Source organism: Centroberyx affinis, unplaced genomic scaffold (assembly GCF_046629955.1).
Source record: "Centroberyx affinis isolate AG114_WGS23_722 - 3 ecotype Tasmania unplaced genomic scaffold, CSIRO-AGI_Caff_v1 ptg004340l_1, whole genome shotgun sequence".
NCBI lineage: Eukaryota > Metazoa > Chordata > Actinopteri > Beryciformes > Berycidae > Centroberyx > Centroberyx affinis.
In genome coordinates this window covers 1-257,321 of record NW_027282044.1, presented here as the reverse complement: position 1 = coordinate 257,321, position 257,321 = coordinate 1, and the positions used below count along the sequence as shown (strand labels likewise).

Below are 257,321 nucleotides of genomic sequence, written 5' to 3'. Positions count from 1 at the left end.
TGGTCTGTGGAGGGAATGAGATTTTCTAAAGATTTGGGTGTAGTAAAGGAAATGTGTCAAGGAAATCGGGGAGTGTCACCATCACAAGCCTGAGGGCCTGGAAAAGGTGTTTAATAGATTTGTATGAAGGGAAGAAGATGGAGGTTAGTGTGGATTATAATTGAAATGCAGGATATTACGTCTTCATTGTTTATACTATTGTGAAAAATAGGTAAACCTATTCTTAGGTAATAGGTAAGCATTGTTGGTGGGGCAGCAATACTCCTGAGATGCAACTAGTCTGCTACAAAGGTACAAGAGGAAGAGGGAGAGGAAATGCAGGAAGGAACCGTGAAACTTTTTTGCATTTAAAAGAGCTGGTTTAGCCCCACGGGTGACGTGAAGTTTGTGTCGTTGCCTCAAACGAAGGAAAGCAGCGATTTGGGGATGTTTTGTCTCTTCTGTGGCTAAATGGAATACGTTTTGAATTTTATTTTGCCTGAATTGATTCGCTGGATTTCTTAGGATTTTCTTAACACACTGAACTGAACTAACCTGCCAAGAGCTTTTACTTAGAGAAACTTTTTCAGGACCCACTTTTGGATTTTGGGACATTGAATTATTTTGGGCTGTTTCCTTTAAGCTGATGACACTTGCACATGAGCAGTTAATTCCCTGTGAGAGCATTAACAGTTGAGAGTGAGGCAAACTTTCAGGCCAGTATCTCCCTAGCAGTGGTGGAAAGTAACTAAGTACATTTACTCAAGTACTGTACTTAAGTACAATTTTGAGGTACTTGTACTTTGTATTTCCATTTTATGCTACTTTGTATTTATACTCCACCACATTTTAGAGGGAAATATTGTACTTTTTACTCCATTACATTTATTTCACAGCTATAGTTACTAGTTACTTTTCAGATCAATTTTATATTTAAAACATTTGATCATCTTTATAAAATAACTATAAAATAGCATTGTTATAGATTAGACTACCCAAAAGTAAAGCTACATTTTTAAGATTAGCATCACGTTGACAACTTTAAAATGCTGCTTACATGTACATGTATGTCAATAAATCAGTATTAATATTCCAATAATTTATGAAAAATATAACTCTCTAAATGGGGACAGTTTGCATAATGAGTACTTTTACTTTGATACTTCCACCACTGCTCCCTAGTGTAGTATTTTCCTTCTAGCCTTACTAATTACAAGTCTCTTTTAGCTTCATGACGACAGGAGAACTTATTTCCACAGTATCTGAGTATTTCCATCCCAGTCCTCATCATGCCATTCAAATTTCTATGATGAACTTACCTTTAGCTCTTTGCATTCACAGTCACAATCCAAATGTCTTTCAGGTGTATAATAACGAATCAGGGAAGAAGATGTGCTGCTTTTCCTTTTGAAATTGACAGGATCCCGTTGTTAGTCTTATCGTGCATTGAGCTTGAAAGACAGGGTTTATTATGCATTCATGACAATTGGAAACTGGTAAAAAAGTGCAAAATTCGAAGCTCCAAACCTGAGGGGTAAGTGAGGGGAAGTTGGTGTGGTCTCCAAAGCCTGAATGGAGCGATGAGATATTACACAGTGTGCATGTTACACCCCCAGTTCAGCTCCTCATGGCAAGGCTGTCCTCTCCTCAGGTCAAAAAAATTTCCCAGTTCTCACTTGTCATCAACATACTATTAGCAAAATTTAAATTCATCATGAATTCACTGCAGAGCGCACTTCACCATTAAAGTTAAAGTGCAAATCCATTATGAATCAGAATTCATGTTAATTTTATGATCTCTGACAGCTTTAATAGAAATTTGTAAACATGAAGTCAAACTCTCCCCAACGCTACAATAAAAGATTTAAGATTCTAATCTGTGATGTCATGTGGTGTTATCAAAAGCCCAAATCCTATTGGATTTGGGCTATCAATCTTCTATTGATAGTGATATGGAGACTGATTTTGTGGAGTTTTTGTTTGTACTTTGACACCCAATTATGTTTATCTCCTTGCAGTGCCAATAGTTTTGAACCAGAAAATGTGTCCACATCTCCAGTAAAGCACTCTGGATACTGAGCCTGTTACGATATCCACAGTTGATTGGACTCGGCAGAGTCTCTCCAAGGTCATAAGAATGTGTGAACTATATTTTATAGGAAAAATCCACCCACACACTTTAATACTATAAAAACAGCTATTGGAAATGACATTTCTAGGGCCGGTTTGTTGTTTGGGTTCTGTATTTTGCTTATTCCCTATCTTCCTCCTTTCTTTTTTTTTATTATCATTGTTACATTAATTACCTATTATTTCCTTTGCAGCTACAATGGAGCTGCACATAATTTTTCAACTATCTAAAGCATCAACAGTAAATGTCAGGTTCCTCAGAATAAAACAGCACGGTCTTCTTTCTAGACTCACCATTTGGCACCATTGTAGACTCAGCAGCAATACTAATTTCTCCACCAACAGTAGCCTCAACAGACCATGGTGCAAAACTTCTTCTTGACTGGAAGAACTCTTAGGACAGAATTATTGATGGTTTGATTTCTGTCCGTTGGGCGGTAGTAGAACGTCAATATAGTGGGAGAGGCAGATATACAGCTTTGCTCATAACAGTATTACAAGAAAAAAGAAGAAACAGAATATGCAGTATAAATTAAATAAGAAACTGACCTGGAAAACCTCCAGTCATCCCAACGTTATACCAGGCTTTCCCTGTTTTATCTTTGTTTTGGTCATACCGTTGTTTCCGTGTTCGCCGGCATTTTTTCCAAAACAAACGTAGGAATGACTCTGATTAGCTAAACGGATGGTGACGAATCCGTCAGTCCAGAAAAGGTTCATCTGGTTTGAACTTTCTGTCCGACAAAACAGACAAACGCGTCCTTCCAGTCAACAGACAGCTCTCATTGAAAATGAATTGAATTGAACGGAGACGGACAGACACAACGGGTCAGTGTGGCCGCGGCCTCACTGTCTCCCCACTGCTCTCCCCACCTGCACCTCCCTACCCACAGCTGAGTGCAACACGTTCACGCCCCTTCTCTGGGGGTTGTTGAAAGTCATTCTGGGAAATGTAGGAAATCACTCACTGATGAAGAAGTAGAAGAGGCAGGTTGAGGGAAAGTGGGTGCACTAAAAAAGTTATTGCTTTTACTATTAATTAATTACACTTCATCAGAACATGACTTCTGGAATACATTGAATATCACAGATTGATAACAGTGTAAGATTATCCAAGGGTGGACATTTCCTTTAAGGTTTATCCAATTTGTATTTTATAGTATATAGTAATATATATAGCAGGAAATTATATATATATATAATATATTATATAATATGTGTGGTGGTGGGGGGGAGTGCCTTGCTGATTTTCCATAACCCAATCACATCTGACATTTACATACCACAGTGATACTATCCAGCAATTATTTCTTTCTGTTTTTAATAAGTAATTTTAACAATTTGAAATAATCCATAAAAAGGATAGATAAAAAAAAAGGAAGCCTGGACATATGTAGTGACTACCAATTACTGAACATGTTGGAGGTTGACAAGTCTTCTTATTATATGGAAGAATGTATATGAAATTTTCTTTTACAGTGGAAGTGTTACATGGCTTCATGCAGATGGCAGCTCTGGGGATCAGGAGCTCCTGCGTGGGACGTGTTAATTGATATGGACCGGGGCTGAACCAGAAGACCTCGAGGGGCGAGGGGAATGACAAGTTAGTCTAATTAACATCCTGATCGTGTCTCTGGATAAAAATTCATATCAGATCAATGTTGCTTTCAAGGAGTCAGGAGGTCGTTAACGTGGAGGGAAACTAACTCTCTTTACTCCTTACACACAGAATAAAGAATATATCTATCTATCTATTCTTTATTCTTTTATTCCCTCCTATTCATTACACACATAATATAGTGGAATTGATATAAAATACCCCTATTAATACCACTATTATTTGTATCTATCTGTCTATCTATCTCTCTAAGTGTCTATCTCTCTATGTAACTCTATCTATCTATCTATCTATCTATCTATCTATCTATCTATCTATCTATCTATCTAATGTTTCCATCCTTGATCAAGTCAAGAGAATACAATAGCTGACAATTTACGCTACCTTTTGAAAGAATAGGTGAGGCTGCCAGGCATAAAAGATTTTTAAACTGAGGTTCCCAGTGTTAAAAAGGCTTTGTTGTCCTTAATCCATGCGTGACTAAAAACATTCACACGGTAAATCCCAAACAACAATGTGTGCCTCCCTTGCTCCGGCTAAGCTCTCGGTTGTATTTAGTGTGCTTTGTATACTTTGGAAAGTTCACTTAGACCAGACTGCATCTCAGTCTGGTCTGATTTCCCTCCCTTGTTCAGGCGCAGCTACACCTAAACCGCAAAAGAAATATGACACGTTGAACAAATCATGCACTGGGGGAAGATTTGTTTCCCCTCCTTTTTCTCCCTTATAACTTTCTTTTTGTCTATCTACCTCCGCCTTTGTATTTCTCGCTCCCTCACCCATTCTTATGCGTTCTCACACTCACTCTGTCCTCGGTGTTGCCAATCTCTTTTCTCATATTGTATTCCTCTTATTCCGCCTCGCTCAGAGTCAGACAGTGCACAGAGAGAGAAGCCACTGCCAGATGTATAATAGGCTGCTGAAATAAGAACTCCATTCATGTAATGTATTGGACAGGGAACATTCACAGTGCATGTGCTGTGACAAAAGGGCAGTATGTGTTATTGTCCAAACATATAGAGCTACACGCGTTTGCACTTGTGTGCAGGCGTACTCATTATGTGTGTGGCTCTTTATTTTCTGTGCTACCTGTGAGTTTTCTTTGTTTTCATATGAATGTGTGAGTGTGTGCTCGCATGTGTGCATTGTGCATTTGTGTGTGTGTGTGTGTGTGTGTGAGTATGTCTTTTGTGGTAGACATGGGAGCGGTAGGACTGGAGGGTGTTAATGTGAGAGATGGACAACAGTGCATGCTCCTCTGACTGACCCGATACACCTGTCTGTGTCTGTGTTTGTGTGTTTGTGTGCGTGTGCGTGTGTGTGTGTGTGTGTGTGTGTGTGTGTGTGTGTGTGTGTGTGTGTGTGTGTGTGTGTGTGTGTGTGTGTGTGTGTGTGTGTGAGTGCGTGCGTGTGACACACTGAAGCCTTTTGTATGTTTTTGTAGTCAGCCAGAATGGGCTGAAAGAACTGACACGTAACACAGGTTATCCAGATCAACTTTACATCCTCCCCCTTCTCCCCACACACACACACACACACCAGATCCCATCGTCTCATACACTATGAATGCTCTCCTCTCTTTTAATTACCCTCTCCATCAGAGCATCGGCTCAATCACCCAAGGGACCGCAGGCCTCTGGGGCTGGAGCTGCCGCCCCACTGGCCCGGCCCCCTCGGTTGGATGCTGCCTCTAATTTCGGTACTGCGATGATGACTACGCACTGTGGACCGACCCGTGTGGCGGCGAGGTTTAGCGATAGCGTTAGTGATGTTGTTGGCCGATGGATGGCGCTGTGAGCCCTGCGAATCAGACTCCAGCGCTTCTGTTGTGGTTGTGGTGTGAAGGGCGAAAACCGATCTGGATTTTAAATATGGGGTAACACCTGGGGAGGATATGCATGAGTCCTCTGCTTTGGCGCAGCAGTCGATTCATTAGCCTTTTTAACGAGACAGAACCAGAATGTACACAGCGTGGAAACACTAATCAAGCATCTATTCCTAAACTTTGCCTTAGGAACCTCGCGATTATCCTCCTGAATGAAAAATGTAATACGATCAATTTATTTTTCTCGGAAGTGAGGACTGATGGACTAATGTAAGAGTTAAAACTTACATTTATGCAGAGCTTTTTCAAGGTATTCAAAGCACTTGGCATGCTTCACTTTCACACACCACCAATGTGGAGGCCAACTTTAATCAATAGCCTCCATGCATTCCTAATGCAGCAGAATACATCAACGTTTTTACTCGGTGAAACACAAGAAACTTTGGTGTAAAATTCATTCACCTCTAAAAGTGTTTCTCAAGGATTTGATGCTGTACTTGGAACGAAACTCAGATTGCTTCAAAGTTGTGTAGAACAAGCTCTTGTATGTAATCAGTGCGGTGTTTTTTGCCATGATGCACCAATTTTAATCCGTCCTGAGAGCGCCACCTCACTGATTGCAGAATCCACTGTATCTTCAAATATAGTGATGGGATGGAGAATGTAAAGCAAAAACAGGGTAATGGAGGCTTTTTGTGCATTATGGACTGTTTTGAAGGATACCACTTAAAGGTTAGGTCCCCTGTTCAATCCAGTAATTACCAACTAGCAGCCAATCAGATTTGAGATTTGAGTCATTATTTTTGTGCTCAGCTCAGGGACAAGCAGGAGTTGGATATTTTAAGATCTCGACTGCATCATGTTGAGCATGGACATTGTTCCAGAGTTTCGAGTGCAGCAAAGAGTGAGTACAAATTCACCTGCTAATCACATCGCTCCAAACTGCTGTGAGTAAGCTATAGCATAGGTAAGACTACATCACTGAGTAATGTGGCTGTTTATCCTTTGCCTGCGTGTTAATTTGCCGACCATATTGCTGCTTATCATGTTTATATCGCAGTTTATCCTGCTGTCATTTACAGTTGCAGCCTGTAATACTGTTCAGGGAATTGTTGTTGTGGCATTAGAATAATTTACCAATGCTGTTGTTTCCTTTGCCTGTCACCTAATACTAGTCAGTTGACTCATCTTATTAGCTGCAGTAATTCTGCGCACCATTAGTGTCAGTTACAAATGTGTGAGTTGCCAGATGCGTCACTGTGTTTTCCTTTTGCTTGATGGCCTTACTCAAATACTTATGATTAGTTATGATTCAGTATCTTTGAAATGTACCTACTATTGTTGTATTGTTGTAGAACCACACTCACTCACACACACCCACACAGAAACTTATCTGCAACTGTATTCAGCGGCTTCAGTGGAAAGTGCCTCCTGTACTGGAGGTATATGAAGACACACAGAGTCAGTGTATTCTTACCGACGCCCCTGAGCAATCACAACTTTGAGTAACTGGCTTCCTTGACTAATTATCATAACCTACACAATATGTACTAAGCATCTGGACCAGGCTAAGGTCAAAGGTTGCTGCTATTTTTGAGTCTCAATCATTGATCCAAGTCTGCAGTTTTAACTAAGAACCTCTCTTGTTGCCATGGAGTTAGATGATTGAAGCTGACCAAAAAACACGCTCATTATTGAGAAGCGTGGATTGCTTTTATATTGTCTTTCTTTTATCACATTAATGACTTCCTCTCATTAATTCCATTTTTATTCTGCCCCAACAGGTCTGCGTACCTACAATTGAGTAGTAACAATAAGTTTGATATGAACATAAGTCTGAATGAAAGAAGATGATCCCCTACATCCCTCTCTCTCTCTCTCTCTCTCTCTCTCTCTCAGCCCCTGCTTTTCTGGTGTGCTCTCTGTATGCCTATCACAACACTCACACTGTGTGATTCTGGTCCCTCACCTGAAGCCATCCCAGAGTAAGACCAAAATAGTCTTCAACCACGGAGTCTCTTTGAAATGAATTGTACGCACAAAAAAATCCAATGGGCATCAGAGATGAAAATATAGTTTTCATGTTGACGCTTCAGAAGCAGCGATGATAATTTCCAGCCTGCAGTAAACTGGGATTTGACGGAGGAGAAAAAAAAACACTGACATTTTCACTCTGTATGTAAGAGTGGAGAATCGGTTTCGGGGGCCATGGAATGATCAAGAAGCTTTGGGATGTTCAATCAAACACACCGACTCCCCTCTGATGAATCTGTCATGAAATTGACCTGGATATGCGGGATGCTTTGATTCTGGGATTGCAGAGCAGCGATGTGCAGTCAAACACAAGCACCTGTCTCACCACTATGTTGACCTTTGCCTTCTCAATTAATGAATTAGAGGTTCACCAGTCATAGTATTGCTGCAATAGTAAACTAACACATACAGATGATCAAATGGCGAGAAAGTTCTTTGAAAAGAACAGGATTTTTTTATTTTTTTATATTTTTATTTTTATGATTATTATTTTCGGTGTTTCACCTCTCTTGTTTGTTTGTTTGTTTATTTATTTATTTAAGAAGGGACAATGCACATTAATTAACATGAGTACTTAAGTACATCATGTAAAAGTGCCAGATTTAGCTGTACAGGCTAGTTTTCATCTGCAGTCCCTCTCTTTCACCTCTCTTTGTCTCGCTTCTTCTTTTCAAACATTTATACTAAATAGGATTTCACTACATTTTACCATTTCTGACATTTGGTAATATCTTGCACTCATTAAACATGTGAGACCACAGAGAATCCAGCCTATGGGATAGTGCTACAAATGAATGGTCAAAATCCCTCCAGAACCAAAGAAGCCACATGGCCTCTCTACTCTGTTGCCATTCAGAGCTGTCTTACTCTCTTGAGCAGAGATTTACACTATCAAAATGTAATATATCATTATTAATCACTTGAATGGCACTGCAGTGTGGCATCAGCATCAAGGAAGTGTCTTAACTGTCCTCGCAATTTAACACTTCACATCTAAGCTTAGTATGTGATGCTTTTCTCAATGGGAACAAAATAATCGTGTCGACACACAGCACCTCTGCTTCTTGGACTACAGTACTTGCACAAGGAAGGAGCTCAGACAGCAGGTTTTATGGCTCTGAATAAAGATAATAATGATTTCACAGAGAAAACATCTACTTTGGTGTGGTGGACTAGCTAGTCTCCAGCTTACCTCCCAACATCCCTGTGAACCCACTTACAAATACTCCCCTGCATCATTTGCAAGTATGATTTGGAGGGGGCCTACACTGCCAGTGTGAATTGCAAATAAAGATGCACACAGAGAAATCATATCGAAACATGCCTGATTTCAGTCTCATATTTCATATAAATTTGAGCTATGGATGGTAGCAGAGCGGATTGGTTGTTGAGATACTGTTTTGTGTTTCTGCTACTGTTGAATACACATCAGAGTCTAGAAAGCTTGTAGAAGCAGCCAGCCATATCCTTCCCTACAATGTCTGTTTGTTTTACTTCTCATTCTAAGACTCTGTGGCACCCCCCCCCCCTTTCCACTCTCCCTCTCAGATCCCGAGCTCCCAAAGTGAAAGAGGCACGGCAATCTCTGGGCTCACTGACTGTGGGGCCTGAGGGTCTTTGTGGTAAAAGTCTAGGCACGTATTAGCTCTGCAGTGCTGGCTGACCCAGACTGGTCCCTGGCCACACAGCCACCGTCTCATGCCTACTCAAAGGGCCTCTGTGGTGGGATGTGTAGGCACGGAGCCTGGCCCCTCTGGAACTACATCCATGGGACATGCAGCGCTGGCAGGCTGTCAGACAGGTATGTAGGAGTGTGATGTCTGGAAGACTGCCTTGCCGCCTGGCCACATCATGCTGAAGAGGCCCTTGAGAGGTATTTTAGTGCTCTCCATCATTACCTCGATCCAATTTTATTCCTGATTTATGTATGTGCAAATTTCTCTATCCGTCTCTGTGCTTCTGTCTTACTTTCTGTGTCTGTCACACTGTATTTCTCTTCATATCCCCCTGCCTCCGTCCCCCTCTGCTATCTCCCATGAATGTCTCTTGTTGATATCGCCTTATAATTCATTAATAAGTCCCTAGTCTTCCTCTCTTCTTCCCCCTGTTTTTTCCTTCCGTCTTCCCCCTCTCCCCACCCTGCTGCCGCTATTTGCTTCCTCTCCTCTTCATTCCCCAATCAGCCCCCTCTTCCCAACTTCCTCCAGTATTTCCCCTCTCATCCCAGCCTCTACTCTCAGTGTTGTGCTGTTTCCTTACCTAATTAGGAATCCCTGTAGGTTCTGGTTACAAAGCAGAATATTTACTGTGAGCAGTTCAGCCACAGGTTTCTGGGTCACACAAGGGGAGAGGAGAGCGATCACATTCAAGATTGAGGCCTTTGCTTTGCATAACCTCACAACAACGCTGTTTTTCTGATTGTAGAAAAGTGTTCAAATTAACTCAATTGATGATCTCCTCATCAAGTTGCTGTGATTGAGGAAATTATTATGCTAATTATGCACAAATGTACATGTTGTCCATTGATTGTATGCCACCTATTCAAGGTAGGAAATTTACGAGCTAATTGCATACATACTGATTAGAATTCATACTAAATACAATACTTTACTATACTTTCCCACAGCAAGTGATAATAAATGAATATTGAAAAGGCCTGTTACACCCAGTGAAAGCTTTACTGTTTGCATTCCTCATGACTTGCCTTGTTTAAGCAGATGAGTGACAGGCGACAGAGGTTAAGCACTGTGATTTTGATTGACACAAATTGAAAGAAACCCTCATCTTCCCCAGGGGATCAGAGTGTGTCATGATTGCCAGGTGATGCAATTAAAGAATTCCCAACTTGCCTGTTGTGCTGCAGGCACGTTCGAGGCACGACCAAGAAAATGGAAGATAAGAAGCAGCTCATTTTCATGTCATGGACGTCTTCCAATCTATCACACCTGAGAGTAGACCTGGAGATTGTAGAAGCATGTGTGGTATGATAAAAGATGCATTTAGTTTCATGCACTTAATCCCACCGCAAACATTAACTGTCCCGATGTGTTGTCTTCACCTAGAAACCCAGACAATGACAATGACTTTCCAGTCTAGCTGCCTCACACACAAGGGTTTATGGAAAACCATGGAAATGAACTAATGTATAGAAAAAACACAAAGTAATAATTATTTTGAGATATTTAATATTAATTTAATATTAGGGTTAGGGCTACTCTAAAATGTGAGGGTTCTGAGGGCTGAGATAATTGGGAGGTGAATTTTTTGATTAAATACAGGTTGGATTACAAAATATAAGAAAATTACATGATGCGCAGTTCTGGATTTAGAATATTACAATGTTCTTTTACACTGATTTGAGCAAATGTTGTGTTGTGTTCTTTGCTTGAATGAAGCTCATGTCCTTGGTGTCTATATAAAGCCTTGCTAGCATGGCTTGCAGTTTTATACTAGATGTGTGTAATAAACTTAAAATTAATTAATTCAGTAATTTATAATGTACTTTCCATACCTACTCATTCGTTAAAACCTTCCCTTTCACGTCTCTATTGTGAGCACTGACATTGTGTTTGGCCTATAGTGTGTAGAGCTTTTTAATTTGCCCCCTCAATATATATTACCCCTCTTCCCCACTCCAGTTGCTTAGTTGATCAATTTTTCCATCCTCACTGGAAAACTGCGATGCTGACTAAAACAAAAACAAGTGAGAAATGTGAAGTATAATTTATAAAAACATTTTGTGATTTCCTTTCAGTTTACAATGCAGCTCATTGTTATTCGGCCCTGAGTGTATTTGATAAAACAGAATATTTGCTAAACCATAGAATACTTTCCCGGCTCATGAGATTGAAGACTGTCAGTTTGCAACGCAATGTAGCCTATTGTGCTGTACAATGAAAAACACATTTGCAACACCTATTTATTTCTGCAATAGGTTGAAGGACACAGGGGTGCATTTTATTGAGGATTCCAGTTGTTATGTGCTAATGGTGTGAACATTTGCACGGTACTGCCTTACGCTCAAAATAACTGATTGCCAGCAAAAAATGGTGAGGGAAGCAAGTGTGAAATAATATGTGTTTTCTTTGTGGGAAGGGCAGCAAGAGCTGAGGGATAGGTGTAGGTGTATCATGTCAGATTTATACCTTGTCTATCAGGGATGGGTTTTTTATGTTGTTCACCAAAACCCACAGCAGACCATCTCGTGAATAATGCAGTGCCTTAGGTTGAAATACAGCCTTGGGCATTTTTCTTTTCCTGCAGTATGAGTATCCAGGGAATTTGCATTTCAGCCAGTTATTTTCAGGTGAATTGTGAGTAATAGTACAGATTGGAACAAACAAGTGTGCTTGGCTGGGCGTTTTATAATGGGGATCATAGTTTTTCATTATATGCAAATTGTTCTCATAATGCAATCCTGAGTAGCGATCTCAGAGTAATATAACCAAGGTGTTTGGATCCACCTGGGAAAAGAATTATGCTGAACAATGGTCTGCGGTGTTCAGTCCAGTCAAGGACGGGATCCACGCATAAGAAGCGCTGGCATTGTCCTTAATGGTTCAATCAGAGGTCTTACAATCAGAGACCAGATTCTAATCAAAGGACCTTGAAGTCCTTACATTTCCATTGTGCTGGCCAGCTGTGTCTGAGCCTACATCAGAAAAAACCATCTTTCTTTCCTCTTCTGATTCAGTCAAGAACACGCCTTCAGCGCTTCCTCAGAATTCAGAGGAGATTTCCACTGAGTAGCTCGACCTCACCGCCTAATCACCAGATCTAAAACTCCAGCAGAGCTCCAGGCCGCACTGAGAGGGATAAAACCCCCTCCTGCTGCTGCTTCCTCCGGCCCCACATGCCAGGACACAATTAATTCATACTGCTGGCAGCCTTGGACCGTCTCAATAGTACAACTCTCATCCCTTACGCTCATTTTCTATCCCAATTTGCATAATATCAATTTGGTTTGTAATGGCCTAGTGGGGGAAAGAGTCTGCAAGTTTGCATAAACAGGAGAAAAAAATTCATCGGCCCAATTCAAGTGATGTTTTTGGTCAAGGCTGTAAGGCACAAAGCTACAACTACTACTCCTACAGTGAAAGTTGTGGGTGAATACATAGTGTTTAAATGGGCAAAGTGAAGTAGAATTTCACCCCACTCAATGTAAAGGGAGTTTGCGTGTGCGTGTGGAGCTATTTCTAACAGAGAGTGGCCCTTTGATGGTGAACCTCAGAGGAGAATGGGGGGGGGGGGGGAGATGATGAATTTAATCACAGATAGGCAAACTGGCCGTGGGCTGAGTGAGTGAGTGGAAAAGCTCTGCATTTCCCTGGATGAATAATCATGCGGTGCTGCCACACTCCTCCTCCGCTGGCTGCTTCTGAGGAACAGAGAGAGAGTCAGAGTCAGAAAAACAGAGCGATAGACAGACAGGAAGAGAGAGCAGAAGAGAAATAGAGCGAGAATGATGAGATGGGAAGAAGCGGTGCAACAGTGCAGAGAAGAGATTAGGTGAGGGCCAAACTAAAACTAGAAAGCAATCCCCAGGCAGGCGCTAACAGTGGCCCCGGATCTGTATTAACAAAGCTTCTAAGGCCGAGTACTGATCGAGGGTCACTAGATTACATCACATGACTAAATATAAATCAGCAGTTCTATTCTAATTTATTAGAGAGACAGAGAGTGGAAGAGAAAGAGAGAGTGACAAAGAGCAATTGAGAGAGCGAGACAGCGAAAAGGAGATACTGTATCTTTGACTCTCCATTTTTCTTCCCGTTCGAATCCGGGACCATGCCATCTGTGTACCAAGTCAAATGATGGGAAGAGGAGACAGTGTGCGTGTGGTTCATGATGAACCCTCCGGGGAATCTCCCTGCAGGTGGAATAATGAAGCGAGCAGTGTGTGACTGATGGGTGTTCACATGCATAGAACAACCAGGGACATAATTTCATCCCCGGTGAAAAGCCCTCTCTCTCCCACCGACTGACCGACTGCCTGACAACTGTGAAACTTCAAAGCCAATCATCATGGCAGAACATCATTGATTTCACAGCTTACACCAAGGTTATGGTTCTGGTGTCTTTGCACATTATCCACCTGGCTGAGATTTATAAAAACAGGTGACTGCGTTACGGCAGCATCCGGAGCAGTGCACCATCAAATTTGAGACAGATTGCAGACGTAAAACTCCATGATAAAATGCATGGTCGTTATGTATGGATGGGGTGTGTTTGTGTGATACTTTGTTGATGCCCAGATGGAAACTTCTTCACAGGGAGGCCAAAGTGCGTCTCTGCAGCTGGTAGGGATTCAGTGTCTTGCTCAAGGACACTTCAGTGAGGCAGATGTATGCTGCTATGGAGGCTTTAACCAAGGCCGTCCATTTGAAGGACAGTTTCTTTACTCATTACGCTACACCACCAGCACACCCTGCTGCTTTTTCTGTGTGTTTGTGTGTGGGAATCTGTGTATGTGTCTGTGTCTCTGCATTTGTGTCCTGATGTGTCCTTCGTTTCCGCAATTGTGTATATATGCAAATGTGTTTCAATGTAAACCTGACAGTAAAAACAAATACACTAACATTTAACAGGTAATTAAAAATAAGGTTCAAATGCACCTTGTACTGTCTGACAATGGACTCCAATATCCTAATCAAACATTTGTAGCCGCTTACTAATGCATTTACAGAAAGATCAGATGAAGGCTGTGTTTGCATATTCTAATTATGTAAAGAGAAGCAGGATGGTGGTGCATTTAAATATACGAATTTGCCGGTGGTAAATCATTTATGCTAGTGTTTGCATGGGACTACATGATGGTGGCTATATAAATGCAAAACACAAATAGACTAATCTTTCAATTTAAAGACAGATAAATCATGCTAGACATGCATACTTGTATCTTGTTCTGGTAAAAGAAATGGAGAGAGTGCTTTTTGTAAATTTTTCATTTATGCATGCTTAAATTTTTGATCAAAGGAAGATCAACATGATCATCTTCCAATACATATAAAATGTGTCCAAATGAGAATATTTCTGCGTGTTTTGTCATATCTCACTTGGAGCTGTAGGTGGTTTCTGTGCTGGTTCAGTGTGGCCCAGTGTGGAAAAATTATTTAGAGGCCATTCTGCAACAGTCATATCATACCTTAGTATGGGCCTTGTGTAGACATACGTACATTAAATATTTTAACATGTAAACTTCATGAAACATTTTGTAGCATCCAGCAGGGATCAAGCATGAACCCAGGCAGAGTAGCAGGCCCTTTCAGAGTCGCTACACTGACCCACATCCATCCTTCAGTCCAAGTCTCTTGCACTGAGATGCCTCTCTAATAGCCTTTACCTTACCACAACATCTCACTTCTGACACCAAGGGACCGCACTATTGCTCTCTAAGCAATAATGCTGCCACTGCACAGCATAATATCCCTTTTGGTGGAGTAAGAGTAACAGGTTCTTCCAGGGTCGCTACAATTTTTCAATTGCTGAATCACACCCTGCATTTATGTAGAATGACTGGAGGTCAGGCACTCTATCAGACATGGACCCGGCCACCCTACCTGCACACATACTCACACAGTCACACACACACACACACACACACACACACACACACACACACACACACACACACACACACACACACTTGTAAGGCCTTTACTATTTTATTCAGATTATCATTGTCCCCTGGCTCCTCTCTTCACAAATCCTCTTGTCATGCTCTTACTTTGTAAGATCTCAATTTCTGACCAGGAGTGATGATGATGATAATAATAACCCAGTAGTGTTACTTTATCATTGCTCTGAATAGAATACTTGAGGCCATAGACTCTCTCCTCTCCTGTCTTTTCTCTTTGGTGTTGTTAAGCTATCGCTACTGGGACGCAGCAAGGCAGCACACTAAGGAAGACTGGCGACAAAATGGACATAATGACTGGCCTTAGGGGGGAGACAGAGACACAGAGAGCACAGAAACCATTAGGCAGATTTAACCTCATAAACACAGAGGACACATCTGAGGACAACGAGGAGACGTGTGCAAAAGGATCAAAAGATTACGATTATTAAGCAACTTCAGCAATGCGGCACACTGAACTGTGGTGTGAAAAAAATGCAAATATGCTTCATTGGGGGGAAGATCTTGGAGCAGATGGTGGAAAGGGAAATGATTGGCAGTCACCTTTGTACTAACTTGATTACAGTCTGAAATGTGACAACAATCACAGCCTCCTTTTTGACAGACTGCTGATTGTGTTTCAGGCCCGTGATGCAGACATACTCTTAATACAATGCACTGTATGAATTCCCACATGATGCATTATGCATAAACTCGATGTAAACACTACATAAATACAATGATGCTGACACTGACACGCACACGCACACGAATACAAACATATCGATGCAAGATGCGCTGGAGCATCCAAATGCGCGCATGTGCATACACACACACACACACACACACACACACACACACAAATACACAAACACACACACACAAACACACACACACACACACACACACTCATATATACACAGCTCTTCATATAAGGAAACCTATAAGTCAAACTAAATATCTCCTATTCTTCTATTTATCTGCTCTTGCTCTCTCCACTTCCAGTCCTCTTGGGAAATCTAAATTACATATACTCAAGACATCATGACACGTTTGTAAGCTTTTGCAAGCAGGTTGTCATATACTGATTATGCGGAAAAGCTTTCTTTAGTTAATATACTACCATGATTGTGGGAAACTAGTATGTTCAGTATGAGGAATGGCTTACATTATTTTAAAGCACAATTGGTGTGTGCTTGTACAAAAGCAGTTTCAGAATTTGAGCTACTCTCAAGTACATAGTTTTCTAGGAAACGGTATGACATACAAACATGATACTGGTGAGGCTATTACCATAATTTTACTCTACACACTCTTGAGATCAAAATAAACATGGATATAGTAAATGAATGTTGGCTTTTAACTTAGCTCTGCATGTGAGCTTTATGACTCACTGTAAAACATGCAGAAACACTCACACAAACACACACATGAGCACAAATGCATGAAGACAGATTCGCCTGCATGCACTGCACTCACACATACTGTATATGCATGCATGCACACTCAGTCACACTATACTGTATATGCACGTGCATTCAAACACAAACTGTCACTAACACAGATGTGTACACGTGTGCACACATAAACACATCTTGAATTGGAGATAAGCTGTGACAGTGTGGGTCTGGATTCAAAGCGCCACCTCAAAGGCCAAAGGCAGCAGTGTGCAGTGAGTGATGACAGGAAGGAACAGGCCACTCCAGTCACACACTTATTCTTCTCACAGCTCTCCATCTCCCTGCACTTTTTTAACTTGACTCCCCCGCTCTTTTAACCCATGAAACACCAGGATTCTGCATGTAGACAAGTGTGTGTTATTCTCACCCATGTCTATTCTAGGGGTGTTGTGGAGAGAACACACACATACAGTAAATACTAACACAAAATAAACCTGCAAAGTAGTCCCATGAAATAGGCAAAGAGTTGTTAGGATGAGGATAAGAAAACCACAAAAAGCTTGTTTTCCATATGCGAGCCTAATCCTTCAATAATATATGCTTTAATTCACCCATTTTACATACATGATACATACATAAATACAATACATACAGTACATTCATACACACATACAAAAAAAATCCACTGTGGAGCCCATAACTTTCTTTTCTCCTGATTTAAAAAAAAACAAAAAAAAACAACTGATGTATGCATGTGATATGAAGAAATAAATTGCCAATGATAAAACAAATTAGCTGTATGGATGTGAATAAATACATTGTCAGTGATAACACAAATAAGCTGTGTTCATGTGAAGAAATAAATTGTCATTGATAGGACAGATAAGATGTATGCATGTGAAGAAAATAAATTGTCGCTGACTTGTCTCCATCATGATTCTTGCTGTTCCTGCCTGAGCAAGGTAATGACCGACATCAGTGATAGCATACAAGTCAAAATATTACTCATGCAGTGTATTCTATCTGAATTAATTATTCATAAATTGACAATTAACAACAATTAAAAGAAACATCCTACAGCAGGGAACAGATGAGTTATACAATATAGTACATGAGCCATACAGTATGTACACAGTTAAGTCATAAGCCAATCCCTTACAAAAGGGTGCGTTCCAAACTCTTTTATTCTACCCTTAAAGATCAATACTTTCTATTTTTAATAGTAAGTGGCAATTTATATCACTCCAAAGGTGCCATAATGTAATCTTACCCTAACTGGCAATTTCACAATATGGTTGGGTCCAGAAAAATATAAGCATAGTAGAGAAGGGATACCTAATAGGCCCTCTTTGTAGACTGAGAAGGAACATGAAGGTTATTGGATCCGGTCCCTTCCCTTAGTTATAGAAGTAATAAATATCACCTTCAGCAGATATATTACATTAGCAAGAGTAGAACAATAACTCTGCCTGGCCTCTGGGGAGGCATTGTCTCAGCGAGGTCTTGCTGCAGGCTTTATATCTGGTGTAGGAAAAGGGAAACATATGCATGGTCTGGCACCCATCGTTACACTCCTCTATCTCCTCTGCCTGTGGCGATGTGGCTCTGGCAGGAATGCATAGTGCTATCTGGAATATACCATCGGTCTCCCAGATTAGGGGTCAGTCATGCCAAAAAGCTCTGGTCTCTCGTTGAACCATTTAAAGCAATGTTTCACTTTGACATAACACTTTCATTTTTCAATACACTTATCCAGTATGACTTTGTTAGCCCTCTATGTTCAACATTACTTTCCCTCTGGAGTGAATATTCACCACTCGGGTGTCCAGGTAAGATATTTTTGAAGCTCACCACTAGGTGGAGAGTGCCGAGCTTCTATATGTTGGTGTGTCTGGAAGAAGGAAATATTTACTACTATTGCATTGTATTTATTTACAGTATTTGCACAGTGAAACAAATATTCTACACGACAGAAAACATACGTGAAGAAAACTGTGCGGGCGAGATAAAAAAAACCCTCAAGCTTTGTAAGGGGATCTCACCTAAACAAGACAGAAAGTCGTAATAAAGCAATTTGACACAACATGACAACATGACAAAATTATTTTATTGATGATAAAATAAAATGCCTGTCTTCTCCCTGATACTACCATTAAGGGACTCAAGGGGTCACCAAGTCAGTTAGTTTCAGCTTCTATTAGTAGTAGCTTTAATCTATCCTCTTACTTATGCTGTCTTATAACTGGAGGGAATTGGCCATTGACCACACAAGCTGAATTTATTAGCTCACTGCTCTAAAGAGCAAATTTAGCTCCATGTCTCCATTCTGATGCTTTTGCTTTTGCATATAAAACTAGTTGATGGAAAATATGCAAAACCTCTATTTAATTAATACACTAAATTATTATTTGTAGCTCTAGTAGAGGAGAGTGATGGACAGTCTGGAGCAGACAGGGTAGTCACTCACTAAGAGGGAGGGACAGTAGGGCAGTGTGAGTGCAAGTGGGGTCCAGTTAGGCCGGTCTCATGAGCGGGGGGTGGGGGTGGCGGGGGGCTGGCCTGGGATCCCTGTGTTCAACCTGCCGAAAAACAGGTTTAACTCATTTGTTCTGTCCCGATTCCCCTCCGCCACTTGGCCGGCTTGCTTATAGCCAGTGATCTTTCTCATCCCACTCCACACCTCCCTCACACTGTTCCCCTGCCGCTTGTTCTCAGTTCTCTCCCAGCAGGTGCTTTTTCCATCCATTATCACCTCTTCGGCTTCTTTAACTCGCTTCCTATACCTAGCTGTGCTGAAAGCCTCCTTTTTTTCTGTTGAGAAAGGGTTTAATGTCGTTTGTAATCTGTGGTTTGTTTCAGCGAAATTCTAGTGTCTGCACAGAGTTGTTTAAATCTAGTCTAGTTTATTTTATGGCCCTTTATCACAGTCAAGTCTCAAAGGGCTTTACATACCATCATATACATGTCACATACCATGCTACATCATATATACACTTCATATAATTTTCTATATACTATACATCATACTATGTTATATACATACTTCACATCATATACTAGATCATTTAAATCACTACACACAAATACCTATGGGCAATTTAGAGTCTTAAATTCACCTGACCTGCATGTCTTTGGACTCTAGGAGGAAAACCTGGAGAAAAAACCCATGCAAACCACACAAAGAAAGGACTGAAGAAGACATTCAAACCCATAACCTTCTTGCAGTGAGGTGACAGCACTGAGCCACTATGCCACCCATAACCAGCAACATATTGGGAGAGCTCTTTGTTGTTCTTTCTGTGTTCCCCACACCGCAGTGGGGAACACATGAAGTCCATGTGTTTGAAACAGTCCCGCAGAGCCTCCACTCTCACAGTCTTGGTGTCAGTGGGCTAATGGTCTAATGGGCTTAGTGGCACAGAACAGGATTCTTCAGCGTTGGGGGGGGGGGGGGGGGGGGGGGGAAGACGTTTTGTTATGACAGCAGTGTCAGGAGTTTTACTTCCCCTCAATTATCCATTAAATGCGTATGTACATGTTTAAAGCAACTGTGTGAGTGAAATGCAACACCATCAACGCAAATATAGCCTATTATCTCTCGTGGGGATGCTGTGTGTATGATTTCTCCTACTGATGAAGACCTATTCCATCCTGTTTGATCTGAGGACAGACTTTGCAGCAGAAAGAGCCCCGGGCAACACTTTTATGAAGAGCAGCATATACACACACTCCCGCCTTTCTCTTTCTCTCTTTCTCCGTCTTTGTCTCTCTCTCTCTCTCTCTCTCTCTCTCTCGCTCTCTGACACACACACACACACACACACACACACACACAAACACACTTTCTGTCTCTCCTATGAAGAACCGTTCTTCAAAGTGCAGTTCAAAGTTTATTGCAGACATTTTGATCTGCCTCATGAAAATGGGATGAAGAAATTTAATTTTCATTTGCCGACTGCAGAAAAGATAAGCTTATTTTGTATTTCCAATATAAGGATATTACTTGTTTAGGCAACATACATTTTTTATGCAGGAAACAGTTTTACAAGGTACATCAGGAGTTTATCTAGCACTACTTTAAGACAAAATTGGTCATTTGTTTTTCTGCTGAATATTTTTCAGAGTGAATCGCAAGGTTAAATATTTTCTGTGAAGCAGCAGTGTGGGGAATGCAATGCAGGAATCAATTAAATTACATATGGAACCTGGAAATCTTGTGAATGATCTAGATATGATCCCTCAATTATGAAAATGTTTTTGCTCCCTCTGCATTACCCATTAATGTCCTCAGTTAAAGAGGGTTCGTTTATAAATGCACTCAGCCTGTCAATCTGCTAGGTTGGGCATGATTGCCGGGGTGATGGAGAAGTCACACATATTGCAGTTTTTCATGTATGTAACGGAGTGTGTGGTAATTTCAAGTGGGACTGTCTCTCCTTAGTTCACTAACTGACTGGCAGCCTGTGATGCTTGGGCAGAATAGGGAAAGGTGTGAAATTTCTTGACCCTGTAGGTGGAATAGTGGGAGTGTGCATTTTCACACCTAGACTCAAACTAAAGATGATACACCTGTTGATAATAATGAATGTGCAATCATATCACAGCTAATGGAGCTTATGGAGCTAACTTACTAGCCCATAAGCTAGTTAGTATGTGGTCGCCAACAGCCCTAGTGTCCTATTTCAAGGATGATGAAACAAAATGTTAGAAGAGGAAAAAATTATTATACATCTGGACAAGTGGCGCACTGCAGTATGATTTGTCATGCTATATTATATGCTATGTAGAGGCTAGATAATGATCAAACTAGCCAAGGTTGTCAGGTCAAGCCAAAAATAACTTCCTAATTTGCAGTCTGGCATGAAACACTGCACCGCTGTCACTGCCAACCTCACTGTCTGTGACCTCTTCCAGCAGACTGGACCCTTAACCATGCACTGGTGCAAAATTATGGGATTTATAGTCCATTTTCAGCAAAGGCCATTATGCATAAAGTCCTTGTACATTTGACTTTTTCCGCATGTTTTTTAAAATGCATTTCGTTCAGCCATCTGTCTTGCCTCATACATCATAGGATAAATGCAATGTGCAATATGTTGAATGAGTGGAACCACATAAAACCCAGCTATTTTGAAATCTCTGTGCCACAAACAAATACCTCCTGTAACTTAAGTGAGGCAAGGTTTACCATTTCAGCTCTATTTTAAATCCTCAACCTGCTACTGCTGTCGTTTCAGATGCTCAAGGTATGATTAAAATCTTGGCTGCCTCAAATAGCAGTACAATGATTGATGGATCATTATGTTCTAACACCTTTGTGAGTCACATCATGTCTGATCATGTAATTTCTATCTCTGGGAAAAAGAAAAAAACTAAATGTGCGCCGCTCACCAACACACACACACACACACACACACACACACACACACACACACACACACACACACACACACACACACACACACATACACACACGCACGCACTCTTCTACAGTATTTTCATCTAGCTACAGCTGTATTGATATAGCCTGGTAATGTACACTGTGAGGGGTCAGGTGTTGGCTGATCTTCCTCGGGCACATTATGGATTGGTAGGGCCTAACTAGAGGGTGGGGGTACTGAGCGGGCCATAACACCTATGCCTCCCTTCAGCCATGCTCGGCCCTGGGGAAGGCCTTGGTGGACGTAGCTCAAGGCTGAGTCTGCTCTGGTCCAGCAAACACACATGGATGCACATCAATATCCACATCCACATACTCATGAACATAGACACATAGACATAGACACAGACATAGACATAGACATACACATACACATACATTTGCTCATGCATCTGCACATACAGATACACATGCATACACACATTATTTATATAAAACTCATCAAAACAGAGTTACAAAGTGCTTCACATGAAAAAGGTATGTGGTAACACAGAGTGGTAATACAATACATACATACACACACACACACACACACACACACACACACACACATACATATACACATACACATACACACACATGTCCAAACAAGCACACATACAGGCACGCAGTCATGTGCGCATACACACATTAACAGCAGAGCCAAGCGGGGGGTCTTCTCTGTGGGTGGCATAGGGGCGCGTGGTGGGTGCAGGTCTGTCAACTCAGCTGGAGCCCAGGGTGCAGGGCTGCACAGCAGAGATAGCAGAGCTCAAACATACACACACACAGACGAACACACACACACGCATATAGATACCCCCAGCAGAGCTGACCTCAGCTGACCGAGCTTCAATGTGGGTGAAACACTGACCAGAGGTGGTACTGAGGAGGCATATACTGTATAATAGGCTTCAGAATAAAATAAATATAATTTTGACTGGGCTTCGGCAGCTGAGACTTCCTTGCTTTCCCCAAGCGGTGGTACAAGTTACTGTAAGATAGCTCAGTCTATATTTGTGCACATAAAGGAGAAACAACTAGAAAATAGTAGAAACAAGTAAACTATTAATGGTGTCATCAGGAGACAAATTCAAGAGCTGCTCTTAACAGTGAATGGGAGACAGACTGTGGATACAGTGAGGTGCCTGGGAATTGTATAATGATGCGGGCACATTTTATGGCTCAACCATGACAATGAAAAAAAAACAACTTATATAACCCTTCTCTGAATCCACAAAGTCAGCCTCCATTTTATTGTCAATGGAGCAGCTCCAGATTTTGTGTCTTGATGACATACGGATCATGAGTCTTGGATTTCTCGGTGTGCTGTGGAAGAGAGCGGTTGATAGAGTGGGCTGTCTAAGATAATAGGAATGACACATGTGAAATCTGTTTTGGGGTGGATTGTCACTTAAATGACCTAACAAAGACTTTAGATACCAAATAATAATCCTACTGAGGCAATCCACAGTCGAGTGGTTGATTGTGTGTGATACTTTATTGATCTCTGTAGGAAAATTCTCTTTTGGTCTGTCCTCTTTAGGAAGGTCAGAGCCGCGGTTGAAGGATGTTGTCTCCAACCGCAGGGCGACCCTACAACTCCCTAATACAAACTACTAATCTCACGTGGTGCTGCTGGGGGTGCTGCTGCAACTTTAGTGTACTGCAGTGCCACTGTTGAACAGTTTGGGATGCTCCCATCAGTCACCCATTGAAGGGATCCATTTTTCTTCAAAGTTTTATTGGCTTTATATATCAAGACTATATTTTTATATATTTGGAGAGATCTCAGAGGAGAGGGGAGGCAGCTGAAGCTTAGCTAGGCGGCGAGAATGTCCCCCCAGTGAGCAGCATAGGAGAAGTCAGATCTCATTGCTCCCGCGTGGTTCTATGACAGGCTTCCCGATGCAGTTTGGATCATAGTCTTTTATCCCCTCCACTCCCAAGTTGCATATCAAGCCACAGATGGTAGAAGTGGATTGAAAATACCGCACATGTTTTATGCGCTGCGTCTGCTTCACATTTGATACAAGTCTGTTATTCATGCAAACATGTCATGAACAGCACTCCGGGCCACGCGCTCAGTGGAAACCCAGTTATCTGCAGTGACATTTTGGAGACACGGAGACTCTGCGGAGTCTTTTAGCTGTCCGCGCAACCCATTTTGATACATCAATGTATTCCTAGTATTGTATTTCCACTATGTTCAATGGATGTTTTCCTTTACTTCAGAGAGTAGAAAGACCTCGGGGCTTTGGTCGATATATTTTCAAAACACAGTAGCACACTGTGTAAGTAATAAGGATATGCTTTCTTCTTCACCTATAATCATAAATGACTGCTATCATCTTAACTCTTGCATGACCTCTCTCCCCTGGCCTCCCCTGGAGCAACCGCTGGGCTTGTGTTACTCGTTCCCTCCCGAGTCGTGGCCTCAGTTTAAAATGTGAATGAGTAATTGATGGGGGGGGTTGAGGGGGTGGGGGTCAGTGCCCATCCTGCCCTCCTCCCACCCCAGCTTGTCTTGTTGCTTTGACCTCACTGCTGTTCCATGCCGTTACTCTATTGATTTTACTTCCCCGCCCTCATGTTTATTTTAAGGCCCTCTGCGATTCATCAGTGTTCAACATGCACAGCTCCACACTGTGCAGCTGCTCATTAAGGTTGATATTGGATGTGTTTGGAGAGTACATGTTTCACACTGTCTTTTTCTCCGTTTTGGTCCATACCCTTATTTTCATTTTTGAGCTACAGACTGTCTCTTTTCTTCTCCCTTACTCCCTCTCCTTGGATTTTCACTCTCTGCTTCTCCATCTTTCTCCATCCCTCTCTGTGTATCTCTATCTGTCTTTCTCTCTCTCCCATGTTTCTCACCACAAATGATTTACTTGTTATACTCACCTCCATAGAAAAATGGGTAATGAGCGAATCTGAACACGCTATTGTGTTCACACAAACTGAATACATATAATAACATGTTATTTTGTCTGTGAGGAATTGTACTTTATTTGTTGTAGGAGCCATTTTGATAAAATTGGCCAGTTTTGTTTTGCCTGCGGTTTGGTTTGTGTCTTAGTTCATTTATATAATTTAAAGACAGGTAGAAAATGCATTAATGAAATTTGATTTATGTAATGGATAACGTTAAGTAATAATAATAATAATAATAATAATAATAATAATAATAAAAATAATAAATAAACTTTATATATATATATATAGCGCCTTTCAAAACAATTGTTACAAAGTGCTTCACAATGAATAAAAGCATGGAATAAAAACACTATAAAAACAAAGAATAGAAAATAAATAAAATAAATGAAAATCATTATAAAAAATGGGTACAGCAACAAGATCAATGGAGTAAAAATAGAGCTAAGAAACAAGGAATACAAGTAAAACACAGATAAGAATAAATAGAAATAAAAATCATAGTAAAAAAGCCTCTACATAAAAGATGCTTTTATTTTGAAAAGGCTTTACCTGTCACTGTTGTAGTGACCTGTGGGTAATCAATATGGTGTTGCAGGTATAGCCAGTTTTCAGTTTTGTTAGGAAGATACCAGCACACAGTTTTTCAACCGCTTTTTGTTATTATGGTCTTATTTTTAGTTTCAATTATCTACCTTTTGAATCAACACCTTCATACTGCCACCACCAACCTGCCTGGGCAGCACTGCAATTAACGCTACAATCAACCACTGAACAAGGTAGATGGCCTTCATCTTCATACATGTAAACCCTGCTGTGGTGTCTCTTGTGGCTATTATAAGAAACTGTGTGGAACACATTTGCTGGATGTCACACTTGTACTTCTGTTTGCAATTATTAATGGTATATAACATATGTAAGACTGTCTCCCATTCCCTGATAGACAGACCACATTTAAATTCAGGTTGCAACATGGCTAAGGTAGCTGAAAAGTAGTCAGACTGATGTAGTGGATTCACCTTTTATAGGATCAAGAAAGTCGCAGTCACTTGAAGTTTCAATCTTATCTTGAGGCCAGCTGAATTACTTTTGTCTGAGCCATTTGCTTGTGGTTCAGTTTAGTTGAAATAAGACCAGAAAAACCATAATGAAAGGCTTCATTATGGTTTATCGGAATGCCTGGAATAATAATATTTAACTGCATGTGCTGTGTCCATATGAATTTTGAAAACATTCTTTATCTTAATTACCGCTGTAAAGGAAAGGACATATTTCTATTAAATACATGATAAGCAGTGATATGGCTAAAAAAGGAACATTAACACATTTCTTTCCAGACTCTACCTTGATGGAGATACACTAACGTTAGAAATAGATCACATTTTCCACAGAGATATATGACATATTGCAGATGAAAAGAGGCACAGATCAGGAATTTTGTGTTGCCTGAGACCAACATACACTTTTTTTAATTTCCCGCTGATGTTTAATTTTCAATTTTTCAGTAGGTATCAAAAGGATATCAAATTACCATCTACTATCTTCTACATGTGTGCACATCAAAGAGTTGTAGATACATTTAAATAAGTGATGATAACAATTTATAGCATTATCCTCTGCTGCCAACATTAAAGTGAAAGAAAACCAAAAGGTAAGGATGAATCAATGTTCCCTGGTGTCAACCGACAATTTTGCATAATGACACCTCCCAACTACCGGTTATCCGTCATCTTTTGCCATCTTCTCATTAATAGGCCTTATATTAAAAGCATTAACCATTAGATTAAAAATTCATGGTAATATCAAATCATGTGCATAAGTATTGAAATGTGATGAAATATGCAGGCTATTCAAAATGACAGATTGTCCTACTGGTCAAAATTGTTATATTCCAAGAGAGTGAAGTTCAGGTGAATATGCGCTAACTGTGCAATGAAAGGCTCCTTAAAATAAATCTTTCTTTCTGCTTTTTTAACATTTCCCACAAATGCAAAGAAGGGTCCAGTATGCAATATCAGCTCCTGCAAGACGCTGGTCGAAGACCTGAGGATATGGTGGTGAGCGACATTGATAAAAAATATTGATTGTTTTGGTTCTACTCATGCCTACATTATAAGTGATTGCTAGTGGAGAACCGGAGGCATGTACAGCAGACAGTTTGCCCCATTAGACACGTCAAGAAGCGGCAGTTATTGAAACGACGAGCAACCTGCTTATTTAAGCTCTTCTGACTCACTTAGAATGAAAAGGTTAATTACATAAATATCGAACTGTTGTGAGAAAACCACAGTCTTGAGCTTGTGCTGGATGGAGGAGGCTGTGGGGATGGTGAGTGTGTTGGTGTGTAAATATATTTGTGCGTTCATCCATGTGGTAACTTTTTAGAATAATTAAAGTTTAGCCTTAAACTAACTTTGAGTTAACGGATTAAATACCAATAAGCTACCTGTCATATTATAAATATTTGTAATGTAGTAGTACATTGGTAGTAATGACATTAGTCAAAATGTTATTTTGGATTCATAAGTGAGGAATACTGTTACTAGTACATCAGTTGTACATCATTACCTAATGTTAATACATGTATAGTTAGACCTATATACCCGTCTGTTGTAACCCATAGTTATTTTTACTGATGATCTATAAATTATTTGTTGACCATTAACAAGTAATGCTTAAATGCTTAATTGTTTATGAATGTCAGAATAGAGGGAAGAAATGATGATGCAATGACAGCAATATGCTTTATTCACAGGACAGTCATATTTGATTTACCTCATGCTCGGGGTGAGAGAACCAATCTGGAAAACAGTGAAGCAGATAGAAACAAATGGATATTCAACTGGTTTTGAGAAATTGAAAGATGAACAGAAAACCCAAATCAAAGGCTACAGCAGCTGTTATCTTTCCTCCATGCCGCTGTCAATAAATAGCTTGCTAACCTTTATAAATGTTTGTAATTAATTGTTTATTGCTGCAGCTTTAGATAAGGGGCTGCAAACACTTTGTGAATACATGAGCGCCACATTCATAAAATATTAAAAATGCTGAGGTTAAACATGTTTGTACATAATGAACAGTTTCCACTTTAGATTATGGGCTGCAAAACCTGTTGTTAACACATGTACTAACAAATCATGAGTGCAACATGAGCAGTCAAGAGTGCATCAGTTTAACATTCATGAACAATTTATGATGCATTTATGTATTACTTATCAACACATAATTTATATATTATAGGTAAAAACAGGTGTCTATAGATTTAACTGTGCATTAGCATTACGTAATGATGATGATATGATAGTGTGTGTGTATGCTTGTGTGTAGGCATGCATGTTAGTGTGTATATGAACATTCTGTGTGCATGACGTGTGTGTGTTTATGTGCATATTTGTGTATGTTATGTACGTCTGTGTGTGCATGTGTGTGATGGGTTACAACTACCAGAACAATTACTAGCCCTCTTTGTAACCCCCAAAGCCATGAAATCCTATTTCATGACCACATCTCAGGGACTGTGAGGGTTTGGGGGGAGGGGAGAGGAAATTGCATGCCTGGAGACTTCTACAGAGAGTAAATGTAGCTGTCTCCTTATTGGATGGAGGGAGCAGTGGCTTGTAAAGAATATGCATGAGTTCCTTCATAATCTGTCGTGTCCTTTGGCAGGAGGGCAAGGCTGCGCTTATCTCCTCCATGTTCTGTCTCCCCACCGCAGGCTGGTGCCCACAAGACACCTGGTACCCAATTTGTTACTGCCAGGGGGGCCTTGACAAGTGAAGTTGTATTTTAAATAGATGTAGTGTTAATCATATGGCCTCAAAGCACTTTATGTTGGGTTCATTTCTATAGGTTTTTTTTTTTTCTAATTAGACAAGCAGAGCAAAATCTCCCTTAGGGAAATAAAAAATGGAATACATACTGTATCTATCTGTATTGACTAGGAGTGTGTTTTCATGTTATAAAGTTGAAGGCATGAAATTTTACATGTCAAAATTAACAAAATGGTATAATCTAGCCTTCCATGACTCCGTATGAAACTGCAAATAAGAATCATCTTGGTGTTCATGTCTCAAGCAGTCGAATGGCCTCCTCAACAGTGTAATTTCTTTAGGTTTATGAAGCATGGAATATGGTATGTTATGATTTAATGTATCTAAATAAACAGCGATCATAAAATACCAAACTAGCTTGTAAATGGTTATTGGCCATCAATGGGGGCGTTGTAAAGATAGCATTTGTCACGGGTAATGTGGTGCAACTTGGCATCCTGTGTTGTCACAAAGTAGTGATGCTGCATTAGAATAAAAAAAGTCTCTTTTAAACACCTTGCTAAATGGTCTTGGATCTTTTCCGTTATACAAGTTGGGCGACAGAAAATAATCCATTGAAAAGATTTTGAGCATAATTGACAATAAAGCAAAACCTGTTTCTGTTATGGACTGGTCTGTTAGATGCCTGCCCTTCGGGGTTTTGTTCTATTGCCCTGTCATTCAAGACCTCTAAAAACACCAAACACGCTTGGCTGGACTGAATGATCACCTCTAAAGGAAAAATCAATGAGCTTTGTCTCCATTGTCACTTCTCCTCCCATTTTCTCTCTCCCGCCTCCTCACCCTTACCCTCCCCTCTCTCTCCCCCCCTCCCCACTTACCTCTCTCTCGACTAATGGAGTGATGATTTGGAAAGTATTACGAGGCTCAAAGTCGGCTCAGTGAGCTGCACACTACTGCATGGCCAGGTCTGTGATGGATATCCCTGTTCTGATTGCTTGAGCCCGTCTGTGCTCAGCACCATATAGGGAATCTGTTAGCTGCGCCCCCCTAAGAGTCTGATGCTGAGATCACGCTATCTGGCTACTGTGGGGGATCAGCTACTGGATAATGAAACTCTCCTGCAGACAGGCACGCAGACGTGCACGCGCACAGCAAAGCACTGACAGGGGATAGACAGACAGACAGACAGACCCACACACACACACACACACACACACACACACACACAAACTGTTCCGTGACTGATCAGCTTTTCTCTCTCACACTAGCCAGGTCTGGAGGTGGTGATGGTGGTTGTTCGGTGCTGGAGGGGAGAGTGGAGTTGGAGAGAGAGAGAGTAATCTCACCACTGGTTCATCAAACACCTACACAGTCAATCCCCAGTCCTCACCAGCCTCATCACTGCATGGACCAACTTCTTTCTTTCTGTCTCCTCCTCTTCCTTAAAGTGCATTACACTGGAATTTACTGTTGAGCCCTCTGGAGGTGTCGCTGTGGCCTTCATTTTACAAAATATCTGTTATAAGAAGTGCCTGCTTACTGCAGTTGCATCTAGCACTTTAGTCTTTTACATTGTCAATCTATGGTCACAGAAATATTGTCAGTGCACTGCAGAACTGTGCACTTCTCACTGGTGGATGCTTGTGATTTTAGTCATCTAGGAATTCACTAGCAAGGACCACACCATCAACAAGATGCGTTTAAATGATTTTTTTTGATAAAGAGATTGATGAGTGTAGTTTCTGCTTGCTGAATACGTTGTGGAGAGGCTTCATAGGGAATCCGCCACAGTGCCCAGGTGACGACGGACCCCCTCAGGACCCTACGAGGGGGAGGAAGGAGAGGAAGAACAGGAAGAAAGAATAGGGTGGGGGGGAGGGGCGCAGAATAAGAGAGCGAAAGGGGAAGAGAGGGTTATGTTGGTATTTAAGGGATACCGGAAGAGGCACGGTTGAGGTGTGGTCCTGCTCCTGAAACTCTCTAGATAAGCTTCAATTAATGTGATGTTGAACTTACTCAAGCCAAGGTACTACACCTTGGCTTGAGTAGCTTCCTGGCCATGATATAACCCCAAAATCGACAATTCTCTGTTATCTGTTGCTCCGGGGCTCAGGTAGAGACGGTTGGAGAATTGCCTTTTTTTCTCGTTCCATTCACTACCATTGTATGGCGAAACAGGTCTGAAAATCACACTTCTAGCACATAAATGAATGCGAACAAAGCCGATTCTGACAATATATTAAAAAAAACTAGTCCATTCTGATGATTTTTTAAGTTAATCACTTTTTTTATGTTATTAAATCAATAAGGTTAACACCGAAATTTGGTCAGAAGAGTTTCAGTGCTAACCCTAGACCTAACCCTAGACCTAAACCTAACCCTAACCCTAACTTGAAAGATACAAAGGTTTAATAATATCATAGCCAGGAAGCTACACAACCCAAGGTACTACCAAACCACATCACTTTAAAGCTTATTCTACTGTTCACTCATTGTAAGTTGCCCTGGATGGTTCATCAGTCAAATGCCTAAAATGCCACTCATCTGACATAATAGCATAAGGGGATATAGTACATTAAATCCAGTATATTTTAAATGGATATGTTTTAACTTTAATAGGGGCATCTCTCACAAATATAGATCTGGGTGAAAATCCAATGCTAGAGTATTTTGGCTTTGACTCCACTCTGCTGCATCAAAGCCAAAGATGTTGCAGAGGGATTCACTCTTCATCAAATACTCTTTACACTTCCATTCCGGTTCAAATATGTAGAATATGATCCTGCTAATTGCTGCGACGGCATTTCCTCAGCGAGCTCAACTTGGCCACCTGACAGCAGCACAGCAGCGTGGCTGTTAGGTGTCTGAATACAGAATATGATGCTTTTTGAGAAGTCAGCTTATGAAATTGTTCTTTTGTTTTCATCTCTGGAGAATTTTTTCAAATAAGGAAACAGCATAAAATGGAAGCAGAGCATATCATCACAGAGAGTGCTGGTTTGGGGCACACACACACACACACACACACACACACACACACACACACACGCACACACACAAACACAAACACAAAAGTCCTTGAAAATGTCTGATTACGGGCAAGTCAATCAAAAGTTCCTGCTCTCCTTGGGCAGGGCCAAGTGAACAGTTATAGAAAACAAACCGGCAATCTGTCATTTCCCATTGAGTTGTCTGTACTTTTAGGCCTTTTCAAACTAGCTTCTGTTTTGGCTAGACTTTATTGGGCAACAACTCCACTCACAGCATGGTTTTGATTGGCAGGGGTTAGTCCATTTTCTGTGCTGTTGTTGTAGCTCAGTCTGTATTTTTCTTCATCATCAGAAGTCAGACAAAGAACAATAATCAGCCTTTGATCCAGCTGTAAACTGTTATTCAGTGCACTGATGCTCACCAGCTGTGCTGAAGAATCAATCCAGGATGTGTACTGACTGAAGAAATCTGACTAGTTTAACAAGATTTATTCATAGATGTATTTGACTTGAAGATTGGAAAGAAGCTGTTTTAAACTCGGAACTTTAAATGGCCGTTATTTAAATGGCCGTTGTTTTTCTGTATGCGTGTGTGTGTGTGTGTGTGTGCGTGTGTATGTATGTATGACCAAGTATCAGTCTTTACCTGCACATATCAGAGATCTTGGGGATGTTTGAAAGCTTATCAGATGAAAACTTTATATTTCCAAAATGTGAAGTTTTCACAAACCAAAACAGCTGTGTTTTTAGCTTATCCACCAATGTATTTTTGAGTTTATCTAATGGGTTTAAGGGTTTCGTTTCATTCAATTCAAGGGCTGTAGAATTCCTCAACCCATAGAGGAGGTTGGAATCCTTCAACTGAAGTTACAGCATGAAAATATGAAAATTGGCTAAATTAGAGTCACAAGGTTTTCACATGACATCAACAATATGCAACCTGTAAGCATCGCCAAACCAACTTTATCCTTCAGTACCTATTAAACAGACATTGTGTACATCTGCGTCATCAAGATTCTGCCAGCGATTCACCTATTTACATTAGCAGCCTCAGCAGACTGTAGCTGTGATTCAGCCGCTGGGAGCAGATCGCTGTCTGGAGAGACTGTCTGAAACTGCCAGGGTTCAGCCTGGTGCTTTCTCTGCACACACACACACACACACACACACACACACACACACTGCATGTGTGTGAAATAGGAAACAGCTGGGGTCCACCACCCTCAGAGAATAAACTCAGAAGTGTTAAAGCACTGGAGCAGGACCGCGGCTCGGTCCTGTGCTGGTTAAAGAAACTCTAACCCCCCCCTTCTCTCCCTCTCTCTCTCCCTCTCCCCCTCACGCACACACACACACACACACACACACACACACACAGACTACATTACCATCATAAACAGCTCTCCCATTGAGACAAGTAAGGGTTAAAGCTTGGCGAGGTGTTCAGAAAGGTAGACCCTTTGGACCGTTCTCTTGCTGCTTAGCAACGTCCACACACACACACACACACACACACATACACACACACACACACACACACACACGCTGCTTCCTTCAACCAACCAAATGATGAAACAATGCTGTCTCGCTCAAATACTTTGCTCACATTCCCAAACTGCATAGATCAAGATATTTGCTGGAAATATTTCTACATAATCATATGGGTTTTAAGATAGAGATTAACAACATAGTGTCCTGATTACGCTGTAATATCAAGGCTTAACAAGGGTATTTTTGAATCTGTTCCATCCATGAGTTTCGATTGCTATTTTGGTCATTTTAAAGCAATTTGAAAACCCATTTATGCTATTGATTACATGCCACTACATGGCTTAAGCTCAGTTCTTGCTGAAGTATTTCTTTTGAATGGTGATCAAACAGTTGTCACAGCAATCTGGTTAAACCATACATTAAACAAATCTCATCAACAACCCACCAGCCATTTAGAGTCAAACATTCTCCCGGCCTAAAGTATAAATGAAAAATCCGCAGGCATACACACATATACATACACATAGACACACACACATGAACACACTTGAACATACACACAGTTTTTCCTGTCACAGCCATTGTGAGTAATGCTGTTATCATCTGTCGGCAAGAGGCAAGTTGCCTGCAGCCAAGGTAGACAGAGAGACAAAATAAAATATTATCCTCCCCCGAAGTGCCTGGGGCAGGCCAAAAAACAAAGAGACCCATGGTCTAGCACACTTTTCATATCTGTTTTATTAACAGAAATAAATTTGCAATCATGTCAAAATCTCCAATGTCTTGCATAAAGGCAGCAGCCATAGGTGTCTCTGTGACAAACTGATCAAGAGCGCTCTTGATAAGCACTCTTTGAACACATCTGCCATGAATTTTATGTTATGGCCATGTGGGTGCCCATGTCATTTGATTGGTTTTAATGAGTTTATGAAAGGGTTTTGATAAAGTTGCTTCAAATGGCAAGTTTTATTAACTCATCTTATTGACTTGATCACTTTTAGTCATCTCATATCTAATTAAATATAGGAAAATGGAGGTGTGATTCAATGAAGTCCAAGCATTCTTTGCTGTTTACTGTTTCCTTTTCTTGATTGGCTGTTGATAATGTTTTCATTTTTGTTTTTTTGTTTGTTTTCATCTTTGCTATATTGCTTTAGAGCGTACTAAATCATGCACTTTGAACTTGCATTTGGCTCTTGGCTGTGTGAGTGCTTCTGCTTGGAAAGTACCCTTTGTGTTGCATATGGTAACTCAAACATCCACCTTTCAGCCAAAGACAAATCCCTCCTGGCCAAAAAGGCTCTATCCGCCTGTGCTGGCCCTCAATCATGGCTGCTGTGCTACAGAGGAAACAGAATGATTATTGAATCCAAATGAAAGAAAGGAGTGCCAAAGTTCAGCACTATTGTACCTGTCTCCTCTGAGTGTGAGCGGTGTCGTATTGCCGCAGGGAAGCCCATTTCAATCTGAATGACAGTCACATCAAGTAATGTACATTTATAGGAGTATTCATGACTTTGTCATTACTGTAAAGTCTTAACGGCATATATTTAAAATGATCTAGGGCCTCCCTCGGCGGGCTAATATCCTACTCCAATCATGTTTGTGTCATTGAATGGATCACCCAGCACCTCGTCATCAAATGCAGTGTGACAGTTAACGTAATAGGCCTGCAACACTAGACTATATCATCTGCCAATTAATTAATCCAATAGAGCCTGGCTAGGCCTATTAAATCCCATTCTAATTAATCAGATGCCACCAGGATACTCTGTCATTTACCCCAAATTTGAAGGATAATTACCCAAATGGAAGCCAGTAATATAACTGCAGGGATTTTTTTTTAATAATATCTGCTTTTAAATAAGAAAATGGGCATAGTCCTGCATATTTTCAGCATTGGGGTGACAGATTTACCGGGATGTTAATTAATCTTGGCTGTGAGTGGTAACCGGCTGTGGGGGGACATTTCTGCATGGCGACTCTCGTAACTGAGTGTCAGGATGAGCTTTGCAAGTAGCGGAGTGGAAAGCATAAATTCAGAGCAATTGCAAGGAAATTCAATTTGGTTTCATATCACTAGTGCTTATTGTGTTGAATTTTGTCATTAGGCTCTAGGCTTTAAGTTCTTAAACGTAATCCTCGGGGAGAGAGCAAGGGGGAAGGGTGACACCCCATAGAGTTAAAAGGAGACCAGGGATTGAGCTGAGTACTAACACTCTTGTCGTCTCTACCTTTAACACACAGTATGTGAGGGAGACATTTTTCAGGTACATCTGTGAAGGTGGCAGTGAGAGGGGAAAAAAGGAAGAGAGTGAGACTGGGAGAGTGTGAGAGAGATTGAAAGGGGAGAGAGGAAGATGGGGGCGAGAGACAGTCAGACAGTTTGCTAGTTCAGTATACAGGGCCAACTTTTCAGAGCGCTGTCTCCAACCTGGACTTCATTATAAATAGATTAAAACTGCAAGCTTGGTGGGAGTCACTCTGGCTTTTCTCTCCCCTACAGCACTGTAAAATCTATGGAATTATTTATGTTGTGTACACAATGATAACGAACACAAACATAGGCGATCACCTATGGTGCTTAGCTCTTCAGCACAGCTCTGAAAAATATCACCGCTACCATGTGTCCAATTAGTTGCAGTGTAGTGCATGGTAAAGGGGATGTGGGTTGGTGGGGTGCAGAGGGGGTTCATGGAGATCTGTGTACCAGAGCCTTCGTATTATTAGAGAACTAACATGTCACTCTACACGGCAACAGTCACGCCGGTGCTGTACAGCAATTTGTACTGCAGTTAAAGTGCTTGTGCATAATGGCCACAGAACTGAATAACTTTCTGATGCTTCTGAATGCAAACAAAATAGATACAATTTCGAGACTTTTTTTTAATGGTCTGAAACACAAAAAAAGGATAATTGGAAAAAGAGCTGTTTCTCAGGTGGTACCAGAGCTTTATCAACCTCAGATAGGACCTCCTGTGTCTTTCCACTGTGCGTGTTCTCTGGCTACCAATTACTTTAATATGTTTGACTTAATTAAAATGGTTGAAATTGAACCCGATTGACCCATTCTTATAAACTAAACGACTCAAAGGGTTTTGTTTTTGTGCACATGTTGCCTAAGTGCAGGTAGATTTTTCAATGCGTTTCCATTAATTTGCTCCCTTTTAAACAACCTCATCTACTAATGACTGTCTTGCAGGCACAGCTGGAGTGAATTGTAGCTGACACAGGGTTTGGGTTCAATAACACTGCCCTGGGCACCCAAAACAAATGGCTGAATAATCGCTATTAGGTCTATGGATTGTAAACATCTCTGCAGGCAAAATTTACACTTTGCAGATTCTGCTAATGCTGGATAATAAGTCGCTGTGTTTGCTACAATAACAACATTTTATTAGGGGTCCAAGCACGTAGTGCTTGGAACCCTATTGTATTTGCGGGAATTATTCTGCTTCTTTCTTTCTTTCTTTCTTTCTTTCTTTCTTTCTTTCTTTCTTTCTTTCTTTCCTTTTCTCCGCTAAAAGTATCTGCAGCTCAGAAACCATAAGTCCTACAGCAACCATATTTGACAGGTGGGCTCCTATGGCACACCGCTACTCAGGCAAGGCAGCCCATGCACATTGGCCAGATGGTGGCGCTATAACAAGCAACTTTACGTTTTGGCCAATAACTTCTGAACCGTGTATCGCAGACTGAAAATTCTTGTGTTCCTAGATTCTTTGGAATGTGCCGAGTCCAACCCATCACTTTCAATGTCGACCATATTGTATTGTCCGACATTTTGAATTATTTAACCTCCTAGGCCATTCATCCAATTCACATGGACCTTGGTATGGAGAATCTTGGGACCGTCCTCTTTCAAAGTTGTATAAAGGTCATTGATAGGTCAAATGGTTTGGCTTTTATCGACCAATAAACTTTTAACGAAACACGCCATAACACTAAATTGGCCATAACTCATTAACCATTCATCTAATCAAGCCAAAATTTGAACCTCATGTTGAGAAGTGTTGCGTGAACACACCCACAAAAGCATTTTCAGCTCTACCACTGGTGGGTGCTACAAATGCAAAAAGTTCATATCTCATAATTGACATAATTTTTATGAAAATTTTTACACATGTTCTAGGATGATGTCCAAGTCCATCCATGAAATTTGGTCATTATTGATGAAAGTGGGCATGGTTTATTGCATAATAACCAAATCTTCATTGGTATTAAAGTCACAACTTCAAAAATTCATTAAAAATCAGCCGTATGTCCTAGAGAGCTGAAATTTTCAGAACATGTCGGCTGAAGTGAGATAAATCTTTCGTACACTGGTACATACCCCCGATTCTGACGTCGCCCCCCTTTGTTTATAGCAAAATCTGACTGTGATCCCACAGTGTTGTCCCCCAAAACCATATGTTACAGGAACAAAACAACATGATTTTAGAACTCGCCATATTTTAATTATTAAACAGCCCAAAAATTATAATGATATCTTGAAAACTGAGCGTACAGTAAATGGAAATGTGCAGCTGCAAATAGTTTGATAAATTGACAATGTGATATGTTCAAGATAGTTTGATCAATCTTCATCAAACTAAATACAAATGATGTCTGGACTGTCAAGATGATGTCTGTAAAGCCATGTGTAAATTGATTAATGTAGCGCACTAGTACAGTTATAATATTCTTTCTGAGGCTTTCAATATGGTTTGGACTAGCACCTGTGACCTATCACTTGTCACAAAAGTACATCAACACTAAATCACACAGCGTAGAAAACTCAAAGCAGGTGTTTGACATCATCTGTCAATGGCAAAATACCTGAATGGCATCACTGATTGGGGTGTGGCCAGACCTTTCAACCCATAGAGAGCAGTGCAGCAGCGGCTTTCTGGCCCATGTGATTTAGTATTGTTTTATTCGTTAATGGAGAGTACTACAATGTTCTATAAAGTGATTAGCACTGTCAGTCTGTCAATCATAGGCTGCAGTGTCACACTACTTCTCCCTTTAGTTCGTTTCTCCTCACTAAACCTATAACAGGCCTTTGGCTCAGTAGGTAAAGCATCAGCCTTTCATGTGGAAGTTTGTATGTTCAAATCCAGACTTGTCCTTTCCAAAGTCATTAGTCATCAAGGACAAATAATAGAAAGTTTGGCCGTTGTGAACAACTCCAGCAATGTGGTTGCAATGACAAGATTAACTTGACAGAAGTCACGGGCCAACACAAAAGCCGGTGTTAGACTGCATGTTTGAACTTCACATGTCAGTTTTTGTTTGTGTCTTTCTACATTCTGTAATGTTTTGTCTATCTGTCTGTCTTATCAAATTGTGCTTGAACCCCGCAATCGCCGCTTGCGGCTATATTTTCATTATGAATTCATGGGCAAATATTCCATACGGATACTATTATTTAAACAGGACTGAAACGGTTTCAATTTAGGTAGTGTGATAAAAAAAAAACTATTTCAGATTTTTGGTGTGTTTGGTGTTTACTGGTTGCTAGTGATAGATAGATAGATAGATTGATAGATAGATAGATAGATAGATAGATAGACAGACAGACAGACAGACAGACAGACAGACAGACAGACAGACAGACAGACAGATAGATAGATAGATAGATAGATTAGCTTTGAACAATGAATTATGGCCAGGAATGACAGAAAACACTGACCACATTTGGCATATTATAATGATAGTTATGCATGGTAACTCGTGTTCTATGGTCACAGGTGGATCATAGAACTAGATACAACTGGTGAAAGTAAGCATCTTTCAGGTCTGTCGTGGTGAACAAGCCGCCTCGCTGAACCAATTCTAATCTTTTTAGTGTAAGCATGTGGAATGCACACATTGAGAGGGCAGAGATCCAGTATAGGGCTCATATCGCCAGTTTTCTCGGGTACAAGGAAATAACTGGAGTATAGACCTCTGTTTCTGTCCTCCGGAGGAGCTACAGAAATAGCCTCTTTCTGTAAAAGTTCCTGAATTTCCTGTGGAAGAGCAGCTGTGCTCTCTTCCAAGGTCATGAATGACTGTTTCACTCCGTTGAATGGCGGTGGAACACAACAAAACTGGACGGCACTGTGGAGCGGAGGCTAGATATGGTTCATACATGACTTTGGCCTTCTCTGCTGCCGATCAGCCCAGCAAGGCCAGATCATGCTCATGGGGGACCGGACCAATCGGATGCGCTGCTCGCAGGAGGGGGCGTGGCACGGGATTGCTGTCTGAAAACCAGCAGTCTTGCCTCCGCTTTATGCAGCCTGCTCTCAATAGCCCCTGGATGTCGTTTGAGCAAAGCACAGATGTCAGCAGAGCGAGCAGATTGGAAAGAGTGATTGTGATTTTGAACAGCCCGCTCTTCCCCGCCTAGCTGGCTGTAGAGCCGGAGAGGCTGACAGGGAAAAGGGACTTGTCAGCGAGATCTGCTCTCAGCTGGGTCGTTCAATAATGGCAGCGGAGCTTCCCCTGTGGTTCTCGAATGAGCTGGCGTCCAGCCTAAGGGTGGGTCATATGTGAGAGCCTGCTCTCAACACTGGAGCTCATGTGGCCGGTGGAGAGTCATATCAAACTCCTCCACCAATAGGGAGGTCTTGCCTGTCAACAGTCCCAGGTTGGTGGCCACCAGTGCCAACTGAGGTGCCTGGTGGAATATTTTGTTAAAGTATTCCACCGTCTCCTTATCCTTGGCCTGAAATGGAATACGCTTCCCTGACCAGTAGCAGAGCTGGGAGAAAAATGGGCGGGGGAGAGCCGGCAGCAGGAGATCTGTGACCAGAGAGCAGTTGCCACACTCCGCCTCACTGTCGTCACATTCCCACCGCAGCTCTGGGGAGCGGCAGAATTGGCTCGAGTGCTGCTGGCGCCTTGTAGAAAAAAGGGCCGGCAGTCGCATCCCGGCAGTTCCGCTATCCCCAGAGACTCATGCTTGGCGCCGAGGCACTTGAAGCATTGCTGGTGGGGATCGCCCCCGGCAACCAGTCTGGACATGTCGGGCAATACTTTGCTAGCGGAGTGTCAGACGAAGCCGTCCTCGGCAATGTTGTTGTCTTCAGGTGCTAAAGAAAAGTGGATGCAGAGTGTAGGTGCACTCGCCTAATATAGGGTGCAGTGCCATAGGGTTGTATAGGCTCATTCTGATTGGCTAAGCACTTGCATTAAAATTTTCAGTGCACTGAGGCAACTAGATGAGCGAGATCAATAGAGCCCCGTTAAAGGGTGAAGCGTGTGTGAAATAGAGCAACCAATCTGAAACCACAACAGATCATACAAGTGGTGTATTTTGTGTTTACTACATATGATTTATTTTCACATTTCTATTTGGTTTGTAGGAATCGTTTAGAGGGAGACATAACATTTTAGAAAAGAATAGATATGAGCTGTGGTGAGGCCTGTAGGGGAATGTGTGCTTCTGATAAAAGGGTGGATCTGGATTCCATTGGTAGAACTACATTTTTTAAGACTGGGTTCCTGAGTGATACTAAATCTGAAAGTTGTGTCCCTGGCTGGAAAAGTTAGAAGAGCTCCTGCACTAGGCAGCTGTCAAAGTTCCCAGCTACAGGATGATACAGATAGACCTACATTTCCAACCATTTCCGAGCTTCTATTGTCAGGTATATTTTCTCCATACATACCATAATGGATATATTTATTACCCAATATATATTTCACAAAGATTACAGTACAGTATAATGTTGAAATATATAATGATGCATCATGAGGGGAGTCAACAAGTCACTCTTATTGAAATGCAGAGACTGTCATGGAGGTTGTGCTTATTCTCCCATAACATGATTAATCTATAATGTTACCTCGGGCTGTGTATTTGGAAGGGAGAGTCTTGCTTATTCACCTCTAGTGCTGCACACAGTTATTATTATTCCCTCCACATTCCTGCCTGACATGAATGGATTTTCAACTTGTCTAAGATTTAACCCTCTTCCAAATTGGTGCAGGGGCCTGATACGATTACATCCAGGATCACAATGCGACAGACAAGCCCAACTACACCGTTCCTGTCTGCACACTCACAATATTAAAGTGTCATCCACCCTGGTGAGACTATTCCACTATGAATGTGACAAACCAACTACTGTATAAATAGGCTAACCCACTTCTATCATGGTGGAGCAATTATGCTGCACTTATACTGCAGTCCTCACTGCTAATATCAGGCGACACAGACATATGCCAGGGACCTACTGTGGTAGTTGGGGGCAGGACTATGATGTGATCTAATTGTGTTGACACACAACTGTGTTGCACATTTGGCTGCATGCGGCCAACCCTGTCCACTCCTTTCCACAGTCCACTGATATGTTTAGCCAAGGTTAAAGGCTAATGAAGTGATTTTAAGCTCAGACTTTGGATTACAGTACATCACTAGTTATCAAATCACACTTCCATGCGCAGAGGAGAAGTGCTTACACAATTTGAAAGAGATAAGAGGATTTCTTCAACTTCTGCCCTTTACTTTATGAGATAAGCACCTATCAGTACAAATTGTTGAAAAGCATTCACAATGGCCCCTTGTTATGAGCTACCTTGAACTGAATGGAACAAAATGATTTGTATAGTCCTTTTGGATTCAGCAGATGCTGCGAATACACAATAGGCCTAATCAATGAAGGCAGAGACCTGTCACAGTAGTGCAAGGCATGTGTAAGAGATTGTAAACAACAATAATTTCACAGGAAGCCATCTGCTCTGCCGCGGGTCATGCATTAGAAAATAACTGAATATTAAACGGAGGCATGGGAAACATCAGAAGGATGTGAGGCCCCAGAAAGCAAGGACACCATCCTATAGGAACAATTAATTATGTCAAGATTATCTCCCAGTCATCTTGCCTAAAGCTTTTGGTAAAAAGAGCACTTAAGTTTATTTGGGATGAAGGAGAGGCCAGTTTGACGAGGGACAATAGGCCAGAAGAACGGGTCCACTGTGTTACAGTGGTAATTATCCATGCATGGCTAAAGACAAATTTTATTTTCTCCATCCGTTGTGCTTTGATGCTTCTGTGACAACTTCTCTTTGTCTAAATCAACTTTTTGGCCTTCCACAAAAAGGAGGAGAAAAAACCCTGTCTCTCCTTTCCACTTCATTGCTCCAGCCATAAACGTTAATGACTCGGGTTTGTGTGACAGTGAAATTCCACCTTCATCGCTCAAAGCAGCCGTGACCTAACCGACAATGTCTCTGTGACTGTTTGCAGCACTTTTGAGACTAACTTATGTTGACAACCACGGAGGTGCACTCCATAAGAAGAGCTGAAAGAACAAAACACTCTGAGAGACGCCTACAACTTTAGAAATTTGGCAATAATGAAAGCATTTTGGGACGCATTTGGACCTAAAACAGAGCAGGTATGAATCAACCGCATAACAAACCCAGAAATGTGTGATTATCCATTGGATGGCCTACTTTCCATGAAAAGGTATTCCCTCTGTCATATGAAATCTAATTACTATTAATGCATAGTCCCAGCCTACTCATGGCGCGAGACACATTGCTATTCATCTCATAAATACCATACTATATGCAGAAAATAAATATTAAAAGATACATTCTTTTCAATGCTTCTATCTGATACATGGTTATAGCTGACATGGGAAGAGAGCAAGACTTCCCACTTATACTTACAAATCCTCACTATTTAAAGCCTCTTCTTTTTCATCACAACTCACATGAACATGAACCAGAAATAGAACGGTCTCTTGATACAATAAAAATGTATCTCACATGTAATGCAGTTAGCCTGTCCTTGGTTATTAGCGTCACGTGTATTCTTTACCCTGTGATCTAGGTGTACTAATTATGCTCCTCTTGTGTTAGCTGTTTAAAAAATTATAGAGGTTTGGAAAGCAACAACAGAAAGGCAGTAAATATTTTATTTTCACGATCAAACATCCCAGATGCAGGGAACATATAACGATTATAGAATACCTTTATTGCAGTCGGGGTGTTATAATTAGTCAGGTGGAACTGATTTTATGCAGTTTCAGCATAATCAGGCACATTATGTATTGTGAAAATGCATTACTTTCTCATAGACACACACGCACGCACCCACGCACACACACACGCACAGAAAAAAATACCCAGATTTGTGTAGGTATTTGGCCATACTGAGCACAATCTTGTTACATCTCTGAAACATATTGCTTCAAAGATCAATAAAATTAAGAAATTAACCCCCTTAATTGCTGATATGTAATTCCTCTAATGCTTATAAGTAAGAGGACTGTTCATTGCTAAAATTATGGCGGCTACATCATCCTACTACAAACATGATGAAAACATTCACATTCACATTTACCATGTTCAAAATGTCAATCCTTGTATCAAGTGCTCTGTCAATAAATTTAAGAATTAATAAAAGTATGGTTTTTTTTTTTTGGAAGGGTTACTTTTTGGTTTGCATCTGGATAACAGAATGGGCCTGTAAAGGAAAAATCAACCCATATAGCAAAATGACTATTTTCATAAACTGAATGGCTTTGTAAAAAGATATTAAAGATTAAAGATAATAATAGATTGTTTGGGTTTTTGGTAAATTTCAATTTTTCATGTTTTTTTTTTTTTTTTTTTGGATGCCAGTGGATCAGCTCCAAATCCAAATCTCAAGGTTAACCTTTCCGTTTTTATCCCTCTGGTACCAAAATAGACTGATGCGCTACACTGTGTGAACTGTAGTTGGGATAAAAGGGCAATAACTCCACTCCAATATCTTACAGGATGATTTTTTTATTCAAGTTCTCAAAACCAATGTTCCCTATCCATTGATATCAGCCACTTTGCTGAGCACTGTTATTTTCTTATGAACTACAAGATATTCAGATGTAAAGGTCTAATGCTATTTTTCAGTTGATTTGAGTGCCACAGATTTTTTTTTTTTCAAAAACGTGTTCTAGACACTTTCTCAACTTCCCACTTTGCATATGTTTTATGTAAATGACATAGAAAACAATGGCGTGATTCTGAGATTTTGATGCTTGTTGTCATCACAAATGAAACATGAGTCGCCGTGAAAGATGGAGACGTTATGCGCAACAACAGCCGCAGTGTCTACAGGTGGCCAGTAGGGGTGGTGTGTGATTTTACAACGACTTTAAGACATCGGAGGCGTTGATGTTTATTCCTCCGCTGCAATGAAAGCCAGATGATACTGATGAGACTTTGACATGAAAGCTGGCTTGTTGTGATGTGGATTTATTTTTGTTTTGCTTCTGGAATAAATAAAAGGGCTGACACGCAGAAAATTAATATATTTGTGCAGTTGTGGCCCAAAATCGCTATTAAGTTTTTGAAGAAGTCTCCTGAAAAAAACCAAAACGAAACAAAAAAAAAAAAAAAACAACACTCCCACATGTCCGTCCATTTTGTGCATTGCTTTTGAACTAATTCCAGCAGTAGCCTATTTCTATCATCACTTCTCTATATTGTCAACAGAAAAAAAAAAAAAAAAAGTTTATTGGACAGTGAAATTGTTGACAGTGTTTGCTCTACAGGTGCGTTACACCTCGGACTTGTTCTCGGCAGTTCTGCAGCATTTGGCGGAGGCGCTGTCCACTCTGCCGGCGGTGCTGAAAGTTTACGCTCTGCGCTTCTGACAGACTTAACCAAACAATTAAGAGATATTTCCGTTTTGTGGCAGTCACGAGAAATATCCTTTAATTGTAAGATTATGCCTATCTATAGCAACCCCGTCTCCTCCGCGAGTTCTTCATCTTCTTCACGGCTTTGTCACAGACATTGTTAGGCGTAAATTGGATTTAGCGGCACCCTACATATGCAGTGCTGGCACCCTATAGTCTAATACGAGACAGCCTGTCCACGAATTAGCCCCAGCAAGCATTCTGCCATATTCCTGCAACAAAAAAACAGCGGGGGCATCAATTCATTTGTTCAGCGTTTTGCAGCGGGATCAATAAATTAGTCGAACAAGTCACACAGCCATAATCAAAGGATCAGCATTAAACTATACTGCGTTTGCCTCGTTCCCCTCAAAACTCTCCTCCTCTCAACTCCATCCAGTTGTTCTCCGGTTCTTTTATCGGGCGTTTTTGGCTTCTGTCACGTCTGTCCGTCATCCATCAGCCCTCACCGACGAACATGGTGTATAAAATCCTTTTCTCTGCCACATCAGCTGCGCTCCGGTGCCATTGAAGTACGTTGAAAATGTGACTCAACCGCTGTGCTCTGCATGTTTCCCTAAAAAAAATGCCAACTTCTCCAAAAGTAGCTTATTATTTACATCGCCGTCGACCTTTTATTTCTCAAGCCAGGCTGTGTGTTGGGTTTGCATGCTCTATGTATGAGCTTTCGATGGTCAGTGACTTATCCGTTTTTGGGGTAGGCATACAGGGTGTTAGGATATTTGCGCTGTCTGTTGTAACCTCCAATCTTTTTCTTTTTTTTTTTTTTCTTTTTTTTTTTTTTAGTTATCGGCTCTCCAAGCGTCTTTCTCCGGCTAGACCAAATCCCATTTCTACCCGGCTTGTCGGGACAGCAGCCGAGTCGTGAAGTCTCTGCAGTCACGTGGTCGAGACAGGACTGAAGGAGTGTGTTTTTTCGGAGTGTCTATAGACACACTGCAGAGCGCGTCATACTTCGAAAGCCACGCCCACCGTGGGGGGAAAACAATATCGCTAACAAACCGGCAAAAGCGGTGATCGGGAGGAAATCTTAACAGATATGGACAGCCTGACAAGGATTTTCCTGTTTTCGAGTAGACAAGTCTGTCAAAGAATTGTTTCAGCACACTGCCTCCAACAGAGAGGAGAAGGCACACTGAAAAAAATGAACTTAATTGGCCTCCATCAATGTCCCTTTTCAATAAAACTGGATAAATGATCCCACACAGTGGCCTGAAGTGAAATACTAAGACATTTACCACTACTTAATTTAAACACCAGGTAAGACAATAAGTTGACTTTGAATTGGAAATACAGCTATGCTTTTCAGACTATAAGTTTGAACGACGCTGACGTGACATGGGTTATTAAAGTGGATTGTTGTTAACTATCTTATGTTAGCTAACAAGTCAGTGAGATTTCTCATTACTTTTGCACCCTGGACTGGCAGTCAATACAGAGCAAACTATCCTGAGACCCACATGAATACAACTCTTCTGTTTTATAGAGAGGAATTGGCTCAGTAATGTTAGCTTAGTAGCAGCCTAATGTTAGGACAGCATGGTAGCTTTTAAACACTAACATTCAGGTTATCTTACAAGAATATAACTAGATAATTACTGGTAAGTTACTGACCAGTGACAAAATACTGCCCATAAGTGTAGTTAGTCTCAGGGTCCCAAAGTTTCCCCCTCTTCTACCACTGTCAGCGCCTCTCTCCTTGCGGCCTAGATCCCCATTTTTCTTCTCAACGGCTCCCTTGTTTTACTCGGGAGCCCAAACAACTGTAGGCTAATTCACGATTTTTAAGTTTGTTGGCTGTGAAGCCCACCACACAACAGCTTTTAGGCATGTTTAATTTGGGGAATAATGACAATGATGTACATTCAGTCACACAAGGTGAATGGAAAGCGGTGCAGCGGTTTCCCCCACGATGGGCGTGGCCTATTTTATGCACTGTCTCTATGTGAGCGTCTCTCCGTGTGTAGTTAGAGGGGTGTCCCTCCTCCGCATTTTTGCTGCTTGCCATGCTTTAGACACTGGAGCGCAGGGAGAGAGGCGAGAGTGAGAGAGGCAACGCCGGTCTCTCTCACCGGGCTACCTGTCTTTTCAGTCGTACCTCGGGTCCCCGTCGTCTTTTTGATCCCACCTTCCTGCCCAATCGGGTTCTTTTTCGTGGTCAAATAATCGGTGATACTTTTTAGGTAGGCTTTCTTGCGGCTTTTAAGCCTCTCTCTCAAAGACGGTGGTTCTGATTCGCAGTGGTTTTGATCATCTTCTCTTTTTTTTTTGTGGTGCTCCATTTGGATAGTAGGACAGCCGAGCAGAGCTTGGATGAGCTGCTTCGCTGAAATCCCGAGATGGAGTTGCTGTTGATCTGCCTTTCCCTGTGGATTTTCCAATGCAATTCGGCCAGAGCTGACTCCATCATACACATCGGTAAGGGTCCTATGACATTATCTGCGGTTTGGGTAAGACAGGTGTAAAGGCAAAGCGTGCGGGGATGCGCTAAAGCCCAGCCAGCGCATTCTGCGTTGATCGGTGGATTTTGTTGAGAGGGAGGGATAAATAGCCTATTCAGTTTGCACCCTATGTTTATACTTTGACTCTCAAGCGAGTTAAAAAGTTGGTGTTCAGTAAATGCACATGCCCTGACCTCTATTGCCCGAGAGATTTGCTGTTTCATTTTTTGTAATATTTGGCCAGGCATTTCTTACACTTTTCTTACACGGCAGATATCACTGCATTTATGTTGGCATCTGGTCTAAAGCAGTTATGTTAGTCATGCACTGTCGGCCTGTTAATTTCAATATGTATTCAAAACATCAGTTGCCGTAGCATAAAGCCTGTTTCGCTGAAGCTTTGGCGAAATGAATGTCCAATAGCCAAATGGATGAGGCTTTGCTGGACCAAGCTACCCCCTCTCCTTAACCGACAAGCCTCAACTTTCACTGGAACGTGCCTGCAATGTCAATAACCATACAGAGGGGATGTCAATGGGGCTTCGTTAGAGATGCAAAACGCATAGAGCCCCTTTGTACCCAAACTTCTAATCACTACTGCCTTTTTCAGACGTGGGGGTGGGGGTGGGGGGGTTCCTTTGGACTCGTCATTGATGTTGAAATGAAATCTGATGTAGTATTTTTCTCTTAACATCGGACTTATTTCTTACATGTTTCGTTTAAAATAAAATTGATGACCTCTCCTTTCCTCCCTTGCGTACACGCACACGCACACACACACACACACACACACACACACACACACACACACACACACACGCACACACACACACACACACACTCAGAGCGCGCATGCATTGAATAATTGCCTTGCTCCGCGTCTGGGGTTTTCGTGTCCCCTTTGACGCACATTGCCTAATGAATGGCGTGGTAATTTAAAATAAAAATGTCAATGTGACTGTGACCAAATTCGTCACAATGTTCCCCTGCTGCTGCACACTCACAGTTTACTGCAACAGTCTGGCAAGCAGCAGGTGCTCCATCACTGGCTAATACAGCGGTGGGACCGAATCCAGATAATATTGGCTGATGCCCCGAATAACGTTAGGTCACCCCAATTATACTTCTTGTTTCCAGAAACCTTTTTCAATAATATAAGCCTCCCAATAGCAGCTTGGTTCATTTTGATAAAGAGATAGAGTAAGAGAGAGAGAGAGAGAGAAGCTGCATGCCTCCCACACTAGGCCTGCACGATGTTTATTGGATGGGGTGCCACTGATCTCCTTTCATAGATATGACAGCCATTTATTTTGTAGATTGGCTAGTTTATGCAAAGCTTAATACAGCTGGAAGTTGGTGGGGGGAAAGGAGGAGTGGAGAGTGTAAAACCCGGTTCCCCAACGAGCCTACAGCACCCTGCCGCCTTGTCGCTCTCCGTGGTGCTGAAACCATGTCAAGGCGCTCCGCTCACCGCTTGAAGTGGATGCGCACATGTTACACGACTTATAAATAAACCGCACGAGGACGAGATTTGAACGAGTAAATTTCGCACACAATTAGACAATCTTTCCATCACTTTGACAGGTTTTTGGCATTAACATTGATAACATTACCATATACCCTATAGTAGCGCTGGCCCCAACAATGTAGGTAAAACGGATTGATCCCTGGGTGAACCTTCAGCATTTAATCACACTTCACTTGACCGTCTCGTTTCCCTGCGAGTAACTTTTGATCACTGTATTACACAGGTGCCATATTCGAAGAAAACGCTGTGAGGGATGACGAAATTTTCCAGCTTGCCATCTCAGACCTAAGTCTGAACGACGACATTCTGCAGAGCGAGAAAATCACCCACTCTGTGAAACTTATCGAGCCTAATAACCCCTTCCAGGCGGTCCAGGAAGGTAAGTGCTATTCGATGGAATCATTTTTGCAATCGATTGCCCTGCTGTTTTATTTCATTACTCGGGGCCGCAGGGCACGTCAGGAGCCCGGCCTTCTTTGCTGAGTCGCTAACCGCGTTGTGGTTACGATCTGGCGTGAAGCCCAATATTTATTGGGTAAAAGTCTTCAATGCATTGGTATCGCATGCCATCCGCCTATGAGCCGGTGTTGTTCATTTCACATTGTTTATCCGTCACTGTGATGGCTAGGGAACGTCGGAGCAGGCAATGATGATAATCCATCTTTCTCTGCGAGTGAAGGGAATGGCTGTGTGTGTTGCCACCTGCAAAGCACCGTGCCTCTGTGGCGGAACAAGGTGTCTTCTGTGGCTGAAAAGCTAGGTGGAAGCATTGAGTTAGAGCAAAGGAGCGAAACATAGTAATATGTTGTATAAGAGAAAAAAGAGAAAATCATTTCAAGATGATCAAGTATAATTCCAATACCAATACTTGACTAAAAGGCAGTGGGGGGGAAATATGTTTCGCTTTTGTGTCTGGTTAAAGGACAAGGCTGCGCCCTCTTTCATGCACATTCATCAACATTCACCTTTTTCCTTGATATGTTTTGTCTGCCTCATTTGGATTCTCCATAAGTCTTCGGAATCTACAGCCTCACAAAATAGAAAGGAAGTTAGCAATGGAATCTATTTTTTGCCAAGGTTATTTCTCTCTATCATTGAAAGGTGTTCTGACCCATACACTGTTGACTGCAAGAGTGATTAAAAATTCTTCTGCTAAAATGAATCATGAAGACTTTAATAGGTTCCAAGGGACCTTCAAAAGCCGTTTATGTCCCCTGTACTTAGGCACCAGCCTGTACTTTTGTCCCCAGTTGCACAAAGGCCTCGATGACTCATTGCTATTCAAAGAACCCCTGACAGCCACAGCCAGATGATAATATGTCCTGCCTTTTGCTATAATTCTTCCATGTCATTTAGCCATTGCACTTTACAATGTCTGCAATGTACATATTTCACTTCACATTGGATTTGTAACCTTCAGGGCTGATGAGGTTTGTATGGTGCAAAGCAGACCTGGATTAGGTTTCCCAGGTAGATACATGGAAAAGTTTAGCAATTAAACAAATCACTGGCAAATAATTGCCATTTGTGCAGTGTTATAAGTAGTTCAGTAGGACATACACAGTTACAGTATGCATAACATACATAGATTTCTTACATATACACCTTCTAGTCAGTGTACACAGCTTCACAATTGGCCTGTACCACTGAACCTGATGCTCTTTGAGTTGGTTTTCTTGTGACGACAATACTTCCTATTAACAAAACATGTCTGATGCCTGAACAGAAGCTGAAGGACACAACAACAGCTGACGCAGTGTGACTCTTGATTACAGGCACCAGAGCAGAAGAACAACTCTCCAAGAAAAAACAGGGAATTTGAGATAGATGGAGTGAGTGACTATGATTCATTGCAGAACTCTTATTCCTTGTTGCAACTTATTCAGAGCTTTCTCCTGTGATTGAGCTGCCTTTCGTCAGCCTTGATTGGGTATCATTTAACTTGCTTAATCACTGTTCGCAGTTAGGCTCCTGGTAATCAAATATTCAGAGAAGTGGGTGATTAGGGGGTATTTTTGGGGGAGGGTGCTAATGTGCAGTCGATGACACAAAGAATCGATGGGTGGCCCTGGACTCTTGGTGCACAAGACACAAGAGAGGGTGGTGAGTGTTGAGTGACATCCGGGATGAGTTGACCTTTTGCTTTGCTCTTTTGTTCGCTGCCATCCCACTGTGACTGGCAGTCAGGACCTTGCCAGCGCATGGCAAAGAGGGAAAGGAGGCAAGGGGAGGGGAGGACAGGCAGGCAGGGGGGTGAAGGGAGGAAAGAGTGAGGGGAATGAGGATGAGATGATAGAGGAGGGGAATACAACTGGGGGAAGAAAAGAAGAAAGGAGGCAGATGAGGGGTGAGAAGAGCAATGAGGATTAGAATAATCATCACTACCAGCAAAGATGGGCAAAATTGGGAAGAGGAGAGGAGAGGCAGTGAAGAGAATTATGATCAAGAGTTGAATAAACATGAGCGGACAGAAGAGGAGGAGGAGAGTTAAGTAAGGAGTAAGGTGATGAGGGAGACTTGCCAGCCTGGTGAAGGGAGTAGATGCAGTGTCATGTTTGTCCTTATTTGGCTCCCCGTGTCCTTGCGGTGGTGGAACATACATTAAAGAGGATGTCACACAGGCACCGTGCACGCAGCGACACAGAACTATTCAGTCCTCCCACGCTCTTATCGTTTAATGATGGCAGCTCAAGGCTGGCTGGATACACTGCCTGACCACACAACTGGCAGACGCTGTCCTATTTATAGACTACAGCAACTGTAGAGAATTAATGGGGCAATTTCAAAACCGAGAGCAAGAATCTTGGTAACTCAGAAGAATGTCTATTTTTTGACATATCAGGAAAATTAAGGCATTTAGATGTCATCAGTTAGTGATACTGTCATAGGAAAAATGCACCTTCTGAATGCAAAATTCTGGTGCAGAATCAATCAAAGATGGTGCCCATTGCTGGTAGTAGATGACTGAGCAAAAGTAAAGGTAGAATGTAGAACTTAATAAGCTGCAGAAAACTTAGCCATCTGGCCAGGGTTAGCAGTAGTTCTTTTCTAGGTCCCTAACGTGCAGTAATTTGTTGAGTGCTTTGTCCCACTGTGTCCTCTCGCCACACCACACCACACCACACCACTACTGGCCCTCCATTTTCATCTAACCCCTGCCAAGGTAAAGTCAAGGTGAATTTAATTGTCAGCACCCTCCTGTTCCTGTAAGCCCATAGACATTCAATAACTTGCAGTGCAATTCTTTTTTTTTTTTTTTTTTCACTTTGTTCAATCTGTACAGCAAAAGTTGAAATAATGGCTTCTGTGAAAGTGTTGGCATGGGCAATGTAATATCCTCCACCTGATTCTCCACTTATGACAACTCATTACTTCCCGTGCTCTAAACATGATGGAATGCTGGCCTTTCACTATTATCTTCCCGGTGGTTTTAATAATGCTGCATAAATCTTGGTAATGGATTTGTTTGTGTTTTTATGTCTTTTTACCGGCTCTACACAGAGGAGGATGATCAGGCCATTTTACCGGCCCCTGTTAATTACCCAATGGTTATTTTAATCCGTCATAAGCTCTTCAATGGGCTGTATAAAGGCCCGCTGGTACCTTAATCAGCTAAGTGAGGTTGCAGCAGAGGTATACCTTTCACTATGTAATCCCTTCATGTTGTGATCAGCATCCTCGCAGGACTGACTTTTAGCAGGATGGTTATTGTATGCTTAAATGATATGCGGTGGGAAATGCATATGTGGCCCAGTCCAGCAAGTGTAGTTCATGGTGTAGCAAAGGTTTATTTCAGGTTTTACATTTTATAGGAGAACAATTGATCAGAACTGCAAAATAGTGTTTGCAGTCAGCTAAAAAAAACACTAAGAGCGTTGTCCACCATTTCATTTCAAAACAAATATGTAACACCTACTCTAACAAAACGATTGCTGGCATGAACGTAACACAGTCACAAAAAGTAGCACTTAGAAGATCTGACATTTTTGATCTATTGCTTTGTGGAATTAAATTATTCAAATTGAGAAGCTCAGCCTTTTTGAATATTGAAAATCTTGGGCAATAGGCCCTTACACCCCCTCCCTCCGCCTTGCCATTGCTATTTTTGATACTGCAGATAATTGTAGAATATATTCACCTTTTCGGTAAAGTGAATGACAACGCTAACATACCGTTGCACACACACAAACGCATGCGCGCGCACACACACACACACACACACACACACTGAAATGGCTCCCCTGCCGCCTGATAGCCTGACAAGTTGAAGCATGCTACTTGTGCTGTCCTGCCTTGTTTGAGCTTCTGATAACAGATAACTGCATTGCTGCTGGAGCCATGTATATTTTGCATAACTGGGGACAGTTTATGCATTTGTTGCGTAAATGCATAAACTGGGAGGATGCGGATATGTGTTGATACTTGATATGTGCTGAGTGTGCGTTTCTGTGTGTGTGTGTGTGTGTGGGAGGGGAATGTGTGTGTTTGAGAGATAGTACAGTATAGTGGCTTATTGATTTAGCCCCCTGCTGACTATGTTGCTCACTCAAGTGCTATATCTTTTTTTTTTCTCAGCACGTTTCCTCCTCTGCAGCTCATGTTACCTACCGGCAGAGCTTTTTAAAGGCATAGCAATACTGCTATTTTTGCGAAATGGGTCATTTTTTGAGTGACATTAGACCCATATGTCAGTGACAGTGCTGTTTTGTGGATTATACAGACCTCCACACTTCGGCAGTGTGACTGGCACAGGGGAGGCCCTGCGGGACCTGTAGCCCATCAGGGTCTGGAAGACACGTTAAAGAATATATATTCCTCTTGCCTTTCTTTGGAATAGCCAGAGTCAGCACTGCCTGGTGACTGCTCAGTAGCACCTGTCACAGAGCGAACAGAGAGAGAACAGAAAAGAAGAGAGAGGAGAGAGAGAGAGAGAGAGAGAGAGAGAGAGACCACTGCTGCTAAATGCTGGCTCTATTCTGAGCCTGGGCTTTTTCCTCTGTGCTGAACTTAAGCAGCACCAGTAGTCACTCCTCACTCCTCTCTCCTCTACTGCATTGGGATACCTCTTTGTCACTTGGGCTTGGCATCTGCACCAGATATCTCATTTGGAAAGTCGCCGACACCTCTTGAAAGGAGCACAGAGACATTTCTAAGTATCCCATTAGAAAAAAAAACCCCTGTAAAGACTGATTTTAGCTTTGGAGTCAGGCGGCTTGGTCGTTGATTAACTTCAAGAAGAATGTCAATTCACTTAAATGCCAAGTCTGATCTGTATTCAAAGGAGTCATCAGCAGCATGCTAAATGTCACCGCAAGCTGGGATTTAAGTAATCTTTTAATTTGGATAAACAGGGCCGGCCTTTTTTTGAAGCGTGGAAACAAGTTTTTACAGAGTCTGGGAAATAAATAAATAAAGAGACAGCAATGCGCTGCTTTTCTTGCCTTAATCCCTCACCACATTTTTAGCAGGTTTTTCAGGAAATGGGGAAGTGATGTTTGGTCCGCGATGTAAACAGAATGACTGTATTGCGCTAATTAGAGAGTGGCAGTCACATTGGGCCTTTGTGTGTTTCTGTATTCATCACACTCCCCACGCTGGCACATTGGCAGCCAGCTGAGGGCAGATTTCAAAGTATTCTCAGCTCTTTTCACACTGGCATGTGTTTGATGGGGGATGTTTTTAGGCCTATTGTGTAAAAGGTTGACTAATTTATTATTCTGGGTGGTATGACAGTTGTTTGGGTTGTCTGTCTCTCCAGGACAAATGTTGACAAAACAGATTTGAAAATTGGATAAATTTAAAAAGTGCAAAATGATAATACTCCAGATTGATATTAGACTGTTGGTTCCTCCCATCAGGCAACTTGTACCCAGCATGCATGAAACTGGCAAGAGGGAGTGTTGATGTTTGGATGTTGTGCACTGTGGAACAATGACATCAAACTAGCAGGACACCAGATTTTTTACTTGTCTGATGACGTTGACTTGTGCTTTGAAAAACAGTTATCTCCTGTATTGATTTTCCAATATGACAGCAGCATATGATGTATGACGAATGGCTAAAAGAGCAGAGAATTTATGGCTATCAGAACACCTGCGCATATGCCACAAATAACTCAAAGAGCTGCCTATTATACATACACATGAACACACAACATATGCTTTCCCTCACAGGTCCCTCAGCCCCATGTCTTATTCATGTCCCTGTCCTCTTTGGTGTGACAGATTTATAACGAGCTGTGGAGAACACCGTGACAGATGTTAGTGCTTTGCCACGACCCCAAACAGCCCCGAACCACCACTGGGGATTGGCCATCAATACTACTCTACCTGTTAGAGAGAGAGAGTGAGTGAGACAGAGAGAAAGAGACAGAGAGAGAGACAGAGAGAGAGAGAGGCAGAGAGAGAGAGAAAGAGAGGCGGCCCAGAGGAGATGTCCTGTCCAATCAGATTGATGCTGATGAGGCCCTCGGCCTCTGCTGTAATACATCGCAGTCCCATATGTTACCCCCATCATTTCTCTTTGTACACACAGTTATGCTTCGACTTTATTGAGCCGCCTAAAGTGTGCTGAGAGATGGCAGAAGTGGGGCAGGTGCTGGAGGAGGGGTGGGCGTTCGAATGGTAGCAGCGGCTGTTTGTTTGTTTGTGCCTTTGTGTGCATGTGGGCTTAAATTTGTGCAATTATACTGTATGTGGTGTGTGGTTAGATGCCCTGATGTGTGTATTTGTGGCAGTTTGAGTGTTGCGTGTGTTTGTGGTGGTTTTATATACTCAAGTTTGCATTTGTATGCGTGTTACAAGAGAGTGCTGTAGTTTAGTGAGAGGTTGTAGTGGTAGTGATGAAGGGGTGTATGTGTGTGTGTGTGTGTGTGTGTGTGTGTGGGGGGGGGGGTGCTGGTGGAACCCCCTCCACTCACTTCTGATGCTGAGTAGCATTGAGAGCAGTGTGTATAATTTACTACCCGCCACCTGCACCATTGGCGGCAAGAGGACTTCATTCCAGGACGGAAGACGAGGAGCAGAAAATCAGCCCCCAAGTAAATCCTATTAGAGGCTAAACAGGAGTCAGCCAAAGAAATGCTGCTTGGCTATCTCCGACCTCACACTCATTTCACAGCGAGAGAGGGAGAGAGAGAGAGAGGGAGAGAGAGAGAGAAAGAGAGAGATGGAATAATGATGAGTAAAGGGGTGACACAGAGTGAGCGGGTGACTGAGTGTGAGGAAGAGAGAGAGAAAGAGGGAGAGAGGTTATGGAGATGATGAAAGGAAGAGAGGAAACAGATAGGTAGATACAGTAAATAAGGAGCAGAGGCTGTGAAATCTCAGGCCCAATGGAAGACAAGAGGGTGAAGTCATTTGAAACCGTGGACTCAGCTCGCTGGCCACATTGACCAAGAGATGCCAAAATGTATTTGGGAGCCATTGTTTGCATTGCTGCCCACGGACACGGACACTGAGTGGGACCATCTGTCACAAGGATCCCTCTACAGTCTTTGTCTCTCTGTCTCTGTCTCCGTCTCTCTCTCTCTCTCTCTCTCTCTCTCTCTCTCTGCCACGGGTCCTCTACCATGCCCAGGCAACATGGATTTTATCCAAAGATGAGGCTAAGCTAGTGTGTAAGCCCTCACTGAGTGAAATCAAAACCCAGCTTAAACCTGGTGAGTGAAAGCCTGAAAGAATATCGAGGGGAAAACATGCAGGCGTCACTGAAAGTGGATGAGACCGACGTGTCCGAACCTCTTCTTTTTCTTTTACTATAAAGTGCTAATCATGAAAAGCCATTACATGATTATTGTGCTTTTTTTTTTTACTTCTATTAATTGAGGGACTGATTTATTTATTTTTGTATGTACTTTATTGTGTCTTCATGTATTCCAAATTCCAATAGTCTTTGTACAAGACCAAAATCACATAGCTAAAATAAATAAATAAATAAATAAATAAATTCAGAGGCTTTTTTTGGGTGGGGTGGGGGGCAAAAGTGAGGGAGAGAAAAATAATGATTTACAGATTGGACTGGATTGAATTTATTCTATAACTTGTTCCTTGCTTTCTTCATTCATTGATTGACTGATCAACACATTTTCCCTGATTGCAGTACATGATCCAAGACATCACAGATGAGAGTCCAAGCTGTTGCTCTCTGTTCCACACCACATGGGAAGTTCTTATTGTTAACAAGTTATTGTCTGTAGAACTGTACAATGCACTTCTATAGCTAATGGGAATGATGAAAAACCACACATGCCAGAAAATTGAAGATCACTCCGTCTTATTCACAGATTGTCTCAGCTGAAGGGAATCTCAGATAAATAATTGATTTGGTATTGAGTGTTGTGCTGCAGCATGCCTCATGTTTCAAAAAGCAGCGTTTCTGGAGCGAAGGGGGGACGGCTTTTGCATTTCACTATTAACTAGGTCAGGATTGTTCATATGATCAAACACATCCCACTACCACAGAAAGACAAATCATTCTGGGACCACTCATGGGATGTTTATGCCTAATTTCTATTGTACCCACCAATTACAAGTACATCTTTTCTACAGGTCATATCAAAGCTACTTGTCCTTGTTGGGTTTTAATCATTAATAGAACAAGCTGTGAGTAAAAGCTTGTGAAATCTTATGCCAGAAGATTCACTGGGCTTCCTTTTCCTTTTAATTAATATCAGTCTGAAGAGCTAATACCTAGTTTTCTACTGCAAGGTCAACCAGACACTGACAGGACCAATTCAACATGTTAAACAATTTGAGTTTGTTAATTTTGAAACAACAGCCAAGCAAGCAATTTTTTTCTGCATCGCCATGAATATGCAAAAAAGTATTAAATCTGTGATGAAATTGACATGAAATATGAGTAAACCCTGATCAACCCTATTATGGCTTCTTGTAGGGATAGCCGGGGGTGGAAATTTTACCATCGCTCTAGCCCATGACAAGTATGTTTCTCTGCAGGCAAGGGTAAAGTAGTCATTACTGGCCAGATTTTAAATTGGTGCAATTAGAAAAGGAAAGAGGATAAACTTTCCATGCTATGTTCTATTCCTTTTAATGGTTGCCGTCCTCTCTCCTTTGACAGTTAATAAAATGTTCATTCCATCACGCTAATTATCAATCCAGCACAGACCCAGCTGTAGATATGTTATACTTAATTCATGCACATATAACTAGAGGTGAAATTACTGGCAAGGATAGTCTTTCACAGCCACATGGAGGGTTTGTGAAAGTGACTGAGGTAAAGAACATTTCCACTTAGAGAACTTGCATGAATTATGAAGCTTTTACAGGTTAAGGAGGATCTTAACCTGAGCAACGTTTATAGATGCCTTTTCAAGACCAAGTCAATGTGAATGTTTCATTATTTCACTTGAACGAGGCAGACAACATTCATCATCCTCCATTAGCATGTCACACTCAGACACAGTTGTTTTGTTTGCCTCAGACATGTTTCCATGCCATTTTGCTTTTTGTGTTTTTGTTAAACACTTCATAATTACCTTCCTCTCAAGGGAATCAAAGGAATCCATTTTCTAGGACTTATAGCCTACAGTACATGTCATAGAACTACATTTACTGTGTGTGTGTGTATGCATTGTTACCATATGCAGGGTTCAGAGTGAATACTTTGCATTATGTTTGCAAAATACCTTCTGTACAGTATAATATTAGACTGGCAAACCTTGTTTTAAGAAGCCAAGCATTAAGATGTCAAGCATTTTCTTAATATTGATGTTGTCTGTCACACTATATCTTCTCACTGATTTTTTACTTATTTTTCTTTCACTCTTCACTGCGCACTAAATGTATTCCATTGAGTGCCTATATTTATTTCATAATATATTCTGTTGTGTGTCCAGATTAGTTTCATTTTGAACCTTGAACTTTTGACATTGCCATATAGAAGCTTAGGGTGTGAAGGCACATGCTAACATGCATGCACATGCATATGCGTAGATTAACACATGGGATCTTGCGTAATGCATAATTCCATCCATTATACATGTAATAAATACCATGTAAATATTTGAGCCTTTGACAGTGTCCTAATCCTCTGTATGGTTCTTGAAAGAAAGGGATAGAGCAGGCATCATGTGACAGGATCATCTTTTAAATCTTGTCCAGAGATGGGGGGGAGATGAAAAACAACCAAAAAAACCTGCAGGTACAGTGTCTCAACGCCTTAATACGATGAGAACACAGAATCAAAGAGGATTTAGCCCCATGTCGTCTAGATCAGATCTCTTTTCAGGTTAAATTCAGCCACAGTTAGACTCTGCAACGATAGGGAGGAAGGGGAGCGAGTACATTTTCACTCTGGCAACAGGCACTCCCATCAACTAACTTCCAAAGAAACACTTGGTTGGTCTTCAGGTATAGCACACTTAGCAGCAGGGTTTCTTGGCAGACCCCATTCAGTTAGAAATTGGACAGTGTTTTTGCCCACGGGTGACACGCATACAGGTACACACACACATATGTACACAGACACTTGTACATCCACATGTGCAGACAGACATTGCACATGCACACACACACACACACACACACACACAAAGCAAAGCAAACAAACAACCCACCCTCAGGCAAAAATAAGATTGGCTCTAGTGATTTTCAGCCACTTAGAGGCAATGTTTTCAATGCCTTTACCAGTGGCGCAGCAGCAGCACTGCAGACCTCTACCTAAGTAATAACAAACACTGTGTCAACAACAACAACAGAATCAAATTTTATGAAATGCTTAGTAGAGTTAGATTCTGATTAGGTCAAACATGAAAAACACAACAACAACTTTCAGTATGTGGAGGCTTATCTCTCTCAAACAAGAGCGGTATCGCAATCAGAAAATGATGCTTTGCAGGCAATGTGAAAAAATGCAAAAGAGATGAGTGGGAAGAGAAGAGGTGTAGATCGCCTGGAGGGGAGAAGCGGAGGAAGAGTAGGAGTAAGAGGTGGCAGTGTTTCAGATCATATATCCTGCTCGTCTTTTCTCTCGGACCGTGGGAGAACGTCTATCAAGGCGGTGTCATCGTTCTTGTCGATGCCAACTTCCTCTTAGCAACGCCCTGGCAGGCGGCGAAACCAGGAAGAGAGGGGAGAGAAATGAGACATCTCCCCGTTGAATACAGTTGTCCCTCACTTCATCGCTGCATGCCCACTCACTGCCATAACAAAGCTTCCATTTAACGCCACAAAAATGGAAACTCTTGGATACAATCATCTTCATTCATCCGGCACAAACTGTCTGCACTTTTGTCAGATGCTTGTGTGTGTGTGTGTGTGTGTGTGTGTGTGTGTGTGTGTGTGTGTACTGAATGTGAGTGTGGATTTTATATTTAACAGATGAAACTGGTTTTGCCTTTAGTGCTTCTCCCTGCTGGTCATACTAATGAAATACAATTCTTCAAAACCTCCCCATAATAAGATGACAGGGTAATTGCCTGCAAATGATTAACGCAATATTCTACAGACTTGATGTACTGTATATATTATCGTGTTATACCATGTGTCTTATTTTAGACTGTCCTTGGACTGGATAATCCAATGCCTTGCGTCGATGCATTGGTTGATATGGCAACAGCACTCTGTACTGTTGAGAATGCATGTTCACTGTCCACTTGTTGATGAGAGAGAGAGAGAGACAGAGAGACAAAGGCGCAGAAATGCATTGCATGTGCTGGTGGGATGGAAATGAAGGTAGGTGGAGGAATGGGAAGGAGACATCATCGTTAAAAATAACTGTCGTAGTCACAGCCGCTTTCTCCCTCTCGATAACTCAATAACTGCATGATAAAATCGGGCTCTTGAGGGGGATGTTTGGAGCAATTTTAAAAATACTGATGCCCACTCATCAGGGAATTAATAGTCTCTTCTGTCCTAATGCTCGCTGACAATTCTGGATTTTTTGTGCAATAACTGTCAGTTTACTGAACAGTGCGCCCCTGCCTTCAAATAATTAACCATTTTCATTTCCTGAAGGCTTGACATAATATGAACCTGTATAAGGCATATCACAGAGTCGGTATCAGGGATCAGAGTGAGGACTATTCGGCTTCGTTCTGTCATGAAAATGAAAGAGTGCGAGCCATAATGAGCAGGCTTGGTTCATTCCCTTCTGTTCCCAGAGGAGTGAAAATGAACATAAAAGTCAAACGAGTCGCATGGTTTTGACAATTAGGATTTCCTTTAGTTTAGTTTTTTTGTCCTGGTTAGAATGGTGATGGAATCTTTATGGAATGTGTGTGTGTGTGTCTGTGGTATCTGTGTGTGTTCTCTGTCTGATATGAAGCTGATATGATAGCTGACTGCTATCATTTTCTCTCAAAAAGCCACATCACATCTGTTTTAGTTTTCTGGCTTGTTGAGTGTGATTAACTACATGTTCTTTTTTGGGCTTGTCTGAATGGGACGTGCAAAATGTTAATGTGATTTAGCCATTATCAGAATTTTCTTTAAAGACGACCTTAACCCCAATAGCCAATAGTCTTTGCCCCTCTGAACCCACTTTCCGAATTCATTATCCATGCTTAATTGGGGCAGATTGTCATAGTTCATTGTATGGCTCTGTTTCCTTTACCTTCAGACAGCATCGTGACAAGCTGCTCATACTGATATAAGAACATTTGGAAGGGATTTTGCTTTTTTTAAAGGGGAAAATCCGTGCTTGGCACCAAGTCCATTTGTTGAGGGTCTAATGACAGCTTTTGTTGTGATCTAGATCAGGATAGTGCATCCGTTTGTGTACTCATGCATGTGTTTGTAAATGTTCATGGTTGTGTACATGTTTCTTTGTGTGTGTGTGTGGTTGGGCGTGCATAGGTTATACATATGTGTGTGTAATCCCTATCCCCGCTCAGTATAGGGGGAAGTGGCTTAATAGGATGCTTTGAAGAGGCTCAGTGTCATCCCCCTCAGTGAGGAGCAGGCACACAGCTTTTAGGCCTCCCAGCAGGATTTTGCCTTAAACAGTGAAAATCTCTGATTACGTGTTCCTCTATCAGAACACAACATCTCAATAGAATAGGCTCCGGGAATATATCATCAATAATCCTGTAATGCTTTTCAATCCTCAATTTTCAGTGCTGTCAGTGCCCTTGTAGCTTTCACTATCCCTTTGAACTAGCCCCTACCATAGCTGTTCCAAACCTATCTAATCCGACATAGCCTATCTCCGCTCCTTTTTTTGCTTCTTAATGTAGCTCTTTTGCAGTATCTCTCACTGCATGTGTAGAATGGTTGACTACGACTGTACAGCTGAAAAAAAAGGCAAACATCACTCTGTGGTTTCTGCTTTCAGCAGAAATGGATTACACCTGGCATTGGTTTTGGTTAAGATCAATGGTGGGTTTCAGGGGGGGAGAACAAAAGAATGCAAAATGTTTGGTTTGGATATCGGCCAAAATTGTATATGGAGGCATACATTATGGTGCCTTGCATTCAATTTTAGAGTATATTAATTTCCAGGGAAGGTTTGCAGAGTACACATGCTGTTTTTCAGCAAAGCCCTGCTTCACATTCATGCAGTTACACTGTAGCGGTAGTTAACCTACTATACTGAAGTACTAAATAGATAGGGAGCCAGAGAGGCAAAACCTGTCGATAGAGTAACTAAGAATAGGATCTCCCGGACATTCATATGTGGGAGCTGTCTCTTCTACTGTTGGCCACTGGGGTTAAAGTCTAATAAGGATGATTTTTCTGTCCCACAACACAAAATGACCATTTATAAGGTTATTGATCAATACCAATGACTCACCAATTACTTCACCAGGAGATTTCTGGCTTTCAAAACTCACTTTCCGGCCCGTACTCTGTTTTGGAATAACTTAATTCCCCTTTAATTGCCTTGCTGAAAGGCACATCAATAGCAATTGTTGAGAGGAAGGGATTGCTCGCTCACTTTCTCTGCCTGTCTGAGGATTTCAACTAACAATCTTCCAGTCACGAGCCCACTTCTCTAACCTTTAGACGACCACTGCCCCTCTAATGATGTGTGCAGACTTTGTAGACAGAGTCGGCAGAGGCGCAGGGCTTCGTGCAGGGAGAGCCGGTGGAGCCTTGAGAGGTATTTAGGCCTTGTGTTAATGCCCAGCTCTGCTCATCCTTCCCTGAAGCTGACTGAGGTCTTGTCAGGATGTGGTGCCAACTTCATCCTCATTCCTGGACTCATCAGAGGCTCGCAGTGTAACGATCCTGTGATTAAGTCTGATCAGCACTATTTGAGCAGCAGGGGTTGACCATGCTGTCTGAATTGATGATGCCCTCGTTTAGTCCCCTGTGTGGATCCAGCTTCCAAATGACCTCACCTCCCTCTCCCAAAAGCTGCAATGATCAAAGAAGGAATGTGTTTCTATCTACTCAGCAGAAAGCATTAGAGTCCAGAGTTCAGGCCACACAATTATTTAAGGCCCTTTGAAGTTCTTTTTTTATTATGCATTCTATATTTTAGGATGAGGTTATAGCCTACCATAAACATAAGTGTGCATGCCAGGCACTCTGACACACATACACATGCATAATTGCAATAATTGCATGTGCGCCCACACGCACACACACACACACACACTCATACATATCTACTCAGACATAATTGTACATCTACAGACACAACCCAAGCCGTGAATTCTCCACATCCAACTTTCTCTTTCTGTTTGTGGTGCCAGTGTATTTCTGTTTGGCTCCAAGCAAACAAGACAGATATAGGAAGCCTTCATGTGTTTTGGAGAACACTGCTGAAGAGAACATATTTTTGTCAAAATGTGCTTTTATGCATAAATGCGTTTCTTCCTTAAGGGTGAAGTTCAGTGCATTATCTTAACATGAAAATAAGGAATTTTTGTAATACTTGTCTCTCATCTTAAAATATTTAAAATGGAAGCAATTAATAGGTGATGGATTTCCCATTACGAAACTAAAGACATTAAGTGATGTTAACATTTGTCATTTCACACCAGAAACAATGATGATGATTTTCTACAAGGTCTGGAGAGCCTTTCTAAAAATTTTAGAGGTTGCAAATCAACTTTTAAAGAGCCATAGCTTCCATAATTCTTGTGTGATTGTAATTTATGACACATAATCACGATGGTATGACTTTGCCCTTGCAATAAATGTGAAAAATGGGGAGAAAACAGATGCATCGGAGGCATCGTGTGGTTATTGTGTAGATGTGAAAATTCACCTTCCATCAGCACCCATAATGTTGGAGCGGCTTTCCCACCTTTACCCATCCAGTCCAATCATCACATTCAGTCAATGAACTATTGGGAGATGGTCGCTTTGGTATTTACAACAAATGCTTCATTACAAAGGAAAATGTATGATGATGCTGACCTTTCCATCACCCAAGGTAACAGTGACAAAACAGGGAGAATGTCATCTCTTATCATCAACACTGAAGTTGAATTATTTGCTCTGCAGGCTCTTCCTGCTTTCCACAATATGCAGCACAGTTAGCAAAAGCAGTAAAGATGCATCTTAACTGCAATTTCTCATCTGCATTGCTGCATGTTATTGACCCTGCCAAGAATAAAGAGAAATGAGTGGTGAGTTTTTTTTTACTTGTGCCTGTTTCCGTGTGGTTTCAAGGGACAACAACATTACAGATTTCACCCGTTAATGTTAAAATCTAGTCTACATTCCACTTGTTTCCCCATTACTTTATAGCTCTCTCGCTGTTGTTCTATTTCTTTCTCTCTCTCTGTTAATGTGCTTTATTTCTGCATTCTCTCTCTCTCATCATGTACCCCTCTTCTGTTATATGGATTAGTTCTGGAGTCGATTTCCCTAAGGGTTGTGGGTAATGCTAAAGCTGTCAGAGGTCTTACCTGGGTACTCACTAACTCTGCCTGTTCCACATCGATCACACACCATATTGATGCTAATTTATTTCACCGTGTTTTACTTTGTGCATGAACTGCTTCGGATTCATGGGATGCTGCCAATTCTCACTCTATTTGATGCGGATATACAGCCGGCGTAAATACTCAATACCCTATCTGCCTGCAAGGGAGAATAAAACACTGATGTTGTGCCTTAAGTTTTACTGATGTGATTAGGCCTTCATTAAGTGATGTATACCAAGAATTGCGCAGTTTATGTCAAACAAATCTGTTCTCTTTACCAATCCCAGCTTCTGTACACTGCGGGCTTATGGGGCTTACAGAAAATATATTTTATACCCTTGTTGTTCATTTATGAATATATTAGACACAAATGCTGTAAAGATAGACAAACTACTGATAATGCTATATGGAAACTATTCGCATCTCTCATTCCATATATCTGTACATATACATGTATCACTACATAATTAATATAATTTGGTTTTACTATGCCACTGACATCATCTGATAAACAAGCAAATAGTAAACATGTTGTCCCCCACCAGTGATGTAGTTCCACCCTTGGGTCAGTCAGTGATTGCTGAGTGTACTTGAAATATGACTGAAATTGTATAAGCATTTTCGTATGGGACAATGAAAGGACAGATTGACTATATATTTCTGTTGCCTACTCTCTTCAGAATTAGACTTACAAGTAATATCTTGAAATGTAGTAACTGTAATTGTCCTGTTTTTACTCAATACAGTACAAAATATAAGAACTACAATACGCAATAAATACAATCCGTACATTACACAATGTACACTACAATACAATGTATAATACCATATACAATATAACATACAACACCAGGAGCGTGAGTGTTATGAATAATATAAATGCTAAATGATAAGTGATATATGGTATTGCACAGTAGATAAGTGGTAATATGATATAAGTAGTCAACACTGACGGCACAGTGGTAGTGCAGTGATGAGTGTAATAACAGTACAACAGTCCAACAACTGTACAATAACTACAGTGTCTTGTGGTTAGAGGTTTGCCCAAAAATTCTCCATTGACTCTCACTTCAACACATCAACCCAGTCTGATGTCTCCAAGTGTGTAGCGTGTGTAGACTATTATGTTACCTATGATAACTTTAACTGTATTGCTTTACCACTGAGTCCCCATTCATTGTCCCCCACATTGTATGATAACTTTAACTGTATGACCTGCTTTACCACTGAGTCCCCATTCATCGTCCCCCACATTGTATGATAACTCTAACTGTATGACCTGTTTTACCACTGAGTCCCCATTCATTGTCAATGCCGCCCCCTAGCGGCACAAAGTCAACGTTACAGTGTGACTAACTAACGAACGAATGAACTAACGGATGGAGACAGATCCATAGTCCCCCCCTTTGGTGGGGGACAATGAGAAGACATGTAAACTACCAGTGTTGCGTGTGTTATCATTGAACAACTTGTACCTTTAGGTAGAATCTGCTCCATCCATGAAACAAAGCTGCAAAAGGACACTGCAGTTTATGGAGTGACAGAACAACCTTGATCAGCCTGGTTTCCCACAATTTCGTGATTTCTTGAAATGCAAATGCATGCTCTGTGCATGGAAAGTGAGAGAAATACTTTTCCCCACCATGAAAGGATTACATGAAGGGGACATGACTAGAAACAGGCAGCAGTTTGACATTGAAACAGTGCAGTGGTTCAGGTCGATGGCTGTAGATTTTTGCCTTCAACTCGGCTCGGTGGTTAGCACTTCCTCCCACATTCCAAAGACATGCAAGTCAGGTGGATGGGAGGCTCTAAATTGCCCATAGGTACGAACATGAACGTGGGTGGTTGTTTATCTGTGTTTGCCCTGTGATGAACTAGCGACCTAACCAGAGTTTTTCCCTGCTTTCCACTCAGTGTAAGATGTGAGATGTGTGTGGCTCCAGCCCCATGTGACTCTCAAGAGGAATAAGCGGGTAAAAAAAAAAGAATTAAATGAATTCTTCTGAAGAGTATGACAGCCATTCATCTGCACATGTACATAAACATAAAAAAACACAATCAATCAAACATTATTTATATAGTATGTTTCATACAATGCAATACAAGACACTTCATCATAAACGCAAAATTAAAATGTGAAATGAGAAAAAAAAAAGCCCACAAAGCTATTTAAAAATCAATGAGAATTTCAAATTCAAGTTGAAACTTAGCTGTTGACTACAGTATGAACACACACACACACACACACACTACCATCATCAGCAAAGTGTCCAATCATCTACACAGATGCGGCTCAATCAGAGGTTAATTGAATGACATTTTCTGTGTATCTGTTCTTTTTCCTTCTTATTTTTGCTCTCCCTCCATACTGCCCACACATAATGCACACAGACTGCTCCTTAGCTGCCTCGGCTGGGCAAACTTCCAAAGGCAGGATACACTGGGATCTAGAATGTGCAAACACACATGCACACTTACCTGCCCCCAAAAGCACCCACATACATGCAAGCATATGCACACACACACACACACACACACACACACACACACACGCATATGCAGACTTAAACGTACAAATACACAATACACAGGGGGGTATATTCAGAAAAAAAGAAGAAGCTGTAATGTAGTTCTACAATTTTTTTTTCTACAACTCCCCTTGTACTCATCGCTCTCTCATGTAGTCATTATTGTGTTGTTTGGAGCTGAGCTAATATTTGCCTAGGGTTATTAACCTCACTGTGACATTCATGAGGTCTCAACCTTGCTGTGTGTGTCCCAGCTTTCAGTGTCATCCCTTTAGCTGATAGCCTCTAATCAAACAGAAAAAAAAATAATGTATTTGCACAGTAATCAGTCAAAAACTCATTTTAACGCTTTGTGATCCAGATATAGTGTAAGCAGTTCTTCCATTTTAAATTGGCACTGAGAGGATTAGATCTGCTTTACATAGGGGTTAAAAAGAAAAAAAAATCTGATTTTCTGTTCTCGTGTAAATCCAGCCAAAGGGTAAAACCATGTCCTTTAGGGGGGAAATGGGTTGTGATTTATGTACAGATCATGCAGCCATTTGGTATGGGCTATTATCCTGCATATGATTATCATTATTCTCTTTTGCCTGTTAATCACAGCAATCTCCCCGGGAATGTTGGCAAGGTGATCACATTTAATCTGGCTGTGTAAAGACCACTCCAGAGAGGTTGTTTTATCACTTAGGAGAGGAGGCCTGCATTACCCAAATGAAAAACAAGTAGGAGAAGAGACTGATTTGTCACAGCCTGATTAGACCTCTCTCTGACACTCCTCTTTGCTTCTACAGGAGCTCTTCAAGGGCATGGTGAGGCACAAAGGGGCCCTGGAAAACAACACCACTGTTTATATCCACATTTGAATAGACAAAACTGAAAATTGGCCTCCCACTGATGGCTTTGTATCCTCCCTCGTTGCACATTACCACAGACAAAGAGTACTCCAAGCCTCTCTTTTGTTGTAATATGTATTTGCAGATTTTCTTTTTATTCTAGATAAAACAGTCATTCATCACTATTATTTCTTCACCACTTTTTACTTTTTACTTAACCCCCATTTCACTAAGGCATTCACGATGAAATGAACGATATTTTTTACGGATGTTCTTGCAAGAAGAGCTTGGAGGCAGCATACAGAAGGTTATACAATAAACAGCTCAGTGGGTGTTAGGCATCAAAATTTGAAAACAAATGAGAGGAGTACAAATAGCATACAAGAGCATAAGGAAACCACCATCCTTATTCACTTATTTATGAAATGTACAGAGCTGTCAGCACGGCTACTCTAGTCGTTTTTTTTTCTTTCATTCTTCTCACTCTGTTGCGAACGAATGAATGTGTTGTCATTTCACAGATAGACATGACCCCAAATATTTCTTTTATTTTATAATAGATGTGGAGAGAAGTGACAGCTTATGACTCAGTGTTTGTGTGTGTGTGTGTGCGTGTGTGTGCGTGTGTGTGCGTGTGTGTGTGTGCGTGTGTGTGTGTGTGTTCAGATTACCTCACTTGAGGTAATCTGAGGCCATGATCGCACCGTAATATAGAACAAATTACCAGGTCGCACACTGGCTGATATGGGTTCTCTGAATCCTTTTCCCCAGCAGACAGCCGCCTGTGCAATCCATTAAAGATATGGTGTGGAAGGGGTCAATTACCTCCCCGGGGCAATCACAAGATCAACCCCAGTAATTACTGCCCTCCACCCCATCTTTGCCAAACAGGTGGTGGATGACAAGGTGTTACTGTCACCATTCTTCCCAGTCTCCCCTACAATGCCCTCTCACTTGCTCACCCCTTTATATAGAGGCAGCAGAGTAGTATAGTGATTGGGGAGACCACTCTTCACCCAGAGGACCTGAGTTCAATCCCCCATGTTGACAAGCATCTGCCCTGCTGATGTGTCCTTCACTAAGGTGTCTGTAAGATTAGGATGGGATGGGGTGGACGTAACAAAAATTAACTGATAATAAATTATTGAAAAGATCTAATGAAAATGCGCTCAATAAATCAATCAAAAACCACGCCCACTGAAGCTCAAATTGCTCGACTCTCGACTGTTACTGCCTACAACAGACTCATCGGCTTGTAAGCAGGCGTGGTTTTGACTGACATTTAGGTATTAGAGCACAAGGAACAAAAATTACTCCTGTTAAATGAGAAAACAGCAGAAGTATCAAAAATTACTCAAATGATAAATGACCTTGAGGCTGCACGTGTTAAACAATAAATGGCAATTTTGTCATGTAAGTGATGAATGAAAGGAAAATGTTATATCACCACATATCTAATCAAAGCGCCTTTGGATTTATCAAGTCACTTGACAATTTATCACTCTTTTTAATTTCACATGCAGTTTCATCACACTTTTTCAATTAACGTTCATTTTCATAATCTCTAAATTTATCAGTTGATCTGTGTTACTTCCACTCTTCTAGGGCTCACCTTAAACAATAAATAACAATTTTGTTGTTTACATGATAAATTATAGAAAGTGGTGATAAATAATGGAAATAGCTCTGTTTTTACCAAAACACCTCTACTTTAAATAAATTGTCTTTGGATTTATCAAATCATTGACAATTTATAATTTTCAGTTCACAAGCATTTTCATCATTTGCAAGCAATTTCATTAGATTAAAATAAATAGATTTCATCTATTTTTAATTATTTAATTTTTGTTACTTCCACCCATCATACATTACAACATTAAGAGAGTGTGCTAGAACATACTGAGACAAAGAAAAAACAAATGAGAAATGTACACAATATGAGAATATATTCCAAAAATATGAAAATCTACAGTAGGAAATAAGTTAGACAAGAAGGACGATATGTGAAATTTCGGCATATATACAGGATGTGCAAAACTACACTTGAATTCACATTAACATGTCTACCTTATCAAATACATTCAAATTACAGCTGTAGATAATAAGAACAGAACATGCAGATTTGGATATGTGCGTCACAAGCTGTCTACCTTACCAAAAACTCCAATCCAATCACTATCATCTAACAGTCCAAGCAAATGTTATACAGTACAAGGTATACAGGGTTTGTATGGGCAGTGCAGATGCCCTGCTTTAGCATCCTTCTAGTTGGCTGAGGCTACGACGATTTGGCAGGAAGCATTGTACAGTCTGATAGGTGTTGGCACAAAAGAGAAGATGGTCTTTGTTGCATTTGGGGGGGTGAAGTGGTGGCTGAAGGTGCATCGGTGCACCATAGAGGGGGTGGGACTTTCTGTCTAAGACGGAGTTCAGGAGGGTGGATGATGTTGAAAGCACTGGAGAGATCAAACAACATGATTCTCAGCGTGTTTCAGGGAGCTGGGGAGGGGGCCGGGGCCATGGGTTTGACCCCTGTTGTAACAGACAGTCTGGGGCAGAGGGGGCGCAGTTGTGAAGTGTGCAGTGGGCCGGCCTGTAGAGTTGGGGGCGGGGAGCGCTCACCTAGGGTCCCGATGTCAAACCTGTTGAAAAACATGTTTAACTTGTTTGCTTTGTCCTTCCGTTCCCCTCTGCCGTTTGGCCCGGCTGCCTATGGCCTGTAATCTTTCTCATCCCACTCCACGCCTCCTTCCAACTGTTTTACTGCAGTTTGTCTTCAGTCCTCTCCCAGTAGGTGTTCTTTCCATCCTTAATTCTCCTTTTCAGCTCTCCTCTGCCGTCTGCACAGACTTAACTTCCTCCCTGTACCCTGCCCTGAAAGCCATCTTCTTCCTATTGAGAAGGGATGCCGTAATCCAGGGTTTGCTGTAAGGAAAATAGCAAACTATTTTCGTTCCTACATTTCATTGTAAATGGAGTGTGCAAACAGAAACTGATGTAGTCGGGGCTCAGTCTAAGGCGCATACCATGCAACCGTGACGTCTCGGGATCAAATCCGGCCCAGGACTTTTGTTGCATTTCATCCCTCTGTCTCTCCCAATCTTTCCTGTCTCTCTTTACTTTGAATAATCAAATAAAGGTGAAAATGGCAACAAAGGAAAGGTCTTATATACACTCTGGAGAACACACTCTCACAGTCTTGGTGGCAATGGGCACATACCTGGATGGTTCAGGTTGTGGCCTGATCTGATCTGCCAGGGGGGCCGGTGGAGCTATGCACTCTAAACATTTGCATACAGTGAGTCCAGTGTCTTGTTCATCCTAGTTTTACATTTTCACATACTGAGTGAAGTTGGTCTGAGTGGAGGAGAGGGAGCCGTGGTTTCCAGAGATTTCCGTGAAGATGTGCGGGAATACTGGACTAGTATACCGTATCCAGAGTGGTTTTTGGTTCGCTGGCATGTGGGGTGGGGGGCATGGGAAGGATTAGAGCGTGGACAACAGCTAGGTGGCAATGGGGGCCAAAGCCATTAGCCAGCCATTATCTTCTCTGCTCTCCTGTGATTAGCCCAGTCGCACTTCAACCGTCCCTTCTCCAAGGCTCCAAGCCCTGTGCTCTGCTTGTGTTTTCTTTCTTTTCTTTCTTATCTTCTTCTTCAGAGAGCGGTGCAGCAGCGAGGTCTATGAGCGAGAGTTACAAAAGGTTGCTGTTTGGTCAGTGGGAGTTGTTTGGCTCCATTTGGTCCTACAGAGAAGGTTACCCAGAGGAGTTTATAGAACTCGACTTGGATCTATGGATATGTTGGTAGATGTACGCTGGAGGTGATCTGACTCCATTTACTGACTGTGGGTTTCTAGCTATTGATGCTGGCTGGAGAGCGATGGTCTATGCTGGGTGCAGACTCTCCTGGGTCTGTCTGAATCGACTCATTCCAGACTTAATGAGCTCAAAGGAAAGCCACTGTTGGGGTGAGCTGTGTCTCTTGTGTCTGTTGACGTTAATACAAGGCATAGAGACAGTGAAGCTGTGGGGTAAGTGTTGTCATTTGCTCTTTGTACATTATCTGCATACACATAATCACTTGCCTTTAGCACATATACTACTGTTTAACACATAGAGAAACAGAGCGTCTTCTGTACCACACTTGTCAGCTGATAGGGACAGGGGCAGAGTTGCATGTTTACATTCGGTAGAGCGAGAGAAAATACACAGATAAAATAATCATTTTAGAGGTATTCACCGCCGTCTCTACACTGCCAGCTAATTGTCAGGCTGAGGGTGTTGCTGCTGTTGTCTAGCATTAGAGTTCATGCACTCAGACCCACGGAGATTATCAGCGCCCATGTGTGAATATGTTTGTGCTTTGTACATGTAAACACTGGAGAAAATCTACTAATGAAACATCTCACATAAAGGAAACTAATATGAAACTGCTGGGATAGGAACAATACTGAGCAATTATGATCAAAACTATATTTTTGTACATGCATGTGCATACGTGTGTGAGTTCCTCCTGAACTGATACTAATATAAGTGCTTACGTGAACATGCATGTGCATTCCCATGATACACTATATGCATGTGCATGTGTCTGAATATGTGTGTGTGTGTGTAGGTGTGTGTGTGTGCACGTGTGTGTGCAAGATACACATCTATGTATGCCTATACTGTATGCGCATGTTTGATTGTGTTTGTGTTCCTGAGTAAGTGACTCTCTACTTGAAAGTGTGTGACTGTGAATCACCAATCGGCTCTCTCTTCACACAATGATAAGGCAGGTTGTTTGCTCTTCTCAAAGCAACACTGCAGTCCCCCTTTCCCCATTTTGCCCTCCACTCCTCCCTATTCACTGGAGCCTGCTTTAAAGCGGCTGAAAGCAGGTGAGAGCTGAAAAGCTGCCTGTGGCTCATCCCTTCCCCTATTTCTCTATTGATTCCTTTGCTGCATGGGATCCCTAATCATTTAGATGGCTGGATTTACAGGGATTAACCTGTTGACAGCCAATCACAGTCGCACTCACACACACACACACACACACACACACACACACACACACACACAGACACAAACGTGCACGTTGGCACCACATAGATCCTTTACACATACGTGGACACAAACGGGCATGCAAGTACGCAGGGATAAAGGACTGTGCATGTATGTCCACACAGAGACACACTCACACACTCACATACACACACACAATCCCATCATTTTCTTTCACCCATAGCATCACACACACCCCACAGATGACTAGATAAAAACCAAAACTTAACACCACACATGTACACACACACACACACACACACAATGCATCACTGAATACACACTCCAGCAGTTAAACCGCTGGCCATTCCAGCAGAAGAATGATCTAGCAGTTGAATCCTTTTTTTCACTTTTAACGCGTTTGCCACTGCCAAAATTTTGCGACTAAGTAAGGAAAACACAAGACACGTGTAAACAGCAACGCGGTTCAAACACTTATTAAAATTAATTAGCCACAGCACAGCACAGAAGCCAGTGAGTCAAAATCAAAGGAAGCCAAAGATGAAAACACTCAACAATTATTTTACCATGCTTCTGAACTCAGTGCTTGTTTTTACTCTCATGGCAGTTATCTCTTACAATATATTTTGACTTGATGTAGAAGGGGATATCCATAAGGGAAAAGTCTATGCAGTAGTCCACTCTCTCTCTGTCTCTCTATCTCTCTATCTATCTATCTGTCTATCTATCTATCGATCTATCTATCTATCTATCTATAGTATCTGTATCTACTCTTAATTAATTTCCCCCCTATCCACCACTTGCTCTGTTTCTTTCTTCCTTTCGCTTTCACTCCATCTCCTCATTCCTCTCTGTCTTTCCCTCCCTCCAACCTCTCTTGAGCCGTATCCTTCTGCCTGGCACCGAGTCAAGCCTTTAGGTGCTGCATCATCCAGTGTCAGCGTGGGTGGGGGGCTGAGATAAATCACCATGCTTCTAATGCAGTGCTTTAGCATACAAATAGTGCTTTGAGGTTGATAATGTCTATAGGGAATTCATCTGATGCACTATGCATAGGTACCTGTAGCATACATCCTCAGCCATCATTTTACATAACCTGTCACGGTTTCTTTCACGGCCAGTGTGCTATTATTTTTATGCACACACCTTGGTGAGAAAAATGAAAGTCAGTCTTCTCAGTTGAATATCTCTATTGTTATCTGTCAATAGCCAATGCGTTCCAAAGCGGAGAAAGGCGGCCCTTTGAAAGCCAAACTCATCATAAGTCGATACCTGTCTTGGGTTTATTTCTGAAGTCTTGGCAACTCCCCTCGATTCACCAGAGATGACATTTATCTTGGTTCTGACCTTTCCCAAGATGGCCGGCGAATCAGATCATTACACCTCAAATCTCTGGCTCCTTCACACTGATAAATTACCTTGCCGAAATGAAAGTGTCATCCTTCTCAACGCCCCTGTGTTTCCTATGTATGTGACCAACGGAGGCGAATGGGTTGTGTCATGCTCTATTCCTCAGAGATTTTTGCCCTTAGAGTAATGCGGCATTCTAACCAGGAGAAATGAATGCTGCCTCTGCTGAGTTCTCTGCCTTCTCCTCCTCTTTTACAGTGCATTCACTTGTGATTGAAAGATTTATTATGTTGGGTGTTCGCGGCTTACACACGCTGGGGTCACACCAACTAGGCCTCTCTGCCAGGTTGAACTTCCAACCTGCCAATTATCCTGAGGGTTGGATAGGGGCCTGTCTATTCTCTATAGATTTCCTGTTTGTGTGCGGGGCTTTGGATTGATCACATCCAGCTGAGATACTTACAAACGGAAACAGGCACACGCATGCTGACAGGCAGGTAGCATTTAACAAACAAACCTGCACGCATATACAAATACACGGCTCTGAATTTGCGCACACAAGCGTATACGCATGTAACACACACAACACACAACCTCCACCAGTAGAAGGTAAACTCTTTACCTGTATTTACTTGGGTTTGAAAGGATATGTAGGCCTCTATAAGGGAATTGTGTAGGCTGTGTATTGACTTCCACTTCTGTTCATTGCATTAGCTAATCAGGACCCTGCAGCTTTATGCCCCACACTCCATCTAACAAACCAAAAATGAAATTAGGTCATGCTGCCCCTCAAGCATAACCCCAAATGGCAGCCTCAACCTTGTCATACTCTACAGGCAACTACGAAATGGCTTGTGTGTTTAGGGAAGATATGTCTTTGAGTATCTAACATATGTGGTGCTGGTCCATTGACTGGATGTATGTATCGGCTGCATATGTGCAGATAATTCTAATTGTGTATGAATACAATATTATGTGTGTGTGTGTGTGTGTACCTATCTATGTGCATGTGTGCGTGTGGGTGTGTGTATGTTTGTGTTTTCCCCACAAATGTAATTTCCTTCATTAGATCATACACAAGGTGAAAGACAGGGCATCTAGATAATTTTCATTCCATTGTGTCGTGAGCATGAATTCCATCAAGCCATTGAGCTCTCAATTTCATCATGGTATTAAAACAAGGCTGGGATGTGGATGGCCATGGTGAATGATTCATGACAGTCTATTAAGACAATGGCAGAATAAACTGCTAATTAGACCTCTTTATGCCAAAAGAGAGAAATATCAACACCTCCATCAATATCCGACTGTGATTCCTGGAACCGTGACATGATCTCCGTCGTGAGTATGTCTAATGCAGATAAACAGTCCTCGTTTTGTGAAAGCTCAATTTAGCGTTAGTGGCATTTAGTAAAGGTTGGAAATTCATCACAGCTTGATCATCAGCATATGTTTGTGCCTGTGTTTCTGTGTGCCTATGTTTCTGTGTGCATGGAATTTCAAACTTACAAGTTTGTTCACGATGTCATGGTTCACCTGCACACACATCCTGCCTAGCGTTGGCTCTGCATACAAAATGGTTCCCACCCTATTTGGCAGTATGTTAGCCCAGACTTGCTGACCCTTTGAAGTCAGCTGACTGCCTAGTTATCCCCCTTATCCCAACATGGCTTCTCCCTGCGTCAGCCCACATCTGATGAAAAGGCTCCATTGTAACACGTATTAGCCCAGCTGGGCTCACTCAGAGACAGAGAGAGAGAGAGAGACGTGTTTAACTACCTGCTCAAAAGTCACTTCTCCTTTATTCAGCCCATTCTGTGGCTTGTGGGGGAAGGGGCCAACTGGACAGATGTGATGAGTCTCATTTGTCCAACACAGCCCCATAAAATTTTGTGAAATGAGCATGAACTCTGAAACGCAGATTGTGTGTCATGGAAACGAATGTGAAGACTCAATTCCTCCTCCGCGAAAGGATTATGTGACAATACCATGAATTGGATTATGTGACAATAGCAACGAAAGAAAAACAAGCATGTAATTCATGATAAACTGCACCCTATTTGGCCTTTTGAAACCAACTACACCTCCCCTGCATTGCTGTCTGATGTGTGCTAATAATGTGATAATTAAAACAGCCAATCAGGGAAGGGGGAGGGGCTTAAATGGCATCACAAATGAACAAGAAAGTCTCACTGAGCTGCTACACATCTCGGGATGAACACACATCTTGCCAACTGGGAAAGGGGATGAGGCGTAAATGACTAATTGATATGAATCTCTCTCCTAATTCTGCCGAATGCTGTCATTCACATCAAAGCAACTTCAGGATCAGTAGATATAAGATATTTGGGATCAACAGATGGGGGAGGGGCTTAATCAATAGATATCGATGATGAAAAGCAGCATTTTCTTATTTTTTTGGATGGACCGACAGACCAACCTGTCTGAGAAAATATCAGTGGGAAATCCCGCTGCTCTGGTGCTGAGTGAGTGGCAGCACCACACAGTCTGCTGCAAAGACACACAGTTGGAGCCAGATACTGTACTGTAACATATCAGGCTGGCAGTAGAAGTATAATGCCAGTGTTTTTTACATGTGAGTCACATGTAAGCATTGTTCTACATCTTTTTAGCTTATTTTTGAGATATTTGGCAGAGAGTGAAGAGTAAGAAGGAGGGAAATCGTCTACAATATATAGCTACAATATGCAATTCTTGTGACAAAATAAAAATAAATAAATAGGATATATACCTATCAGTCTGTGTCTGTCTATGTACATGTCATCTGTGTACATGGCAAAACGTGCACATGTTTGCGTGAAATTGGCTTTTCAATGATGTTTGGGACATTTTTGGCCGTATACCTTTTCCTGCAAGCTGGGGTGTGCCTATCAAGGGAAGTCATCACAACAACAACAATGGTGTAAAGCAGTCGGAAACAGCAGGAAAAGTTTTTTTTTTTTTTTTTTAAGTGCAGATTGCCTGAGTTGGTCGTCTGCCTCTTCAGTGCCTGGTGGCTTTGTGCCGGTTACTTCAGCCCCAGGCTAGATATCATTTCAAGGTAGACAGCTCATCAAGATGAGTGACAAGTGCTGGGGTGGGAACTTGACCAACTGAGTGGCGGGACAAACGGTACACTTTCTGCCTCAAGGCAAAAAGTTGAATATTGTGGCTTTGAGGTACATTTTCTGATATATATTTAGAATACTGGAAGCTTATGGCAGTGGTGAATCAACTAAATACCCACCAAATATCTCAATAATGGAAAAATATGTTGATCAAAAGATTGGTGCACACAGAAAAAAACACTGCTATTGCCCTTTGAAAAAAAAGCAAAACATAATAAAAGAACTGAAATTAGATTATTTTAAGTACATAATGACAGGTCATTATAATAACCATGAATAGTAGGCCTCATACTAGACAACAGTTCTCAAAATAACCACTGACTACAAAAAAAAAAAAAAAATGTTTCTTTCTATATGATCTCTATCTCTTTATGTGGTTTTCAAAAGATTTTTTTAATGTTTTAAGCTCAGCATCTTGGAGCCTTTGTTGATTCAATGGACAATTTCATAGCTTTCATATTGATCTAGTTTTGTTCCCCCAGAGTATATATTCAGAACTGGCCCATGGTGGTTCTCTTCACTCTGCACTGATTTGTCGGGCATTGAGGACTGAGGAGTATGGAGGAGCTGGCTCTGTTTCATTGACCTATGCCTGTAATTACAGTGTGAAAATATCAGCCGTCCTCTCACATAAATGTCGTCCTAGAGTGAGCAAAGTTTAATCGAAACAGAAACCCTCGCCTGATGTGACACGCAGGTTACGGATGCTGACGACGATGACAGGTTAGGCGGGGGAATATTTCTGCATTTTTTCACCCAGAAGTGTAAAAAGGGGGATACCTGTGACTCAGGGAATTACAACACTATTTACTTTGGTTGTAACCAAACAGGATCATTCAAGGGATATCAAGTCATATATGCACATACAGCTGAAATAAAAATAACAGTATATTTACTAAGGTGTCACTTTACACAGAAATTTAGAAGCTTGTGCATATATTTTGGCCACTATAGATAGATGCGTAACACAAATTTCATGCCAAATTGCATAGCAAAGCTCAATACAAGACATCAAATAGCATTTCAAAAATGTCCATTTAAAGATATTTTCAGAATATAGTATAGATGCATCTTCCTTTGACATCAGTGCCAGAGTATCAAATGTCAAGGCTGTTGCCTTGACATACATACTTTATCACTGCAGAACCTTTTCCCATTTCACATTTACACACGATCCTATGATTTTTCATTTCAATCTGGGGAATTATCTTTGAATAACAACAAAGTAAAGGCTTCCTGACATTTGACAGCCCTCAAATCAGCAGTCAGCATAGAGTAAACAAGCCCTTAGGTGTAAAAGGCAATTACTTAGCATAAGAGCAGAAGTTCACCCAACTATCTACTGTATATGTGTATCTACAGTATATGAATATGTCATCACCCAATGACATTCTCACTACTGTAAATAGACAAAGGGTGGGTAGTTGAGAGTTATGGATGCCTGGAAACATTTACCACCCACATTATGTAACTCACCACTCTTCTCCTCTACTTAAGCTCCCAGGAAAATGGAGAAGAGGCCAAAATAAGTCAGTGTTTTTGAAGGTTGTTTGTATTTACTGCAACACCTTGTGTAAAGCTATCATCACAAGCAGGAAAGTGTGAACACAGTAAAATAAATGTAATCTGGCGCCTTTATAAGCTTCACTCTCTTTCCATTTTCTTAACGTGCTGCCTGTCAAATACTAAAAAACACAAGTGTTAAATATTTTATTTTGGATTCTCAGTCTTTCTTGTTTGTTTTTACTTAAAAGATTTAAGTGCATAGGTAGCGAGTCTCATGCATATCAATGACATCACCCTTTGAAATGCTGGATCGATAGAAGATCCGCCATTGTTTGAACATGCTTAAACAAATGTCATCTATCTTAGCGTGTATCCCTGAGCAAAGAGCATAGGGCTTAGTGGTGGAAGACTAAGAGCTCCATAGTTGGCTGCGGTCCTTCCTGTGTCAGCTTGCACTTGTGGAGGGGAGGCCTGGCATGCTTATCTTGGCCTGGGAGTGAGCTAACATGCTGTGGCTTAGGGATCAATGCACAGCAAACCTCCTCAATAAGGACACCCCAGCTTCCACTATCTCAAGCACCTTCATCCCTTAATGCTCCGCTGAATATGTTGTAATTAGTGATGCACTGATCAGCTTTCCTGGGGGCGATTCCCAATTGCTGATTGAAATGATTTTACCCAGACTATCTACTAACAACGGGACATCATGTGAAAGTGCACAGAAGGCATAAATAGTAACATTCCAATATTGTTTGACAGTGTTTAACAGATTGTTCATATGGCTGCCTATCCATCTGCAAATAAATCAAAAGTTTTATCCAAACATAATAATTACATGTTAGTGTGTGCTTGATAACTGTAGTACTTACTCACTCAATTCAACTGCTGCCCTGATCCAGCTGATCCAGCAATTTGATTTTTTTTTTCTTTTGATCAGACAGTTTAAACGGTGATTGGCCGATCACAATGACCTATTTAGAACGTTTATCATCTGATTATGGTTGATGGCTGATTGATCAGCGCACTCCTAGTTGTAATGCTTCAAGCGCTGTAGCTGCAGAACTTTTAATGTACTCAAGGTCCAAGAAGGGTACTGAATGAAAAAATGAGAAAATTAAATCAATCTCTGGAGTCAATTAACTTAAATGGACAAGCATCAGTTACAATTGCGACCGTGCTCGGTGCATGAGGGAAATCCTCACCCCTCAGACAGCAGTGTGCGTATTGATAAAACACTATGCTTCAACACTCCCACAGAAACACCTAATTAACTCCTCTAAACAGTTCTGTGGCATCCTGAACATCCAATTTTCCCCATGTCGCTTTGCATTTTAATTTATTGCAAATGTATCCTGTTGTGTGCTTAGGTCTCAGTTGAAAAGCACTGGTCAATTATGCACGTCTGGATGTTCATAATGTGAGCGATATATTTGGAGTCCTGGTAGCTAAGTGTGTGGCAGACTGGGAAAAGGAATCTGACAAAAATGTCACTGACATCAGGCTGAGAATGCCTCAGCGATCAGGAGGAGGCACCGCTCATGAGGCCACTTACACAGGTCAAATGAAAAGGGTTCAAAATCTCAACGGGTTTAAATATCAGCTCTGATCTTTTTCTTTTTTGTTATTCGTCTTTTTCTTTCTCTCTGCTTCTAACTCCCTCACACTCCCTTTACATTTCAACGTCCACCACATCGACATCCATCCAACCTCCCTCTGTATCCATTCATCTTTCCTTCTTCCTCTCTCTCCCCCTCCCTCTTTCCTTTCATGGACTCATGGCCCCACCTGGGGGCAATGATAACACAAGGCAGAGTCATAAATGGCTGTGCAGCGGGGGAATCAGTGACGGTCAAGCAGTTAGCTAGAGAAAGTGTAACGGACTGTGTCGACTGCCACGCGGCCAGTAGAGGTCTCATTGGCTGAATTCACTTGAGCTTGACCTTTCTCATGAGGGAGCAGGGACAACAGAGTGCTGGACAGGCAACAAACATGGCTGACCCCCAGGATCCACTGTCATCGCACTGAGAAGGAGAGAATCAGTCACATAAAAACAGCTGCACGCTGGGCAGACTTACACACAGATTCTTCATGTATCTGCTGCATATAGTGATACACATACATGAGCACACACATAAAGGTACACACAAACACATGCACACAAATAAACACAAATTTCCAAATATGCAAGCTCACACTCAAACCTGCAGTGTGCACACCTACAGTACTCACACACACACACACATTTGCATCACGCACACTTGCATAAATACATAAATATGTATGCACACAAATGTACAAGCACTAAGACTACAAACATACACACACACACACACACACACACACACACACACACAATCGTACATGTATATTGTATAAAGCTCCACAGGCAGGACAGTGGAACTTGTAGGATCTTGTAGGGGGAATGCTCTGCGATGATATGCCCAGAGAGGTGGTGAGAGCTAGCGAGAGCCAGAAAGAGAAAGACACTGAAACATGAGAAATATGGGATTCAATTCCCTTCTCATAACAACAAGACTCAGCCTCTGCTTAATGCAATTTGCTGAGCCACCGCTCCCCGCTGGATTGTCTGTAGGGGGAGGATGGAGGTGTCTTTTGTGTGTGTGTGTGGTTTTAGATGAAATTATGAGAATGGCTATATTTTTCAGTACATGTGCTGTGTATCCATGAGTGTGGGGTATTCTGATAGCGGTGCCATGTTTTACATCCATGAAGGAAATTTGGTGTGGAGATACAGTGTGACTGTTCCTCTCCTCACCTATCCTCTCTTCTTTCCTCGAGCGTCTATCCTTTTCTTTCCTTTCCTTTTCTTTCCTTTCCTCCTCTCCTCTCCTCTCCTCTCCTCTCTCTGCTTTCTGTCACAGCTTTGGCTCCTGCTGAAGACAGATAACGGGAACTGGAGGTTTATATTTGCTTTATTGAGCGTTAGATTCACTAGTGTGTATTCAGCGCTGATGGATGTTACTTATGAGCCGTGCCCAACATGTGTAGTGTGTGGATGGATAGTGTCTATGACTGTGTGTATATGCATGTGTGAGAGTGTGTGTGTGTGTGTGTGTTTGTGCACGGGTTTGCACGCACGTGTGTGTGTGTGGTAATGTGTGTGGGTTGTCTAAAGTGATCTGCATGGAGTGTAGAACGCTGAGGTTGAAAGAAAATAAAGGCAAACGGGAATATGTTAGTGTGTGTGCTATACATAGGCAAATGTGTTCACACGGTACACTAATGTATGACAGAATATTGGCTTGCCTACTAGGTTTCTGGAACAGGAAGATAACAATAATATTGTGCTCCAAAATTCAAATAACTCTTTTATCCCATTTCACTCTTTTCATTAAAGTCTCCCTTTGCTTTTCATTCTCACCTCATATCAGCTCAGCTTTCTGAGGTAAGATAATCTCCCATCTCATTTCTCCCGATCGCCTCATAATAGCAAATGTTGCCTTTTATCAAATATTCCTGCATTCGTCCGTGATTTTATCCGTCCCTTCCTTGATCTGTGGGTTTATCAAGGAATTAGCATTGAATAGGGAGGAAAACTATTCTCTGATTTTGGTTTTCCTCTTTGACCTTAGACCAAGTGATTTCTTCTAACATGAATTTAACTATTTTCAGCACGCTATTTCTGTCCATCACCAAATTAACAACCCAAGTAAACCAAGGTAACACCAAAAGTGTTATCTCTTCAAATTTAACACGAAAATTTCACTTATCATTGTGGCTGATCTCACATTGTAAGATGGGCGCGTTCTGCCATAGGATAGGATAGATCATGTCCACCGCCTGCTTAGATATGCCTGCTTATCTCTCTAGAGAGGATACCCCTGCTCTGTGTATAAGTGCCTATATGGATATAAAATATGCAGTACAGAAACGATAACTAGTATAGGACAAGATATGAAGTGAAGCCCATGGGAGAGTCCTTTAAGGGCTGCACATCATTTGCACACATCATTTGACTGCAGGCACCACTGGGGCTTGCTGGGACCAAAGCCAGCTACATAACAATTAGTCATAAGAACAATTAGTCTATCTTAAACACCATTCTTTCAGATAAATTAGCTTGGTGGGAAACAAGATGCAAAAAGATTTTCAACTGTTGATGTGGGGTGAATTCAGTGAAAACCTTGGCTAGAGCCCAGTTTGGCGCTGTAGTAGAATCCAGTTTTAGGTTTTAATTGAGACTTAGATGTTTGGAAGCTGCTGCTGTCACTGATGATATGCAGTATTAATTTTCACAGATGTTTAACGATTATAGGGCTAGTTGACTCAAACTGCAGAGACACCCTCACTCATTCAACAATTTAGGAAAGCCAAATTTTATTGGTGTGTTAATTGAGGGTGCTTATATAAAATGATAACCCTTCTTTACTTATACAGCTATATATATAGTAAACTTGTGTTTCATTACAGTGTCAATTGACCCAGAGCTGAAATGTCTGAGAGCAGTGACAAAGAAAGGAAGGGGTTGCATGCTCTCATTGCCATCATGTCGAAATGTCCCAAGCCATAAGTTTAGCTCCATCCATATTTCATTACGAGCCTCTTTTGTGCTTTTAGGCTCTGTGAGATGTGTGAGGCGCTAAACTCCGAGAGCGCTGCTCACTTCTAGTCGATTCGGATGAGACTGTGCAACCGTGAAGCGACGGAGATAAACACCGCACTGGGGAAAACACAGTGCAAACAGAAAAGCACACAAATACTTCTTGATTGGAGCTGACATGTACTTTGTGTCACTCCTGTACTTTGTGTCACTGTGAATTGTATATATCCAGTTGTTTTGGTGTTTGGCAAACAATGTGCGTGTGCGAGCATACATGGTTGTATGTGTGTGTTTTTGTGTGTGGATGTTTACTAATGTTGGCATGAATTAGAATGAGAGAGAGAGAGAGGAAGGGAGAGACAAAGGATGTAGAGGCCGCTGTAATCCAACTTTGTGGATCTGTTTCCTATCTCTGGTGATTTCTCAGGGCTAATCTGTTAATAATTACACAGATGCCAAGATCTCAAAAGACCACACACACACACACACACACACTCTCTCTCTCTCTCTCTCTCCCTCTCTCAATTCTCTCTCTCACACACACACATACACACACACATATACGTATATATGTAGGCATAAACACTAAACTGGACTCGCCAGTCTGTCACAGCGTCTTGCTTTCAGCTTTTAAATCCGTTTCATTTCTTGCCTCAGATGCTTTCTAAAGATGATGGTCACACTGTGCTGCTTCTGGTCAAGCGAGAAGCCAAAGGTCACTGCCTCATAGATCCAGTTTGGCTTATGAAGCTGTAGTACCACTGCCCTGCAAGTGGCTGTTAACACTGCTACTGTTCCAATGGATGAAGATGGCAATATTGATGTGGCCCTATTACACGGTGGCAAACTGAGTCATTAAAACGTTTTATTATTGCCAAGTGGAAGATAGCAGCCCAAAAACTCTGAGGAACGCATTTTCCATTTCATTACTGTGTGAGCCTCGGCTAATACAGGATTGTCAAATGCTGATATCAATAGTTAAGAGCAAAATTGACCAGTAGATACATCAAACATGTTTTATAAAATTATGTGATAACTGTTTAGTTACATTATTACTGCATATCTATAACAGTCGATCTATAACAGTCGAAATATTAAACTGATAATAAAGTTACATCAACAAAAGACAGTGACTTCCAGTAACATTAGCAATAGCTCTATTTAAGTACTTAGTAATAGATCTAACCAGCTGCAACTCAATGTAGGCACTGGGCCAACATAATAATGAAGTTACTCAATGTAGACTGCTGCTAATAAACAATAGCAAAGCCTACCAGTTCATAATAAGAAGAGCAGCAAACCACGAGCCACAGCTGCATCACTCCTCTGTCCTTTCTTGTCTTTGAGTGCTTTTCATCTTGGAAAGGCAATGCCGATGTTCACTCTATTTTTGGCTACTTTTGACAGTCCCTATCCTATTAATTAAGCATGGTTGCCTTCCTCTAAGCAATCAATCTGGTTCTTTTCCTTGAACCTTCTGTTGATGCAGTTTCTGGAGGTACTGTTTTAAGCACCTCTATATGAGACCAGGCTCTGTCTGTGTGTGCGTGCGCTCGTTCATTCATGTCCAACACTTGTTGCAATGTAGCCTGGAGCCAGACCCCAAAAGATTCATGGGGAGTGGCTCCAGGCAAGTTGCAATGCACACTGGTTAGGGGAATTACGGTATGTGCTGTTTATGCAGAGCACAAAGAGAATACAGTGTGCGCTCATACACCAGGCATTACGCCCCCCGCTAGCGCACTTGTTTTCTTTGTTTGCTCAGAGGATTTTACCCCAGAAAAAGCTCCTATGTGTGTAGAACAGCAAATATAAAGGCTTTCATAAACTGGATATTGGGTCAAATCATTGTGTTATGTCATTTGGTGATAGAGAGTAGCAAAACAGAGATTTATTTATATGAAAATGTCATGGATCGTTACATTTACACAGACATTACACACGATAATTTAATATATGGCGGCATTGATTTTAGTGAAATGCCAGCGTCGACAATATTGGTACCTTGATATATCTATTTTCCCCATGCACACAATCCCTCCTTTTTCATGCTGTTTATTTAAAGCACCTAAACAGAAAGCCAATACTATCTGGTTAACCACTGTCGCTCTGCGTCTTTGATGTGCATTGACTCCTCCACACAGCCCAGGCAATACTCAGCCAGAAAATTAGTTTCCCCTAATCTACTATTGTACATTAAGTTATCAGGCTCACTTAAGCATAAATCTCTTAAGCAATCTAAAGTTGTTTCAAGGTCACTCTGGGTAAAGCTCGCAACATAGGCTAAATGAGAAAACAGTGCAAGCACAGTCTGGAGGTTTAGTGTCAAAATATGCCACGTTACGCTTGATTTAGTTTTTTCACAACAGTATTATACAGTATGGTAAATACTGAGAGAGAGGGAGAGAGAGAGGGAGAGAGAGAGAGAGAGAGAGAGAGAGAGAGAGAGAGAGAGAATTGAAAATGAATCAGCAAGAAAGCCAGTGCCAGTATGCCTGAAGCCCGAAGCCTGAAGAAACTCAACCGTGCATTGCAACCCTTAGCCTGTGTATAGTCTAAATCAGAATGTTTGTAAACACACAGATTGGCTATACTTCCGGGTGGATAACTCGCACCTGTCGGCGGCGGAAATCGTTCGTTTTAAGCAGTGGTAAATATAAGTCAACTAAACAAAACATTAGCGATTATGCCGAAATCGGGTTGTGTTTGGGGCTGTAATGCCAAATATATCTTTGTACATAATGGATTAGGTTTAGGCTTTTTCCGTTTTAAAGCAACCTAACGGAATCGGTGGATACAGATAATAGTTTACAGGCCGTCTGCAGCTACAGAACTAAGGACAGGCTGGCAGCAACCACTCATGACCGGGTTTTGCGGCAGGCATTTTCTTACAGGTCAGTAATAAAAATTATAAATGTCACTGTTGGGTAGCATAACATGCAAGCTTGCTAGAGTGACAGTAATACATCTCTCGGTTTTACTAGTCTCGTTTGGGTCTAGCACAGCAGTAGCTCCGTTGTGACTGATACGGGTAAAATCTTTCACTTCATGTAGGTAAGGTTTCCTGACCGAAATTTTGCCAACATGATAAGCTTTCTGAAATCCTTGAGCCCGTTTCTGTTACACGAGTAAAACATATTGTCAAAGTGCCACAAATGTTTTATCCGCACGGTTTTTAATGGACCGCGGTTCTAGCACAGCACAAGTAGCACAACATACGCAGTGGTTTGTGATCTGGATTTGCTATCATACCCTGCTTTACAGTCAAGATGCTTTACAATCGAGTCTGAAAGTAAATAACGAACAGTCCACAGTTTCTACTATAAAGCAAAACACTAAAGAATGACTGGTTTGAGGTTGCTTTGTGAGATCAGCACTTGAATTTGAACTTCTGCTCGCTGAATCACACTAACAGCCTACTTAGTGTTACTGGCTGTCACTGTTTGGCTATATCAACATAATATAAAATAAAAACAGAAAGTTATGGTTAATTTGTATAAGACAGTGGCCAAAACAGAACTTTTAAACATTTCTAAACATTTTGGTAAAATATAGTAGTTTGTGGACACATGCTTAAATAGGCTATATATTTAGGTTATGTTAGGTTATACACTAACAAATATCAACAGCAGCGACATCAGGAACATCTCGTTTTCGGTGGACAGCCAGAACTACATAATGTCTGTGTATTTCTAATCATAAGAGCTTAAAAAGGGGTCTTACTTTGGTTAAATAACACGAAAAATTCTGTAGCGCAGATGCAGCACCACCGATGTTATCCACCTGGAAGTAAGTTCTTTGTTGTTGTGACGTCACGCTGATATGGCCTATACAGCACTTGACATGTTGCCATGGTTACAAAGCAGGGGAGTGCTACCCGGTGACGCCGTCTAAATATTGTCTTTGCCTAAGTGCCACCTTTTGTGCCCTGCTACTTATCCTGAAGTACAAATCAGAGCTGACAGGAGTGGGTGCCTGACTGTGCCAGGTTTTTGGGTTGCTTGGCGATGGAGGTTGGCACAGTGAGGAATCGTCATTTGGCCATGGCAGCGCCCCTCTTCGCTTTCCATGGGATAGGCTCTCCAAACGACACAGACCGCTTCATGTCCACCCAAGCCGCATTCAAGTGGGTACAGGTGGAGTTTGTCATTGGAACACGCACAAACACAGGCACACAGGCACACATGCACACACACACACGCACACACAGAGTGCAGTGTGCGGATTAGGCAAATTGTGTCCCATGCAATGAACGTAGAAGATGGACCTACAATAAACAAGCTTAATAAGATCACAGTAATCCCCTTTCCTGATCCAAATGTAGCCTAACAATTGATCTCTTTAATAATTCATTACTCACTCACACATTAAAATCTATCCATTTATCTCACTAACCGCTGTATCTACACTGTAAAAAGTATTGCTGGCCACTATTAGAGAAGTTGAGGGAATTATTGTTGGCTGTAATCCACCTCTCTACACTGATTGTTCTTCGGAGATCTCTTTGTGGTTTAAATGGCACTTTAGCATCGTTACTATTTGTAGAACCACTTGAACATTTCAGCGGTTGCTTGCCATTTGAGGAGGTAAGTACGAGTCGTTATAGAACCCAGTTGGATTTTTTATTTTTTTTTGCATAACTCTTAATTCTTGCTCTAAACAAGCACCAAGCTGTTCTTTAGTCATTCTGTGGTTCACAGGTGGCTCAACATAGAATGAATGCTAGCATTAAGAACCAGTATTACGTTCTAAAAAACACATTTCCTACTTAACGTATACAATGTATTAGGTTTCATGTGGTCATTACACCCAATATTACACTGCATACACAAATATATCAGTGTTCAATTTACTTCTAAAGCTTGTGGAGGTAGCAAGTTGCTTTTAAAGTAAAATTAACAGTTTTGCCAGTATTACTTTCTTCCATCCATTTTCATTCCTCTGGGTCATTCTGGCAAAGAGTAAATTCTTGGATTGGCTATGAAAGCCCTTATAGACATCTAACATCATTCAGGCCCAGAATAACAAATCTGATTGCAGAGCAGGGAGCCAAAACCTAATCTCCTCTCTGCCGGCTGCTGCATGCCACTTCGAAATGCAGCAGTCGGCAAACCTGCAGCAACAGAGGGAGATTCAGTTTCGGGGCCTGCGGACGGGTGTCTCCCACTAACGCAATTGACGTGAGTTGTTTTTAATTGCACTGGAAAGATTTAGCAAAGCGGCCTTTGAAGTTCAGAGAAATGAGGGCTTGAAAAACCTTCCGGAGGAGGGGACAGATAGGGGTGGATGAAGGAGGATGTGAAGTCTCTGTATCCTGCATGAGTGTCACCAGCATTCGCAGGGGAGGGTGAGGAGGAGACGAGCATCACTTTTGGCAGCGAAACAAATGAACAGCTACCCGTTACAGGCCTCTGGCTGTCCCCTGTGCGAGTCGCCTCATAACCACAGGTTTCCTACATCTGATGCTGTGGTGAAGAAGTGCTGTGTGCTTTTGAAGTGTTTGTTTGTTATCCCTCTAGAGGTGCAGCGGGTGCCCCATTTTGGTGCTTTTATTACCCCATACTGCATGTGTGTCTGATTGGTGTGTGTGTGTGTGTGTTTTTGTGTGTGTGTTTGTGTGTGTGATTGGCATTAAGCTTCCCTCACCACAGCAACTCTCCTGTGGTCCATTTGGGTCTGACGGGTGCTGATTGGGTTCAAGTGCTCCTAGACTGCAGATGCCATTTGATGATTGCTTTCATCCCCCCTTGAAACACAAGGACAGATAAGAAACAGAGTTGTTTCTCTGGGGATTCGGAAAGCTCACACACACAGACACAAATGCGCATAAACACAACCTCTCCTTCTTCCCCTTCTTTCTCGCTGTCTCCCTCTTTCCCTCGCTCTGGCAGATATGCATGCGCACACATACACACACACACACACTCAGAAACAAAATATCTGCAAATTGTATTTGCTCGCTCTGAGGCAATTCCCCTCAAAAGGGAAAAAGATTTCAGGAGCGATTGGCCTTGAAAACCCTTTTAGCTCCCCAGTCCTCTACCACTCCTCCACCACTCCTCCATGCTGTCTTATCTTCTCCATACAGCATGCTAATCAAAAGCGGTCGAGCCCTGCTATCTCACCATGGGATCAGTGGCTTTGTCTCAGCCCTCGCCATGGACACCTAAAAAACACCACCTGTTAAATTAGCACAGGTGTTGTGTTGGCATGGTTTACACACATCACAAGGTGGACAAAACTGCCAACAAAGAGAGTCATGAAATTGGCATAGCGAATCCTTTTTCAAGGTGTGCGAATGATGCCCATTATGCCAAATGCCCTGTTGCCTGTCCTGCTTTCATCTGGATGAACTACACACATCTGTTTAGAGTGGTAACTCAATTGAAAAGTTGACACTGCATTCTAATGAAAGTCACATTTGCCAGGCAATATCTAGTGTGGCTTAGTTTTCAGGAGATCTTGAGCTAATAAAACAAAAGTAATGGTTGATGGCCGGCTTTTAGCGAAGTCCTGAGTAATAGTTACTGTGCAATCATACTGTATAACCAAATAAAATGTTGTTAGTTGCATTTTAAGTCTGTTTCTATCTACTGTATATGCCAGCACCATCTTTTGACATCGCTCCTGGCATGTTTCACTGCTGCCTTTTGATGAAGCACTACTTTCCTCTCTTTGAGAAGTCTATAATAGGTAGCCTTACACCCTCTAGAACCTTGAAATGCTGCACGGCAAAATACTGAGAGTAGATGCTTGTCAAAGGGAACCAGAGCACTCATGCCGCCCCTGGGATTTGTGGATGAGCACAAGCAGGCACTGTAGCACGGTGCGTGCATCACGATATAGTAATAATAATTATACTTCAAGTGGTTTTCAGGCAGCTACTCTCTCACTATTTCCCTCCTACGAGGACTCTATGCAGTGGAAGAGAAATGTATATGGATGGAGGTGCAGTGATGGTGCATAACACATTGATGTAATGACAAAGTGATGTTTGGAGACACCGTGCAGCCAGAATTTGCAGTTGTTTCGAGGGGTTTAAAAAGTAGCCCACAGTGGTGTATGAGCTCGTGGATAAAGGGAATGCACAGGCTTTTTGTGGACTTACAGAGAGAGAGGCAGATAATGGGAGAGATGGAGGGAGTGTGGGGAGCGGAGGGACATGCTGACTGGGTTTCAGAACATCTGTCGCGACAGGAGTCAGATATTCCTGATGAATAAATTTCATATCCTTCCACATTTCACCCTCGCTCTCTCGTCTCTCTATATCTTGTCACTTTTCTTCTTATTTCTCTGGCTTTCCATATATCCATATAATACATTCTATATCTCAAATATCCTCTCTCATTCTTTTTTCTTGTTCCATCACTTTCTCATCCTTTTTTTTTTATTGTTTTCTCTTCCTTCTTTTCTCTGCCACCCTCCATCTCTCTTTTCTGGGACTCTGTTTCTCTTGCTGCAATCATATCCAGTTATTTATACCTCTTACTCTCTCTCTCCATTATCCCATCATTCCTCTTTACGGGTCCATCTCTTTCTTTCCCGCCTCTTTTATCCTCCCTTTCTCTTTTAATAGTCCCCTAGATGTCAACTGCCTCTTATGACTATCATTCTCAATTTCTCCCTCCAGCTTTCTGTTTTACGTTCTCCATCTTTTCTTTTCTCCCCCCATGGCCCATCACTCTATCTCTAAGGATTTATTCTGCCACTCCAAGCAGGCCAGAGGACAAGGGAGGAGATACCTGTCAGAGGGAGAAAAGAGGAGAGAGGAAGAGAAGAGACAGAAAGAGGGAAGGGAGGATAGTGAGAGGGACGTGGAGGAGAGGTAGAGGGAGAACGAGACGATGGATAGCAAACAAGAGAGAGAGCTCCTAAGGCCAGACTAATTGAATCCCACTCTCCCCTCTGAGATAGGTTAGCAGCAGAAGGCAGGAGGAAACTCCTAAGATAGGGATAAAAGAGGAGAGGGGGAGAAAAGAGGGAAGGGAGGATAGTGAGAGACAGAAGGAGAGAGAGGAAGTATGAGAGAACGGATAACAAACGTGAGAGAGGGAGCTCCTAAGGCCAGACTAATTGAATTCCGATTTTCCCTCTGAGATTGGTTAGCAGCAGCAGGCAGGCAGACAGGCCGCCCCCGGCATGGATCAGCTCTATCCAACCAATCACACTAATACAGTGTGTATGTCCAATCCAGTCCAGTCCAGTCAATAGCTACTCCCTCCAAAGCAAGGCCAAGCAGGGCTCACCAGGGCCAGGGCCAACTCAAAAATTATACATAATTGAAAAGCCCTGTGTGGTAATTTGAAAGTACACTTCAACTGCCAAATCAACTCTTCTGAAAACAAGGTCTGAAAGGAATCTCAAATTTATTTATTTATTCATGTGTGAGAGAACTTAATTGACAAGGCCTAGATAGCTCTATTAGCTTCTGTAGGGGAGAGCAGGGTAAGCGGGGTGTGATCCATGCTATGTCTGTGATGTGTTTATCAATGTAATGGCACTGCTGTCTCATGGGTGGCAGAGACCGATAGGAATCCACTCTCTGGAAATCCACACCAACTCATTTACCTCTCTTTTAACCACTAGCAATTTACTCATGGGGCAACTTGCATGTATTCATCATATATTGGACAACGTCTGATGTAATTCTTTGATCTTATTTTTTTTTAATCTTCTGTCGTTATCTACTATATGCTTGCATGCATGTGTGCTTGCATATTTGTACGCAACGTGTGTGTGTGTATTAAGCCTTTGTGTGAGTGAGTGAGCCTGTGTGTGTGTGTGTGTGTGCGTCCATGTGTGTTTGCTTCTGCATAATTGCACATGTTTGTATTTGTGAGTGTGTGTGTGCACGCCTAGACAGCCTCCCTGCCTCCAGCTGTGTCGTAAAGCATGGGGGTGTCTCTCTCTATGCTCATTATTCGCCTCTCTCCTCAGTCTCCTCTATCTCCCTCATCGCTCTACGTCGCTACCCATCACCACACAGCCTTTATGAATATTTAACCAATCCTCAAGCTTCTCTCGTCTCTTTTCAGACTCTTCCCTTTCTTCTGTCTGTCTTTTTTCCTGTTATTCTTCTTGTCATTCCATCCGCTCTCATCCTCTTCCTCACTTTTGTGTTGCTCCTAGATACGTTTACCTCTCTCTGTAACTCCTTTTATTCATTACTATCTCTTTCTCTCTTTCTCTCTTTCTCTACCTCTCTCTCTACCACTCAGTACATCATTTGCTCTTCCCTACAGTGGGGGAGGAAGCTACTGCTACACACCCTGCCCCTTAACGCCCAATCGTTGTTTCTTATTTAATCTGTTCCGCTTTATTGAATTTAATTATTTCTAAATGATTAACTCAGGGTTCAGCGGGAGGGGGCCAGAAGGACATATGTTGTGAGCTGTGGTGGAAGGGCCACTGGAAAAAAGATAGCGAGGGGATCGTGGCTTTTTTTGTTTGGGAGCCAGGCAGCGTAAATAGCTTGGTATGCACAGTCATCAGTCTTCAGTTCCATTACTGCGGCATGGCTGCATGCCACTACCCCCCCTCCACCCCAATGCCACCCCCAAAACACCCCAACCCGGCCCTTTATGTGTATGTGTGTGCGTATGTGTGTGTGAGAGCGAGCGCAAGCAAGAGAGAGAGAGAGAGATTGCATTTTCTTGAAATATTATGCATGTGAATAGCTACAGGTACCAGATCAGGCTATTTTTCAGTGTGTATCAATGTGTGTATGCGTTTGTGTGACAGGTGCACAAGAGCAGCAGGTACTGTTTGCTTTTCCACAGCCTTGCCTCAAAGAGAGGTATTCATTACAGGGCCAGGAGGCATTGAAAGCATACCTGTAATGATGTCCAATAGGCTGTCAGCTCTTTATGGAAATGTGACTGGTAGTGAAAAGCAGCACTAGAATGATGGGTTTTTACAATGCAGCCCTGCTCCTGTAATCACAGTAGAAATACTGATATAGACTTGCATCACGCATACACAAGAGATAGAAATGGAACTACATAAATGCACACACATGCTTGCGCACACACATTCATGCATGTAAACAAACACACACAGACACACACACACACTAGAGGCTGCTTTTCAGACACTTTTCTCTGTAATAAAAAAGATGTGGTTTTCAAATAGCCTAGTAATGTTAACAAAAGCAAACACTGAAATGGCAATGTTTCCTAGGATTCCTACGATTTTAGCCATGATGTATGATATCCCCACATAAAGACAACATTTAAGTCTTCACATTAGAAGGATACACCACGTTTTTGGGAGATTAACTCAACTTACCAGTTGAGGGATGAGTACATAGACTGAAATCATCCATGTGTCCCTGGTAGATTTTTCACTCTGGTACTCTGTGCTAACACTTAAGCATACACTATGTTGAGTGATAGTAGGCAGCTAGCATTATCCAAAGTAAGAAAGCTGACCTTTTCATAGTAAAAAGTTGTCACAGGTTTTTTTTGTTTTTGTTTATGACCTTTAGATTAATTCCAAAATATAAATTAACTCATAGCTGATGTAACACATTACATCAGTCTTCCATCGTCCACTACATTCTCCTATGTAAACAGAGAAAGTAGTTCCAGGTTTGCTCTTATGTTTGCTGCCTCGGTGCAGACAGTGAGCTAGCCTACTCTCTGTGAGAACTTGTTGTACTCCTCCAAATGGTGTTTCTTCAAGTGCCCGATTAAATTAGTAGTATTGTAATTAGCTCTGCTGTTGTCACCCCCAACACTTACATTACAAACAGCACAATTAGCTGTTTGACTGCTTTCGCTCTCCAGTTTAAAGTGATTCCCAACTGTGCAGACCCAGCTACCCAGCTACTTTCTAACAGTACACCAGTACATTTACTGTGATGATTCGACTATGATCTTTTGATCGATGCATCTAATCGTCGATTTTTCAGGGACACCCCTAGCTGCACTTGTGAGATACTGCTAGTCCCCTACTATCAGTCAACATAGTGTATGCTAGTTAGCATGGAGCACCGGAGCAAACGATCAGGTACACACGGATGATTTTTAACTACAATAATACACACTCATTCATTTGTAAGTGCTAAGATATAGCTCAACAGTAGAAAAAATAACCTATCCATTATATGCAGAACATTTTTATAAGTCCTAAAATGCTGTTCAAGAATAGCAAGGTAACCTACATGTCCAATAATTGCTCTTTTAGGCTTCAACAATGGGCAAGATAGCCTTCATATTAAATATTAACTGGTGTTGCCAGTGCCATATTGTAAGATAAATGTATGTCACAATATTTCCTATCACAAAGTAAAAGCTGTATGCCTAATTTAAATATGTGAAACTTTATTAATCCCTGTAGGGAAATTCTCTTTTCACTTGCACAAAAGGACGCCCTTGGAGCTGGGGCTTCAGTGTCTTGCTCAAGGACACTTTAAAGGCACGTTTGGAGCAGTTTACTCAAACTCTGGAGCGTTTACTCCTTTAGTTTGGTGCGTTTTGGCAGAACAGTGACACACAAAATCAGGCGTCTGCCAAATAACCATACGGAGACCGCCTGAAAATGTGGGTCTCGGACGATTTTCCAAGCAAACTGCAGTGTAGTTTGTTAGGAGTGAAAATGCAATCCAAACCAATACTGGAAATGACCCCAAAACCTGCCCAATTTTGTGGGTATAAGGAGACAGATGTTGACATCTGATAGCCAGCCTGGAAAGCCTGCAGTCTTAACTGACACTCAGCTATTTCTTCATGTATTCTTAGCTGGTATGAGCACTGGTGAAGGTAAATTATGGCAAATTGCTGGGGACAAGACCATCAAGACCAGTTTAAAGTTACATGGACTGGAATCACTGTTTTTTTTTTTTTACCCACCCTCAACCACCCTAAAATCTCTAGCCTCCAGGAGCATGTTACTTGTAACTTAGAGACATTTTATAAAAGTCTGTAAAAGAGGGGAAGAATAATTCAATGAATTAGTGACACATGATGCTTCTTCCTCAAGACCAAAGGTGTATTGAGGAAAGAAGGCAACACTCCCTTCAGGACCAACTCTGCAAGGCCAAGACAATCAATCATACATCTCTTTGATTAGACATAACTAGCAGGTAACAGAACACATGAAATTGAACCTAAACACAATAGATCTACTAAAACAAAATAATCACATCTGTAGTTTAGAAAAGTAAACTAACAGCTTTTGCTCAGTGAAAAACCCTACTATTTTGCAGTATATTGTAGTATTTTCCATGCAGCATTGAGAATATAAGTTCAAATATGCATATATGCTTTTATATAACCCATTTTTCCCACGCTGCAGCTGAGGGCATCACAAGCCAAATTCAGGTCAGGCAGTCAGGCAGGCACACGACCTGTGCGTGCAGTGGACGTCATCACCGTGGCAGCAGACAGTAGCTCGCTCCCAGATCCAAAAAGTTGTGTTTTGTGAAAGCGGAGGACTTTATTGAAACTTTTATGGTGGTGTGTACATGATACTAAGCCCAAGGACACTCAATGTCAGCTTGAGCCACCAAGGACACGGAGCTTTTGACGTTTAAAAGGCGCATCAACCAGTGAGTATCTGACTGCCCAGTTGCATGAAAAACCTTCGGTGTCAAACTTAAGTTTGTCCCTTTAGGCAAATAATTCCCTGAGGCCAGGGGTTTCTTTAGGAGCGTTACATGAAGCCCCTAAATGATCTCCTCAGCTAAGGGCTTGAGTTTAGTGTTTTACAGTAGTTTCAGCCGTAACAGTGCAGTTGAGTCCCTCGTTACCGTGGCAACCGCTCTGCGCGATCTGCGATACTCGGCAGAGATCGCTATTATTTTGAAACATCTACAAAACTCACAACTCCCCTTGCGATTTCATTAAAGTTTACATTTTTGTGACACCAAACCATGTCATAGATACTTATTTCATGCAGACTATGCATCATTTTTGTGCACTAGAAACGGACTGGCTGTAAGCTAGCTAATGGGAAAACGCATTGAACAAGCTGCTAGCTTGGTGGATTTCAATCTTGCCAACAAGAACGGTGGAAGCATATTGGGCTATCTGGCTAGCCAGCCTGAAGCCTCCTACACATAAAACATAATTTCCTTTGACTGTAATATTAATTAATTTCAAAATAATAGCAATAAAAATGGTACAAATACTTGAGAGGCCCCTTAACATTTAAGGAAAGGAAATTCCCTTAAGGGGCTTTGTGCAACCCATCAGCAATTCATAGTATTCTGTTACATCACACAGCCATCTTGGTAGGAACATAACAGGTGATTGTAATAAATTAACAGGTGATTACAATAAAATGACAAACACAACCAATGAGCTGTGTGTATTTTAAAGTGCCATATTGGTAGGAAATGCATGTGACATCTTGAGAATACTAAGGATGACTTAAGGATCTTTCCTTATCTGCAGATTTATCTAAGGATATTCCCTGGGGGGGGATAAGTGGGTTTTGTGCAACTCACTTGAGTTTAAGGTGAACCTTAAAGGGAATTTAAGGTATAAAACTTAACTAAGAGTTTTTGTGCAACCAGGCACAAAACTTCTAACTAACGTCACCGCGGTAAGGAACCGGCGCTGGAAGTTCTCGTTAACGGTGAGTTGGATAAAGATCTTTGGGGTGCTAGTAATAGCCATCTAGACATAGCCATCTAGTGTCCCTTTGAGGCTAACCGAGCCACTCTCTACTGTTCATTTAGATACATCCACGTCTTTCGTTGCCCTATAAACTTTAACGTTAGGTAACGTTGTTACCTGTGGTATCTAAGTGACATTAGCGGAATTATTTAACCGATAACCGTGTCATGATGCTTCAGTGCATTGAATTGAATTGAACACATGCCGTGGGTCTCTACAGGATCTATGCTTGTTTTCTATCCATTACACTTGCAACCTAACAGTGCGGATGTTTGCCGACATGGGGGCTTGAAGCTGGGTCCTAGGTTGAAGGATGGTATCCCTACTCACCATGCCGCCCTCCTGCTAAAAAACAAGTCCATGCATGCAACATTTCAACAAGCCTATTCAATATTAGACAAGATGTCCTCATATTTTCATTCCTGAGTATCCATCCATCTCTGTGAACGCTAAACATAACACAGCACAGTGCCTTGACCTCCCAGGTGCTGAGAATTTGTGAAAAAATTTCAAGCACACAAAGTGAGCGAGGAAGTTCTGTATAAGCCCATTTTGTAAAGCCAGTATGAATGGATGAAAGTATGAAGATATCACAACTTGCATAGGAAACTTAACCTTGAATTATTTTCCCTGGTGCTCTGCATTGATCCAGAGAGGCCAGTCGCATCTCTTATCCTTAGAATGCTACATAAAGAGATGAATTACAGTGGCGTGGCGGCAGGCCGTCTGGAATGCATGGTGGAGAAGCAGTGACACACACACACACACTCTGACACACACGCGCACACACCTATTGTCCCCCATGGGCCAAGAGGCATTGGCTGTTTATATGAAAGCAGTCTAACCACTAACACGCCCTGGATTTCCCGCCTTTTCATGACACCTATAAGCATTAGTTTGGCAGCTGTGTCTGAATGGTGTATCAACCTAATTAATGTGAAAAAGCAGAGGGTGAGTGTGATTGACGGTGAAAGAAGGGAATTTGTTTACGGTATTTTCAAACATGAACTAATTAGCCACCATCTAATTGCCATGAAAGGCACTCTCTTTGATGATCCTAGCATACTGCTCAACAGATTTGTTCTACGCCATCATAGATGTGTTGGAAAGACATGTGTGTATGCGACACACACACAAACACACTCCTGTTAAGGGGATTGACTGGGATTGAATTGATTGGATGTTGTGAACAGGGAAAGCAGGTTTAGGTGTGCATGTGTATGCGTGTGTGCATTATGTCTCTGTGTCTGTGAAATTATGTGGAGCAGGTAGTTAAGTGTGTGTGTTTGCTGTGGCATTATGCGGATGAATACCAGATGTGGGAAGGTTGCAGACAGGTTGGAAGGCAGATGAGAAGTGGGAAAGAGGTTACAGAGGGGTCAATCCTGTGTGGATCACACTCTCAAGAGCAAGAAGTAGAGCGGTCAGTGTCTCTGTCAAGAGCCACACAAAATGGCTCTTGACAGCTCTTGTCTGTTGTTTTCTTCTTTCTTTCTTTCTTTCTTTCTTTCTTTCTTTCTTTCTTTCTTTCTCCTTGTTTAAAATGGTGTGCTTGACTGAAAAGTAACTTTTGTAGCAAAATGCTGGAGGAGGTTGTGTGTGTTTGTGCGAGTGTGGGAGGGTTGCACGCAGACACATGCACATATAATACACACACCCAACACTCACACATCCGAGCTTTTATGCACTACCACATTGTTGTACTGCTACTCAACAATTCAGCTGCAGTACTTTAGGGCAGCTTTAGGGCTTTGCTCCGGGGCGCGACAATAACATGGTGAGAGAACAATGTTACCGACTCTGACTGTCACCGCTTGCTTTCGTCCCTCACCAAATTGGTTTTACCTAGTTGTAAATGGGCTTGGGATGTCGACTTTAGTGTAATATGCATGGAAATTTAATTTACTCTGCCACCACACATCAGAATTTCTTCATCCTGCACCATTTAAAGGTGCAGTAACCACGATTTTTACTGCCCCATAACACAAAATGCCCATAATATATCTGCTCTGCTCTAATTAGTAGCTCATCTAATCACATTTTCACTCGTCATGAAAATCTGATTATTATATTTATGTCAATTAAGAGACCTGTCAGATCAGACCTGTTATGTTGTTGCAATTTCTTGGCTGCTGATAGGGATTGATATAAATCAATAAAAAGTTATTTAATATCCCTTTCATACAGGGTTGATCTTGCTCAATGGTGTCCTTTTTTTTTCTTTTTTTATATATATTTATTTTCTATGTTTTGAGCGCAGTTAAATTGTTAGCTATGCAGAGTTGTGCAGTCTGTTTTAAAACAATTAAGATCAATATGCAAAGCCATTAGCATGCCCCACATTGGTTACATTTACAAACAGTTCTTAATCAGGTTACTCAAGTAACCCAGTTTTGGGTCGACACATGTAAACATCATAACTCTGTTAGAATAACCCAGGTAAGCTCATACTCCATGAGAAACCCGGTTCAGATGCCTGGCTTACTCTGATATTAAACAGGTAACTGTGGCATGTAAATATCTCACTCCTTTCACTGTTGGTCTGTGCAAACTCAGACTCACATGGAGTTATGGGTACATTTTGATGTCGACAAAAAACATGGCAATGAGCAGTAATTACTATTAATATAGGAATTATTATTTATTCCCCTGTATTAGATGTAACCTTCTGCTGAGTCAAAGAGGGTAGCTGGCGGCTGCATCTTTTTCATACATTTTTGCTGGCAGGCCATTCTGTCTGTGGGAAGGATACTACAGGTGGGCATTAATATTCAGTTAACTGGTTGATTCATGGCAACAGGGAGACTCATCTGCAGGGTATCAAAGGCCAGCCTGGTGTCCTGAAAATCTGTGAAATGAGCACAATGCTGATGCTCCTTGCACGGAAAGTGTGAGAAATATGTTTTCCCACCACAACCGGATTACATGAAGGAGACAGGACTATAAACAGGCAGGGTAGACATTGTAATAGCGTGATGGAAAATAAATTGACTTGTAATTCAGGTTCAATTCCCAACTCTTATTTAACCATGACCAAAACCATACCCTAACCTTAACCAAAGCTTTAGTTATCTAAACCAAACCCTAATTTTAATCCTAACCCTAACCAAAGTTGCTTTACTTGCCTAAACCAGTGAATGCTATTGTCATATAATCCTTTCATGATTGAGAAACGTAATCTTCATATAATTTGTGTCCACAGCATGTCATTTGCATTTCAGAGTTCATGCTCATTTTACAACATTTTAGGAGGCTGCGTTATAAAGGTTTGTGTAAACAGATTAACATGAAAAACACCTTAACCGAAGTACGGCCAAAAGCTGGTTACTCAGTGCATGTAAACGTAGTGAATGTCAGTGCACACTGTATCTGCAATTGTATGAATCCAGTCAAATTTGCATGCAATTTTGACATGTGCTGCCTTATTGCGTCCATGAATTTACATAGTAGGGCTCCATTTATACCAAGCTGACCATGGAAAGTGCACCTTTCCTTAATTACACCACCATTCAGTCAAATCCTAACTGCCATGTCACACCGAGGTGGATATGACATATAGATAAATATTAAACTCTTGACCTCACAGAGGCACTTAATGTGTTTTCCATTGCCTCTGTCATTGACAACAGCCTGTTGTTACTGGTCAGCCTAACCAGTGAATGCTATGATAATGATGTGTAGGAGGTTGTGAGAGGCGGTTGACTCACACAGGAAGTCAGCTCGAGGGTATTCCCACTGATTGTTTTTAAAATCCTCCCTGCTTTTTTGTATCTTGCTGTAACTCTGTCAGAGGCACAGGGGAGTTGGGACGGGGGAGCTTGAATCTTATCTCTGCTTTCTGTGGTTAGCATATTGTTAGGCAAGTGCATATTGTTCCGCTCATCACTGTGCCTGCTATGCATGAGCAAAATGGAGATTCAATGAAATGATTGAATGAAAATGAATTAGATGTTGTGTTTATCTCTGTTACAGCTTCATGTTCTAGCTGGTATTTGTTGTCAGTAAAGATGGATTTATCTCCATTTATCCACAGATCTGATGTGAGGTAGATATTGTAAATGATGGCCTACATACTGCAGACCCAGTCAGACCCCTCCTCCTTTGGATGATAACCCATTGTTAGGGCTCAGTGTCCCCATGAGGCCCTATTCATAATAGATTGTTATGGAGCTACAGATCATTTTTCACCTGGAATGACATAGCGGGGATTCCTCAAAATGTCAACAGCTCAGTGTGATGGCTCAATGTGACATGGCTATCTCATTTAATAAGAAACCTAGACTTACAGCCAGAGTAGAGCTGCAATCTCATGGATCAAGCCTGGTAGCTAAGGGGAATGAAGAGTCATTTAACATAGTGTTTAATCTAGTGGGAGCCCTTGAGATGCATGTTTTGCTGTTTACCTCCAAGCAATGCTGGAGGATCTACAGTCTCCAGGGGGATCTAAGTTTGCAGCTATAGCTGCCTAGCAAGCCCCCGGTGAACTTAAAGACCCTCAGCGTTCAATGTGCCTCTTTAATGCAGTTTCCTCCCTGATCACCATGGCTTTTAATCTCCCTGCTTGATCACAAATAAAAGTCAGGAACATGTAGTTAATCACCATGGCGGGTGCAATGTTCACCGCTCCCACCTAGCCCGCACACTGACTCAGCCGGCACCAATAATCAACCCACTAAGCTTTTAATCTAAAACACAATTACCACCTATGACTCGATGGTTCCAGGCAATAATGCTTTCTGCGGTTCTCCATGGCGTTGAGTAGAATGGTCCTAATTTGCACAGTTCATGGGCCAGTTAGGCTGAAAAACAGAAAGGCGGAGCAATTATTTATTGGTGCATGTGTACACATAATTTAACTACTTCAAAATAAGTAGTGTTCTTATTATGATCACACTGTGAAACAAGCCATAATAATCATTAACAACAACAACATCCAATCCACTGCCTGTAAACAATTTAGTACGGTAGTTCACAAGAACATTTACAGTATATAAGCAAGAACCTAGAGTTTTTTTGAACACTCTAGCTGCTCACATTCAATTAGAATGATCTTATAATCATCAATGATTTAAAAAAAAAAAAAAAATCAATAACCCTTTAAATTACAGGCCATTAATTTTGCAGTAATGACCAGAATTAACTAAGTAATATCCAAGTAAAATAGATGTAATAGCATCAGAATTGACTGATAATTACTGAGTAATAACTAAGTAAAAAAAAATAGCTTTTACCAGTGATTGTATTAGATAAGTGGAACTACCACACATTTTGAAAACTTGGAAAGGTGCTGGAGGTGAATAAACTAGTTGAAAATGCTAGAAACACGCTGTCTCCATTTATCTTTCATTCATTACAGAAGGTGACTACACCTGTGCATAAACAATCTGTGTTTTTTCATTAGGTTTTTTTATTTGCTTATAGTCTAGTCTTGTTTATTTATATAGCCTTTTATCACAAGCATGGCTCAAAGGGCTTACATAGCATAGTACATATCATATACATCACATATACAGTACATACTACATATATATACATCCTATACTACGTCATAGACATACTTAATATACATCATTAACTACATCATATGCATACTATACACCTACTACATCATATACATGCTACACTACTACTTGGATATTACTTAGTTATTTCCAGTCATTACCTCATAATTAATGGCCTGTAATTTAAAGGGTTTCCAAAAAGATTGATTCTTGTTGCTGACTGTTGCTTTTGATCGGATGGTCTGACATTTTTGGTCAACACAACACAGCAAAACCCCCTGATACCAGCATAATAGCGTGAATCATAAAGTCATTGCATGCATTTTATCTCCCAGTCCAGTGGGGTATGTTCTTGCTTGTGCACTTGACAGGGGTGTTTGTAAAGGTCCCCAGTTTGTTGTTATCTGTGCAGGGCTGCGGGGCTGATGGGAGGTTAGATAGTCCCACAGGTAACCCCCCTGCCTCCTCCCTCCTCCCTCCCCCCTCCACCTCCCCCACACTTTCCGTCCTTATCACTGGAAACTGGCCCCTACCGCACCTGTCTCTCCAGCTTCGTATTCGTGCCGGGACTTCATCATACGGTAAAGGAGCTGTCCAAACGTTTACACTGGGGCCAAACAGAGAAAAGCAACGTGGATGGCAGAATGCTTCAGCCCTATTAATCTGACAAGCCCCCTGGACATAGAAACCTATCAGAGAGGCCGTGGAAGATAGCATGGCGTCATAAGCGTGTGTGTGTGTGTTTGTGTGTGTGTGTGTGCGTGTGTGTGCGCGTGCGTGTGCGTGAATGTGCACATGCGTGTCTGTGTCTCATTTGTTCTTTGATTCCCCATGCTCCTAGCACAAATGAACACATTACATTTCTTCTGGAAAGCAAACACAATTTGCTATCACTATCATTTTCATGATGTATGGAGAGACTATTTCGGCAACAGCACATCGGATATGGGAAAAAGTCCTGACCTTTTGATTCAAAATCATAGTTATTGACTGGCTAATTTGGATGAGGTTGATGAGGTTCCCAGGATGATTCAAGAGTTATTCAGAAGATTCAGAATGTAAACCATTTTGTAAAGGCACCTGGAAAACAAACAGGAGCCTTACTCACACATGGGAGATCAAGAGGATATGGAGTACATATTAGTATATATACTGTATGTACTGTGTATATATACTGTATATGTTTTTTCCCCCAAAATGTAGAATAGACTGGAATTATACAGAAGTTCTCATTTTTAAGCCTTTGTGATCTAGATCTGATCAGTTCTTCTGTGTTAAAACATCAAATAAACTTTAACTATGGTTACATAGCTGCATTGACGTTTCAGTGCAACTTTTCTCATCCAATAATGGCAGGACGCATTAAGTGACAGCGCTTAAAAATTTGATTTTACTGTAATGGGAGCTTCAAAACCAGCTATGGGAGTGGTCAGACTCACCTTGTGATCAGAATTCTGCATAGTCCTGTTAAAATAAATAAATAAATAAATAATGTATACAGAGATTTCAATTATTGCAGCCACAGGAGGTGCATAACAGGATATTCAGGCCAAGTGTGGACATACAGCAATGTGATTTCTGATCTTCGGAATCAGATCTTGAAAGTAAAAAAAAAAAAAGACAAGTGTAACCGTAGTCAATTACAGCCATGTTGTTAAAGATCACACTTTTTGTCGCTATGTAATTCCAGCCTTAGTTAACCAAAGCAGGAGGGGACGGGGCATTCAAGTGGAATTTCAAAGGATGGTCTTTCCACCCACATCAAAGCCATGTGGTTCTGAACAATCTGTAGAAGCGTCTGTAATAATCTCCATCAAAGGGAATTGATGGTGCAAGCAGTGGAAACCATCACGTGTTCCCACGTGGCGACAATGTGACATTAAAGAATTGACTAATTAAATAAGTGTTTTACATTCGCTCTGGGTACAGATTATTGGGGGGATGAATATTTAGCAAAGTTATTCTCAGATCATCTTGACTTTCAGATCAACAAGAATAACTGGGATCAAAATTAACAATTTTCAATAGATCTGCCAAGGTGATTTGTATAGCCCTTATCACTGTTACAGTCTCAAAGGGCTTCACAACACCCACACTATGAAAAAATAAATTAGAACGATATCTCTAAACCTTAGACCCTCAAAGAGAAAAATGAAAGACCCCCACGATAACCTCATTAGGGAAAAAAATGGAAGAAATCTTGGGAAGGGCTACACAGAGGGATTCTCCTTCCAGGTAGGTCAGACATGCAATGGCTGCCGAGAGCGGGCAGACAAAAGGCCATATTTTTGGGAATCAATGGCGCATGTGCAAAGTGCAGTCAACGGCAAAGGGTGTGGCGACTGACTTTTGGTATTTTCATGGCCAGAGTCATGTGGCGCAGTTGGAATTATGAAATAGGATTAGAAGGAATACATTATCAGTAGGTGTGGTAGGGACTGGCATCGGTCGTGACCAACCAAGTCACCTCTTTTCTCTCTCTGTAAATGCGGTGTGCTCTGCTCCGTGCCGCACTGACAATTTTGTGATGAAGAGAACAGCCCACAAACGCTTCTCCCAAGAGGAAACTGATGGGAGACGCAGAATTGCCACGAGCGAATATACGGCACCTTAAATTAAATTAGCTCGGGAGGAGATAACACATATGGTTACCGTGTTGCTCTGGTCCTTGCAGAGACGTTGCCCAGTGTAGGAAATGGGTCAATTATATTAGGCGAAGAGCCAAACAGGAGTTGGCGGCGAACTGCAGGGACAGTTTGGCTACAGGAGGGGGGCATCCACCAGCCAGCGCCTGACATCTATAGAGGATGCAGCCGCCTCCATAATCCCTACTCCCTACGTGCATCATGGCTCATACTGACAGCTCTATGTTGAATGACAATCATTCACACCACAGCCACAGTGAAAATGATTTTTTTTTTATCAAATTTTTTCCTGCTTGAGGGATTCATATCAAAGTCAAATTGGCCAACATATCATCTGAAAAAAAGGCTGTTGACCCGGTCTGATCAGGCGGGCGGCGCAAGCTCAAATCCCGCTCATCCTCGATACCAAAATTGTACTGCGCTGCTTGATCGTTACTGACACACCCACTACTGAGGAGGAAAAAACCTGTGTGCGCCTGACAAAAATACCACAAGTCACTGCCAGGAAATTCGTAAAGCTAAGGTTGGCCAAAAGATAGTGAAAATAATTTTGAGCCTGGATTTAAAGACATTTATAGAATGTTCCTGTTAGAATGTTCCTAAGCAATGAGCTGCGCTAAGAAAACACTCTGCTGCCTACAGTTTTCTTTTTTGACTGCTGGGATAGCTGGGATTTTTCAAAATTATTTTTTCATTTATTTATTTATTTTTTGTTCTGGTCAAGATTCTGGCAGAGACATGAAAGATAAACATCTCCATAAAAGATGTCTGTGCAATTTGCCTCTTAAAAAGTAGCTAAAATGGATGCTTTGAAGATTATTTCAGAGATTTACCATTACTTAACATTAATCATCGTACTCCTCTCTAGAGCCAAATATAATTCTACATGTACTGTGTTCCTCTGCTGATGAGCTCTTGTTTTTCAAAGCCTTCTGCAAATATTGAAATATCTCCTAAAGCGGATATGCTTGGAAAACACTAACTGGCTGTTATTGTCTTTTAGCAGATAAATCTGTCAAGCCTTTATTTGGAGCCATTGTTTTTGTGAGCAATCATTACAATGGATGCTCATAAGGTAATTCAGGCCACTTGGGCAGAAGCCTTTTTGCCGGTGACGTGTTAGTGAGTTACAGCTTCGCCCCGGAGGGCCATTGCTTTGAGCCCTAATGAAGAGCAGTATGTCACTGGCCATATGGCAGGAGCCATGGTGTTAGTACAGCCACTCAGTGCCAGCTGAGACATGTTAAGATGGCAACTGTGCATATGTGTGTGTGTGCGTATGTGTGCATTTACTCTTGTCCATTGTCCAGCGTCTGCATGTGTACTGTTTGTATATATGTGTGTTCATGAGTATGCATGTGTGGGTGACATCGTGTCACACTATGTGCCAACAAGTCTGGCTTGAGAAAGCTAACAGACGGTCTGGTTTTTCATCAGTGCGGGTCAGTGGCCGAAAGTAAGGCCTGGGAGGACCTGCTGGGTAGACAGACTGTCAGCCACGTCAAGTAGACAAATGGGGCTGTGCAGGGCCTGGGGGCACCCAGCAAGGTCAAGGGTCATTAGCAGCACAGAGATACATGTGACAGCAGTCAGTCGTACTAGCACACGAGTAGCCCTCGTCAATATGTTGGCATTTCTTTGTGCAGGTTGTGTTGTCAGTACTATTAGAGTCAGTGCTTGCATTTAATACTAGACTTGTAATTATATCCTGCAATATCAAATATGCTACAGTAGGGGAGATATTTGAGTCTGAGTCCAAGTTATTTGATCAAATTGAATAAGAAAAAGTACTAACAAAATATGCAGAAGAACTCTCCAAAAACCCTATTAATATGGGTTCAGTACAGTAATCCACACCCAAGAGTGGCTCCATTACTTCAGGCAAAGTCATCAGTTTAAAATATAAAAGAAAGAGAAGAAAATAAAAAGAGAAGCTGTCTGTTTGTTATATATTCAAGTAATGTAAATTATGCTTTAGCCTTTGTGTCATAATCCAGGCATTGCCTGGGTGCATAAAGGACGTGACAAATAGACTGTAATGCCCCGAAAGACATTAACAGTAATGACCTTATTCATTTCACACCATTACAATTACCCAGCCCAGAGGCTCGGGTGGCTCTGCCTCTTGTCTCTCTCTCTCTCTCTCTCTCTCTCTCTTTCTCTCTCTCTCTCTCTCCCTCTCTCTCTCTCGCCCCCCTCCCTCTCTCTGCCATTTCCTCTCCTGATTCAGCTCACAGTTCGACTCAGTTGCTTATCATGACTACATCATCCCAGCGAGACATGTCTTCATCTGGCTTAACACACTGACAAGCCGAAACACGGACACAAATGGACAACAATAGCACAGACACATTTATCTTTAAATACCTTTTGAGACTAGAGGAGGGGCACAAACGTACTGCGGTAAATTAGTACAAAACTGAGTAGAACTAAATAGCCGCCATGTTGGTGAGGGAGGGCGGAAGGGAGAGAGCAAGAGAGATGAGATGTGTTTAACAGATGATCTATACGCAGGACGCTTCGCAGTGATAAACCCCCATTAAGAGAAATTATGGCTGTAAACAGGAGCTTGCATCTCATAAATGCATCTGCATTCATTTGACTTGACGGCGGGCCTCATGGTGCCATCTTTGGCAGCAGGCAATATCTCTCTCAGCGAGGATTGCGTTAACTGCCATCCGTGGTAAAACTGAGAAAAAGGAAGAGGGAGAGAAGGAGAGAGAGAGGTCGGACGGGGCCTGCCATCTGGTGTGAAGGCAGGAGAGCGGCGGCACCTCGACGACCTCGATGTCCACACCCGGTCTTTCCTCCAAAAACGCTGCGTCACCCCCCCATAGCAGCAGAGAAAGGAGGGGGGGAAAAATGACCCTAAGCTTGATGCCGGGCAGCTTGTGAATATGCAAAAGTAGCTCAGTGCTGTGAGAGTAATTCCTCCATAATGGTCGAGCTGCTCCAGGAGCAAGTAGTGTTTACCATATGCTGAGATCCTGAGTTTCTTCCCTAACAAGGGCTTCTCTTCTATTCTTCCCCAAACTAAGTCCTATGAACATACATTAAATTAATTCATGATAAATGTGCTTCCTCTCACTATGGCACGTTGGACTTGAGGGTGTAGATGCTGGCCAATAGATGGCAAATCACTGGCCTTGAACTGGATGAGCTGGTCATTTTGGAGCTGGCTAGAATCAGGATAACTGTCATTGTTCCCTGAAGTAATATTGTGGTTTGTTATTTGTGCATTTAACATGTATTTTCCCATACATCTATGAGTAAGAAGTGTTAGATAAAGACAAAATTCTACTTGCATTTAGGAATATTCAGATTTTATGGCAGCTTTAGGGCCGAGGCGCGCTGAATGGACAGTGAACACCGAATGTTTATCAAGTGCGCTTGGATGGTGTGCTACGGGTGCGCCTGGCAAAGACAACAACTTCACATGTTTGTTAGTACTTATCTGAAATAATGGATTACCATCGCAGTAAAACTGTCGTAGTAGCTTTACTTCTTGATCTACATGTGGAGCAGAAAGATCTCGTCATGAATACATCCCTCTCTCTTTCGCTTTCAGGCTATGTGACATGCAGTGGGCTTGTGGCGTTCCAAAAAGTTGAGATGTTTTTATCTGTGCGCCATGGTCACGGTCGAAAAAAAAGGTGCATCGGCCTCGCATTGAAATTAATGGATTTGAGCGAGCGAAAGACGCGGCATGTGAACCAGCCCTTAGTGCAGAGGGTGTCTTTTTTGCTAGGTTACCAATTTAATTTCTGTTTGGAAAATAAATACATATTGTTTAGAGAGAACAAAACATGTAAGTTTATCAACTGACACAATTATGCTTGCTGGCACCTAGTGGCAACTAGTAGTAAGGAAACATGATGTACCATAAGTCCTGTTTTTGCCTCATTTTGGTGATATAGTTAAATATGTCACTTTTAGTAAGATCATTAAGCCTACATTACTCATGACTATACTAAGCCAAGAGTGATAGTCAAAGAACTCTAAGATATTACGGATAGGAACATATTAGTATTTGTTTGAATAGACAAACTGTCAACTTATTACATTTTGAATTGTTGATTATGCTATCTCACTAATGTCTTAGAGAAGGCAGCCAACGTATAAGATAACCATAAGCTCTCTCCTCATATTCTTTCTACTTGTCATAATTCTCTACAGCATCACAAATATCATTACAGGCAATAAACACAGCCTGGCTTGACCTACTTCTGATTCAGGATATTTGATATATGGTAGCTAGATTTAACTTCAAACAACAAATCAAACAATCAGTACAGGTTAACACTGAACATTAGAATGGTTTATCTCATAGTTTCCTCATTAGTTACCCTATAAATCCTGACTTAACTACAGTTATTTAGATTAGTTTAACTGTCAGATCCCTACATTCAGAAGGATGGTGACAGATAAATATCCCTCCTTGTATGTAGCCCATATCAACAGGTCTGTGAATTTCTCTGACATGTAGCCAGAGGTATTGACACACACACTGTATTTTATTCATACTGGCTACCACCTTGTTTAGCATTTGTTTTGTGCAACTCAAACCGCATGTGAGCATGTTTAATAAAGCGTTCTTTTCTCACATCTACAGCATATACATTTCTTTTGAAATCTGCCACTTCCATCTGCACTCTCTGTCATCAAAGCTGTCTACTACCCACACGTCTGCCTGATCCTCAGCTGGTCGACCATGCAGTTCCTGGATATTTCGCCCTGAGTAGGGTATAGAACATCAAAAACACAGATTACCGACAATACTATATTCACTTATGTTGTCCCGAAAAAATAATTTTGGCTCATTCATCGTCCGTGAGGGACAAGCTGAACCTTTCAAATCATTGCCAATGAAAGGATGCTCTAATAGAATGAGCACAGGGAGATCTGTGGGCACAAAATATCACAGAGTAAAGCACAGAACAAATAACACAGAATGAAGCATAGAACCCGCATGCTATGCTCCATTGGTACCTTTATTTAATATAATTACATAGACAGCGATTCAACCGTACTGGGTGTTCATCAGATCTCAATATGAATTAAATTTGCAGTCCATATGCAAGTTAAAATGAATGATGATGAAAAGTGTGCTGGTGGGACAGGGGGTCTGCACATAGAAAAAGAGAGATGCTAAAGTCCTCATTTAACCCATTGGCGGCTAGTGTACTCAGTTTGTAAATCCATTTGTTTCCTTTTGAAGCAAAAGTCTGTCTAGGTCACCTTCTCTTGTGGGTGTTTTTACATGTTAAATTCCCGGGAATTTCAGGGTGGCGACGTTGTGTTTCTCTTTCCGGAAATGTACTGCCACAGGACTCTTCAGGTTCTTTGAGCTTCTAATATATGTGCTGATATTCTAGTTTTTATATCTTAACATTTGTTCATCTTTACTTGGTAGAGTGCATGGCCTCTCGTTATGGGCTTTAAGACTTATGTCTGTGAAAATGGGCTTATGGCTTTCTGTGGCACAGAGGTAAGCGGTGGGTGGAGGCCATTCAAGGTCATCCACCGCAGGCTTAGCTCATACAGCTTTAACCTTTGTTTCTTTTCTTCTTTTTCATTGCTATTTTACATTTTGACTCCATTCTAAAGCCATCGCCATTACTGCAAAGCTCTGCCTTAAGCATTAATGCATAACATAATTTGCCTTTCCTTCCTTTAACATCCCACTGCTGGGTTACAGTATTTTATTGTATCTTAGTAGCATACTTTCTCAAATCTGTCTTATTCAGCAGCTGTACGCTAGAGCTGCATAGACAGGCAAAATTAAATGATTATTTGGCCAGGTATGTGAGATATAATCACTCAAGCTCAAGTTTTAGGCCCACTAATGAGCCCACAAAAGGCATAAATGGCAAGCAAAACAGAAAACCAGGGAGCAAAAAGGGTCAAACCCAAACAGAAAAGTGGTCAGAGAGAAGCACAATTGAAATGCTTCCAGTAGCTCAACAACGGTATGACAATTGCACAACGATCATTGTGGGAATATCTTCAAGTGGACACCCCACTGATGACCAATCTTTTCATTTTATACAGCATTTTCGGCCTTAGGGGAGGCCTGTTTGCCAGATGCTCCGTGTTCCCACCACTTTACTCACTGTGGTGAAGATTTCATACTGAAATCTAAAACTGGTCTGATGTACAGTACATTTTCCCTGAACAGTAGTACATTTTCAATAATCTATAATGCAGATAAAATTTAGAATAAAACAGACTATTGATTTTGGTTAATCCAAATTTACTTTAGTTCTTACAACACTGCAATTATTCAGTCATTTCTCATGAAGGAGTGAGAAGCTCTGTAACACATGCAGGTTTAGAATAATGATGATTATCTCATCTTAGTACATACTGATAACCAAATAAAAAGTCCTTCCCAGATAATTAGCAACAATGACTCTTTCAACTTGAAACTTAAAGCTTTTACTTTGAACTGTGCTGTCTAACTGTAAAAACACACCCACACATTGACATGAAAAAACAGAAGATAATTTTAATCACACAGATCACAAACATTCACAAGCAGAGACATTTACACAACCTTTAACAATGAAGTCTTGTTAAAGGTACTAAAAGGTCTTTCAATCTTAAACCAGGGAACTGTATGCACAAGGAAAATTAGGTTTTAACTCCTAACTAGTTTGACCTTATAGCTAAAGCAAAAAACTGCACATATATGGCTGCAACTGCACACTCAAGGCCCAGAACTATGGATTCAATGTAGAAAAGGATCTGATGAACTTGTATGGCTGTTGAAGCGGGCATGAATGTGAGGTTACAACCACATATATATGTGGAGTTTTTCGCTTGAACTTTGATGACCTCCTTGCAGTCTCCAGCAGTCTCCTTGATCTGTAGTATATGCTGTGCACAAAGCTTTATCCTTTTTTATTTGTCCCCTTATCTTATCGTGAGGCAACTGCTCAGCAGAAGCAGCATCCCAGCCCAGACACAACCAAACTATGTGAAGATCCAGGAAGATTAAGTTTAAGTTTATTCATTTTTTCCTTAAATTAACCCTGAAAACTGTTAACTGTGAACCTGTTAAGCATACTGGATGGAAGATGGAACACACTGCTGTAAACCATGAAAATTCAACAAAACAAAGTGCAATCATAGTCTTTATGCTGCTGTGACTCGTAACACTCAGTTAATTAATTGTTTAATTAACCGCAAATACAGAAGCATCACAACAATCTGACAGTGCGTATCTATATTTATTTGTGTTTGCTTATGCATGTATGCACGTGGATATCCCTATGATATCCTTATGCATTTACATGCATCTCTGCAGGTGTCTACATGTCTGCTTGAGATTAATCTGATGGTGGGAAATTCAATCAAAACCCTGCTGTTGATTACTGTAGCAGAAACCTAAACCAAAAGCAAAAAGAAAGATAGCCGCACACTCATTCTAATTCCATCATTTATTGATCAACGTTTCGACCAAAGAGGTATTTTTCGTAATTTATAGAACATCTACAGGCTCTTGCCAATAACCACAATACAATATCAGGGATACAGTCTGAAGAACGAGCAGCAGTTTCTTAGTTTTGAACTTGCTTTAAGCAAATTTCTTTCATGAGGCGGTACCGTAAAACTAATCAAAATGTTATTAACAATAAAGGTATTCACCTCATTTTATGTGTTACGCTGGCTCATCAATATGTATTAATCAAGGAGTTACCTTCTATATAAAAGTAACTCCTTGGGTGGCAGAAAGGCCTTGTTCTTAGAGAGGTTGTCTCCCAGCTGGAGGGGTCTGGGTTTGATCCCCAATGTGGCCAAACCTGTCAAAGTATCCTTGAGCAAGATATTTAACCCCCATCTGCTGCAACCTGGCTGACCCCATGCCCCTGAGTCTTCATATTCTATTATTAAGATAGATTATATTATGGCTGCTGAGATGTCTCTGGGCATATAATATATGTGTTTAGGTGTGTGCGCATCGAACAAAAGTGTGCACATGCACTGCATATGCTGTGTGTACTCATGTGTGTGCATGAATAATTGACAGGAGCAGCATATTTTGAGATACCTGCATTCTAGATGGTCCTCTTGTTAAAAATATGTTACACACAGTAGGAAACGTGGAGCCTGGAGAAGAGAGAAACAGAGAAACAAACCACGCACAGTTTGGGCCGAGACTTTATGTGTGTGTGTGGCTGTTTGTGTGTGCGTATGTGCCTGTGTGTACCTATATTTATGTGTTTATTTGTGCGTATTTATTTGTGTGTGTGTATGTGTGTGATTATATGCACATGGATGTCCCTATGCATTTACGTGCATCTCTGCAGGTATCTACATGTGTCTGCTTGAGATTAATCTGACAGTGGGAAATTCAATCAGACCCTGCTGTTGATTCCACCCTGTGAAGAGCCATCAGCAAAGCAGGGGACATTTACACAGAAGCAGTGATGGTACATTTTTTACAGCGCCAGACAATGGGGAGGAGGAACACGCAGGCACTCTGGACTCATTTCAGAAGCTCCCATTTGTGCAGGCGTGGTGCTGTGACCGAAGAGAGAGAGAGAAAATGACAAAGTTAACAAAAACAGTGAAAGTCAACGCAGATCTATGTGAAATAATGCATGTCATTTATTCATAGCGTTCCCCAGCTTTGGTCATGCTTTGGTCGTGGCAAATTAAATAGGCCTCCCTTGTGCTGTCATGTGGCATTTTCTCTCTTTCTCTCTGTTGCTGTCTCTTGCTTTATCATTTTCTCTCTCATCTGTGGGAGAAATATAGTCCTAAGAAAGTACTTACAGTAGAGGCCGCCATGAGAGCCGAGAGTTATATCACTCTCCACAAAGTTCAAATGATGATCTTATTATCTTGAAGTGAGTGTGATTGAATAAACTTTAATATTCTCTCAAACACTTTTCTACCATCGATTAAGTTTGCCTGGCGTAATAGAACCCACTAAACGAAGAGAATCATCCATACGTGTGAAATCCAACCCTTGAGTGCTTAAGATCATCTCAACAAAATTTGACCAAAGATATGTCACTCATGAGAAAAATTTGAGAGAGAGAGAATTTGTCATCGTTTCAGTTACAGCAGTGGCTTCACTGATTTGGTTTCATTTCATTTACACTACAGTGCAGTTAAGAGCCATTCTTATGTTACGTCTAGTCCACTCCTAAATATTGGAATATTCGTCTTTTAAGTCCATAAGAGATTACTTAACTTTTGTAGGCAAGATGTCACAATAAGCACACTCATTTCCTCAGGTTTGATTCTATATTACTACTGCAGCAAGCGTGCTTGAAGCAGTTATAGTCATATAGGATGCTGAAGATGGAAATAAGTCAATGTGCATGCATGTTATATATAGATTTTTTTACGTTCCACATGAGGGATATCCATCTTAAAAGGTCTCGACTCGCGCTTGTGAGTGAGAACACTGTGCACCCAAATGAAAAGTGTTTCATGTACATTACATCGTAATAATGTAAGCTTTCCATAACTACCCTATAGCAAAAGTGATCGTGATCGAGCGCAAAACCTTTCAGTGGCTGCATACATTTTTTATGTTGTTTTTAATGCACTTGACATTTGAATGGAAACCCGTTAAAAGCAACCGCACATGACAGCAAGATTGTCTTTTATAAATGGCCCGTATATTGTGTTGATGTATTGTTTGATATTTTACCACTCTGTATGTATCATTACTGTGTGTGTAAACAAAAACAGGGCTAGAAAGTGTGCGTGTGTGTGTCTTTGCAAGTGTGGTAGCGATGACATCAGTGTGATTGTTACACAAAGACTTTCACTATAAATTATCATTCATCACAGCATTAAAGACATCATATTTGTACTCACACTGTTCTTGACTTCAGTACCAAATGCCAATTTAGTCATTATCATCCATCACTCTGCTTCACAACCCTCTTATGAGCGCGTTTATTTTTTCTTAGCTTCACAAAATACATGACAAACTCTCTCCATTCCTTTTTGCACCCCTTCCTCTTTTCAGGGATTATGAAGGGGAGGCAGAACAACAGTGAGTAATCTGGTGATCTTTGGGCGAGTCCCAGCCAATGATAATTAGCTTGCCTGTCAAGTGGATGCAACTAGATGAAGGAGTGGCCCTCTCCAAATGGAATGGAAGTGTAGCCATGGATAGAGTTCTATGAAATTAACGTCTCAGCCAATCAGTCAGCCCTGCCTCTTTGTGACTGCTGGAGTCGGCTCTGCTGCGCCACTGAGAGATGGCCTGCCGAGGGCCATGCTAGCCGAATACAAGAGCCACAATTAAATCCCTGTGTCGCTGCCATGAATGATGCCACTCTATTCATCTATCTGGAGATCTTCCGGCATCGTCTCAGCGAGGTTTGGACTGTCTTCTTCGAGCACGCTGAGATGTTGAAGGCATCGCGCATGAAGGCAGTTTTGGTTTTAGGCCTGTGCCAAGGGATGTTCCTGTTATTTTGGAAGGATTCATGATATAGGAATGTCCAAACAATTAGAGCAATGCATTTGAGTGGACTTTTCATAGTATTTTATCTCAGTTCACCATGATTTGTGTTCTGTCATTTTAGTTCCATTCAATTCTTGCCTTTCTAAAGATAGCAATGCATAGAACTGATCCTCCTGAAAAAAAGAAAAATGTCACTTTGGTACTTATTCTCCAGAAAGTAGTATGATTTCCTGGCCAATTTTATGAGATGGAAACAAATCCACAAAATGTAGCCAAGGCATCCACTGCCTTGAGTGGAACCCGACTCACAGTTATGTAAATGTATCCTCCGCTATGAGATTATTCAAATGAGGTTGTTTAAGACCCTGCTTGTCGATGCTATTGTACAAGTCAGTGGGAAGAGTAATTGAATTGTAAGTGTGGGAATCACGAAGCTATCTAGCGGAAAGAATCATTCCACCGTTCTACCATGTAGTGTCAATCTGTGTGGGAGGCAGGCACAAGGTCGAGCGTTAGTTGGGAGGTGGGGAGAGGTGAGGGGCGACCTGATGAAACAATGAGCAGAACCTGATTCCCATTAATGTCCCTAGATCTGTCTCCTCTCCTTTCCTTTTGTTGACGGGAATCGGGTGCCACTTGTCTCATTAAGCCGCTCTTCAGCTTTCTTTGCTTTCTGACTACCGCTCATCTCGCCCCTGCATGTCACACTATATGTTTGTATGTGGTCAATTTCACCAAACACCCTCAACCAGTCATCTGCAAGCCTCTGAAGCAGCTTGCATTTGGTTTGCTTTCATTTGCTTTACATGTAAGCAGCAGAGGCGGCCTAAGCATCTGGGGGCCCGTTTCAAGAGCTAATGTGCGAAAAAAAAAAAAACATAAAAGAGAAAAGAGAAAAAAAAGCAAGGATTCAAGTTGGTTTGCATCAATAATGGTATATTGGACTTCAACTTAAATGCATGATGTGCACTTTCAGTATAATGGACAGCTCAACATAGAAACGCAGTTGTCATTTTCATGCCCACCGCCCACGTTGTTTAAATAGCAAATGTACTTGCACCCATCTTTGCGCCCATGGGCGTGTTGGTCTTAAAATGAGGTGTGGTCAGGCGCATTGTTGGCGCATTGCTGTCTTGAGGCAGCGGAAAGCGAATATTTTCCTGCTATTTAAAGGGCACATTATTCAGATAGTAAGATGCGTCTCTCTCTCTCTCTCTCTCTCTCTCTCTCTCTCAAACACACAACGTTACCATGCAAAATAGTAAAGGCCTTTTCAGAATTCTAAAAAACGAGTATTGTACCAAAATAATTTTTTTTCAATTTTCTCCCTGCAACATACCCACAAATTACACCAGTATGACGGGCTACAGGGCGTTGGTAGACAGATGTGAAGTCTCTCCCTCTCCTTCTCCTCCTTTCTTCCACTGACCAACTCAGCGCCATCAAAACTCCATGTAAAGTAATTTCACACATATGATGGCATACCTTTAGAACAACAGTGTGATGAGACAGAGCTCCTGGACATGAAACGTGAGATATTCTGTCTGTGGATAAACTTAAAGATTAATTGCGCAATATTGTGCTTCTGTATTTCCATGGGACATCTGTGCGTAAAGCATGGACAGAGCTCATTATATATCTACAAATATCTACAAATATTTCACATTTAGCAAATGTTATCCATACTGGTTATTTCCTATGATTTAACACTATATAACACTGTAAGGTAGGCTGTAGGAAACGTGAGCTAAGCACTGCGTAATGGCGCATTCCAAGGATTCCCTGCAGTAAATTCACGATGATTGAAAGAGCCTGTCATGTTTTTTTTTTTAAAACCTTATAGTTCGTTATTGTTTTATCATTTAATTGCTCAGTTCTTTGTGCCGTTTTGTTGCACAAGCACGTTTGGCAATGTGCCTGTAATATTTAATATATTGAAGTAATGGCTATGCCTCCGTTTCCCCGTATATATTGTATTTTAGAAATTCAGAATTTCTAAAATCTATTATATATATAGTATATATTGTATTTTAGAAATTCAGGAAATTTCTAAAATACAATATATATGGGGAAACGGAGGCATAGCCATTACTTCAATATATTAAATATACACAGATAGGGGTTGTTTACAATGAATTGGGCTTGGCGCTCTTTCAGCACCGTGGACAGCTCACGTCAGGCCTGGAGGATTATTTAACCCTAAATAATTGCTTATAGAGATTCTTTTAATTATGTGTATTTGCTTTAGTTTGAGAATTTACTAGTTCATATTAGTTGACACAGTTAGTAATGTTCGTAGTGAAAGAAATGACCCGCCTACCGTTTTGCTGTGAATATTGAACTGCTAACTGGTTCTAACTGCAATTAAAGCTGGCCGTTAGCTTTGAAATGGTGTCCGGTGCGTCATCTTTGATTGAAGTAACCACAGCTCGCCACAATATATATTCATATATATAAAAAGTGGGTGAATTATTCAATGCTTGCATGTCAGTCGGGGGCCCTTTGGGAGGGCGGGGCCCGTTTCAGTTGAAACGGGTAAAACATAGCTAAGGCCGCCACTGGTAAGCAGTGCCAATTTGCTGTCCAGCATCTTTTTGATAGACTTCATGAAAGGACTGCACAGCTTGGTCACAGCAGGCTCCGGCTGCACTGGACAGCCCACCAAGACGCTTACCCGCCTAGGGGGACTCTCACGCTCCACTCGCAGGTGGGAAACAAAGCCCTGAGTAGCAGACCATACTTTAATTAAAGAACCTGTCCGATCAATGAGCTCCATATAGAGGAAGGGAAAAGAGGGATGGCCATCAGGAGCCAAAGACAGCTGGTGAGGATGAGAGGAAGATTGGAGGGAATAAAAAAAGATTCCACACCAAACTGGCGGTGAAGATGCAGTCCTCGTGTTGCAGTAACACATTTAGACTGTATCAACCCTTTTCTGTTGCTATTTTTTACCCTTTAGCAAGCTTTTCAATTGCTCGGCTTGAGGCCATGCATTGGTGTAATTAGATGTCTGTAGTGTCATCGTAAACATGTCTTTGTTTCCACATGCTGAAAAAGAAAATACATATAAACGCATACTGGCATCACTATGAAATCAGGTAACACTTTATTTTGCGTGTCCGCTATTTCCTAATAATTTCCTAGAAAGGAGCCGATATGTAGCTGTTAACTTCTGAGGAAGTTTCCTGGCAAGAACTACATGACATGTACTATTTATAGAGAAAATGGAGGAAGAGTTTAGTTGGTGGAGCTGGTAATTTCTTTCGACGTTTCCAACAGAGTACCATGAAATTATGTAGTTATGTAGAAAATGGAAGAGGTCAGTTTGGTGGAGCTTTCTAAAAGTTTCCTTGGAAGAACTGCAAAATTAGAGGTTGATTTGCTAATCCAAGTAATTATTCAATTAGAGGAAGAAGTTATTGTTGGTATTTGTTGAATTATTTACTTATCTGTAATTTGTAACTATACAGGAAGACAAATTATTATAAATTATTTTTGCCTGTTCAGCTGACACAGTGTATTGTGTACATGTGTAGAGTATCATGATAAAATAAGTTGTGTTGGCTTCATTTGAAAATCAGTTGTTTCACAAATAAGCAATACAAATGATGTAATGAATGTATTTGGTCAGAATACCTAACTAGCATTTTAATATGCAGGTAAGTTTGATACAATGTCTCAGCTGCTGGTAGTGTGGGTGGAATGGGCCAGTGGCTGGAGAGGTGCCTGCTCCCCCTAGTTCCTGCTAATGTGCTACAAGCTCCCCTCCTGTTAGCTAGCTGAAGGTGTTTATCAGATTGGCAGTCATACAGCTGCAGATGAGCATAATTTCATACGGGGGCAGGTTGGAGCAGAGTTTCCATCTCTCACATTTACTCAAACATTTTGTTCTGTCTCTGTAACTATCTCTGTCTCTGTAACTATTTCTGTCTATACCTGTAACTCTTTCTCTGTGACTGTCTCTCGCTGTAACTGTCATTTTCTCTGTAACTGTTTCTTTTTGTGTCTAAAATTGTCTCTCACTGTCTAACTGTATGAACCCTTTCCCTCTTTCTCTCTCTCTCTGTAACGGTATTTAGTCTCTCTCAGTCTTTTACTGTGCCTTTCGCTTTCTCTGTCCATCTTTTTATCTCTCCCTCTCTTAGATTAATGTCTAACTCATTCAAATAAGTGGACAGTGAAGGTCAAAGCAGCCTAATAGTGCACCTTTCCTCTGCTCCTTCCTCTGTACTCACTGACTGGAAGGGAGCTGCTGTGTACTGGGATCTGTATACCTGTGTGGGTGTGTGTGTGTTTGCATGCGCCAAGGTCAGTCTACCTCCCGCGTGCAGCACGGGGTCAGTCAGGTTAAGGTTTGTCTTTAATAACCCATCACAGTGGGTGGCGCTCAACCCACAGGGTCAAAGGCCATGACTCTCACTGTGATTGCTAAATGACCTGCTGATATTTCGACAGATGCCTGTCCCATGATTAGTTATTGCACACATTCAATTATTCAATTCATTTTTTTTTTTTTTACAGTAACTGTGTATATAGTTCATGTTAGAAGCATTAACACTGTTTGAATGTACCGTACCATAGCATTTCTTATTATTCATGACATTATCTCTATGAATTTGATATAGACTAGAGATAGAGATTTTTAGACAGCCAGCTGTGCTGCCATTATGCAGATGTAATAATATGTACTGCTTAATGGTGGTGGCACTGATTATGTCTGCGCCACCTCCCCTGAATCATTTAGCCCAATATAACTGAGCCTTCCTAAACCATGTTACTTAGCCATATCCTTATGGCAGTTAACCCATCAGGGATAGTTTGAAATGCAGAACAACATAGCATGTCTTCAACTCTAACTCCACAAATTCCTATTCTCTTTCATAATATACAAATGTTGACGTATTTTGGGAACGGGTGATACAGTGATAATACAGGATTGGCATTTTGCTACTTGTATCTCAGTTGATTGCCCTCATTATAAACAGGCTGGCTAAAGTGATCACAGCAACAAATAACAGCCAAGCTATCCATCGGGCATCAAGCATTGCCATTGTGAACGCTCCCTTTAAAGTCAGTTGACCCTGTTACACTGGCTGCCAATGGCAGCAACCGGAGAGTGTCGTATTTCCAGTGTCGAGATTTGCATAGATCCAATTCCTGATAGCTGACACTAGCATTCATTCCATTTTGTGAATGGGAAAAATTATCAAGGCGACAATACATTATTTCTCGTGGCATACAATACAATTATGAAGCATATAGGATACATGTAAATCCTAAGACATTTTTAAATTCAAATGTGAATATAAAATTTGTATAAAAGTAGTTGTTCATCCATAGCCAAGCGCAATATACGTCTAGTATTTTCAGTTTAATGGAAACTAACTAGCTAAATGTTAAATAATCTGTTGCCCAGATCAGTATGATTTACATATAATGCACTGACAGAATGACAATAACAGAATGACAATGACAGAATGCTCTGTGTGTAGCAGAGCGCCACAGCAATGCAACGCTGATGACAACGACGCACTGCCTCTGGTGTAGTGTGGATACAGTACTGAGAGTGCATTAGGTGTCTGCAGACAAAATTGCAGTGATTTTGACTGTGACAGATTTTCACATATTCATTTTTGTGATTCTAACTGCAGTCCAACAAAACGTCTGCTCTCCGCTATTTTCATCAATAGATATTGAAACACACAGGCCCAGAGATACTGTATATATACAGTTTACGTATATACATGGAACAATTCTTTATTTTTAGGCTGCCAACCACATCAGACAGGCAAACAAACAAACAAACGTGTGCACACTAAAGCCTTGCATTTGTGTACTGCCTCTGGAATGATATAAACAAACAGTGAAAAGCATGATAATCCATTCCCATTTATTATTTTCTCCTCGTAATCGCTGTGACAGCCCAGCTTCATAGGCAAGTATTGGGGAGACTTCGAAGGGACAAGTCCCTGGAAGTATTTATTTTCCTGGGTGCAGAGGGGGTTGTTAGCTGCCGTTAGACTGTCATAAACTAGCCTGAAGAGCCTCCAGACTGGAGATTGCGTGGCGCAATCCTAGGCACCCTGCTGTTAGTTGCCATACGCGGTCAAACACGTCTCTGTGTGACAGCTCCCGTCAAGTGCACAATAGGTAGGTTCTGCAGCGCCAGATGTATTTATACAGTATGCTACCTATAATGTGTGTCATTGATGAGACAGAGGTACTGGCAAGTCACTTGTAGTCAATGCCCGCCTTGCTGGGAGCTGGCATTTTTTAGATTTCTTGGGCAACTTTCCAGACAGTGAATGTACTGAACAGACTAGAGAGCTAGCACAGCGACGTGATCATATACTGTATGTGTCAGTGTTCCCATAGTCAAACCGATTGCCTGGGATTTCACTTAAGCGCTGCGGCTAGAAGGAAACCATTTCAGCAGCCGTCTCTTGGTGGATAGTATGAGCAAAGAAGATGGAGCCCAGGAGCAGTGTTGCGAATGAGAATCATGCTCATTTGTGTTTTTTTCCACACATGCTCAGACTTTGCAGTACTGTGCTGAATTACTCTCGATTCGCGGCCAGCTGTACCCCGACAGGATTGCGGGGTTTGTACACGGGCTGTGTCACGGCCTGGAAGGAATCTGTTCTTCCATTCCCCTTGTTCAGTCGCATGCCCTTTTCCCCTTTGTACTGGGCTAATCTAGCCTGACAGAGTGGGTGTAACATTACATAAACCCTACAGCCATCCCGCCGTTTGCTAATTAACTCTCCTCATCAGCCGTTGCTGTATGGAGGGCTACATTCATATGGCACAGTAAGCTCGGGGGAATTTCTATGTGATCAATGCTCCTTTACACGCAGCAACAGATGAAATGGACAGTTGTTGTGCTTAAAGTGTTAATCTCCCTGGGTTTGTTAAAATTCTTTTAAATTTTATTTTCATGTTTACTTCAGTCATACTAACTTAAATGTACTGTAGCCTAAAACTGTCAAGCTGGTTGCTTCCATTTATTTGTTAAACTAACCTGTTATTGTGAATGACATTGAGATGCTAGAGTGAATGCACCGTTTTTAAAGTAATTTTAGTATTCCAATCTCCTAGTTTTTGCACTATGTTGTCTCTCTTTGGCTGTCAAGCTTCAAAGAGTTGTGCGTTTTCGGCACAGAGCTCTCCCCCCTTCCAGAGGGGTTTGAGTAGGTGGATTATGAGAGCAGAAAAACAAACTTCAAAAACAGCCCTCCCTGTCACACCACACACACTCTCCCTCACACTGTACCTCCCGCTGTTTAGAAGCCATTTACAGCAAAAAACCCATTCAACCTCTCACGGCGCAGAAGAGCTGTTCAAATAGCTGATAAACAATAGCTATTGTTGTCCAAGAACAGGTCTCTTAAAAGCATAATCACAACAAGCTTATTGGGTATTGAGCAGCAACTAAGAGATGCATGATAATTACGGTGCTCATGATTGCTGAGATGATAGCTCATTGTTAATGGTTTCTTCTAAAGGATGTGTATGTTTGTTTTGGACCAATCCATATGCATCATACTGTTCAGTTTGTATACTGCAAGTGGCCTTGATAGAAATCAACTGAAATTGTATGGATTAATTCTCTGGAGCATATGTAGAAGGCACTGATGTTTTTATTTTTCTGTTTTTAGATACTAACCTTTTGTGTTTACCTCTTTGTCTATTGGGAGTGTATGCAATTAATAAGATTTTTACTATCATAGGGCACAGAATTGCCATATCTGCAAGGGTTTAATAGGGTTGCTGAACAATACCAATGAGTCAATTATTACTTTGCCAGGTACTGAGATTTCTGGCTTTCAAAACTCACTTTCCAGCCCAAAACATGCTGTTGACCATGTCATGTATCAGTGTAAAACTCAGCTCTGAGCTGCTGCACTGTGGGTAAACAGCATATTGGAACAGCTGAAGCAATGCAGCCACATCCCCATCAAAACAGACAGGTCTGGACTTGTGCTTGTATGGGCTGAGTCAGCACAGCGACTGTCGGTGCAGTGCTGGCTCCCTTCCTGGCGCTCTAGCTGAGGACGCTCCTCAGGTAAAAAGTGGTGAAAGCTGCCATGACTGTCTTCATCTCCTTGGAGACACTCAAGGGGGAAAGTGACTCACACAGTCTCAGCCTGACCTGCACAGATGACGACCCCCAGGCTCAATCCTCTCAATCACAGGACATGATCTGTCTGTGAGCCTGAGAGTGCCTTGTGGCATAAAGCCACATCCTGAGTCACTGCTTTCTCTGGTAAATACCTGTTTGAGAATATAACTAAATGGCTTACCCAGAGCAGCCTTTCATGGGCTTTCATCTCCAGCGTTCGTATTAGGTCAATGGTCCCGGACAGGTTAGAGATAGGATAATAGCTATTAGTATTCTGGTGTGACATGCCTGTGCTGTGTATGAAACAAACGTTACATCATTTTGAGAGTATGCTGGGAAAAACCTTCTGAGAGTTGAAACAAACCCAGAGAGATGAGAGCTGGGAGTCTCATCGTCTGGACCAAACATTTTTTTTTTTTTTATTATAAGAGCGGTCTCTCATGCAGAAAAGGAGTATAAAAGAATAGGATAGAGCATTGCACTGCATTGATATGAGTATGCTGCTGCGTCTTTAAGTTTGCCAAACACGGGTCTCAAATCCAGTTCTCACACAAATGACAGTTTGCTATTTTTGCGTAAAATGGATTATATGAATCACATTCACTTTATAATGTCTTTATGCAAACAATGTATCTGATATGAGCAGTTTACTAGTTACTTTGAATGTGCCATAGTGAGCAGAAAATGGCAACAAACACTGTCTTACATTACACACCTGTCAGTGTTCCTTTGCGATTAATCTGCACTGAAACTTTGAATTTGTGAGCTTGTAATTATACGGTTCTATCTAAGTAGAGTACACTTCTGAGATATTGAGCATCAAAGTTTTGATGTCCCAGCTGGCAAAACTGTTATGGAGTGAAATTTATCTTTATAGCTCAGCAAGGCCTGCACCCCGATGCTTTGAATGCAAAACATCAAAATCCTGGGACAATTAAAAACTGGATTTCTGGCCAAACAGAGATAGAACCTTATAATTCTGTCAGTCTGGGTTTGGTTCTATAAGGTTCTATCTGATTGTTTACAATGAGGCAACCTCAGTTTCAATGGGAAACTGGATGAATATGATATCATGTTAGTTTTTAAGCAGATAAAGACTTAATTGCGTCAAATTAATTACACAATGTCAATTCTGGTGTGACTGCAGCATTATAGAAGCCTACCAAGCTGAAATGTAGTTTCTGAGGTAGGACTTTATGTATTTTTAAATAATTAACCCAAAATACTCTTTAAAAAATAAATCAATAACACCACACAAGCATAAAGTAACATTCAAAGATGTGGATAACTCAATTTTGATAAAATGTCAGATAGAACCTCACAATTCCAACCTCACAAACGGTGGAGAACATTCTCATTTTTTGGATACCACAGTACCAAAACACAACAAAAAACACTCTGGTTGAATCTTCTCCGTCACATTTATTCCCCCCCCCCCCCCCCATGCTCCATCTCTGCTTGAGGCTGGGTGCATCCAATTTGTTTGGTGCAACACCATTTCCTCCCTGTCGTGAGCAGTAAGAAAGGGAAGTTATTGAACGAAGAGCCAATGAGAAATGGTGAAAGGTGGTAAAACAGCAGTACCATCAGAGAACGAACTGAAGTGCATTAAGGAGCCTCTCAGGCTTTTCAGTAAAAAGTACCTCAGACAATTGTTCACTTTGAAAGACGACATAGGGTTGGCATTAATGTGCCTCAGTGTGAGGCGGGAATAAGAACACATTGCCTAACTTTGGGTTTGCGCCCTTTAAGTAGGAGCATTTTACTGTTACAAAGGGGTAATCGATTGCACTGTGAATCTATGGAGCAGTTCACTTAAAAATTCAGGAGTGATTTTACCCTGCTGGAGTCCGTACAAATAACTGCATTCCATTTTAGTCAAATAGTTGAAAAGGTTAAACACATGCAGTACCTATTTTGTGCTATAGCCCAGACAATGCAGGTTGGAGTGCTGTTTGCTGTGCTGTTGGATAAAGCCTGTACTGAAGACAAACCACACTGCATGTTCCATCTTATCACATTATGCATTGTGAAGGGCCAGTGTAGAAGGCCCTTTTCATTTAGAAATGGGAAATGTCTATGGGGAAAAGACCAAGAGTGGAAGTAACAAATAACATTTACTCTCCTTACTGTAATTGAGTTGCTTTTTTGTGTACTTGTACTTTTGAGAAAAATTTTAAGTCAATTTTACTGAACTGTTATTCTTATTCTTATTATCATTATATTATAAAATGCCAGAATATGTATTATCTTACAGTCAAAAACAGATTTAGCAATATACTGTATATCTGCAAACATCACTATATCATATCAGTCCATAAAAAAGAATGAGAAGTCATATGACATAATCTAAACACAGAAGGCTCTCTTTCGGGAGACCTGACTCGCTTTCACAAAATTCTGTGTTGCGGGGCTGTTAGACCTTTAGTCTTGTTCTTATTCCCATGGGTAAGTGGCCAAACGTAGATCACATCTCATCAAGATATATCAAGCACAGCTACAATGGAGTTGAATAGGACACATTTTTTCAACAAAATGTCAGGTTATGGTGAATTGAGGAAAAAGTGCCAACATTTTGTACTGACAATCAACAATTTATTCCCCTTTCCTTTCCTTTCCTTTCCTTTCCTTTCCTTTCCTTTCCTTCCATTTCCTTTACTTTACTACTTTTTACTTTTACTTACAGGTACATTTTTACACCAGTAATTTTACTTCTGTAAGTAAAAAATTGCCAACTTAACATTTCTACCTGAGTAGAATATTTTGGTACTCTTTCCACCCTTGGAGAAGCAATACCTTGTACTTAAGCAATGGCACAACTCTGCAGTTGAAGTGGCATTTTCCTGCAAGGCTTACCTGGCAGTTAGTACGAGCTAGGTAATACTGTGGGGCATTGTGATTGGATTTGCATTTAAATGTCTTGACTTGAGGTTTTTCTTGAATGCCAAGACTGCTAGTCCTTCTGGTGTACAAATCTCGCCCAGGGGAAAAGACACACAAAAAGGACATCATTTCATTCCGCTATTCCACTGACTAAACCGGTGATCCACTCTGCCAAAATCCCAACCTTAATGCACTACCCTGCAGGCCAAGTTAGCCTGGCAAACCATTACCTATGCTCATAGAATTCTTTACATCCTTCAATCAACAACCGTGTCCCATTTGTTACTAATGACTTTGACTTTCCACTTCAAACTTAAGGGTCACTTCTAACTCTTTCCAACATGAGAGCAGAGGTAGAGTAATGAGCATGCAGGAGCACTACCACTAAGTGCCTTGGCCCAGCCACAGTCACCGAGGGGTCTGTATGAATATTCAGTGTTGTTGGTCCACCTCCGCCTTCCTTGGCTCTTTAAAATATACCATCTTAATGTGTAGTGTATCACTGGTTCCAAGTTCACACATCTGTAAGTAGTCAAGTAGTGAGAATCTGTTGCTTGGACATAAAGCTATCACTTGTTTAAGGTTGCTGGCACTACTAAAACTGTAAATGTGTTCACTCTGTACTGTACACTGACAGCATGTTCAGTTGCGGCCTTTCACTGTAGGATGTTCAACTGAGAATATAACTGGTTTAGTAGACAGGTTTAGTGTATATGTTTTGCATTAGAATTTCAGAGTATTGCATCAATGTTTATTTATTCACCTAATTGTTTGCTTGGATCCACATTAGTGGTCACCACAGCAACAACAACTTATCTTAGACATACATTCAGCACTGGCACATGATAAAGCTTCTTCATACTGGTCTTCAATACTGGTAGTGCAACATTCTTCTACTACGTAACCAGGCAGCATGTTTAGAACTGAGAGAGGCAGTTAGGCATATCCATTGAAGGAGACTGTGTAAGTTGTGTAGGGATAGGTGGATGTGTGGGAGGGTCATGATGTAAGAAGGTGAAAGTGAAAAGAAGCAGCAGAGATGAGGAACCATGGCCAAGAGGTCTTTGTGTGCATGTGCAGGACTGTCGTGTGTAATTAAACGAGAGAGGAATTAAAAGAGAGAGAGAGAGAGAGAGAGACAGACCTGGGCCAGTGTTCCATGGCATAATCCATCCATTCCCTGGAAATCAAAATTCCCCAGAAATTTACATTTTTGATAATATATCCCATAAGTTAATGCACCATCATACCCTCCTGGGCATGTGCATGTATTGTCAATAGGTCAGCTGAATGACAGAGTGATGACAGATAATCTCATTATTGTCATTAGCCTGGCTTTACAGCACTGACAATAGCATGGCCAAATGATAATAATAACTAATGATGTGATACTTTATTGATACCCAGAGGAAAATTCTCTTTTGCTTGCCTGTCTCCACAGGCGTGTCAGAGTGTGTAGGGTCAGCTAAAGGACAGCACTCCTGCAGCTGGTAGGGTTTCAGTGTCTTGATCAACGACACTTCAGCAGGTTAGATGCTTGTCAACTCAGGGGCATGAACTCAAATCCACCAGTTGTGCAGAATATATCCTGAGATGGAAGCTTACTTAACAGCAACCCTTTGTCTGAAACATCTCAACAAATTCTGACTCCCTCCCAACAAAACTGGCTAAAAGCTGGTGAAAGCATCCTGCCACACCTCCCCAATCATCCCCCATTGCTCCTACTCTGGCTCATCAGCACCCCATCCATTTCCACCTGGCCTGATACATGCTGCCTCCCTCAACTATAATGGATGACCGTCCTCACATGGCTTCAGTTAGTGAGCAAAGCCCCTAAAAGGATTGCGGATTCACTGCTGTCGGTAAATGTAGACAAAGGCAAGGGAATGATATGGAAAACAGAAACTGTTTGTCGTCCCTCCATTGTGCAAAATGTCCTGTTGTTTGACTATCTGAACAGAATGAGGAGGTAGTGCCAGAAACTGTTTGTGATCTAACCCTGCTGATTTAAATCCAGCTCTTTATATGCTATTTTTCTTTTCAGAGTGGTTGGATTATATGATGTTTCAAGCCAATATAGTAAAGTGGCATAGACGTAGCAGGTGACAAAAGGCTTAGATGTCCCTTTGTTTTTTGCTCATCTTTCTTTGTGTATGTGTGTGTTTCTGTGTATGCGTTTGTGTTGTCAAGTTGTATTTGCTTTTGTGTCTCACTTTGATTTTGATGATGGAGGAGGCACTGCAGGTGAACAAGCAACATAAACTTACAAGCAACTAATAATAGCTGTCCTTGGGTGATGTTCTATCCCTGCATAGCACCATGCTATCCATTTATATGAGCACACTGCATTGATTGATTTTTTGACTGATCACTTGCTTTGTCCAAAAAAACCGATTCAGTTCATACACAATCCTAATAGTAAGCATTGTCCCTATTAACCTTGTAGTACATTACAGCAAGTAGTGTGAAAAACATCAACATGCTCCATGAGATTTGATAACATGTTGAAACCATACTGAAGCTCAAATCCTGATCACATTGTTGTCCATGACCATTACTCATGTCAGAAAACCGTAGCTAATTTTTTACTCTACCGATCTCTGATTTTCCCCTTGATAAAGGGCTGAACTGATATATATCGAGAATACACGTAATGCACTTTAGCTTACTGCACCACAGAGTGCCCTCTGTGAGTGCATGTTGTATGTGAGTTTATAATACTCTGCAGGGCTTTTTCAGCCTAGAGAGGTGTTATACAGATCAAAGGCTGGAGAAGTGAGTGGACACTGTCTCTATTCTGTGTTTAAACCAGAGTGGAGAGGTTGAGGCATTCGCAGCAGCGGTCACACTGAGATAGGTTACAGAGGAGGCCTCAGAGGTCACAGCAGTCAGAGAACACATACAGACTGAAATGCTGACAGACACGCAGAAACACACAGACACATATACACACACACAAACATGTACGTACACGCACAAAGACATACACATACTCACTAATTGTGCTCTAATTGTGATTAATTAGATGCACATTCATATGTGTGCACATACACCTGTGTGTGTTTCTGAAGCAGCAAGACGATGTGAGCCCTGCTATGGCAGCTGTCAGGCTAGACAGCCAGTGGGGAAGGTCACAGTCAAGGTGTTCTGACTCGCCTGAAGCAAAGGCTAAAAGTGGGCTGAGCGAGGGCACACAGGGCCTAATTGAGCACTGCAATGACAGAGCAAGTGAGGAAAAAACAGAGCAAGGGGCATCTACTCTCAGGCCACCCATTTTAAAAGGGGTGAGATCAGACGTGCTGATAAGGACAAACAGAATAGTCTGGTCCAAATAGGCAGAGCATCTTATCGCTACTCCGAGGGAAGGAAGGAGAGAGGGAGGGAAGGAGGGAGGGAGGGAGGGAAGGAAGAAGGGAGGGAGACGCAGAGAGTGAGAGGAAATAAGAATTCAATCCAAATTTGTATTGTCCAGTGAGGGAAATTTGGTTTGCAGACAGTTTTTACAATAAAACCACACAGTAATCATATACCATACAAACAAACATTAATTGATAAGTCCAAAGAGAGTCAGTAGCTTAATACAGTACAAAAAAACATCGTTCATCAGTGCAAAATGCAGGCATGCAAGGCTACATCATATCGTGTACAAAAGAAAGCAATTTTATAGCACTTTGGGTGAAAAAGTTCCTGATAATTTACTGTTATTTTACTTTCGATTTCAGCTCTCTAAAGCAGCACACAGGGGGCATGAGCTCAAACTGCTTTCTAAGTGTGTGACCAGGCCAGTCAAAAATGGCTTTCGCCTTCCTGACAAAAAGCTTCTCAGTGAGTTCAGTTTATTGTGCCTGGCTCAACCCACTAACCTTACAGGCTATTTTTACTTAGCTCCCTTCTCCCTACTTAAATTACTCAAGCGCAGGCTGCCAGGCCACAGTACATAATGTTAAAACAGATTCAGTAGAACAAGGTAATCACTTTACTACACAAATTAAAAGAGTTCATTTTGTTTTGAAAAAACAAATGCTTGTTTATTGTCTTTCAGATTGATTCGCTTTTTGTTTCAAAGCATTGTTTGCTATCACCAAGAATTCATAAATATTTATAGCTGTCATCCAACTCCATTTCCCTGCCTTTTGATTAGTATGTTAAGGAATGGTTGTAGCATTCTAAAATATATTGCCTTCTTTCTGTGAACATTAAATCCTAGAAAACATTAATATTCATCACACCTTAACAGTCATCAACAGAATGGTTGATCACAAAACTTGATAAATGTATACATAATGGCTGTGACAGTCATTAGTGTATATGTGTTGTACACCTACAAAATGGTCCACTATGCAGTCCAGAATATCTGAATCTAATTTGATATGTGCCAGGAGCGTCTCCTCGATCATGTGGTCCTTCGTAAAAGGTTGAAGTAAAATCTATGAACTTGAACCTTCACTGGGTATTTGGTCCCTCTAGATGCTGATACAATAAATGAGGATGAGGATAAATATTTTTTAAACAAATAAAGCTCTGTCAAATTGGTTGTTATTTATTTCACACTTCACTGTACTTTCTCAATTAGAGTACTTGGAATCATGTAATCATATTTTGTTTTTTCTATTTGGTTGATGGGACTGCCAAGAAAGGTTTTCCATTCACAATCACTCACTCAGACACACACACACACACACACACACACTTTAACATTCAGTCTAAGAACAAGTTTAAATATTGGATGAGGATGGACAGTGGGACCAAAATGGTACTAAGCTTCTACTGTTTATAAAACATGTAGGTTGGCTGCTCTTTGGTGTAAGAAGGCTCTTCAATTGCCGTTGAAAAATGGGACTCCAAGGCTGTCCAGAATCAGTTTAAATCCCCCTAATTATATTGGCTTATCATTCTTATCGTCCTAAAAAAGTTCATTTTCTGAGACAATAAGCCACAAGCGTTTTTAGCTCACTTTGGAGTGCCTAGGATTCAAATTTCTTTATGAATATTATATGCCCACTGTCTACCCTGGTAGAATTTATGCTGAATAGTAGGCTGGCACCACTTAACCAAGGTCCAAGTTACTTGGACCTTCACTGAACAAACATGCAATATTCAGCTCAGATCTTTTGCATGACCATTAGGAAATTATAATCTTGAAATATTCATCTGGCCTCTCTACACAAGCAAGGCGCGTGGCACTATCTAACACAGACTTGATGATTATAGACTCCCACACTGTAGGCATTATAGGAACACCCACCCACTTGTTAGCTGAAAATGGAAATCACTTCTAAGGCAAACGTAAATGTTAATCACAGCTATAACTTCGGAGGGGCCCGGCATTGAGGCGATTGGTTAAGTAAGGGTTTTCATGGAAGTTGCCTGGCAGCGTGAGATTACCCTGGGGTTTCTTTGAGTTCCAACCAGGTGTCTGTGCCAATCACAATCAAAGCCTGGGACTGGCATGTGCCATTGTGGCTGACATCACTCCATACGCTATGATTAATGACTGTTCAAATATGGACTTGAGAACAGCGACATTGATAGATGTCACTTCGCCAATGAGGCTTTTAACTCACTCCCTAAATTGAATTGGTACTGCGCATGCATGCATTAAAGATTTGTGACTAACTGTGTGTCTCTGTTCTCTCTCCCTGTGTTTCTCTTTCATCTTTCACCATATCTCTCTGTCTCCCTCTCCCTTTCTCATCTTTATCCATCTCTTTATCCATCTCTTTCTCTTGCTCCCTCTTGCTTCTCAATTATGCTGCCTTTCCTCTACACCAGGTAAGAGAAGTTATGTTGTTTTCCACAAATACACACACATACACACACACACACACACACACATTCCATACGCAACTACAATGACAGTGGTCTCAATAAGAAACATGTAAATTCCAGAAACATTCCGTTACCACTGCAAAAGAAAACAGTGTGTAAGCTTTTGGACCTCTACCTTATGCCCACTAGCCTAAAAAATCCAAACACTCACCAAGCGTAGTCCACTGCTGGTGTCTTCCTTGCTAACATGCCTTTGAAAGCTGAATGGAATCACATTGGCCCACTTTGTCATAATCCCGCACTAAGCCACCACACTGGGGGGGCTCAAGGCTTTGCCCATATGTGCACATAATTACATTTTTTGAATGGCTAAAAAGCAGCATCGGTTGTTTCTCTCTTTTCAATGAGATGCACAGTCTTGGGAGCTGGAGGGGATTGGAAAATAGATGCCTCCGTACAGTAAATACAGGTTTGAAATAGACCAATATTTCGCTGACAGCATCAGGTTTACCCCATGTGGTGTAAATAGCAGCTTCCAATCCATGTTTTTGTTTTTGGTGTGAAAGGCTCACATATGGATGTGCTTCCTTCTGTTCTGTCCAGGGGTTCATGGGAGCTCTGATCTAGCCACAAAGAGCTGAGAGCAGCTACATAGAGACTGTTAGACACAGGTCTGTTGAGAAGTTGATGTTTTTCAGTTCTTAAGCGCACAGCAGCGATCCACTCCACTGTGGCTAGAATTTGAGCCCACGTTGAGAAGGACATGTTCAGGGGGAAAGCGTTCGTGTTACTCCTCGTTAGGGATTACAGGCTCATTGAATGAGTTGTGGTTACTTAATTGAGATGGCAAAGCTGGAGGGACTCCTGAGTCCTGCTTAAGCTAACAAGCATTTAGAGATAGTGGGAGAGAAGGAGATGAGGTTAGTGAGGGAGATGGGGCACCGAGACGTGGCAATGTGGAAGGAAGGGGGGGGGGGGGGGGGGCGTTAAAGAATGAGAGAGGGATTAGATAAAGGGCTATTTACTTTGGAAAATGTTGACCAGAGAGAGAAACAGGGACGGGGGGGGGGGAGTCGGAAATTTTGAGTATGAATGAAAAAAGATAAAGACTGATGGAAGAAACATGAAAGAGGAAGGGATGGATGAGTGATAGGGTGGGGAGCAAGTGAGTAAGGCAGCGGGGTAGATAGAGAGATAGAAGCTAGTGGAGTGTGAAGACTGTGGATTTCTCTATCAGTATTCTGTCTCTGTGACTGAGCTCCAGGGGCTTCAAGCAGCCATGTTTTTCTTTCTACTCCATCTCCCCTTTACATACACAAGTACATGCAAGCACACACACATGTGCACAAGTATGCACACAAACATGCACATACGGAAACATACACGCACACACACACACACACACACACACACATACAGTATTTTCTCCCTCTCTATCTTTTATTCTCTTTCCTCCGTACTGCAGACTAAAAACAAGAGCACAGTTTAAGAAATGCTGTGACTACTTCCTTTCCCAGTGGATTTCAACCCAGAACCTGCATTTCCATGTTTTTAGGATTACGCCAAAGCAAGGCTGCTGGCTGAGATCATAAATAATCTCATGGATGAAGACGTAGTGCAGACTGCTGGGGCCTCGTGGATTATTATGGAAATCAGTTTTTGTGTTTTGAAGCAGATGTTTACCACAAAGTCTTCACAGTTTGGCTTCAAAATATAGAACTTTTCAGACCACTTAGTAGCTCGGAAGTAAAAGTTTCAAATTCGCCAGTGTTAGTATGAAAGAGATATTGTTTTGACTTTTTAACCTGAGTGTGATTGCTGCTGCAGAGGGGGAACAGAGGTGGTTGTGAATTGGCTTTTATGATACTGGGGTTATGATGCCTCAAAAGCAATCTTTGTATTGAGTGCTTCTCAACTGTGTGAAAATATAAGAAACTAAATGGTTGTTATCTAGCATGTAATATCTATTGTGGTAGAAAATGATTAGTTAAGGGTCCATAGCGCATGTCCCTTATCCACATCTGTATGACCATCTCATGCATCTCTTGTAAGTCCATCTCTTATAAACCGTAAACATTACTGCTGCAATAGTGTTCTGCTTCTGAGCCTCCATTCTATCTTACAACTTTTAAGAAAGAATAGGCTTCATTGGCCACAGTAGTACTAATACAGGATGGATGCAGAATAGTTGCATAATGGCAGACTTCAATGATGGCCTCAAATGTACAGTATATGGCACAATATAGGAGTATTGTTGCAATTTCTTTGCTACTTCTTTGCCTAATTGTGCTGTTGATGGCTTATCCTCAATGCAGATGGGAACTGAAAACTGCAAGGCTCCCTCAATGGAGCCAATGGACCGCATCACACTAACAAAATGTGTATTATGCAACAAAACTCCATATAGAGAAAAACCTTGAGCTTCGGACTGTGTCTGTCCACATTTCTAACTTGCTTATGGAACTTTTATGTGATTTTGATAGTGTTTTTTTGTATATTGTTATATTCTTTGTTATATGTCAGAATTTTCTTTTTACTTTTTATCCAGATAGTCCCATTGTTGTCCATTATAACCAGGCAGCTACATAGTCCTCTTTTTTTTAACTCACCTCTAGGTGGAGAGCTTCTGTATGTTGGGTTGTCTGTAAGAAGGAACTTTTGGGGGGACAATTGTTCATAGACTTCCATTCATATTGGATGCAAGTTCACTTTCATTCACGACTGATCTCTGGTCAGTAGATGGTGCAAGTTGAAACTAGCACTCAGAGAAAAGAAGGAGAAATTCCAAGCAACACTACTTAGTGCAAAAACAGTTTATTAGTTGACATTTAAGTGCTAGGGGGACGACATTGGTACATTATTTTGGAGGAAGTTCCTTCTTCTGTGCCATATGTTGTTAGCTTCCACACCAAGGGCCTTGTGGAGCACTGGAGCTGTTTGTGTACACCGCCATGGATTTGGATTGGTCTGAAGGCACAGAGTAGTGGTCTGGGTTTGGCTGAAGAGAACTCCTAATGACGGCGCTCCAGGGAAATGAGAGACAGAACAAAAAGCATCATTGAGACGCTGGAACTCAGCCTCACCCATCTCATAGGCAGTTCTCTCCAGCTATTTCAAGCTCTGCCAGAACAATCAAGCAGTGGCAGAATCCGCAGCTAACAAACTCAGCCCTCTAGCATCACATGCCTAGTCTTTGGACTAACGGGTCATTTTGTTTTAGTGCTAAAATATGTCCAAGTCCACATCAATTGTCTTCATAGAAGGTATAGAAAAATATGATCTAAAATGATTTGAAAACAGATATTTAAGTAAACCTAGTCAAGTACTAGGCCTACTGTAGAGTTGACTGTTGACTCCACTGCCTTGTAATCCAGGTATTAGCCCGAACATTAATTGAGTTAAATGAATTTTGATTTGGCATGTGGCATCAAGTTGTATTAAAGTGCATTTTATGTTATGTTCTTATTTTGCTGCTAAATAACACAAAGGGCAAAAAAAGAAAGCTAAGGAAAGAGAGCAAAAGAGAAAACAGAGGATTCCTTATTTCTCTCACAAACTAACTAAAGACCTAATCCTGGCTTGTTACATAAGGGTCACAGAGGCCTTAAATCTATAGATCCACTGTCTCACCTTAGACCTTTTTTAACGCCAGCTATGAATTACATGGCTGGCAGTGACTGCTCCCAGTCTTAGCCAATTAAACAGCAATAATGTCCTGTCTCTTTTATGGTTATTCTTTTCACATGATTGTTACTTCCACATATGTGTTAATAAAACTAAGTGTGTGAGTGAGTGGCCAGGCATGGGCTTTCTATTAATATGTGCACTCTTTGTCAGAGTCATTTTATGAGCAGATCTGGGGGGAATGGAGCAGAAGAAAAGCAGTTAGATGGAGCCATTTTGATTTTGCATGTCATGTGTGTAATTGGCCATGTCTCTCTGTCTCTCTCTCACCCATCAATACCCATCTCAGCCCTGTAGTCTGTGTTTCTCTCTCTCTCTCTCTCTCTCTGTGTCACCTTTGATGGAAACACCTGGCTCTACTTGTCATTGGGATGTCTAAAACTGAAATTCAATCAAAATTTGAAACAAACACACATTTTGTAATTAATAACCACTCTCTGTCCTCTTTGTATTTCATTCTTGTGGAAGTTAATGAAAGTTGAGTGTTTCAGATGTTAATGAAAGTAAATTAAAGTTTGTTATTGAAAGTTAATGGAAGTTGAAAAGGCCATAGTGGAGAACCTGATAAGTAGAGTTTTCTTCTACCGCTCAAGGATCCAAACCAGACAGTTTTTAAGTTCATTTTATTCTGCACCTCACTTATGCTCCACAGAGCAAAAGAAGAAATAAGATTTTCTCTCCAAGATCATTTCCATTACTCACTTGAGTGCTGTGAAGATTTGATTCCCAGTTTGCACATCTTTATTTCATGCAAATTTTGCCACTTGTCAATGCAGATTATGGGTATGGAAACATATTTCCCAGAGATTTTTTTTGTTTTTTGGAGGAGATACTGCATGATTGCTGAGCTTGCAGGTTCTGGTGGCTTCAGTCATAGGTCTCTCCAGTTATTCTGCCCTGCCATGGGTACAGGCTAAGTCTAAATCCAGTCCCTCGCAGTGACAGCTACCCGTGGCAGAGGGTGTCACATTCCTAAATGATTAATTTTCAACTCGGAGCCCTCCCACTCTGAGACCGAGCCAAAGTGGTTTAACAGGTCAGAGGAGAGAGAGCAAAAGCACGTAATGGATTCCCGCTTTATCATCAAATGGCCTCCCTCTGTTGTGGACAAAACAAATAGAGTGAGAAAGTGAAATGGATAAACAAATAGTCCTTGGTATTGGAGTGTGGATTATGGGTATCTGGCCAGGCTACGGTGTGCAGGTTGCTGCTCAATTAGAAAATGGTGCATTTTTTCTTCTGCTCTTATCTTTCTATCTAGATGTTCATTTCTTTACACACAGATCATCATGTTGTTTGCGGAGGTCACTTTATTGTATCAGGGATAGTCTCTTTTTTGTTTCTGCAATACTGAGAGCTCTTTTTACACAATCTCACAGGAAGGAATGGAAGAAAATATATGAATCAAAACTACCTAACATGCAGAACACTGTCCCAGCTGCAGCAGTATAGCTCAGTTTTTGCTGCCTTGCTGTGATAATGTAAATATTCATGGTGCTTATTTTGTTGGTGACACCCGTCCTGTTGGGTTAAATGAGGCATGGAGAAGGGGTGCTGCTAGCTAGCTGCCATCTCACCCACTGGATGAGTTGTCTTCAGGAGGTGTTGATGGCGGTGGCGGATTAATGAGGGTCTGGCAGCTAGCCGCAGCTGTGTGTATGTGTGCGTGCATGTGTGTCTTCTTGTTTACCCAAGCCGCTGAGGAGTCCAGGGTGGCGTTTTTGATGCAGCCCACTACTGTCCCTCTCAGTGCGCCTCATTTGCAGAGAGTCATGATCTCATTTAAAAAGCTGGAGGGTCCATTAGCACAGCGTGACGCGGCCCTGTCACCGCCAGGCGAGCTGGACGCGACTGAGTGCTGGATGTGGAGGTGTGCAGATGTTGGGGTGTGTGTATGTGCATATTTGTACTTTTCATTATGTCTATACAGTATGCCGCTGGTGTTTAACAGATACTCCTCCATCTCTCGTTATGACTTTCTTCTTTGGAAGATAATTCAGAATTCAGAAAGTGCTTGCAGTCTCTGGCGAGTTTGGCTTTGTTCACCCTGGCCCACACTGGCTGCATGTGTGCCCATCCTTCTGCCATGCTGCTTGTTATTCTTTCTGCTTGGCTGGCCATCTTGTTAATGGTGCTACACAGTATGGTTATAATGGAAGGCCCTCACTGCTGGACCATATTGCCAAGGGTTTGGCAGTTGCAAGGTGCCTGCCCCGTGGCTTACTTCCTGTGGGTGGTGAAGCCAGACTCCTGCTGGTGCAGGCTGGGGGAGGGAGGGGGGTGGACTGGGGGTAGGGGGTTAGGGGTTGGTGGGTTATTACTCACTACTGCATTCCCCTAGTCCAGCTGGAGGAGAGAGATACTTGGAGCTCTCCAGCCTTGCTACTATTGAATTGATTATATCTGTGTGCATGTATTTTTATGTATTTTAGTTTCTTTTTGTAAGTGTGCATTTGTCTAGACACATTTACATTGCCGTTTTTATGCACGTCTTTATGCTAATTGGTGTTTTTATGTTTATCACTTCTTGTGTACCTTTCACAAAGTGCATCTCAGATTGTTCTGTTTTGTTTTTTTCTCAAACCAAATAACCAAATCATGAACAATACAGGTCCTCTGCTGAGCAATAAGCTCAGGCATTTGCCAGCTGTCAGCATGATGTCACAAACTTGGAGCAGTCCTCCCAAGGGCCACCCACACCAAGTAACAGACAGACAGCCCCTGTCATACTGGCCTTATTTACACTTGTGAAAAATGTGGCCTTCTGCATATGTCTTGGAAAAGAAAAGAGACATGTGTTGTTGTTACAATGCACAATCCTACTCTGAATCTGTGTCCCTTAACCTCTAGAGGAGATCCAAATATAAGTCAGATTCTTGGACCAAAACCATATAAAAAAACAGATTCTTTATACAACACAGGGTCATATTTACTAGGCGTTTGTGATGGTGATAAAACAGTTAATACAGTGTTTGACTGAATTAATATGTATTCTGAGAAGTGGCAATGGTAGGAAATGGAGGAGGAGATTATTGAAATGGATCAATCCCATTGATTTACTAAACCAAAAGGCGCATAATTGCACATGGTATTTAACACCCAGAGGAAGCACTTCCTAACTTCTCACCCTGAGAAAGCCATGGCTGCTGTGTTATTTGTTCAAAGGCAGAACAGGAACAAATAAGAGGATGACAAATAAGAGAGAGAGTGTTCCGTTTGAGAATAACTCTCTTTCAAATGTCAGAGGATGAGATTAGAAGAAATTATAGATTGCCGAGTCATATTTATTATTATAAAAAAAATGCAAGCAACACCTGCAGTGAGAAAATGTCTGGCAACCCTTCATCTTCTGGCCTCTGGCTCAGCTACAGTCTGCTTTCTCACATGTGCAATTTTTTACTGCTTGCCATACATGTTTCACCTAGACATGCGCACTCAGTATTATATTGTGCTTCAGGTATTCTAATTGGACTGACTTGATTGAATTGACCGACTGATTTGCATAAGTGGTCTTAATAAATCAGGCACTAAACTAGAGAAAGCTGTACCCATTAAGTTTTTTTGCATGATGGTAATTAGCCTCATATGTGCCTCTAAGCATGGCTCACAGTCTCATAAAATGTTGCAACATTAGCTTGAACTGCAAATTATGTATTGTGGACATTTTCACCTTTTGTTCATGTGAAAAGGTTAGCTGACAGTAAGGTTTAGGTAAGTAAAACAACTTTGGTTACAGAGTGCCATACTTTGTGATGTATGTGTCCAGCAATGGATAGACATGCCAATACCTTTTCCACCATCATGCACCGATCGCAACGACTGCACTGTGTTGCAGGATCAAAGACCATGCCATGTGCACAGACTGATCTCACAGAAAAAACGTGAAATGAACACGCCATGTTTAACAGCAAATTACGTGTTGGTGGAACGTTACATTTATGTTTTCCCAGCACGACACGGTTATGTGAAGGAGACACGACTTAGTTGCCTAAATTTAATCAAAGTCGTTTTATTTGCCTAAATTTAACCGTTAACCAAGCTTTGGGACGTAATTAAATTTGTGGCAGAGAAACGTGTTTAAATTCGTTGCTGGGGAACATAGAGTTTGTGGTGGAGAAACGTTATTTTCCCATAACACGTGTTCACAGCACGTAAATCGCTGTTTTAGAGATCGCGTTCATTTCACGTATTTGTGTGAGATCATGTTGCATGTGCAAGATAGAGAATTATTCTACACTGTCCGAACAAAGGTAGAAAGTTGTACCTTAAAAGCCCCAGTGACAAAAGGCATTACTCTTTTTATGTTCCTGAGAGTGTGCCATAGGTCTGTACTCTGATCTCTGTCATGTCATGACTGTGCATATTTATGCTCTTGGCTTGCCACAGTAGATCTAATTGTCAGCCAACTGTATAAACTATATACAGTGTAGTTTCATATGTGGTCTCTGCCAATGTTCAGAACAAAGTGTGCTACCTATCAGAAGCTGTAGCCAGTTTTTACAGCTCCCACCTGCCAAGCTAGCCTGATAGCAGGCAGGTTTCAATGAATAATTGACCGCTGGTGAAGCAGAGTGGGGCCGAATGCAATTCAAAGGCCACATGTGACAAGGCACTGCTTTGGCCCAATTAAACTTTGCTAGAAATAGAGATGGAGAGGGAGAGAGCGAGTGGGCAACTTAGAAAGTGTGATCGAGGCAAAAGAGTCTATGATCTGTGCCTGTGATCCATGTGTGTAAGCAGGGATGTAAACAAGGTACTCTTTGATGGGATGTCTAAAATGTGAGAACATGAGCTTTCTACAGCAAGAGTGAAAGAAATGTGTGGGCAAGTCAAAAAACACGTCAAAAAAAAATCAGAAATTGTTTTTGCACTCAAAAAAGTAGGACATCATGTGACAACATAACACATCCTGTGAGCATCTGTTTTTTTGACACACTTTGATGAAGACCAAGATGGCTGAAATGTATTGGCGGCTATTCTGATTTCCCAACAGTTTATTTGACTTAAAATGACTTCCCTCATCCTCCCCATACAAGAGTGCCTTGATTTCTGGAAAAGCCCAGCCTCACCGTATAGCTCACTCTTTCAGGTGCAGTGGCTTTCATTTCAGACGTTTACCATTTGACATATAGATTATAGCATAAAAAGAAAATAGAGCTCTCTATTCAATAACCCATCCACCCCTCCTCCCCACCTCTCTCCAATATCACACATTCTAGCCTGACTAAATTGTATCTACAGGTGTGCTACAGCAGTTTAATTTGGATCATGTTTCTCAGAATGAGCTTGTTTCAAGGTGGTGATGATGTTTATCGAAGATTTTCTGCATCGCTGCTCTTTTGTCGAGGCAATGTTCGCATACAGCTCACTTTGTTCTGACCTTTTTCATCCAGACTCATTTAGATTGGATAAATTGTGTTTTCTACGTCCTCAGAGGCCTTTTCTGTTTTGCGTAATGAAAAGCATGAACCTTGGCTATATGGAAATGCTGGCAGGAGAATCTGTAATTTGAAACGGCATCACTCTGAAACAATCAATCAGGTTTGTGTAGAGGGTAATTTTTATTTGTTATTGAGTCTGAAAAATTGGCATAAAATAACTGTAACATTACTCCCATTGCTTCTTCTTTTCTCTTGCCAATGAGTCACCATAACAAAACACGGGAGCGGTTCTCCCATAAATATTGATGAGGGAATCACTGCGGGCATAAGCGGCCTGGACCAAGATTAAAATCCATTAATGAATTTCCTTTAAAGTTATTAATTATAGTGAGATATCATTCTGACACTTGTTGAGCTGGGACTAATTCACTTATGTCTGAACATTGCAGAGAGGGCCCAGACTGAGGCTATGTGCTGTTTCATGACTAAGAATAATTTACGCTTCTAACTAAACTGATCAAACCTGATCTGATGTGTATTGTCTAGTCATCTGTTATCTGCATTAGGTGTTTGTTTACCACAGGTGCTAGAAATGAGCAATGTGAATACTGAGGCTGTATGATTGTAAAGAGTTGTGAGTTTGAGACATTGCACCAGCAATGTCTGGGTGGGATCCGTTGTTCTCTTTTTGGGTGTCGGAAGTAGTTTGCCTGGTATCAGACTCCTGAATTGCGTCCCGCCCACTCTTCAGATTTTGTCAAGCGATTCAGAGAGTCCGGCTTGTTCTCACTCGGAGAAACAATCGAGCCAATCAGCGCCTTTGCGGGCGGGACTAAGGTTTGAACTGTTCATGCAACGGTTTTTCATTGGCGTTTCAGCAGAATAGATTTATTGAAATCACCTCTTAACCAACATATTGTCTTTGCAAACAATATTTTTGGCAAAATCGGTCGGAATTCTTGGTAAAGTTGCTAAATATGGCCAGCATCAGTGTCGACTGAACTAACGTCAGAGCAGCCAGATACGTCAGTCACTAGTGATTGGTTCGGGGAAAAAAAACAAAAACCTTCCCACACAGAAAAAGGTTAACGAGGACGAAATCTCAGGCTGAATAATGGAGTGGTAACGAAATGGCCAAGATCTGACCAGGTGGAAAACAATACCTGACTCTAGTAGTCGATACAATTAAAATGATGGTCCTCCCACAGTTCCTCTTCCTCTTTCAGGCCCTACCGATTTCAATTCCTCCACAAAGTTTTAAAAGATGGAATGGAATTATAACTAATTTTATCTGGAATAATAAAAGGAAAAGGGTCAAACTTAAAACATTAATAAAATCATGAACATGAACATGGTGGATCAAGAACATGGTGGATTAGCACTCCCAGACTTACAGAATTATTTTCATGCCACACAAATAACTATCATAATGAAATGGACTAATGACAGTACAAAAGCTAAGTGGTTTATGATAGAAAAAGAGCTGGCTCCACTTTCAATAAAGACATTACCCTTTATAGATACAAAGCCATATCAAATAGATTTGATTTAGCCCAGTCAAATTTTTTATAAATATTTACAACTTAGAAACTATATCAACAATTTTCAAAAAAAGAGAAGGCAACCAAGAGCAGCACCCCTTAACAAGATTTATGATAAAAAACTATAATATGGACACCAAGAATACTCTTTCCAAAATATATAAAATACTGGAGGATAATATTGAAACACAAGATACAATCAGGTCAAAGTGGAACTTAGAACTAGGTGGACAGTTAAAAGAGGAAGACTGGGAAAATATGTACAAAGCAATACATAAAACAACAAATTCTAGGTATTGAAGGTACCTAGGTAAGGAGTACTCATGGAAAATATACACAAGATTCTTTATCACGCCAAAAATACAATCAAAATTTACAATATCCACTAAACCAGACTGTTGGAGAAGCTGTGGCGAAAAGAATGCAAATCACTCGCATGTGTTCTTTTTCTGTCCATTACTAAAAACGTTCTGGCGACCAGTTATAACCTCTATCATGAAACTTTTCCAAATTAAACAGGCACTTGGACCAAAATGTATTATTTTAGGTATATCACCATCTGAACTCACATTAGAAATGGACAGATACCTATACAGGATACTTAGAATTGCAGCTATGAAGCAGATAACAAGGAACTGGTTAAAACCTACTCCACCTTCATTTAACAACTGGAAGTCAAATGTAAACAGCATTTTAGAAATGGAAAGAATAACTTATAGAATCAGAAATCAAGAATTGGACTATTGGAAACGGTGGAATAAATGGATTAAATATGTGGATCACAATTAAACAATATTGAAGGATTCAGCCTTGAAGAGTTTGAAGAGTTAACTTTTTTTGTGTATAGGTATGTACAGATGTGCATGTATATATGTGTATGTATGCATGTATATGTATACTGTATATGTATGTGTGTATATGTATGTGCACCATCATACTAGCCTACTTATCTTTTCTCATTCTTTTCCTCCTTTTTATTTTACTTTATTATTATTATTATAATTCTTTTTTCACTATAAAATATATAAATATTGTAAGAATGCTATAAGTACGAACAATATCATATGTAAGCAAATGTAAATTTACGTAAACTCTTGCACTCTTGCAATAAAGTATGAAAAAAAAAAAAATGGCCATTCAGTCTGAATAGTGAAACAGGCAATCTTGCAGGTATAAACAATACAATTTCATATGAAATCAGCATGTACCTGTAAAAAAGTTTGAACAACACCGATCCTGCTGAATAGACAGACAGGAAAACTACTGTAGGATCTTGTACTCACCATTATACATTGGGCAGAAAGCAGGGAAACAACCATCACCTATAAACCTATAAACTTTCTAAGATGCATTATTAAAATGACCAGAGCATTCTTTGGGATGTTCCATCAGCGGAGATGCTTTACTGGCACAGGCAGGCAGCTTTCCTCAGAGTACTTTTCCTATTTAATTTAGTTGTTGCTGCTATCCTTAACTGAAGTGGGCTGCTTAACTGGGGGTCAGTTTGAAAAGTGATTCCATTTTTCTGCCACGTAGGTGTGAAAAGCACTTGCTATTTCTGGCTGCAGTATGAGTCAACACCGCAACTTTGCCTCTACTACCTGCATGTTATGAATTATTAATAGGTAATTTGAAGTTCTTATTTGCGGCAGCCTCGTTCTAAGTTTGGGGTAGTTTGGGGTAAAACAAGATGGTGTGGCTTTGTCCTATGATGGGCAAGACAGCATAAAGATTTATGTATTGCTCTGCATCTATGTGGCTCTAGAAAAGTGAGAAATCAGAGGAGTAGAGAGGGACTCCATGGTCAAACTGTCTGTGGGGTCAATTTCTGTATATTTAATAGAAAGCTTACTGGATGACATGGGCAAAGCAACTGCAGGAATGAGAAACTGTATGGAGGATGATAGACAATACGGTTAAAAGACCATGCCAGTGTTTATGCATGTTTTGGCCCATTTACTACAATTCACATATATTACTGTTGACTATTTTCCAAAGCATACCATACTTTTTGTAGATGTTTAAATGTGTTTTTCCTACCTTCCAGGCAGCCATTCATTTCCATTCATTTCAGTACAGTACGAAAATCAATTTCAAGAGACTTGAAACTTCAATTTACTTTGAAGCCCACATTGATTTGGAAAGTCTACATGTCTTCTGGTGTGTTCACATGCTGAAGGGAAGGTCCGACATCCAGGACTTCAGTCAGCTGCCAAACAGCATTGTATTCAAGTGCTATTTAGTCGGAAAATGAAACCTAGAGAAAAAACAATAAGCAAACATGGACATCGTGGAATGAATTATTCAGTTTGGCTTCTTCTTCTTGCTTTAAAAAAGTTCTGATAGTCAAACTCCTAAATGTTTTCCATGCAGAGACACCCACACAACAGAATGTACATCTCCTCTAGAAAATAATACAACAACATAAAAAAAACGGCACAAATGTTCGCCAGAGCAGCAGAGAATTTTAAGGTGGGGTTATCACCTGAATGTTAAAAAAAATAAATAAATGAATAGGGAAATCAAGTAAATATTCAAAAATCTAAAAACGCATGGTATGCTTTAGAAAATGCACAGTAGTAATGTACAGTATGTATGCAGTGCAGTAAATGGGCTAAAACATGTAAAAACACAGGTGTGGTCATTTAAATAAGGTAATCATGTGAGTGATGGAACAGTATAGAGATGTAACCGTGCATTTGGGGGTGTAATTTCTCTTTCACACACACCTCTTCGCTCTCGCCTGTCCCTTTATGGACAAAACAGCTTAACTTTGCATTGTCTTTCACACTGTTCAGCGAACATTAACTCGTGTTGGCAAGGTGCTACGGATTCATCGTTCACTGCTTCTGGTGGGCAGCCCTCCACACACAGGTCCCTTCACAAACAAGGCTGACACTGCTTCAACACGCCGCTATTCATCTTTGCTAATTAAGTCCGACAACACGTTAGTCACAGTTATGCTGACTATCAATCATACTGTAAGACCATGAAACTGGGGGGTGGATGGACAGACACATGATGAATGTCCCAGCCTGAGTGTCTTTGGGTTGGTCAAACAGTTTGCGCCTGGATCTTTTGGCTGTGGTGCTTATTAAGTGTTGCGTGTATCAGGGCTGTAAGAAATGCTGCAACAGTGAGAAACTACAGTCACAGCAAACCGTACGGTGTGAGCCAGTGCTTGCTCTTGTACAAAATCTGAGGAATTGGACGTTGAATGTATGAATGCGTGTATACATACACACACACGCACGCACACACACACACAAACACAGTGTTCTGGTACATTCAATGTCATTTTTTAAAGAATTACAGAAGCATGCAGGGTGCTGGAGCGTTGTCTTGTTAGAGGTTAAATGTGCTCAATTGAGGGTCTACTGGATACAAATTAGGACAAAAATACATTCAAATAACAACCAACTCTGTCTTAATTGAACAAAAGCAAAAATACTTTTTATTTTAATGCTGCAAGTTATTTTTTTCAGTATCCTTACTGGTTTTTCACCACAATAATACCATTCTTTGGAAAGAAAAACAGATTTCCATTTTGTGAAGTTTTCTCATGAATACTCTGAGCAGGAACTACACAACATAAAAAAAAAAATCTTTGTACATATTTTGTGACTGAAGAGGAATGAGCAAACGATGAATCTCCTGTAACCGTCACCGTTAAAAGAGGCCACGACTATTTTGTCTTCCTTTTTTATCTCTTAGTGTACACAGAATAAGAACCTGTCTGACTAAATAAAGGACACATTCATCTCCGTGTTCGAAGTGCCGAAGAGCCCAAGGTCTACTGTTATAATAAGGAAATAAAACTTTTAAACCGCCTCACTTTTTCCTGACGGCTGAAAGGGCTATAAAAAGACCCTCTTTTTATTTGTTGTTGATATGACTCTTGTTTGCCCTGAGCAACATTCCTAGTTTCATTACTATCTGTTTGCTTTTGCACAACGAATTTGTGATTTATATGATCTCTTTGGCTTTTCATACCTTTTCTAAATTTTTTGCAAATGCTTATCTAGGTGTGCTATTTTTATCCCAGACTACTAAATGTGCAACCCAAGGAATTCTCTCCATTTCCGGTAAAAGCCGACTTCCTCAGCTGCGCTGCGTGTGTCTGACAAGCCTGCTGTGAGCGGTTTAACCACTTTGTAATGGAGAAAACTTTTCCTCCGGAGCAGTTTTGTAGCTAGTGTTCCAACAGTTGGGAGATAACTTCCACAGGTAAGAATTAGAATGAATTCTCCACATGAAATCTCATATTTCTAATATCACCTCAATTTCAAAACAGCACCCACGAAAGTAGCTCTATTGAATGTATGAGACCTTGGTTATTCAATCATGACCACCATTGTTCTCCGCATATTAATGTACAGCAGATGTAGATGTGAATATGAACAAGAATGAGAATATGGTTTTGAATATTGAAACTAACTGAGGTGTGCTTGTTTTATATTTTCCAATGGTTAATCTAGACTGAATGTACAAAATATTAGGGACATCTTCCTGATATTGAATTGCAGCCCCTTTTGCAAAATTAACATATTAATTGTTAAAGCTTATAAATCCTTCTCTAACTTGTCTGCCTCTCTTTATCTGCATCTCCTCCTTTGTGATTGGTCCAGATTTAATAAGGTAAATCAATATGGAATAATGGGTTTTGCCTGGATTCACCTCATCAGTGCACTTAATGAAAAGAGTAAGTGTCCGTAATATTTTGTACATTCAGTGTATATCCAGCACTTCTGAATAATTTTATAACATTTCACAGTATTCAGAATTCAACTATTATATCGGATGAACAGTTTTTCTCCCCTCTGTCAACAGAGATGTGCAATGTTTTGACTGTTTGCCCAGTAAACACAATCTCAAAGTACAGCACACCCCTAATGGCTCAGTGTGGTGGAACACAACTCTTGTGTGAAGGCATTTTACATAAAACATTACAGACAAGCCTCAGGTGGTTCTAGCTGTTTTTCTTTCAACTTCTGCACACTCCCTTATCACCATTACTGTGCTCCCCCCAGTAGAAACGGAGTTAGTGAAAATGAGTGATCGGTTCAAGCTGTGATGTTTTTTTCATTGTATATGGCTGTGGATCAGACCTGCGCTCTTCTGGAGCTCAGCTATGGATGATTGCTGTCTTTTTGCAGAAAGACACACAAAGGGGCACATATAGGCACACACACACACACACATACAACTCAAGTATATTAGACAATGGTACAAGGTCCAGTTTTCAATGTTATTTGATCGTTGTATTTCTATATCAAAAGAGTATCACATTTAACATCAAGATGCTTTTTTACGAGTGCTTGGATTGTTGGATATTACAGCAGCGTTGGGACATTAACATTGGCTGGGAACCAGGATGAACTACGGTGCGGCTGGCCAAGGGTTATTTCTAATAGCATCAGTGTGCATCAGCACCTCCACCTCTTGAGGGGAAGATAGAGAGTGAAACTTAACTCCTGGAGCAGAGCACTTGACACATCTGCAGGAAGCTTGTATAAAAATGAGAGGTTATCTGAAGAGTAATAAGTATACATGGGAGGACAGGGGGAGGGGGTAGATAAATATTCCCAAAGAGCACTTTTCCCCCCTTGGAGAGGGCTGGAGGCTGCTTGGATTTTCATAGAGCTGAAAGATAGATGGTGTCAGTGTAAGGGGTTCACACTTTACTTGAGTTGAAATTGAGATAAGGGATAATTACTTGTGTCCAATGGTGCTGAAAGAGGCCCATCATCACCAGAGTCACAGAGAGGGGGCAGACGGGAAGTCAAGTGTCGCCCTGCTTTCGCTTCCATTTTTATGCCTCTTCCTTTCCTTCCCTCTGAGCGGCCATCAATCTTACACAATCAGCTCAAGGTCAGCACATCAACTCAGTGGAGAGAGCGAGAGAGAGACGGAGAGAGAGATAGAATGGGAAGAGAGAGAGAGTGAAAGAAACAGAAATAGATTGAGCTGAGGAAAGAAACAAAGATGTTTATACCCATGAGGGAGGGAGAGTGAAAAGGAATCATAAAATCACAGGAACATAGAGATAAGAGAGAAGAAGTTGCAGTACAATGACCTGATGTGGGGCGACATCTGACTTCTCCGCCTTTGTACTTATGTTACATCATCTCTCCAAATCCTACCACAGCCCCATATTCACACTCCTTCATTTCTCCTCTCATCGGGTCAGCGGGGGCGGGTCACTGCTGTGACATCACGATGGGAGGGACAGGACCACTCCATCTATCAGAGCTTAAGTGCCTGTGAGAGGCCCTTTAATATTTTACTAATTAAGGTTCTTGAGTGTTCAACCATCATTCACTCCAGCTAAATTGGGCTGGGTTCACTAGGAAGTGTTAAGTGACATTGATTGCCTGACTGTAGTGCACCTTCTATAATGGCCTTCAGAAGATTTGCCCTTCTCCTCAAGTGCCTGTCCTGCTATGGGTGATCAAGAAGCTACATTAGTAGTCTGCTCAACATGTAATGAATGTATTTCTTTCGATCCCCTCTCCATTCGTCTCTGACCTTTGCCCTTACAGTAGGCTAAGGCTGGACAGTGTCCTTTGCTGGGTACTTATAAAGTCCTCTCTCTTTCTGTTATTATTCATTGGGTGATTCATGTCACCTTGAATGCACTTCTTGGAAACAAACTCACTTTTTCACTGTGGTTGTTCAGCTTGGACAAGCCCTGTGTTTGCCTCACAGCGTTGCCTGGTCACTTGTATGGTGAGTAGACACTCATTAATGCTCAGGCCTTCCTTGGAAAGAGTAGCAATGTGATCCCCCCTTGAAAGCACTAAGCCAGCTTGGCTCAACTAAGCATGGCTACTTTGGCATTGTTTCAGAGGATCTACAGTTGCGCCTCTCTCCAAAAATTGAATGGGAGTTCATGCACCCTCAGGCTTTTGCACTCAAATCCCCAGCTTAGCTTTCACCTCTCAGCCTTGACACAAATAACAGAACAAGCCAAGATATGTCTCATCCCTGGGGTGGGATATCTGAGGCAGGAGAAGGGAAAACCAGTGAAATCAGAATTAATACATCATGAGGAGTGTCTATAAATTCTCAGTATTTCAAATTGCACGAAGGATTATTCCAGTGTCCGGCCCTTTAGTGTTGATTTTTACTGCTGAGGCAGGCTGAATAGCAAATGTCAGTGGGAAAAGTATATGTCAAGCTCCCGGTGATGACTCACGGCATGCTAGTAGAGTGCCCCCTTTGAAATGGTTAATTATTAAACAGATTTAAAGTGTCCCTGCTGCAAATGATTGCAGATGAAGCATTCAGCAACTTTGACTGCTGTTCATAGTCTCACAATCACTGGCATGTATGCATTAGTATTATTATTGTTTTCCTTTCTTTGTCACATGATTTAATTAGTGGATGTAATGATTTCCTCCCCGAAAAGAGGCCTATGTGACATAATCATGTCTTATGTTTGTGGCCAAGAAAAGTTAATCCTTTAAGCAATGACTGCATTGAAGAAATCTAGCTCGCAATCTTGACATAAAGATTGTGGTGAGAGTCTTTGTGCATAAGAAGGCCAGGAGATGAGTTGATGGTCATAGACTCTTTTGTAGGTCCAACTTCTGTTTCCAAAGACATACAGCACAATTTTATTATATTGTAGCAAGGCCATCAGGTTGCCAGCTTTAATGTTTCACTTGCAGAATTCAATGCACGTGTTTTCATCAGCTGTAGCCTTTGGAAATCTTTAGCCTTTAAGTCACAGTTTTTGGCCTAAATTGTCCATTTTCTCATGGTGCTCAACTGAAAATAAGCTCCAAGGCTAATGTCATTGTGCAGTGACAGTAATTAAAATGCATGCTTTCCATAGAGAGCTGGCCAAGGATGTAATGCATTTGTTCCTAATGTTTTCCCCTTGATGTCTCTGAAATAGCTTCTTAATAAATACAAATATGTGTATATATGGACAACATTGCTTTGGTTTTTAATAATAGGACAGGCTTTTAAAAGAATAAAAACATTTTATAGGCTATTTAGCCATGGATGGATAAAGGGGTCCATTCCTGGCAGCCCCTGCAGGAGGGCCCATGGATTTGCATTATGCTAGTGAGCACAGTTGCAAAGGAGCCAGCTGGCGGTCTGTCTGCATATTTGTGAAATTCAGGAGAAAAAAGAAAAAAAAAATTCTTTCACAGGGGCAAATCATTATTGCCCCCAATAAAAAAAAAGTGTGGTTCAACACATATGAATGTGAATTGTGCATCAGTTCTTCTCAAGCATCGGGGACTAATTAAAAGAGAGTCATTGGAAGCAGTTGCTGTCTGTCGTAATTGCTAGACCTCTGATTCTCCTCTAATTATTGTGTCTTTGTAATTGGAATTACAGATAACCACTGGGCTCCTGTTTCCTTATTGGCCTGGATAACGGGGTGTGGGAGGCGCAGGGGGTTGGTTGGGTGCAAGGCAGAGAGATAAAGAGAGAGAGGGAGAGAGGGGGGGGTAGAGAGAAAGAAGAAGGGAGTAAAGAAGGAGAAAAGAGAGATTAAAGGGGAGAAGGGAGATTAATTGTCTGTTGTCCAAGGATTGGCTCTCAGCTTCCAGTTTCCTGTCACGCATTTTTACGAGGTGGAGATGAAAAGGAGCCCTTGTGTGCCACATTTCTATGCTGATGAAATTAAGGCCCCAAAGAGAGAGATAGGGAGAAAGACAGTGAGAGTCAGATAGAGAAAGGAGGGAGGCACAGAATGACGGACCATGAGAAAGTGAGGCAGGACCTGAAACAAAGCCAGAGTGACGGCAAGGAAAAGGATTAGAAAATGGTCTCTCTTACTCTGCATTACTCTTTTGGGGCTGCTATCCCCACTTGACCTGTTCAGTGAACAAGAAAAAAAAATATTTTCTAATCGTACTATTAGCTCTTGGTATACAATTTGTAAACCCTTGCCACTAATCCCTTTTACCCATCCCAAAAATGTAAATGCACTTTTTTTTTCCTTTTTCAATGACTGTAATCCTGCTGGTGAAAGGGTATCTTGGGATAATAGAATCAAGTGCCTGATATTTGCCAGTCTAAAGCAGTGTGGGTTTCATTATGTAACCTTCCAAGTGAAATTACTGAAATACTTGAAGTTCAAAAGGAGCATGTTTTGATATAACCACTGAAAGCTGAATATTGAGGGTTAGTAAATCCTATTTCAGAGCAGTGTGTCATTATAGTTGAAAATGGGGAATCAACCCAAGTATTTCGTGAGAGAATTTACAGACAGGGAGGAGAGAGAGGTGACAGCGGAGCCTGAACCGGGTTTCAAATCCATGCTGTCTCTGTATAGGCCCATTGAGACTAACTCCAACAAGTGCTGTAGTCCAGTCAGCCTGTCTGGTTCTGACTGTTATGTAAGCAGTTCCTAAACACTTGTCCTTCTCATTCATGACTACACAGGGAAGGCGCTGTCATTTTTTATAGCACATTTCTGTTTTGTCCAGACAAAGCCATAGACGTCCCCCTGTCAGGATTGATTGTTCATCTGACAAAGACGTGATTAAACCACCGACTGGATGGTGGCATTCGTTTGTCTTACCTACGGACGGACGAGACAAAGGGAGATCGGAAATGACTCCATGGGGGCGAAATGGAAACATGCATCAACACATCGGACACTCCTTAATGTTCCTGCTGCTATTTCGCCTCAAGAGCCTTATACAAATGAATTCATCAAGGGACGAGAGCAATGGGTGATAGGGGGATAAAGATGGGGGATAAAAGATTTATCGGTGCAGAAAGAAATGGAATTTGATTCAACATGTGCACTGTATGTATGCGTGGGTCTCTGTGTGTGTGCAGGTGTGTGTGGGTAGTCATATTATACGGGCACAACATCAGAACGCTACTGTCATTCAAACTTTGAATGGCACGACATGAACGTGAAAATAGCCAGAGGTGAGGGCTTCTCGCCGATCACTCTGAAAAATAGGAGGAATTCAATTATGGCTGTGCATGTGTGTGTGAAGGGATTTGGAGGTTAGGCATTCTTGAGGTATTTCAAGAATAATAATAATAAGAAGAAGAACTTTATTAGTATAGCACTTTTCTAAAAGACTTTTCTAAACCGCACAGGTGATGTCTGCTGTGGTCGACGATGATTTGCCTATTGTGACAGAGAAGGTCCTATTAGATAAATAGGATTTAAGCCAACTCAGTGCTAAGTCTGAGATACCTACCCACTGTTCAAGGCGCTCAATTAAAATAGCATGATCTACAGTGTCAAAAGCTGCACTCAGGTCTAGAAGGATTAAGACTGAGCATTATCCTGCATCTGCTGTGAGGAGGAGGTCATTAGCTACTTTGACAAGGGCTGTTTCTGTGCTGTGTAATGCGCTAAAACCTGACTGGAATTTTTCAAAAATATTATTATTGTAGTGGCTTCAACAATTCCCACATACAGTAAGCCACTGTTTGAACGGGATTGACGACACACAATCCAAACGATGACCGCGGATCCAAAGTCAACAAAGGTATTTTATTAACAAAATATTTTAACAAAAATATTCTTCAACTGACTTTCAAAATAACAAAACGTAATCACTAATTCAGCAGTATACTTTCTATAATTTGCAGTCGAAAAACTGTTCCGCAACCCCCGTCTCACCAGGTGTCCACCCAGGTGTCATTAAACCACTTAATTAAATAAACAACATACATGCAGTAGCAGAGCTGACCCAAGTAAGCATACAGAAATCATTCAACATTCATATTTAACCATACCATATTTACCATAGCATGTTTGTATACCGCTTTATATAAATCATTTTACTTTCATTACTTTAATACATTTAACTCCCTTTTTCCCAAGTTTTAACCATAACCATAGCTCATAGTTCATTATGGCTCCAACAATTATGGTTCAGATAAGATATTAATTGGGTAAAAACAATTTTTTCTAAAACTTTTGATAAAAAAGGCAGTTTAGAGATGGGTCTAAAATTAGTAAGATCAGATGCATCAAGGCTGGGCTTTTTAAGAAGAGGCTGAACTACTGCATGTTTAAAACTAGAAGGAAAAGTTCCTGTGGCCAGAGAACTGTTGACAATAGACAGAATACTAGGACCTACTGTGTCAAAGACATCTTTGAGAAATTTTGTTCAACATCAGAACAGCAAGTAGATGACCTCATTTGAGAGATAATATCCTTATATCCTTTAAAAACAATAAAGAAATTGGTTGAAAACAATTTAAAACAGCTGAATTTTCCAACATAACACAGGAGTCCCTGTCAGCAGGTGAAATCTGACATCTTATATTTTCAATCTTCTGAGTAAAACAAACTAAAAATTCCTCACACTTCTCTGTGGAGGCTTCAAGTCCCATAGCAAAAGTCGAACACCCCAAGGTCCTTAATGATTTTAGGCCAGTTGCCCTTACGTCCCAAGTAATGAAATGCTTTGAGAAACTAGTGAAAGAGGAGTTGGTGTCAAATCTCCTGGACCCATTGCAGTTTGCATACAGGGCTAATCGAGGGGTGGAAGACGCAACTGCCACACTGCTAAATATGGTGTTCAAGCATTTGGAGGGCTCTAAGACACATGCAAAACTGCTTTTTATTGATTTTTCATCTGCTTTTAATACGATCCAGCCCTATATTTTAGTTAATAAACTTATGGCAAATTTTAATCTAGATTTGAATATGGTGGGATGGATTTTAGACTTTTTAACCCAGAGAACCCAGAGGGTAAAAGTCAATGACTGCCTCTCTGAACTGCTGGTGTCCTCTACTGGATCTCCACAGGGGTGTGTCCTGTCGCCCCTGTTGTATATCCTGTACACAAATGACTGCTGTAGCCAGTACGAAAACAGACACATTGCGAAGTTTGCTGACGATTCTGTTATTGTCAGCTTACTGGAGGAGGAAGAGACAGGCCATGGTCCAGTTGTTGATGATTTTGTTGCTTGGTGTGATGCTGCCTTTTTACAGCTTAATGTAACCAAAACCAAGGAGAGGTCCATTGATTTTAGACGAAAACCCCTGGCTCCTATACATACCACCATCAAGGGCCAGGTGGTGGAGAGTGTCGAGACATATAAGTATCTGGGAATTGTCATTGACAGCAAACTGTGCTTTGACACAAATACTGATGTCTTATGTAAGAAGGGTCAACAACGCTTGTTTTGCTTGAGGAAACTGAGGTCTTTCAATGTTGACAAGACACTGACCATGTGATGACCATGTTTTACAAATCTTTTATTCAGTCAGTATTGGGTTTTTCTATGATTTGTTGGTTCGGAAATCTAAGTGTGAAAAGTAAAAATGCTCTTAGCTGGATCGTGAAGCGCTGCAGCAAGGTTATAGGAGTCAATCAGGCTGGTGTGCCCGAATTATTCAAGAGACAAGCCCTACAGAAAGCCCATGCCATCCTTCTTGATGTTGACCACCCACTACACTCAGAGTTCCAGACTCTCCCCTCAGGTACCCGTCTCAACGTACCCAGGATTAAAATATACAGACACAAGCACTCATTTGTTCCAACAGCTATTAGCTTGTTAAATAGATAGGCACTCGCACTTTGCTGTAGTAATGCTTTACTGTAATGCACTTTACTTTCCCCTAGACTATAACCCACTGCGATGTGTGTTTGATTATGTCTTTTTTAACTTTTGTATTCTTTGTGTTGTCTATTGCTGTGTTGCTTTTGGCCTGCGAAACAATTGCCCTCTGGGATCATAATAAAGTTGAACTGAACTGAACTGAACTTGAACTGAAGGCTGTGGCTGGGGGAGGGGCTAATGACAGAATCTATGGCTTGGAACAGAACCTTAGAGTTGTGACAGTTTTTAGATATAAGGTCTGAGAAAAAAGCAGCTCTTGCATCCTTAACCATTTTCTGATATGTGAACATTTGATTTCTCAAGATATCATGGAAGATCTGTAATTTATTAGCCTTCCATTTACACTCAGCTTTTCTACATTCTCTTAGAGAGGCCCGAGTTGTATCATTGAGCCACGGAAGAGCTTGAGGTTTTGCCCTCCTGTTTTTGAGAGGAGCAATGGAATCGAGTACTACCAAACAGGTTTGATTAAAATGAGTGACTAGCTCATCAGTGTGACTGTGGGATGTCATGCCAGGAAAGCCTCAGATAATTTGGTTGCAGAGGTTGCGTTAAAAATGCGAGAGCTGAGTGGAGAGGATGTCTTTGAGGTAGAAGGAAGTAGCAGAGCATCAAATACAATTGCCTTGTGTTCAGACACACACATATCCTTTATCTCAAGATTATTTAGGGGCAAACCAAATGAGAGTACAAGGTCAAGAGTATGGCCCTTTACTTGAGTAGGCTCAGTAACAAATTGAGTAAGGTGAAAAGACTCAATAAGCTGCATACAATCAGTGAAGTGAATGTGATGGGCAACACACATGGATGTTAAAATCACCAAGTATTAAAATTCTATTGTATTTAGGCACAATGAGAGACAGAAGGTCAGAGAATTCCTGGATGAAATCTTGGTTCAGTTTAGGGGGTCTGTAGACTAGGACACATAGCAAGGGAGCCTTACCATTTACTAGGAAACTCAGTGATTCAAAAGTGCGAAAAGTGCCATTACAGATAGGGGAACATTTTATATGATTTTTGTGAATAACAGCTACCCCGCCAACACGACCAGATAGCCTGGGTTGATGGTAGGGCTGGGCGATATGGACCAAAAATCATATTTCGTTATTTTTAGGCTGAATGGCGATACACGATATATATATCTCAGTATTTTCTACGAAGTGGGCTAAATGTTCAGTTGTAAGTAGGGCGGGGCGATATGGACAAAATCAAATATCACATTATTTTTGACCAAATACCTCGATATCGATATTGCGACAATATTGTAGGGATGACTATTGGTGCTTTCACAAAATATTTACACAATGAGATTTTTGATAAATAATCATCAGTAATGTGGATAAGTGGGTAAAGGCAAATAATAGAACAGCTAGAACAGTCTGGTAAGTTCAGAAAATTACATCACTTTACTGTAATGCAGCCTTTAAAACCAGGAAAAGACAACACTTATGCCATATCACGATATTACGATATCCAAAATCTAAGATGATATCTAGTCTCATATCACGATATCGATATAATATTGATATATTGCCCAGCCCTAGTTGATGGAAATGAATAAAACCAGGGGGTGTAGCTTCAATCAATGGAGTGAAATCACCTAGACTCAACCAAGTTTCAGTAATCATAAAAAAATCAAAATTAAAAGAGTTAATAAAATCATGGCAGATAAAAGACTTGTTAGAGAGAGATCTGACGCCTCTGGTACTGATGCACGGCTTCACTATATTAAGTCTTTCCCTGGTAATAACAGGAAGATTGGTGGGGGAGAAATTATCAATGGGACTGTTTTTTGATAGACCAAGCACTGTGGGATATTCTAATTTTGACCCGGAACCAAAGTTATAGTTACTTGGCCCCTAGGGACGTCAATAGGTGACGGAGATGTCCACTCTATTAATGGCCACAAGGCGGTCACGGGAGGCAGAGTGATGGTTGTATGTGGTTGAATAAAATATGTTACCAGCCAGCATTTGTGAGCCATGGTGGTTAGGGTGGAGACCATCCCTTTTGAAAAGAGCAGACCGTTCCCAGAAAAGATTAAAATTATCAATAAAACCATAATTCAGACGAGTGCATTGGAATGGTAGCGGTAGGCTTAAAAATTCAGAGGTAAGGTGACGGAAACATTAAATGATAAGAGAATTAAAAGGAAATAGCACACATTCACAAATTCATGCACACACACACACAGAGTTGTCTTTCAAATGTGAATCTTGTTCTGAACACTGCCTTTTTGGCTCTGTAATGGAAGTACGAACCATTATCCGATTCACCCAGATACCGTATTAATTTTTTTGTTCATTTCTTTTTCTTCGTCCATTTTATTGCTGCAGTGTGATAAGACGCTTGATGTTAATGCTTACCCGTTATTCAAAGTGTTAGTTTCCCCATCGTTGAGAAGTTGAGACTTATTTGTGATGAGGGAAATGAATGGTATAGGCTGGTACAAGTGGTAGCTGTCCTTTTGCTTAGCATCCTTTTCATTGATTGGAGGAAAGGGGTGGCAGTTCCCTAGTTGCTAATAGCCTGCTGATGTGTCTAATCGGGACTGGGTGACCTTTAAAAGAGACCTTTCAGTGCCTCAGCATTACCCCCCCCCCCTCTATCTCTCTCTCTCTTTCTCTCTCACACACACACATACACACAAAAACTCACTTTCCATTTCTGTCTCTCACTTTCTGTATCACTCCAGCCATATTTATGTCGATAGCATGCTGATGCAAATGGAGCTAGACACAGTGGGGCATCATAATAAGGTATAAACACTAAGGAGGAGAGAGAGAGAGGCCCATGGCATTACATTATATATTTTGCTAGAAAATGTCAAGTGAAATCGACAGGTAATATGGCGTAAATGATTCCCCCCCATTGCATTTGAGAGAGGTTTCCTTTTAATGAAACATTTCGCTTATAAACAACAGAAGCAAAAACATCAAAGCCTCCTAATAAGCACCGACTAAAACTACTTTGTACTTTCTCACCCTTCCTCCAACACACACCCACAGATAGAGAGAGAGAGAGAGAGAGAAAGAAATCTTGCAGAATTCATAAAACTTTGCACAAGCGCTAACTTTGTATAGAAAAAAAAGTAAATCAATTTCAATCTTTTATCAAATCAGCAATACATCATGAATATGGCTCCTGCAGGTTATAGATCTGAATTTGTGAGCAGGGTGTGTAATTGTGTGATTTGATGAGACTGTAATTGTATTAAAATTAAATCACATCTCATTCTACTGTGTTAGGGTTTCCTTACAGCCGAGAGGGTATTCACAATAAATGGTTCCTAGAGTAAAACTGCCAAATGAAAGTATGAATGGGTTTCACAGCTTGACTCTTTCTGTAGGCTGGAATAAGTGAGTGTCCAGGAGTCTGCTTGAAGAGGAAAATGGCCTGTTCCTTGAGTCTACCTCGCCAAACTGTGTGACATTTTCTAACTCATTTCTGCTCCCGTAACATTTTCCCTTAGTATTTTAATTAACTCAACTTTGATAACTCCAACATTATTATTAGAATGTAAGACTTCAATTAGAGCGGGTTCTGCACTTTTAAAGATCTAATTTCCATGTGTGGCCTACATGGCCGAGTCAGTGAGGACAGCTTCAGCCAGGGGGGCCGCGCTCATCATGATGGTATATTTTCACAAAATCTCCACCCACGCTATGAGGTCACGGGTCACGTCTGTCCATATTAACTGTTGAATATGCGAGTAAGTACTTGTGAAAAGTATTCTGTTTTTAATTACTAATGTACATGTTAAACTTGGTCCAGCCCCTGTCAATGAATATGCATTCAAATGCTATTTATATCTTCTGATATCAGCCACGACTGATTAATGTTAAGAGAAAAAAACAAAAACAGAATACTTATTTTATTAATTATGACATATGGTACTGACAGAACCCATCTTGTTGATTAAAAAATGCCTGGAAACTTGCCCACGCTGATGTTTCTGATACGTGTCAGCACTGCTAAATGTCAGCTTACTTACTTTCTTTGACTTTCTCTCAGTTGCCTGTGTATCTCTTCACAAACTGACCTGCAGCTGACTCCTATGCGGAGAATAACCTCATGTGTCAGCTCAGTGACAAAGTTATTCTTACTCGGTTGTTTCAAACAGCTAAGGCCTGCAGCGACGCTGGCACCTCGTGTGTGAACCTCTGGCTCCCTTTAAGCATGGTTCTGACATTGAATTATGCCTCACTGTCTGTGTTTTTTGGAGTTAGAGCCACTTCCACACCCACACCATCGCTACGCTCTTTCACTCGCTCTTTCTGTGTTTGTCTGTGTTTCTTTATAGTCAGAGCCATATCCACACACACTTTCATGCATGCACTTGTACGCATCTATACACACACGCACACACACACTCGAATACACACATTTATGTATACACACATTGCCCTCCCTGTCACTGCTTGCCTGGCTGGCTGTGTAATTGAGTTTTGGGGATGCAGCCTGGCACTTCCTCCTTGTGTGCAGCCTCCCCTCATTACAGAGGCCTAATTGGGATTAGCGCAGGGTTTTGTTTTGGCATTGTTAACGAGGCCTGTGGTCAAAGCCAATATCTGGCTCGGTCTTTTCCCCAACTCCAGGACAAGGGGTCATGTGTGTGGGCATGTGTTTATCTGTGTGTGTGTGTGTGTGTGTGTGTGTGTGTGTGTGTGGTACACAAGTGTCTCCCAATCTTACCTCCACAATGGACACTGATGAAGTAGGCCAGTGCCCCAGTTTTCCATGGAAAACGTCATTGTCTACCCCTCTTTGCTTGACAAAAAAAAAAGACTTCTATCACCCTTTGCACATCCCTTGGCCAATATAACTGAGGTTCACTTCATTCACAAATAATACCATAGGTAGTTCAACATGTTTCAGTGTCATGTCCATGTTTGAATATAAAATATCCCTGATGAAATAGAATATTTTCTTGTTTTTCCCTTTCACTATTCACATATTTGTCAGAACAAAAGCTCCATGTAACACCACTCGGCAAAAACCCCAACCGTTCATCAGTTCTAATGAAGGTTTTGCACCAAAAGCTTAACCTATGAACTGGTGTTTTTTCGCATGGCGGTGTTGCATGAAGCTTTTGTTCTGACATTTTGAGTTTTTTTCCTCTATTTCACCCGTGCTAGATTTTTGTGTGTGCAGATTCTCTCACTTTGATACTATTCACATAATTGAAACATAAAAGCCTGCATATGGCCATTTCTCGCACCCTACACTTACAAAAAGAAATCTATTCATGGAAATCCATTTGTAGAGATGGATGTCCATCATTTGATTGGCTCTTATTCTATAGCATGGAGAAACCCATTTCACTACTCTATCATTTGCAGCAACACATGCTGTGAATGATTAAAGCTTCTTCACCCATTGTCAACAATGAAAATACTGTAAACTAATTCTCCTGTCTCCTTTTCCCCAGGAAACAATCTCTTTTGCTATTGTTTTAAGAAGGCTGAGTGTTCCATCCATCCATCCATCCACCCAATCCTGTAACTGCATGCTGAATTACAGTAGTTTGCTACTGCTGACCCATTAGGATGAAAGTGAACATTTTTCCTGCTGCACCAGCGAGGGCTGAGAAGGCTGTCAGCCCCCCTGTGTGTGTCTGGATGGATGGATGGGTGGATGTAGAATTATAGATAGGGAAGTGGAGCTGGTCTCTGGCATCACTCAGATCCATCACTACAGAGGGCTTCTGACTTCCCAACTAAACTACAACACCACTATTTGATATAATTTTCTCTTAAAAAGTTGATTATTCTCCCCCACTTAACCCTAATCTTAACATCATAAGAGATGTTGCATCAAACTCAAACATAAACAGAGTTTAAAATGAGAGAGATTTGTGTGGTCATCAGCTTTCAGTGATCTAGATGTGCTTTTTTTTATTTAAATTTTATTAAATTCAGGTTTATTCAGAAAGGGCGAACATGACTGAGGGATCAATATTGGATTGCGCAAGATCTGACAGAATCAGATAAAGACTTGCACACACAACAAACAGCACACAAAAACATGTGGACATGCATACACATTAGGGATTGGACGATATGCTTATCTTACGATACAATTCAATACATTTATTTCTGAGCCACAACTCTTTCTAGCAATGGCATTGGTTTGCTAGAATGTAAAAAACAATTTAAAAATGTCATTACAAAGTGCAAATAATCAAATTTCCATGGAGAGCTTGTGAAATTGTGATGGGCAGAATAAAATGTACCTACTATCACGATTGTACGTATTGTCACATTTTTGTATTGCGATATATTGAATTTCGGTATATAGCTACACAAACAGTAAGCACAACATTGCTCAGTTTAAATCAGATATGTGGCTTCTCAGTCAAACCACTGGTTTCAAGTTTAGTTTATTGTCATGTGCACTCAAAAAGTAACACGTACATTCAAATAAAATGAAACGAAATAAACATACAACAAATGACATACAATAAAATACAATGGAGTGAATAGTGCTTGTGTGCATATGTATGCGTGTGTGTGTGTGTGCGCACACTTATGTGTTCAAGAAGTGTTCATTATTCTAATGGCCTGAGGATAAAAACTGTCTTTGAGACGGGTGATCCGAGCTTCGGTAGCATTTTCCAGATGGGAGGAGTGAGAACAGAGTATGTGCTGGGTGGCTTGTGTCCTTGATGATGCTTAGGGCCTTCTTTTCGCAGCGGGCGGTATAGATATCCTGAAGCTGTGCCAGTGGTGAGCCTATGATCCTTGATGCCGTTTTTATTATCCTTTTTAATTGCTTGTGATGTTGTGCCGTGAGGTTGCCAAGCCACACCAGAATGCCTCCGGTAATGATACTCTCTATGGTCTGTACAAGATGATCAGGGTGAGAGTGTGTTCTAAAATGCCTTAAAAAATTCAGACTAACACACACATGCACTGGTCTGGAGCAAGTGAAGATTTTGCATCACTCCAACACACACAAAAAAAAGTTAAGATGATGGAGTGTGGCGATCAACAACTGCCCTGTCAATAACTCCTTGTCAATAAGAACCACTTCCAATGGAATCAGGCATTGGACATGATGATGAGGATGATGATAAGAATGAGGATGATGATGAGGTTTCTGGCTCCGTTATTACGCCTGAGCCATCTGGGTGGAGATCAATGGTTGTTAGCTGCTCCCCAGTTTGATGGGGATCAATCTGCTAAATAATGAAAAAAAAGAAAAAAGAAGAGGCTTTTTGCTGAAGCCGCCATGAAAACGATCCATGATGTTGACATTTGACCTCTGCTTTACTAGAAAGACAGACGCAGAGGAGTGTGAGAGTAGAGGAAGAGACAAAGATTGAGAGATAATGGAGAGAGTGAGGGAAAAGACATTCAGAGCAAACTGAGATGGACATACTCAGTGTTTGTTTGTTTTTGCATAGACACACTCTATTAAATTAGAGGGGTAAGGATGAATGAGAAATGCTAAGAATGAGAGATGAAATTCATAAGACTATTTAATAGCATTTGATTAGAGAGGGAGTCTTGTTTTCCATTATGGAGAAGCTTCTATTTTGATCACACCAGCACGCACACCGCCTGTCAGTCGAGCAAACGCTCAAGAATCCCCAAGCACTGATGAGCAGCGCAGAATATTGTCATTAAATCTAATCACTTGCTATTATTGCGCTGTACACAACTTTGTGTGTAGAGAAGTGTTATTCCATATTGTTTTTTCTTTTATTTTGCGTGTAAGACTTTTCCACATTTAGATATGAGGTTAAAATCAGCTTAAACTCAGTCAGCTGTTGACTGATCGGTTGATGCTGATTGATTGTGCGTGTGAAGAGGCTGGCAGCATAGATGTATTACTCCCCCACCTTCGTTGCTATTTCAGTCTCTTCAATACTTGCTCTTTATGAATTTCAAAATTGTATCTACACTGGTCCTTTGATAAGGCTTTGTGTTTGGGCGTTATCGATTCATGTTATTACAGTTTTAATCCCTTGCAAGGGCGTCAAGATAAAGACAGGGATTTTCCCCCTTTCTGTCTCCTTTTTTTCTGAAGTGACAGGGAGAGAGCTTACCTTTCTCTGCTTCTCCACGGCTTGTCAGCATGAGCCAAGCAAGGTTTTTAAAACTCGCTGATGAGAGAACCCACAGTCTTGAACCTCCTCATTACTGAAGAACCTCGGCAACCTGTGACACATCAAAGAATGCTCCAAATTGACTCCTTAATACCTCTGAATCAACACCAGCCTGTCTCCCTGCCCTACTTTACCCCCCCGACCCCCACCCCCAGATATTTACATCAGCTTGGATTGAAACTGGAACTTTCCCAGCTCTCTCACATGTCTGATGGTTGCAGGGTGCAGCATTAGTCTCCAAGAGGAGCTGGGACTATAGCAGGTAGCAGCATGGAAAGCACAACCTTGATGCGAGAGCCTGGTTTACACTTGCACCTTGACTCTCACTGTATGTGTTACTTTTTTTGTGGTCTTTTTGTTTTTGTTTTTGTGGTCTTTGTTATTGATGTTTTAAAGTTAAAAATCAATTTTGAGCCACTGGCATAAGGAACCGAAAAACATAATAATTGGGAAGTAAAACCTGTAACCAAAATGTTTCCATTCACTGGACAAAGATTATCTTGCTGCCAAAATGCTATCAAATCAGCCCCTGGTTTGTAAGTAGGGTGGCGAAAAAGTATGAGCCTCAATATGTGGAAATCTCCAAAAAGGCTGCGAGGGTCAGATTTGCTGCAAAGAAACCCCATCTTTGCCTTGCGGTGTCTATTGAAATCTTATATTATGCTCCATCTTCCTTGTTAACAGCAACTTACTGATCCTGTTTTTATTCCCTTCCTCATTAAATGTTGCCTTTGCCATTGCATTTATCTCCACAAGAGAAAACTCAAGAGATCAGTTTTCTAGGCTCACTCACTCCACATGCTGCCTCTTTCACTCATCTCTTTGTGCACTGCCGTCTTGGAGTCTGTTCACGCTGGCAAATATGTTGAAGTAACTCGAGGGTGATATCCACAAAATATTGTGCACAGAGCAAATATTTTTACTTGGAATAGCGGGAGTGAACCGTGCCGAGAGCGTGATGTGGCAATCCGCCGCTGTTGTGCACTCTGGGAAGTTTGAGCACTTCTCAGATCTACAGAAGAGCTATTTACAGCAGCAAGGTTATGATGAAGTACTAAAATGACTGCACTTATCGCCAAGAAGATGATTTAGTATTACCGTTGGCAATCAGTGTATTGTGAGTTACAGAGCTCTCCTTGCCACCAATCATATCAACATTTTGTGGTATGGTGACACATTTCGTAGCTCCCGGATGCACACATTTATTCAAGATAAAGAGGTAGGTGCATTTCAGTGTGCAAGCTCCAGAGTTTGAATGGATTCTTGATTAGTCATTTTGGAGGGTCAGATGCCATCAAATGCGTGACAGTGTTGCCATGGAAATAAGCATTTGTTCTGTACAGTGCATGAGACTAAAAAAGCTCATGTGTTACAATGGCAAAGACATAATTCTGCATATCATTACAGTGGCATTTGTGGTGAGCATTCCAAGTTTCTGAATCTCTTACACTGCCTTCATAGGAAACATTGGTTATTTTGATGATTTATAGGACAATAGGAAAAGGACCAGTGTAGGTTTACTGTAGGACATTACTTTGATACACTAGCAGCCAGATGTATAAAAGATGCATATGCATCTGTGATGAAGAGAAGATCAATGTCAAAGCCCTCTTTGACATTAATCTTCTCTTCATCACAGATGCATATGGGTGACATTTTATTTGGAGCTTTTTTGTACACCATGTTAAATACCACGCGTTTGACACCTATTAGGTTTCATGATAACATTTATAGGTACAGTATACGTATGATTAACATCCTTTTTTCTACAAGTCTATTTTTTTATTCTAACGAAAGTAAACCCCAAATCATACAGAATGGTAGAATAAGAATAACGCAAATATCAGATGATAAATTAGAAATACATGTGCTATCAATCAATAGGCTCTTATGGGTCACAATATACAGCAGTGCGTAATGGCTGTGTGTGACACATTGCCAATGCAAGACTAAGGCAAGAACGGGTCTACACTTTCTGGCCCATGATGACGACTGTGATTTATGTGCAAACCGGGTTAAGTAGGGGTGCGTTGACATCCATTTGTGGCTCATTGTGGGAGTGGACATTGGGCTCGTGCATGTTCACGATGATTGAAATTTGTAAATTGGACCCCTGTGTGAACACCACATACGCAGGGTTTTTATAAATCTGACAAAAACACTGTGTATGCATGTTTCCAATTTTGTACATGCACAGACGTTTAGTCTTGAATCTACACAGACTTTTATATCTGGCCCAAGGAAGTGCTCTTTAGGGTGATAGTGATACACTAATTATATGGTGCATTTTCTATTTCAGTTCATTAAACTTTTTGGCCCAGGACCCATTAGAAAGTGATGATCATAAGAAACTACAGTAGATTGATGTATTAGAAATGAGTGTCCGCATTCCTCCTGCCAGTGTAGTACTCAAGAGCCCATTAGGTTTTCCTGGGCTTGCCAGCACAGTCTCAAAGCATTTGTTTTGACCCAGCAAATTAAAATGTCTGCTCTTATCAATGCCCTTGGGGCTAGAGGGAGAGAGAGAGAGAGAGAGAGAGATGTCGCTGTCTGTCCTTGTCAGGTCGGCAGTCTGTCTTCCATCACTCCAGTAACCGCAAACCTGCTGTCAGACACAAGAGCACTCTGCCCTCAGTGCGTGTTTGTGCGTGCGTGTGTGTGCCTGCGCCTGTGTGTGTGTGTGTGTGTGTGTGAGTGAATGAAATTGAGAGTGAGAAACAAAGAGAGAGGGCAATGTTTACGACGGAAAATCCTTTTTCTATGCAAATAGGAGCTTGCCATTTCATACGAGTGTCATAAATTTATCAAGAAACGGAAATTTGCAGACACATCCGAAGATCAAGGGACAAAACAGAAAGATGCATTTTTCAAGTGTTGCCATTTCTTTCTCTCCACTTCTTCTTCTGCCGGTTGCACGATTGAATCACCATGGTCGGATGTGAAGGCTAAAGGATTCTGCCCTTTTTTCCCTGCCTGAGATATATCTCTGAACAGGGTATGAGGATCTGGAGAGGTGACTTCCGTACTATTTTAGTTTCACCATATTCTGGCTGACACTATGTGTTTTTTTAAGCCTATTTCTGTTGTTTGCCTACTCAAATAGACTTCCACCGGCAGCTAACTGGCTGCCATTGCACATCTGTGTCCTCCCAATTGTGTGTGGGTGTGTGTTCCCTTGTGTGTGTGTGTGTGTGTGTGTGTGTGCGTGTGTGTGTGTGTGTGTATGGTGGTTCTGCTGATGTATGTATGGGGCAGCAGCAGGGTCCCTAATGAGGATGTATGGCCCTCAGTGCTGACTGCCATCCCATTGCCCTGCTGCAGAAGCGCTTAGGATTTCACTCACGACTCTCTCTCTTTCTCTCTCCCTCTGTCCCTCCCACTACCGAGTCTGTCTCTTTCTCCCTGTTTCTCTTATTTTCTCTTGACTGAGTGTCTCTCTGTCTCTCTCTTTCTCTCCATTCCTCCCTCTACTGAGTCGGTCTCTCTGATTCTGTTGTTTTCTCTAGACTCAGTCTCTCTCTCTCTTTCTTTCTCTGTATCTCTCTCTTTCTCTCACTAACACACACACGCTCGCAAAAATATGTCATCCTCCCATCGTTAGTGTGTTCCTTGGTAGTCTGTACAGTATGTGCATGTGGGTTGAAAAGGTGTTAGGGGTCGGTCAAAGGGAATCATACATTGTGCATATTAATGGGCCGGCTGCAGCTGTCGGCGTAAGCGCCACTCTGCTCAGGAAAACAGCATTCCTACTCCTTCTTCCTCTTCATTCAGCCTGTTCCATCTCTCTCTCTCTCTCTCCTTTTCACTTCCCTCACCTCATCATTTCATCTTTCCCCAACCAGCCATCTGTTGTGCGAGAACTCCCTCTCTCCAGTCTCATTTCCACTATCCATCTTCTTTTTTTTTTTTTTTTTTATCTCCCTCAGCCCAAACCTGTCTGCTTGCTCCTCAGCATTATCCTCTAACTAGCTTCCTGGTGGGGTATTATCGCTGTCCCTCTCATCCTTGCTCTCTCACTCTCTTTCTTTCTTTATGCATCTCCCTGGATCGATTTAACAAAATGCAGAGCTCTGCTATTACCCTACGGGGACGGCCATTTGACAGATCCCATTCCTGGTGGCATGAACAAGCAAACACAATGGGGCACGGATGAAGGTAGATAGTCACTGACAGCTAACAAATAGGCCCAGGGGACTTGACAGGATAAGATAGCCAAGTCCTACACACATTAAGCACCTGATCTCTTCACTGATAGTGAATGAACCGTACTGCCAGTGAATGAAACAGATATGAGCCTGATAAAAACAGAGCTGATGTGTGGCATTCCACGGAGACCAGACGTGTACAGAGTATTTTTGACAGCACAAATCAAAACCATTTTTTCTTTTTCAGACAAGTTATTTATCACTTGGGTGTTTGGCGCAAGATCTGATTTTCAGCCCCTCGTACATGCAGGCCTAGAGCGACAAATGTTAGGAATAGGTATGAGTTAAGAAGATGTAAAATGAAACCCGAGGCAACAAATGAGACGGGGAATTGAGTCTACAATTCTCAACTCAGCAGGGGATTTTTTTTTTTTTTTTGGTAAATCCTAAACTTAATTCTCCCAAAGCCTTTAAATTGCAACACATTGGTAGGCCAAGGAACAGAGGCAAGACTGAAAAACTTGAATGACACAGGAAGCAGTGACAGGTTGACAAAAAACTTTTTTTTCTGCAGTGGACTTTTTCGTCTCCACAAACATAATTGTGTGTGTATCTATTAGGGCTGTTCCTGAATCCAAATAGCATATTCAGCAAAGCAGGGATAATGTTTTTTAAATGAATATTTGTTCCTTTCCGCAATCTTTTCAATAGTATTTGCATGTGTTAATTGTATGCCTATAGCCGTGGAGAAAACATTTTCAATAAAAAAATAAATAAATAACTGAACTGGCTTTTCTTATTTAACTCAGAAGAGAAAGGGGCAGAGTTTGTTTGAGTGCCCCTTGACAGTCTGCTGGTGCTGCAATAGAGGCTTTTTGTTTGCTCCGAGAATAGTTCAGTTATTTTGATTACTAATTTAACATTCGTGAGGCCGGTTTTTGGCCTTTTCTTGTCCCAGTGGTTCTGCTCCTCTGCTCTGCTGATAGAGTTTGCGAGGCGGAGTTGGTTTGACTAGGAGTGGAGGAAGAATCTCTGTTCTCTGAGTCTGGTCGGTACAGCAGGGATGTTGTGTCTCCCCTTGTCTTCACAAAACAAAACAGAGAAATTTAGAGTGAGGGCACAGTATAGCGGATATATAGGATATTCCTCCCAGGGAAGCTTTTGATTTTTCTTCATTTTTATTTGTACCAGAATATTAAACAAATAGTAGACGTAAAATGAAAAAGGGTTTTTGAGAAGAGGCTGCATACTATGAACACTGAAAACAAAAAATACTGTGTGCTATTTAATTTAAACTTTTCATCTAAGCTTTTCTTCTAAGCTTTTTTTTTCCAGTTCATAAACGTTCAGTGTCCCCCATTGAGGGGGCAGTTTATAATTGTTTAAGGCTATGTTTGTTTATGGCTGTGTTTATAAAAGCCTATGTTTATGGTTACATAACATCAAGATTGTTGTTTGTTAAAACAGCTTTAATAAGCAAACTCTCTATTCTTATACTTTTATTATTGAAAGGTCATTTTAAACGTGTTAAATGCTTTAATATCTCATCAACAGCAATGGCAATGATTACAATGATTACCTGAGGAAGATCATGTACTGAAAGCTTAAGCAGTAAACTGTTTTTTGCATAGCGGTGCTGCATGGAGCTTTTGTTCTTTACATTTTAATGATTACAAGTGGAAAAATAAACAAAACTAAACTAAGAATTTGGGGGATTTTTTACGTTTCTCTCTAAATACAAATAAAATACAAATACATACATAATACATAAATACAAATAATTTGATTGGTTGAACGAATACTGACACAAATAATAGTAGCATCTCCGTAGAAAAAAAAATCTATAAATACTAGGGAGTATTTATAGATTTTTTTTCTATTTACATATAGATTTCCATATGCTGCTCTTGATTTTTTACAACTCACAAAGAACTTACAGTAATTTTTGGAACTGGCAGTCTATAAGAAAATCAGGCATCAGACTTCTCAGCTTCTTTTCTCACTTTATCCTTTAAAACAGATGGCCTGTAGTGGGGCTATAAGAAAGCTGTCCCTCCCTCAAGGGGAGCTTTAATTTCCACTTATCAATCATGCTTGAGAGGTGCACCGCCCGTCGCTCAGCAAGTAGGGCCCTGAATGGCACTTGAGATCTGGGCAATTTGGGTGAGAACCCTGACAGACATAGTCTAGTCAATCACTCTCCATCCGTTAATGCTACAACTAGAGTCCACATCTTGCTCTGTGTGTCATCAGCCCCTCGCTGACCCGCCCCACTGCCACCTCCACTGCCTCCAGACCTAACGCTTTGCTTTATCCACCTTGACACACAGCAGAGGGCATCAAAGCTGAGATGTGTTAATATTCTATCCAAAATGTTCAACAAAGTACCACCGGGTGGAATATGTCACACAAATCTGTTTTACACTGGTGATATTCTACTTAACATATCAATATAGGTCCCAAGATGTGTACTCAGGTCCACTGAGAGATCACTGATCTTATTAAATGCCTTTACAGCGAAATAAATCTGCTGTACATGCTGTACAATATACAGCAGGGGCTCTTTGAGACCCGCTTTGTGGAAAAGAAGGCACTTGAATAGTTTCTTCTTCAAAGGGTTAAGGAGGAGAGGCAGGATCCATGTCAAGGTCTCCACACTACCTGGAGGAGCTTCACAGTAGAACCAGCCTGTGTGATTGGCCAATTAGCAGCACCAGGCCCATATAAAGAGAGCGCTAGAGGCTTGTAAATTTAATAAGACGAACAGACAAGCATAGGCGAGGGAGAAAGAGCAGGAGGGCATCTTCTTATCATTAGCTGTTCGATATGGACTGAAGCCTGAGGTTCTTCATGAGGATGATCCACATGATCATTCTCTGGCAAATTTTTTTTTTTTTTTTTTTTTTTTTTTAAGCCTGAATTCTTTAGTGGAATCTAAATCAACCATTACAGGAATTGGTGCTTAAATTGTATTCCTGTAAAATTCTCTTTGAAAGCAGATGTATGTGTACACCATTCAGCTATGAAGGAGTGTGCCGTAGCAGCTAGACCAACAAAGATGAAATGTTAGTGGATCGACTTTGCATTCATTAATCATGTAGGAGACTGCGGGATTCTTTTCCCTCAAACCGTTGTTCAGTGGTTTTCCGTTCTAGGTGAATTTCATAAAAGTGATAACATTTTCATGCAGTTAAGGTAGGGCATTAGATAATATTCCGTACTTCTATTTCATGCATTTGTTCTAATAGGTTGGATATAAAAAATAAGTGAGAGACATTATTACTAAGACATGATAGCATATCAAGACGGTACACGGAAGATATTACATTTTATTTCCATATTATATATCTCCAGGGACTGACTTCATAACATGTTCAGTTTTAAAGTTTTTTTTTATCCTTTGACAGATTAGATATGTTTAAATGTTTTTCTTTACTCTTTTGATATGTGACTTTACTATGCGGTTTCCTAGCTGGTGATGATATGTAGCGAGAGCGTGCAAACATGGCTAATAATCTTCTAAGTTGTCAGCTCCCATGAGAATGGATGAGCGCAGCCCAAATCTTGGGCTGCCTGGTTCACTCTGCTCTCTCTCTCTCTCTCTCTCTCTCTCTCACTCTGCTCACTTTTGACCTCGGGGCCAAACAACCACAAAGCCAGTAGGAAATCGGGCCCTCGCCAGCATGTCCCACTCATTTACAATACAGAGAGAGAGGGCACAAGAAAGACAGCAAAAAGGAGTTGGAGATGAGGGAGAGGAATGCAGAGTAAAGTACAGTCAGAGGGAGTGAGAGGTCTTGTGAAAGAGAGAGAGAGAGAGAGACAGAGTAACAGAAAGAGAGAGGATGGGAGGGGCAGTGAGAGATTAAAAAAGGGGGGTTGGGGGGGAAGGAGAAAGAGAGAGGTGAGTGCCAAGGCGACAACAGTTGTCCAGTTGGCGCTACAGTAGTGAGTGTGTGTGGGAGGCATGAATGGACGAGGTACTAGGAGAAATAAAAGTGTCATGCCCTTTGATACGTTTGACTTGATTAAATGCCACCTTTTCACAGTGCCCAATTAATTTTGAGGAACGCAAGATAGAGAATCTGCAGGGAAGGCGTCCAATTATTAAAATATTCTTCACAGCTAATCAGCTTGTGCATCTCTATGTTCAGAATGTCTCTCTTGGCACTGTGTGCATACATTAAATGCTATGCACACACAAAATGATGAGGTCGACTATAGACCTTGATGAATTCCCAAATGGACCTGGAATACTGTAACGATACCCTTGAGTTGGCAGCTGATACAGTCTCTATATGAGATACAGCAGATGTAGCAGTGGATAACATTTAGCTGGGAAAGCTTTTACTAGTTTTCTAGGACAAGTATGTTTGCAGAGCTAATGAGTGACGATTTATCTGCTACACTGCATTGTGGGTAGAGACTATTAAGCACTGTAAATAAATACGGCTGCAGAGAGAGATCTGATTGCGGCAGGAATATACAAGGAAAATGGTATACACACAAGAGAGAAGGAAGGTGGGGACGCACACAGGCAGACAAAGGGATCGGGGGTTTGGAAGCATCCCACGTGGAACATTTTAAGATCTGAGAGGCCAAGACGTGACAGCAGCGGTCCTCAAGCAGATGGCAGCTCAGGTCCGCTGGGTCATTCAGATCGGTGATCACTGGAGCACAGTACAGAAGACAACGATTCAGCAGTACAAGCCAGCTGTGTCTCCCATGCAGACAAAAGAGCAGGAAGAACTAGCTGATTGACTACAAACATAACTTGTACTAACATGGTATGTTGTGAATAAACACTGACATAGGGAATCCAATATGTTTATGCTTCAGTATATGATTTTTAAGGTAGACATTGGCTGTTCAGATAAAATGGAAATCCCATGCAGCTAAAACAGTATGCATATGTTTTCCTGTGATCCCTGGTAGTTCATGAAGTTTCTCCCTAAGGTAGAAACAAGAGAACCAAGTCTCATGAGACAAATTCTAGAGTTGCTCCACTGACAGTGAATGGGAGGCTGACTTTGAGTTATAGAAAACCATGGTGAGTTTACAGTCATACAGTATGCACACATTTCCTATTTCCTGCTTCTATTACCACTACCATAAGATGAAGCTTATTTTGGTGTAACAATACAAACAAACAATCCAGTCCAACTCACTGTCAGTGGAGTAGCTTTTTAACTATAGAACATTTTGTTTGCTGTGCAAATGAGCTACATATCCCAAACTGAAACTGAATTAAACTGATGTCTGTTTCATTCAGCGTGTAACTGTGTTTACCTTCTATGGCCAAGAAACTGGTCTAAAAACGAGGAGACACATTTACTTAAACATCAAATTCAAGGACTTTTCAATGACTTTCAAAGTCTCCAATCAAATCTACTAAACATTACATTAATAGTCTTTCACATTGAAAAATACAGGCCAAATTATTCATTCTAAGACTGTCATATAATCTGGGATCACTGCAAAGCGTATGCAATGCAAGATTTAGTATGTCACCAGGGATTTCACTGCACTACAGCCTACTAGTAGAGGAAGCCTGAGGGCTTTTCCTATGACAGGGATCCTACATGTCCAAGACAACCTGGACATTTTCATGGGAAGAATGAAGCCTGACACCCATTTTAAAACATATTCAAGACTTTATTTTGTTTCTCTTAAAGTCACAAACTTTCAAGGACTTTCAAGGCATGTCGGAGCCCTGACAACATGTGCGGCTGTAACAGAGAGAAGAGCATGTCTGTCTCACACAGCAAGGGGCCTAGTTTAGTCTGACAGGAACCTAGAAATAGCTAACCAGTCTTGACTTTTCACTAGCTCCCATCACAGCTACAGTCATGTTCTGACCTCAGAACCAGTCAGACCATCTAACGTCTCAAATACAGTGCAAGCCACCGTCTACAAATACCCTATGTGACATTTCCACTAGCACACACGACACCAACCACCTCACAAGGGAAAATCGAAAGGAATAACAGCTTAGGGGACATTAAATAAATGTAATCGCCGTAGGAGGTAGTAGGTGGACAGTGTATGGAAGAATGGCTGGTTTGTGATTTTAATCAAAGCAGAAACCCTGCGGCTGAGGAGAGGAGAGAGCAGCCTTGCGGGACGGGTATTAGCTCACCCCGCACTGACACTCCAAATTGATGTTATCAACATGGTAATAGACCTGCTTTAGCCAGCTCCCTTCATGCATTATGGGGGATGACAGCTTACTTAGGGACTACATAAACTAAATCATATTTCCACTAGATCCTCTGTCTGCTCGCATTTACCTCAGTATCCACAAGCAGATGGCCTGGCCTGTGTGAGGCTCCACCCGCGCCACCCGTCTGTTACACATAGATGTTACTAGCAGTCACAATCATACTGTCACAGTTGTGAATGGAGACCCAGGTGACAAAAGACAATACAGTACACAAGATTTGATGTAGCTATCCCTTGTGCTATTTGAGAGAGCTATTTAGAAACCTTTGATGTTAGAGGAAAGAAGGGGTGGGTGAGAGAGAGTATGTCATTATCATTGTCATGGGTTAAGTGGGCACCTTCCATTGCAGGAAGGTTGTTTTGCTGAATTAGGCCCATGACACCTCAGGTAGGACAGAAATAACCGTTTTGGACAAGATGTTTGTATCATCATAATTAATTCACACAATATGGACTTTTGGGACTGCAGACCACTGATGGAACTGGACTACAGAAAGAACATGAGCGGTTATGGCCACTCAGCAGGCATCTATGTGTCTAAGCAACCACAATCATTGCACGTGCACACACACACACACACACACACACACACACACACACACACACACACACACACCTTGCTAACATCTTGAATGTGACTGTTACCAGGCAGATGGTTGCCAAGTGGTTGCCAGGTAGCGCCCACATGCTACTGACAATGCACACACCCATATAGAGTGGAAGTAGAAATATAACAGAATATACAGTATATACTGTGGAAGTCAACAAAGTGGTAAAAATGCAATAAGTGAGCGGAGTGTGAGTCAGTGTCAGCCCCTATAGGATGGCAAAGCTCTCTTTCATTTCATGCATGAGGAACCTCTCTCCGGCGTTGTGTTGTTTCTCTGCTCACTGCTCATCACCCGAAAGAGGAAATGAATAAAAACTAGAGTGCAGAACACAACAGAACAAGAGAAGGGCTAACAATTCCGTAAATGGATCCAAATTCAAGTAATGATTAGTGGTATGCTAATGAATGTGGTATGCGTAAAACTGCTGTAACTTTTTTGGATTTGAGACAAGGAGAATTATTACACAGAGGGTTGGTTGGGCTATGTTTAAGTGATGATGAGTTTGGCAACAGGCCATTTAATTTGCCTTTGCGATATTGTTTTAAAAAATCCAATTCCATAATAATAACTGTGAAAAAGTGTGTGATATAGCTTAGAGTATAATTCTTTGCCCTGCACATTTCTGTAGTTCCCCTCAGTAACTGTATTCTCCACTGACAGTCCACCAGCATTTCCATGATACTCGCTTTGTGCACTGACCAAAACTCAAAGCAGTCTGTGTTGGATTATTGTAAACCTAACCTAACAACTGCTAACAACAAGTTCTCTTTTCTAGGCATATGAAAAAATGGTGACATGCAGCTGATTATGTGGTAAATACACACCCAGAAATTCAAAAATATAGAATTTGTAACACATTTTAAAAAGCTAAAAATAAATTCCTCCTCTCTGTTAAAGGTGCTACATGTAGCATTGTGTAAACATTAATATATTATTAATTGTGATACCGTGATATAATTACCGCTTAGCAAATCAGACCAGACAATTAGTAGCCCAATCTACCGCCAGTGGTATCGTTAGTGCTAGTGTGTTTCTCAAAATGAAGACCACATTTTCCATAAACCCTGTTGCTTGTTTACTCTAATTATGCTAATGTCTCAAAATGAATGTGGTAATAATTTATTGATGTTAAATTGCTATACGTGGCCCCTTTAAACCACAGACTTTAAGAAGCAGTAAACAGTTGTTTCTTTGAAGATACAAGAAATCATCCCTTTATGTGAGTGACAGCTCACAAACATTCAGGATGATTCAGCCCCTGCAGGGTGGGCAGCCGTGTGTGTGATATATAATGACTCTATCTATAAACAAAGAGGTTTACAAGTTGTTTACATGGTTGTGCAGCCTGCCAGAGTGCTCATGGCTTTTACCCCTATCTCACCTGTGATTGAAAACAAGGCAACAGTAAGCATGGTGACCCCCACAAATGGCCGAGTCCCCCTCTGGGCCAAGCAGTAACAAATATGTCACATTGTTTTGATCTGTAACTGTAGCGCACCCCTTAGGCCAATCAATGTAACTTTGAATATTCACATATCACACATGCCCACACACATCACAGTGTTGTGGGCATTTATTCTAGCTCTTTTGTTGCCACCTGTCATTTGCCAGACAAAACATGTCAGTGTGGGACTTCAAATGCAGCGGTTAAAAAGCTTATCTTAATAGGAAAGAATCCCAATAGGACATGTGATTCATAGCCACATGTGCTTATGTTAAGCCCAAATACTACAGTGGTGGTTGATTAGAAGATTTTTAGGATATGAGATCCCTACCGGTGAAAATACATCTTCTTTGAAGCAAAACAAAAACATAAAAGTAACTTTACATAAAGTAGTATAGCTAATTTTGTGGCAATACATTTGTCTTGCCTAAGCTATTAATTTTAAAAACTGATATGTACTGTAATGCATAATGCTGCAAATGAGAGCAGGAGAGACAGATAAAGCGAGAGAGGTGCCGCGGCACTACCTGCACTCCTGTGTAGAGTATTTACCTCAATATATCATTCTCAAATTAATTTTGATAGCATAGTATAATGGCTGTAGAAAAAAATAGACCATCACTGTGTAAATTATATGTGTTGCTCTCTATGTGTTTATTCTATTTTTCCATGGAAAAATAGATTTGGTGTGACAAGTCCTCGCTGTTTAGTCCTACAGTGCCTCGCTAGGTGTGAAGCATTAGCTGCTACTGTTGCTGAAGTTACTACAGTCCTGGAATAATCAGGATAATCACATCATTCACCAATAAGATAAGATAAGATAAGATAAGATAAGATAGCACTTTATTGATCCCCATGGAGAAATTCAGGTGTCACAGCAGCGGACAATGCTGCCAAGTCAAGTATGTGTCAAGTACAGGTAATAAAAGAAATAGGTACTAAAATAAAATAGAGGCAATGTACATAATATACAACAATAGAGGCAATAGAGTGCAAATAATGCAAATAAATGCAATAATAAATCCAATGCAAATAATACATGCAGATTTGGATAAGTCCATGGATATATTCCAGAGGTACTTAATATCTGTGTGCAACAAGAGTTCAAGTTATTATTGCCGGTTAGGGAAAGGGGGTTCTAACGGGCTAGTAGGGTCCAGGGTCCAAGTTATTGTGCAGGTTGGGTGGAGGGTGGGGGTCTGGGGTTTTGTCAATGTATTGTCAAGAAGAAGAGATCCACTTTACTATACAGCTATGCTCCGGTAGGTTAGCTGTCTTTCACTATCATTGTTAGCATTGCCCAAACTTAATTAATTCTATACATAAATTGAAAAAAAAAAATGCTCTTTTAGCTCAGCCTAGTTGGCAATGCTACCACTAAGGGACTCTGAGGGGTCACTACATGTTTCCCATGTTTTCAACAAATAAAACAACATATCACATTGCATTCTGTGGATGTCCTCACACACCCACACACACCCCTACACATTTTGGAAGTAAAGACACATATTCACATTAGTGTCTTTCTGCACACAAGTGTCCTCCAATAGATATTCCATAAACCCAGGAATGTGTGTTGTTGGCAGCACAATGCTCAGTGTGTCACCTTGGCATTTATCAGCAGATGCTCATTCAGAACTTTAAAATCCTGCTGCTTGTTGGGTGTTTTTTTTTTTTCACTGGGGAGAAGTACGGTGCCTTAATGGACTTGATAATGGGGATCTGCCTTGTGACAGCCATTACCGCCAGGGTTTAATGTGCACTCTCAAGGTAGTATGTTGACATTTTTAGCTTGGCACATCCAAAGGCTTGGCTCGTCACGCCTGCTGCTCCTATGTGCCCAGCCTTCCAAGGATAATGAGCTAATTTGTTTTTCAACAGGACAGTGCTAACGTTAAGAAGGGAGCAGAACACTAAGGAAAAATCAGCTCTCCTGTTTGTCGCTTTAGAGTTACCGGAAAGAGAAAGAAACATCACCTGAACATGACAAAGAATTGTTCTAAATCAGTGGTTCTCAACGTGGGTCCGGGGACCACCAGGGGTCCTTGAGGGGGTTCCAGGGGGTCCCCAGCAAATTGATGAATTGTTAAACTTTAGCATTATTTAATTTACAAAAAGTTAACACAATTAGAAATGCAGAAGAATGACTATTTTGATCATAGTTTCTCTGTTATCTCTCTACTTACAATACAGATAGTCATGGAATTCTGGACAAAATCATATCTAACAATAACAATATTCTCAGATTTGGGTCCAAGAGACAAAATCTCATCAAATGGGGGTCTGTGGCTCTAATGTGGACTAAATTAGGGGTCCTTGAAAAAGGTTGAGAATCACTGTTCTAAATGATACTGCATTTTTATTCTTCAAGCAAATTTGTGCTCGGTTTTTAAGGCTGTAGCTCTGCATGTGATCCTTGAAAATATTCACTCATTATTTTATTATTAAGGTCATGTGTGCAAGGTGAGAAAAACAAAGCATCCATGCGCTCTATTATAGTCTATCATCAACAGTCTATCATGTTTCCCACATACAAGGCCGCCAAAAATGAGAACCACAGCTATCCATTATTCATAAAACTGTTTTCAAATCACGCCATATGGATACTTGTGTGCACCCTCATTATAGGAACATACAAATTTATGGTTTATTTATGTTCAAAATAGAATCTGGTGATTAACAAGTTAAGCCCAGGCATTCTTAATTAGAGTGTGCACTTTCCCCAGCAGATGGATGATGGATAATAGCTGTTGGCTGATAGCTTCTCAAAATTGGTGTTCCTCATTAAAAGTATTCTTTACTGTGCAAACTCAGGGAGCATTGAAATTTGAGATAATACCATAAGCTTGTCAAAACGTCTGGGGTTTCAAATTCAAAATACTGCTGACAATGGGAAATTAAAACAGATTATCATTCCTTAGAGAAAGTCGGGGAAGTGAGAGTCGTTACATCATCTGCATCAATAAGTTGATCAATGCACAATTTACTTAAAACAGTCCAAATAACATACACTGTATAGGCCAACTCCCTGTCAGTTATTCATAATGGAAAAGAAAGTAAAACAAATAACCTTCTGTTTGCCTCAGTTTTGTCTACACGATTACCGGCTGACTCTCCCTCAACTAAACAGCTTACTCTTAATTGCAATTTCATTTATGTTTAACCCTTTTAAACATGGTGAAAAGCCTTTAGAAGTACCCACCACTGTCTCTCTCTCTCTCTCTCTCTCTCCCTCTCTCTCTCACACACACACACACACACACACACATGCACATACACACTTCAACTTATATGCATACATTATAAATAAATACAACATGTATACACACATGGTGGGTTGGACATTAAGGATAGCCAAATGGCCCGGGGCCAGTAAGACATTGGATCGGGCCAGTTGGCCAACTGGGCCAGTGCCCAAAAAAAAGGTTTCTGGTCTTACTGTTTGTCACCCAGTGGTAAGCCTGTTATCTCTGCTCTGCCACTGGCACGCTCTTCTCTCTGTTCTGTTTTTTCTGGCCAATCAGATTGGACAGAGTTGGTCAAAGTTGTGAGGCACAAACATGGCAGCGGGTACTTTCTGTACAAATTACAAAACGGAAAGCAAAAGGTTGTTTCTATCATTGTGGAAGCAACCATTTCCTGGGGTTGAAAATAATGAATCAATTGCTGCAATGTTTTGTACCATTTGTTGGCAATTTCCAAGTAAGATAGATCGAGCAGGTTCATTTTTTAAAGACACAACACTTAACACAATCACACTTGATGCCCATGACAACAGCCGGCAGCACCTAGCCTGTCTGTTGGAAAAGCGGCAGCTGACAACGCCTCATCAGGTCTGATTAATGCATTGGCAAGCTGGATGAATGGAGACTTAACAGGCTCATGAATTTCCACTCTGGTATTTTTCTGTTGTTGCTGGATACAAGTTTCTCTCAGTTGGTTTTGATGGCTTCTCCATGAATTCAATAAGTGCTAATTTATGAGGGCCAGTTGTTAAAACATTACATCAAATGTATTCCCAGGCAATCATTTTGTTGTTTGTTTACTTGTGCTGTATGGTAGTGAACTGTCAGTATCATACAGTGTAATATAATACTCTGTTGGTGCACTCAGCTAACTAATGCAAACAGGATCAATGAAGGAGTAGAAGATCTCTGCTGTAATATCAGGAGACAGACTAATATATCTATGAATCATATCTACATGTACAAAGAGCTATACAGTAGCATGACTATATGCAATTTTAGCATTGGTGGCCCCACTGGGAAACTCATTGCATTGTTTGCTAATTGCATTAATGCAATGAGCTATACAGTCTTTTCTAACTGGCACCTTGACAATGCATTGATGTAATTTATTGCTCAACTCAACAGAGTAGGAGATTTATTGCTCAACTTAACAGAGTAGGAGATTTTCCTACTCACATGAAAGAGCAGCAGAAAAAGCTGAACTCATCAAGTTGAGGTAACACTGAGTAGAAGGCCATTTCTCACTATGAGTCAGGTCTCAATGAATGATAGAATAGCGGATTTGGATGACTTACCCTACCAAGTAGGTGAGCACATATCTGCCATCAAGCTGTATCTGTTAACACATGTCCGGTTTTGTTCAAGCTGTGGGAACAGGTGGCTGTGATCTTGTGTGCCAGAAATGGGTCTCTGTGGGCTGGTCAGTGCTTGAAGACTGTAGCCCCTATGTTGGTCGGATACTGCAAAGAAGACTAGCTGCCCATAATGCAGTGCAGGACCAATGTTAGCCTCATGTAAGGCAGTGAAGCACTGATGCTAGTCAAGAGTTACAACATTAGTAAAATGGAGTACTGGTGCTTTCTAATTAGGCAAGACTATTTCTTTGAAGTGTCTTATGAAGTATAGCACAAATGTTAGCTAAAAGCTACAAAGGCTATATCTCCACAATGTGTGGCACCAATACCAGTCAAAGGGTAAACAGACTTCATTTGCTACATCCACAACCAGAGCCAAAGGCTACAAAATACAAACCACCTCACTACATTGTAAAAATGCACCAATGCTGGTCACACGATGCAGGGACCACTGTGCCCTCAGCAGTGTAGTGCCTTCCATCCACTGTGATCCAAGCAACCAGTCATGTTTTCTTTGTAAAATATCAGTTGAATCATTTGCATTTTCAGCCATGTTAGATGCCGTATTTTCTGCCCCCAGCTACAAGATTAATGAGATTCATGTTGGTGTTGAGCTGTTTTGCATCTAATGCCCAAATTTTAATGGTAAACCAAAACACAACTGCTCAAATGAAACTAGAATTCCTCAGGATTCAAACAGTGTCAACCACAACGTATTCAGCTGGCTTACTGGAATATGTTTTAAATAGCTATGATTAACTACATACCGATTTTCCTAATGATGAGTCTATTGGACCTTAGTTAAGTTACTGCCCTCCCCACACGTTAAATCATGGATATGCAAAATTCTCTCAGCCTTGAAACTTATGAAGGCTCATCTCCATTCAACCATGTGTCAAGAGAGGGTCACAGGACTAGCTCTGATCTCCACTGAGCAAAAATTAAAGTGACTATTGGACTTGGGGGACATCATAGCTGCTTTTGCAAAAGCCAAAGCGAGAAAGCATAGATTTTAATCATCAAGGGCTGGTGCTTGTTAGACTGTTAGAAGATATGACTCTGTTAGAAAGTGACCAGGCCTTTGCTGACAGACTTCTTAGGCTTTTGAACGCCCTGTCAGAGTCAGGCTAGCCTGATCAGTACCATCTTTTAAATAACTTCTCAAAGGACAGGGAAGCCTTTTTATAATGTTAATTTTTATGTCCCGTTTTATCCCTGTTGTAATTTTCTACATATTCTTTTTTATTTTTATTCTCATGTATCTCTGTTTTCTGCTTCATCTGCTCTTTTATTGAATTTATACATTTTTTGTTAAGCACTTTGTAAGGACTTTACTGTACACACTTTGTTGTTCGGAAAAGCACAATACATAATTGAAGTTTATTATTAGTAGTATTAGTAGTATTAGTAGTTTGTCCATCAACATCATACACACTTATATACCTTTACTGAGAAAAGAAAATATAGTTTCTGAAACAGCGCTAAGGCTTCTTGTTGGTCCAAAGAGACAGCCATATGAGCAAGTTGTTACCAGAATATTTGCCATGATAGGGGTGGGATCGAGACGGGAGGGCCTCCAGAATGATCCCTGCCTTGGGCCCCCAAAACTCTAGATCCGCCCACTTCCTCGCCCAGTGGTGGCTTGGTCGTGACACCCCAGGGCCAATGATTTGTATCTACCTATGTGTGAAACCACATCTCAGAATAGCATCTGCTAATGCTGTGTTGTTGCTACTAAAACATTAGCTCCTGCAGACAGATTAAGTTGAACTTAGGGGTGACAGAGGAATTTAAAAAAAAGTATCTGAGATGTCTGGGGAAAACTATAAATCACTCAGACACTTAGAGAGGCTACACTCCTGAGCCCTCAACTACCTCACTACTCTGTTATCGCCTAAACCACATGTGTGCCATGTCAGGGAAACGAAGGAATAGGGGGCTAGGATAACTGGAAATCCAGACTGAATCTGGACTACAATTTCCATTTTGCTCTGATTTGCATAGAGAAGACATAGGCTTGCTCACTGACAGCTTTTTTTATGCAATCATTGGTTTTGTATTTTTTGTTGACTTGGTTTCACCATTAGACCTATAGAGACCTGCCAAATGATTTGAATAGGACTTTGTCCACTGCTGTTGAATTAGTCATTATTAAAAGTCTGCTTGCTGGGGGAACATGACCTTATTATAAAAGATAATTAAACGCATGTACTGTAATCATCCAACCTAGTATTCTCATATATTGCAAGTGTAGCAAGTGAGCATCCCTGAATGAACTTACTTCATTATTTATCTTGCATGTTTAAGGTATTGCTTCCACCATGGAGATGTAGATGGACAGAGGAAGATAAGTGGAGGTTGTGGTCAGAAAGACACGAGGAGAGATAACGAGGATAACTGAGCAGAAGCGAAGGCAGGAAGATGAGATGAGAAAGGAGAGGGAGTGAGATAGGTAGAGAGGGAGAAAGGGAGACAGAGAAAGGGACAGAGACAGAAAAGTACAAAGAGAGACAAAGAAAGAGATGATATCAGACCAAATGACACATTACCAAGACAGAGCGTGAGATGTTTCTTAATTCCAGCGACCAAGTAAACACAGAGGCTGTCGGCGTCCCAGTGGTGAATGAGTCACAATTATCCTCCAACAATGCTATCCAATCTTTTTCAATAACACCATCCAAATCAATCATCACAAAACCCAAACAGGTATCTGCCAAATAAGAAGTGGGCTCCCTATTCCCCTATTTCAAGATTCAGCACAAAACAGCCAATGGGGCACCTTGTCTCCACTGGCACTGCTGCATGTTAATTGTAAGACAGCTAATCAGCCTTTTACAAGCAAAGAAAAAAAAAAACATGTCATTGTGTATGCAAAGGACTATGCTACACACATTGGATTGACCATAATAACCCTGGGAGGGACCCTGAAACAAATTGTTTATGCTAAGTTGATGAGAGCGAGTGCCAAAGACAGAGAGTTAGAAGTGGTCAGGAAGAGAAGACACAGAGGGAGAGAGAGAGAGAGAGAGAGAGAATCAGTGAATCCAGAGACAGAGAGATAGACTGACTGTGACTGCAGCAGATTCAACTTAAAGGCTGTTGATAATTAAAAACGATTTGAGAATGTCTTTAAGGTCTGATAGTGACATCAACACAGTGTTATGAGTAAGATCAAAATCTTTTTCTGTTGTGAGCTGAGACTCCCCAGCCCTGTTTGCTTGGGGAAGCACACCAAACGCTGAGCGCTGCGGGGAAAGAACTAAGTCACCACCAATTGTTCAGCAGCTGAAACTGATGCGGCCAGACATGGTAGCCGGCCGTATCACATTTTGGGGTTGTTGTTGATATCATTGTCTGGTGGCATCAGTTTCAGGGCAATATAACAGCCGGTGACTCAGCATTTCCTGAGGCGCTGGGCTTTAGGTGTGCCTCCTTAGTCAAACACCAACATTTTTTTTTTACCTTGTTTACTGAACCTATGAAATGAAGGAGTGGATTCTGTCACATCAGGTCAAGCTTTTCTTGCAGGCTGGAGAGATTTAGACTGCAGGCCTTTTTCTATTGCATCCCTTGGGTACAGGCAGTCAAAAATATCCCCCAGGATAAATTTCTACTAGCAAACCAGGCATCTCCTTTTGTCAGTTACATTGTCGGAAACATTGAGTCCCAGCACCTACAGTATATTTAACATAGGGACCCAGGCGGGGAGACATGAAAGCACTGAAAAAATTGGATCTCTTTGTCAAACCGCAAACCATTTTGATGTTCGCTATACTCTATACAATTTGATTGATTTCAGCTTATGCAGCAAAGAGCAAGAAGCAGCAACCACTAGCACAAAGCCGTATACAAAGAGAGTGGCAGCCAGAAAACCACAGCACAATTTCTTCACCCCGGCAAGATACAAGCCATTTACAAGACTGTATAGTATACAGTTATTCATTAGATTTCTGCTCACCCAACACAGAGCAAAGCAGCGGCCCTTGCATCTGTACAGTCACATAATGAGTTTGGCAGGTCTTCTAACGCCGGTCTGTGCATGGTTCAGGTGAGATAACATTTGCAAATGTCTCAGTGAGCAGAGAATAGTTTCCTTTATTGTCAACATGCATGCATGCTGTGGGAATTTTAATTATTCTATTACATCAGAAAGCGGGGAAAAGGCCTTAGCTTTGAAAATTGGTTGTGAAGGTGAGGACTCCTGTTCAGTCACATTATGAATTAGATGGTAAGAGAAAATGGACTTGTCAATGAAGGCAGCGAAGCATGGTTTAAGACCACTACAAAGACAAAAGCTAGTCTCACAATCATACTGAAATTCTGCCACCATCCAAGTGAATTATTCACAAGTGAGAGGAGCCATCTATTAGAAATTCATAAAGCACTAAAATCAACAATAAGCGACTTCGCAGTAAAAGTCAAGAGCCATTGACTTTGGGTTATTGCACTGGGACAAAAGTGTTTTGCATTTTTTTTTTGTTTTTTTTGTTTTTTGTTTTTTGTTTTCTTGGTTCAATAGCCCCATCATAAATATTCATAATGGAGTAAAACGGTCAATCTATCTATATTACTAGTCATAGCACTAATACTCAACATTATGTTAGATCAATCTGTTCTAATAGATATGGCAATGTAACAGTGTATGGTTATTATATATACAGTATATATCAAGTCTATTTCTCACATCATACCTGTCTGTTGACTGGAGGGTGTAATTTGCAGCAGTGAAATACTCCATCGCAGTGTAGATGAGATGGGCAGTCTTAGCGTCAATAGTATTGACAGGGATCGGTACCCTTATCTTGGTCTGACAGCAGGAGTGCAAGCATGGAGAAAAGGCCATGGATGTTTATCTTGCCAAAAGAAAAAGCAAGGAGAGTTAGTGACTGAATGAGGGAGAGTGAGAGAGCAAGATGGAGAGATTGCTCATTCTAAATGGAGGTGTAATGTTAGAGTGAGAGTTAAATGTTGAAGGAAACCATGGTCCAGTTGCCATATAGTCATATCTCCCATTTCTCCCTCCTGTGTGGTGAAGAGCTATTGTATTGTAGAAAGCTGCCAGAACCTGAGTGCAAGGGCCCATTTATAACGAGGAAATGACACAACATCCATCTCCTCTTAGCTGACGATATGGATCATTTAGGGCAGTTATGAATCTTCTACTGGCTAAAACTTAACGTATGCAGTACGTGCCAGCTTTCCCTGCTGAACGTTTGAGCCACCATCAACGGCAAATTTAATGGTAGGCTATCTCAGCATCGCCTGCTGCAATCACTCATATTGCTGACGGACAGTGGGAATTATTTGCTCTGGAAAGAGAAGAAATATGATCCAGAGTTGGAACATGTAAGTCTTCATTCCCTTTGCTAAGATTGCTGGGTTCCCACTACTTGGTAAAAATTTGAGGTAATACCCGCTCGAGGGAAGAGCAGATATGGAGTGTATCCACATGTTATACAACAGTTTCTGGGAAGATTACAATCAAATGTTGAATCAACGATGGCTTATCTACCAAACCAAATCTCTTTTATTTGGTCATGTCCTAATGTATGTAGTATAAAGCCTTCATTACCTCTTGTTTTAGTATATGGGAGGAATAACTGGGTGCTGATCCTGAAAATAACTTGACCCACATTGGGGATTATAACACAGACAGTAGAAGGAAAGGGAAAAATCGCTGTTGTGCGCCTTTGAAACTGCCCCTGATTAATACAAGAAAGATAACATTTCAGTCTGAATTACATATTGTGAGCTGTCTACATTAGATCAGAGCTACTCCATTGTCTCCGCAGGGTAGAAATCGTGTTGACAGCATTGCAGTATTTATCTCAGTGGTGACTCTCTCCTTTGAATCTCTGGATTGTGCTCTGAGTCAGAGAAAACCAAATGAGACTGTCTTATTTAGACTGTGAAATCACTGAGACAGCCCCAATTTATGCAATATACACTACAGCAGTGGTGTTGTGGTTTGTTTCGTTTCTCAATATTACAATGGTAAAATGTGGGCAAGACACAGATGATATCCTCTTTTCATTGCCAAAGAGATTGCACGGCAGAAAGTTGTAATGTCTCCTCTCAGCCTGGTGTGTTGATGATAATACTTCCTCTCCCGAGACCATCCACGCAGAACTGAACTGGTCTGATGAGGCGAGGACTTCTGCAGGAAAACACTCATTTCAAAAAAGCCGTGTTCTTGTGTTGATTGGCCTTAATCCGCATGGCAGATGCCTTTTTAATGGTTTCAATTATGAGCGTAGGAACATGAAAGATTCTGCTCATACCCTCCTGCTCACACAGCTCTTTTCCCCAATTCGGTCTCTCAATTTTGCTGACAATTCAGCAAAAAATGCAAGATCTCATTGTGCTGGTATTAATGTCAGCTGTTAAAGACATGCAAAGTGTTGATAAGGTGTGTTTAAAAATTCATTCACCTCCATTGAATTCATCATCCATCCATCATTCATTTCATCACTGAGAGGCAAATGCCTGCTCGTCCTCAAAGGGTTTGATAGATTGGTCCATCTCTCTTTCCAATCAAAGCAGCTGTTACTTGCATCTCCCCACTGTAAACCCTGCAATCCATCCATCCATCCCTCCATCCATCCATCCGTCCATCTGTCCATCTGTCCGTCCTAATTAGAAGCATAATAACATACTGTATGATTACAGAATAATGTATTTACGTTATTATCCTGGCAGAGGAGGCCATTCCTTTGAGGTGTGTGTGTGTGTGTGAGACTGCAGTTAAGCTGACATTAGGTGTCAGATAGCTGGCAGGAGATGAGTGATGGCCCCTGTCCACTTCGGGGGGAACATTTAGGAGTCATTATTCCATCATTATCATCCTTTCCAATGACTACAGAGCCCTCCTCTCTTCTTGTCAGTGGGCTGTCTGCTGTGTAATGGGCCTGCAGTGTCCATTATGGGGCCAAAATGGACGCAGACGCACTTTAGCCACAGTCTACTAAGATTGGTTGCGGGGTAGGGGGTAGGGGCTAAGGATCATAAAAAAAATTAGAAAGTGTGTGTGTGTGTGAGTGTGTGTGTTTGTGCGTGTCAGCATCCAGATGTATAGCTAGGGACCTACATGAGCTGGTAGAGCAAACAAAAATGGAGAGGGACACGGCTGTCTTTAATCTTACCTTGTCTTTTACCTACAGTGATACCGAGTAGTCTTACGATAGCTGCAGGTTTCCTTCCAAGCTAGGAATCCATTACAAAATTCTTTAATGAAATTCAAATGAATGAAATCAATTCAGCTGAAACACTGACTAGTCATTTGTTTACAAAAAGCATTGGTGCAAAGATTGTTGATGAAGGGAGGTGAGAGAAAGAATGGAGGGGTGTTGTGTAAATTGTCTTGACTTTTTCTGTGTTGGCAGAGGCTTTACTATGTTTGAATGAAGAATTGCCAGTGGGTTTTTAGAATATACGGTATACACACAGAAAAAAAGAAGGTGCCCAAAATGGTGTGATGCCATAGAAAAAACCTTTCTTAAAGAACCATTTCTGCACTCCTTTCCTTAGACACCTGCATTGTGTTTTTGTTCATCTGACCTTGTATGGCCACATTTGCAATTGCACAATATATACTATGGAGGGGTTTGGTTGTTTTCCACATTTATGCCATCATCCACTATCCAATAACTGAGAATTAAGAACCTTTTAACATCCCAAAGAACCATATGTTTAATTGGGATATTAAAAGGTTCTTGAAAGGTTCTTTGTGAAGCCAGAAATGGTTCTTCTATAGCATCACTCCAAAAGCACCTAAAATAAGGGTGTGAACTGCTTCACACCCTTATGTCAAGTTTACAGGTGCTATGTGTAGCATTTTAGCATCACTAAATCATTACCACATTAATTTGGAGACATTATATCTATAATATAATGACCGGTAAACAAACAAAAGACCATTTGGCAAGAAGATTGGCAGCTCTACTGGCCTCTACACTGCATTTTACTTTGTGTACCACCGGGCCACATTTTGCAGGAAATCTGCTTAATTGTTTCATGGCAGAAAGGGAGGGTTGCTGTTCGGACAAACAAAGGTAAAGCTTTCAGAGTTTCACTCAAAGGCAGATGGTGGAGTGAGTAAAAGGCATATGGTAACATCACTATCAACATGTTTATCCTCTTCAGTAAAGCGAAAGAGAAAACAAATGCAAGCTGAGCAACACCAGGGAAACGCCAATACCACTGGTGTAAGGTAGAGGCTACCAATCGGATCAACCATGGTCTCATTTGTTTACAGTAATTATACCAAGGTATTGCAATTAATTTCATCATGATGTATTTATTTAGATAGACATGTTTAAAAATGCTACACCCAGCTCCTTTAAAATGAAGTGCTAGGTGCCAGTAACACCATATCCAGTTTTGATGGAACATATTCAGAGTAGATGTGCAAGGGTCCATGACAACTTGTTTCTTCAACAAGTCCTCCAGGTTGTTTGTTCCTACCCTCTAATACGACCTACAGGAGCGTTTCCAACATGATCTCACAAAAATATGTGAAATGAACACGACCTCAACGAACTTGAAAATGTTCCTCTGCCACAAATTGAATTACATCCCAAAGGTTGGTTAATGGTTAAATTTAGGCAATTAAAACCACTTTGGTTAAATTTAGGCAAGTAAAACAAATTTGGTTAAGGTTAGGGTTAAGGTTATGGTAAAGTTTAGGCAAATAAAACAACTTGGGTTATGGTTATGGTTATGGTTAGGCAACTAAAACAACTTGGTTAAGGTTAGGAAAATGGTTTGGTCATGGTTAAATAAAAAAAAAGATTAAATGTGACTCACGATTGTGAGCTGGGAATCGAACCCCGGGCGCCGACATCGTAGGCAAACGTATACACCCGTCCGCCATCCCCAGCCACAATGCCCTTATTTTCCACCATGCTATTTAATGTTGAGAGAGAAAATTGACAGTCACGTGACGTCGATGCAGACCAACGTAGCACACTGTCGTTATTTACACGACCGCTAGAGTTCGCTTAAATTTAAAACGTAACTATAGGTCGTAATAAGCTGCTTGTACAAACGACCTATGGGGTCGTTTTTTGGAGGACAGACTCTGTTTCTTACAGGGCTTTTGGTTTACACATCTTAATATCGCATCCTGGTGTGAGATCACACAGGAATATATACGCTACCTTGAAGATATTGATGTTGAAACATTTCAAAATGAGTTGATCCTTGTCAACTAGGGGTCGTATTTGTAGCTTTGTATAAAAAACCCACATGAAAGGAAAACAGCAGCTCCCAAGAAATGGACTGCAATCATAATATCATTTTTCAATACATAGTGCTGTGTTTATTGTAAAAAACACTTTGACACATTTACACATTGAGTCTGTGTCAAAGCTTGTGCAAGCTTTGTATTGCTGTCGATCGTGTGAGTTTTTGGGTGGTTAAAGCCAGTGCATCAGAATTCCACAGAGCAGAGCATTAGCGTTTCATGTTGCACTGGGGAATAGCTGCCAAGAATCCTGTCGTGCATCCTAGCTTCCGCATAAGAGTCTGTCTCTCTCTTTCTCTCTCTCTCTCTCTCTCTCTCTCTCTCTCTCTCTCTCTCTCTCTCTCTCTCTCTCTCCACTCTCTCTCACACACACACACACACACTGCCTGCTTTGGTAAAGAACAATGTCTCTCTCGCACTCTCCTGAGCATTCATGCAAAAAGCTACAAATAATCCCTCTCTTTTTTCCTCATTCCTTCTCTTTCTGTGACCTCCTCCTAGTTCTACATCAGCCACAGTGCCTCTCTCTCCACCTCTGCTCTCTCTGGCGTACTTAGATTCTCTCACCTCCTCCTTATGTTATTTAGTTGCCCCTGTACTTCTGATTTACAGTGGCTTAATGTAGTCCTGTGCAGGGAGTCAGCAGATGAAATTGTCATTTGTCACATTAATAGTCCTCCCTCTCTGCCACACACACACACACACACACACCACTTTCCCAGTATGACTCCATTCACCCAACGCCCACTCTCATCCACCTTCCCTTTCTTTCCAGCCTCATCCCTCCCTCTCAGACCTCTTGCTTCATCCTCTCATCCCTAATGCCTTTCCCCCCACAACCACTCTCCTTCTTCTCCGCCTCCTCCCTCATACCCCCTTCAGTGCAATGGTGGATAAAAAAAATAAATCTCTCTCTATATAAATATATATACATATATTACCTCTGCTCTTTTCCCTTCATGTTATCTGTTGCTTGTTTTATGTTTATCACATGTTCTTATTGCTTATTCATCGTTGTGCGTCTTAAAGCAATCATCAAGGCTTTGTTCTACATAATGCACACACTGCAATGCTTTTGTTTTATGTTAGATTTTCGCGGGCATTGAAATAGACTACATAAGTGGGTGGAATTATAAAGTGCAGTAAGAGAACATTTAATTGCTGTTTTGTACAGTACGCTCGGCTGTTTATGCTTAAATTATATGAGCCCTGCTGTGCAAGAAATGTTGACTTGAATTTTAAAGGCGGCGTTTGCTGTGTGTTGTCCCATGTCACATGAGAAATTAGACAATCCCTGTAGCGGATTGTGATTATGCAGCTCATAACAGAGATAGAGCTTGAAATTAAATGCAGATTCAATATTCTTCATTTAAACTGTTTTGCATTCAGCTTTAGATCACTTTATCGTTCTTTCTAACTGGCGATTTCTCTATTTTACATATTGCAACCTGGGAGAGGATGAGAATCTATTTTACTTCTTGGCTTACTGTAGCCACACTTATAGAACAGGGTCAAGTTAAGTGGAATGCATATTTGCAAATATGCATAAGAAGCATGATAAAAATATAAGCTGTGGTTTCCAGAGAGAAAGTAATGTTGATTCAGAATGAATTGGTGTCTCGTGATAATTGCACGGGTTTGTGATGCAATGCACAGTTGGTTTTAGTCTGTGTGTTTATCTGGTGTGTGAAATTGGGATGACTATCTTTATTTCAGCAAGCAAACACACATCAAAAACACTTCAAATCCAACTATTTTTATTTGTCAAAGAAATAATATGATAATATGAACTTTTTTATCTTTGCACAGCACAGTTGTATGAAAGAAGATTATTTTACTCCTCAGACTTGGATAAAATGTGATGATTAGCACCTCTTTTACATTCGTATTTACAGAAATTACAGCTATTGTTAGTACGCAATAAATACATGGTACTTTTGGCATATATTTTGGGATACATTGATGCATCGTCATACATTTTAAAGCACAAATAATGTATACTTTATATGGTTTCACGCAACCAGAGGATCACTGGAGGAAACGCAACCTCAATTCAATCTAGCAGTCATAAAATATTTACCACCACTTATAACAAGCAGCTTTCCACAGTCAATTTTGGAGCTATCGATGATTTTGAAAACAGCATGTAAATCTTTAAATGATGTTTGGCAGTGTCCCAGCAGACATGCTGACCTGTTCTAAGAGGATCTAAAATAGGTTTTGCCCAAAATACATGTATAAACAAACGTGTAGGGGAGGAGGGACCCACCACTGATAGTTATTACAAGCATGTGTCTTCTGTCCTTATCTTAATCTTTATCTTGCTCTGGGCTGTGTGTACATGAGAGAGAGAGAGAGAGAGAGACACAGAGAGAGACCAGAATAATATTTATTTTAGCCACATGGGACTCATTATTTGGGCAGCCATCCTACTGTATCCAATTCAAGAATATTGCTGACTTTGATTTTTGGCAGCTCCTACCCCCCCGTGTTTCCACTGCTATTCTGTTGCTTTTCCAAGTACCACACTGCTGCCCGTGGCTTTCCGATTAATTTGCTTTTTGAAGCTACGACTGTTACCTTTAGCTAGCACCCATGTGCTCTTTTATCTGCTATCTCATTTTTGTCCGGGGACAAGGATTACAGTTTGCCCCTCACTGCATCTCTCTCATCTACACATTATGATACAACCCCAATGTCAACTCCCTGCATTCTGTGATCTATTTCCAACTGAGGAGGCTCAGACTTAATCCTCAGCAGGATACATAAGGAGCCATCTTCTATTGTTAAGCCCACTTGAACACACTTTATGTAATAACATGCAGTACTCTTATTCACTCTTACTCAAAAAAAATCTTGTTGCATTTGATTATATTTTGAATTGTCCTGGAAAGCATATCTAACCATGTTTGATCTCTTTTCCTCTCCTCTTCTCTCTCCCTATCTCTATTTTTTCTCCTCATTTCTGCTTTTCCTTTATTTTTCCTCTTTCTATGTCTTCCTCTTGCCCCATTCATCTTTTCATTCTCTTCTCTCTTCTTCATCCTTACCCCATCTTCTCCTACACCTTCTTCCAATCCTCCTCTCCACCACTCATCCCTTTCCCACTAATGCCCTCTCCTCTCTCATCCCTCTCTTCTTCATTTCCTTCTCTTCTCTCTTCATCTGCCCTCCACCCTCTTTTATCTCCTTTTTCTTTCCTCTCTTCTGTCCTCCAGCCTGTGAGTTGATGAACCAGGGGATCCTGGCCCTGGTCACATCCACCGGCTGCGCGGCCGCCAGCGCCCTGCAGTCTCTGACGGATGCCATGCACATCCCCCACCTTTTCATCCAGAGGAACGGGGAGGGAACGCCCCGCACCGCCTGCCAGCTCAACCCCAGCCCAGACGGAGAGAGCTACACCCTGGCCGCCAGGCCGCCCGTCCGAATCAACGATGTCCTGCTCACCCTTGTCTCAGAACTGCGCTGGCAGAAGTTCATTGTCTTTTATGAGAGCGACTATGGTGAGTTGGGAGGGATGTAGGGGTTTGTGTGTGTCATTTGGGTATTTGTTTGACAGTTTGAGATCTTTGTACTAACAAGAATGGTGTGCCAAAATTGCATTGAGTGCCGTTTAGTAGGGACCTCAAAATTATTTTTTTAAACAAACATACAGTATATTGAATTGTCATAGTCAATGTTTACACTTTGTAACAACCAACATGCTGGGGGTTGCTGTGAGTTGTAAATGTATGTTTTGTTATTTCCGTGCAAGCAGATGATAGCCAAATTTATCTTATATAAATGTGATATTATATCTGTGCGATGATCTCAGCTCTTTAAACTATTCTAAATGTTCTAAAACCATCTCCACAGTCAGCCACAGACAGATAAAAACAACAGAGATCAAGCTGCTCCAAAAGTAATAATCATCTGTCTGCCTTATTAACGGCTTGCGCTTGATATGCTTTGAAGAGTAATGTACACCGAGTTGGAGATATGCTGAAAGAAAAAAACACAACATACACGTGCACACTGTTAAAAATACATCAATGCGCAGAGATTGTGGGGAAAAATAAGATCTCATCGCTGCATTCACCATTAGAAGCGTTCTCTGGGTTCAAAAAGTCTTAGTCTAATTGGCTCATTTGTGGCACCAGAGAGTGAGGGAGTGAGCAGATCGCGCTTTATGTATTCTCAGATATTCTCCATTTCTATTTCATTATTCTCACCACCAGGCCCCTGTGGGCCAGACCTTTCTTGACCCACATTTAGCGCTAGGCGTGGGACTGTGGACTGTGGCAACGATTGGCAACGGAATACAAGGGCAGAAAGATGAAGAGAGTATATTGCTGCATTGGCATTCCTCAGACGACACTCTGCCACTGCTGCCTAATCTTTTTACCACTTAGAAGAGTGCAATCTAGAAGGGAGCGTAAATCTTTTTTTTTTTTTTTTTTTTTTTAATCTCATAGAAGGATACACAGTACAGTATAAACTGCAGTTGATATAGTACAGTAAAGGAAGCCTCTCAAGGGAATATAGCCCCTCATCTCCCCCCATGCAGCCTCCAACCCCCAGTCTCCACTCCCCACCCTCAGCATTTATGCAGCTACTCTTTATATGGACTGTGATGTGACTTTAAAGGTGCTCCATCTGGATATATGTGACAGGGTGTTTCACATTTACAGAGATCTCTCCTTGGACTGGCTTTCTCACGTTGTTCTCTCTCTGTAGAAAGGGCACACTCAGCATTGTGTTGGATCGATTGAAACCCCAGCATGGGATAGGATAAGATTTTAGCCCCCTATGAGGAATACGGGGATCTATCTATCCATCTGTTTGTCTATCTATCTATCTATCTATCTATCTATCTATCTATGACATAAAACAGAAACATACATTTCCCAACTTGCACACCTTGATTTCATGCAGTTTTACCTTGATTCAACACACTTCCATTCAGTGAATCATATATTATGAAATCTTTATATAACAGCCCACTACCCTACAGTGGACAGTGACTACAGCCTTAAATTACACTGTAAGTCCTGTGAGAGGGAGTCTATGTCTAATGCATCAGGGCTCAGTTTAACAAGGCACTACTGGTAAGAAATAATGGATGGGATACCAGTTCTAACAAAATAGCCTATTTTAAGTCTGCTAAATTAGGTGCTATGAAGTCAGCACCATTGACATTTGTTCTCGTGTTACACTGTTTAACTCAGTACTCGTTTAATTAAAGAATGTAGCGGCTAATTAGGATGCTCATCACAGAACAGTCAAAATACCCGTGGTGCCTGCCTTGAAGCAGTACTACAGTGACCTACACCACCGCCCAGAGAGAAGTACTGCATGCAAAGCTGTGTTGGCAGTTAGTGTTTTAAAAGACTCTGGATGTTGAATTCAAACTTTACATGTGTGAGTACGGAGAAACAGTCCCAGCAGCTCGCTAAATGGGACACTTTGAATGGAATGAAGACAAATCCATGCAGGCTAATGTGACTCACATAATACGATGCGTAGTGTGTTAGGACCTCTATGTCACTTTATCCCCATAGTTGGAAATTGCAGGGTGGATTGAATTGCAAGCTGTTCTGAACATCTGCTCCAGTCTTCTTTCCTGGTTCTCCCATCACCTTTCCCCATCATAGCCAATATTTCAAAAGCACGGATCGGTTTTGAACGTCACATCACTTCCAACACATGCTGTCAGATTAGTGATAATCAAAAATGAGATTATGTAACTCTATTCGCAGCGCAGGAGCAGGAGCAGATTAGGCTCTCAGAGTGTGATCTCGTCAAAGCCGTCCTCCGTTCTCTGTTGTACTTCCTGCTCTGTGAAAAGGGCAGGAAGTACAAGACTCTGTGATGTCTCCTTCACCAAGAAGGTTCCTTTCATGATACCTTCCAGTGCCACAGCTATCTCCCACAGCTGTACGACAGCTTTTTTGCCTGAGTTTTTGAAAAGCATGCTGACTAGATTAGTTGACATATGGAATATATACAGTATATATATATAGGTTGAAACATGACTATACAAAATGCTGGAACAGCAAAAGCGTTGTGCTGCTTGCTTACAAGATATGAGTCAATACCAGTGCTTTTAGCAAGACAACAAACAAATGATGATAAAGCAAGTTGCTGTGTAGTACCATTCCCACTGAGAATACAGCAACATATCAAAATCCATATTTGTCCCACCCAGTACAATCCGCTAGCTTTCCCATCCAAATTTGATAGTATGTGGTGGTAAAGGAATCTTTTCTAATGGAAAAAAGCATGCAGTGTATATCGGTTACTCAATTGATTATCCTTTGTTAGCAACCATGAGCACAGCTTACAGCTTACTGTACATAACTATAACACAGGTATATACGATATGCTCTAAAAATTCTAAGAGTTCGTTGACATCTCAAGCATGTGATATAAAAAACACATTACTGAACCGTCAAACAGTAGTTAACATTTTGGACAACGGGAAGGCAGAAAGGCTGTTGGAGCTAAACTGTAAGCATCCTGTCAAAACTGCCAAGGAATATCTTGGTTTGTTAGCTGTATTATCAGTTATGCTGAGTGTGGGATTGACGGTCGATATGACAAACCATTGTGCTGAAGTTTTTGACCTGTGATTATCCAGTCTGTGTATCCCCATCCAGTGTCATTTAACTGAAAATGTGTTACTCAGCTAAATAATGGTTAATTCTAAGTGGATATATGACAATTCTGCCACTGTAATTAACACTGACTGCAGAAATGTATGAGACTTTTTGTTTCTTTTAGAGATTTGAGAGATTTTCTAATTTGATAAATTTTTCCATTTTTATGTGACTAGTGCAGTGCCCGTTCAAAACATGCCTGTTCGGAACGGGCCCATTGCTTGGCCTCCGGTATTGCTGCTTGCAGCTTTCTCGAGAACCGCTCATCCAAACAACTTCACACTCGACACTGCGCTTCCAGTCGCTGTTCGCTTGTTTATTCAAAGTTTATTAATATTGAACGTGTCACGTGTCCAATCCAACACTGCACGTCCTTGGGTCCCCAGCAATACATCCACCAAGTGTGAAGTAGATTGGACGAACGGTTCTCGAGATATGCGAAGGACACACATACAGACAGAGATTCCTTGCTTTATATGTAGTATGATGATAATTAAAACTAATACTCAAAGAATGTTCAAGTTCAAGAGTGCAGAAATGACAAGTTTTCCAGTGATTTTATCTTGCTTCCCAACCTATTACGCTTATTTCATGATATTTTTAGTCACATTATCTCACTACACTGGCAGATAATCTGTCTGGTTTCAATATGACAATGCCAATATGACTTCTTTCAAGAAATCACCATAAAACAGTGAGGACAATCATGAAACAAGAAACTTTCTCCAAGACAATTTCACTTTTAGTGTCATGAAACAAGTAAAAAAAAAGTCTAATTTGTTTTCACAAAAAAAAATCCTAAAATAAGCTTGATGAGTCAGGATACAAGACAAAATAACTTCACAAGTCTGTCAGTTTTTGCAGTGTTGACAATTTGACCAGGATATTTCACTTCTAAGGTCATGTAAAGCATGATTGCTACACTAGAGCAGCTTTATCAAACATTTAGCAGTGATCTTGGGTTGATGGATTTGTGAATGTGACATGATAACGCTGGGTTTTGCAGGGCTGCTGTGTCATCGATTTGCTGATAGCGCATTACTCTATAAAAGCAGATAGATAGAAGAGCTATTTGCACAGCCCCAGGCATCACACTGTAGCATTATGCACGCAGGATGATCCAACAGTTCATTATCTATATTACACTTATCTACACATTTATTATTATCTCTGTCGCATTTCATTGATGCCCTGGAACTTCAGCTGCTCAGGCTCAATTCAGACGCATTACTCAACTCCACTGGAAGTGTGGTTTTGGGTGGTGAGAGCAGCCTACAAGTGTTGTGGTAGGAGAGCACATAGGGAGAGTTTTCGAGAGGAACCCTTTTCTGTTTTGTTTTTTTTATCACAGCTCAAACAGCTGGTTCCCCTGACCTCAGGGGCAAAGTGTGGCTAAGTGTAGTGAAGTGTGTCGGAAAAGCCAATTCACTCAAATCTCCACCAATGCATCAGTGGCATCAAAAACACATTACTGAAACAACTTCTAGGCTTCACCTCATCTGGTTCCATTTGTCACTGTGCATTCACAAGTCATTTGGGTTGTGAGAGAGCATGTTCCATAACTTCTTATACAACTAATAGTAATAGCCTCCATATTGTTACGCTAGTGCAGCTCTAGAAGCAGGATAACACTGTATTATGACTGAAAAGCAACGCTTTGCCTGCCTTGAGGCAAAAAACAGTCAAAATGATATGGTAATCCTATCACAGCCCATTGCCAACCAATAGGCCCTCTAATCATGTTGAGATGATGCTTCTGTGCATCTTTCTTGGCCAAAAAGATAGGTCGTGCTTTTTATCCTGTTATTTTTTTATTATTATTGGCAGTCAACACAACAAACACTTCTCTGCTTCCTCGAAACAATCCTGCGGTTGATGATTCAGCCATGCTCTTTGACAGCGCTGAAGGGTGTAGCCTAATGCCTCTTCTCTTTATTCGAAAAGGACAAAATAAATTCAGTGTATGTCAAGAGCATAAAAGTTCTCATCTCTTCCACTGAAAAACTAACTTCTCTCAGTTTGTTTTCAAGTCCCGTGCAGCCCCTTGTGCACTGTGGTGATTCTCCTCAAGCCAGTCAGCGTGCTCAGAAACAAATTGAATCTTTCAGACGCAGGGCAGATTGTCTCCCTGTCTCCACATGTCTTTTCGCAGCATTTAAATAACGTTAGCAAAATCTGAAGATGTGGTGTGAGCTCCTGCGGTGAATCAGATGATGTGTTTTTACATGTTGTTTTTGACCGTGACCAGACACAGACCAGGGTCATGCTCTCCCGTTCCTGCAGGGTGCTTATCTTTAAAACCAACCGTATCCTTGAGTAGACTCACTTCAGGTGAATGGCAGCAAATTGAAAAAGTCAGTCATACCATTCTTTGTTTAAAATCCGACACACATGCCGGACCGTCTGGCTCACACCTATTGAAACCGTAGGCTACGGACCTTGAATACTAGATGAGAGACGCCTCTCACTGTTCAATTAGGTATTATTTTAAAAGATAAAAATTGACTCCTTTCATCCTTTCAGCACTAAAATTAAGGTAATCTTTACCACATTTACCTGCATACTAGTTGTACTGCTAATAACAATGACTTTTTAAAAGGTGTATGAGATATTGTATCTTTATGTCTTTGTAAAAGCTGTTTAAGGTTTGCTTACACAGTAGTCACAGGTCTTTGTATGTGAAAGAGAGCCAGCTATTGATTCTCTATGGGAGGGTGGACACTATCTGCAAACAAAAGCTTCTGTAAAATTGGCTTGTCATAACGAGGAGAACGTAAAAGTCAACCGACTGGCAAGCCTATAGGACAATTTTAAATGCAGGTGGATCAAGTTGAACATCAGTAGGCTCCTTGGCAGGCCTGGCTGAGATTACCTGAGCTTACTAATGACTGTGGAGCAGCTACATCTGTCTCTGCCCTCCCTGTGGTGGCTGGCTCTCTGTTAGAGGAGGAGAGAATTAGGCTGGGATTAGGTGTGAGATTGATTAAGCTGCCTTGGCTCCCAAGTAGGAGGAGGATCCTAATGTAGAAAGTACATTTATAACACAGGCAGGGGCTGAACATAGACAAACACTGAGGATATATCCTGGAGAGTCTGTAATAAGTCTGTAATAAGTAATGAGAGAGGTAAAGAGATGAGTAAGAGGGACGAAGGTTCTTAAAATGGGCAGTGAATAAATTGAATGACCTGAGAAAATGAAATAAGCTTTCTTAGAATAGTGAAAACACTTTTATCCAAGTACTCGCTGTTTTGATCCAGGCATCCCACACAACTTAATTTTGTTTCAATTAATGTAACATTGAGCCCACAAGGTCTATCCCACTGCCAACTAACTTGTCAGGTAATTTCACGGGAACTGAATTTACAGGTGACCTTCAATTAATTGGCTTTACATAACGACACAGAGAGAGAAAGAGAAAGAGAGAGAGAGGGAGAGAAAGACGATGGAGAAGGAGCATATTTTCATCTGTATGATACACTACCCATCAGGAAACCGATTTACCTCTGCTAGTTGTCTGTACTTCATCTCACACACATCTAGACAAATTCAACAGGGATCATTTGGAAAATGTTAATCACTATAACGGTGATGGCTTGAAGTAGGAAAAATAGATATTCCTTCATTCTTCTCCTCACTAATAAATGCCTGGTACCTGTTAGAAACGAAGAGACCATCTGGGTGCTCTTAGGGTATTTACATTCACGAGTGTAAGAGTGAAATAATTGATAAATGTGAGCAGGAAAACAACAAAATATAGTAGAATGCAGGAGGCTGAGTTACAAGCTCATGGGGCCAATTTCAAATATGTGCTGGGTTGATTTTTCGACCTGTTTTTTTCTGTTTCTCAGCCCTTCTGTGTCTTGCGTTATGAAATAAGCTACTGTCTCCCTCTTAAGCACGCAGCATTGCATCATTACAAATGCATGTCAGCAAAACTTAAGTGGAGCAATTGATTTTAAGTCCCTGTTGGACTTGTAAGGTGTGGTTGCATGCCAAAAATGCAATCACTGTACAATATCTTTGAGACCTTTCACCGTGCCAGAGGCTGTTGGGACAATGTGTGATAGACAGGCTACTAACATCATAATAAGTTTCTCTTCACCTTGTGTTTCTCTTCAGAAAGGCGTTGTGTATGTTTGTCGTCACGGGCAGATTCATAACACATAATGTATATGCACACACACACAGGCCCACACACAAACGCTACAGAATGCTACCATGGCAGCAGCCTTTCGTTTGTGCAGGAGTCTGATCACAGATGGGAAGAGAATGGCCTTAATTTGACTGAGAGAACAACTGTGATTAATTTGTTCACATTTATAGCAAAAAAGAAAGTTTCAGTGACATTCCCATTTTCATTGTCTTCCATACTCTGATTATTTATCAACTGTGTCATTTGCGCCCTTCATTGTAGGCCACGAATGACAACGTTCTCCCATCAGGAAATGCAGCCATATTGTTTCCATTGTATTTCATGTCCTCCTCCCATACCAAGCTGAGAGGTGGATGTAAACAAAGATGGTACAGACATTAACAATCTAACACTTTCTTTTTGGCCCTAACTCATGAAAATGATCATTGGTAGGATGAATATGAGTATGGCATGCGGGACTCATGTCCAAATATCTCTTTAAGAGTTTGCACATTTTGCTGTGATTTGCACTTGTTTTAATCAGAGAATGAATACTGTGATTATTATCTTAAACAAAATACTAGCTTGAGATCAGAGTATCGGTCTGCATTCAACTGTTGTCAGTGAAAAGTGGTTGGATGGCAATTGCAACAAAAAGGTTGTAATCGGTCTCTTCACCCCTGTCCCATTCCTCTCTCTCTCTCTCTCTCTCTCTCTCTCTCTCTCTCTCTCTTTCCTTTATCTCTCTCTCTCTCTCCCCTAAATGGCTCTTGTGGCAGTGCATAACACGCTCACTGCCTGATACATTTCAGATTTGCGAAAAATCTATATTGCATGCAATTAACTGGCTTTATTATTCTCAGAATAACAGTCTTTGCTTTAACAGACTCATCTCAATATTGAGTAAACACAGCCGGGTAGCATAGCCATTTCTCAGAGTTTTCCGCTTGGTTTGCGGCACAGCTTGACAGCTCAGTAAAAACCTCTGAGCCCTTTGATCATGATATGCTCATTTCTGCACTGCTCCAATCCATGAGGGAGTCCTCTGCTTTAGATATAACTTGGGTAAGATTGAGCTGAAAAGGATGTCGGAGCGACTTCATGGGGTATTTCTCCGTCTCTCTCTATCTCTCTCGCCTGTCTTTCTCTCTGACATCCACACATACTGTAAAGCAAAACGGTGGGAGGGAGAGAGAAATGGGGAAATCGAGAGTAGCGAGCGAGCGATTGTTAGAGAGAGAGAGCGAGATACTGATGAGAGAGTCAGTGAGAGGTTATGTTTTGATATCAGAAACTTTCAGAGCCAGATTTGTGTTCAGAAGTGACGCTTGGGTAAACATGTCCAGAAATCAGACCTTTAATTCCACGTTAATCCTCTTTTCTGCAGCCCTGTCCGTGGCTGACACGGTTGCCCCGTGGAAAAGCCTGCTACGGGTTTGGAACTCTGGCTTTGAAGTCAGATGTTGCTATCGGGGTCCTAGAGTAGCTGTCCCACGGTAGCCTCCCCTTGCCTCTTCATCGGATTAAAAACTGTTTGTTTGTAACAGTATAATATCGCTGTTGTTGTGTGAAAACCTCGCATCTCCAGTTTTTTTGTGATTTTCATGTTTAACTTCAATTGAAGGATGACATGGTTCGCTATGGGTTGAGAAAGTTCTACAACACCTTGAGCTTATGAAACTTTTTCAAAATCTTTTGGATTTTGGATTGGTAGTTACTGTAAAGTTGACATTTGGGAGACACAACAGCGACGATGTGATTCCACTGAATCACATTCAACCATTTTTGATTCATTCTCTAGATCTGCTGTGTAAATCTGATCTGAACTGGGTTATACTGGATAGAGTACATACAAGCCTACACAAATTACATTATTAAATAGTCTATTTAAACATGCACTGTTGGAATGTAGCATATTTGGCAGAGATGGCTTTCATAGAAAAAAAGTACATTGTAGTCCAAGGAAGTGGTGATATTGATTCATTCTTTGAGCTTGATGCATATATTCAGTTTGACACCTTAATTCTCCTTTTTTCCAATGTAAGACCCAGCTCTCATCTGTTTTCCAATATTCTCCAATATAGCATTTGTTTTAGAGTTGCCGAAAAAAGCTAGTCTCATGTGTCATCACAATAAAGCTAAATATTATGGTCAATACACAAAATTAATTGCAATGGTCCAGTAGAGGGACAGAAGGGAAGGATCCTTGATTACATTGTAAATCGTGTTGAGTGTTTGAACATTAGGAAGGATTGCTCTGTGGTCGAGCTGTTGCCCAATGTACACAAAGTAACAGTACCAAGGGCAACCGTACAGTGTTCCGGTTTCAGGAAACAATTTAGAGACTAGGAAGGCTCTTTGGACACAGCAAACCCAAGAGCTGGAAAGATGTGTGTGGAAGAGAGAGCGAGTTCGCAAAGAGTTCTGAAGTAGGAGAGTTGGCGAGTGGCGACGCTTCAAAATGATGAATGTTTTAATTTCAACTTTTGTTCTGCCCTTTGAACATTTTTATTCAGAGGAGAATCCAGCGACAACTGTGAGTATTTATGCTACCCAAAAATAAATTGCAATAAAACTGCGGCAGGAAAAATCGAAAGTTGTATCTCATTCTTTATGGTTTTCCTCATATGGTACTTAGTCATAGAGCTACTTCTGTTTGCCCCAAGGTGTACACTGAGAAACGGGGTCGATGTACCAATATGTTGCTTCACTGCTCAGGCCAGGTCAAGGGCTTTCTTATTATCCTAATTTTATGTTTTGGCCCTGAGCAGCTAAAAACTACATGGAGTTGCCTGGCCATATTCCCTCAAATACACCCACACACCCCTCTAGTAGTCTATTTTGGTGTGTGTGTGTGTGTGTGTGTGTGTGTGTGTGTGTGTGTCTGCATGCATGCGTGAGCCAGTCTGCCAATCTATGCCCCTGTGTACTGTCTATTCTCAGCTCTAAAGCACTGGGGCACTAGATGACTCATCAAACCTCCAGAGATACAACAGGAGAAAATGTGAACACACACACACACATACCTATATGCCCTCACACACATACACACTCACGCATGCACATACACTCTCTCTTTTGTCATCTCCTAAACATAACAGAGGAACTCCCGTTGTGGATGCAGAAACAGACTCTGCCCTAGTGGTTTTGCCTAACCTCTCTTTAACAATGCAGCATGACTTGGCACATGCTGGGCTGCTGCTCCCTCTGTGGCTGCTGGGATCGGTGCGCTTAGTGCGAGCCCTCTGCTGCACATCACCTTTGATTTGTCTGTGCAGCGCAGGCTCCTTTTAAGTTGTTTCCCGTATACTGCACACACACAAAGGTCTCTGGGGAGAGCAACACCTGCCTCCAATTTCATATCCTCTAAACCCCAGGAAACAGCGAGACAAGTGTGCTTGTTATGTTTTGTCGTGCTTTAGATCAGCAGCGGAGAATGGAGCCTACCTTGAAGCATTTGGAATGAAGCCTGAAAATGTTGAGTGCATGTGCAGGTGTTGACAGTACAGGTTGTTCACTTAAAGACTTGATGAAATGCTCTGGGAATTAAGTACTGTATAACCTAGCACCTGCCTAAAGTGTTATTCTCTCTCCGTCTCTGTCTCTTATTCACTCTCCTCTCTCTCTCTCTCTCTCTCTCTCTCTCTCTCTCTGTCTCTGTTCTGTCCCTCTCTCTCTCTCTCTCTCTCTCTCTTTCCCTGGCTCCTTCTCTCTCCTCCTCCAGATATCCGGGGTCTGCAGACTTTCATGGACCAGGGGTCTCGGCTGGGACTGGACGTTTCCCTGCAGAGGGTGGACCGGAACGTCAGCCGCGTCTTCACCGACCTCTTCAACACGATGCGCACCGAGGAGCTCAACCGGTACCGGGACACCCTGCGGCGGGCTGTGCTGCTCATGAGCCCTCGGGGAGCGCAGGTGTTCATCCACCAGGTAAGCTAGGTCGCAGACACTTTACTTCATCGCATGGGTGGAAATAACTAATTACAATTACTCTTGTTACTGTAATTGAGTAGCTTTTTATGAAGCTGGCTAGTTGTAAACTGGCCAAATGTGGAGTCATTCGCTGTGAACAGTCAGTTTTTTATGCAATTAACGTAATCTTGAACTCTGTCCTCGCACCCTTTGTGAATTGCATGGAAAAGAAAAGACAACAATGTTCTCTTTTGTAAAAAGTGACTCAGTAACTTTTACTGTGACTACATTTTAAATGAGGCACATTTATTTTTACTCAAGTAGATTTTTACACCAGTAATGTTACCTCTATTTGAATAAAATATCAGCAAAGTAACAGTACTTCTACTTTTTCCACTCCTGCTTGGACTGAAGGACCCATAACACAAGCAGTGATGCAGTCAAAAGTCAAGCACAGTAAACAAGCATTCACTCAGTAAAGATGATGACCCATGCACTGAACCACATATGGCTGAGGACTCCTAATGTGAGAGTTGAACAAACATTGCATTGATATGAAGAAGTAACAAAATAATAGTAAAATAGCATATAAACTTCCCAGTTTTGATTGGGGGCCACTGAGAGTACATCAGTGACCTTCTCTTGTTAAAAAGTGATGAAACAGGAAGTAACTGCCCGACAGCGCCCGTGTGGGATTGTGCCAAAAGCCACAGCAGTGGGCAGAGCTTCAATAGAGGTAAAGGCTTGATGGACGAGTGTTGAGGTACTGAATTATACCCTCAGAACCACATTTCAGGTGTCAACCTTTTCATCGCTTAGATCTAATATTATACGTATTCGTAGAGCAGAAACATTATTTTTACAGTGCAACATTCAAACATTGTTTGCTACACTGACCAGCAGCACTCTGCACTTATACAGAATCCCAGAATACAACTGGCTACCTCTCTCTGAGCTCATACAGTACTATTCTAACTTGGTAGCTGCTACTAACTCCTCCTCTATTTGCTCCTTCAACACAATGCTTGCTAATTATAGTACGGCAGCTGGGGAACTTAATGCATTCAGCTCTCCACTGTAGCCCACGATGATTACTCACAGCCATTCCTCTCTCACCTCACCTTGCTTGGTTTCAAATAAGCTTCCCCCTCCCCAACACAATACATAATAGATGAACCACCATGGCCATAAATGTCCTAAATAACAGTGAGTCAGCTAACAAGCTGATTCATGTGTTGTAATTATGATCAACAGTGTTACCTACATTCTCTTCACTAAGGTGCTGTGGCATGATTGAAGCACACACTTGGCATTGGCGCTATTGAAGACAATGAAAAACATGACTAATTGCGATATAAAATATAGCTGAGAGGCTTTTTCTGTGTGAAAATGTGTTAAAATTAAGGTTTTACTATTGTTGGCTTCACATAAAGAGCTATAAGCCTAAGAGTTGTTACTGCTACTGTTGTGAGTAGTAGATTTTGCTTACATTCCATTAACACATTTAATTTAAAGTAACTTAAAAGGTTCGGACCTTGACTTTTCTATGTTGCAGTATCTTACTGCTTACTCTTACTACTACTCTACTTATTGTTTTGTTAAACTGAAGGCTTATTCATACTGTATCATACTACATCTCAAGCCCAGCCCAGAAAATACAGAAACGTGCACATACAATATGCAATGTAATGTCAAGAATGTAAAGAATGCGATCAGGATAAACGCCTTCCATTATGAAAAAATATCTTGAACATCAATTTCTCGCTGAGGAAGACGTTAGTGTTTCATAATGATTTGTACACTGTGAATTCTTATGTGTGGATGTTCTAGTATTTTATATCACATATTTATGAAATGCAGTGTAGTGCAGTGTCCTTTGACTGCTACCTACACAAAAATCTTTCTTCTAAAAGTCTACTTTTAAGGAACAATTGGTTTATTGAGCCCCATTTTTGTTTTGTTTTTTTACTTTTTACCATGCACTGTCAGTGTTTTTGCTCGGTCGCAGCACCATGAGAAGGTGTTTTCTCATGGGGGAGAACCTTTCTACATTTCTTTCATGTCACTTGCCATGAAAGAAAGATAAACCGAAGCTTTGAAATATGAGCTTTCTTCAGGATACCAAAAGTTGACTTATTCATTACTGACTCACTTGAGGGAGATGAGCGTTACTGATGGAGTATAGGGGAGGGGGACTGAAAAATGATGCTATTTATTGAAATGCTATTCCAAAGGAGTTTAAAAAAAGAATATGTCTATATTTCCATTTTTATTGCATCTAAAGATCACTCAAGGATAAGAAGGCATCTTCCTTGAGGCAAGTGACAGCTATGTAATCTAGCTGTGTAGCTTGGCTGTCTTGGAATCACATGACACCAAAGCAAGACACGTGATATGTTCAGATGTTTCAGAGAGGTTTTACTCTTGATGGATTGCAGTTCATCTCTGTGGGTCCTCAGTGTTCAGCCCTGACTCATTTAAATCTATGGAAATTAAATACTCTAGAAGGAGACCTTAACTAACAGCAGGACAAAAAACCTTACTTGCTAATTATTCTAAAACTGAAGCACTCATAGACAAATACGTAAATCAATGCACAGGTTGTGAATACACCAAGGCTTTCAAGTTTCATTAATGACATGCCGCTTTGATCCTCCCCTGTACTCCCATGAATTCTGTTACAGTTCTCTCTCTCTCACACACACACACACACGCACACACACACTGCCAAAGAGGTGCACAGATCTTTTCTTCTCACAAGATTGCATTTAATCGTGCCAATTATATTCTTTATCATCCCTTATACAATTAACAGGAGGTGTCTGGGGGACTAAGAAATAAGCACAGCTTCACATTCAGCACAGTTCCCTAATGCTCCTGTGACTTTGTTAATATATTAAATGTGGTGAAGATTTGTTAATTCATCAAAGCTTCATTAATACCTTGGTAACTATCGTCACAGAGACTACCCACAACCCACCAGAGAGACTGTGGTGCTGTGGTGAATGTAAATATGCTAATATCTAAATGGAGAGTGATGATGATGCACTGGAGAATTACACATGAATACTTTCAGGTTGAGGGGAAAAAAGTGACAAAGTTGCCATGGTGACTAGAGGTCCACAGTATGCTGGATCACAAATCCATCGCCCTCGACAAATCTTTTTTCATGACGGTAATGGAAATTTAAAGAAATTCAGTTTATTAGTGGGATTAATGGTGTTAGTCATCTTGTCCATTTGTGAAAGACATGAATAAATATATTCATAGTGGTGCTAATTCTTTAGTATTATAGAAGCTGTGTGAAGTTGATAAGCTGTAGCAGAGTGTGGGTGCTGGTGCTGTTTATCACAGAAGCCTGCTCTCCTTAAATGTTGTTATTTTCTTAATTCCTCATCTATGTGTGGATACTGTCCATTCACATCCATTATTTTCTTTTCTTCTGTTCTATCCTGCTCTGCTCCATTCTCACTCATTCATCTCCTCTGCCCGCTTAATTCCTTTCAAGATAAAGGGGGGCTGGAGCATATCCCAGTATGCATTGGGCAGACAGCGGGGAGACAGCTTGGACAGGTCACCAGTCAATCAGAGGGCTAACACAGATAGACAGACACCCACATTCATGTCTTTGGGTAATTTAGAGTTTCCAATACACCTGCCTTGTCTTTGTCTTTGGAATGTGGGAGGAACATGCAAACTGCACGCAGAAAGGACCGAGGTGAGGAACTGAACGGCCCTTCTATTCTATTATATTCTATTCTATTTTGCTGTGAAATTGTATAAGGGACTCTCACTGTGGTCTTGTTAGCTGACCAAAGTTGACCTATAGTTTCAGGATGTGCCTGATGTTCCTGCTACAATTGAATTTCCCTGAATTTCCCCAAGGAGATCAATAAAGTGCTATCTTATCTTATCTTATCTTATCTTATCTTATCTTATCTCATCTGATCTTATCTTACAAGGCCATTTGTCTTCGATCGTCAATTGTTACATCAGCTATCAGACATATGGAGACATGCAGGAGCCATGTCTTGTCATGTATCTGTCATGTACGTAACTGACCACTAAATAGATCACAGGTCTCTCTCAGTAACATCACTGACTGTGTTCATGTTGTTCCTCTCCAGTGATGCATCATTAAATGAATTGATCAGATCGACTTCTGTCTGTTTCTGTGAGCCGGTGTCAGTATCACTGTACAACACTGCTTCACTTCCCTAAAATGAGTGTCAGTTGCCTCTCTCTTGTATGCTCTCAGGCCGCAGTCACTTCTCATCCTTTGAACAAGATGCATAGGTCATTGACGGAGTCCGTGCTTTTATGCTGCAATTTCTGGGCTCTTGTATGCTCCGAAACCAGACAGTTGCCATCTCTTCTCTGTCTCACTTTTGCCATGAGAGGATGTAGCAACTCCTGTCAGCTCAGTGCTCAGCTCATTCTTCACACCCAACCACTCTCTGTTTCCTCCATGATGGGGAGCTTCACATGAGTCACGCAAGCCTTTTAAAGGGCAACAAAGTGAAATTTCAGCTTTCATGTATCCTATTTCTATGTCATTGAATGGGTTGTATTAGTGAACATTTGCTAATTCACTCATATAAAATGATGCCCATTTGGATGCAAAAACTTGAAACATTTTATGAGTTCCCAAAGTCACTCTCCTATTAATTGTCAATGGAGCAGCTCCAGGCTGTATATCTTGAAGACACCCAAATTAGTGTTTTGGCTCTCCAGTTTCTGGCTTTGGGAGATAGTCATTCATTTTCACCAAAATTGATTAAAATGCTTTAAGCCATAGGAATAATTGTACTGAATGTGAATTCTGAAAATGAATGGCATTCCTTTAAAAAAAAGGAAGTCTAAAACTTAGCAAGTTAACTTCAAACACAAGTGTTTCCAGGGATCCAGTGATAGACCAGTTGTTTTGCTCTGTATTGTTTTTAAGTTATTACAAGCCTAATAACTAATAAGAAGTCAGTTTTCCTATATAGGATATGTCATACAAAAGTGTCTCACTCTCAGTCCCCATTGCTTCACCTCTTGGTGCTCCTGGGACAGTCGTTGGTGTTAGGGGAAACAGAATGGAGGGTGTCGGACGGCGTGCCAGCTCCGCAGGCCAGTTGATGGATGGAGCTGAGTGGCCGGGTGAGGTCCACCTCCTGTGTAGCTGCTACACCAAGCCAGCAGAGTGACAAGCACTGCTGCTGGGTGCCAGGAAACGTGAGAGGGGCGAGGAGATGCAGTGAGGGGTGGCAGGAGAGTAGAAGAGAGAAGAAGAAATAGAGAGTGAAAGAAAGAAAGAAAGAAAGAAAGAAAGAAAGAAAGCTAGAGAGGGAGGAAGAGAAATGAAGGAGAGGGGGCAAGAGAAGTAGGGAGGAAGGGTGAAAGAGAGAGGGAAAGACAGAAAAGAGATGGAGCTACTCCAAAAGAAAGTACAGGCTGCTCTAACGAGCAGTAAATCTGTGTGAAACAATAAGTGGTTGGATCTAAGGGGAGGGATAGCAGTGAAGAGGAGAAAAAGGAGATGAGTGCTGAGAGATTGGAGCCAAAGCCTGGTACCTGAGGGACACTAGTTGCTTAAAAAGGGAGGATTTTCTGACCAGTGGAAAAGGCTGGACACTGTTAAGAGATTCCATTTTGGCATGGGATATGGATAGTTGTAAGCTTTGAATTCATGGAGGCATTCGCAGTGTTTCAATCTGAGCCCTCTGAAACTGTGAATCCGACACAGGTTGCACATCTGACTTGGAAAACAGTTCAAAACTTTTTTAAAGGTTTATCATGAATTTCTGCCATAATTACAGTTATAAGCACAAAATGAGCTAAAAGGAGAGGCAATATGTTTTCCTGACATTTAACAAACACTAGATTGGACCTTCTCTGTTATTAAACTTATATGATTAAATCCCACTTCCAGAACAAATTAACTGCAAAATTATCTGATGTTGTTGTATAAAGCTGACATATAGCACAGACACAGAGGCTTATAATAACCGGTTTGGTAAAATGGTATGAATAATTTTCATGAACACACATTGTTCTTCATGTTGTTTTCTTCCGATTCTTCTAAGAAATCGAATATGACATTCAGCAGCCAGCCTTGGCTCAGAATCCCCTGCTTATTTTGGAGTTATTTTTATTCAGGAGTGGAAAAATGTCAGAACTGGTGATTCCACTATGGTGCATAGGGGATATTATACACTACCTGTCTTTGAGAGAAAATATTGCCATTATTCAACTTTGTCACCAAACCTCAGATTGAAATGCAAATCTTTTGAATTTGTCACCGTATGATAAAAATAGGGCTCTATATTTTCTTTATATTGGGTTTATCGTACTGAATAAAAGCAAATTTTAAAGCAGGCAGGCTCTGTAGAATCTGAGACTGTCAGTGGCCCTGAGAAGAGCCGGAAGATTCAAGACATGGAGGCAATAAATCGCCTCCAATCTAGATGACCTTGACTGGCCAGACTGGTGCTAGTGGATTACTGTACTGTGCTTTGTAGTTTCCTAATTCCCTGTGATAAATTGTAGCTGGCACTTTGCAATATCTTGCTTTACTTTGGGTGGGTGAAATGTTATAAACAATACTAATAAAAAAAAAATCTTAGCCTGCCTGGGTACAGTCTGTCTCTGCCACCTGACACATTCTGTTCAACACTACAGTATTTATCAGATTATTTGAAGTCGTCATTATTAAATCACTTACAATAGGATGTTCAACGTCAATAGGAAGAGGGCGACGAGTGAAGCAAATATAGCTGTTTGTGTACACTCAGTCAAGGTCTTTGCTATTCAGCAGAATTGTGGAATGAAACATACTTTTATGTGCTTGCCCTTCCGCAGCATAATGTCAGCTAGTTCCACAGTGGTGAAATTGAATGCAGGCCTTGCTTCAATAAATAATCCCTGCCATCTTTCCATATTGTCCACTCACTTTTCAAACGTTCTCTCCTGTGACCAAACATGGTGGTTTGGCTCTCCCTCTGTCCAGGAGAAAATGCCTTAAGGCAAATTTATGGTTTCTGCGGTGTGCCTGGTGTTTGCGGTGTTCACGGCAAGACCGTTCTCTCCACAGAGGCACAGCAGTTCATGGTAAATGCGGTAGCAGCGTGGTGTTCGCGGAGAACGCAGAATCTCCTCCTATTGTCTATTTTTGCCAGTTGTCAGCTGTCACTTGGCTCGATTAGACTTACTTTCCCTGGTAACCAACTAACATAGCAACCATTAACCAATCATAGCCTCTAAACTGACTGCGGCGTTTGCAGAGGCCTCCACAGAGTTTCATTTTTTGAGAGGAGCACGGACCTCGGCGCGGACCCTCCGCAGACCCCCTGTGGAGCTCTGCACTCACCGCACAGACCCTCCGCACCGTGAACACCGGACACACCGCAGAAACCATAAATTTGCCTTTACAGCACGAAAGCACAGAAGGGCCTTCAGAACGTTTGTGTGCACTCATTTGACTGCATGGCAGACGAGGTTCCGGCATTGGAAACAGATTCACTTGTCAAGACGCAAGACCGTGTGACTCGCTGATTAAAAACGGACCCTGCTGACACTTGAATGTGAGATGTAATAAACACATTTGCCCTTGCTAGGAATTGTGTTTTGATGCCAAGGACTCTTCCGTCTGAGTGTCACAAGCGTTTTTGTACTGTGATTTAAAAGCGGCTCGAGCTGACGCGCTATTATGGGGTGCTTTGGAGACAGACAGTGGCGATAGCTTTTCTTGCTGGGGGGATTCGGCGTCATTGACATGACAGCCCGCAGGGCCACAACACACACACACACACACACACACACATACACACACACACACCCATAACGTGTATGCATGACTGCCAGTCTCACATGCTCTTCAAGCGCATCATCTTGACATGAAAGCCATAGATGCCTCTTGACAGTTAGCTCTCAATAAAATGTCTGTGTCCTTCGCAATTGTTTTGTCAAAGTCAGTGAGTCACAGGTGGAAAACAGTAGGGGTGAAAAACGAGTATTTGAAAATGATGTCCTCTTATGTTTTAGGGCACCAGAGTGCGTACCATTTTTAGCTGTTGACGCTCCAAAAAATGACTGCAGACTTACGTGATGGACAAAAATGTGGCACGATTTTGAGCGGAATCTAATGAGTCATTATCTACCCTATTTTCAAACCAAGTTTTGTTCCTCCTTATTATCTGCAGTACTTCAAGTTGTTGTCATGCAGGGGATCAGGTCTAAAGCCATTTCGCAGCTCCTGTGTCTCTCAGCAGTAACAGCTAATATCCCCTGTGTCTAGACTGTCTTCATTTCCTGTGCCCAAGACTTTTTCTGTTGCTTACTGTTTTGTTTTTGCTCACTTTTACCCTCTGTTTATTGTTGCTCCACTTTCTGACAGTATATTATAGTTTTATGGATGGCGCGGAGCTTAATATGATGTGATATAATGTGATCAGAAACAATAATACTCAATCATTATATCCCTCTGAAATTTGGCTTGCAATGCATCCTAGCTCGCAAGGACAACAGACGGTTGACTCAAATCCCCAATACAGCATTAAATTTACACGATTCTAAGCCATGAGGAAAAAAAATGCTGGTGCATCTCTCTGTTGGATTGCTCTTTCAGACCTTGGAAAACCACTGGAGGTGTGTGATTTATAAATACATTTAGCACTTCATATGTCTCTTAAAGTTTTCAACCTGTCTCTGCTGTTTTTTTTTTGTTTTTTTTTTCTCACATTTGTTTGGCTTGTGTCTTGGCTCCTGGACTTCCCGTCTCTCTGAGAAGGAAAAGGGCTGCCGTGACCTGGAAGTGTTTATCCCAGCATGACTCATTACCCCAACACAGAGAGCATGGTGTTGGTGCAGGGGAGCGTAGTGCTGGCACCAACTGCATCCTCTGTGCACACACAGCAACTCTCACACACACACACACACACACACACACATATAGGTATATGCAAGGATGCTCACACACGTGCACACATACACTGCCCCACCCCTTATTCCTTCCCCAGATCCATCACTGCCAGTCCTGTCTACACCCCCTCCCTTAGTGCTAATGAGTGAGGCCAGGTGTAATTAAACAGCTCCAGAAGTATTTCTCAGCCTGAATTTTTTTTTAAACGCAACGGAAAAACACACTTGCAGCCACCCAGAAGATTCAATTAGACAGGCGCAGAATGCTAATGAAGGCCCACAGTGTTTTATTTCTTGGGTGGCGTCATTTGGAAGGGGAGGTGGGGAGAGTCTTCATTTTTGGAGGTGACAAACAAAGCAGCACTTTGAGGTTAGCCAGCACTTTGCAGGGGAGAGTGCAGGTAAAACGAGGACACAACAATAGCATGAGTGCATGTATCAAGATTATCCCCACTATAAACAGAAAATGATTACACTATGGGAATTAAATCACTTTTACTGATGGCAATATAGATCATTTGCAACAAACATTCACTTTGGCTGATGAGCAAGATAACGCCATTGATAATCCGTTCCAAAGACATTTTTCATTTGTGCTATGCTATGCTACAGCTTGATCTTGATGGTTTCACATATAGAGGAAAATACATCCATCCAAGACACCAGCAAGCCTTAAAGTTTGCCCAGATACAGTGAAATAATAACAAAAATAATACCCTTTATTTGTATAGCACCTTTCATAGACAACATGCAGCTCAAAGTGCTTTACATCAATAGAAGGCAGATAAAAAAAACAGATAAAAAGATAAAATATATATAAAAGAACAAGCAAAATGCATTGCTTTAAAAGAATCAAATCAAGTAAAAATAGAAAGATAAAAGATCACAATCAAATGAAACAGTTAAAATGAAGGCTAATTAAAAGCTAAGGTGAAAAGATAAAAATAGAAATAAATTCTCCATAGTGCGACTACACACACACACACACACACAATATGGCATTATGTTTAAATATGAACTAGTCCACCAATGTATGTCAGGACACAGGTTTGATTGAGTCATCAGAGGACTCTAGCCTCAGTGATCAGTAGTGTGAGGCCAGAGGTGAGGAGGTGCTGGGAGTTTATCTCCCTTGCCGTCCCGTGGCACTGCTCCCTCCTGGCTTACCGCTCCACCCCTGCCCCCCTGTCCTCTCCCCCTGACCCTCACTGCTGCTCTTCTATTCCATTTCCCTCACAATAACAGCATGACAAATTGAGCCTGCCAGAAAACGATCTATCATTGTCCTACATCTCATCCTCCTCTGCCCTCTGTTCTTTCCCTCTCCCTCTCCCTCTCCTTCTCCCTCTCTCTCTCTCTCTCTCTCTCTCTCTCTCTCTCTCTCTCTCTCTCTCTCTCTCTCTCTCTCTCTCTCTCTCTCTCTCTCTCTCCCTCTCTCTCTCTCTCCTCCTCTCCCTGTTACAGGACATTCCCTCTTTCTCTCTGTGTATTTTTCTCGTCTTAATGGTTTCATGTCTCTCCACACGGGCACTTTATCTTTCTGCCCTTGCCCCCCCCCATAACCTCATCTCCTTGTGTCTGTTCTCTTATTGCACTGTACACTTTTGTCTTCATCTCCATCTCTCTTTCTCTCTCTCTCTCTCTCCCCCCCTCTCTCTCTCTCTCTCTCTCTCTCTCTCTCTCTTTCTCTGCATTCTCTCACGGTTTGTTTTCAGCTTGTTTACCCATGTTTCTCTATATTATTATTCTCTCTATATTTGTTCTGTCATCTTTCCATTTGCCTTACAGACACATACATTATGTTATACAGTAGTTCCCTACTTCTTATGACACCATCAGTTGTCTGTGCCCTCCTGCAATGCATTTTGTAACATGAGAATGGTCATCATAATGCGTAGTGGACTTAAAGATAAGTAGCAGTCGTCTAATAGTGTTAGTGTCGTTTTGTAGCCGTTGTAAAACCATTTCAAATCATTCCCAATCCCTACCCTTGCTTGGGGCAAAACAATTTACTTGGCTGTGACTAAATTCAGCAACTTCATGACAGTTTTCTCTACAATAAACCGAATGTTCACCATAGAGCATGAAGAAAGTATAGAGTATAGAGAGAAAACAACGTTATTGCCTTTCGTGATGAGTAAATCCTACAATTTGACAAGTAAATAATAGATAGCTCCTTCTGTCTCATTTATGCATAAGTGGAGGCTGTCCATAATCAATTAATTGTACCTGCAGGGGGCTTCTGGGAAACTCAGCAATATTCGGTGGCAGTGAGTTTAAAATATTCAGGACAGGTTTGCTTATGCATACAGTAGATAACCCCGAACAGCACAGCACTTTGTAACAAAGTAGTTTACTCCAAAAAAATCTAAATGAAACCACCTCCTCAGGTGCATATTTCACAGGAGGGCGGAATAATCAAGAGAAATGGTTGTATATCCAAATTGTGGTATTAAAACTGAAACCAGGGCAGTTGGCAAGCTCTTTACTTGATGGATTGTTATTACTTGCAGAAGAATGAATCATCTGCTGAAGTTAAAGAGCTTTTCATAAATAATTTGCCTTTTCATAAGTAATATTTGAGAATTAAAACTGTGGTGTATTTGAGGTGGCAGCTTATCTCTTTACATTAATCATTGTCAGGGGACATTTTGAAAAATGAGAAAGGGCCTTCATGGGGCAAATAACTTCAACATTGTGTTACTGATGATCATGATGATCATGATGATGTTGATGACGATGACAATGGCGGTGGTGATGGTTGTGCTAGTGGTGACAGTGATTATCATAATGATGATGATGATGATGATGATGATGATGAGGGTGACAATCAACAACAGTGGTGGCATTGCAGCTTCACAGATCGTAGTAGTAAAGCCTTTGTGGTTCGTATAAATCCTACTGTGTTGTCTCACTATTCATCCAATTTTCATGTCAGCCTAAAAATACAACACCTGCACCCTACACTATAAACACTGGCACCATAAATTCATGAACGTGCACTTACTGACAAAGGTGGAGATAAATGTCACCCTGTCCTTTATGGTTCGGCTCAGTAGGTAAAGGAAATGTTTAATACAGTCAGGTGCACAGAACAAAAACTCACGTCCATGAATTCTATTTGTGTATTTCAACGGCGACACCCAAAACGTATTCTTGTCTTGACAGAGGGTGATAAACTTTGATTGATGTTTGTGATTATGAGACATGCTTAGCATTATTGAAACAGTAAACCTCTTGGGCACTTTTTATTTCTTCAGGAAAGGAAAATGGTTTACCTCCATAAAAGCCACCCAGTCAAGTCTATCTCATTTATCTGGTGACCTCTAGAGTTGTGTCAGAAGTCCTTTAAAACAATAGCAGAGCGGCTCTCTCAGTGTTTTAGTAAGTCAGCCAACAGTAGCACCTGAATGTACTCTTGTATCTCTGATAATTATTTATTTTTGTGTTGTAGAGCCTCTTGAGCCGTGTATTAGCAATTTGTGCACAGTACTGTAATTGATTTTTTTTTTTTGGCCTTGATGATTAAAAAAAATGTGATGCATATTGGTCTTGTAGAATTGGATATACAGTATCAAAAGACAGCCGCTTTGTCTGTAAATGCTGATAGCTCTATTGCTCTGTCTTTTAATCTTCCTGCAGCATAATATGAGATGCAATTATACCAAAACTTTTAAATATTGTTGTTGGAAAGTTCTGTCTCTGTGAAATTGTTGCTATGGGCTCAGGATTATTGGCCAATTCCCAAGTGGCAGACTCAAAATACTGTAAGAGTTTTGAGGGTAATTGCAAAGCCAACCACTTGGAAAACAAGTACTATATTGGTACCCAACACACAGCCTATCACAGTCAAAAGCTCTGGAGAAAATGTTCAATTAAATTACAGCCCCAGTGGAAAGAAGATAAATACAAACTCAAGTTCAGGTGTCCTTTCGCCCTTTTCTTACCTGTTTTTCTTCCTTTACTTTGCTCTTACACAAATACAGTATGTGTCAGTAGGCAAGATGTGCACATGCATATTCAAATGTTCCTTTGATGTCATCGTCAAGTCTGTGTTAACACTCACATTGCAAGATATGACAATGCATATCTCAAAATATGCATGATTATATCAGGACATTCTTGGTAGAATTAATACATTACATGTACATTATCCACAGAGGCATTGTGCAGTTTATAAAAAATAGATAGCTATTGATTTTCAAAGAATATAGCAACAGCTTGAATTTCATGAACCATTTTATGCAGGCACTTTTCATTACTTATCATTACGTATCTGTCTTATCTAAGTTTCCTCATCAAACAACATTTACAGTAAACAATTTACAGGAACAAACCAATGAGACATTTGATCAACTCATAAAATTGTAGCAATTTACAAAAAATTATGGATTCCCACATATCCGTATTCATGGAATTATGGATTCCTTCCCAATCATTTAATAACTCTATTATTTCTACAACAGGTCTTTAATTGCTTAGTGCTGAAACTTTGGCTGTTCTGAGAGGACTTTTTCAGGCTGTGGGTTTTTCATACGGCTGTGGGTGATTTTGCAAATGCACAAGAACATTTGCTAAGCAAATGAGAGTGTTGAACGGAGTCTTTAACTGATTTTGGGGGAAAAACCAAGCCCAAAAAGCTCTCTAGAGAGAATCACTGTAAATGCTAATGTGTAAATGAGCAAGGAGGCGCATATTTTCAGATTTCGCACTCTGCCAAGGATGACTCGATTGATTCAGTGTGCCAGCAGTTACTAGTGATCTAGTAAATAATTTGAGTCTAGTCTAGTCCTGCGACATTTGGAACAGATTCACCCCATCAAACCTTTCGTTAAATTTGAATTTGAACCACTGTTAGAGATGTTAAAACATACCACATGTTCCCTTGGCAAATCTACATTTTAGCTCTACCTGCCCTCTTGTTCACCTTTTGCCCAAGGTGGTCCCTGCAGCACTTCCTTCAGCTCTCTCGCTCTCAGGCTTCTGTGGTGTGGTGGTTGACCGTTGGCCTTGTGGCTGTGGCTGTGTTTTTGCCCCAAGCAGAGAAGGGGACTGAGAGTTCAGGGGTCTCCCAGGCTAGTTGGAACAGAGACATTCGCTGTCTCATCCCAGACATAATTGTGAGACCCCACCGAGCACAAAATCTAATCACAGTTACAACAGAGGGGGAGTGAGAATAAGACGCAGGTAATTATTGTTCGAAAACACACAGACTGGATGGCATTTAAAAACCACAGGACAAAAGTGAAGGTTTCCCTGGCCTTTATACTTTCGAGCAGAGTTGCCATATACTGCAAACTGCATTCAGCTGAAAATGTAAATGTTTGGGATGATAAAGTTTTTGACAAGTATTGAATTTAGCCAGTTCCAAGTTCTTTTAAGTTCATCCACAACATTAGTGAGTACATGCCCCTGCTATTTCTTTCTTTCTTTCTTTCTTCTCTGTCTTTCTTTCTTTCTTTCTTTCACTCTCTATACTGCCACTGCCCTTTCATTCTCTCTCTGTCGCTCTCCCTCTCTCTCTGTGTCCTTCTCTCTTCCACTCATCCTCTTACCCACTATCTCCTCCTGCCTCAGCCTGCATCTAATCCAGTGTTTACAGCAGTAGTGGGATGATAGAGCTCATCAGCACTCTTTAGTGTGACTGACAGAGTCGCTGCTGTCTCTGCTCTAGTCTATCTCCCACATACAGTGGCTTTGAAAAGCATCCAGAGCTGGACAATGGGGAGTGTTAACGTTTCAGCAGTATCTATTATAAAGTAGACCTCATGTCATGTCCAGATACAAACTGGGTCTTTCTGAATGATCTTTTGAAAATCTTTAAAGGGATTCTCCTGGAGGACTTGTGTATTTCTTTTATTCTCTTTGTCCACCATTTCAATGAGATAGTACAGACCCAGTTTGCTTTTATTTAATTGACATCCTGTGCTGCCTCAATTACTTGCTCACTCGTTTATTTGGTCACTCGCTCACTCTCTTAATCACTCACCCAATCACTCAGTCACTTACTTACTCACCCACTCTTTCACCCACCCACCCTATGGCAATATAAAGCGCCTTCTATTGTATTTGTATGACCACGATTCAAACATTTCAGATGCAACATGAAAGGGGCTATAGCTAAATCTGTGTGGCGGATTCCTTTGTGGTATGTATTATGTGTAATTAGTTCCACCCAATTAAGGTGGACAGGATTTCAAAGCCTTTGGAGATAACTGTCATATTGTTTTATTACGACGTCTTTGTCCGTAAGTGGCGGCTTCGCTAATACAGCCGTTCACACAAGAGGTTTACATAACATTCTTTTCATATGGCTGTTGTCTCACTTATGCTGCTGATGAGTGTCTTGTGATATTATATAGACATATGAATTACATAAATATGAAGACATTGAAATACATATTGCGATATATTGAAAAAAAGAATATGTTCAGGGAATGGAGTAGAGCGGCATGTGAATGTTAAACGGAAGGCGACACAAACATTGAAAGATACTGCAGATACATATTAATCACTATTTATAATATGCTCCCCCAGCTTAGGAAGGGCCAGTCAAGCATGCCATTAAGCCTGATGAGAGGTGCCCGGGAGGGGAAGGGTAATAGTAGTGCAGTGGGGCTTCAGGGTGGGTGGCAGAGGGGAGAGATGGATGAAGAGGAGGAAGTCTGCTGTCCAGGATGCCCTGTAGAATCTCCTCCAGATCCTTCTCTCAAACAGGCCTTTTCAGCCCCTATTCAAAAAGCAGTAATTGCATCATTTTTCAAGGCCCTTGCCTCTGTCTGACTCTGAGGCTGGCTCCATTAATCAAACTAATGGAGAAGTAAGTGATTTCAAAATATAGGCTTTGATCATGCACCCTCTATCCTCCCCCCTCAACTCCTCCTTCTTCTCAGCTTTAGCAGCCCCACTCCTCCCACCACTCCCCCTCATGCACTTCACCACATATGGAAAGGGCTGTGTGAGTGAGAGGTGTATTTCTGTATTAGGCCCTCTTGGGTTCCTCTTAATGTGAGGTTTTGCTTTTGTATATTCCCACAGTCCTATGGCTCTCCATCTTGATTAGAGTTGATTTCCAGTGTAAGAGAGCACCATAATGCATATATGTGCTTGTAGAAAATGGTCACTCTAAAATCATTGTGGCCTATTAACGAACAGTATGTCCCGAGGAGTCACAGTTCAGACACATTTATTGATCTTGATGAGAGAGATTAAATTAAAGTGCTCCTCAGGTATATTGAAAAGCTTTGTGCCAACTATAAAGCAGTGTAACCATTACTTGCGGCCACTACCGGAGCACACTGGCAAATTAGATTTCTTCCGAGCAAGCAGTAAACCACTGCTCAAGGAAAAAGTCTCTTTGTATCTGTGATGCAACCGCAGTGGTCTTAGGGGAATACAAAAAAAAAAGGCATGCAGACAGGGTTTATTTACATTTCACTAATTTATTGTCTGTACCATTGTAGCCCATTCAGACTTTGCTCTAATTGCCCCAGAGTGTTGTTTACTGGGAATTAATGTCCATAAAACTGTTGTAAAAGCACTTGTGGCCTTGAACAAGCATCATACATGCCATAATGGCACTCCTCTGGTCGTTGTTGCATCCACACTGCTGATTCAGAGAACAGCTCAAAAAAACATTTCATAAAACTCCACTTAAAAAAAAACAAAAAACAAAAAGAAAACGCATTAAGCACACACTATGTTGTTGGTGTTGTTGGCTATAGGCCAGGTCTCTAACATTGTTAGGGGGCTGTAGCTGGCAATGTGCCATTACCTCCTCCTCCCTCTCTTCCTTTGTAGCCTCCTCAGCTGTCAGCACTGTTTGGAATTAGCATCGTATGAAAACTTAAACTTTCATACTCCCTCTCTCCACAAACACCTCCTCTTTCCCATGGTGTTCAGAGAAGACGTGTCTTGCCCTGTGCTGTTGTAATTAGGATGAGATTCATGTTCATCTTTGGCCCAGCTAACCTCCCACCATTCCCTCTCTTGCTCCCTCATTTCTTCGTTATTTCTCTGGTTGTTATTTGCCTGCCCACTTATCTTACTTACTTACGTCTGATCAGGAAGAGTTTGGTGCACAGAGGCTGTCTACTTACTCTGACCTGTAATACTCACCAGCACTAAGAAGTCCATGATTTCTCAGAAGAAGAGAGAAACAGCATTAATGTAGACCCAGTGGGCACATTGCAGTGATTTATAATAGAGCTCTATTGAATGTTGGATTCAAGGTTGTTCTCTTTTTAGGTGAAAAACAAAGCATTACACCATGTCCCAGATGTACCTGTTTGTCATTTGTTATGGACTCTGTTCCTGGACCCTAATCCTTTTTTTTTTTATTTTAGTCTCAGCATATTTGCTCGGTCTTTTCACTTCAAAACATCTCTGTTTACTCCCCTGAAGTCTAGAGGCAAGGGGAGCGAGCACTCACATATGCCGAAAAAAACTTCTGAGATAATTTAAGTGCCATTTTTATTCTACTGCACATCTGACCAATAAAGTAACGTGCTCAAGTGAATAAAGTGCAAAACATTTTGTGTTGCCTATTTGTCAGTGTAAAAGATCCATTGAAAAGACTTGCACCTACAGTATTACAGAGACATCACATGGGTCACTAGAGCTGTAGACAATCACCGTGGAATCACCAGGGATTGGAAGACAGGAATAATCAAGTGACCATGCATGGATGAATGATCAGTTCAGATGAGTAATGTATGTCGCGAAAGATATGCAAAAAAGAGAAAATAATAAACAAATGAAAAAAAATATGCAACACCAAATACATACAGAAAGACAACAAAGTTAAGAAAATGCTTACATAAACATACTTGCATACATACAAATACTTATAAATTCTACAGTACTGGATACAGTACAGAGAAATGTCTGCAATAGGTCAAATATATCTGCATTGTGGGGACAAAGAGAAGGATATAGGGTCACACTGTAGCAAACGCCTCAGACACGTGTGAAGGCATATAATCCTTCAATTCCAATGACACTTAAGTCGGTGACTGTATGACCTTCAGTGGAAAAATATTTCTACAAATTGCTCCATGATGTACATTGATGAGTATGTGCAAGTGTCTGTTGGTTTTGTCAATGTATTGTAGACCACAAGGACAGGAATGGAGGTCTATCACATTATAGATGCTGTTTAGTACCCAGATATTTTCAGTTTCTAATAAAGGCAAATGCTATGCAGTGGGGAAAATATGTTTTGTTACTTTGGTTTTCACCACTCCTGGTGGATGTGTTTTTCACACTTTTAGACTCACACTTTTAGAAGTGGATTCCAGAGAATCCAGAAGTGTCAAGCCCTGATAAAAGTAAATAAAGGTCAATTCTATTTTCCCTCATAAGGTGCTACAGGCTAGCAGACATGGATTAAACCTAGTCAAAGACTAAAATTGATTTAAATTAGTCCTTGAGCCTAGTCTTGATATAACTGCATTTGTTGCTGTATATAATGTGATTAGTTATGCTCCAGGACTAACTGAAGGCTTAAATTAAGCCTCCAAGGAGGTAGAATTAATGTCAGGTTAACTACTCTGGTTAGTAGCAGTGCAGCAGAATGTGCTGTGCAGAAATCACCATTCAGCACCAACAGAGGCTAAAGACTGTAAATGCTGATTAGTCCAGATTTTTATTAATCCATGTCAATGTTTTTTTATATATATGTTCAAAATTTACATAGCAAAATTTGCATAGCAACTGGCCCCTTTATACGCTGTTGTTAGTAGCATCTGATCTTAAACTTCACAAAAATTGCAGTAAATGTCGTCTACATATGCTGCATTTCCCTGAGGAAATGCAGGTGAGTGTACTTCACTGGACAGACCATTCAGCTGTTAAAAAAATAAAAAAAGGAGTGAAAAACTAAGATGATAGGAGTGGATGCTACGCCGTTGAATCTTGCCTGACACTGTTCTACTCATCACATCCTGACTAAGCTGTCATATCTTAATACCAACTTCATTTCTTTTTTTCAGGTTCTCAGCTCACTTTTGTTTTTACCCTCCTCTCCTGACAGCCCTCAGTCGAGTATTGACTTTCAGGCAGTTTCCGCAGTATGAGTGTGTGATTGTGTAGCCTAAAGCAAGGATTACAGGAGTGTGTGTCTGTGTAAATTTGTGTGTGTGTGTGTGTGTGGGGCTATGTGTGTGTGTTCTTACCTGGTGGCAGTAGTGCCTCCTTGGAGGCAATGTGAGAAACAGGTCTGCAGCGCGCAAAGGGATTGATAGACTTCGACAGCCATGAGTGTTGTGCAAGGACACAGCACTGTAGCGAGGCACAGCAACTACTCCTCCATACCGCGATGCCGGGCGAGGACACTTGTGCAACCATTTCAACTTGTAAGAAGAAAAGAGGTCTATTTCTGGCTGTACAAAACCGAGCAATCAGTTAGGTCTAAGCTTTCTACTTTGCCAGTCTTTTTGTAGAACAAAACTGAAATAGCGACTAGCTGGGATTCACTTGCAGGCCATTCTCTCACAAAACACAATTATATGAAGTTTGAATTAAAGAGTTTGTAGATTTCGGTTTATCCCACTTTTGTAAGGTGCTATCCATCCTGCTGTGAATGCAGAAATGACTAAAGGGGCAGCTTAATTATTCATATGTTTCCAAATAAAAATCACTTACGTCTCTCTTAAGATGTGTTTTTTAGGGTGTGAGGTTCAGTATGAAAGAGAGGTCTGTGATCCATTATTCTGAGTTAATGGGCCTGGAATGGTACTGAGTGCTTTTATGGAAAACAATTATTGTATTCCACTCACCTGAAATCACTCAACTAATGTTAGGGAATGACGGCATACATTATTCAGTTGCATTCCAATACATTTTAAAAATCAGAATGTGTTTTTTCTGATCTGTTTGCCAGGATCCAGTCCCATGAATTACTGATTTTCATTTTCACCACTATTGGCTTGTCAACCTCATTTTGAGTTTTGCAACTTATGGATTTGGCCCAGGTGTCCTTAGGGCTACTTTCATTCAATGTATCTCATTGTGTCCCCTGGACCAATGATGTCTCACTCCTCAGCCTTGATCATTCCTGACCAAAAGCAGCAACAAAGAGTTGCTTTACTCCAGTGGGAATCCAATCAAAAAAAAAAAAGGACCATAGAAAAAATTTAGTGGGTTGGATCCAAGTAATGTTTCCCTTACATTTTTCATTGAAAAATACTGAAAGGCAGATTGTTTGTTCATGTATCTGATGCAAGGATCACAATCATAGTCACAACTGCATGCTATAAAAACAAAATCCTCATCCTTGTTTTCCAGAACATAAAGGCTGTAATGTGATAATGTGCACAAATAGTAACATATGCTGTGTGTTCTCCTTTTACATGTTGTTATAATAAGTACCCTAATGTAACACTACATTTGTTTTGTGTTTGTTGTTGTTATTTCAATATAAAATCCATGTTAATGTGTTGCAATGTGCTGCTTTTTACAGTACATTGACTATATAACTGCTTGTCCTTGTGCTGTAACTCTAGTCACAGATCAACAAAATAATTCTTGGTGAGGTAATCAGTTTCTTCTCTGTTAATTACTGTGGGTTATTACATCAATCAGTTGTGCAATAAAAATTCAATTGAAATTAACATCAAAGATGCACAACATAAATTTCCCTCAGGTGCAGTGGTTTACTTTATGTTCTAGACTTACCTAAGGGCACCTTGTAGAAATGCAAAGTAATGTATAGCTTCCTCTTTTGCCAAGATGTATTGTTGTGTACCTTGGTGCCTTGTTAAAATGCTAACTAAGTGTGAATCCTCCTGCAGCTACAGTACCCCTCCCTGCTCAAACCGGTGCTCGCCCACATTGTCACACACTTATTGAATTACTTGCTTTTAAAATATATAAGGTGTGTGTTTTTGGCTGGGCCGGCAGATAGCGTAGACATAGGTGACAAGCTGCCCAAAGAGTTGGTCTGTCTTATTTTAAGCAAGTTAAACATTTTGAAATGCACCACCAAATGTGCCAGCAGGAGCCTGTGATGCCTGTAGCAGAGTTTAACTGTGACACATTTACAAAAAGCACTTCTGATCGATTGCATAGAATAATTTGCTAGGAGTCAGCTAGCCACTTGGCTAGCTAGTTATCTAGGCTGTAATTATTAAAATTTACCTAATATTTAAAATTGAGGCATATGTGGAGCAGTGGCCTCTGCTGACGAGCAGATCCATCCTCTGTTCTCTGTATTTGCTGTGAGCAAAGCATGGCAAGTGACAGGCGAGATGGAAAAAAGTAAGAGGGAATTAGCGTTGGTGAGTGGGTAGCTGATGAAGTGGTTAACCAGTTGACTTGTTTTGACAGTAATTGAGTAAATGAGGGGGACAATGTGTTAATAGCATTATGCAAAAGTGGAAAAAGTATTGATAGCAATCACATGCCAAATGTATTAGGTTCTGATGAGTACAATCAAGGCTAATAAAATGTAGTCATGTAATAACACAGTTCATTCACCATGGAACCTGAGTGGCCCAGCCACCACTGTGCACATCTAGTCTTGTTAAATGGCTAATATTCAAGCAATAGTGTGACTCATGCAATACTGATGTCATCAGGTGAAGGTCGGTGGGGTTTTGCAGGTTTGACAGGTGGAGAGTATGGGGAAATAGGGGGAGTATAGGGGAGAGTAGGGGGAAATTCATATAATAGCAACAGAGGGATGTTGGTGTGATGTGTTGAAATCCATGGCAACCAAGTTGACAGTTGCATGATGTGAAAAAATAGCGGGCTGCTCTAAAACCCTCACCCTGAAGGTCCTTATGATCTGTCTGAATGCCTGAACTGAGGAGGCTGTTCTGAGGTTTCTGAACGCTTCAACCTTTGCTATGGTATTCATAAAGTTTCATACCTAGTTTTAATCCCCTTAGTGAGTCTCAGAAATCTCAGTGACAAATTCCAGCTCAATACACATATAACAGCCCAGGGAGGGAATATGCGTATTATATTATATTATACATATAGAGACACCAATTAAGGAGTAACCAGTTCATCATTTTAGATGCCAACAATGCAAAATGGGCAATTGTACATTCTGATAATACTCAATACATACACACACTGTATGGCAGCCAAGCACGCCCCTAGACTACCTCTAATTTTAGTTCATATGTTGAGGCTAATGTGCCAACTGGTGAGTCTACCAGTGGGGGCATTAGCTATTCCACTCATGGCTAGTGTTGGCCTGTGGGAAGCTAACCGCACGCTGAGAGGAGCTTGCAGCCTTAGTGGCACGGCAGATGGGAGCAGTGATTCTATTTTAATGTCACACACGTGTGCCATCTTCTGGGGAGGGCTGCATGGTCTGGAATACTGACAGGGGAAGGTCAGGAGAGATTTGTTATCAGATGTTGGATATCACTAAGGGTTATAGATAATAACCTGAGTGACAGAAGCCTTCCCCTTGGTTTCATCAAGTGCTGTACCTTTTCAGCATCAAGTATTGCTTGATGGGAGGATGGTAGATGGGTGAATCCAAAATATTTGACATGTTTTGACATGACATGCAGGTGTGAATTACCTGTATGTGCATGTCAACATGTATGTTTGTGGCAAGGCATGCTTGTCTGTGCCAGCCTAAAGGTGTACTCCTCTGAGGGCAGTTGGCACCTTTGTGTTCTCCTCTGTGTCGATGGAGCAGATGAAGTGGTCTGAAGGTGTGTTTCCACAGCAACCGCACACCGTCTGTGGCCAGGCTGGGGTTCCGAGGGACTATTGTGAATATTTTATGACAGACCTCATTACTCCTCCCTTGCTTCTTTGTGAGGGCCTAGCACTGAAAGAACATGGAAGGTGTGACAGCTCAAAAAACCTTTTCACTGTCCACCCCTCTTCAAATTACTGCCAAATACTAAGCCTTTCTATGAAAGGCACCCACTTCAAACAGACAGAACCCACTGGTTGCTATGCACCCAGACCTGACCTTAAAACCATGGTGCATTTACTAGTAGTGATGAATCCACTGTTATTGAGCTCGCACACACAGAGCGAGAGAGAGAGGGAACGGAGAAAGAGAAAGAGAGAGTGTGCTAAGCGCAAACCTGCATTCTGAGTACTTCAGTGATGACAAAATTAAACAACCTCTGCATCACTGTCCTCACTTCATCATATACAAAGCTTTCTTGGCTAACGTCATTCTCTATTCCTCCTCTGAAGTGTGGCAACAAACACCAAACGTGCCAAGATAGATAGATAGATAGATAGATAGATAGATAGACAGATAGAGAGAAGACACATGTACAGTTTAATAAAAGACAACCTTATGTTTGCTGCCACATGAGCAGATCCATTAAGACTGTTTTTGATTTTTCTCAGTGTATCCATCACCAGATGCATTAATATGCTGTGTATTGTCAAATATATTTTGCAGACTATAGCTAGTAGGGTTTTGAATCTCATTCAGGTTATGAAGGAGCCTCATTCCAACAATGACAATCTTAATACACTATGATAAAAGGTCTTTTCAGGTGTTACTTAACTGCTTCTTGTTGGAATACGATCTTGCAGCCTTCATGGTGAGGTAAGCTACTCAACCTTGTTTAGAGCATTAAACCATCTTAGCAGGATTTCCATTAACATTTACAGAACTTACAATAATCTATTCATCTCCGATGTCATCTTTTTCATGCCACTGAAGTACATCAAACTACATTCAAGGGTGTATCCATATTGATGCAGTTATCTCTATTGTAAATAGCAAAGGGCTAAAGATTTGTTGCTCTGGTTACAATCAAACTAATGAGAACATTTATGATCATTAAATCCTGCATGCTTGCATTAATCAGAAGGTAATCAAAAACTTTAATTACATTAAAAGTGCTGTCTTCTACAACCAAATGTAGCCTCACTAGTTTTTAAGCGATCATTCAATTAACAGCAAACCCAGTCAGTAAACAAATACATTTGTTGAAATCTTTCTCCAGCTGGGAAGCAGGGTGCTTATTCTGTCACATGGTTGTAGTTTGTTGATTGCAGATGCATTGTATCTAGATCATTATCTAAACTGTATGCTGCTTGGGAGGAGTGGTGATTTGCTTCGCTTGCAAGATCTAACAAACACTGTAATGTTAGCAAATGAGAAAGTCCTGATCATAAGATAAATAATGTGTGTGTGTACATGTGTCTATAAGCAAAGCATAGTCTTTTATCATTGGTGCTAGATTCATCCTAAATTTGCAAGGACAAGCTATATTCCAGCACAAGGGAAATACAATAGGTTGAAGAAATAATCATGGTGATGGTGTATAGCTGATGCTGCAAGCAAACAGCTTATGAGCCCAAGTTCCAATCCAAGTATCAATCCAAGTACAACACAGTTTAAATAGCAATCTTACCTTAAATGTATTCACTCATTGATTAGGAAAGCTCTTTAAGTAATTTAACAATGCCTTGTTATTAATAAGAAGAGCTACAAGATAGTATAGATGGCACTGTTGATGGAATTAAAGTCCCTGATTACGTTCTAATTACTACAAGCACAATGAATTTAATTATCAAAAATGGTCTCATTATTTTGGTTATAATGAGAGCAACAAATCATGTCAAATCATAGTCTGTTGCATCTAACAAGCAATAGTTACAGATAGATATGAGATAAGAAAGTTATATTTGTGGCCTTGCATGCGCTTTCCCATGTTATCTTCAATCATAGGCTGTTGTTAATTCATGAAGGATACTTGTGTATGGAACATAATCACTTTAAATCACTTTACATTTTTGGTCTGATCTGTAACAGTTCTATTTGGCTTCTTTCAAAATAATTACTGTAGATAGATAGCAAGATAGATAAATAGATGCATGCATACATACAGTACATACATGGCATCAAGAGTTCAAAATATGTCTTTGCACCAACATAATGAACATGTGGTAAGTGGCTTAACAGGTGGCAGTACAAAATTCCAAATTGGCCTGTCAAACTCAATATATATAAACAAAATATCACTGAAGCGAATATCATTAAGTTAATGTTGAGAGTTTTTGCATTCAGGAGACTCGTCTTTAGTTGTTTGAAGCTCGCCCAAACCTCACCCCCCCATTTTCACATATGCTTCAAATCCTCCTAACTGCAATTCCTCTCAATCTCTTTTCAGCTGTCATGCTTTTAAATTTAAGTTGGCATTTTCTGGCTGTCTTTGTGGCATTACTACTGTATAAGAACATGCCTGGGGGTACTTTGCTTCTCTGATTATAGATCTTACTGTAGCCAGGCCTCAGCTCTATCAACATTATAGAATATTCCTCAGATGTCACTCCAGCCTCTTGTCTATGCCTCCTTCTAAACCATATTGCTCTCCAGAGTTTCACTGTTACATCATCTGCTGAAATGAATGGAAATAAAGAAAACACATAAAGCTGAAATTACACTGCCAGGATGTCGATAACATTTAAGGTCTCGAATGGATTTTGAGGCTTTGGTGTGATAACAAATTTTAGGCAAGGGGGAAAACCCTTGCTTAGTTCAAGTGAAATAGGCCTATGTGCAATTAGGAAAGGCATGAGCAGGCAAAATAATGTAGGAATTGTACTGGCACACAAGGGGCTTTTGTATTTAAGAGCTGCTAGTCTTGAATCCTAATGAGAAACTCCCTTAAGTACTGTAAGCGCAGTAGGTTTTGTGTCAGCCCATTCCAATTAAAACCTTAATTCACATTTTGAATGCGGAAATGTAAAGCACATTTGCCAGTCAAAAATAAGGGAGAAGCCAAACAAACCATGAATGTTGGGAGTCCATTTTGTGTTTTCCTGTTTATTAGTCTGTATTTTCAAATTCCAGGAAGTTCAAAAGAGTGGCCAGTCTCATTTTTAGCTTTCTCAGATTGATGTGGGAGGAAGGGGGAACAATGATTGACTTATGATGGTGACCTATAAATTAAGCACAGTGTTCAATTTGTCATGGCAGCTCTTAAACACATCAACACTCAGGCACAGTATGTGTTACTTGTCACAGCAGTGAGGTTCAAGAGCAGCTCACAAACCTCATTCCGCATTTAGCTTACTGAGGCTGTATTCCTCGAGTAACTAAAGTTGTTTACTTGAGCTATTTCAAGAGTTGAACTGGTTCTGCACCTCTCAAGTGCTGGGCTCTGGTGTGCCTAAGGCTTCAACAAAACACTGCATCCCAGCTGGTACACATTAACTAACCCACACTACTTGACTTTGTCATCTCCATTATGGCATCTGACAGTTTTTGTCTGGAACAATGGATGCAGTTCAAGGAGCTGTCTTCTCTTTTGAACATCATGGTTATTCTTCAAGGCAGACAATAGTTTCCACTGTCACATTTTCCTGAGGACCAAAAAGACATTATCATATTTGAATAAATGGATTACTCACACACAAAAGGATTTCGCTGATTTTCCCACCGTACAGATTACAGCTCTCTTGGTTTTAATGTATGGAGTTGTGGTGAATTGTTGTGCCTATGCTGTAGATCCTCAAACCACGTTTGACTGATGAAAGAATGTCAAGTTATTTCTCTTATCATAGCAAACATTTCTTCTGTGTTATTGTTTGCTTTCCTTCAAAATAAATATCTCAGTGAAGAGTTGATTCTGAGTTGATTATATATATGTGAAAACATCATTCTTGCACCATCTGCAAAATGAAAGACTTTGGTACTTTGTGCATTGACAGACAGAAAAAATAAATAAATAAATAAAAAGTGAAATTATGTGATGCTAAAACTCAAACACTGTTATTAAAAAAAACACAGGTTCCATTTACATATCTTGACATAAAAACTGTTCAATATTCTTTGCTGACACACACCTACACCCCCCCCAACCACACACACACACACACGCACACACGCACCTATGAATCTACAGTTTAGCTTTCACTTCCATCTATCTGCTTCTTCCATCCTCTTGTTCACCTTTTGCCTCAGGTGCTCCCTGCAGCACTTCCTTGAGCACTCCGGTTTCCTTTCTCTCCAAATCTTTCTTTGTTCCACACCTGCAGACAAATGCATACGCGCATGCGCGCACACACACACACACACACATACTAGTACTTCTACCTGGTGCCTGAGGGTTCAATGAGATAGGAGTGAGATATCTCCTTTCTTCTCTACCTTTATCACATTTGAATTGTCCTTTATGATAAATGCCTATACTATATGAATAACAATAAAAATAAAATAGTTTATGGGCATAAGTCGCCAATTAAGTGAGCTGCTTTCCGTTCCTAAGCTTGTATTATCATTACAAGTTTAACCCATTAGAAGAAACTATAACAGTTCTGCAAGAGATGGTGTGAAACCTTCAACCACTGTTCAACAAACCTGATGTTGATCATCATTTCTCATACTACATATGAACTGGCAGTTGCCAAGAGCTCAATTGAAAACCTTATAGATGAAGCCAAATGCCTCTGTAATGCAACGGACTGCAAGAGTCTCATTAACGCCAACCAGCCAGATTAATAACAGATTACAGTAACACATTCAACCACGAAATGCAGGAAATGAAGTTGAAGAAATTCAAAAGAGACATGATGGATTATAAAAATGAGCAGCTTTATCCCCGGCTGTCACGTGACCCACAGCAGATGCGCAGGAGACACACATCTAGCGACTGGTCGAGCAGTTCAGCCTGTGAGAAGTTTAACAAGCAGCCAAATGTTTTCTTGTGGAGAAACACAAGAAAAACACCCTCATATCAACAGCAGATCATTGGAACAAATCCAAAAAATAAGAGGATACCAGGATGCAGGAGCAGAAGGGGGAAAGGGCCAGCGACCCATGCACCAAATTATCATTCTGCTTCCAGAGACAGGTCTTCATCCTGTCCTCGAATGAACTACTACCCAAACACAAGTACACTCCACATTGGTCTTTTGTCCCTAATTTATCAGTCCCCCAATTTGATAAAATTCAGTAAATATTTAGTAAATCAAAAAGCACCTTTATTCCTCAAATAAACCATTTAATCAATGCTTTCTGCAGACTGGTGGAAGAAGAGGTTAATGAAAGATTTTGCAATCACAAATACATACACATATGTTAAAAAATAAGAGAAATGTTCAGAGATGCAAAATATTATGGAAAATAAACCTTCAATCCGTTTGAATCCTTTGAAGGTGATTGTCCAAAATGGGCTTGAAAACAACTGTCTTTCTGACAAAGAGGCCAAGTTTCTAATCAATAAGTTTCCAATCATGCCAATGATATATTGCTCACCTAAATTAGATAAATCACTCATAGACCCATCCTAATTTTTTCTGGCAAAGAGAACATTTCAGAATTTGAGGTCCATAGCTTCTTGGTATGAATGTGATTTGATTGAACTAAATGGTTTCACCAGTGACCCACAAGCACCTTATTTAAGATAGAGGTGGACCATGTCTTGTTGTCGGTCGAATGCGACCCCGTACTTTTGAATTGATTAGAATTGTGTGTCATAAAATGTATTTTGTGGAGTACAGTGATCAGCTTTCTTTGGGCTAGCCCTATTGCCTACATTTAGAAGGAATGAGATGATTTGACTCCAAGCTCCTGGGACACACATCTCGTTGTTTTTGCACCACTGAATAAATCCGAAGCGGGTCACTAAGTCCAGCAGCTGTTTGGTGTATGATGGCATCTCCATCAACAATGGTGGGCTATCCATTTGAATTTAAGGGCGGTTTTGAAGGCGTATGGCCTCCCTCTTTAATTTCAAGTAAGAGATGCAGCATTTCAACCGTGGAGGTAAATATTGCTCTTGCACTCACTGGGGGCCTCTTGCAATTTGATGAGATCAATCTGGAAATGAGGGAGCATTAAAATCAAATCATGGCTCTTCCAAGGTTAGAAGATCGATTGGCAGCTTTTGGTGCGGTGCTACACACTAGCTATTATTGATGAGCATGGTGTTGTTGAGTAAAAATACAGCAGGGCTCTGCCAGTTATATGTTAGGACACCATAGAGTTATCAGTCTTCATCGCTTTGTGTGAAAGGGATTCATTTAGACACTAATGATAGCAATTTGCAGGAGGAGGCATGCATTGAGAGGTAAGCATGACAGATGTCAAATGTGTGCAGTCCTGTGACAGGTGGAAGAGCTCTATAATGAAATGGTCCGTTTAACACCAAGGTTGGTTATTTTCAACTGTACTGAGTGGTGTTAGGGCACTGTGACTGGCAGACAGTGGGATACCTGAGGGCTAACGGAGATGGACTATTGAAGGCTATGTGGTTCTCATAATTCTCTCTCTCTTTCTCTCTCTCTCTCTCTCTGTCTTACTCTCTCTCTCTCTCTCTCCCACCCCCCCCCCCCCCCCCCTCTCTCTCGCTCTCAATCACTGCAGGCTGTGGAAACTAACCTGGCATCGAAGGACAGTCACTGGGTGTATGCCAATGAGGTGAGGCCAAACACAAACACACACGCTTTATACAGCAGACTCGGAGAATTTCAACCTCAGAGTCAGGTTGCCCCCTTCTTCTGTCAACGCAGAGTCTCATATGCTGCCAAGGCACGCAGAAACAGATGAAAACCAATAATGCTGTCACTCTGTACACTTTCATATTCACTCATATCACTGCCCAAGGGACTGGGCTTTCATTTCATATTGTATAATTGCATTCCTTTTGACTGTTGATGTTAGTGTGTCTTTTCCTCCTCTGTACCTGTTCTTTGAGTATCTGACATTGACCTAAATGGTCTTCTAAAGTGGCTATAACAGCACAAAATGCAGAGGCACTTTGTGAATACAAAACAGTGGACTCTCTCTGGAGCCTTAGTGCCTCAATGCTGCATTTGCATTGATTCAGGGTGATTTGGAGATAAGAAGTGGAAGTCATTTGATTGGCCCAGTACTAAAAGCACTGGATGAAAGACATTAGATAAAAGGATGTTCCCAGTTGCTTCACCTGGAATATTAGCATTGCCGTGCTTTGTAGGAGCTCTCTCTCTCTCTCTCTCTCTCTCTCTCTCTCTCTCTCTCTCTCTCTCTCTCTCTCTCTCTCTCGCATGCACACACACACACTCACACACATACATGCACACGCATCACTGTGTCCATGCATCTTCATGAAATATTGCACATGACTAATAGCAACCTTTTATCTCAAAATCTGGTCAACATCCTAAACACAAAATGTATTGATCCCCCACTAATAAGTTTGATTTATGGTATGTATGTACCCCAGATCATCATCCTGTTTAGACAACATTCACAGTATTATTGAGATAGTTCAGGGGAAAAAAATGAAATATAAAATTGAAATATGATTCTAATATTGAACAAACGATGATCTTGCTTGAACTTGCTTAGCAAATTGACTGCTTCAATAAATAACTTGTGGTCCAGCATTGCAGCATCTTTCAATGCGGTGCAGTACATACAGTATGCAGAAATATTGATTTACAACAGCTAATGAGGCCCAGTGTGTCTACAAAATATTTGTGTCTGGCAGCTTTAATCATCTCAATTTAGACAGTAACTAGCTTTTATAGAATACTTGCCTTATGTTTCAATCATTAAATAAGTCACGACCCAGCATCTCAGCATCTTACACATACAGAAATACTGATTTACAGCAGCTAATGAGACCCAGAGGGTTTGAACCTTTTTTGCGTGTCTGGCAGCTTGAATCACCTAATTTCAGTTAAACGTCTAAAAACATTTCAAAATAGGCTTTTATAATTTCACACAAGATGTCAAAATAGTGATTGTGATTTTTAAATTGAAGCAGTATACACATACAAACACATTTGTGCCATTAACACAGACTGCCACCGAGACATTTGCTTTAATAGCATCAGTCTGGGAAAGTATGAGCTAATGGCATGTTAATTTCTAAGTCTCCCTTAATGGTTGATGCAGTGTGGCATATTGCAGAGTTATCTCTCCCTGGTACACTGTTAATGGGGAAGAATGTGCCTGTTTGTATCTATCAGAGAGAGAGAGAGAGAGAGAGAGAGAGAGAGAGAGAGAGAGAGAGAGAGAGAGAGAGAGAGGAGAAAGATAGAAAAAGAAGGATACATCTTTCTTGCTCTCTCTCTTTCTCTCTCTCTCCCCCCCTCCCTCTCTCTCTCTCCCTCCCTCTGCCCCCCCCCCCCCCCTCTCTCTCTGTCTCTGTCTCTCTCTCCCTTTCCTTGTCATTTGTCACCAAAGATAAACTGTCCATGAAGCTGAGGATCACCTTGAAGGTGAATGACACAGACATGTTGAAAAGACTAATACAAAAATTCAATTACCACTCATCCTGCGGTGTTTTGCATGCAGACTCTGGACTCCAGAGTACTTTTCATGTACAGAAAAATGTAATACAAAAACTCAGAACACCTCACTAATCCACCTTTTGCTTAAATCCAATTTTTGCCAACAGAGCCACTTAAATCCTTATACTATTAACAAATACAAGAGTCACTATGTAAATTGAATCCCAGCATGTATCTAGCTGCAAATCATTTATCCATAATTCTTGCTTATTTCTAAAGGAGGAGGGGGATACAAAGGGAAGTGTAAGCCAATTTGTTTTCATTAAGCTGTGATTTGATTTCTAAGAAGCTGCTAACATGGCTGTGGGCGCAAAGACTATTCATGTTTTATTTTTATTTTTTTTGTTGTTTGTTTTGTAATCCAATCACACAAGTGAGAGGACAGATATATACACTGTGCTTAATCAGACTAAGACTGTCAACTGTGTAGTATGTTTCTATTATATTGTCTTGGATAGATTGTGTCTTTTGCAAACTGGATATGAATCACTCTCCTTTAGTAGCAGCTGCTGGTGAATTCTCCACTCACTCCTCATTAAAATCTTTTCCAAACTGGCGAAAATCCTGACAGCCTGACCAAAAAAAAACAAAAGAACGTATTCTAGTCAGGCTGTATCACAAAATCCTGCCGGGAAATATACTAGCGTCTCTCTCTCTCTGCGTTCCCTTTTGCCCCCCGTATGCGCCAACAGTCCCTATGGGCATTTGCTCTAGTTCTGCTGCCCGGACATGGTGGAGTGAGTCGTATGAGTTGTGACAGTCATTTTAACCAGGTAATCTTCGGGGCCCGCAGCTGCCTGCCTGCCCCATCAGCTCCCCAGGCACCTGCCAACCCTGAGCCCCCACACAGTCAGAGGGAGGTCTCGCGTCTCATTCAACACTCATGACAAGCAGCTACGCTAATCTTCCACCAGCGGCAACATGTGGCGCGATGAATGTAGGTGTCAAGTTAGACGTGTAACAATAGGACGGAGTCAGATGGATGGAGGGGGAGGATGATGAGGGCGTATGATCGCGGCTTGTGAATGTATAAGGCCTAAGGAATGTTTGAAAGCATAAGGCGTAAGGACTTTTTGAGACAAACAAAAACAAATAAAATAGTTTTTACCCAATACTCTGGTGAGTCACTAATTATATTCACAGTAATTATATTTACAGTTATATTCACCACACTGACATAATGTGATAATATTAATAACAAACTTTGTTGTATAAAGCGCTTTTTGAAATAGAGTTACAAAGGGCTTTACAGAGGAAATGATAATATAGGCAAAACGATTAAGAAGTAAAAAAACAAAATAAATAAAATAGACATTCAAAAAGCATACAAGCCAAATGATAAAACACAAACACACAACAACAAAAAAGGACAATTGTTGTGCGTCTTTAAAACCAGGAGACTCCCGCCTGAATATCTGAGGCTATACAGTTTGCTCATAGGGAATGTGAAAGTCTGTGATATAACTAGGTGCTAATCCACACAGAGAAAAATAAAGGTTTGAACTTCTGGCTTCACACAGAACCTTTCAAGAACCTTTAAATATGGTTCTTGGGATATTAAAAGGTTTTTAATTCTTAGTTATTGGATTGTGAGAATGGTGGGAAATAACCAAACCCCTCCACAGTATACAGTATATTGTGCAATTGCAAATGAGGCTATACAAGGGCAGATAAACAAAAATGCAATGCAGGTGTCTAAGCAAAGGAGTGCAGAAACGTTTCTTTAAAGAACCTTGGTCTGAAAGGTTTGGGGGGAACCAGAAATTGGTATTCTATGGCATCGCTCCGAAGAACCATTTTCAGTTCCAGTTCACACCTCTATTTTTTTCTGTGTGCAGGGAGTAACATGTTCAGTACAATCTGATGTGACATAATGTGACAATATGACACAACGTCATGATAAAAAAGACTTATAGATTAAACTTTGCTGATCACAGATTAGATGACTTGAACCAACCTATCTTCTTACACTTCTTTTAAAAAAAAAAAAAAAAAATTCAACAAATGCTACTTATTCCTATTAAAAGGCTTAGCTGATGAAGACTGATGCACAGTTGGTTTCACTACTGTTGACAAAATTATTGTAAGTCACTAAATGACGTAATGTAATGTAATGTCATATTCCCTTGTAGCTACTGCCAAACACAGAGCTCTTATCTCCAAAAGATAAACTTTTCTGGGATTATAAAGAGACATTTTCAGTTTGAGATGCATTTTCAAAATTACACAGTGGGTTTTGAATGAGTACATGAACCCTTGGGGCATGAAAGTTATTCACCACACAAAGAACTCCATAATCTCTCTAAAAAAAAAAACTGAAAAGCGCCAAAATTGGAGTGTAATAGTGCAGCAGGGCTTGATGTGAGCAGTGTGGAGGGCAGCAAGATGACAGGCAGGCATCCCTCTCCCTAAATCACCCACTAAACCAGGGTGCTGCTGCTAGCACGCAGAAGGGTGTCTGCATCTGACACTGTCTAGTGGGCCTAGATGGATGGCACATCCTGGGAGGATTTGTTGTTGTTTTTTTCCCTCAAAGACGGGACGGTGACACCTCCGAATGTTTGATGGATTAGGTGGCGGCGCCTGACGTGACAGACAGAGTCGGGGAGGACAGCCATGATATGACTGATGTCTTGGGTAACTGCCCGTCAACCAACTGAGATGGAAACCCCATTCTGTTGACGCTATCTCCGCCATACCACAATTTGGGATCGGGAGGTGGATAAAAAACGAGACCACATCTGACAAAAGAAACATTTGACTTTTCAGTTAGTTGCGGGAATTCATTTAGTTGTAAAAGGTTTGTTCTGACATTTACCAAAACACAAGATTTTATGTAATGATCTTTTGTACCATAAACCAGAGTGAGCATCCATAGAGAAGCCCAATTCAGATGTCAAAAGAATGATGTACCAACCCACAAACGGTGACTATAAAGAGGACATCAGGCTTCACCGTCATAAATCTACTAGACCATCAGACAAGCAGCACCATTCACCAGCCTCCTAATCTAAATGTTACAGGGTTGAATGTTTGAGTGTGATTATGTCAGTGGGGTTATGAAGTGGGAGCTTCCCATCACAGATGTGTAATTGAATTAGGCCCACAACACCTCCAAAAGGCTCAACAGTAAGTTCTGGTGTCCCAAAACCACTCCCCTCAACATCAAACACAGGTGACCTACACTACCATGTGCCTATAGTTGGGTTTATTCCAGGTCTCAATATTACTCAATAATTTCTAAACTCGTTATTGATCTCAACAACAATAGGCTTTGTGTAACAATAAGCACCTGTGTGTAATGTAGCTCTTCATGTCATTGAATTTGCTGAACATTTAAGCAGTTTTGCCATATCATGCTTCGAGGTATCCCAGGAAAGAGTATAGAAACCCATGGCAACAGTTTGGAAATGTGCTTATCTCTCTCACAGTCCCACTGTACTGTACATTTTACTTGGCTGTTGTATTTGACTGTCTGTACATTGATTTGTCTGTACATTGAATAGCCATTTAAATTTGAAGTGGAACATTGTGTTTAGTTATATTATGTAAGTTGCAATGAATAACCTACGACATGCAGAAATAGCATATTCTTCACTGCTTTGATTTGCAAAAGAAATACATATGCATCTGTATGTACCAGCACCAAAAACTGTAATGATTGTAATGTGAGTAAATGGTGTTGGGTGGGAGAAAACAGTGACTCATGGTGTGCAATGGATGATAGTGATTTGCCTATCATTGGACATATTACATAAAATAACTATGTTAATCTCCTGAGAGTAGCGCCACAAAATCAGTTACAGTGAGTTTTCCTGCATCAGAGTGAGAAAAAACAACCTCCCCCCAAAAAAACACTAACACATAATGACATTATGAAAAGTAGAATTACACAAAGTGCAATAATTACTTAACTAACCTGTTTTGTACTGGCAATGCTAGAAAGTATTATTAATAAAGACCGAGCTTCATCATCATTAGTATAACAGGCTAATTAGGTGGAATGATCATCAAGAAAGTGACTGGAGGCCTAAACTCATGGAAGTCTCTTCAATCTCACAGTAACCAGAAGCAGCAAATCCTGACTTATTACCATATGCATTTATAACAAATAATAGTAATCACATCTAGGCTCTGCACCTGTGGTAATATGAATGTGAACTAATGGCTTTTTGATATGGCAAACCGTAAGTGTACATTTTGTTTAACAAATCTTATACATTAATCTCTTCCTTTTAATTGTATTGATGTAAAAAAGAAACATTATCTCATTTCATTATGATATTCAAAAAAAAAAAAAGAAAATTCCCTGTCACATACTATACAATGCAGGACAATTTAATAGTTAATAGAACTGACAGTTTGAGGTCTTTTAAGCAACTTCTAGCCAAAAAAGGTTTTGCTTTGTTGTGGTGGGATTTTTTACCTCTATATTCAGGAGTGGCCATTGTACAAGTCCCCCCCATGCATTTATCCTTAATGTAAACTGCTTTCTTGAATGCTGTATAAGGGTGGGACAAAATATCGATACTGGAATATATCGTGATACTTCTTCTTGCGATACGTTATCGATACACTGGCGCCAAATATCGATATTTTTATTAAAACATGCGGGCGCTCTAAACGGATTCCCCCACATTAAGCCTGTTACCCTTTTGACTTACCAGAGTCACTACTTAATGACTCCTCGCGGTGGCGCTTATCAAATGAATGAGGGTAAAGTGAACGGAAGTTAACTAACTTGCGGTGAAGAAGACGAATAACTCACAGAGGGGAAAATGGCAGACAGCGGGGTTAAGCAAATCAGAGAGGCACCACAGTTCTTCTTTTTAGGGGTATTTTTTCTTCTTCAGTTACACAGATATTGTGATGTATCGTAGATGAATTGTCTTGCAATATCTCGAGTATCGCAGAATCGCTGTATCGTGATACCATCGTTATCATGGGCAACATATCGTGATAGTATTGTATCGTGAGTTACTCTGTGATTCCCACCCCTAATGCTGTACTTTTACATTTTTGTTAGTTTTGGAATACAGTTCAATACAGATGGCACTCAAACTTGATTTTTCCAAGTATTTCCTCTTGCAGATGGAGCCAAAGTACAGCAGTAGTTGAGCAAGAATGCAGTAAAAAGTGGGACAATGACTACATCTGTATTATTCAAAGAATGCATAGTATAGTGGATAGTATTCAAATAGAATTATATTTCACAGGAGTGACATGTCACATTTGTCCCCACTCTGTGAAAAACAGGTAAAGATGTTATCATATCTCTACTCTCTTGTTGTCATATGCATTAATTTGGGGTGATTTGGGTTAAATTCTTGATGTTATGAACATTTTTTGCCATAGCAGGAATGACTGATTGGTCCTTGGGAAAAATTTGATTAAAAAACCCTTCAATTTTTTGTGATTTATATAGGGTTCATATTAGTATTGTTCAAGGTTTAAGAGGGTAGCTTCAATTTCATATAAGTGTTGACATTTTGAAAGTTACACCCCAGATATTACGGGCCAAAGTCTCACAAATCAACAATGCACTTTTGTGATGTTTGAATTGTGATATTTGAAGCTGTTTTTCCTGCTGCAAAAGTACAACAGGACACCAATTATTCTGTTTTATCTATGTATAATAACACAGATAACTGGAGTGTGGAGTCATCGTGGGGTTATTTTCAACTTAACCAATGTTCTCTCTCTCTCAGCAATGCACTGAGAGGACATAAAAACAGCCGTATATATAGCCCATTTTGTAGGCTAGAACAACTCTTGTCATATTAATCTACCCCCAGCGCTTTCTTCTTCCTCCCTGACTCCCATCACTTCTCAGTGTAGTTGCCTGCAGCTTCAAAAAGCACCTTAACTTCTAATTAAATCTCCGTAGTGATTACCGGTAATTTTTTTATTTATTTCTCGTGAAAGATTAATAACGTTAACTGAGCAGCACAAAGAGGATAATTTAGCCTATCTGTCAGCTGAACTTGATTTGATTAATGTATTTTGGTGGTTGTCATTGAAACATGGCTGTGCTGTATTTGCTGTTTCTACAATTGAGTAGTTACCTCAAGACCTCAAAGGAGTTTACCCCCTGTATTTTGTAGCTAATTATAGATTTTGAAAAGAGTTAGATCCACACTCCTAATTCACTCTGCAATCTTCCTATTTGTTGGACGTGATACTTGTTTTCAGACATGATATTGTCATTTGACTTGCTATCATTATCACGTAATAATGCTGCTATACTTCTAGCTTAAAAAAAAGAAATGTCCTCCCAGCCCATCCCACAGATTGGAACTGGTTTTGTGCTGTGGGATGAGAAATGATGTCACATGAGGAGGCTTTTAAGTATCTATTCCCTATATCTTTTATGTGATGGATCGTTTTTTGTCAGTGTCTATTATACAAGTGGAATAAGTAATACTGGTGTGCTAATTGTGGCTTAATGGTCTGTACTTTCCTCTCAAAGGGAGGTTAAAAGGCCAGCGTTTGGTCAGCCACATCCCATTGGTCAGTGTCACTGCCAGGTCAGATTATGACACAAAGGTCACCTGTGATGGTGGCACAACAGACTTGGTGGCACAGGAAGTTATTAGCTTGGACGTGAGGTCACGGTTCCATGAACCATGCAGCATAATTCCTCTGATTAATGTGCCATGGCAACTCATGAATATTCATACTTTACAGCTGACTAACTGTCAAGAGTCAGAAATATGAGGATAAAACTAGATGAGCTAGAATTACCTGAGGAGTATTATCTGCATTACTCATGCTGTACACAGGTGGAAGATTTGGGAATACTGTATCTAGGAGACAGAACCTTCTGCATTATCAATTCAAATTGTTCACCATTATGCATTTTTGCATTTCTTGAAACATGTATATGACATGAGATATGGACATGAGAGATGGCATGCCAGTGGAAAAAGGCAAGAAAAGGAAATGGAAGACAGAAGGAAAGAGCACTGAGACAAAGGATGTGTAATAAGGATGGGGGGCAAGACAGAGTGCCAGCTGAAGAAAAGTAGAGAAACAGAGAGAGACTGAGACGGAGAGATGGCAAGATAAGAAGAGATTGAAAAAGCACATTAAGGATGGAGAGAGAGAGAGAGAGGGGAACTGTACGGAGAGAAAAATCAAGAGAACCTAACACAGAGGGAGACGGACAGGGAGCACAGAGACCGGGAATGAGAACTGAGGGGCCAATGCAAAAGGGAGAGATAAAAAAAAAAGTCTGATGTGAAAAAGAGATAGAGAGCAGGGATTCAGGCACATGTGGTGAAGGGATATCTCAAGTCAGAACGAGTTAAGTTTTGACCCGCCGGTAACCTTGCAGCCGTATTGTCAGACAGTATATGACCCTAACATTTCCCAGCAGGCGTCCTGTCTGCTTCAGCATTGACCATTGTCTTGCTCTGGAGACTAGCCGGCAGCTCAGGGTCTCCGACTATTGATCTGACTGCACTGGGAAAACCTCCACTGGGCTTGACTGCATACAGAAGCAGGCCAAGGGTCGCATCCACTAATATTGCCAAAGAGAGGATATTGTTCTTCATTGCTTTGTCAATTGGAGTGAAACACAAGAATGATAAAACAACAAGATATTTTTTAGATATTTTTAAATAATTGATTACGTTGTTGTTATACCAACTGAAAACACAGATTCAGTTGGTTCAAATTCACATGATGAAATGATATGGGAACTAAGCTTCTGTTGATCAGTGACAAAATACAATGGGTTTACGTCCTACAAATGGAAACAAAATAAAAATTGGCTCAATCTACAGTTGAGCAAAATGGTCGGCATTTCAAAAATCCAGCGCTCATCACTTGTCCACCATTTTACTGTTTCAAACAAACCTTATCTCACCTCGTCTCACATCTAATTGCTCTGGGTTCTGGTGAAATCCCTGACCTGCGGTTGAAGTGCCATCAGCTATTGTAATTGCTCAAGAAGAAGGCAAAGCAGCACCGCAGAAGTTTTGTTTCTCATCCAAAGTTCCACTCAGCAAACTGCTTCTGTCAAAAACTGCACACTCGTGGTTTGTGTCATGATACAGCACCACACAAAAATTCATATCAGATGAAAAAGTGTGACTATACTTCATATCAGATGAAAAAGTGTGACTATACTTCACTTGCGTTGATGGTAATGGCCACTTCAGCTAAATCTCTCCCTTCTCTGCTGTCTCCATCCTCAGGAGGTGAGCGATGCAGAGATCATGGAGCTGGTGCACAGCTCTCTGGGGCGGATGACCATCATTCGTCAGATCTTCCCGATGTGGAGGGACACAAACATCCGCTGTATGAGGAACAATCATCGCATCTCCTCCCTGCTGTGTGACCCACAGGAGGGCTACCTGCAGTCCCTGGAGGTACAAAGAGAACGATTTTATTGTGGAACCTATAGATATGATAGTGCTTAAAATACACTACCCAAAAGTGTGAACACACCACATTTTTCTTTATTTTTACTATTTTCCACTTTTTAGAATAATAGTAAAGACAACAAAACTATGAAATAACACAAGTGGAATTATGCAGTGACCAAAACAGTGTTAAACAAATCAAATCTATCTTATATTTTAGATTCTTTAAAGTAGCCTCTCTTTGCCTTGATGGAAAGGCAAAGGCTTTGGAAAGAAATTCATACATAGGAATCAACGTCTTTTGTCTAAGAAACAAATATCAAGCTTTTAGGCATAAGCCTTTAGATCAAAATGTCTTTAAGATCATGAAAAACATAGTACATTCAATCAGGTGTGTCCAAACTTTTGACTAGTAGTGTATTTCTGAAATCCTAGTTTATATTATGACATATATTGACAGAATGACATATACTCAGGAAAAAAAATGAAGATACATTTTGGTTCAAATGTGCTAAGTGTACCCTCTAAAATTCACAATCTAAGGCACAAAAACGGCCCTTAAGGTGCTAAAATATGTAAAACGTCCAAAAAAGATATTGCTGTCACAATAAAGGTATGATGGATGTACCTTTATAGGGAACTGCCCCAGTGGCAAGGTTGTACTTTTTTTTTTCAGAGAGTATTTATAACAGCCGGCGTGTTTCATCCATGTTCTACATCTAACAGGAGGGACACTTGTTATCCCTGACAGCCAGTGTGACAGAAACATAAAACAAATACGGCGTGGTCCTGTTTTGTTCAACGCATGGTACTTGTGCCGTAAGGGGTTATCAGTATGGTTCCACCTCCTTCCTCCTCGCCCACGCTAATGATAGTGACATACAATATATGCACCCATGGACTAGCATTGTATACACAAGTATCTGCCAAATGCAGCGTGAATACAAATAAACTGAATATGTATGCAATTGAATATAGATTAAGCACAATAGAATAGGTAATTTTGAGTGACTCAAATGGCCATGAATATAAACAACTTGAGCTCAGTGTAACTGGGGAATGGCAAATCATGACATTTGCATGCATTTAGAGGTAGTAGCAGGTTAAGATTGTTAGTTTTGAGTTAAGATAGTTACGAAAAGTCTGAAGTCTAATAAATCTAATGTTATACAGTGGTTCCCACAGGATTCAAATGTATTTGTGGTGTTAGGTGGGCTGGCAACGGCGGGGGATATATATATAATATAATAATATATATTGTTAATATATAGGGGGTTGAGTTCTTGTATTCTCTTATATATATATGTATATATATATTGTTAATATATAGGCTAATATCAATAAAGGATCCCATTACCTGGATGGCTGAAAAATTATCTAACATACTCCATTTTAAATAGTTCCCTTTGTCAAACAAATAACTAACGTGTATATATCTAAAGTACTTTGTGTCAAAGATAACATAATTTAAAAAATATAAACAGTACTACATTGTTCTGTTTGTTGCTTGCTTTTGTCTACAAGGTGAAGAATAGAAATGAGACCCCTTTTACAGAGAAATCTGCTTTTCTGCCCCTCTGCCCTGCTACATCTCTCTGTGCTGTCAGTTTCACCTGTATCTTTACATCGTTAAATTACTAGCCTTTGACATTATTGTCTACTCTGTTTTACTGCTCAGCAGCTCCTCTGGTCCAGACTGTCCCGGCTCCTCCTCAGGATGAGTCCTTTTCCTTCTTTGAAAATATTTTTCAATATTAATCTGGATTGAGGGAGCAAACATTCAGAGTCAGAGTTAAAAAGTTAATATTAACGTTATCAGTCCACTCAGTGGACACTGACTAGCAGCTAGGCTATACAGCGTGCTAATCTTGGAAACTCAGCTGTATTCCGAGTAACGTTAACAGTTCTTCTTTTCAGGAATTCAGTCGGCTGTCTTCTTGGCATGGAAAAAAAATATCCCTCACGCGTGTGCAGTGGGAGGCGAACAGACGGCCAAGTAAAGTCTATGTGTGGGAAACACTGTATTATATGTCAAACAATTACTGAGATATCACAAGCGTACCAAGAGCTTCCATGAAGTCTGTGAAATCACCATGACAATGAAGTTCAGTGAGGAAGATATGCCCTTCAGTATTGTCACAACTTTACAATCACTCCTTCACAGTGCAATTTCCTTCCTTGGTCCATCTCAGTGACCTTGCTCACCCTGCCACTCATTACATTCAACAGAAAGTTAAGAGTGCCCCCTTACACGTCTTAAAAATGTCCTCTTGCTCTATCCATCTGGAGTGAAATGACTGTGTTCCCTGTAGCTCTATTGAAATGTTCAAATTCCTTTTCATCCATACTCCGGACAGATGGCAAAACCATGTGGTGTGTGCACCCACGATTCTCAATAATTCACATGAAAGAGGGTTAAATATCGGGTAATGGCAGTTAAAGCATTCATCATTCTTCAGTGTGGTGAAGCACAGAAAAGACTGGAGTGCTTTCCTGTATTAATTTTTCCCCAAATCGTCAACTGTGGTGTAATCTCTGAAGCCCAGAGCTATTAAGTTGCATTTCACCTGGACTTTGCTATCGACTCATGAGTTCAAGTTAAGTGAACTTGACTGATTGGTAAGTGTGTTACCGCTGAGAAGTTTTGACCAACGTCTTCACTTGTCATGAACTGGATGCCTGGAGTGGCAGCTGGTATTGCTTCCATGGATCTTATGTTTTGGCAAGACTTGACATGACCCAGAGGAGCTATCAAATCCATAACGTGACACCAAGACAGGAGGCAATACACATGATTGCTGACAGGGTGCACAACGTTTCAGTGGAGAGAGTTGAACTGACAACAACTCTGAAGTGCACTGAAGATGATTAAACCAGCAATCATCTCTCCTTTCTCACTATCCCTCTTAATCTTAGATCACTGTATTTAACCTGTCATTACCTTTGCCTTTTGCTGATGATGGAGATGTCATGTGTACCTTTAAAGATGAATGAGGCCGTCATTGTGACTAGCTGTAGCAAGTGCAAATCCCATGATTGTTCAGCAAATCAACCTCAAAACTTCACCTGCAAAGTTCCTGCAAGTGTAAAAACTGGAAAAGAGGGCTGCTAATGTCAGAAGTGGGCTGCTGCTGACTTCAACAGCTGTGGCCTTTTCACTCTTCAGCAAATCTGTAATACAGGCAGAAAACTGAGTCTTTTTTCCTCCTCATCAAAAGCAGCCATGGCATTGTCAGACAGAGGAGGGACAGCTCACCGGTAGTCCCCATGCTTTTTGTCTTCCTGCGAGACAAGGATTTATCCCCCACTGAGAATTTCATTTCCTATCCACCCTCACAGGGGCAGACTGGCAGACGGCTGCTTTCATGTTGCTCTCTGTTGCCTTCACATGGTTCACCAGAAGGTTAAAGGTTATCTCTTGGAACCCTAAATGCCTATATTTGTTGTCTTAAGTGAGGTTTCTCTTTGTTGTATCTTGTTTACCTCTACTCACCCTTTGTGTGTGTGCGTGTGTGTGTGCGCATGTGCGTGTGTGTACTGTTTTGCGTTATACAACTCTAACAACAGCAACAACAAAATCCAATTGAAACGGTTTATCTTTTTCACATCTTCCACCAGGTGTCCAACCTCTACCTATATGACAGTGTGCTGATGCTGGCCAATGCCTTCTACAGGAAACTTGAGGACAGAAAGTGGCACAGCATGGCCAGCCTCAACTGCATGAGGAAGTCCACCAAGCCGTGGAATGGAGGATGGTCCATGCTGGACACCATACAAAAGGTATTTGTTTGTTATTCATTTTGATTTGATTCTTGATTTGTTTATTTATTTGTTTCATGGTTTGTTTGAATTACTTTTGTATTCACTATTTTGTAAGCAACGGTAGATAATAGCTTCAATGATGAGATGAGAGCAGTAATAGTAATAGTAATAGAGTATATAGTGAACCACAAGTCAAGTGTGGTTCAGTTGTTGGCTCCTCACATCTACAATATCCGGAAGTCCACTGAAAGTCCACTAATCCAATATAATCCCTGCTGGAGACTTGCAGAAATTTAGTTCAGCACTTTGTGAAATAACTGTTAGGAAGCTTATTATCAGCTCTGATCCCGGTGTTTGGCCGAGGGATAGATTCCAGGCCTGTGACAGATTCTTGACTGTGATCTCTTTATGCTTGTGTAACACTCACACAATTCTCTCATGGAAATGTGCCCACATATAGGCCTACATTGATTTAATTTCATCCATTTCAAACTTATAATGGAATTTTCCTTTGGTTGTAGTGCCATGCTGGTTTAATCCCATGTGTGACAAGAGCTGATCAAACCAATCATAAAGGAAGAACAGAGCAAATAAGTGCTCTTTTCACATCTGAGTCATGTTGCCATTCAAGAAGAAATTGTAAGCTAATTTAACTTGGTTTCATTTTAGGAAAAGCACACACTGTTTCCAAAAATCTATCAGAATTCACTATGAAAGGTGGTTTTACATAACAAGCAAGACCATTTGAATAGAATTATCTAAATTTTGTTTGGTAACTCGTACCTACAAGCCTGGATCAACAACACACAAAAGGTTTTTGAGTGCGCCAATTAAAGGGTCATTTGCATGAATTATATGGTATGATTCAATAAATGAATAATGCAGTATGAATGATAAACAGAGTTGTTTTCTAGAAATGTTAGACGAGAACAATCGCGAAAGGACATATTGTTGTAAAACTCCTCCTCGTTCATTATTTAAAATGTCACTTCCATTTACCACACATATATTGCACAAGTCTGGCTCTGGTTTGTTAGCCCATGTCTCTCATATATAATCGTTACAGAAAAATGACTTAGTTTAGTAAATTCAGTAAATTGTGATGAAAACAACAATGGGCAAAGAAATTCACCCATTGTGTGTATCCTTTCACCTAAGAGAGATGTCTGCAGTCTATTTTCCTTTGCCCACCTACGGCACACAAACACACACAGACACACACTCTCTCACACACACACACACACACACACTGTACACACACAAACAAACAGAAACATCACTATCACCAATACTGTTCCTATGTCATGACCTCTCAAACAGTAACTATTCTGCTTGCTGTTGCTATAGGGACGGATCAGTGGTCTGACAGGGATGATGGACTTCCGCGCCGAGGGCTCCAATTCCCACGTGCAGTTTGAGATTCTTGGAACCAGCTACAGTGAGACCTTCGGAAAAGACGTCAAACGGGTCAGTCCAGAGCATTTGGTATACTTGTCTGTAATTGACACCTCATGGGACAGCCTCTGAGTTGTCCCGATGTGGTAGACGCCACTCATGTGGTCTGCCAAGTAGATTAAAGCAAATACTGTAAATTATTTGCAAATGCTATTTTACTCCGGTCTAGCTTGGAGCTTCAGCAGGGGTGGTTTCATCTGCCCTTTCAGTGTGTCATAAATACTTTTTAAGTTTAGGAACCCTGCCATGTCACAAATAGATATGCATTAGACCACAGACCACTTGGTAAGAGTTTGTCTGACGGAACTCTCTGAGAAGCTTTTTGTTGGTAGATACACTTTGCACAGAGTTACATAACTGCTTGTTTAATGTCTATTCTGGTGTGGAGGGAACAGTGCGTAGGGGAGAGTGGGGTAAGATGAGCCAATTTTTATTCAAGATGTCCTCTTGGCAAGGAAAAAAGTAAAACAAATATGTCTACCCATATTTCAGGATGTTTATTTCCAATTGAAATGGTATGCATCTCCAACAAAGGAGCATGGGATATGACTGAAAATACCTTAGCAAATCACCAACATGTATGATCTACTGTATATTTTCAGATGTTGCTAAATTTGCATTGACTCAACAGTGAAAAAGTTTGTGCAAAAATGTGCTTTCCACTTTTCCCATATGTGTGAGTATTTACAAAATCTATCGTCACATGACAAAAAATGTATACAGTTGCCTAGATGGGTCAGTTTACCCCACTTTCCCCTCCAGTAAAAGCATAATTTTCACGTCATTGTGATGACTTACGGAGAGAGAAATAATAATTAAACTATTCCTTATTTTGTTGGGGACGCCCTGCAATTCTAATAATGTTTTCATAGACGACCTGAACGTTTCTCCGTTAGGTGTCAGGATTGAGGCTGCCCTCTACTGGAGCTCTTGGAGTAGTTAGATCTGTGTGCTGTTGTCTTCCATTTCACCAACACCAACCATCTTCACTGGCAAACAGGTGTCTATTTATGACCCAACAGCCACGGCCAGTGCACAGTGTTCAAGGCAGTATTCATATTAGTCTGAATGGTCTATCAAACAGATGAAAGCCTAAGTATTTGTATAGTATGTTAACATTAGTCTCTTTTGCTGTTGACACACTTACAGCCAAACAGGCTGAGCAAAACAAAACACCTTCAGCTCACTCTGTAAATTCAACATTTTGACTATAGTTAAGAATATCTTTGCGATCATAATGCAGCACAGAAGTTTTTTGTTTTTTTTTACTAAAGTAGAGCATGCTATGTGACCTGAGCAGTGAACTCTATTCAGAGAAGAGTATATTTCCCAAGAAGCTTGTGTGATCCTTGAGTGTTATAGAATTCAAGTGAGAAATTGAGAGCCTTGTTTGTGCACTCTTAGCTGTAATTTGTTTGTTGTTGTGGATGTCCTGATTCAGTCAGGGACTTCTTGCAGAATGAAGAGGAATTGAGTTTCCTGGCAATCTATGTAGAGCAGGACTGACCAGAAGCGGTAATGAAGATTTAATCACCACTCAGCCTAACTGGAATCATGAAGCCAATTCATCATAATGTGGCCATTAGCATTAGTTGGGAAAAGACACGCAAGACACACACACACGAATATGCATACACATTAAGGTGCACCAGCACAGCCAGCCACACATTTATACATGCCACAACACACACAAACATCGGTGCACCACACTGCATTCATACACAAACATGTGTAGTACACACTGTTTGCTTTGGATGTCAGATACCGAGACCATGCAGCCAGGCAGGCAGGGAACACACTAGCGTGTGGGCGCTTGTATCTCAAAATCATTAGAGGCAGAAGGGGACAGCAAGGCCAGTTAATGGCATGCCAAATGCATTCAGTGCTGTTGTTCATTACCTGGCATGCCTATCTGTATGTCTGCCCACTCCTTGGCACAGCCATTTACTGGCGAGAAAATAGACACAAACTCACGTACCTCTCCCTCCTCTGGCCCCTTATAATAGGATGTTCCTATATGTTCCTGGCCCTGCATTGTGTAGCACCAATTTAGCTGTGGAACATGTATGCCATCAACAAAGGCCACTCCATTACATGGCTTCCTCTGCGATATAATGCCTTGTTGCTGTGTTAGTCTTTAGAGTGGAGTGTAACAATGTAACATGACAAGCCCCCACCCTCCCAACCCACATACGACCCTCTGAGCCGTACTCTTTTTTTCCCTCTTTACTTTCTCTCTTTTATCTCCTCTCATCTTGTCTCCCGTCCACCCCCTCCTCTTCTCTCCACTCCTCACTTCTTCTCTTCTCTCCTTTCCATCCATTTCTCCCCATTTTTCAGACCTGGTTTCCTCCCTCTCCATCATCGTTTATCTGCATTCAGTCCATTTTCTCCCCAGCCTGATGGCTCTTAGATGAGGCGTCCTTTTGGTTAGAAACTATAATGAAGACTGAAATACTATTTCCTGGACGGCTTCTGTGAGTTTTCTCCACCATCCAGTGCTGCTGCAGAGTGATCGATGCTGTTGTTGTTGTTTTGGTCTCCCAGTTTGCTCTTATTGATGTGTCAGCTTGTCTCTAAGCAGATATTGCTAATGACTTCCAGCTTACACAAAGATTTTCAGCGAAAAAAGTCAATTCATTTGAATGTAATTGTTCCTCCTAGCTAAGTATCTTGCATGCATCATACAGTAGTTATTTCTCTAAATGTATTCACAGTAACACAGCCTACATTATTGTAAATATGACTTTATTATTTAAAGATGCAGTAAGTAAAATTTTTAGTGTCCCATAGCACAAAATGACCATAATATACAGGAGTTTGATAGGGTTGTTGATCAGTACCAATGAATTAACGGTTACTTTGTGAGGTAATGAGATGTCTGTCTTTCAAAAAATATTTTCTGATCTCTACTGTGGTTTGGAAGCACAATGGAGCAGTGTTCAGAACAGTGTTAGATGTATAAATATCTAAATTTCTCATTTTTTATAATAGCACATGTTATTCTACCATAGAGTATGGCAAGTATGGCAGTATTCTTTTAAATCTGTTGTAATGTGTAATATAAAATGTAATATGGTGAACTGTGATTGGGTGAGAATGGGCCTTTCTCAGAAGAGACAGCATTAAAGGGAAACCATTAAACCAGTGGCACACACAACCTACCTGTGGTCTACTTTGAATGAGACCCACATTGGCCAGAGTAAATCATTGTGAGCACCTCAATGGTCCAAGTTGATGATATTTCCCCACGTGCTTTAATTTCTACTCATCTCGTGTGATTCCCTCCCATCCATCATGCAAACACAATACAGAGAAATTGCTGCCAACTTTATAGCATTTCAATTAATTACAGTGCACATCATCGTCTATCTGTTTTTTGTTCCTCTCACTTCATGAATTGAAGGAAATTTTAATTTTAAAATTTTAAAATAATTTGTATATAGACCTACAGTTTTTGTTTTGCTAATACCTCCTTTGATAGATGTATCATAGATTTGTTTTTTTTGTTTTTTTAACCAAAAGATACATAGAACATAGAAACAGAGAAAAGGATAATGGTAGAATTGCTTGTCGACTGCACTGATCTAACTACTGATACAGTGTCTGGGCTACTTTCAAGGATAACTCATTTTATCTAAAAGGGAAGATGTAAATAAATGTGGGAATAGAGAGAAAGAGGAAAAATGTGATAACATATAGCTTCCATTTTCATGGTACAGTTCTCTTATTACGCTTTCTCTGAGTGATTTCTTCTTGACAGAGGAATGAACTCTCCTCTTCTCTCCGTTTTTCAGTCTTTTCCTCTGCATTTGTCTTGTCCTCTCCTTCGTCTGCCATAGCGGTATAAAGCGAGCACTGCCTCTTGTTGCTGTGGGGAGTTGGAGTGACAGACAGGCAGCATGTCTGCCCAGCTCATCTCTGGTACATCAGGACAGATAAGGCGTCTCTTGTTTTGACTCATTCAAATGGCCAGCTTGTTTATCGCTGTCTTCCAGGTGGGTTGAGATAAGGTCACCGGCACCAGCCCAACCTTTCCTCCTGGGGAAAGGATGCAAAGGGGACCATGCAAAATAAACAGAGGGAGACACCTACCCACATTTACATGCATGCAGTCATAGATACACAAACACTTAAAAACACATGCATGCACGCCCATAACACGCATACACACTTAAATAAAGTATTAGTGCACACACATAAACATAGGAACAATAACAGTAGACTCAGGGACATAAGCAGTAATGAAGCAGGTACTTGCAATGTTACATATGTGTTCAGCACACACATGCACACACACAGACACACGCACACACACACATGCATGTACTGTAAATCCAGTTGGTGAGGCAGACAAAGGGGCCTGGGTCAATAAGAAGCTTGTGGTATGATGGGCTTGTCAATATGTAAGCACCTGACGGAGTGAGCTGGCAGGGGAAATGGAGAAGCAAAATAGCTGCAACTAGCTCAAACTATGGTTCCATGTTCTTAATGAGGCAGTTTAGATGGCTCCCATGAAAGTGGCCAATGTGCTTTCTACAAGATTTTTAGGAGATAATTGAGACCATTGTGGCGCTATGAATGCAGGACTATTTGATTCCATCCCTTTGGCGTATTCAAGAGGTCGTTGGCATTTGCTGAGTCCCATTACAGAGAGTTATTTTAAGGTATTAGGCATCATATCCATTAGCTGTAAATAGCTGTCCTGTTATTGTTGTGTGGCTTTCCAAAAGGCATATTGCCCAGCCTCATTAGCTCGATATTCTCCATCATGCTGTGGGATAGTTCAAAAAGTATATTTTTTTTATTGAATTGGGCATCAAATATGTCAACTGAGACATCCTATAGTAGGAAACAATTGTCCTAATTTGCTCATTATATTTACTGAATCTTTTGATCTCACTGAGGTACACTCTTCATGTCTTCAGTCTTCATGACTGATCCTATGCATATTTATAGGTATACTATCCAAACCTTAAACCACATACTTCAAAGAAAGAAGCAGGGGAAAAAAAAGAAAAACTGTTTTTTGGAGATTTTCTGGCATTATGGGACAGAAATCAATGTCATCCAGGCATTTCTAAGCATTTCTAAGCTATTTTGTAAGCACCCTTTTATATACAGCACATCCTTCTACACTGGAGACATGCATTCTGTTTTACTGCCAAGTCCTTAAAAATGACAATTCTCATGTTTCCTTTTTTGTTACAGGAAGATACAACAGAAAAAATGTAATTTCCGTTAACGTTTGATAGTTAAAGCAATTATTCCTCCACAAGTTACATTTCAAAGCTGGTAATCAAACATCACAATGTTGCCAGTCCACTACTGCTGTTTTTGGCGTTGCGTTGCGTTACGTTACCATTACGTTACGTTACGTTACGTTACGTTACGTTACGTTACGTTACGTTACGTTACGTTACTGTATGCACTTGGTGTGACTTTACTGTAGGTATTGAGTGTGTGACCTTCCCTGTGGCCCCTCGGTATGTAAAGCTCTGTGAAGTAGAAGTGTTCCTCTTTAGTGTTGTTTAGTTCATGGCACAGAGAGAACTCGCTGTGTTTCACCGAGGACGAAGCCACTCATGGGAAAATAGCCCCCTGTGAAGCAGGCAATGCAGGCTGACATTTTGCCCCCCACACACACGCGGCACACTTCAACACACACACGGCATGGCCTCGCTCTCTCATACATCCACATGCACAGATGAACAACAGATAAATGCGTTTAGATTGTATTTGGCAACAACCATAGTCATTTTCCACATATTGCTCAAGATCTAGTGCCAGATCATCCAACGATCACATCTCACATAGTTCTGGGCAAAGTACAGTGTAGCCACTGCTAAGCCATATCAGGTACACACAGGCATGTAAGCTTGTATCATGTTGACAATGAGCATGCTTCATGAACAGGCTAATCTTCATATCAGTGACATACAGACAGTGCTTAGATAAAGACCCATACGGGATACATCATACGATTGACATTCTGCATGGGGAAAAAAAATAGATTATATATACCCACATAAGATAGATAGATGTATAGCAGTCTGCAGCAAAGCTATACATAGCCATGCAGAGTCACTGTGAGACTGAGCAAGAGTATTTCCAAAGGATCAGAGGCGCTGCGGTTGAGTTGTAAAGAACAAAAGAGACTTAACTGATGGTGAGATATTCTTCTTCTGAGGTTATTGCAAGTCTGGCCCATTCACTGCCTTGTGTGCCTTTGTTACATGCACTGCCTTGTGTAAGTACAATAATTGTTGTTTTCTCCGGATTGTATAATGTTCTATCATTTCAAGTTGCCATTTGCATTTTGCAATTAGTATCAATGATAGCGATTTTTGTTTGTTTTGTTTTGTTTTGTTTTTATCATCAATCTCTACTAGCCCAAGAACACAAGAATACCAATCCATGCTTTTGCAACCACAAGGACAAATTGATATCATACCCCCACACCCCTTCCCCCTCCACTCCCAATTTGTGGTCCTGTTATTTCCAAGCCCAAACCCAAGAGTCTATGTCAAAATCAAGGCGGTGTGATAGAGCGCAGGATCCTCAATATTTCATGAAGCTATCAACCTTCCAAGTTCAGAACAGGACTTGTGATGAAATCTTCAAGCTTAAAAATATCTCTTGGTACCCGTGTTCACAGTTTTGATCTCTGGTACTTTTTTTCCCTTCATGTTGAATGGAATGTCCAGAGCCATCTTCTCATGAGGCCAACGGTCTTTCAGCGCTATGAATAAAACTTCCTTCACTGAGAATAGTAAGGTGTATTGGCAGCCTGTGTTATGGTTCAGCAGGATACCAAAGTGAGACAGGGGTCCAGTATCTCCCTATTAGAAACTACTTCCCTTGACATCCATTCAAGTTGTGGTAGTGAGAAACTACAGAAGAAGTGTTGCAAACCAGTATACACAAGCTTAAGAAAAGGTTGAGTGCTTGCCCTGAAATATATGCTGACATATTGAATAAACTGAATTTAACAGAACTGAGCTGAACTCATTGGCAGGTTGCAAGCAAAAAAAGTGTTGTAGAAATTCTTTTTCTCAGTCAGAAGACCACAATGATCCAGAATGCATAGCTAGAATAAAAAGAAAATATACATAAAATGATCTGAACATCTTAAAACATAATTCTGTGAACAGGTATGATGAAAGGATGAAAGGTCCCTTGCATAACTTTTTAAATAATTCCTATGTTTTCCACTCATGTCTCTCTCATTGCTGTGGAGTGCGCAGTGTGTGTCTGTGGGCGGTGTGAGGATGTGGCTGTGTAGTGATGGAGACTGGGGTGTGCTGTAGTTAGAGAGGCCTGCTGTTCGGCCTCGGGCCACCATTCTTGTCCTGTCAGCTCAAGTCTCAAAGACCACTCCCAGTGACGTGTCAGATCCTTGAAAATCTTTGTCCAGCTAGCAGCAGTGATTAAGAATTTAAAGAACTTCAGCTTCCCAACTTGAGACATAGCTCAAAAGGTTGACGGTGTGGAATGAGGAATTTTAAGTACAGGGATGAGTTAGGATCCAGCGACATACTCAAACTGATGTGTCTGATTTACCTATCAGACGTCCTGAAAGGAGATTTTTTTTATCTCAATACCTTTTCCGCTCTCAAACTTTTAATATTTGTGCCGTCCTCAGTTTGTTTCACTGTTTCATTTACATGGCATGAGCATGAACTTCATCTTATTTCACATTGTACTCCTGCTCTTCTCTTTCTTCTTCCTCACTATCATCATCATCATCATCATCATCATCATCATCATCATCATCATCATCATCAT

The 257,321-nt window shown here is 41.0% G+C and overlaps 1 protein-coding gene across 1 annotated transcript; it reads left to right on the top strand.

Moving 5' to 3' along the window:
- Positions 1-47,207: 47,207 nt before the first annotated feature.
- LOC139664630 (glutamate receptor ionotropic, delta-1-like) lies at positions 47,208-249,545 on the top strand (the record flags this gene model as incomplete). The annotated part of the gene is made up of 8 exons (XM_071543537.1): positions 47,208-47,286; positions 49,061-49,216; positions 193,352-193,636; positions 204,629-204,834; positions 234,032-234,085; positions 244,149-244,322; positions 247,935-248,096; positions 249,426-249,545. Coding segments are annotated over exons 1-8 (1,236 nt in total), but the record flags the coding sequence as incomplete, so codon positions are not given.
- Between the last annotated feature and the right edge of the window lie 7,776 nt (positions 249,546-257,321).